The sequence below is a fragment of the Staurois parvus genome, unplaced genomic scaffold (assembly GCF_062004578.1).
Source record: "Staurois parvus isolate SC_StPar_1 unplaced genomic scaffold, SC_StPar_1.0 ptg000842l, whole genome shotgun sequence".
In the NCBI taxonomy this organism is placed as follows: domain Eukaryota; kingdom Metazoa; phylum Chordata; class Amphibia; order Anura; family Ranidae; genus Staurois; species Staurois parvus.
The window spans coordinates 691,154-976,702 of NW_028318638.1; the positions used below are offsets into that span (position 1 = coordinate 691,154).

Here is a 285,549-nt window from a genome sequence, read left to right on the forward strand (position 1 = left end):
TTTGTCTGGAAGTTGATCGAGGTTCTTTATCCACCATTCGAATAATCCTTTGTTGCAATCTTTGATTATGTTTTTTTCTTTCGTCCACGTCCACGGAGATTAGCTACAGTGCCATGTGCTGTAAACGTCTTGACAATGTTGCGCACAGTGGACACAGGAACATTACAATCTGTTAATAGCTACAGGTGAGTTTAATTCCAATTTACAGGAGCATCACAAACTTGGAATGCAATTATTTCTTATCAATTTGAGAAGGTGCCAATAATTTTGTCCTCTCCATTTTTGAGGTTTTGCATGGAATGTGTCAGATTTGTCTTTTTGTTTCTCCACTTTTTTGTGTCATACCAATACAAACAAAATACATAAACATGAGAATGTCAAAACATTTGTAATTGCAACAATTTTTTGGGTGAAGTGGTGCATTATCTGACAGGGGTCCAGGGGTGCCAATATTTTTGGCCATGACTGTATATATACGGGCAGCACAGTGGCTAAATGGTTAGCACTTTTGCCTGGCAGTACTCGGGTCATTGGTTCAAATCCCAACCGTGGTACCACCTGCCTGGAGTTTGCATGTTCTCCCTGTGCCTGCGTGGGTTTCCTCAGGGTACTTCGGTTTCCTCTCACACTCCACAGGTTAATTGGATCCTGTCTAAATTGGCCCTAGTATGTGTATGTATGGCTGTAAGTTAGGGACCTTAGATTGTACGCCCCTTGAGTGTTAGGGACCTTTGATTGTACGCCCCTTGAGGGTTAGGGACCTTAGATTGTACACCCCTTGAGGGTTAGGGACCTTAGATTGTATGTCTCTTGAGGGTTAGGGACCTTAGATCGTACGCCTCTTGAGGGTTAGGGACCTTAGATTGTACGCCCCTTGAGGGTTAGGGACCTTCGATTGTACACCCCTTGAGGGTTAGGGACCTTAGATTGTACTCCCCTTGTGGGTTAGGGACCTTCGATTATACGCTCCTTGAGGGTTAGGGACCTTCGATTATACACCCCTTGAGGGTTAGGGACCTTAGATTGTACGCCCATTGGGGGTTAGGGACCTTCGATTGTACGCCCCTTGAGGGTCAGGGACCTTAGATTGTACGCTCCTAGGGGTTAGGGACTGATGTCAATACACAATACATATATAAAGTGCTGCGTAAATTGATGGCACTGTAATAAATAAATATAGTGTATCACAATATTGGTGCTGGCAGTTGTTCTATCCAAGTGCAGATTTACTATTTGGATTTTTAGACAAAAGAATTTGATGGATACTAAAAATTGTTGAGCAAGTTGTTGACATTATGCCATAAGTTTTAGGCGGGAAGTATTTTAGTATGTAGTTGAGATCAAGAAGATGAAACAATTTGAAACTAACTGTAGAAAGTATTTTCTTGAAAGAGGAGTTAATGCTTCTAGCAGAGGTGGTGAGTCAATAAACAGTAAATTAATTTAAATGTACTTGAAATAAACATACCGTAGGTCTATACTCCAACTAAAAGCTTTAAAAAAAAGGCAAACTTGATGGACTAATTGATTAGTGGTGGGCAGGAAAACCTTAAAATCCAAATTGCACATGACCAGAGTTGGAAACTACGGCAGAGAGATCTCACTGGTACAGTTTTAAAGACATATAAGAAACCAGAGGCCCATGAAACCCACCAAGCTCCATTGGTAACCAAAATATCACTTTTGAGAGGATTGACCCTTTGAAGAACAGCAATACAGATGCATTTGATTTGTTAATCTCTTTCTTCACTTAGAATGTTATGGAGGGATTCAACCAAACATCTCCAGGAAGGTTCATCCTCCTTGGCCTATCTAACATTCCATCTCTCCAGGTAATCTGTGTCCTTTTGTTTTCTGTGATGTACATAATCACATTGTCGGGAAACCTTCTACTGATCACCGTGGTGAGGATCAACCAAAAGCTACAGACCCCAATGTACTTTTTCCTAAGCAACCTCTCCTTTATCGACATTGGTTTCTCATCCACTATTGTTCCCAAAATTCTCGTAAACACTCTGGTCAAGGACAGAAGCATCTCCTTGTTGGGATGTGCAATGCAAATGTTTTTTCATTTGGGTTTAGGAGGAACAGAGTGTGTTATTTTAGCCGTCATGGCGTACGACAGGTTTGCTGCCATCTGCAGACCTTTGCACTACAACACCATCATGAATAAAATGTTGTGTGCCAGTTTAGTTGTAGGGTCATGGAGTATTTGCTTCCTAAACTCTGCCATCCATGTTGCCCTCACCTTTCAGCTGCCCTTCTGCAAGTCCCACCATGTCAACCACTTCTTCTGTGAGGTACCACCTTTTCTTCGAATGTCCTGCCGAGACACTTTTTTTAATGAGATGGGCATGTACATCTCCGCAGGAACTCTTGGCATGTTTTCTTTCTACTTGACTCTCTTCTCATATGTCCACATAATTTCCACCATCCTGAAGATCAGATCCTCACAAGGAAGACATAAAGCTTTCTCCACGTGTGGTTCCCACCTGACTGTGGTGGTTCTCTACTATGGGACAATTCTTCTTATGTATCTGAGACCCCGCTCTACTTATTCTCCTGAACTAGACAGAACTCTGTCCATTCTCTACACGGTAGTGTCACCAATGTTGAACCCCATGGCCTACAGTATGAGGAATAAGGACGTCAAAAACACAGTTAAAAGAATACGCATAAGAAATAAAATATTCTGTAAAACAAAATGTTGATTTGCATTTCATGACATAATTGCACAAGTGATCATTAACCACTTCCCGTCCGGCCCATGTACCTAAACGGATGGACGGGAGACGTGCAGGAGCGGGTGGCTATTTATAAACATCCCCGCTTCCCTTCTTGTGCGTGCTCCATGTGGGCGCGCAGCACTACGATCCAGTGCCCACTGTGTCCGGCACCATGAACACCGATCGTTATACGGGACCTCTGTGTGAGGTCCCGATCATGTGATCACTGATTGGCCAATCGGTGATCACATGAAGAGTAGTAAGCAAGATGTCACTTCTGACCAGGGACGGACTGACAACTCATGGCGTCCCCGGGCAACAGGGGATCATGGGGCCCCTGTGTCCTTGCCCAAACTCAAAAAAGCCTATGAAAAAGGTACCAGGGGCATCTCATGGGGCCCCCTACTGACCCCGGGCCCTCGGGCAGTGCCCGAGTTTCCCAATGGTCAGTCCACCCCTGCTTCTGACATTATTGCTTACTGCTTGTGAAATCTGTGAATGATCACAGAGGTCACATGGTACAGCCTTGTACCATGTGGCAAGCTGTGACCAATGACAGCTCACACAGTATTTCTCAATGGCTGCAAGAATGCAGCCAGAGAGGAGGAGAAATTATTGCTTTTACAGCCTTTATGGGTGTAAAAGCAATCAGCGTAAAAAAAAATAAAAATCTTCATCACCCCCCCAGAAGTAGTACAGTGTCACCATGGTACTGCTACAGTGATGGTATGTTAAAAAAAATAATAATAATAATTATTATTATGTAAAAAAAAAACATTATAATTTTGGTTATAAACTAATTTGGGTTATTATTTTTTTTTCCTAAAAAGATAACTGAATAAATTTTGGCTAGGATTTATGAAGAAAGATTATTTATTTGCAAGATTTTATAAGAAAAACACTATTTTTAAAAATTTGTGAACTTTTTCATTTATTTAGCAAAAAAAAATAAAAATCCCAGTGGGAATAAATACCACCAAAGTAAAGTTTTATGTCTCAAAAAAGTGCTAAAAAATTCATATCGGTAGTGTTGCATGACTGCGCAATTGTTATTCAAAGTGTGATAGCGCCAAAAGCTGAAAATTGGCCTGGACAGGAAGGGGGTGAAAGTGTCCGGACTTGATGTGGTTAAGGGTAAAAGTACTTCTAGAGTCTGTATTATACAATATAGGTTCACAATATACACAAAGTACGCAAAGTAATACTTGGACTTGGAATTCAAGGACTACCACTACTAACCTTCTTGCTAACAGGTTTGAAATCTGGCTCCCATACTGACCCTCCAAACTTCTTCTAGTCACCCTAGGAAGGTGTGGGTGAAACAAAAAAAAAACAGTTAAGAAATACATACAATGAAAGAATGTACAGAAAAAACAATGAACAGTGAGGCTATAGATGGCAATAAGTGATTCTCACCAGCGATGCTAAGGGATGCCAGTTTTAGTCTAAAATGTGCTCTGATAGCTGGCTCTTTCTCTCCCAGTTTCTAGATTGAGTTTGAGTTCCCAAGATGCATCTCTTTCCTTTTCTCGGAATTATGGGAATTTTTATTAACTCTTAACTCTTATTTAAACAGTCTCTAGTTTCTGTAAAACAGTAAACGTATTAATGGCTCCACCTAGTGGTCAAATTTGATATTGCAGACAGGACAGGCATAATATATTCCCCTGCTGGGTGCAGAACACTCACTTTAAATAAGAATTCCAAAACAGAAGTAAAAATACCATTGTAGGTCAATTATGTAAAGTGCATGTCCAGAATTTTGTTTTCTTAGTTTTGGATAGTGTGGCAAAAAGGAAGAACCCTTTTCAGGTTTTCCTGCTATCTGGGGCTTCGTTAGAGAGATTTCCTCTACCTTTTTGTCCTACCGACATTGTTTTTGCCAGACAGGAAATAAGGGGAATGCTGCAACAGCAACAAATACAGGGAAAGGCTAGAACCTCTTTCAGATTCCTTTTGGGGTCTCAGTTCCTCCTGTTGCAGATTTTCCCTCACTTCTCGTCTGGTTAATCAGTTGACAAGAGAGCGAGGGTAAATCTCTCTACCGGAGCCCCTGGATAGCAGTTAAAATTGGACAGGAGTTCAAATCCTCACTTTATCTAAATGTAGAAAAAAAATTTTTTGGCATGACATACACATTAACCATTAGCCGCCCGGCCAATGGCCGTTTAGCGGCTTGAAAAGCGCTGCAGCTTTCCGGGTGCATGCCATTTGGCGTGCTCCCGCACATGCGCGGTTTGCGTGGTTGCAGAGCGACGCAGCAGTGCGATCTGTTACCGCCCGTGCACCTCGGACACATGACAGATCCGAGTACCGGCTCCCGTTGCCGGTACCATGTGACCTGCTGTGACCAATCACAGCAGGTCACATGACAGTTGTATACAATGGATGGCTTCATTCATGATGCCATCCATTGTATACTAGTGCCTAGCTGTGAATGGTCACAGCTAATCACATGCACATGTCATGTGATTAGCTGTGACCAAATCACAGCTAAGCACAAAAAAAAAAAAAAAGCTGAATGAATCGATTTCATTCAGGTAAATGCTTGCTTATAGCAAAGTAATTCTTTGCTATAAGCAAATTGTGTAAAAAAAAAAAAAAAAAAAATACTGATCACTTCCCCAAAGTAGTACAGTGTTACTATGGTAACATTGTACTATTTTGGTCATAGTAAAATATGAAAAAAAATCTTAAAAAAAATAAAAAAAATGTAATAAAAAATTAAATATAATAAAAAAATAAAAAAAAAATATATATATTTTTTTTTTTCATACCGTCACCAGTCAGTGTCGCTGTTCACCGCCATGCCAGTTATAGGATGACGCTGTACTGTGCTGGTGACAGTATGTAAAAAAAAAAATAGTGAAAATAATTTTTTTAATTTTTTCATTTTCCGAAAAATTATGACAAAAAAATACAACTTCAAAAAACTCGCCATGCCTCTTATGAAGTACGTCGGACTGTCTACTCTGCAAAAAGGGGTCATTTGGGGGATATCTGTACTATTCTGACATTCTTGGACCTCAAGAAATTAGATTGCCGTCAGTACTTCAGGATTGATCAATATTCAGATCTATACCATAGTTTGTGAACTCTATAACTTTCCTACAAACTAAAAAATACATCCTAATTTGGGTTATTTTCACCAAAGACATGTAGCAGAATACATCTCGGCCTAAATTTATGAAGAACAATTATTTATTTGTAAACTTTTATAACAGAAACAAAGAAAAATGTGTTTTTTTTTCAAAATTTTTGGTCTTTTTTTGTTAATTTAGCAAAAAATAAAAACCCCAGCGGTGATTAAATACCACCAAAAGAAAGCTCTAGTTGTGTGAAGAAAATGATCAAATTTTAGTTTGGGTACAATGTTGTATGACCGCGCAATTGTCATTCAAAGTGTGAGAGCGCTGAAACCTGAAAACTGGCCTGGGCAGGAAGGTGTAAAATTGCACGGTATTGAAACGGTTAAAAATCATTAAATACATTTCTAATACAATAAGTTTAAATGCTTGAATTTTTTTTTCTTGGCTTCCTGTAATATCCCACATGGAAGAAAAGTATTTTTTAAATATATTTTTTAAATATTCTCCCCACATGTCCTGGTGCTCTTGATGTCCTATGGATCAATAACCTATATGTACGTATTCATCATTCCTTTGGTGTGCGGCCAACCCTTCTTCTTGACGCGTGTTACGTGGTGGCGCCCACATGGAAGAAAAATATATTTGAAATATATTTTAAAAAATTTTTCCCAAATATATTGACATATATTTGAAATACTACAATTTTGGCCGTATTCAATATATTTCTATATATATATATATATATATATATATATACTGTATGTTTAAATGCATTTTTATTACAAAATATATGCAAAATATTTTAAAAAATACATTTTCAAATATACTGTATGTCTTTAAAAATACATTTAATTTACATTTTTGGAATGCATTTACAAATATGTGTAAAAATATATGTTAAAACAACTTTTTCATATGTTAAAAAAAATGTGAAGAATATATTTAAAAAAAAATATTTTTAAAAATATATTTTTTAAAATATGTTCTTTAGATTTTTTTAACATACAGGTGAAACTCAAAAAATTTGAATATCGTGCAAAAGTTCATTTATTTCAGTGTAGCAACTTAAAAGGTGAAACTAATATATGAGATAGACTCATTACATGCAAAGCAAGATAGTTCAAGCCGTGATTTGTCATCATTGTGATGATTATGGCTTACAGCTCATGAAAACCCCAAATCCACAATCTCAGAAAATGAGAATATTCCATGCAATCAATAAAACAAGGATTGTACATAGAACAATATCGGACCTCTGAAAAGTATAAGCATGCATATGTACTCAGTACTTGGTTTGGACCCCTTTTGCAGCAATTACTGCCTCAATGCGGCGTGGCATGGAAGCTATAAGCCTGTGGCACTGCTGAGGTGTTATGGAAGACCAGGATGCTTCAATAGCGGCCTTCAGCTCTTCTGCATTGTTCGGTCTCATGTCTCTCATCTTTCTCTTGGCAATGCCCCATAGATTCTCTATGGGGTTCAGGTCAGGTGAATTTGCTGGCCAATCAAGCACAGTCATCCCACGGTCATTGAACCAAGTTTTGGTGCTTTTGGCAGTGTGGGCAGGTGCCAAGTCCTGCTGGAAAATGAAGTCAGCATCCCCATAGAGCTCGTCTATTCTTATCCATTCAGTTGTATCCCACCCTTGGTGATTGCATGGACTGTCACTCGTAAATGACTTTTTCCATGAATTATCTTAGCAATTATTTTACAGGGTAGGTTTCCAGGTTGTTCCCCAACCCCTACCATGCTGGAGATCCTGCATGGCCAGGGATGAAACTAGGACAATTTAGACAGGAGCCAAGTAACCTACCAGCATGTTTTTGGAGTGTAGGAGGAAACCAGAGTACCCAGAGGAAATCCACACAAGCACAGTGAGAGCATGCAAACTCCATGCAGGAGGCACCATGGTTGGGAATTGAACCCATGACCCATTTACTGCATGGCAGACGTGCTAACCTTAAGCCACTGTATATACATATACAAACATATACTGTATGTGGAAATGCTTTTTTTTATATATTACAAAATATATGACAAATATTTTTAAAAATATATTTTTTTTAAATATATTCTTCAGATTATTTTAATATAAAAAAGTAATTTTAACATATATTTTTACATATATTTGTAAGTGCATTCCAAAAATGTAGATTAAATGTGTTTTTAAAGACATACAGTATATTGAAAATGTATTTTTAATAATATTTTTTATATATTTTGCAATATATAAAAAAAGCATTTCAACAAACAGTATATATTTTGAAATATATTAAATACGGTCCAAATTTTTGTATTTCAAATATATGTCAATATATTTGGGAAGAATATTTTTTTAATATATTTTTCTTCCATGTGGATCCCCAGACCAAATTTCAGCTTTCCCTCTGGATCGACGAGAGTTCCGCTTGGCCATCATTCTGCTATTGGCTGGGCGGGAACAGGTTAAAATAGTTTTTTTTTTTTAACTAGCTATTAAGTGTATCGGGGAAATGTTTATGTATTATATTGTATTGAACTGATCACTGGTCCTAGGATATTTACATCTGCAATTTTAAGTGGCATTTTGTTCAAGCAATAAACTTAAAGTGTCACTAAACCCACAACAGTACAATCAGTCTGTAGATGCAGTAAAGCATGCTTGTTATACTCACTGTTGCTGTTTGATCCTGTCTTCTCTGATCCTCCCCTTCTTCCAGTGTCCCCCTCTTATTTCCTGATAAGACATACCATGTGGAGTCACCGCACATGCTGAGTTTGGTGTGGTTTTTCTTTCTTGGGACAGTGCATGTGATCAGCACAGGGCCAATCAACACTGTCCAGACAGAGATCAGGGGTTCTGCATCCTCCTAGAACGGGGGTGTCAAACTGGCAGCCCTCCAGCTGTTGTGAAACTACAAGTCTCATCATGCCTCTGCCTTTGGGAGTCATGCTTGTAACTGTCAATCTTGCAATGCCTCATAGGATAGTTTGGCAACAGCTGGAGGGCCGCCAGTTTTACACCCGTGTCCTAGAGCACAATGAAAACTTCTCCCACAAGCTTTAACATGTGCTGTGCTGGACACTGATAGAAGTCACAAGACTGCTATATACTGCTGATAAGAAAAGGTATTCAGCAGTTTCTATTTACTAAAATAATTGTATTTCCATGTTGTGTTCTACTGTGGGAGACCAGATATAGTGAATGCAGGGTTCGGGGAGACCAGATATAGTGAATGCAGGATCCGGGGAGACCAGATATAGTGAATGCAGGGTCCGGGGAGAGCAGATATAGTGAATGCAGGGTCCGGGGAGAGCAGATATAGTGAATGCAGGGTTCGGGGAGAGCAGATATAGTGAATGCAGGGTCCGGGGAGACCGGATATAGTGAATGCAGGGTCCTGGGAGACCGGATATAGTGAATGCAGGGTCCGGGGAGAGCAGATATAGTGAATGCAGGGTCAGGGGAGACCAGATATAGTGAATGCAGGGTCCGGGGAGAGCAGATATAGTGAATGCAGGGTCAGGGGAGACCAGATATAGTGAATGCAGGGTCCGGGGAGAGCGGATATAGTGAATGCAGGGTCCGGGAGACCAGATATAGTGAATGCAGGGTCCGGGGAGAGCGGATATAGTGAATGCAGGGTCCTGGGAGAGCAAATATAGTGAATGCAGGGTCCGGGGAGACCGGATATAGTGAATGCAGGGTCCGGGGAGACCAGATATAGTGAATGCAGGTTCCAGGGAGATCGGATATAGTGAATGCAGTGTCCGGGGAGAGCGGATATAGTGAATGCAGGGTCTGGGGAGAGCGGATATAGTGAATGCAGGGTCCGGGGAGAGCGGATATAGTGAATGCAGGGTCCGGGGAGAGCGGATATAGTGAATGCAGGGTCCTGGGAGAGCGGATATAGTGAATGCAGGGTCCGGGGAGACCGGATATAGTGAATGCAGGGTTCGGGGAGACCAGATATAGTGAATGCAGGTTCCAGGGAGATCGGATATAGTGAATGCAGGTTCCAGGGAGATCGGATATAGTGAATGCAGGGTCCGGGGAGAGCGGATATAGTGAATGCAGGGTCTGGGGAGAGCGGATATGGTGAATGCAGGGTCCGGGGAGAGCGGATATAGTGAATGCAGGGTCCGGGGAGAGCGGATATAGTGAATGCAGGGTCCGGGGAGAGCGGATATAGTGAATGCAGGGTCTGGGGAGAGCGGATATAGTGAATGCAAGTTCCAGGGAGATCGGATATAGTGAATGCAGGGTCCGGGGAGAGCAGATATAGTGAATGCAGGGTCCGGGGAGAGCAGATATAGTGAATGCAGGGTCTGGGGAGACTGGATATAGTGAATGCAGGGTCCGGGGAGAGCGGATATAGTGAATGCAGGGTCCGGGGAGAGCGGATATAGTGAATGCAGGGTCCGGGGAGACCAGATATAGTGAATACAGGGTCCGGGGAGAGTAGATATAGTGAATGCAGGGTCCGGGGAGACCGGATATAGTGAATGCAGGGTCCGGGGAGAGCAGATATAGTGAATGCAGGGTCCCGGGGAGACCAGATATAGTGAATGCAGGGTCCGGGGAGAGCAGATATAGTGAATGCAGGGTCCGGGGAGACCAGATATAGTGAATGCAGGGTCCTGGGAGACCAGATATAGTGAATGCAGGTTCCAGGGAGATCGGATATAGTGAATGCAGTGTCCGGGGAGAGCGGATATAGTGAATGCAGGGTCTGGGGAGAGCGGATATAGTGAATGCAGGGTCCGGGGAGAGCGGATATAGTGAATGCAGGGTCCGGGGAGAGCGGATATAGTGAATGCAGGGTCCTGGGAGAGCGGATATAGTGAATGCAGGGTCCGGGGAGACCGGATATAGTGAATGCAGGGTTCGGGGAGACCAGATATAGTGAATGCAGGTTCCAGGGAGATCGGATATAGTGAATGCAGGTTCCAGGGAGATCGGATATAGTGAATGCAGGGTCCGGGGAGAGCGGATATAGTGAATGCAGGGTCTGGGGAGAGCGGATATAGTGAATGCAGGGTCCGGGGAGAGCGGATATAGTGAATGCAGGGTCCGGGGAGAGCGGATATAGTGAATGCAGGGTCCGGGGAGAGCGGATATAGTGAATGCAGGGTCTGGGGAGAGCGGATATAGTGAATGCAGGTTCCAGGGAGATCGGATATAGTGAATGCAGGGTCCGGGGAGAGCAGATATAGTGAATGCAGGGTCCAGGGAGAGCAGATATAGTGAATGCAGGGTCTGGGGAGACTGGATATAGTGAATGCAGGGTCCGGGGAGAGCGGATATAGTGAATGCAGGGTCCGGGGAGAGCGGATATAGTGAATGCAGGGTCCGGGGAGACCAGATATAGTGAATACAGGGTCCGGGGAGAGTAGATATAGTGAATGCAGGGTCCGGGGAGACCGGATATAGTGAATGCAGGGTCCGGGGAGAGCAGATATAGTGAATGCAGGGTCCCGGGGAGACCAGATATAGTGAATGCAGGGTTCGGGGAGAGCAGATATAGTGAATGCAGGGTCCGGGGAGAGCGGATATAGTGAATGCAGGGTCCGGGAGACCAGATATAGTGAATGCAGGGTCCGGGGAGAGCGGATATAGTGAATGCAGGGTCCTGGGAGAGCGGATATAGTGAATGCAGGGTCCGGGGAGACCGGATATAGTGAATGCAGGGTCCGGGGAGACCAGATATAGTGAATGCAGGTTCCAGGGAGATCGGATATAGTGAATGCAGTGTCCGGGGAGAGCGGATATAGTGAATGCAGGGTCTGGGGAGAGCGGATATAGTGAATGCAGGGTCCGGGGAGAGCGGATATAGTGAATGCAGGGTCCGGGGAGAGCGGATATAGTGAATGCAGGGTCCTGGGAGAGCGGATATAGTGAATGCAGGGTCCGGGGAGACCGGATATAGTGAATGCAGGGTTCGGGGAGACCGGATATAGTGAATGCAGGTTCCAGGGAGATCGGATATAGTGAATGCAGGTTCCAGGGAGATCGGATATAGTGAATGCAGGTTCCAGGGAGATCGGATATAGTGAATGCAGGGTCCGGGGAGAGCGGATATAGTGAATGCAGGGTCTGGGGAGAGCGGATATAGTGAATGCAGGGTCCGGGGAGAGCGGATATAGTGAATGCAGGGTCCGGGGAGAGCGGATATAGTGAATGCAGGGTCTGGGGAGAGCGGATATAGTGAATGCAGGTTCCAGGGAGATCGGATATAGTGAATGCAGGGTCCGGGGAGAGCAGATATAGTGAATGCAGGGTCCGGGGAGAGCAGATATAGTGAATGCAGGGTCTGGGGAGACTGGATATAGTGAATGCAGGGTCCGGGGAGAGCGGATATAGTGAATGCAGGGTCCGGGGAGACCAGATATAGTGAATACAGGGTCCGGGGAGAGTAGATATAGTGAATGCAGGGTCCGGGGAGACCGGATATAGTGAATGCAGGGTCCGGGGAGAGCAGATATAGTGAATGCAGGGTCCGGGGAGAGCGGATATAGTGAATGCGGGGTCCGGGGAGAGCAGATATAGTGAATGCAGGGTCAGGGGAGAGCGGATATAGTGAATGCAGGGTCCGGGGAGACCAGATATAGTGAATGCAGGGTCCGGAGAGACCAGATATAGTGAATGCCGGGTCCCGAGTTTAGTAACACTTTACAATCCACTATCTCCCACCTTTTTTCCTGTTCTAGCCAAAACCAGAAGTTCTGCTTGGAGTTTCACAACTCAAAGATAGAAAATAAATTATTGAATAATAAGCTATTATTATTAAAAAAAAATAAAGTTTAGACCGAAAAAAGATTTCTTGGAACACTAAGCCAAACTGCGAAGACAGATGTTAATTATTCACTGAGGACCAGCTCAGCTGGGGAGCTAATAACATATCACAGCCGAGGGACCGATTGTATGTTTTATAAGGGAGCATCCTTCTTGCTTCTAGTTGCCCTGTGCCCATCGAAATGCATCGTTCACTTTCATGTTATAATGTTTCCAAAATTTGATAAATATTGAAAAATGCTCCAATATTCTCAGAAATAAGGATTTAAAAAGCAAAATAAACAAAGCTGATCAATATTCTCCAACATATTACAGCACCTGTGCCAATGGCAAAATTCAGATACTGACTTGAAATAACTTCCCTAATACAGATGAAAACTTTCTAACTGCATTTCTTTTTTTGGTATGAAATAAGGGCGATAAAATGTAATATTTTTATGGTTTTACTTTTAAAGAATATTATTTTTCTATGTATTTTAAATAGAATATGAAGAATTTTAAAACTTTATGTATGGCTCAAAAAGTTTTTATTTTGTTTTGTGAAATTTTTCTCCATTTCCTGTTCTGGAAATGAAACAGGATGTAAGAGAGATTCTGGGAAGTTTAGGGGAATTCTCTACTTGGAAAGTTGTCACTGGAACAGGGGTAAACACATATACACATAGAGATGGATTCAGGGGTGGACTGACAACTCATGGGGCCCCCGGGCAATAGGGGATCGTGGGGCCCCTGTGTCCTTGCCCAAACTCAAAAAAGCCTATGAAAAAGGTACCAGGGGCATCTCATGGGGCCCCCTACTGACCCCGGGCCCTCGGGCAGTGCCCGAGTTTCCAAATGGTCAGTCCGCCCCTGGGTGGATTTATTAAAGGTAAATAGACTGTGAACTTTGCAAGGTGCAGTTGCTCCAGAGCTTAATAAATGAGATAAAGCTTCCCTTTGCCTAGAACACCCAATCACGTGCAAGGATAATAAAAAAAAACTCATTTTTGCTTGCACATGATTGGATGATGGAGGTCAGCAGAGCTTCTGCTCATTTACTAAGCTCTGGAGCAACTGCACTTTGCAAAGTGCACAGTCTAATTGCATTTAGTAGATCAACCCCTAAAAGTTCTATATTGTAATAGAACTGCAATCTACAGCAGGGGTGTCAAACTGGTGGCCCTCCAGCCAGCTGTTGCCAAACTACAAGTCCCATGAGGCCTCTGCCTTTGGGAGTCATGCTTGTAACTGCCAACCTTGCAATGCCTCATGGGACTTGTAGTTTGGCAACAGCTGGAGGGCCGCCAGTTTGACACCCGTGACCTACAAGGTACAATCCAATGTAGGGGAGCTCTAGGAAAGTCAACCTGAGATATTCCAAGGGGTTGACATGCTAAAATTGGAGAGTGCAAAATCTGGTGCAACTGTGCATGGTGGCCAACCAGCTTCTTACTTCAGTTTGTTCCGTTAAACCGGAGTTCCACCCAAAAGGGGAAGTTCCTCTTTAAAGGTCGGTCCCCCGCTCCCCATTAAGGATTGGCACCTTTGGGGAGTGGGTACCAGAATTTGACAGGTACCCACTCCCATTTCTGCTGCAATCGCCAAGGCGATCGGAAAACGGAAGTTGTCCTCTTACCCTCCCTTCCCAAAATCTTGTGGGACACGTGACAAGTCCCAGAAGACGGTGGGGCCATTCAGGAAGTGAAGCACTACTCACGCATGCGCAGCGGCTACCCGGCTGTGAAGCCGCAAACTGTCACAGCTGGGGGCCCACACTGAAGATGCCAGCGCGTGGAATACAGGATGGCCGGTGAAACGGGCTGCGGCGGGGGCAACGCGGTATCGTGGGACAGGTGATGTTTTTGTAGCTGCTGACTTTTATTTTTTACAGAGTGAGTGGAACTCCACTTTAACCCCGTGGCGCCGGCGCCTCTTGGCCCTTTAAGGATTTCAGAAGCCGGGAGGCGGGGCGGGGTTTAGGGTCATGTGACCGCCGTGACGGCATGTCACGGCGGTCACATGATCGGGAAAGGTCCTGATTGAAAGAGGAGATCGAGACCTTTCCATGAGTACCGGACATGTGTGCTGGGAGCGCGCAGGGCTGGCGCTCTCAGAACATATTTTTTTTTTAATAGAACGCAAATGTGCGGCCACTCAGCGTCTAGGCCCAGATGCCGGGAGGCCACATTTTGCGTTCGTCCGGCGCCAAGAGGTTAAGCTTTGACAAAATCCTGGAAGCTGATTGGTTTCTATGCAGAGCTTCATCAGATTTTGCACTCTCCAGTTTTGATAAATAACCCCCCAACAATCTTTCAAAATCAATGACCATAAGTCCAAATTCAATATCTTCAACAGCGCAAGATAGGCTTCTTAGTAGCCAGCTGCTGATACACACCTTCGTGGAAAATGGGCAGCACAGTGGCTAAATGGTTTGCATGTCCGCCTGGCAGTTCTAGGGTTGTTGGTTCAAATCCCAGCCACGGCACCACCTGCCTGGAGTTTGCATGTTCTCCCTGTGCCTGTGTGGGTTTCCTTCATGTACTCCGGTTTCCTCCCACACTCCAAAGACATGCTGATAGGTGAATTGGATCCTGTCTAAATTGGCCCTATTATGTGTATGTAAGTTAGGGACCTTAGATTGTACACCCCTTGAGGATTAGGGACTGATGTGAATGTACAATATATATATGTAAAGTGCTGTGTAAAGTGACGGCGCTATATAAGTACCTGAAATAAATAATAATTAAATAAAATGGGACGATCGTTCTTCTATAGTGTGTACTAGGCTTAACCCGACCAAAGCAGAGCACAGGCAGCCTGGAGACAGTGGAGGAAGATTATATCCAAAGAAAGACTGGATGCAAAGTACCATCTCCTACTAAAGGTGCACCATATTGGTACATCAGGTGAGGAGCATGCATGTACTCATTGTATCCTCTGATGATATGGCTTCTCTCAGAAGCTCCCTTTTGTTTTTTTGGCTTTTAGACTGCAGCAGAAAGATATTGGAAGAAGTCCCCTCTCCTCCTGTTTTGAAGATAATGATGAAATTCTGGAGTAACAACCAAAGTAAAAGAAAGGGTTACTCTACGCAGAGTACAGGGTTAGCATTAAAAGCCCAACAGAGGCAATGGCATATCCTCAGAGTGTGCAATTTGTTCTGGGCACATGGGCCCTGGGAGGGATGAGACCCATAGTTCTCTTGCACACTTTGAAGATTAAGGATTCAAGTCAGTAGGACTTTCCTATGGTGTCCACTTCAAACTCCCCCCCCCCCCCCATTCTGTCTCCACTGAGCTGTTATTGTCCTCTTCATTGGTTACTAGTACCACCAATGATGTGCTTGTCTTAGCATTCACAGGAGGATGGAACGTCCTCCAACCAAACCTGCTCCGCATTCCAGCTCCCTATCTGCTGCCACAGCCATGCCATAAGGTAAGGGCAGACTCTAATGGAGACTCTGATGTAAGGGTGGACTTGATGAGGACCCCCTGATGTAAGGGGAACTCTAATGGAGACAGTAATGTAAGGGGTAACTCTGTTGGGGAACCTGATGTAAGGACAAATTGTGATGGGGACTGGGATGTAAGGGGGGCTCTAATGGAGAAGCTAATGAAAGGTGTAACTCTGTTGGGGAACCTGATGTAAGGACAGATTGTGATGGGGACAGGGATGTAAGGGGAGCTCTGATGGAGAAGCTAATGAAAGGTGTAACTCTGTTGGGGAACCTGATGTAAGGACAGATTGTGATGGGGACAGGGATGTAAGGGGGGCACTGATGGAGACGCTAATGTAAGGTGTAACTCTGTTGGGGAACCTGATGTAAGGACAGATTGTGATGGGGACAGGGATGTAAGGGGGGCTCTGATGGAGACGCTAATGTAAGGGGTAACTCTGTTGGGGAACCTGATGTAAGGGCAGATTGTGATGGGGACTGGGATGTAAGGTGGGCTCTAAAGGAGATGCTAATGTAAGGGGTAACTCTGTTGGGGAACCTGATGTAAGGATAGATTGTGATGGGGACTGGGATGTAAGGGGAACTCTAATTGAGATGCTAATGTAAGGTGTAACTCTGTGGGGGAACCTGATGTAAGGACAGATTGTGATGGGGACTGGGATGTAAGGGGGGCTCTGATGGAGACACTAATGTAAAGTGTAACTCTGTTGGGGAACCTGATGTAAGGACAGATTGTGATGGGGACTGGGATGTAAGGGGGGCTCTGATGGAGATGCTAATGTATGGTGTAACTCTGTTGGAGAACCTGATGTAAGGACAGATTGTGATGGGAACTGGGATGTAAGGGGAGCTCTGATGGAGACGCTAATGTAAGGTGTAACTCTGTTGGGGAACCTGATGTAAGGACAGATTGTGATGGGGACTGGGATGTAAGGGGGGCTCTAATCGAGACGCTAATGTGTGGTGTAACTCTGTTGGGGAACCTGATGTAAGGACAGATTGTGATGGGGACTGGGATGTAAGGGGAACTCTAATGGAGACGTTAATGTAAGGTGTAACTCTGTTGGGGAACCTGATGTAAGGACAGATTGTGATGGGGACTGGGATGTAAGGGGGGCTCTAATGGAGACTCTAATGTAAGGTGTAACTCTGTGGGGGAACCTGATGTAAGGACAGATTGTGATAGGGACTGGGATGTAAGGGGGGCTCTGATGGAGATGCTAATGTAAGGGGAATTCTAATGGAGACTCTGATATAAAGGAAAACTCTGATGGGGACCCTGATGTAAGGGCCAATTTTAATGGGGAGTGTGATGTGTAACCTGACTTTAAAGCGGTAGTAAACCACCAAAAAAAAGAAAAAAATTCCCCTGTAAATTAATGTCACAATGTGCTAGTATGCATCACCGTAGCACACTATGCAGGCCACTTTAGCACTTGAAATAGTTTTTTTATTTGTGGCTGTTAAGAAAACTGTACACGTAAAGGTGGCTGAACTGTGGCACGGCTCTCCCTGAGAGCTGAAGTTTTATCTTCCTACTGTAAACTACTAATCCAGCCTCGGTGACAACCATGGATCCCTCCATAGATACAACAGTGGAGCCACCTAATGACAGCAAGTGTGCTAAATACAGAATCACCTGAAGTAAATAAAGAAAATAAAGTGTGGAAAAAAAACAAAAGCAACCATCTAATTTCAGGATTCCTAAACTGCAATATAGTAAATGTTTGCTTTGGTGTTTAGATACTCTTTCAAAGAATTTGGTAGATACTGAAAAGTGTTGAGCAAGTCATAGATATCATGCCATAAGGTTCAGGAAGACAATATTTTCTAGTAAGTAGCTGAGATCGAAAACATGGGACAATTCAAAACTAACCTAAGAATATCTAACTAACTTCATAACGCTGCCCCAAACTACCTCACCGACCTGATACCCAAATACCACCCAACCCGTACTCTTCACAAGACCTCCTACTTTCTAGCTCCCTGGTCTCCTCCTCCCACGCCCGACTGCAGGATTTCTCCAGGACTTCCCCCATCCTCTGGAACTCTCTACCCCAATCCATCAGACTGTCACCTACCCTCCTCATCTTCAGGCGCACCCTGAAAACCCATCTCTTCAGGGAAGCCTACCCCACCCTCACCGAACAGCCAATCTCCTCCACTCCTCCTACCACTCCATCCCCCACAGCCACTTCCTCCTGTACCTCTATCCCCTCCCTCCTAGATTGTAAGCTCGAAAGAGCAGGGCCCTCGAACCCCTCGTGTATTGTTTTGTTACTGTATTGTCTCATGTACTGTCCCCCACTATATTGTACAGCGCTGAGCAAACCTTTTGGCCCTATATAAATACTGTATAATAATAATAATAATAATAATCTAAACATTTTCCTGAAAGAATAGTTGGTGCTTGGAACAGAGTTCCAGCAGATTTAACAAGTCAAAAAATAGTACATGAATTTAAACATGCTTGGAATAAACATAGGTTTATGCTCAACAAAAAAGCTGAGAATAAAATTAAAAAGGGGAAATTTGATGAACTAATTTATCTTTGGTTGGCAGGAACACCTTAAACTCCCAGGTGCACGGGAATCGAGGTGGAAATTACGGCAGAGACATCTCATTGGTAAAGTTTCGAAGACATATAAGAAGACCAGGGCTGATGCAGCCCACCAAGCCCTACCGGTAATCGAAATATCACATTTAGGCCCTTTAAAGAATAACAGTACAGATACATTTGACACGTTCATTTCTTCCTTTCCTCAGAATGTTATGGAAGAAGTCAACCAAACATCTCTAGGAAGCTTCATCCTCCTTGGTCTATCTAATGTCCCATTTCTCCAGAAAATCTATGTCCTTGTATTCTCTGTAATGTACATAATCACACTATCAGGAAACCTTCTACTGATCAACGTGGTGAGGATAAACCCAAAGCTTCAGACCCCAATGTACTTTTTCCTAAGCAACCTCTCCATTATTGACATTGGTTTCTCATCCTCTATTGTTCCTCTAATTGTCACAAACACTCTGGCCAAGGACAGAAGCATCTCCTTGCTGCGATGTGCAGTGCAAATGTTCTTTCATTTGGGCTTAGGAGCAACAGAGTGTATAATTCTAGCTGTCATGGCGTACGACAGATTTGCTGCCATCTGTAGACCATTGCACTACAGCACCATAATGAATAAGACGTTGTGTGTTTGTTTAGCTGTAGGGTCATGGAGTATTTGCTTTCTGAATTCTGCCATTCATGTTGTCCTCACTTTTCAACTGCCCTACTGCAAGTCCCACCATGTCAATCACTTCTTCTGTGAGGTTCCACCTTTTCTTCGAATGTCCTGCCGAGATACTTCACTTAATGAGATAGGCATGTACATCTCCGCAGGAATCCTTGGATTGTTTGCCTTCTGCTTGACTCTTATCTCATATGTCCACATCATTTCCACCATCCTGAAGATCCGTTCCTCACAAGGAAGACGTAAAGTTTTCTCCACATGTGGTTCCCACCTGACTGTTGTGGGTCTGTACTATGGGACCCTCCTTTTTATGTATCTGAGACCCCGCTCTATAAAAACTCCTGAATTAGACAAATCTCTGTCCATAGTATATACAGTAGTGACACCCATGCTGAACCCCCTGGTCTACAGTATAAGGAATGAGGATGTCAAAAACACTGTTAAAAGAACACACATAAGAATTTTAAAAAATATGTAAAACAAGATGTTGATTTCCATTTCATGACATCATTGCCTGAATGATGATCATTAAATATTTCTAGAGTCTATATTATGGTTGAAGGATAGGTTATAAATGCCCATTTTATTGCCGGTATAAAAAATGTGCATTTATTTTTTTTCTAAGGACTCTGAAGAGCATCGCACCCATGATCGGCAGATTGCGGGTGCAATCTCAGGCTCCTGTAGGCTCTCAGAATTGCTGTTTGCCTGTACTAGGGGCGGACTGACCATTCGAACACTCGGGCACTGCCCGAGGGCCCGGGGTCAGTAGGGGGCTCCATGAGATGCCCCTGGTACCTTTCATTGGCTTTTTCATAGGCTTTTTTGGGTGTTGGTGAGGACATAGGGGCCCCATGAGTTGTCAGTCCGCCCCTGGCCTGTACCGCATATAGCTAGGCAGTGACTTGGGAGCAGGATGCTCAAAGGACTACAAGAGCACTCACCAGCAACCCCACAGTTCATTGAGAACTACAAGCCATCAGCCACAATGGCTAGCAGTGTTTGTAGACATGTAGTCTCAGTAGGATGCGATGGCTGTGAGCAATCACAGTGATCACGTGATATTTGTACACAATGAGTGACTCTCATTCATAGCCATTTATTGTGTGCTATTATGATGATCTCTGTGATTGGTTACAGTGATCACATGGTACAGACAGGGCCAATCACAGCCCATCTGTATCATGTGATAACTGGCTATGAATGGATGCCATTCATAAAAATGATTGCTGATAACAGTGATTATCACTGTTATAAGCAATTATGGTGTAAAAAAAATCCTGATCACCTCCCCAGAGTAGTACAGTGTCACTATGGTAACACTGGGCTACTCTGGTCACAGTATGTAAAAAAAATTTAAGAAAAATTTGTAAATTGTAGTTTTTTTTACATATTGTCACCAGTCAGTATTCCTGATCAGCACCACACCAGTCATATGACGGTACTGTACTGCAATGGTAACAGTATGTACAAAAAAACTGTAAAAAGAAAAAAAAGGAAAAACAATTGTAAACAATGAATAAAAATGTTAAAAAATTTGAAAAAAATATTTTTTTTTCATGCTGTCACCAGTCAGTATCCCTGATCATCACATCACCAGTCATATGATGCTGTACTGCACTAGTGACAGTATGTAAGAAAATTGTAAAAAAAAAAAAAGTGTTTAAAAAAATGTAAAAATGTTTGGTAAAAAAATGTAAAAAATTATTATTATTATTATTATTATTTATTTTTTTACATACTGTCCCGTCAGTATCCCTGATCACTGCCAAACCATGATGCTGTACTGCACTGGTAACAGTATGTAAAAACAAATGTTTAAAAAAACAACTTTAATTTAATTTCTTCATTTTCCCCAAAAAAGTGACAAAAAAATTACAACTTCAAAAAAAACTTTCTAAACACATTGTGCTATGTTTTTTTTAAGATTGTAGAAAATAAAAATTGATTGTTATCTTTTAACTGTTGACCTATCAGTTCATTATTCGATAAACTTGTGCCTTTAAAGTCCCACCAACAAGAGGACTTCTCTATTGTAAATTCTATTTCTCCAGTTTTTTTCTTGAAGTTTACTTTAAATATTTTGCTGGTGTTAAGCTTTATAGAACCATTGACAATTTAAAATAGATTTAGTGTTACGTTTAAATTTGCTTCCAATAATGTTTTATAGCCTCAAGGTGGGCAACTCCACATTAATGACCATGGTTTTAGAATGGTATGTCCAACAAATTCCTTGAAGGTGTAACGTTTGATAATGATTATGAAACCAACATTACGATGATTAAAATACATGAAAACATAAGAGAATATAATGCTTAGCCTTTGAAAAAAAAACTTAGTAAGCAGGGAACACAGTTGATAATATTCATAAAAGACCGGAGACAGGTCAGCTGGGAAACTAAGAAAATAACATCGGAGGGACTTCAATGTGTTTGTAATGTAAGCGAGCACCTTTCTTGTTTCTTGTTACTTCCAAGTCTTTAACCTTCACCAGTGAGCTAAAAAAAATGGTGAATACTGAAAACATTGGGAGTGTCAAGGACATAAAAATGTAAAATAAGCAAAATAGTCAAAGTCTGTCATTAAAGTCCATATTTAGGTTGAAAAAAGACACAAGTCCAACATAAATCCATATTTTTAGAGTTTAAAAATCTAGGTCCCAATTTTAGCTCAACTGTATCTAATATTTGGAGACCTGCTAACCGCCAAAGCTAATGGCCACTAGTCAGTGCTCCTACTCCTTGACCTCTCTGCAGCCTTCAAACATAGTCGACCACCCCCTCCTCCTCAAAAAACTACACTCCCTTGGCCTCAGAGATTCTGCTCTCTCCTGGCTCTCATCCTACCTGTCACAATGCTCCTTCAGCGTTACCTATAATGCTACCACCTCCCCCTCACTCCGCCTCTTTGTTGGGGTCCCTCAAGGCTCTGTCCTCGGGCCCCTTCTCTTCTCCATCTACACCTCCTCCCTTGGCCAACTCATACACTCTCACGGCTTCAACTACCACCTCTATGCCGACGACACACAAATCTATCTCTCAACCCCCCACCTCACCCCCTCAGTCTCCGCCCGAATCACACAACTACTGAGCGACAAATCAGACTGGATGTCGCTCCACTTCCTTAAACTGAACCTCTCCAAAACCGAGTTTCTTGTCTTCCCCCCAGCCCGGACACCACCCCCATTGACTTCTCCATCACATCCAACAACGCCACCATCAAACCTGCCCCGCAGGCCAGAGTACTTGGTGTCATTCTGGACTCCAATCTATCCTTCCAGCCCCAAGTCCAATCTTTAACAAACTCGTGCAGACTCCACCTCCGCAACATCGCCAAAATCCGCACGTTCCTAACCCCAGAAACCACTAAACAGCTCATCCACTCCCTCATCATATCACGACTCGACTACTGCAACTCCCTCCTCACTGGCCTGCCTCGCCGCTGGCTATCCCCGCTTCAGTCGATCCTGAATACGGCTGCAAGACTCATTCACCTTTCCAACCGCTCTGTTTCCGCCACCCCCCTCTGCCAATCCCTCCACTGGCTTCCGATTGCGCAACGGATCAAATTCAAAATCCTAACACTGACTTACAAAGCCGTCCACCATACTGCCCCAAACTACATCACTGACCTAATATCCATGTACCGCCCAGCACGCACACTCCGCTCCTCACAAAACCTCCTTCTCTCTAGTTCCCTGGTCTCCTCCTCCCATGCCCGCCTCCAGGACTTCTCCAGGGTGTCACCTATCCTCTGGAACTCCCTGCCCCAACCCATCAGATTATCACCTACTCTCCTCTCCTTTAGGCGCACCCTAAAAACCCATCTCTTCAGGGAATCCTACCCCACCCCCTGCTAATTCCCGACCTCCTCCACTCCTCCTACCACTCCACCCCCCACAGCTATCTCCTCCTGTGCCACCATCCCCTCCCTCCTAGATTGTAAGCTCGAAAGAGCAGGGCCCTCGATCCCCTCATGTTTTGCATTGTATTGTTATTGTTCTGTCACATGTTCTGTCCCCCTTTGTAATGTACAGCGCTGAGCGAACCATTGGCGCTTTATAAATACTGTATAATAATAATAATAATAATATTTGCCCTTTCTGAAAACCTCTAACAAGCATTGCAGGGAAATAACAATATCTACCAGCCAACCAAACACGCCTGTAGGCAGGTTGCCTACATTAGTTAATGAGTTCTGGCTGGCCCAGGCAGGGGGAAGTGGTTTGTAGTCCTTTTCCCCTGGCTTTCTGAACCCAGCCTACCTGCCCTGTGCTACTAATAATAGGGGGAAGGCCAGGTAACGAGGGCTTCCGTGAGTAACTCATCTGCGTACCTGCTGTTCATGCCTGGTTCTGGATTGTGGTACAGTCCCGGGTCAGGAATGTAGTGATGCCCCCTCGCGGAGGGGGGGTTGCTGGGCCCTGCAGTCCTCCCGAAGGTGCCAACCCATTTGGAGCACTGCCAAGGACTATCACCAAAAATGGACTTTCGCAGACAGTTCAGGTTAGGATGTTAAGTATTATGTTTTCACTGTATTCTGATGCACTTCAAGACTTTCAGTAAAGTTTGTTCAACTTTTCCTAGGCCTGGTGTGAAGTTACTAAAGGGGTGCATAATGGTAACATGACAGACATAATACACTACTTGGGTCAGTTAGCACATATGGGGTATATAATAGGTCAGTTGCAAGAGGTTAACTCAGCATCGGAGCGAAGGAAGAGAGTATTTGCTACTGGTAACCAAAAGACTGCTATGGAGTGAATAAAAAGTCTGGTGCCTGGGCAAGGTGAAGTGTCCTCCAGTAGTGAGGGGGCCACCGCTTTAGACTCTCTCGCTAGCAGACCATCTCCCATAGTAACTGGGAGCAGACCAGCATTATGGAGAACCTCAGCCTCACTGCCTGGTACAGAAAAAAAGGAGTTCATTATGTGCATGCATGAAGTTGGCACTAGGTGCATGGCAAGACTTCTTTCTTCCACTGGGAGTGATGTGGCATAGGTACGCTGGACAGATGAAGGGGCACAGTGTCAGCAGTGTCCCTCCTAAATGCAACAGTTACAAAGGGGTGTTTTGTGACAGAAGATGCAACACTTCAAGGAGCATTTAAACACTACACAAGTCAGAAGCCTGCCTTAAGGTTGATTTCACCTGAACGCGGCCACAGCCTTGCCCCGGGGTATTGATGGGCACATGCATGGAAGGGTACCCTAAGTCCAAACAAATGAACAAACAGGTTGCTGAATCTGGATTTTTTTAAGGATCACTGAAATTGTCTCTGGATACACTGGCTTTGGTTTGGCAGTGCTAAAAAAATGGGGACCACCCTCCCAAAAAAGACATTGATGGGCACATGCATGAAATGGTACCCTATGTGCAGGGCAAGTGACCCTGCCCACACTGCCTGGCGTAGTTTAAGAACCCAGTGGGCTTACAGCCAGTGAAACCAGAACAAGCCCACCAGCCCACAATCCTATCTCCAATATTAATAATACATGTGGTGTAGTTCTATACTCTATGCTAGCCTCTGAGGAAAGCTAGTGGACGTAACACGTAAGGTCGGAGACTAATGATGTGTATCTGGAAGTCCAAACAAATGAACAAACAGGTCGCTGAATTTGGATTTTTTAAGGGTCACTGAAATTGTCTCTGGATACACTGGCTTTGGTTTGGCAGCGCTAAATAAAATCTGGAGCACCCTCCCCAAAAAGGCATTGATGGGCACATGCATGGACGGGTACCCTATGTGCAGGGAAAGTGACCCTGCCCACACTGACTGGCGTAGCTTAACCACTTCAAGTCCGGACACTTTTACCCCCTTCCTGTCCAGGCCAATTTTCAGCTTTCAGCGATATCACACTTTGAATGACAATTGTGCTGTCATGCAACACTGTACCCATATGATTTTTTAGCATTTTTTTGAGACCGATAAAACTTTATTTTGGTGGTATTTATTCACCACTGGGATTTTTATTTTTCTTTGCTATATAAATGAAAAAGTCCAAAAAAAATTTTAAAAAGTGTTTTTCTTATAAAAGTTTGCATATAAATAATCTTTCTTCATAAATCTTGGCCAAAATTTATTCATCTATCTTTTTAAAAAAACCCAAATTAGTTTATAACCAAAAATTATAATTTTTCAAATTTTTGTTTTACATTTTTATTTTATTTTTTTATATTATTATTTATTTTTTTTTTTTTACATACCATCACCCTAGCAGTACAATGTCACCATAGTGACACTGTATTAGTTGTGCGGGGTGATGAAGATCTTTATTTTTTAACACTGATTAATTTTACACCCATAAATGCTGTAAAAACAATAATTTAACCTTCTCTATGGCTGCATTCTTGCAGCAATTGAGAAATACTGTGTGAGCTGTGATTGGTCACAGCTTGTCACATGGTACAGAGCTGTTGTGAATAGCCCTGTACCATGTGATCTCTGTGATCATTCACAGATTTCACACTTAGTAAGCAATCATGTCAGAAGTGACATCTTGCTTACTACTCTTCATGTGACGACTGATTGGCTAATCAGTGATCACATGATTGGGACCTCACACATTGGTCCCGTACAGCAATCGGTGTTCTGGAGGACACAGCAGGCACCGGATTGCGGTGCTGCGCGCTCCCTGGGAGCACGCAAGCAGAGAGCGGGGAGGACGTTTATAAATGGCCACCTGCCCCTGCACTGCTCCTGTCCGGCCATTTATATACATGAGCTGGACGGGAAGTATTTAAGAAACCCCATGGGCTCACAGCCAGTGAAACTGGAACAAGCCCACCAGCCTATCTCCAATATTAATAATACATGTGGTGTAGTGCTATACTCTATGCTAGCCTCTGAGGAAAGCTAGTGGACGTAACACGTAAGGTCGGAGACTAATGATGTGTACCTGGAAGTCCAAACAAATGAATAAACAGGTCACTGAATTTGGATTTTTTAAGGGTCACTGAAATTGTCTCTGGATACACTGGATTTGGTTTGGCAGCACTCCAAAAATATGGGGACCACCCTCCCAAAAAAGGCCAAGGACCCATAGATGAGAATCCACATGCATACAATCCAATGAGAGCACCAAATAAATGTCTAAGAGTCCAAGGTAATTTAATGATGAAACTGATTAATAGCAGAATAGCCGCATTTTAGGGGCCAAACACACTCCCCCCTCACACTGATGAAGGGAGAGTGTTTTATGCCCCCAAAACGTGTTGGCTTTGTTCTGCTATGATTCCGTTTTATCATTAAATTACATTGGACTCTTGGCCTCTTGTTTGAAGCTGTATGTGTGTACCTGGAAGTGACACTAAAGGTAGGACGGGCTGTATGGGCAGCAAGAAGAGACACCGGTGGGCCCTATGCAAGCTATTACCAAGTGATTATACATGTGCACTGTGAGAAGTACACCAACATTGTGACTTCCTCAAAGCAAAAAGCACTCTTGCACTTTTACCATCTTTTATTGTTTTTTTTGCTATTTATTTATATTGATGTTTTGATTACACGGGTGGTAGGATATAATTATCTTAAAGGGACAAGCATGCCTGTTTTTTCTCTGAGAACTGATTGGAGGGAAGAGACACCCCTCCTTCAACCATTCACACAAGCGCACAGGAACAGCTGAAGAACTCTAGACATCTAGTTTTACAGATATAACTGGCCCTTTGACCACAACCATAATGCTGATGTGGACCACAATTAATTTGAGTTTGACACTTTTGGTATAGAGGGATGCGCTGTGGTCATATTTCATGTCTGAGGTCTACAGCCACTAAATGTGTTTCAAATATAATTAGTATAGGCACCTGAATTTAGTTTTATATGAGCTTCCTATAATCTCTTCTTCGAAGGAGGTAGATTGGGAGAGGCAAATAGTGATCTATGGCTTGCCAACATTCTGTCAGACTAACAATGTAGTGCACATAGCCAGCTCCAGAAAGACATGGTTTGAAGAGTTTGGTGTGGAGGAACTCTAATGACCTGGACAGAACCCTGACCCCAACCATAGTGAACCCCTTTAGGATGAACTGGAACACTAATTGCAAGGCAGGACTTCTCATCCAACATCAGTACCTTACCTCACAAATTTCCTTTCGGCTCTTTGGCTTTTGGCCTACAGACACACTCCAAAATCTTTTGGAGAGCCTTCCCTGAAAAGCTGGTGCGATGGAAGGCCAACCCCATATTAATATTCATTGTTCATGGAACTGGATGTCCAGCAAGCTCATAAAGGTGTGATGGGTGAGGGTCCACAAGCTTTTAGCCATCTGGTATACCATGTGTTTTGACTGGAGCTCAAACACTTTAATAATGGCAAATTCCCTAAAGGTGTATAATGTGCATAATGATGATCAAAAGAACACCACATTGTTTGAAATAAATTAAAACATAAGTGAATATAATATTTAGATTGAAAAAAAAATAATAGATACTTTGCAAAGCTTAGCAAGAAGTGGAGACAGGTGAGAAATGTTCACAAAAGACCAAAGAGTGTTCAGCTGGGACATTACATAGTTACATAGTTAGTCTGGCTGAAAAAAGACAAAAGTCCATCCAGTTCAACCATAAAGAAAAAAAAAGTTATAATCCTACACCCACAGTTGATCCAGAGGAAGGCAAAAAAAACAGCAAAGCATGAACCAATTTGCTCCTGCAGGGAAAAAAATTCCTTCCTAATCCCCTGAGAGGTAATCAGATATTCCCTGGATCAACTTTACCTATAAATGTTATATCCGGTTATATTCTGTGTATCTAAGAAAGAATCCAGGACTTTTTTTAAAGCAATCCACTGAGCTGGCCAGAACCAACTCTTGAGGGAGTCTATTCCACATTTTCACAGCTCTCACTGTGAAGAAACCTTTCCATGTTTGGAGATTACATTTCTTTTCCTCCAGACGTAAAGAGCGCCCCCTTGTCCTCTGTGATTAGGCAAATAACATTTTGTTGCCAAGTTGAGGAACCATAAGGAGGGACCAATATCTTCCAAAAAGTCCATACTTCTACTAACATTGTTACTCTTCTTATTGTTACTAATTTATTATTTTTAAAGTTAGTAGATGGTAAGATAAAGTTTGGAAAATGTAAGAAAGATATCTCAAGGATATTTGTCAGAAAATTGAGGCTGAGCACATAAAAGGAAAAACCAGAATAGCTTTTCAGGACATTAACCACTTCCAGTCCGGACACTTTTATTTTGTGTGAGCAGTAGGCACAAAGTGCTTCCTCTCCCAATTTGTGTCCTAAAGGAAGCAAATAAAAGAGAGAAATTTAAGTCTGTTATCTTGATATATTTAAAAATGTATTTTTTTTTCATTTTTAATCAATACATAGTTGGTTGAAATCGTGTTTTTATATCTGGTCTCCCCGGACCCTGCATTCACTATATCTGGTCTCCCCGGACCCGGCATTCACTATATCCGCTCTCTCCGGACCCTGCATTCACTATATCCGCTCTCCCCGGACCCTGCATTTAATATATCTGCTCTCCCCGGACCCTGCAGTCACTATATCTGGTATCCCTGGACCCTCCATTTACTATATCCGCTCTCCCCGTACCCTGCATTCACTATATCCTCTCTCCCCAGACCCTGCAGTCACTGTATCCGCTCTCCCCGTACCCTGCATTCACCGTGTCCGCTCTCCCCAGACCCTGCATTTACTATATCTGCTTTCTCCGGACCCTGCATTCACTATATCTGGTCTCCCCGGACCCTGCATTCACTATATCTGCTCCCTCAGGACCCTGCATTCACTATATCTGCTCCCTCAGGACCCTGCATTCACTATATCCGCTCTCCCCGTACCCTGCATTCACTATATCCTCTCTCCCTGGACCCTGCAGTCACTGTATCCGCTCTCCCCGTACCCTGCATTCACCGTGTCCGCTCTCCCCAGACCCTGCATTTACTATATCTGCTTTCTCCGGACCCTGCATTCACTATATCTGGTCTCCCCGGACCCTGCATTCACTATATCTGCTCCCTCAGGACCCTGCATTCACTATATCCGCTCTCCCCGTACCCTGCATTCACTATAACCTCTCTCCCTGGACCCTGCAGTCACTGTATCCGCTCTCCCCGTACCCTGCATACACCGTGTCCGCTCTCCCCAGACCCTGCATTTACTATATCTGCTTTCTCCGGACCCTTCATTCACTATATCTGGTCTCCCCGGACCCTGCATTCACTATATCTGCTCCCTCAGGACCCTGCATTCACTATATCCGCTCTCACCGGTCCCTGCATTCACTATATCCACTCCCTCAGGACCCTGCATTCACTATATCCGCTGTCTCCGGACCCTGCATTCACTATATCTGGTCTCCCCAGACCCTGCATTCACTATATCTGGTCTCCCCAGACCCTGCATTCACTATATCTGGTCTCCCCGGACCCTGCATTCACTATATCCGGTCTCCCCAGACCCTGCATTCACTATATCTGCTCTCCTAGGACCCTGAATTCACTATATCCGCTCCACCCCGGTGTAACGGAACCGGAACCCAGACTGCACTGAGTTTTTCCATTATACTTCACTTCCCTCTCCGGACACCACCTACGGACCACACCACCCGCTGATCATGCAGGAAATAGATAGCACCCGACTCTTCTTAAAACAGGAAGTCAACTCCTTTATTTTTACACAAACAACAAGTTATATACACAGGGCAGGGAAACACAACCAACAACAGGAAACACATCATCAGCCCGCCCCATCAGTGGGAAGGGCTACAGGAAACACATCATCAGCCAGCCCCATCAGTGGGAAGGGCTACAGCACATGGCAAAGGACAATGGACAGCCACCTGGCCGAGAACAAAGGACATTCGCATTAACGTCCTGTACCCCTTAACAGGCACAGGGTGAATTAAACATAATGAGGGGAACATGAGCTGACACAGAGGTCCCCCCACCCCCAAAAGTCACTCCCATCACACCCGGACCCGGCATTCATTATATCTGGTCTCCCCGGACCCTGCATTCACTATATCTGCTCTCCCAGGACCCTGCATTCACTATATCCGCTCTCCCTGGACCCGCATTTACTATATCCGCTCTCCCCGGACCCTGCATTCACTATATCTGCTCTCCCCGGACCCTGCATTCACTATATCTGCTCTCCCCGGACCCTGCATTCCCTATATCCGCTCTCCCCGGACCCCGCATTCAGTATATCTGGTCTCCCCGGACCCTGCATTCACTATATCCGCTCCCCCCGAACCCTGCATTCACTATATCTGGTCTCCCAGGACCCTCCATTCACTATATCTGGTCTACCAGGACCCTGCATTCACTATATCCTGGACAGGAAGGGGGTGAAAGTGTCAGAACTTGAAGTGGTTGAGCTATTTTAATCAATTTTTGAAGCAAAGCTTTGGTGCATTTTTTATACAAATTATTGTCTCGCAAAGTCCCATTGGAAATGTAGATCTGTTCTTGTATTGGTCAATCATACAACCTCCCTTCTGTACTTTTTTAGCTTTTTGCATATACAGTTTACACAATAAAATACAAATTCTGCTTCCTCAATTTAACATTTCATAAGTTATTTCTTGTTTCTGTTCCTTAAATCGTGTTTTTAATTACAGGGAGTTCACCAATGGTGTCACGGAGAAAGGAAAAGATTTGTCAGCTTCTGGAGCATTAGTAAAGTCCAAAGCAGGGGCGGACTGACCATTTGGAAACTCGGGCACTGCCCGAGGGCCCGGGGTCAATAGGGGGCCCCATGAGATGCCCCTGGTACCTTTTTCATAGGGTCTTTTTGTTTGGGCAAGGACACAGGGGCCCCATGATCCCCTATTGCCCAGGGGCCCCATGAGTTGTCAGTCCGCCCCTGGTCCAAAGTTGACTAAGGATGGATAGAATTCCAAACAAAAATTCTTAGCAAAATCTTAGAAAAATATGTACAAAAATTATCAGAACATTCGACTGTCGTCATTTTGCTTTTAAAATTTTTAACATTTTAACAACAGATTTTGGAATGAATGGACTTTACCGAACGCAAACCACATACACTGTAATGCCTAGTACACACGATGAGAAAATCAGATGAAAATAGCTGCTTTCAGAGCGATCGTTCTGTAATATATTCGTTAGTACGCAGCTCTGGCTTCCGATCACCCAGTTCAGATGAAAGTTTTCCGAAGAACATTTTTCTCTGTTGGTAACAGGACAAATGATTTTCATGCAATTAGTATAGCGCTTTCATATGAAATAGTCGAGGGATGAAGACCACACATGATCAGAAACAAAAGAATGAATTGGAAAAAGAAAGGTGCTTGCTCTTCTTCTTTTTTTTTTATCCAAAATAGAAAAAAGAAAGCCTAAAATGGAAACTATTGCATACATCAGATCTACAAATAATAAGCTGCAATATAATAAATGTTTGCATTTGTGTTTAATACCAGTTTAACCACTTCCAGTCCGGACACTTTCACCCCCTTCCCCCCCAGGCCAATTTTCAGCTTTCAGTGCTGTCACACTTTGAATGACAATAGCGCGGTCATGCAACACTGTACCCATATGAATTTTTTAGCATTTTTTTGAGACAGATAAAACTTTGTTTTGGTGGTATTTATTCACCACTGTGATTTTTATTTTTTTTGCTATATAAATGAAAAAGTTAAAAAATGTTGAAAAAAAATTGTTTTTCTTATAAAATTTTGCAAATAAATAATCTTTCTTCATAAATCTTAGCCAAAATGTATTCAGTTATCTTTTTAGTAAAAAAATAAATAACCCAAATTAGTTTATAAACAAAAATTATAATTTTTCAAAAACTATTTTATTTTTATTTTTTTTATATTATTATTTTTTTATTTTATTTTTTTTTAACATACTGGCACCCTAGCAGTACAGTGTCACCATAGTGACACTGTACTACTTGTGGGGGGTGATGAAGATTTTTTTTTTTACGCATTGCTTTTTCCACCCATAAAGGCTGTAAAAGCATTTCTCCTCTCTGGTTGCATTTTTGCAGCCATTGAGAAATACTGTGTGAGCTGTGATTGGTCACAGCTTGTCACATGGTAAAAGCATGTTGTGAATAGCCCTATTATTATTATTTATGTTTTTTTAACATACTGTCATCCTAGCAGTACAGTGACACCATTGTGACACTGTACTACTTGTGGGGGGTGATGAAGATTGTTTTTTTTACACTGATTGCTTTTACACCCATAAAGGCTGTAAAATCAATCATTTCTCCTTCTCTCTGGCTGCATTCTTGCAGCCATTGAGAAATACTGTGAGAGCTGTGATTGGTCACATGTTGATTATAGCCTTGTACCATGCGACCTCTGTCATCATTCACAGATTTCACACGTAGTAAGCAATGATGTCAGAAGTGACATCTTGCTTACACCTATTCATGTGAGCACTGATTGGCCAATCAGTGATTACATGATCGGGAGCTCACACAGAGGTCCCGTACAGCGATCGGACACAGCGGGCACCAGATCATGGTGCCGTACGCTCCTAAGGAGCACGCGCAATCCAAAATGGCGGGCGCCATTTATGAATGGCAACCCGCCCTTGCACTGCCACCGTCTGGCCATTTATATACAGCGGCTGGACGGGAAGTGGTTAAGAGATTGAGGCAGAAATTCCAACCTAGATTGGGGATTGCCTAAAGACTTTAACGGACGGATACTGAACAATCTAGAGAACATTAAAAAGAGATGGAAGGATTACACTTTATATAAAAAGAGCATTGTGGATAACATTGTAGAAAGTGAACCAGACAGTGATGCCGAAGACGACCCAGATATACTAAAGGAAGAAGTCATAGCAGCAATTACACTGTTCAACAAATTTTTATTTTTTGCCAGTTTTGGAAACAAAAGGATCCATTTCTTAATGAATTTCACATTCTGAGTTCAAATATAACAATGAAATTTGTCAATTGGCTCTAGTTTTTCTGTAAACGGAAAGTTTTCTACTATAGGCGTAATGACTACATAATGCACAATAATTATATGGATAGATGTCTTTCCACAAATATAAAGCAAGTGATATTGACTACATAACAAAGCCTAAATGGCATAATATATTGCATAGGATTACCAAGAAAAATTATAGCCATAAGCTAAGTTGAATCATTTTAATACTTAGGATTCTCACTAGTTTTGTCTTCAGTTTGTGTCGGTTTTGCTTCTCTTGGCTTTTCTCTTGTATTCGAGGAAAGGGCTATCTCTTACAACTGCACGTGACTACACGCTTCAGGTTCTTCCTCACTTGACTCAACCACGAAGGATTCTGGTGCTTTAGGAATTGGTAGCCCCTCTCCATGAGGAACTGGACGTATTGCCGATGGAATATTTGGATAGTGCACAGATAACTTTTTCTTCTTATTTAGCCCTTTTACAATTGGAGGCACCATACAAAAGTAACAATTACTAACATGATCTGTTGGCTCTCTCCAAATCATTGGCACAGCGAAAGGCATAGATGCCTTTTTTCCATTCAACCATTGCTCCAGTGCCGTCCCACAAGAATTGCAGCATATAAGTGGTGCCCAGCTCTTGTCCTGGTCTCCTATCTTGCAGCCAAAATACAAGTTGAAGGCTTTCTTAATCATTCCTGTTATCCTCCTTTTTTGTGAGATAAAAGTTATTTCACCGCAGATATAGCAGAAATTATCTGCTTTATTCACACAAGTTCGAGGCATTACTGAGTAGCCTATATAAGCATAAAACGAAATGTAAAGACGCTGTCCAACTACAATCAGCTACAGATACTGCAGCTTTTATGCAGTGAAGTGATGCAATTAAAGGCTAATATTGCATCATCTCAGTATACATGCAATTTTCTATTGGTCAGAAGTATCAATTGCGCAATATGCAGCTGAAGTTGCATCATAATTTTGAATGGCTTACGTCATTAGATGGGTGAATATATCATGGAAACTAGAGCCAATCAACATTTTTTAGGGTCATTTACGTTTTCAGCACCCCAAAATTATGTAAGATTAGCTAATTTTATGCCCAAAACTTTTTACCTGTTGAACAGTGTTATCGAGCAATAAGTCACCAGTATCGATGGAATTCTAATTGAGTTAATCAGAGTCTCTGGAGATGCTATCATGGCCTTTACTTAGCTATGTCAACAGATCTGGAAGGAAAAAAACATGGCCAACCAACTGGAGAAGATCACAGTTCATTCCTATATCGGAGAAAGGTGATGTCAAGAACTGTAACAACTACAGAATGATTGCATTAATTCCACATGCTAGCAAAATATTAGCAAAATATTACTGAAAATAATACAAAGGGGAATGCAATCATACGTTGAGGAAGAACTACCTGAAGCTCAGGTTGGATTCAGAAAAGGCTGAGGAGCAAGTGACATTATTGCCAATGTGTCAAGGTCCTACCTTTCCTCAGGGCTTGTGCTGCTGCATGTGCTGGCATCCATCTTAGGTGTCTGCAAAGCATTGTGGGATCCTTTATGCTTTCAGACCTCTGCGGCTCCTCCTCCAGGAGGTGGCAGCTTATCACATTTAAGTCGGCTGTTGGTAGCTGTCCATTGCATTCGTGTCCTGTCTGTTGCACTGCAACAAGCTCCTGTTAGTTTCTCATTGCTCTCCTGGATACCGACTCGGTTTTGGCAAGACTCTTTCCTGGCTTCTGACCCCGGCTCTGGTGACCATCCTCCCTGGCTTCTGACTCCGGCTCTGGCGACCATCCTTCCTGGCTTCTGACCCCGGCTCTGGCGACCATCCTTCCTGGCTTCTGACTCCGGCTCTGGCGACCATCCTTCCTGGCTTCTGACTCCGGCTCTGGCGACCATCCTTCCTGGCTTCTGACCCCGGCTCTGGCGACCATCCTTCCTGGCCTCTGACTCCGGCTCTGGCGACCATCCTTCCTGGCTTCTGACTCCGGCTCTGGCGACCATCCTTCCTGGCTTCTGACTCCGGCTCTGGCGACCATCCATCCTGGCTTCTGACCCCGGCTCTGGCAACCATCCTTCCTGGCTTCTGACTCCGGCTCTGGCGACCATCCTTCCTGGCTTCTGACCCCGGCTCTGGCGACCATCCTTCCTGGCCTCTGACTCCGGCTCTGGCGACCATCCTTCCTGGCTTCTGACTCCGGCTCTGGCGACCATCCTTCCTGGCTTCTGACTCCGGTTCTGGCGACCATCCTTCCTGGCTTCTGACCCCGGCTCTGGCGACCATCCTTCCAGGCTACTGTCCTACCCAGTCATCCGCTGTTGAACTTGCATAGACTCTGTCTTGTTTTTGTATAATAAACCTAACTTTAATTGCACCTTCTTGTGTGTCTGGCTCCTCGCTCCCTGACACAATGTTAGATGGATATTAGAGAAGAATATCAAAAGACTATACTTTTGCTTCATTGACTACAGTAAAGCGTTTGATTGTGTGGATCATGATAAATTATGGAGGACTATTTTGAAAAAGTTTTATAACCTATAGATATATAATAAAAAGTTAAGACATAAAATATTTTGCAGAATATTTACAAAAGACCTGAAGCCCTTTAGTTGGAAAATAACCAAATGGAGGAACTCGAGCAGCCTGCACTAAGCCCTGACCCCCAACCCTATGGAACACTTTTGAGATGAATTGGAACACCATTTGTGTTCAGTACCTAGCCTTACAAATTCTCTTTTGGCTGAATGGGCACAAATTCCCTCAGACAAAATTCCGTGAGAAGCCTGTCCAGAAGAGTGGAGGCTAGTATAGTCACAAGTAGGGAGGAGGGCAACTCAATATTAATAGCCATGGACAGGGGCGGACTGATCATTTGGAAGCTCGGGCACTGCCCGAGGGCCCAGGGTCAGTAGGGGGCCCCATGAGATGCCCTTGGTACCTTTTTCATAGGCTTTTTTGAGTTTGGGCAAGGACAACAGGGGCCCCATGATCCCCTATTGCCCGGGGGCCCCATGAGTTGTCAGTCCGCCCCTGGCCACGGATTTGGAATTGGATGTCCAACAAGCTCATATAAGTGTGATGGTTAGGTGTCCACAAAGTTTGAGCCATATACTGTATCAAAAGTGTTCATTAGAGTGTCCTTAGTGGAATATTCCCTGAAGGTGTACAATGTTAACAATGATTAAAAGAAAATTATGATCGTTAAACTAAATTAAAGCATAGGAGAATATACAGTGAAGACGTTAAAAAAAATACTTTGCCAATGAAGTATAGATAGATAATGAATATTCACAAAAGACCTAGGAACATTCAGCTGGGAAATAGTCAAAAAACATTTTGCTGCCAAGCTATGGGACCACAATATTATTATATAAGGGAGCTCCGTCCTTCTTTCATTTTTATTGCACACAGAAGGCAGTTTGCCTTCCCAATTTTTTACCTTCCCATTGAACTTAAAGGAATTTGGTAAAAATTGTTGGGAATATCAAGAATATTAAAATTCCAAAAGCAAAATAGTCAAACTCAAGCAATTGAAATTTAAATTCTTTACAAAGTAAATGTAGACTAAAATGTTAACATTTCCCATGGATTATGAATTTTTTAAACACTACCTACTAAGGTAGTCAAAAAGCCAAAAAGTATTGATATGCAGTATCTATTCTTTTTTTTTTAAGTGCTAAATACATGTTTTATTTTTTTAATGGGGGAGATTTGGCAAAGCTTCTTTTTATGGTATTTTTTTCCAAGAAACTTTTTTTATTTTCTTTAAAGTGAAAATAAAAGAAATATATATTTCCAGGTTAAAAGGGTCAGTGTAAAAACAAGGGAATGGGAATACAAAAGTACAAAAAAGAGCAGGGCAACAAGCCAGACTGCAGAAGCCATTGGATATGTGCTCTAAACATAGATCATCAACACAATGGGAAGTAGAAGTTTTATGCTACTTCTTGTTCGGTAACCACAAACTAAGATTTTGATTCTGGTACACAAATTTACATTTAAAAATAATTTTTGTTGTTTTTACTGGTGTGTAACAGCACTCCCACATGGAAGAAAAATATATTTTAAACATATTCTTCCCAAATATGTTGACATATATTTGAAATACTACAATTTTGACCATATTCAATATATTTCAAAATATATTTCAATAAATATATATATATATAAACTGTATGTTGAAATGCATGTTTATTAAAAAATATATAAAAAATATTTTTAAAAATAAATTTCCAAATATACTGTATGTCTTTAAAAATACATTCTATCTACATTTTTGGAATGCATTTAAAAATATATGTAAAAATATATGTTAAAATGACTTTTTTATATGTAAAAAAAAAATCGGAAGAATATATTAAAAAAATCGATATTTTTAAAAATATTTTTCAGATATGTTGTAATATATAAAAAAGCATTTCAACATGCAGTATATATATATATATATATATATATATATATATATATATATATTGAATATGTACAAAATTGTAGTATTTCAAATATATGTCAATATATTTGGGAAGAATATTTTAAAAATATATTTAAAATATATTTTTCAGCCATGTGGGCTACAAGGAAAATGTATGATATTAGTATGAAGGAAGCCCATCAATCCTTCAAATTGCTGGCTGATCTCTGGCTCACCAGTACCTTTGTCTGTGTTCTTTGCTACTGTGATCTGCTGTTACCGATTTGGCTTGTTCCTGGACCTGTCTTCTCTGCCTGACTCCCGACCTGACCCTGGCTTGGCTAACGGATATGCCCACCTGCTCTCCTGATTTGACCCGGCTTGGCTAATAGATATTCGCACCTGCTCTCCTTATCTGACCTCAGCTTGGCCAATAGATATTCTCATCTGCTCTCCTGATCTGACCTCAGCTTGGCTAACGTATATTCCCACCTGCTCTCCTGATCTGACCCGACTTGACTAACGTATATTCCCACCTGCTCTCCTGATCTGTCCCGACTTGACTAACGTATATTCCAACCTGCTCTCCTGATCTGACCCGACTTGACTAACGGATATTCCCACCTGCTCTGCTGTCTCCTGATCTGACCCGGCTTGGCTAATAGATATTCTCACTTGCTCTGCTGTGTATGACCTTGCTATCCTATTGACTATGTCTGCTCCAATCTCCACCCGGCATCTGACCTTGGCTTTGAACCGACTATTCTGTTGTCCTCTGCTACCCTGAAGGCTTGCATACCTGTCTGCAGACACCATTCTATTGCATCAGCTGTGCTCCTGGGTATACATCTGACAAATACTCCTACAGGCGACCCATGCTACTTTGGGCCTGACTCCTGTCCCATATCCAGGGGAGTCTGGAACCTAGCTGCAAGGGAAGCCCTCTCTCCATTGGCCTCTAACACCAGGTATGTGATAGAGGGATTCCCAATTTCCCAGTTGTATTTTTCTGTTGTTTTATATTATGAAGAATGCAGGATGAGGAGATAATAAATTAGGGAATGTGGCAGGAGATCTTACTGCTGGGGTATTCAAGATTCTAATAAGCCTGGAGCTGACTTAGCTGACCAGACCCAACTAAAATATCATTTTTGGGGGGCCTGACCTTTGAAAGGAAATAAAAATGCAAATATATTTTATTTCAACTGATGAGTTCTTTTTTTCTGTTTGTCAGAATGTTATGGAAGAAATCAACCAAACATCTAGTGGAAGGTTCATCCTTCTTGGTCTGTCTAATGTCCCATATCTCCGGGCAATCTGCTTCCTTTTGTTTTTCATCATGTACATAATCACGTTGTCAGGAAATCTTCTGCTGATCATCGTGGTGAGGATCAACCCAAACCTACAGACCCCAATGTATTTTTTTCTAAGCAATCTCTCCATTATTGATGTTGGTTTCTCATCAACCATTGTTCCCAAACTTCTCATAAACACTCTGGTCAAGGATAGAAGTATCTCTGTGTTGGAATGTGCACTGCAAATGTTCTTTCATTTGGCATTAGGATCAACAGAGTGCTTCATTTTAGCCGTCATGGCATATGACAGGTTTGCTGCCATCTGTAGACCATTGCACTACAACACCATCATGAACAAGATGTTATGTGTTAGTTTAGCTGTAGGGTCATGGAGTATTTCCTTCATGAACTCTGCCATACATGTTGTCCTCACCTTCCAGCTCACTTATTGCAAGTCCCACCATGTCAACCACTTCTTCTGTGAGATACCACCTTTCCTTCGAATGTCCTGCCAAGACACTTTGCTTAATGAGATAGCCATGTACATCTCCGCAGGGATTATCGCTATGTGTTCCTTCTGCTTGACCCTGATCTCTTATGTCCACATCATCTTCACCATCTTAAGGATCCGTTCCTCACAAGGAAGAAACAAAGCTTTTTCCACATGTGCTTCCCACCTAACAGTAGTGGCTCTTTATTATGGGACCATCATGTCTATGTATCTGAAACCTCGCTCTACTTACTCTCCTGAAACAAACAAAATTGTGTCTATTCTCTATACAGCAGTGACGCCTATGTTGAACCCCATCATCTATAGTATAAGGAACAAGGATGTCAAGAACACACTTAAAAGAGAACAAGAAATACATGTCTCTAAAAAAAAATGCAATGTGTGAAAACAAATTTTCTAATGTTCAATATACTGTACATATGCAAGAGGCTAAAGTACAGAAGGGAGGGCATACGTCTGGTAAGCATAGATTGTCGGTCATAATATTGTATTGCATTTTGCTACATGAACAATTTTTATGGTAGAAGGCACCTGAAGAGTCTGTATTGTGCCTAAATTACTTACACATATCAACTTTATATGTCCCATGCAAAAAAATAAATTCTTTGAAATGTATGATGGTGTGTTGGTTTCAATGGTGGGTGAGCGAGATGTGTTATTGTCAGGAATGGACTGGCCAGCAATGGTGGGACTCACCTGCCTTTTGATCTGCAGTACCAGGGCTGGCCAGCGGGTGCTCCCAGCAATCAGAGACTCAACCTTTCAGCCAGCTAACACCTGGAACTGATGATACTGGTGTATTTAAGGGATGGCCAGACTTGCAGACTCTGCCTTGGTGTTGTGTTTGTCCTGGGCCCTGTATCTGTCCTGCATCCTGTTTCTGTTCCTTTGCTGACCCTGCCTGATCTGAACCGCTGCTGACTTCTCCTGCTCTGATCCCGGCTCGCTCCTGACCATCCCTCTGCCTGACCCTCTGTACCACGCTGCTTGCTACCTGTTCTGATCCCTGGCTTGTGACCCTGACCATCCCTCTGCCTGACCCTCTGTACCACGCTGCTTGCTACCTGTTCTGATCCCTGGCTTGTGACCCTGACCATCCCTCTGCCTGACCCTCTGTACTACGCTGCTAGCTACCTGCTGAACCTGGCCTGTGACCCCGACCCATCTCCGCTTGCTCCCCCTGTACCTACCTGCCCTATTGATATTGACCCGGCCTGCCTGACGACGCTTGCTTGTATGTACTGTTATCTGTGGGTGGTTGGTTTGGTTTGTTTGCACTGTGTTATGTTTTAGTATTGCACTGCGTTTATGTTTGTATGGTTAGTGTTAATAAATTATATTGTTTATCACATATCTGAAGTCTGCATTTCCCTGCGTCAGTCACACACCTCTGGTCACACCTGGGAGCCCTGACATTACACCAAGGCCAATCCTGACCAGAAGTGGCTGCACAGGGAAGCCATCTTGGCTTGTTGCTGGGAAGGATGGATCTGGATGAGGTTGAGTATTTATCTCTGCTAGTGCTTGATGACAGAAAATATGCTTATCAGACTCTGAAGGAGTATCCCCGGGATGAACTGCTAGAATGTATACGGCTCGCTCATGTTCTAGTAGATCAGGGCACAGATTTCTCTATGGTGCAGCCATTGATTAAGGTTTGTGTTGAGTTGGTTTCACCTGGTTTCCCTGAATGCAGGGATGAATTTTTGCCACCATTTAGTGCAGACCAGGTAGAGTCCCTGGTGTGGTTATTAGAGGATGATGTGGGTTACTTTCTGGAACGTTATTCCACATGTTCACCACAGACACTAAGAGATTGTATAAACGCAGTGCAGTCTTTGGTCAGACAGGCTTTGTGTAAGCTCAGCTTTGTTCAACCCATACTGCAGACATGGTCAGACTTGTTGCACCCAGCCTCAGTCAGCTTACAAAGACCCAGTCCTGCTTCTAATCTATTTCCTCAAAGCTCTACTCCTGTATTCCCAACAACTCCCCCAGTTACAGCCCAGTATACTTGGCTATCTACCGCATGTCAGTACCCTGTTCCCACTCGCTGCACCTATCCTGCCTTTAACCCTGTAAAAAAGCCCTCTGTAGCAACTGCTCCCTCTCCTGTTCCATCCTCCAGTTCTTCTCTGTCTCCAGCTGCTCCATTAGTTTGCAGACCTGCGTTTACTTGCAGTGCTCCAGTAGTTAAAACCAGAAAAAAGCGAAAATTCTTTCCAACCAATACCATCCTGCCAGTATCCAAACCGGTGAACCTGCCTTCCGTGGTTCAGCCTGAAGCCTCTACTCAGCCTGAATCCTCTACTCGGCCTGATGCCTGTACTCGGCCTGATGCCTGTACGTGGCCTGATGCCTGTACGCAGCCTGATGCCTGTACTCGGCCTGATGCCTGTACTCGGCCTGATGCCTGTACTCGGCCTGATGCCTGTAAGCGGCCTGATGCCTGTACGCAGCCTGATGCCTCTACTCGGCCTGAATCCTCTACTCGGCCTGGAGCCTCTACTCGGCCTGAAGCCTCTACTCGGCCTGATGCCTCTAGTCGGCCTGAAGCCTCTACTCGGCCTGATGCCTGTACTCGGCCTGATGCCTGTACTCGGCCTGATGCCTGTACTCGGCCTGATGCCTGTACTCAGCCTGATGCCTCCCTTCTGCCTGAAGCCTCTACTCGGCCTGAAGCCTCTACTCGGCCTGAAGCCTCTACTCAGCCTGATGCCTGTACTCAGCCTGATGCCTGTACGCAGCCTGATGCCTCTCTTCTGCCTGAAGCCTCTACTCGGCCTGAAGCCTCTACTCGGCCTGATGCCTCTACTCGGCCTGATGCCTCTACTCGGCCTGAAGCCTCTACTCGGCCTGAAGCCTCTACTCGGCCTGATGCCTCTACTCGGCCTGGAGCCTCTACTCGGCCTGAAGCCTCTACTCAGCCTGAAGCCTCTACTCAGCCTGAAGCCTCTACTCAGCCGGACGCCGGCATTCAGCCTGATGCCTCTACTGAGCATGATGAACTGATCCAGCCTGACGATCCTATTAGGCCAGTTGACTCGATGCCCGCTGTTGATCCAGATGATCCGGTACCTGATCCGGTGCCCGCTATCGTGCCAATTGACTCAGAGCCCGCTGTCGTACCTGGTGACTCGGTGCCCACTGCCTTGCCAGATGACGCGGTGCCCGCTGGCGAGCCAAATGACCTGATGCCTGGTGACCCGATGCCCGCTGTAGAGCCAGACGATCCAATGCCTGGTGACCCGGTGCCCGCGGTCAAGCCAGACAATCCGGTACCTGATGACCCGGTGCCCACTGTCGTGCTTGTTGACTCGGAGCCCACTGCCTTGCCAGATGACGCGGTGCCCGCTGTCGAGCCAAATGACCTGATGCCTGGTGACCCGATGCCCGCTGTCCAGTCAGACGATCCAATGTCTGACCCAGTGCCCGCGGTCATACCAGTTGACTCGGAGCCCACTGCCTTGCCAGATGACGCGGTGCCCGCTGTCGAGCCAAATGACCTGATACCTGGTGACCCAGTGCCCGCTGTCATACCTGGTGACCCGATGCCCGCTGTCGAGCCAGACAATCCGGTACCTGATGACCCGGTGCCCACTGTCGTGCCTGTTGACTCGGAGCCCACTGCCTTGCCAGATCACGCGGTGCCCGCTGTCGAGCCAAATGACCTGATGCCTGGTGACCCGATGCCCGCTGTCCGGCCAGACGATTCAATGTCTGCCCCAGTGCCCGCGGTCATGCCAGTTGACTCGGAGCCCACTGCCTTGCCAGATGACACGGTGCTCGCTGTCGAGCCAAATGACTTGATGCCTGGTGACCCGATGCCCGCTGTCCAGTCAGACGATCCAATGTGTGAACCAGTGCCCACGGTCATACCAGTTGACTCGGAGCCCACTGCCTTGCCAGATGACGCGGTGCCCGCTGTCGAGCCAAATGACCTGATGCCTGGTGACCCGATGCCCGCTGTCCAGCCAGACGATCCAATGTCTGACCCAGTGCCAGCGGTCATGCCAGTTGACTCGGAGCCCACAGTCGTGCCTGGTGACTCGGTGCCCGCCGCTTCGCCTGGGGGCCCGAGACCTGTCGCTCCACCTGGGGGTCCGGCGCCCGCCGCTCCGCCTGAGGGCCCGAGACCTGTCGCTCCGCCTGGGGGTCCGGCGCCCGCCGCTCCGCCTGAGGGCCCGAGACCTGTCGCTCCACCTGGGGGTCCGGCGCCCGCCGCTCCGCCTGAGGGCCCGAGACCTGTCGCTCCACCTGGGGGTCCGGCGCCCGCCGCTCCGCCTGAGGGCCCGAGACCTGTCGCTCCACCTGGGGGTCCGAGACCTGTCGCTCCACCTGGGGGTCCGGCGCCCGCCGCTCCGCCTGAGGGCCCGAGACCTGTCGCTCCACCTGGGGGTCTGGCGCCCGCCAGTTCCCCTTGGGGGCCCGATGCCTGTCGCCCCGCCCGGGGGCCCGGTGCCTGTCGCCCCGCCCGGGGGCCCGGTGCCTGTCGCCCCGCCCGGGGGCCCGGTGCCTGCTGCTCCGCCCGGGGGCCCGGTGCCTGCTTCTCCGCCTGGGGGCCCGGTGCCCGCTGCTCCGCCCGGGGGCCCGGTGCCCGCTGCTCCGGCCGGGGGCCCGGTGCCTGCTGCTCCGCCTGGTGGCCCGCTGCCTGCTGCTTCGCCTGGTAATCCGATGTGCCTCTGCCCGGAGTCCTGCCCGATGTGCCTCTGCCCGGAGTCCTGCCCGATGTGCCTCTGCCCGGAGTCCAGCCCGATGTGCCTCTGCCCGGAGTTTAGCCCGATGTGCCTCTGCCCGGTGTGCCTCTGCCCGATGTGCCTCTGCCCGGTGTGCCTCTGCCCGGAGTCCAGCCCGATGTGCCTCTGCCCGGTGTGCCTCTGCCCAATGTGCCTCTGCCCGGAGTCCAGCCCGATGTGCCTCTGCCCGGAGTCCAGCCCGATGTGCCTCTGCCTGGAGTCCAGCCCGATGTGCCCCTGCCCGGAGTCCAGCCCGATGTGCCTCTGCCCGGAGTCCAGCCCCGTGTGCCGCTGCCCGGAGTCCTGCCTGGTGTGCCAGTCTTTGATATCCCGCCAGTTACCAGACCCGGGCGGTGGAACATTTTGCCCAGCTAGGACTGTTTGGAGCGTCCTGAGGCCGCTCCTTGAGGGGGGGGTACTGTCAGGAATGGACTGGCCAGCAATGGTGGGACTCACCTGCCTTTTGATCTGCAGTACCAGGGCTGGCCAGCGGGTGCTCCCAGCAATCAGAGACTCAACCTTTCAGCCAGCTAACACCTGGAACTGATGATACTGGTGTATTTAAGGGATGGCCAGACTTGCAGACTCTGCCTTGGTGTTGTGTTTGTCCTGGGCCCTGTATCTGTCCTGCATCCTGTTTCTGTTCCTTTGCTGACCCTGCCTGATCTGAACCGCTGCTGACTTCTCCTGCTCTGATCCCGGCTCGCTCCTGACCATCCCTCTGCCTGACCCTCTGTACCACGCTGCTTGCTACCTGTTCTGATCCCTGGCTTGTGACCCTGACCATCCCTCTGCCTGACCCTCTGTACCACGCTGCTTGCTACCTGTTCTGATCCCTGGCTTGTGACCCTGACCATCCCTCTGCCTGACCCTCTGTACTACGCTGCTAGCTACCTGCTGAACCTGGCCTGTGACCCCGACCCATCTCCGCTTGCTCCCCCTGTACCTACCTGCCCTATTGATATTGACCCGGCCTGCCTGACAACGCTTGCTTGTATGTACTGTTATCTGTGGGTGGTTGGTTTGGTTTGTTTGCACTGTGTTATGTTTTAGTATTGCACTGCGTTTATGTTTGTATGGTTAGTGTTAATAAATTATATTGTTTATCACTAGAGATGAGCGAAGAAATGAAAAATTCGATTCGACTGATTCGGCGAATTCGTGGACAATATTCGATTCGAGTCGAATAAATTCGCTGTGAATTTAACTTAAAAAAGGGTGTTTCTAGGCTTCAGAGAGACTTAATATTAGTGCAGAACACTGTACCTTTAATTTAAATGCCCTTGGAGTCTGTCACTCAGTATGACATGCAGATGAGTGCCGTTGATCTTAGAATCACCGCACACTTCACTCATTTGGCCAGTCACGGGGCCAAAACCAGTGTTTGGAGCCACAGTGTGGCGGTGGAGGCAGCAGCAATGGGAGGCCATACAGCAACCTATGACAAAATGGAAACCAGCAGGAGTGTGAGGAGATCTGAAAGTGGCACATGGCAGAGTGGGAGCAATGTGAGGCGGTACAAGGACCCATGTCACACTGTGGACCCAGCAGCAGCGTGACGAGGCGGTACGGGGGCCCATGGCAGATTTGGGGCCTGGCAGCACCTATGGGAGGCCTGTAATCTGCCAGCAACCTATGACAAAATGGAAACCAGCAGGAGTGTGAGGAGACCTGAAAGTGGCACATGGCAGAGTGGGAGCAATGGGAGGCGGTACAGGGACCCATGTCACACTGTGGACCCAGCAGCAGCGTGACCAGGCGGTACGGGGGCCCATGGCAGATTACAGGCCTGGCAGCAGCAATGGGAGGCCCGTAATCTGCCAGCACCCTATGACAAAAAATGGAACACACCAGCAGTGTGTGAGGAGACCTGAAAGTGGCACATGGCAGAGTGTGGCGATGGAGACAGCAGCAATGGGAGGCCGTACAGGGACCCATGAGAGACTCTGGACCTGGCAGCAGCATGAGGAGGCGGTATAGGGGCCCATGGCAGATTAGGGGCCTGGCAGCAGCTATAGGAGGCCCGTAATCTGCCAGCACCCTATGACAAAAAATTGAACACACCAGCAGTGTGTGAGGAGACCTGAAAGTGGCACATGGCATGAGAGACTCTGGACCTGGCAGCAGCATGAGGAGGCGGTATATAGGGGCCCATGGCAGATTAGGGGCCTGGCAGCAGCTATGGGAGGCCCGTAATCTGCCAGCACCCTATGTCAAAAAATTGAAAACACAAGCAGTGTGTGAGGAGACCTGAAAGTGGCACATGTTTGGGGCATGATTCATGGCGGATTTAGTCAGTTGTGTCAGGAACTGGTGGTTTGAAATCCAGACTAATCCACGCCTGATTCATTTTCACAAACGTGAGTCTCTCCACACTTTGGGTGGACAGTCGTGTCCTCCGCGGAGTTGCAATACCTCCTGCCGCACTAAACACGCGCTCCGATGCCACGCTACTGGCCGGGCATGACAGCCTTTCAAGGGCAAATTCAGCTAGTTGGGGTCAAAGGTCAAGTTTCGTTGCCCAGTAGTCAAGGGGATTGTCTACCTCGGTTGGCAGGGTGCTGTCCAAGTAGGCCTAAGCCTGTTGTTTGAGGTCCTGCTCCAGGTCCACCTGATGCTGCTGCTGCTGCGGCTGGTTAGTAGTTTCCTCACTGCGCTGGTGAAGAAAGCTACTCATCATCGACTGCAGACTGAGGCAGCCGCTGCTGGTGGAGCTGCCACTGCTCCTACCACCCCACCCCTCCCCTGCTGCCATGGCAGCGGAACGCGAGCGCACAGGGCCCACAGTGTCTGAGGATGGACGTTGGCGCAGAAAGGCAGAGACCAGCTGACTACATAGGTGGTTTTTATAGTACATTATTTTGGCCTCCCTCTCAGCAGGTGTGAAAAAGGCCACCATTTTTGAACGGTAGCGAGGGTCCAACAAGGTGGACAGCCAAAAGTCATCCCTCTGTCTGATGGTTATTATTCGGCTGTCGCTACGCAAGCAACCGAGCATGCTATGGGCCATTTGTGCCAAGGAATGCGAGGGACTCCCTGCCTCCATCTCCACAGCATACTGCCACGGTGCGTCTGGGTCCTCTGTCTCCTCCTCCTCCTCCTCTACCAGATGCTCCTGCTCCTCCACTCCTGTCCGCTGAGTGGAAAAACCACCCATTTCACTCAATAATTCCTGAGCACAAATGTCCTCCTCTACCTCCTCCTCTTCTTCCTGTCCTGCCCCCACAGGGGTCATGTGGCGTTGAGATCTGTGCGCCACGTCTACCGCACCCTGACCAGCCATTGTTAACAGCATTTGTTCCAGGACGTGCAACAGAGGAATGACGTCGTTCATCCCATAGTCCTGCCGACTCACGAATAGCGTGGCCTCCTCAAAGGGCCTGAGCAAGCGCAGGTGTCACGCATGAGCTGCCAATGGCTGACATCTAAGTTACACAGGGAGTACCTTTATCCGCTTTTAACATCAGGAAATCTGTGATGGCCTTTCGCTGTTCGTAAAGGCGGTCTAACATATGTAGGGTTGAATTCCACCTTGTTGCAACGTCACAGCATGAGGAGTCGGTACGGGGGCCCATGGCAGATTACGTGCCTGGCAGCAGCAATGGGAGGCCCGTAATCTGCCAGCACCCTATGTCAAAAAATTGAACACACCAGCAGTGTGAGGAGACCTGAAAGTGGCACATGGCAGAGTGTGGCTATGGAGACAGCAGCAATGGGAGGCCGTACAGGGACCCATGACACACTCTGGACTTGGCAGCAGCATGAGGAGGCGGTATAGGGGCCCATGGCAGATTAGGGGCCTGGCAGCAGCTATGGGAGGCCCGTAATCTGCCAGCACCCTATGTCAAAAAATTGAACACACCAGCAGTGTGAGGAGACCTGAAAGTGGCACATGGCATGAGAGACTGTGGACCTGGCAGCAGCATGAGGAGGCGGTATAGGGGCCCATGGCAGATTAGGGGCCTGGCAGCAGCTATGGGAGGCCCTTAATCTGCCAGCACCCTATGACAAAAAATTGAACACACCAGCAGTGTGTGAGGAGACCTGAAAGTGGCACATGGCAGAGTGTGGCGATGGAGACAGCAGCAATGGGAGGCCGTACAGGGACCCATGAGAGACTCTGGACCTGGCAGCAGCATGAGGAGGCGGTATATAGGGGCCCATGGCAGATTAGGGGCCTGGCAGCAGCTATAGGAGGCCCATAATCTGCCAGCACCCTATGACAAAAAATGTAACACACCAGCAGTGTGAGGAGACCTGAAAGTGGCACATGGCATGAGAGACTCTGGACCTGGCAGCAGCATGAGGAGGCGGTACAGGGGCCCATGGCAGATTAGGGGCCTGGCAGCAGCTATGGGAGGCCCGTAATCTGCCAGCACCCTATGTCAAAAAATTGAACACACCAGCAGTGTGAGGAGACCTGAAAGTGGCACATGGCATGAGAGACTCTGGACCTGGCAGCAGCATGAGGAGGCGGTATAGGGGCCCATGGCAGATTAGGGGCCTGGCAGCAGCTATGTGAGGCCCGTAATCTGCCAGCACCCTATGACAAAAAATGTAACACACCAGCAGTGTGTGAGGAGACCTGAAAGTGGCACATGGCAGAGTGTGGCGATGGAGACAGCAGCAATGGGAGGCCGTACAGGGACCCATGAGAGACTCTGGACCTGGCAGCAGCATGAGGAGGCGGTATATAGGGGCCCATGGCAGATTAGGGGCCTGGCAGCAGCTATAGGGGGCCCGTAATCTGGCAGCACCCTATGTCAAAAAATTCAACACACCAGCAGTGTGTGAGGAGACCTGAAAGTGGCACATGGCAGAGTGTGGCGATGGAGACAGCAGCAATGGGAGGCCTTATAGGGACCCATGAGAGACTCTGGACTTGGCAGCAGCATGAGGAGGCGGTATATAGGGGCCCATGGCAGATTAGGGGCCTGGCAGCAGCTATGGGAGGCCCGTAATCTGCCAGCACCCTATGTCAAAAAATTGAAAACACAAGCAGTGTGAAGAGACCTGAATGTGGCACATGGCAGAGTGTGGCGATGGAGACAGCAGCAATGGGAGGCCGTACAGGGACCCATGAGAGACTCTGGACCTGGCAGCAGCATGAGGAGGCGGTATATAGGGGCCTATGGCAGATTAGGGGCCTGGCAGCAGCTATAGGAGGCGGTATATAGGGGCCTATGGCAGATTAGGGGCCTGGCAGCAGCTATGTGAGGCCCGAAATCTGCCAGCACCCTATGTCAAAAAATTCAACACACCAGCAGTGTGTGAGGAGACCTGAAAGTGGCACATGGCAGAGTGTGGCGATGGAGACAGCAGCAATGGGAGGCCGTATAGGGACCCATGAGAGACTCTGGACTTGGCAGCAGCATGAGGAGGCGGTATATAGGGGCCCATGGCAGATTAGGGGCCTGGCAGCAGCTATGGGAGGCCCGTAATCTGCCAGCACCCTATGTCAAAAAATTCAACACACCAGCAGTGTGAGGAGACCTGAAAGTGGCACATGGCAGAGTGTGGCGATGGAGACAGCAGCAATGGGAGGCCGTATAGGGACCCATGAGAGACTCTGGACTTGGCAGCAGCATGAGGAGGCGGTATATAGGGGCCCATGGCAGATTAGGGGCCTGGCAGCAGCTATAGGGGGCCCGTAATCTGGCAGCACCCTATGTCAAAAAATTCAACACACCAGCAGTGTGTGAGGAGACCTGAAAGTGGCACATGGCAGAGTGTGGCGATGGAGACAGCAGCAATGGGAGGCCGTACAGGGACCCATGAGAGACTCTGGACCTGGCAGCAGCATGAGGAGGCGGTATATAGGGGCCCATGGCAGATTAGGGGCCTGGCAGCAGCTATAGGGGGCCCGTAATCTGCCGGCACCCTATGTCAAAAAATTCAACACACCAGCAGTGTGTGAGGAGACCTGAAAGTGGCACATGGCAGAGTGTGGCGATGGAGACAGCAGCAATGGGAGGCCGTACAGGGACCCATGAGAGACTCTGGACCTGGCAGCAGCATGAGGAGGCGGTATATAGGGGCCCATGGCAGATTAGGGGCCTGGCAGCAGCTATGGGAGGCCCGTAATCTGCCAGCACCCTACGTCAAAAAATTGAAAACACAAGCAGTGTGAAGAGACCTGAATGTGGCACATGGCAGAGTGTGGCGATGGAGACAGCAGCAATGGGAGGCCGTACAGGGACCCATGAGAGACTCTGGACCTGGCAGCAGCATGAGGAGGCGGTATATAGGGGCCTATGGCAGATTAGGGGCCTGGCAGCAGCTATAGGAGGCCCGTAATCTGCCAGCACCCTATGACAAAAAATTTAACACACCAGCAGTGTGTGAGGAGACCTGAAAGTGGCACATGGCAGAGTGTGGCGATGGAGACAGCAGCAATGGGAGGCCGTACAGGGACCCATGACACACTCTGGACTTGGCAGCAGCATGAGGAGGCGGTATAGGGGCCCATGGCAGATTAGGGGCCTGGCAGCAGCTATGTGAGGCCCGTAATCTGCCAGCACCCTATGACAAAAAATGGAACACACCAGCAGTGTGAGGAGACCTGAAAGTGGCACATGGCAGAGTGTGGCGATGGAGACAGCAGCAATGGGAGGCCGTACAGGGACCCATGAGAGACTCTGGACCTGGCAGCAGCATGAGGAGGCGGTATATAGGGGCCCATGGCAGATTAGGGGCCTGGCAGCAGCTATAGGGGGCCCATAATCTGCCAGCACCCTATGACAAAAAATGTAACACACCAGCAGTGTGAGGAGACCTGAAAGTGGCACATGGCATGAGAGACTCTGGACCTGGCAGCAGCATGAGGAGGCGGTATAGGGGCCCATGGCAGATTAGGGGCCTGGCAGCAGCTATGTGAGGCCCGTAATCTGCCAGCACCCTATGACAAAAAATGTAACACACCAGCAGTGTGAGGAGACCTGAAAGTGGCACATGGCAGAGTGTGGCGATGGAGACAGCAGCAATGGGAGGCCGTACAGGGACCCATGAGAGACTCTGGACCTGGCAGCAGCATGAGGAGGCGGTATATAGGGGCCCATGGCAGATTAGGGGCCTGGCAGCAGCTATAGGGGGCCCATAATCTGCCAGCACCCTATGACAAAAAATGTAACACACCAGCAGTGTGAGGAGACCTGAAAGTGGCACATGGCATGAGAGACTCTGGACCTGGCAGCAGCATGAGGAGGCGGTATAGGGGCCCATGGCAGATTAGGGGCCTGGCAGCAGCTATGTGAGGCCCGTAATCTGCCAGCACCCTATGACAAAAAATGTAACACACCAGCAGTGTGAGGAGACCTGAAAGTGGCACATGGCAGAGTGTGGCGATGGAGACAGCAGCAATGGGAGGCCGTACAGGGACCCATGAGAGACTCTGGACCTGGCAGCAGCATGAGGAGGCGGTATATAGGGGCCCATGGCAGATTAGGGGCCTGGCAGCAGCTATAGGGGGCCCGTAATCTGGCAGCACCCTATGTCAAAAAATTCAACACACCAGCAGTGTGTGAGGAGACCTGAAAGTGGCACATGGCAGAGTGTGGCGATGGAGACAGCAGCAATGGGAGGCCGTATAGGGACCCATGAGAGACTCTGGACTTGGCAGCAGCATGAGGAGGCGGTATATAGGGGCCCATGGCAGATTAGGGGCCTGGCAGCAGCTATGGGAGGCCCGTAATCTGCCAGCACCCTATGTCAAAAAATTGAAAACACAAGCAGTGTGAAGAGACCTGAATGTGGCACATGGCAGAGTGTGGCGATGGAGACAGCAGCAATGGGAGGCCGTACAGGGACCCATGAGAGACTCTGGACCTGGCAGCAGCATGAGGAGGCGGTATATAGGGGCCTATGGCAGATTAGGGGCCTGGCAGCAGCTATAGGAGGCCCGTAATCTGCCAGCACCCTATGTCAAAAAATTCTACACACCAGCAGTGTGAGGAGACCTGAAAGTGGCACATGGCAGAGTGTGGCGATGGAGACAGCAGCAATGGGAGGCCGTACAGGGACCCATGAGCGACTCTGGACCTGGCAGCAGCATGAGGAGGCGGTATATAGGGGCCCATGGCAGATTAGGGGCCTGGCAGCAGCTATAGGGGGCCCGTAATCTGCCAGCACCCTATGTCAAAAAATTCAACACACCAGCAGTGTGTGAGGAGACCTGAAAGTGGCACATGGCAGAGTGTGGCGATGGAGACAGCAGCAATGGGAGGCCGTACAGGGACCCATGAGAGACTCTGGACCTGGCAGCAGCATGAGGAGGCGGTATATAGGGGCCCATGGCAGATTAGGGGCCTGGCAGCAGCTATGGGAGGCCCGTAATCTGCCAGCACCCTATGTCAAAAAATTGAAAACACAAGCAGTGTGAAGAGACCTGAAAGTGGCACATGGCAGAGTGTAGCGATGGAGACAGCAGCAATGGGAGGCCGTACAGGGACCCATGAGAGACTCTGGACCTGGCAGCAGCATGAGGAGGCGGTATATAGGGGCCCATGGCAGATTAGGGGCCTGGCAGCAGCTATAGGAGGCCCGTAATCTGCCAGCACCCTATGTCAAAAAATTCAACACACCAGCAGTGTGTGAGGAGACCTCAAAGTGGCACATGTTTGAGGCATGATTCATGGCGGATTTAGTCAGTTGTGTCAGGAACTGGTGGTTTGAAATCCAGACTAATCCACGCCTGATTCATTTTCACAAACGTGAGTCTCTCCACACTTTGGGTGGACAGTCGTGTCCTCCGCGGAGTTACAATTCCTCCTGCCGCACTAAACACGCGCTCCGATGCCACTCTACTGGCCGGGCATGACAGCCTTTCAAGGGCAAATTCAGCTAGTTGGGGCCAAAGGTCAAGTTTTGTTGCCCAGTAGTCAAGGGGATTGTCTACCTCGGTTGGCAGGGTGCTGTCCAAGTAGGCCCAAGCCTGTTGTTTGAGGTCCTGCTCCAGGTCCACCTGATGCTGCTGCTGCTGCTGCTGCGGCTGGTTAGTAGTTTCCTCACTGCGCTGGTGAAGAAAGCTACTCATCATCGACTGCAGACTGAGGCAGCCGCTGCTGGTGGAGCTGCCACTGCTCCTACCACCCCACCCCTCCCCTGCTGCCATGGCAGCGGAATGCGAGCGCACAGGGCCCACAGTGTCTGAGGATGGACGTTGGCGCACAAAGGCAGAGACCAACTGACTACATAGGTGGTTTTTATAGTACGTTATTTTGGCCTCCCTCTCAGCAGGTGTGAAAAAGGCCACCATTTTTGAACGGTAGCGAGGGTCCAACAAGGTGGACAGCCAAAAGTCATCCCTCTGTCTGATGGTTATTATTCGGCTGTCGCTACGCAAGCAACCGAGCATGCTATGGGCCATTTGTGCCAAGGAATGCGAGGGACTCCCTGCCTCCATCTCCACAGCATACTGCCACGGTGTGTCTGGGTCCTCTGTCTCCTCCTCCTCCTCCTCTACCAGATGCTCCTGCTCCTCCACTCCTGTCCGCTGAGTGGAAAAACCACCCATTTCACTCAATAATTCCTGAGCACAAATGTCCTCCTCTACCTCCTCCTCTTCTTCCTGTCCTGCCCCCACAGGGGTCATGTGGCGTTGAGATCTGTGCGCCACGTCTACCGCACCCTGACCAGCCATTGTTAACAGCATTTGTTCAAGGACGTGCAACAGAGGAATGACGTCGTTCATCCCATAGTCCTGCCGACTCACGAATAGCGTGGCCTCCTCAAAGGGCCTGAGCAAGCAGCAGGTGTCATGCATGAGCTGCCAATGGCTGACATCGAAGTTACACAGGGGAGTACCTTTATCCGCTTGTAACATCAGGAAATCGGTGATGGCCTTTCGCTGCTCGTAAAGGCGGTCTAACATGTGTAGGGTTGAATTCCACCTTGTTGCAACGTCGCAGATCAGGCGATGATGTGGAATTCCGTTCTGCCGCTGCAGCTCAAGGAGGGTGTGCTTTGCGGTGTAGGAATGGCTGAAATGCATGCAAAGTTTACGTGACATTTTAAGGATGTCTTGCAGTGGGATGGTGGATTTTAGGAACCGCTTGACAACCAGATTGAACACGTGAGCCATGCATGGCGCATGGCACAACCTTCCTTGACGCAGAGCAGACACCATGTTCTTTCCGTTGTCGGTCAACATGGTTCCGATTTTCAGTTTGCGCGGAGACAGCCATCTGTCGATTTCTCTGTTCATTACACTGAGAAGTTCCTCCCCTGTGTGACTACGTTCGCCAAGGCATACCAGGTGCAGAACAGCGTGACACCGTTGCGCCCTGCACATGTGATATGCCGGTCGGGTAATGGGACTTGGCACGGGGGTGGCGGCTGAGGACACGGCGGAAGAAGAGCTGGTAGAGGCGGACATCTTTGCCGGACCAAGGACGTGCAAACGTGGAGGCAAAAGCGGCGTGACCTGTCCAAGTTGCTGGTGCGGCTGTGACGGCACCACGTTCACCCAGTGGGCCGTAAATGACATGTACTGTCCCTGACCGTAGTTACAGCTCCACACGTCGGCGCTGCCGTGCACTTTGGCAGAGACCGACATGCTCAAAGACTGGCCCACCATGTCTTCTACATGTGAATGCAGGGCTGGCACTGCCTTTTTGGCGAAGAAATGACGGCTTGGCACTCTCCACCGCGGCGCGGCACAAGCCATCATTTCTCTGAAAGGTGCTGAGTCCACCACTTGGAAAGGGAGGGACTACAGCACCAGCAACTTGGACAGGAGGACGTTCAGCTTTTGCACCGTCGGGTGCGTGCTCGCAAACTGTTGTCTCTTGGAAACGGATTCCAAGAAAGACTGCTGACGGAATCCGTGAAGAGGAGTAGCAGAAGGAGCATCTGAACGAGCGGAAGATGCCAACGAGCGACAACTCCCCTCAGCAGAGGTGTTGGAGCCTTGACTGGCTGATGGAGGGCGATTGACGTCGGGTGACGGAGCAAGTAACGGAGCGGGTGATGGAGCGGGGGCTGGGGCGGGCAGAACCGCCGTATCTTTATCACGGTTTTCCCAGGCCACCAAATGGCGATGCTGCATATGCTGCCGCAACGCTGTAGTCCCAACATGGGCCCCCTGGCCACGCTTGACTTTCTGGCCACATAGTCGACATATGGCTACGTTTACTTCCTCGGGCGGCTTGACGAAAAATTGCCACACCGCCGAGTAGGAAACTTTGCCCCCGATACTCCTCACTGGCTGACTGCTGCTTCCTCCGTGCACACCGGCACCACTACTGGCCGTGGTGGTAGGCTGCAGTGGAGCTGGTGCTCTACTCCGTGGCCGTTTGGCTCCACTGACACTGCTTCCACTGACACTGCTGCGACCCTGCTGCTGTCTCCTGGGCAACCCACCGACTGTTTCGCTCACTGCCAAGCTGCCACCCTCTTCTCCTGATGATGCGGAAGAAATTGCCTGATGACGACGAGGCTGCCAAGTGCGATCAACCTCCTCATCATCAAGTAGGGTCTCCGCCTCACTACTAGCCCCCTCGGCTGCGTCTGGGTCAGGAGACAGACCTGTCTCTAGACCGGCTACCGGGCCACTCTCCTCGCCACTACTTCTTCTCCTGGCTGCTGAAAAGGCGGATGTCTCCCCCCGTTCCTGACCGCCCTCTGTTAGCTCTTCCTCACTGTACAGTGGGGCTGAGCCCACAGCATGCGATACTTCGCTTGGTGAGGGAACACCAAAGGACAGGGGCAGGTAGAGGACACGTGATTTCAGTGGGCTTGGTCCCGGGCCATGCCAACTAACGGTTGTGTCTGACGTACCCACCGACCGTTGGCTGTAGGTGTCAGAGGTGACCTGGGAAGAGGAAGACGACCGAGCCAACCAATCGATGACGGCAGGGTTGTCGGTGGAGACACGACCGCTGGATGACACCGGGAGCACTGGCCTCTGGCTGCGAATAGTGCTGCCTCGACCCCTTCCTCTGCTGCCACGTCTGCTCGCTCCTAAAACATTGCCTCCTCTGCCACTCCTCTGCATGTTGTCTGACATACTCTTTAATTAAACGATTATGTGTCCCTGAGTAACAATTCTGTGTCCCTGAGTAACAATTCTGTGTCTGTGCGAGTAACAATTCTGTGGCCCTAAGTAACAGTTCTGTGGCCCTCAGTAACAATTCTGTGTCCCTGATTAACGTTTCTGTGGCCCCAAGTAACAGTTCTGTGGCCCTCAGTAACAATTCTGTGTCTGTGCGAGTAACAATTCTGTGTCTGTGCGAGTAACAATTCTGTGGCCCTAAGTAACAGTTCTGTGGCCCTCAGTAACAATTCTGTGTCCCTGATTAACGTTTCTGTGGCCCCAAGTAACAGTTCTGTGGCCCTCAGTAATAATTCTGTGACTGTGCGAGTAACAATTCTGTGTCTGTGCGAGTAACAATTCTGTGGCCCTAAGTAACAGTTCTGTGGCCCTCAGTAACAATTCTGTGTCCCTGATTAACGTTTCTGTGGCCCCAAGTAACAGTTCTGTGGCCCTCAGTAACAATTCTGTGTCCCTGAGTAACAATTCTGTGTCTGTGCGAGTAACAATTCTGTGTCTGTGCGAGTAACAATTCTGTGGCCCTAAGTAACAGTTCTGTGGCCCTCAGTAACAGTTCTGTGTCCCTGAGTAACAATTCTGTGTCTGTGCGAGTAACAATTCTGTGTCTGTGCGAGTAACAATTCTGTGTCTGTGCGAGTAACAATTCTGTGGCCCTAAGTAACAGTTCTGTGGCCCTCAGTAACAATTCTGTGTCTGTCCCTGAGTAACAATTCTGTGGCCCTAACTAAAGTTTCTGTGGCCCTAAGTAACAATTCTCTGGCACTCTAACAATTCTGTCTGTCCCTGAGTAACAATTCTGTGGCCCTAATAACGTTTCTGTGGCCCTAAGTAACAATTCTCTGGCACTCAGTAACAATTCTGTCTGTCCCTGAGTAACAATTCTGTGTCTGTGCGAGTAACAATTCTGTGGCCCTAAGTAACAGTTCTGTGGCCCTGAGTAACAATTCTGTGTCTGTGCGAGTAACAATTCTGTGTCTGTGCGAGTAACAATTCTGTGGCCCTAAGTAACAGTTCTGTGGCCCTCAGTAACAATTCTGTGTCTGTCCCTGAGTAACAATTCTGTGGCCCTAACTAAAGTTTCTGTGGTCCTAAGTAACAATTCTCTGGCACTCAGTAACAATTCTGTCTGTCCCTGAGTAACAATTCTGTGGCCCTAATAACGTTTCTGTGGCCCTAAGTAACAATTCTCTGGCACTCAGTAACAATTCTGTCTGTCCCTGAGTAACAATTCTGTGTCTGTGCGAGTAACAATTCTGTGGCCCTAAGTAACAGTTCTGTGGCCCTCAGTAACAATTCTGTGTCTGTGCGAGTAACAATTCTGTGTCTGTGCGAGTAACAATTCTGTGGCCCTAAGTAACAGTTCTGTGGCCCTCAGTAACAATTCTGTGTCCCTGATTAACGTTTCTGTGGCCCCAAGTAACAGTTCTGTGGCCCTCAGTAACAATTCTGTGTCTGTGCGAGTAACAATTCTGTGTCTGTGCGAGTAACAATTCTGTGGCCCTAAGTAACAGTTCTGTGGCCCTCAGTAACAATTCTGTGTCTGTCCCTGAGTAACAATTCTGTGGCCCTAACTAAAGTTTCTGTGGCCCTAAGTAACAATTCTCTGGCACTCAGTAACAATTCTGTCTGTCCCTGAGTAACAATTCTGTGGCCCTAATAACGTTTCTGTGGCCCTAAGTAACAATTCTCTGGCACTCAGTAACAATTCTGTCTGTCCCTGAGTAACAATTCTGTGTCTGTGCGAGTAACAATTCTGTGGCCCTAAGTAACAGTTCTGTGGCCCTCAGTAACAATTCTGTGTCTGTGCGAGTAACAATTCTGTGTCTGTGCGAGTAACAATTCTGTGGCCCTAAGTAACAGTTCTGTGGCCCTCAGTAACAATTCTGTGTCCCTGATTAACGTTTCTGTGGCCCCAAGTAACAGTTCTGTGGCCCTCAGTAACAATTCTGTGTCTGTGCGAGTAACAATTCTGTGTCTGTGCGAGTAACAATTCTGTGGCCCTAAGTAACAGTTCTGTGGCCCTCAGTAACAGTTCTGTGTCCCTGAGTAACAATTCTGTGTCTGTGCGAGTAACAATTCTGTGTCTGTGCGAGTAACAATTCTGTGGCCCTAAGTAACAGTTCTGTGGCCCTCAGTAACAGTTCTGTGTCCCTGAGTAACAATTCTGTGTCTGTGCGAGTAACAATTCTGTGTCTGTGTGAGTAACAATTCTGTGGCCCTAAGTAACAGTTCTGTGGCCCTCAGTAACTATTCTGTGTCTGTCCCTGAGTAACAATTCTGTGGCCCTAACTAAAGTTTCTGTGGCCCTAAGTAACAATTCTCTGGCACTCAGTAACAATTCTGTCTGTCCCTGAGTAACAATTCTGTGGCCCTAATAACGTTTCTGTGGCCCTAAGTAACAATTCTCTGGCACTCAGTAACAATTCTGTCTGTCCCTGAGTAACAATTCTGTGGCCCTAATAACGTTTCTGTGGCCCTAAGTAACAATTCTCTGGCACTCAGTAACAATTCTGTCTGTCCCTGAGTAACAATTCTGTGGCCCTAATAACGTTTCTGTGGCCCTAAGTAACAATTCTCTGGCACTCAGTAACAATTCTGTCTGTCCCTGAGTATGAATTCTGTGGCCCTAACTAGCGTTTCTTTGTCCCTAAGTAACGATTCTGTGGCCCTAACTAACAATTCTGTGTCCCTGAGTAATAGTTCTCTGTCCCTAAGTATCGTTTCTCTGTCCCCAAGTATCGTTTCTGTGGCCCTAACTCTGTCCCTGTCCCTAATACAGAGCGGTCTGCCTCTGTTCAATGACTGCAGGCAAATGAAGAATTCCAAAATGGCCGCTATTTATAGCTCGACCATTACACAGTGCTAGCTGGCTGGCTGCTGATTGGCTGATGCGATCACATGTCGTTGAGGAATGCATTATGGGTCAGCGCGCCTTGTCTGCGCGCCTTCCCAGACATCCCCGCTCCGTCGCCGCACATGTCAGCCACCATTTTCGGAAAAATTTCGATTCGCGCGTCCGAATTAGGCTATTTTTCGGATTCGGCGCGAATCGAAATTTTTCCGATATTCGACTCGAATTCCACTTCGGCTACTTCGATTCGCTCATCTCTATTTATCACTATCTGAAGTCTGCGTTTCCCTGCGTCAGTCACACACCTCTGGTCACACCTGGGAGCCCTGACAGTTATCTTCATGTGTGCAGAGAAATCACGAAACAATTCTGCGGCTCTTCTGTGGGTAGAGCTACAAATGTAGAGATCAGATGTACAGTTGCAAGAAAAAGTATGTGAACCCCTTGGGATTACGTGGAGTTTTGCATGAATTGGGCATAAAATGTGCTCTGAACATCATCTAAGTCACAACAATAGAAGAACACAGTCTGCTGAACATAATACTACACAAACATTAGATGTTGCCATGGTTTAATTGCACATAACATGTAAACATTCACAGTGTAGGGAGGAAAAGTATGTGAGGCCCTAGCTTAATGACTTCTCCCAGAGCTAATTGGAGCCAGGAGTGAGCCAACCTTGACTCCAATCAGTGGGATGATATTGGATGTGTTGCTGACAGCTGTCCTGCCCTTAAAAAACACACACCTGTTTTGGGTTTACTGGTTTCAAGAAGCACTGTCTGATGTGAACCATGCCTCGCAGAAAAGAGCTCTCAGAAGACCTACGATCAAGAATTGTTGACTTGCATGAAGCTGGAAAGGGTTACAAAAGTATCTCCAAAAGCCTATTTCCTATGCAAAACTCCACGTAATCCCAAGGGGTTTACATACTTTTTCTTGCAACTGTAATATACAACTCTACTAAATGTGAGTTTATTCAAAGCTTTTAGATGGATTTCTTTTATCTAATCGATGTGTTTTGGCAATGATGGTTGTTTTTGATTTTGGCAAACTCTTCATCTGAGGAACATTGAGAAAACTTGGTGCTTGATCCCACAAATCAGTCACATAGAAAATCATTTTGGGCACAGGCGATCTTATACCCTTTTAGAGATAAATGAGTCCTAGAATTCTGATGAGTGAATTGGTGGTGCAGATCACAGGGGATTAACGTCACTGAACAGTTGTGGTGTGGAGAGCACATTTGGAGTGGAATCACAGTGGCAGTGATATAATATACTGGACTTTATATTGTCGTATTACTGGACTTTATTAATAAACAACATTTTTCATCACATTATCTTTTATCACAATAATTGAACATTTTTAGTATTAATTTAATGATTTTGAAACACCTTAATGATTCTTTGCACATTTGCATTTCATGAGAAAATGAGGTGATTGTAGTCGTATTAGTGCATTTGCGACAGAAACAATTGAGTACTGTCCGTGATATTTTTTTTATTCGCACTAACATACAATTTTGAGGACAAGCTTTCAGGGTATGTCCCCTTCTTCCGTTTGGACTTTGAAGAAGGGGACATACCCCGAAAGCTTGTCCTCAAAATTGTATGTTAGTGCAAATAAAAAAAGTATCACGGACAGTACTCAATTGTTTCTGTATGAGAAAATGAAAATGCAAAGATCAGTCTACTCAAAACTGATAGGAGGACAGAAACAAAGTCCAAAATTATGGAAGGAAGATCTCACCATTGAAGTATGCAAAGTCAGATACAGTAAGTCAGGGACTGTCCCAAGCCATGAGGCTCCAACCAAAATATCAATGGTCTGGTCATTTAAAGGAAATTAAAATACAAGTGCATTTTATTTGTATGGTCAAATTTTTTCTTTCAGGATGTTTGTCAGGAATGGACTTGCCAATAATGGTGGGACTCACCTGCCTTGTGGGCTGCAGTACCAGGGCTGGCCAGCAATCAGAGACTCACCCCTGCAATCAGCCAAACACCTGAAGCTGATTGCAGGGGTTGTATTTAAGGAATGGCCAGACTCACAGTCAAGGCCTTGGTGTGTGTTTTCCATGGGCCTCTGTACCTTGTATCCTGTGTTCCTGTTCCTGTTCCTGTCTGACTTGTTGCCGACCCTGCCTGATCCTGACCTCTGCTGACTTCTCCTGCTTGATCCCTGCCTTGTGACCCTGACCATTCTCTGCCTAACCCTCTGTACCGCGCTGCCCGTGAGTTACTGAACCAAGCTTGTGACCCCGACCACTCTCCCGTTGGTTCCTGATACTCCGTTTGCCCGTTTGCTACTGACCCGGCCTGCCTGACTACTCTTTGTATTGTATGTGGGTGGTTTGGTTTTTTTTTTTGCACTGTGTTTATGTTTAGTTTTGCACTGTTTTGTATTGTTAGTCTTAATAAATTATATTGTTTATACCATATCTGAAGCCTGCGTTTCCCTGTGTCAGTCCACACACCTCTGGTCATACCTGGAGCCCTGACAATGTTATGGAAGAAACAACCAAGCATTTCCAGAAATGTTCATCCTCGTTGGACTATTTAATGTCCTGTACCTTCACACAACCTGTTCCTTGTAATGTACATTACATAACCACTGGAAACTTTCTACTGATCATTGTGGTGAGGCTCAACCCAAAGCTATGGACCCCCATGTACTTTTTCATGATTTACCTCTCCATTATCAACATCTGTTTCTCACCCACTACTGTTCCAAAGATTCTCATAAACACTTTGGTGAAAGACAGAAGTATCCTCCTGTTGGGATTTGCAGTGAAGATGTTCCTTCATTTAGGATCAACAGAATGTTTAATTCTTGCTGTCATGGCATACAACAGGTTTGCTGCTATCTGTGGACCATTGCTCTACAAGATTATCATGAACAAAACGTTGTGTGCCAGTTTAACTTCTTTAACCTCCCTAGCGGTCTGATTATGTCCATATTTCTGTGCTCAAAGTGGTACATTTTTTTGCATGGAAATATGTTTTTTTTTAATTGTAGGCCTGTAATTTTTAGGAATAACTCACTGAAATCTGTCCGAACAAGAGTCTAGTAAACATCCCGGGTATGATAAAACTTGAAACACGAAATCATAAATTATAAAATAATAAATAATCATAAAAAATAATAATAATAAATTTAATTCAATAATATAATCAAACCAAAAACACTGAAATTTGAAATATAGCGCCAAGTTTGCACATCACTGAGCAAAGCCGCAGAATCGTTTTCAGTGTCTGATGAGGAATTTCCCCCACGAATCATTATCACTCAATTCTGAAAGTGGTTCTGATTTACTATCGCTGTTCTCTAGCCGGTCTAAAACCGCTTTTGACCTAAAGGGACGCTTTTTGGACGCCATGGACGTTTCTCAGTTTCCAGGCAGAAAGAACAGTAAAAATGCAGGCAGGGCGCCGGACAAAGCACTCGGGACAAAATGTATGTGAAATGGTTTGATACAGGAATGTTATACTATGTGATTTTAGTGAATGTCACTTTTTGTTATTTTCAAATTTCCCGCTGTTCCGTCCCCCGTATGTCCCGACGCTCGCAGGGGACGGAACCCAGATGACAGATGCCGGCATCCGCTGGATTACATTGCCGGGGACCAGGGGCGGACTGACCTGTCCGAGGGCCCGGGGTCAGTAGGGGGCCCCATGAGATGCCCCTGGTACCTTTTTCATAGGCTTTTTTGAGTTTGGACAAGGACACAGGGGCCCCATGATCCCAGTCAAATGTTCTGATAATTTTTGTACATATTTTTCTAAGACTTTGCTAAGAATTTTTGTTTGGAATTCTATCCATCCTTGGCCAGCATTGGACTCTAGTAATGCTCCAGAAGCAGACAAATCTTTTCCTTTCTCCGTACGGTAGTGACGCCATTGGTGAACTCCCTGAAATTAAAAACACGATTTAAGGAACAGAAACAAGAAATAACTTATGAAATGTTAAATTGAGGAAGCAGAATTCGTATTTTATTAAGTAAACTGTATATGCAAAACGCTAAAAAAAAGTACAGAAGGGAGGTTGAATGATTGACCAATACAAGAACAGATCTACATTTCCAATGGGACTTTGCGAGACAATAACTTGTATAAAAAATGCACCAAAGCATTGCTTCAAAAATTGATTAAAATAGCTCAACCACTTCAAGTTCTGACACTTTCACCCTTTTCCTGTCCAGGCCAATTTTCAGCTTTCACACTTTGAATGACAATTGCGCGATCATGCAACACTGTACCCATATGAATTTGTTCGCATTTTTTTGAGACAGAAAAAACTTTATTTTGGTGGAATTTATTCACCACTGAGATTTTTATTTTTTTAGCTATATAAATGAAAAAGTCCATAAATTTTGAAAAAAAGTGTTTTTCTTTTAAAATTTTGCAAATAAATAATCTTTGTTCATAAATCGTGGCCAAAATGTATTCATTTATCTTTTTAGTAAAACAAATAACCCAAATTAGTTTATAACCAAAAATTATAATTTTTCAAAAATGTTTTTGCCTTTTTTATTTAATTTTTTAATATTATTATTTATGGGGGTTTTTTACATGCACATGCTCAGTTTGGTGTGTATTGCCACAGAGGAGTTTTTTTTCTTGGGAGAGTGCATGTGATCAGCACAGGGCCAATCAGCATTGTCCAGACAGAGGGCCAGAGGTTTCACATCCTCCTAGAGCAGGAAGAAAACTCCTCCTACAAGCTTTAATATGTGCTCTGCTGGACACTGATAGAAGTCACAAGACTGCTACATACTGCTGATGAGAAAAGGTATTTAGCTGTTTATATTTACTAAAATAATTGCATTCTGTGTTCTTTGTACTGTGGGAGACCAGATATAGTGAATGCAGAGTCCAGGGAGACCAGATATAGTGAATGCAGGGTCTGGGGAGAGCGGATATAGTGAATGCAGGGTCCGGGGAGAGCAGATATAGTGAATGCAGGGTCTGGGGAGAGCAGATATAGTGAATGCAGGATCTGGGGAGAGCGGATATAGTGAATGCAGGATCCGGGGAGACCAGATATAGTGAATGCAGGGTCCGGGGAGAGCAGATATAGTGAATGCAGGGTCCGGGGAGACCGGATATAGTGAATGCAGGGTCCGGGGAGACCGGAAATATAGCAAATGCAGGGTCCGGGGAGACCAGATATAGTGAATGCAGGGTCCGGGCAGAGCGGATATAGTGAATGCAGGGTCCTGAGGGAGCGGATATAGTGAATGCGGGGTCCTGAGGGAGCGGATATAGTGAATGCAGGGTCCTGAGGGAGCGGATATAGTGAATGCAGGGTCCTGAGGGAGCGGATATAGTGAATGCAGGGTCCGGAGAGAGCGGATATAGTGAATGCAGGGTCTGGGGAGAGCGGATATAGTGAATGCAGGCTCTGGGGAGAGCGGATATAGTAAATGCAGGGTCCTGGGAGACCAGATATAGTGAATGCAGGGTCCGGGGGGAGCGGATATAGTGAATGCAGGGTCCTGGGAGACCAGATATAGTGAATGCAGGGTCCTGGGAGCGGATATAGTGAATGCGGGGTCCGGGGAGACCAGATATAGTAAATGCAGGGTCCGGGTGTGATGGGAGTGACTTTTGGGGGTGGGGGGACCTCTGTGTCAGCTCATGTTCCCCTCATTATGTTCAATTCACCCTGTGCCTGTTAAGGGGTACAGGGTGCTAATGCGAATGTCCTTTGTTCTCGGCCAGGTGGCTGTCCATTGTCCTTTGCCATGTGCTGTAGCCCTTCCCACTGATGGGGCGGGCTGATGATGTGTTTCCTGTAGCCCTTCCCACTGATGGGGCGGGCTGATGATGTGTTTCCTGTTCCTGGTTGTGTTTCCCCACCCTGTGTATATAACTTGTTGTTTGTGTAAAAATAAAGGAGTTGACTTCCTGTTTTAAGAAGAGTCAGGTGCTGCCTATTTCCTGCATGATCAGTGGGTGGTGTGGTCCATGGATGGTGTTCGGACAGGGAAGTGGAGTATAACGGAAAAACTCAGTGCAGTCTGGGTTCTGTTACACCGGGGGGGGAGTGGATATAGTGAATGCAGGGTCTGGAGAGAGCAGATATAGTGAATGTAGGGTCCGGGGAGAGCAGATATAGTGAATGCAGGGTCTGGGGAGACCGGATATAGTGAATGCAGGGTCTGGGAGAGCAGATATAGTGAATGCAGGGTCCGGGGAGAGCGGATATTGTGACTGCAGGGTCCGGGGAGAGCGGATATAGTGACTGCAGGGTCCGGGGAGAGCAGATATAGTGAATGCAGGGTCTGGAGAGAGCAGATATAGTGAATGTAGGGTCCGGGGAGAGCAGATGTAGTGAATGCAGGGTCTGGGAGAGCAGATATAGTGAATGCAGGGTCCTGGGAGAGCAGATATAGTGAATGCAGGGTCTGGAGAGAGCAGATATAGTGAATGTAGGGTCTGGGGAGACCGGATATAGTGAATGCAGGGTCTGGGGAGAGTGGATATAGTGAATGCAGGGTCCGGGGAGAGCAGATACGGTGAATGCAGAGTCCGTGGAGACCGGATATAGTGACTGCAGGGTCCAGGGAGAGCGGATATAGTGAATGCAGGGTCCGGGGAGACCGGATATAGTGACTGCAGGGTCCGGGTAGAGCGGATATAGTGAATGCGGGGTCCGGGGAGACCAGATATAAAAACACGATTTCAACCAACTATGTATTGATTAAAAATGAAAAAAAAAATACATTTTTAAATATATCAAGATAACAGCCTTAAATTTCTCTTTTATTTGCTTCCTGTAGGACACAAATTGGGAGAAGAAGCACTTTGTGCCTGCTGCTCACACAAAATCATCTAAGATTGCCAACATGCTAACAAAAGATTTGACTAAAGTTTACCTTTAAAGATTTCCAAATGAAAAGTCCCCGAAAGGTTTAAAATTATAGTAATGATAAATAAATAGGTAAAATAAACTAAAACAGAAAACAAAATAAAGCTTAATATTGATGAAAAATGTTTGAAAATTGAGAACATTGAGAACATTTCTGTGCATCATTTGTTTATTACTTCCCCTAATTTGGGAGAAAAAGTAAGCTTCAAAATTGTTATAATTTCCAAATTAAATGTTCTTTTTTAAAGTTTTTCTTATTATTTATTTATGCCACCCACCATATTTGATCAAATGGGAAATATGTCAATTATAAGATTTCATAGAGATGTAAAATAAATTTTCAACTTTTGATTTATTTGCAACACTTAGCAAGTGAAAATAAATGACACACATTCACAAATGTGCAGAGACAAATCAGTTGGGAAACCAAGGAAGAATTCTCAAGCTGAGGGACCAAAGTGTGTTCCTTATATAAGGCACCTTCCATGTTTTTCGAAGCTCTGTGACCAGTGAATGCAGCCTCTTCTCCAGATCTCCCCCTCCCCACAATGAGCTTTAAAGAGATGGGCAAATGCTACAGCATCTGGAAAAAGACAGGACGATAAAGACTTAAAAAGAAGAAAGATAATCAAAGGTGCTTATTTCATTCAAATATTATCCCTGTGCAAGGGGAGAAAAAATAAATATACTATATATATATATATATATATATATATTTACATACATATGTATATATATATATACACATATACACACACACATATACACACATATATATATACACACACATATATACACACACATATATATATATATACACACACACACATATATATATATAAAGTATATTTATTTTCTCCTCTGACCTCTGACATCAACAAAGCATTTTTCGTTCATACAGCTGCCGCTCACTGGATATTTTCTCTTTTTCGGACCATTCTCTGTAAAGCCTGGAGATGGTTGTATGTGAAAATCCCAGTAGATCATGAGTTTTTGAAATACTAAGACCAGCCATGTTCAAAGTCACTTGAATCCCCCATTTCTTCCCTATTCTGATGCTCAGTGTGAACCTCAGCAAGTCGTCTTCATCACGTCTAGGTTCCTAAATGCAGTGAGTTGCTGCCATGTGATTGGCTGATTAGCAATTTGTGTTACCAAGCATAATAATAAAGTGGCCAATGAGTGTGTGTATTTTTAAAAAATATGTTTTTTTTTTAAATTATATTCTTCAGATTTTTTTTAACATATAAAAAAGTAATTTCAACATATATTTTTACATATAATTGTAAATGCATTCCAAAAATGTAGATTTGTTTTTTAAAAGACATACAGTATAATTGAAATGTATTTTTTTTTTTAAATTTTCATATATTTTGTAATAAAAATGCAATATATAGGTTAATTGGATCCTGTCTAAACTGACCCTAGTATGTATGTGTATTATTGTAAGTTAGGGACCTTAGATTGTACACCCCTTGAGGGTTAGGGACTGATGTGAACGTACAATATATACATATATATATATATATATATATATATATATATATATATATAAAGTGCTGCATAAATTGACAGCACTACAGTATATATATATATTTATTGAAATATATTTTGAAATATATTGAGTATTGCCAAAATTGTAGTATTTCAAATATATGTCAATATATTTGGGAAGAATATTTTTAAAATATATTTGAAATATATTTTTCTTCCATGTGGGACACCATAGGCAGTTGATTGCTCAGAGTGGTTAGACATTAAATATGTACATTATTATAACAGTTCTTGAAATGCAATTTCTTACAGTGCATGGTGAGCCGAAGCAACATTTTAGAGCTGGCTTGAGTCCAATTACTGCTACCCAGGATGTATTGTTGCTGGAGAGTCAAACCACCTGATCATTTCAACATCTCTATGAAACTCTATTGGTAAATACCGAGTTTATACTTGCGTACTATGGTCTTTACGTCTACTACGGTAGGGTTTGCACTCTCTTCATGAAATTTTATAAAAAAAATTCTAAGGAAGTACTGGAATATCCAAAAGTTACATAGTTAGTCTGGATGAAAAAAGACAAAAGTCCATCCAGTTCAACCATTAAAAAAAAAAGTTATACTCCTACACCCACAGTTGATCCAGAGGAAGACAAAAAAAAAGTTGGTAGGAACAATCATAATTTCCAGGTACACAGGTTCCAGGAGTCAGAAATTATGGCAGAAAGATCTCTCTATTGGAGAATACGAGGCATATAAGAAGCCAGGGGTTGACTCAGCTCACCAAGCCCCATTGTTTATTAAGATATCACCTTTGGGTGGATTGACGCTGTAAAAGTTATAAAAATACCAATACATTTTGTTAGAAATGTTAAATATTGTTTCTTCTGCCAGATCTGAACTAAATGCTATGGAAGAAGTAAACCAAACCTCACCAGAAATATTTATCCTCCTTGGTCTATCTAACATTCCACATATCCAGGCAATCTGTTTCCTCGTGTTCCTTGTTATGTATATAATCACACTGTCAGGAAACCTTCTACTGATCATTGTGGTGAGGATCAACCCAAAGCTTCAGACCCCCATGTACTTCTTCCTGAGTAACCTCTCCATTATTGACATCAGTTTCTCATCCACCATTGTTCCCAAAATTCTCATAAACACTCTGGTCATAGATAGAAGTATCTCCTTGTTGGGATGTGCCATGCAAATGTACTTTCATTTGGCTTTAGGAGCAACGGAGTGTGTTATTCTAGCCGTCATGGCGTACGACAGGTTTGCTGCCATCTGTAGACCATTGCACTACAACACCATCATGAACAAGACGTTGTGTGCTGGTTTAGCAGCTGGTGCATGGAGTATGTGCTTCATGAACTCCGCAGTGCATGTTGTCCTCACCTTCCAACTCCCTTACTGCAAGTCCCACCATGTCAACCACTTCTTCTGTGAGATGCCGCCTTTCTTTAGATTGTCTTGCCGAGACACTCTGCGTAATGAAATAGCCATGTACATATCAGCAGGGATCATTGCTATGTGTTCTTTCTGCTTGACTCTGATCTCATACATCCACATTATTTCCACCATCCTGAAGATTCATTCCAACCAAGGAAGACACAAAGCATTCTCCACATGTGCCTCCCACTTGACGGTGGTGGCTCTCTACTACGGCACCATCATGTTTGTGTATCTGAGACCCCGCTCCGTTTATTCTGCCGAAATGGACAAAACTGTGTCTATTCTATATACAGCTGTGACACCAATGCTGAACCCCATCATCTACAGTATGAGGAACAAGGAAGTCAAAAACACAGTCAAAATAGCACACAAGAAATAAAATGATCTAAAATGTTACCCTAGGAAACTTGGGGTGCTCTCCTTCATCCTTCAACTCTAGTGACTGCTACTCAAGAGTGCAGGTGACTAAGGAGCCCATCCACAAGATCAACAACCATCAACAATATGGTTTCAGCCTGACTCCAATAGCCTGAAACCATCTTGTTGATTCAACTTTTGGCCTGGGCTGGGCTGGGCTGGTGTTCGGGAGGGTTTCTTCCTCTCTAAAATGATAAATTGAGAAAACAAATTTTAAAATTTTCAGTTTCAATATGAAAGAAGCTGCAAGAATGGGCTGCAACTAACCTCTGCAAGCATTAATGGTTATACTACATACATAATCAGGGCCATATTTAGACATCAAGTTGACCTACAGTTGTGTCCAAAATTATTCAACCCCCAATGCTGTAAAGGGGTTTAGGGACTATAGTGTACATTTGGAATTGTATTCAGAATCAAATCCTACAAGGACGTTGTAACTACCCAAATGCAACTAAAATGACATCAATTGTTTATGTAATACAGTAGTAAATGGTTCTTATGTGGTTTCTTCATTGCCACAATTATTCAACCCCTTAAAGACTACCACTCTGAAGAACAGAGGTTCATACAGGTGCTTTCCATCAGGTATTGAAAACACCTGTGGATGTCACCGAGCAGCAATCAAGCATAATAAGCACCAATTAGGCAGCTTTAAAATGACTGTGATACTCAGCTCCTTCTAGACATTTACTGGTGTGGTTACAAACATGGTGAAGGCAAGAGAATGGTCCAGGAAGACAAGAGAAGAGGTGATTTCTCTTCACAGGAAGGGCAATGGCTATAAGAAGATTGCAAAGATGTTAAACATACCAAGAGACACCTTAGGAAGCATCATTCGCAAATTCAAGGCAAAGGGCACTGTTGAAACGCTACCTGGTCGTGGCAGAAAGAAGATGCTGACTTCGACTGCTGTGCGCTACCTGAAGCGTAGAGTGGAGAGAAGTCCCCGTGTGACTGCTGAGGAACTGAGAAAAGATTTGTCAGATGTGGGTACAGAAGTTTCAGCCCAGACAATAAGACGCACACTGCGTAATGAAGGCCTCCGTGCCAGAACTCCCAGGCGTACCCCCTTGCTGTCTCCAAAGAATAAGAAGAGTCGACTGCAGTATGCCAAAAGCCATGTGGACAAACCACAAAAGTTGTGGGATAGTGTTCTGTGGACTGATGAAACAAAATTAGAACTGTTTGGGCCCATGGATCAACGCTATGTTTGGAGGAGGAAGAACAAGGCCTATGATGAAAAGAACACCTTGCCTACTGTGAAGCATGGTGGAGGGTCAATCATGCTTTGGGGCTGTTTTGCTTCTGCAGGTACAGGGAAGCTTCAGCGTGTGCAAGGTACCATGAATTCTCTTCAGTACCAGGAGATATTGGATGGAAACGTGATGCAGTCCGTCACACACCTGAGGCTTGGGAGACGTTGGACCTTTCAACAGGACAATGATCCCAAGCATACCTCCAAGTCCACTAGAGCATGGTTGCAGAGGAAAGGCTGGAACATTTTGGAGTGGCCATCGCAGTCACCAGACTTAAATCCGATTGAGAACCTCTGGTGGGACTTAAAGAAAGCAGTTGCAGTGCGCAAGCCTAAGAATGTGACTGAACTGGAGGCCTTTGCCCATGAAGAATGGGCGAAGATACCCGTAGATCGCTGCAAGACACTTGTGTCAAGCTATGCTTCACGTTTAAAAGCTGTTATAACTGTAAAAGGATGCTGTACTAAGTACTAAGATTGAATGTCACTTGGGGGTTGAATAAAACTGATAATGCTGTGAGCACAGAAAAGACATTTGTGGTTATTTCATTATAACTGTTATGTTATATTTGTCTGACCTACAAGTGCCTCTTTAATGTAAATGTAAGCAAGATGACTGAATGATCAAAAGCAATGTCAAACTGGCCAAAACACTCAATTTCAGTGGGGGTTGAATAATTTTGGACACAACTGTAGGTACACGTGACCACCCATGTGTATAAATTTCATGTGTATAAATGTCATCCTTTTTTTTTCATGTGATTATTTCAGCAAAAATATACTGGCAAAATAAGATATTTGAGGAAGTGTACTGTCTGTGGTATACAGTACATTTCACCATGGTTTCATGCTTCCCGAACTTTAAAATGATCCTGTTGCTTAACAAAATTGTAAACAAAGACATACCGTACCTGCCAAGAAGAAAGCATAGAGTTGATTTTCTGATCCCCTGTAGAGTTCAGTGGTTCTTCCTATGAAATGCCTTCCTGTAGTGATGTACGGGCCAATGGGAAAAATCACAGAGCCCTGCAGGAGGCCAGAAGAGTACCACTCATGGAAGTGCTGTTTTCAGGGAAGAACTTTGGGGGTAATTTCTCTTGACCAGAAATGGAATTCAGCAGTGTTTCCTATAGAAGGGATAAGTATAAGCGTTCTCCTTTGCAAGCATGTCCATTTAAACACCTTCTGACTCACCCTCTACACCCAGTGGTGTATTTAAGTTTCGTGCTGCCCTAGGCAACACAAAAATTGCCCCCTACCTCTACAGAGAGACCCTGACACCAACCAACACCTCCCTCCCCCACGAAGAGAGCCTGACATTGACAAACAACACCCCAGCCCCCATCCCAGAGAGCCCCCATACATTGGAACCCCCCCCACTCTGGCAAGAGATAAGACAGTCACCTTCACAGCTCTGGACATTCCCGGGAACAAAAGTCAGGCTTTGCATACACCATCAAGAAGCCCACAGCCTCTCTCAGATCCCACCTCGTCCTTGTGCTGCACGTACCCTTGCTTCCATCCCTTTTTTCGTGGTGCGGTGCTGACCCCCTGAAAAATGCTGCTGCCCCCCTGAAAAATGCCACCCTAGGCAAATGCCTTGTTTGCCTTGTGGTAAATACACCCCTGTCTACACCTTCATCTCCCAACAATGGTCTTGTTGAATTTAAGTTGGCCATTTGCTAAGCAAATTTCAGCCGTTTCCTGATGAATCAGACAAAATTCACTACGTGGTTGGCCCCCCGTTGAGTTTCTCTTGCCTACCATCCTTTGATCTAAAAAACTGTACAAAAAATGTTTTGGGCGATCATCAGCTGTTTAGGTATTTTGACAGCCCACAAGCTGAATGGCTAGCTTTAGCCATAGATTTTCTGGAGCGACAGAAAAAGAAACAGAGGCTTGGTGTCACCCACGAGCATAACTGGCAATGTGTGGGTGGGCCTTAAGGCACCCTAGTGGGGAGGTGGTGGAGCTGCACTCGCTAATCCCTAAACCATAGGCAAGGAGCTGTGGTTATGTGAAATCAACTTTAATCCCTTCACGCCTGAGGGTAAAACAAATCTTAATGCCTAAGCACAATTTTGCAATGTTGACAAGTGTTAGTAAAACTGTACATATCATCACAACTACTTTGTACATCCGGGTGAATTATACCGCATTTTTTTCAGGACAAATTGGGCTTTCATTTGGTGGTGAATGGTAATGGATATCTCCTGATTTTTTTTTGTTATTATTAAAGGAAAACTGGCCCAAAATAGTTTAAAAAAAAACTATTTAACTGTGTGTTTTTTGTTACTACCATAACCTACCACCAAAGAAAAACCTAAAATAAATGTTCCAGCTCCTGGCGATCGCAGAGATACCTTATATGTGTATGTTATTTGTTGTTTGTACCCATAGTAGAGCCCAGAAACAATAGTGCACATTTTGGGGTTTTTTACCTAAAAGACGCTGATACTAACTGACACCAGGGGCGGACTGACAACTCATGGGGCCCGTGGGCAATAAGGAATCATGGGGCCCCTGTGTTCTTGCCCAAACTCAAAAAAGCCTATGAAAAAGGTACCAGGGGCATCTCATGGGGCCCCCTACTGACCCCGGGCCCTCGGGCAGTGCCCGAGTTTCCAAATGGTCAGTCCGCCCCTGACTGACACTTACACCAAATGTTTTTTTTTAAATCCTGACCTTTGACCCTGACCTTTGACCCTGACCTTGACCCAAACACTTACCCTGGCACTGAACATTTTTTTCCCTTTATGCCAGGAGTTAGAGAGATACAATGTATCTCTCTCCTCCATTCATAGAGAGAAAAACAAACAAGGGGGTCGGGCTGTACAGTGACTGATCATTGTAATTGCCAATCAGAGGCTATCACAGCGATCATATGACCCGGAATCGGGAGTCCCGGGTCCCGATCGTTAGAACAGGACCCGGGGTTCTCAGTGACACCGCGGTCTTTGTGCTGGGAGCGCGCTGTGCGGCGACTCCCAGCAGAAAGACAGGTATGCAAATATGCGGCCCCCACGGGAAAAAGCCCAGTTCTGTGAGGCTGCATATTTGTGTTATGTCGGCGTCAAGGGGTTAAGGCAGGTCTCCCAACTCAGAAGCAAGCTGGAACTTGTACAGTTAACTCTTTCATGACCTGTTGCCAAACTCCTCACACTGTGAACATCACTTCCCCAGGTGTGCAGCATTTCTGAGCCGGTACCGCAGAGCATGTACCGGACTCCACCAACTCATTTGTCCAATTGTTGCTACTGTATCAGGGGCGGACTGACCATTTGGAAACTCGGGCACTGCCAGAGGGCCCGGTGTCAGTAGGGGGCCCCATGAGATGCCCCTGGTACCTTTTTCATAGGTTTTTTTGAGTTTGGGCAAGGACACAGGGGCCCCATGATCCCCTATTGCCCGGGGGCCCCATGAGTTGTCAGTCCGCCCCTGTACTGGATACAGGAAATGCACTTTTACTGTAACTCCATGCTTGTTCTTTCTCTTCCAGGGCCCCTCTACATCTCTCTCTCTCCCATGATTCCCAGGCTAGGTCCCTAGGCACTCTGCCCCGAAGTATCTGTCCCAAAATGTGGGGGACCTGTCGCTAGTTAAGGGGCCAAGAACATCACCCCTTCACAACCAAAGTAACCGTCAACCTTGCCATGTCACCTATTCCCTGGTTGGTTGACTACTTTTCCAGGTGAAACAAATATGGTATACCCTAGCAACAGCAAAATAGCCTTCACTAGACAGCATCCTACATGCTGGACTCTCTGTACTGTATCTTCTTTACCTCTCTAGTCCCCTGATGTAAGCCCTGTCCTTTGATGCGCCATGCATATACCCCTTTAGAGACTTCAGACCAGGCAGATTGAAGACACAACAAAGGATCTTTAATGACTTAGCTAAGGATAACACAGGAACAGTTCTTTAATGGCATCTTCACACACATTTCTGTGCAGAGTCCCCCATAAAGTGATTGTACCTTAGGCAGATGGCAAGTTGATCAAAGCAATCCTTTCAAGGCAAGAGTCCATTAAGGCAGTAAACCCACAAATGGCAGCAAGCAATCCCTTAGGTCGGCCATACATGGGTCGATTTTCGAACGATTTGCAGGTGAAGCAAATATGGTATACCCCAGCAACAGCAAAACAGCCTACACTAGACAGCATCCTACATGCTGGACTTTCTGTACTGTATCTTCTTTACCTCTCTAGCCCTGTTCTTTGATGCGCCATGCATACACCCCTTTAGAGACTTCAGACTAGGCAGATTGAAGGAACAGCAAAGGATCATTAATGACTTAGCTAAGGATAACACAGGAACAGTTCTCAAACAACATCTTCACACACATTTCTGTGCAGAGTTTTCTAGGTTCCCCATAAAGTGGTTGTACCTCAGGCAGATGGCAGGTTCATAAAAGCAAACCTTTCAAGGCAAGAGTCCATTAAGGCAGTAAACCCACAAATGGCAGCAAGGGAGGAATAAAGCCCCATCATTGGTATCAATGGGAGTAATAGTGCCCCATCATTGGTATCAATGAGAGGAATAATGCCCCATCATTGGTATCAATGGGAGGAATAGTGCTTCATCATTGGCATCAATGGGAGGAATAGTGCCCCGTCATTGGAATCAATGGGAGGAATAGTGCCCTATCATTGGTATCAATGGGAAGGAATAGTGCCCCATCATTGGCATCAATGGGAGGAATAGTGCCCCATCATTGGTATCAATGGGAGGAATAGTGCCCCATCATTGGCATCAATGGGTGGAATAATACCCCATCATTGATATCAATGGGAGGAATAATGCACCATCATTGGTATCAATGGGAGGAATAGTGCCCCATCATTGGCATCAATGGAAGGAATAGTGCTTCATCATTGGCATCAATGGGAGGAATAGTGCCCCATCATTGGCATCAATAAGAGGAATAATGCCCCATCATTGGTATCAATGGAAGGAATAGTGCTTCATCATTGGCATCAATGGGAGGAATAATGCCCCATCATTGGCATCAATGGGAGGAATAATGCCCCATCATGGGCATCAATGGGAGGAATAGTGCTTCATCATTGGCATCAATGGGAGGAATAGTGCTCCATTCCCTAAACGGGATGGTAATGGGAGGTGGGTAGGGGGTGGAAACAAGGGATGACTCAGAAGAGGGGAGTTCCTACACCTATTCTCTGAGAAAAAAAACATGGATATATATATATACACACACACACACCTTGCCAATACCGAGTTGGACCCCCTTTTGCCCTCAGAACTGCCTTCATTCTTCATGACATGGATTCAACAAGGTGTTGGAAACATTCCTAAGAGATTTTGGTCCATATTGACATGAATTACTGTTGCCTTTCTCAAACCAGTCTGCCCATTCTCCTCTGACCTCTGACATCAACAAGGCATTTTCCTCCAAATACCACTCACTGGATATTTTCTCTTTTTTGGACCATTCTTTGTAAAACCTAAAGATGGATGTGTGTAAAAATCCCAGTAGATCAGCAGTTTTCGAAATACTCAGACCAGCCCATCTGGCACCAACAACCATGCCACGTTCAAAGTCACTTAAAACCCCTTTCCCAATCTGATGCTCATTTTGAACCTCAGCAAGTCGTCTGCACCATGTCTAGATGCTTAAATGCATTGAGTTTCTTCCATGTGATTGGCTGATTAGCAATTTGTGTCACCAAGCACATGAACACCTAATAAAAAAGCCGATGAGTGTTTGTGTGTATATATATATTATTATTATTATTATACAGTATTTATTAAGCGCCAATGGTTCGCTCAGCGCTGTACATTACAAAGGGGGACAGAACATGTGACAGAACAATACCAATACAATGCAAAACATGAGGGGATCGAGGGCCCTGCTCTTTCGAGCTTACAATCTAGGAGGGAGGGGATGGTGGCACAGGAGGAGATAGCTGTGGGGGATGGAGTTGTAGGAAAAGTGGAGGAGGTCGGCAATTAGCATGGGGTGGGGTAGGCTCCCCTGAAGAGGTGGGTTTTCAGGGTGCACCTAAAGGAGAGGAGAAAAGGTGATAATCTGATGGGTTGGGGCAGGGAGTTCCAGAGGATGGGTGACACACTGGAGAAGTCCTGGAGGCGGGCGTGGGAGGAGGAGACCAGGGAACTAGGGAGAAGGAGGTCTTGTGAGGAGTGGAGTGTGCGTGTTGGGCGGTACTTGGATATTAGGTCGGTGATGTAGTTCGGGGCAGTGTGGTGGACGGCTTTGTACGTCAGTGTTAGGATTTTGAATTTGATCCGTTGAGCAATCGGAAGCCAGTAGAGGGATTGGCAGAGGGGGGTGGCGGAGATGGAGCGGTTGGAAAGGTGAATGAGTCTGGCAGCCGTATTCAGGATGGACTGAAGTGGGGATAGCCAGCGGCGAGGCAGGCCAGTGAGGTGGGAGTTGCAGTAGTTGAGTCGTGATATGATGAGGGAGTGGATGAGCTGTTTAGTGGTTTCTGGGGTTAGGAACGGGCGTATTTTGGCGATGTTGCGGAGGTGGAGTCTGCACGAGTTTGTTAAAGATTGGACTTGGGGCTGGAAGGATAGGTTGGAGTCCAGAATGACACCAACTACTCTGGCCTGCGGGGCGGGTTTGATGGTGGCGTTGTTGGATGTGACGGAGAAGTCAATGGGGGGTGGGGTCCGGGCTGGGGGGGAAGACAAGAAACTCGGTTTTGAAGAGGTTCAGTTTAAGGAAGTGGAGCGACATCCAGTCTGATATGTCGCTCAGTAGTTGTGTGATTCGGGTGGAGACTAAGGGGGTGAGGTGGGGGGTTGAGAGATAGATTTGTGTGTCGTCGGCATAGAGGTGGTAGTTGAAGCCGTGAGAGTGTATGAGTTGGCCAAGGGAGGAGGAGTAGATGGAGAAGAGAAGGGGCCCGAGGACGGAGCCTTGAGGGACCCCAACAGAGAGGGGGAGTGAGGGGGAGGTGGTAGCATTATAGGTAACGCTGAAAGAGCGTTGTGACAGGTAGGATGAGAGCCAGGAGAGAGCAGAATCTCTGAGGCCGAATATATTGTGTATATTTATAGTGGTATATATATATATATATATATATATATATATATATACAAAAGCAGAATCCTTGAAAAGTTTTCCTTGTTTTTCTCACAATGTGCCCTCATTCACACATGAATCTTAAACATTTTATCATGACATGAGACTTCCTATAAACATAGACATTGCATTTTCTAATCAGCACACTAAAAATCCCCTAAGATTCAGCACTATCACATCAGCCAAAATATTATGAAATAATAACCTCGTGGAATAATTTTTTTCTACAGGGAGAAGCGTGCTGAGACGACGTCCCAAGGTGCAACCGTTACAAACAAGGCTTTGCAGAAGAGCAGCGAGATCCCCCGATGTCAGAACAGAACATTAACCACTTCCATTTTACTTCTTTTTTTTTTTACTGCATGTTAAAGGGAACGTAGAGTTTTTGCAATTTTTTTTGTTAGATACAATATAGAGTACATATAAAGAGATCAGCTGGATGCAAATCATGTTAGAAGCGCGGTTTAAATACATATATATCTCTTTGCATATTGTATAATAATATACTGTATATACCTGGGAACAGGGGCGGACTGACCATTTGGAAACTCGGGCACTGCCCGAGGGCCCAGGGTCAGTAGGGGGCCCCATGAGATGCCCCTGGTACCTTTTTCATAGTCTTTTTTGAGTTTGGGCAAGGACACAGAGGCTCCATGATCTCCTATTGCCGGGGAGCCCATGAGTTGTCAGTCCACCCCTGCCTGGGAACTTTTAGAAGTTTGTGAGATTCTGGTGAGGGGCAAATGTAGCGCATAGTGGCGAATTGAAGAACTGAAGGGGTTAATAGCGGCATGCTTGGCAGCGATTTGGCAGCAGGGCCAAAAGATTTAATTTTTGAGGATTACTGATATTGATAGACCTGCAGGAGAATAAAAAAAAGAAAACTATTTCAAGAAAACAGCACAGACTTGAAGATATTTAGGGAAAGAAAACTGACAAATATACAATATACAGTACAACAAACAGGCAAATATATATCAAAATGTGCTAAAAAATATTTAATTATAATAGGTACCTACGTACCAGAAACAATGCGTTGGAAAATGTAATTGAGGCAATTGGTTCCGCTATCGACTTACAATCATTAAAAATACAAAAGTTGGAGCAAAGAAATTGGGACTTTATAGGCACCAATGTCACACAAATGTCAAAAAAGCCAGTTTTATTCTCAATTGTTCACAAAGGATAAAATACGGTACATATTAGAATACATGATTAATGTTTATGTTAATTTTTTTATTTCTTAGAAATTTTGTTTGCATCATATCCCCCTGACGAAGCTTCGTAATCAATTGAAACGCGTCGGAGCTTTACATTTTAAGGGGATATCTATTTCTCTCTATTAGAATGATGTAGTATCCAATGTTGATTGCTTCTTGAAGCTATTGATTATATGTGTTCTAATATGTACGATGTTTTAGCTTTTTTTAGCAAATGATAATAAAACTGACTTTTTTTTCCAAATTTTGTGATTTCTCTTACATCAGTGCCTGTAAAGTCCCAATTTCTTTGTTCCAACTTTTGTACACATTGATATCAGGGATGTGGCACCCCTTCCCACCTAGTGGATCTCATTAACCGTGGAATAAAACTAACTTTTTACAATCATTAAAATTTTAAAACAGTATGTTTTGGGTACTTTTAGGAACCCAATTGTTACGGCGCGTATATATTTTGGGCTGTGTTCTGACAAGATACGTCTTCCTTTTAATTGTCAAGTATTGCTGACTTTACCACACAATTACCAGCTGTCAGGGCAGGGCTGTGGAACGGACAGGTAGGCCTAGTGGCAGGGTAACGCACTGGCTGACGACAACCACCACCAACAGACCGAAGTCCCTCAGGGCGCGGAGTCTAAGTCCCAGGCTGCCCTTCACCAGGGCCCTTGATGGTGGGGATGGACTTGACGCAGCCAGGAACAAGGTCGTGGCCCCCGAGACACCCTGGCTGCGGTAATGGCCGCCGCCAATGGCGTGTAGCTGGTGAGAATGACAATAGCGTAGTCAGGCAGGCCGGGTCAACAACAACGGGACAAAATGGTACAGAACAGTAGACAGAGAATCACAGGTCACGGGCCGGGTTCAGCAACGGAAGGTCAGATCGAAGGAAAACACAGAGAATGGTCTTAGTCACAAGCCGAGTCAGATACCAGAAGAGTCACGAGCGTATACACAGAGCTGTAGCAAGACAAAGACACAAGACACAAGTGCAAAGAGCATGTGCGGATCAAAGGCTTATATGTACTCAGCCACACCCCTCTGGGGGATGGACCTCAGAGACCTGAAGGCATAAAAGATTCCCACCATGCTCAGCAGAAATCCAAGATGGATGCTAGCACATGGAGTAACATAACCTCTGGGAAAAGGTAGGACCTTGACACCAGCCCTGCTCTTTACATTGTTCCCACACCCGCCGGGAGATCTGACTTTGGTGCTATCCTATGTGTGCTGATTCACCTGGTTCACTGGGTAAGCCAGTCTCTCCCATTGGCAACTAGATATATACTGTAACGGACCCCGGTCTCCCGCACCCGGGTATCTCTATCAAGTAGCTGCTTCTCAGGCTCTGGAACACGAGACCAGTGAATCTGGCTATTGCTACCCCAAGATCTAGACAACACCAGATTTTAAGTAAGCCAGAAGGTAGACTCTTATATTTTAACACAGATACAAGATATATACACTCAAGGGAACAATCCCCCCTCCCTGCATAATGACACAGGGAGGGGCAATCTACCTTTAGTAACAAGAGACACACCAACAGGCAGTCCCATCTGGAGGGAGGGCTGCTGGAGACACCCCCCCCCCCCACTAAGCCAATACACATAAATCCCATAATAGTTTGCTCCCAAGCCAGACACACAATAGAACACTGGGATGCAACCATAACACCAAACAATCCACAACCCCCACTCCACCTATCTCCTAGACATGTCTACACAATATTAGGACAGATCACCCTGTACCCCTAACAGGCACAGGGTGACTTACACATAATAGGAATATGGGGAGCTGGGTTCCATGGGACCCCCACCCAATACACTATATTGCAAAAGTATTTAAGCACTTTAGAAGCATATTTCATTGTACAAGTGTATACAAGCTTTAGACAATTTTTTAAGCCAGTAGGAAGCACCATGGGAAAGAGACCAGTTTTTACAGGCTAAAAATGCCTGAAAAATGCCTAAAAACGCCTGATTTGAGCATTTTTAGGGAATCCCTTTAAAGTCTATGAAGTCTATGAAGTCGACAATTTGCCTCAAAAGTAGCTCATGTAGCTTTTAGAGCTTCAAGTGTTGAGTTACAGACTTCTGAGCACTCGTATGTGAACAGCCACCATTGAAATACTTGGGATTTAGGATGCTGAGAGATTTGGAGCTACAATACGCTCTGGTGTGAATAGGGCCCTAGTCCCATATAAGGTCTTTTTATTTATACAAAAATACCATGGTACACAAAAACACTCAAGACGGTTATATAACTTATAACTGACACATCCCTCATGTGTTCTCATGTCAAACATAATAGAACATCCTGCTGAAAATGTCCATATCTTCCATGTATAAAAATTGTCAACATATACAAATGCTATAGGTCAAAAATGGGTGCCATAACCACTTGCCGACCGCTCTGTAGCAGTTTTACGGCCACACAATTATGTATATATGCGATTTTCCATTTCCAGGTAGAGAGCGCGTGTGCGCGTGCACGCCATCCTACCCGCACTGTCATTGGCTCCTGTAACTGTCAATCACCAGGTCCCTGCCATCGATTCCTCGCTGGGTACCGGTGATCGGCAGGGCAGCTGACAGGAAAGAGATCAGTGAGTGTAAACAACACAGATCTCTCTCCTGTCAGCAGGGGCGTGCTGGTTTTTATCTCTCTGCAAAGTAGGGAGATAAAAACCAGCACATCCCCTAGTTACAAAGTACAAAGGTAAATCACTTCCTAACATACACTTAACCCTTTGATCGCCCCAGATGCTATTTGATTAATTTTTAATATTCAAAGCAAATGCCCCAGTCCATCCATGTCTCCATGCTTTACTTTGCTGAGAAGTCAATTAGAAAAAAAAGGCCATCTTGAGTAAGGGCAGATGATTCATGTAGCAATTACTTCCTGGAATCCAGCTGCCCTTAGCTCAGGCATACAGACAGGAGGGTGTACTTAGCTGAGAAAGCCCCTTCTCCCCTACTGAAGACTCCTGGGATGTATGACGTGATTTATCTAGGCATGGAAACCAAGATGTAACTAAAGAAATATAAAAAAAAACTGTTTAAAACAAGTAAATATGATCTACTTTCCTGTCTAATGCAAGCAGCATAAGAATTCAAAATATTTCATGTTGATTGAGAGAGTGAATGTTACTGGTGATGTCAGTGTCCGTTAGCGTCAGATTGCCCACCGCACTATCGCAGTTGTATTATAAGTCGCTGATCACCGCCATTAGTAGTATAAATAGTAGTATAGATTGTACGCCCCTTGAGGGTTAGGGACTGATGTGAATGTACAATATATATGTAAAGCGCTGCGTAAATTGATGGCGCTATATAAGTACCTGAAATAAATAAAAAAATTAAAATCCAGTATATATCCCATAGTTTGTAGATGCTATAACTTTCACGCAAACCAATCAATATACTCTTTTTAGGATTTTTTTTATTAAAGACTTGCAGCAGAACACATTTTGGAAAAAATCTATGAAGCAATTACATTTTTTTTTATTGGATATGTTTTGTAGCAGAAAGTAAAAAATTTTTTTTTTTTCAAAATTTTCGGTCTTCATTTAAATCACAAAAAAAAAAATAATTAAAAACCAGTGGTGATCAAATACTACAAAAAAAAAAGTTCTATTTGTGTGGGAAAAAAATTATATAAATTTCGTTTTTGTACAGTGTTGCATGACCAGGCAATTACCAGTTAAAGTAGTGCAGTGCTGTATAGCACAAATTAGCCTGGTCATGAAGGGAGTAAAATGTTCTGGAGCTGAAGTGGTTAAAAGTGGCAGTAGTCGGCGTCCTGTGTTCCGGATGCCTCACCCCTTTGCTTTCGCGGCTGTGGACAAAGAGGGATAGTGCTCCATGTTTGGTGGTTGTGTCCAAAAGTCCGGCGGTTTTGGATACGCACATAAAATTTTATCTATTCTCTCACCCAGATGCATCTCAGGAAAAGCCCTCAGCAGGCCCTGCTAGGTAACCCAGTGGGGGGGGGGGCCCCGAGAACTGTGCGGCGGTTGATTTTTACGGCAGCTACAATTTCCATCGCGCGGTCTTGGAAGTCTCCTGTGATTCCGTTCTACCTTTTGAAGGCCAAACTGACATGGATCATGACGAAAGAACGTCTGTCGGCGATCCTTCAAGATAAGATGACCCTTTTTGACAGGATATGGGACCCATGGATTATATATCTGTCGAGCTTTCCATGACTTGGGACCTTCTACCAGGGGCGGACTGACAACTCATGGGGCCCCCGGGCAATAGGGGATCATGGGGCCCCTGTGCCTTTGCCCAAACTCAAAAAAACCTATGAAAGAGGTACCAGGGGCATCTCATGGGGCCCCCTACTGACCCCGGGCCCTCGGGCAGTGCCCGAGTTTCCAAATGGTCAGTCCGCCCCTGCCTTCTACCCAGTAACCCAGTGTGGGGGGGGGGGCGCCGACGAGACCTGTGTGACAGTTGATAACATTGATTTTTACGGCAGCTAAAATTTCCATCGCGCGGTCTTGGAAGTCTCCTGTGATTCCTTTCTACCTTTTGAAGGCCAAACTGACATGGATCATAATGAAAGAACGTCTGTCGGCGATCCTTCAAGATAAGATGGCCCTTTTGGAAAGGATATGGGACCCATGGATTATATATCTGTCGAGCTTTCCATGACTTGGGACCTTCTACCAGGGGTGGACTGACAACTCATGGGGCCCCCGGGCAATAGAAGATCATGGGGCCCCTGTGTCTTTGCCCAAACTCAAAAAAACCTATGAAAGAGGTACCAGGGGCATCTCACGGGGCCCCCTACTGACCCCGGGCCCTCGGGCGGTGCCCGAGTTTCCAAATGGTCAGTCCGCCCCTGCCTTCTACCCAGTAACCCAGTGTGGGGGGGGGGGGTGCCGAGACCTGTGCGACAGTTGATAACATTGATTTTTATGGCAGCTACAATTTCCATTGCGTGCCTTGGAAGTCTTCTGTGATTCCGTTCTACCTTTTGAAGGCCAAACTGATATGGATCATGATAAATGAACGCCTGTCGGTGATCTTTCACGATAAGATGACCCTTTTTGAAAGGATATGGGACCCATGGATTAGATATCTGTTGAGTTCTCTGTGACTTAGGACCATCTACCTACCCGAGAGGTGATGAGGGTGTACCTCCACTTCCCCTCCCCCCTTTTTTTTTGTTTTTGTTGCTTTTGTTCGCTCTCTTGTTCTACTCCCAGTTATCTATTTTCTCCTTTTTTTTCTCATTGCATTTTTTTTTTGAGCTTATTGTTGACATATCACTCTGTGGTGGGCCTGGTTGTTATTGCTATGCCTTTACCTATGTTGGTTACACTGGAATGTGCCTATACGTCTCCATTGATGGAAATGTTACGTTTTTCTTTTCCTCTCTTCCTCCCGTGCATTTCAGGGAAGCGTTTGTATTTTATTGAACATTAATAAAAACATATTGAAAGAAAAAAAAAAGTGTCAGTAGCATATTATATGTCAGCCAGCAAATTAAAAAAAAAATTGAAAGTGAAATGATACCGTCTATTGTCCAAAACAGATCGAAAACGAAAGCTTTCAAAGTGCAATAGTTTTCTCGGCACCATCCCGCTAACATGTTTCCAAATCACGAGCTGAATTGGCCAATAAATTCTATTCTTGACCACAAAGATTTTGTTGACAGTGACAGATTGTGAGTCGTTTATCGGTGTGTGGAGAACCGAGCCAGGAAGAGAAACAATGGTATTGACAGTGGTGGCTTCCTGACTCTTGAATGGTTTGGGAAATTATTTTTAAACTACTTCAAAAAAAGCAAAGATATAACAATCATTAATTGTTTACAACTATCAAGATAAAAGAGGGGAACTGGAAATTCCAGTAAAAGTGATTCAACAAGTATTGGTGGTTTTCAGGAACATAAAGCTTTCCGACATCTAATTATCAACGAACCATCACCGGGAAGATTTTTTTTTACTGTTGTGTGATTCCCAAAGAATTAAAGGAAACCTGAACTTGGAATGTGTAGACTGTCATTGCTGATCTCCTCTTCTAAAAATGGTGGTTGCCTGGCTGTCCTGCTGAGCCTTTGTCATTAACTATTTGCCACTCACATAACACATAGGTGCCTCGGAAAAGAGGTTGGGCATTGTCGTACACCTGCTGCCCATATGTGTCCATGAGCGGAGGAGGCTTTTGTGCTGAGAGTGCAGTGATAATGGAAGACAGTTACGATGGGGAGCTGGTGGGACCAGCCCCCAATCATGTGAACACTGGGACAGCCAATCACAGTGGTCACATGAACAGGCAGACCTTCCTGCCCTAGGGCATAAGAGCCCTTCTAAAGGGATGTCGGTGAATTGAAACTGAAGAGCCACACCACTGCTGAGAGGTTCAGATACAACTTTATTTGATTAAAAAAAATCAGGGGTACCATCCAAAAAGTAGTCAATACGTTTTAGGGGGTTAAGAGCACCCCGTCATCAGATCTAGAAAGAACATAGGAAAATTTCCATATCAGTCTAATATTAAAACAATTTCCCCTCCACAAGGTCATAATTAAAACCAAATAGTCATGGGAATTAAAATGAAATGCCACCACACTGCTAAGGGGTCCAGCTACAACTTTATTCCATTAAAAGTCATGGGTACCATCCAAAAAGTAACCAATGCATTTTGGGGGTCCAGGAGCACCCCCTTCATCAGTGCTAGAAAGAACTGGAATTAAAGGAAACCTGAACTTGGAATGTGTAGACTGTCATTGCTGATCTCCTCTTCTAAAAATGGTGATTGCCTGGCTGTCCTCCTGAGCCTTTGTCATTAACTATTTGCCACTCACATAACACATAGGTGCCTCGGAAAAGAGGTTGGGCATTGTCGTACACCTGCTGCCCATATGTGTCCATGAGTGGAGGAGGCTTCTGTGCTGAGAGTGCAGTGACAATGGAAGACAGTTATGATGGGGAGCTGGTGGGACCAGCCCCCAATCATGTGACCACTGGGACAGCCAATCACAGTGGTCACATGAACAGGCAGATCTTCCTGAATTAAAACTGAAGAGTCACACCACTGCTGAGAGGTCCAGATATAACTTTATTCCATTAAATAAATCAGGGGTACCATCCAAAAAGTAGTCAATATGTTTCAGGGGGTTAAGAGCACCCCGTCATCAGATCTAGAAAGAACATAGGAAAATATCCATATCAATCTAATATTAAAACAATTTCCACTCCACAAGCTCATAATTACAACCAAATAGTCATGGGAATTAAAATGAAATGCCACCACACTGCTAAGGGGTCCAGATACAACTCAATTCCATTAAAAGTCATGGGTACCATCCAAGAAGTAACCAATGCATTTTGGGGGTCCAAGAGCACCCCCTTCATCAGTGCTAGAAAGAACATAGGAAAATTTCCATATCAGTCTAATATTAAAACAATTTCCCCTCCACAAAGTCATAATTAAAACCAAATAGTCATGGGAATTAAAATGAAATGCCACCACACTGCTAAGGGGTCCAGATACAACTCAATTCCATTAAAAGTCATGGGTACCATCCAAGAAGTAACCAATGCATTTTGGGGGCCCAAGAGCACCCCCTTCATCAGTGCTAGAAAGAACATAGGAAAATTTCCATATCAGTCTAATATTAAAACAATTTCCCCTCCACAAGGTCATAATTAAAACCAAATAGTCACGGGGGTGAAAATTAAATGCCACCACACTGCTAAGAGGTCCAGATACAACTTAATTCCATTAAAAGTCATGGGTACCATCCAAAAAAGTAACTAATGCATTTCAGGGGTCCAAGAGCACCCCCTTCATCAGTGCTAGAAAGAACATAAGAAATTTTCCATATCAATCTAATATTAAAACAATATCCCCTCCACAAGTTCATAATTAAAACCAGTCATGGGAGTAAAATGAAAGGCCACCACACTGCTAAGGGGTCCAGCTACAACTTAATTCCATTAAAAGTCATGGATACCATCCAAGAAGTCGGGGTCCAGTAGCATATGTAGCCAGTAGAGATCGAGTAGAAGCATAGTTGAGGCACAATCCAAAGATTGGTAACAAGTGGTTGCAGGCTGAGATCAAGCAGAAGTTTAGTCGAGGAACATGCCAAAAGGTTGGTAATGAGTGGTTGTAGTAGTTGGTAACAAGTGGTTGCAGGTTGAGATCAAGCAGAAGCATAGTCGAGGAACAAGCCAAAAGGTTGGTAATGAGTGGTTGCAGTAGTTGGTAACAAGTGGTTGCAGGTTGAGATCAAGCAGAAGCATAGTCGAGGAACAAGCCAAAAGGTTGGTAATGAGTGGTTGTAGTAGTTGGTAACAAGTGGTTGCAGGTTGAGATCAAGCAGAAGCATAGTCGAGGAACAAGCCAAAAGGTTGGTACTGAGTGGTTGTAGTAGTTGGTAACAAGTGGTTGCAGTTTGAGATCAAGCAGAAACATAGTCGAGGAACAAGCCAAAAGGTTGGTAATGAGTGGTTGTAGTAGTTGGTAACAAGTGGTTGCAGGTTGAGATCAAGCAGAAGCATAGTCGAGGAACAAGCCAAAAGGTTGGTAATGAGTGGTTGTAGTAGTTGGTAACAAGTGGTTGCAGGTTGAGATCAAGCAGAAGCATAGTCGAGGAACAAGCCAAAAGGTTGGTAATGAGTGGTTGTAGTAGTTGGTAACAAGTGGTTGCAGGTTCAGATCAAGCAGAATTCACCAAAATATCACCAAAATATTTTAAATCAGGTGATGGAACCCTATAACCAAACAGCTGTGAGCTCTTTCATCCTTCTTGGTCTCTCAAGCATCCCATATCTTCAGGTCATATGCTGTACTTCCTAATATTCTTAATCATTTACACCATCACACTGTCAGGAAATGTTCTGCTCATTGTAGTAGTAAGGATGGACAGCCAGCTGCATACTCCAATGTACTTCTTCCTCACCAACCTCTCATTCATTGACATCTGTTTTTCCTCCACTGTTGTGCCTAAATTACTTGTAAATACCTTCTCTCAGGACAAAAGTATTTCCTTCCTAGGATGTGCCTCACAGATGTATTTCTGGCTCTAGAAGCAACAGAGTGTTTCATTTTAGCTGTCATGGCCTATGACCAATAGGTGGCCATCTGCCACCCTTTACGATACCAAATTTTCATGCACAAACGGACATGTATATCTCTGGCCACTTTCTCATGGACCTTGAGCTTCCTGAATGCTGTGATCCACATGGTCTTCACCTTCCAGCTCCCGTACTGCAAGTCCAAGGTGTTCAATCACTTCTTCTGTGAGATGCTCCACTCTTCCGGCTCTCCTGCAAAGACATCATATTCAATGAAGTTGTTGTGTTCTTTGTTCATTTCTTCTGACTCTTATCTCACACTTCCAAATCATCTCCACCATCCTGAAAATTCGCTCCAATAAAGGGCAATATAAGGTCTTCTCCAAATTTGACTCACATCTTTCAGTGGTTTCCCTCTACTATTGCACCATTGTGTTTATGTATTTAGGACCTTGGTCCAGCTACACCCCAGATCTAGTGATAGGCTGAACACCCCCCCCCCCCCGTTCGGTTCAAACATCCGAACCTACAGAATGTTCGACTGCGAACTTCGAACTTGAACCGAACAACTGAGTGGTATCTTACCGCATCTGAGTATGTGGTAAGATACCGCTCAGTTACTAAAATACGGCATGAGTTATATTATGAAGTCATGCAGAATTTTAGTAGTGAAATATTAATTCATGTTTCAGCTGTCAGTGGGGTTCCCCGCTAACAGCTGAATGTCAAAAGAATTGTCGGCATTGCCCGACAATTAAACATTAAACGTGGGGTCCTCCCCCCCATCTATACCAAAATTTAGAAATTTTCTTTTAAATGGCATGGGGGTCCCCCCCAAAATCCATACCAGACCCTTATCCAAGCATGCAATCTGGCAGGTCAGGAAAGGGGGGGACGAGCTAGTGCCCCCCCTCCTGAACCATACCAGGCTACATGTCCTTAACATGAGGGGAGCTTTGGGGAGGGGGACTCCCCCCCAAAGCACCTTGTCCCCATGTTGATGGGGGCAAGGGCCTCTTCCCCTCAACCATGGCCGGTGGTTGTGGGGGTCTGCGGGCGGGGGGCTTCACAAGGGGGCCCCCAGATCCTGACCCCCCCTCTGTAAATTAGTATGCAGTATATGGTACCACTATCTATTCACAAAAAAAAAGACCAGGGAACTAGAGAGTAGGCAGTCTTGTGAGGAGCGGAGAGTAAGTTTTGGGTGGTATTTGGATACCAGATCAGTGATGTAGTTTGGGGCAGTATTATGAACAGCTTTGTACGTCAATGTTAGCATTTTGAATTTTATCCGTTGGGCAATCGGAAGCCAGTGGAGGGATTGGCAGATAGGGGTGGCGGATACGGAGCGGTTAGTAAGGTGGATGAGTCTGGCCGCAGCATTCAAGATAGACTGAAGTGGGGAAAGATACTCTATAGGATTGAGATCTGCATGCTGTGGAGGCCGTTGGAGTGCAGGGAACTCATTGTCATGTTCAAGAAACCAGTTTGAGATGATTTGAGCTTTGTGACATGGAGCATTATCCTGCCGGAAGTACTGTAGCTATCAGACAGTCTTTGACAAGTCCTTTATTAAAAATAAAAATGTACAAAATATCCTTCATAGTAGATCCAACGTCAATCAAATGCCCGCCACTACTCGAAAAAAAGAACGCTCCGCTCTCCACGCCGGCCCCCGCCGCCTGAAAGTTGCGACCACAATGACAGCCCTTATTTACAGTCATGATGTCACAAGGGGGAGGGGGGTTCATCAGTGTGGTCAGGTGCATTGCTTTGACCAATCACAAAGCACTGTCAGGGTGCAATGCATTGTGGGGTGCAGTGGGCGAATAGCCCGCCAAACACCTGTACCGTTCGTGTGTTCAGCGAACACACAAACAAACTATGTTCGAGTCGAACTTATGTTTGACTGGAACCTACAGCCAATCCCTACCCAGATCATGATTGAGCCATTTCAATGCTTTATACTGTGGAGATATAAAAAAAAGGAAGGAACCAAGGGAAAGAGATCCCAATGGTCAAGGGGTCTCAATGAGGACAAACTGAGGCTTAGAAAAAACTATTCAACCGTTTATTGCAAAATATAAAATTGAAATTACACAAAAATGAATTAATTCAGACCCAAACACCACCATTACATTACATTACATTGAGTTTATATAGCGCCAAAGGGTTTGCTCAGCGCTGTACAATAGAGGGGGGGACAATACATGAAACATTACAGCAACTACAAACAGCACACAAGGGGTTATAGGGCCCTACTCTTTCGAGCTTACAATCTAGGAGGGAGGGGGTAGTGGTACAGGAGGAAGTGGCTGTGGGGGATGGAGTGGTAGGAGGAATGAAGGAGAGCAGCAGTTAGGTGAGGGTGGGGTAGGCTTCCCTGAAGAGGTGGGTTTTCAGGGAGCGCCAGAAGGTGAGGAGGGAAGGTGACAGTCTGATGGATTGGGGTAGTGAGTTCCAGAGGATGGGGGAGGACCTGGAGAAGTCTTGCAGACGTGCGTGTGAGGAGGAGACCAGGGAGCAAGATAGAAGGAGGTCCTGTGAAGAGCGAAGGGTACGGGTAGGGTGGTACTTGGGAATCAGGTCGGTGAGGTAGTTAGGGGCAGTGTTGTGAATGGCTTTGTAGGTCAGAGTGAGTAGTTTGAATTTGATGCGTTGGGCGATAGGGAGCCAGTGGAGGGATAGGCAGAGGGGGGTGGCAGAGGTGGAGCGGGTGGTGAGGTGGATGAGTCTAGCTGCTGAGTTGAGGATGGTCTGAAGCGGGGAGAGCCTGCACTGGGGTAGGCCGGTGAGGAGGGAGTTGCAGTAGTCAAGGCGTGAGATAATCAGGGAGTGTACGAGTAGTTTAGTGGTGTCTGGGGTAAGGAAGGTGTGTATTTTGGCGATATTGCGGAGGTGGAGTCTGCATGTGTTTGTAAGTGATTTGACATGAGGTTGGAAGGAGAGGTTAGAGTCCAGAATGACTCCAAGGACTTTGGCTTGCGGGGCGGGATTGATGGTGGTGATGTTAGTAGTGATGGATAGGATGGGGGGGGGGCGCGGGCAGGACGGAAGACGAGAAGCTCGGTTTTGGAGAGGTTAAGCTTGAGGAAATGGAGCGACATCCAGTCAGAGATGTCGTTTAGGAGGTGAGTGATGCGGGCGGAGAAAGTGGAGGTGAGGTGGGGGGTGGAGAGGTAAATTTGAGTGTCATCAGCGTAGAGGTGGTAGTTGAAGCCGTGGGAGTGTATGAGTTTGCCAAGGGAGGAGGTGTAGATGGAGAAGAGAAGGGGTCCAAGGACAGAGCCCTGGGGGACCCCAACAGAGAGGGGGAGGGAAGGGGAGGTGGCACCATTGTAGGAAACGCTGAAGGAGCGTCGGGATAGGTAAGAGGAGAACCAGGAGAGAGAGGTGTCTCTGATGCCAAGGGAGAGTAGTTTATTAAGGAGGAGGGGGTGGTCAACTGTGTCGAAGGCCGCGGAGAGGTCCAGGAGGAGGAGGACAGAGTAGTCGCCTTTGGCTTTGACGGTTAGTAGGTCGTTGGTGATTTTGAGGAGGGCGGTTTCGGTGGAGTGTAGGGGACGGAAGCCGGACTGTAGTGGATCAAGGAGGTTGTTGTCAGTTAGGTGGACGCTTAGGCGGTTGTAGACTAAGCGCTCCAGGAGTTTGGAAGTGAGTGGCAGCAGGGAGATGGGTCTGAGGTTGTTTGGGTCAGAGGGGTCCAGGGAGGGCTTTTTGAGTATGGGGGTGATGTGCGCATGCTTTAGGGGAGAGGGGAATACGCCGGTAGAGAGGGAGAGATTGAAGATGTAGGTGAGGGAGCAGATGAGGGAAGAGGGGGGTGACTGGAGGAGTCGAGAGGGGATAGGGTCCAGGGGGCAGGTAGTGAGGCAGGCTTCTGAGAAGACCCTGGTGACTTCCTCAGTGGTAGCGGGGCTGAAGGAGTGCAGAGCTGGTGGGGTTACGGTAAGCGGGGTCTTGGGTGTGGAGGGGGGCAGTGCGGTTGCGAGGTCAGAGGAGGGAAGAGATGAGGGGGAGATGGGGGGGGGAGGCTAGGTGGGGAGGTAGATTGCGAGTTGACTATGTCCTGACGGATTGCATCAATCTTGTTGTGGAAATGAGTGGCAATTTCGTGGGCGGTGAGTGAGGTACTGAGTGGAGGAGGGGGGGGAGAGAGCAGGGAGTTGAAGGTGGAGAAGAGTCGGCGAGGGCAGGAGGAGAGGGTGTTAATCAGGTTTACGAAGTAAGCCTGCTTGGCGGCGTGGAGGGAGGAGGTGTAAGTGAGGAAGGTAGATTTGTAGAGGGAGAATGAACGGGGGGACCTGGTTTTGCGCCATAGTCTCTCTAGCGCGCAACTGCGACATTTGAGGCATTTAGTGTGGTCGTTCTGCCATGGTTGGAGCGGTCTGGGTTTGATGTAGCGTGTGGTTAGGGGTGCCAGAGAGTCTAGGGCAGCTGACAGTGAGTCGTTGTACGTGTTAGTGGCTAGGTCAGGACAAGACAGTGGAAGGATGCTGTCGTGTAGGCGGTCGGCAGCTGAGTGGAGGGGGGCCGGGTTCAGGTTGCGGAGGTTGAGGCTGGTGATGGTTTGGCGCTCTGGGGGGGGGGAGTTAGGGGAAGGGGAGATGGAGAACGTGAGGAGGTGGTGGTCGGAGAGAGGGAAGGGGGTGTTAGAGAACTGGTTGAGGGTAGAGAGGTGGGAGAAGACGAGGTCCAGGGTGTTCCCAATGATGTGGGTGGAGGATTGAGTGTGCTGTGTGAGCGCGAAGGAGGAGGTTAGGTGGAGGAGTTGGGAAGTAGCCGGGCTGTTGTCATTGATGGGGATATTGAAGTCCCCGAGGATGATGGTTGGTAGCTCAGAGGAGAGGAAGAAGGGAAGCCAGGCGGCGAAGTCATCCAGGAAGCGGGGTATGGATCCGGGAGGCCTGTAGATCACTGCGATCCTTAGGGGGGTGGGGGTGAAGAGCCGGATACAGTGGGCCTCGAAGGAGGAGAAGGTTAGGGAGGGAGGGTTAGGGAGGACCTGGAAGGTGCTCAGCGGTGATAGGAGCATGCCAACACCACCACCTTTGTGACCGCTCAGTCTTGGTGAATGGGACCAGACGAGACCTCCATAGGAGAGTGCCGCAGGGGAGGTGGAGTCAGTGGCCTGTACCCAGGTTTCGGTGATGGCTAGGAGGTTAAGGGAGTGGGAGATAAAGAGGTCATGGATGGCAGTAAGTTTGTTGCAGACCGAGCGGGCGTTCAGGAGTGCAACCGAGAGAGGGGGGATGGATGCGGGGAGAAGGGGCACAGATATGAGGTTGAGGGGGTTACGGCAGCTGGCGGGAGCAGGGGGGTCCCTAGAGGAGGGGTGAGGTGGCGAGGGGCCAGGGTTCAGGGAGATGTCCCCAGCAGATAGGAGAAGGAGAAGGGTGAGGAAGGTGGCATGGGGATGGGAAGGGTAGGAGCGTGTGGGTCTGATAGTGCTGGCACGTGGGTCGACAGGGGAATGGAGTAGCAGGAGGAGGTGGTGAGTGCCGTAGTGGGGAGAGGGGAGAAGTGAAGGGGCAATGTAGAGCTGTTTTGGGGCGGTAGGCAGGTAGAGGGAGGTAATTTTTGGGATGGTGGAGAGGAAAATGAGGAGGAGGAGTGCAGGAGGCATGTTGGTGTTTCACGAACAGAAAGATGCATGAAGGTTAGAGATAACGTGGTTATCCAGTGTGATAACCAACGCTGAGAAGTCCCGGCACCTCAGATGGAAAGAATATCAGCGGGGACCATACGGTGAATAGGCTAGTGTCGAACAAAGATAGTGGAGAAACCTAGATGAAAAGCCAAATAATATCATGAAGGGCAAACAACAGCCTAATAATGATCAGCAATATTTGGATAAAGTTGCTCCCACCTGCCTAAAATCTCCTATATGGAACTGCCCTAATACCAAGGGATAATCAGCACCATGATAGTGCTCTGTAGGAGAGGCAGGGAGTCACTAAGGTGATGATATAGAATAGGATGAGATAAATGCCAACTTCAATATATATTATATTGTTATCTTGAGTATATAGCATGCCATTGGATATATTGTGTGATGAATATTGAATAGATGTCAGGGAAACCCCATTTAAGGAAATTAGTCCATCACTAGATAAGTCCTTTCCAGCATATAGTATTGAAGAATCTGCCAATCATCTCGGCTTAGTTGAATGATAGTTCCACTTTAAATATCTTGATATAAATAGTATCACCAAGATTGTCCCTGCACTGCAAAGTTGGGATCTTTTTCCCTTGGTTCCTTCCTTTTTTTATTTGTTATGATTGATTCCGAGGACACCACTTTGTGTAACTCACAAGTGAGTCGGTTAGAATGATATATAACCATTTGGGATTATCCTTTTGGAACCCTGCTGTTGATATTACACCACTATTTATGGTTTAGGGCATCCCAGTATTTATTATTTTTGTTACCCATTTATACTGTGGAGACAACAATGTTGGAACCCATCATCTATAGCAGGGGTCTCCAAACTATGGCCCTCCAGATGTTCTCCAGGAACTGCAAGTCCCATGAGGGCCTTGCAAAACTCTGACAGCCACAGGCAAGACTCCCAGAGGCAGAGGCATGATGTAGTATTTCAACAGCTGGAGGGCCATAGTTTGGAGACCCCTGATCTATAGCATAAGGAACAAAGATGTAAAAGGGACTTTGAAAACGAGACTGGCCGTCAAGAGTTATTGTCAGGGAACGAGAAGATCGCCACGACGCATGAATCTGCACATGCGTAGGATCCCGACAAGACATACAGGCAGGCGGGCACTAGGACCCAGGCGCGCCTGTCACCAATGAGGGCGCCGGCAGGCACTAGGACCCAGGCGCGCCTGTCAGCGTCGGGCGGGCTATTTAAACCAGCTCTTGCAATGCTCACATTGCCGTATGGTCTTATTCCTGTATTCCTGTTCATAGTACCTGAGATTGCCTTTGTTGCCGAACCTGCCTGACCCGGATTATCGTGACTCTCTCCTGTCCTGATCCCTTGCTTGTCTGACCATTCTTCTGCTTTCTCCTATTTACCTGACTTCCTGTTGCTGAACCTGGCCTGTGACCCGTTTATCCTTTTGCCTGCTGATCTGTACCGTCTGCCTCCGCTGTTACCAACCTGGCCTGTCTGACTATGTTACACGCTACCTCTTCACATCTGGCTCTCACTTGTTACCTACCACAAATCCTGGCAAATCCACCTCTACCACAGCTGGTTGAACTCGGGGGTCGCAACCTGGTCTCAGGCTGCTTCAAGTCCATCCCCACCATCAGGGGCTCTGGTGAAACAGCAGACTAAGGCTTAGATTCCGCGCCCTGAGGGATTCCGGCCTGTGGGTCGCTAGAGGCTACTGCCAGTCGGTCCTTAACAGTTATAAATAAATTGGACAAAGTAGGACCATATGACAAAATACAGTACATTTAAATGAATCTATCATTAGATATATTTTTTTCATCTAGTGTATGTATGTTAGGTAAAGTGGAACTGTAACAATTTCAGGTATTTATGAACTCTCACAGAGATCCCAGCACTACCCTGACAATGCCTTCATCTGCTTTGCCATGGGTTACCATCTTTTTTTCCACTGACATGCTGGTCATTGATCACACGATCATAATGTCCATGTTCACAGATGTCTGAAGCCGCACTGTTTCTCGCCTTGTGACTTGCTACAAAGTTACAATGTACAATCCTAGTACTGGGGGAGAGGAGACTGAGGAAATGCATCTCCAGCCTGCAGCAGATGGATGGCATCATCTCAGCCTAAAATCATTGGTTTAGAGGCCAAGGAATACATTGTAATGAAAAATGAATCTGTTTGCTTAAAGCAGAGATCTCCAAACTGAAACCTTTGGGCCAAATCTGGCCCACTGCATGATTATATGTTGTCCTCTGTTCAGGGACGGACTGACAACTCATGGGGCCCCTGGGCAATAGGGGATCATGGGGCCCCTATGTCCTTGCCCAAACCTATGAAAAAGGTACCAGGGGCATTTCATGGGGCCCCCTACTGACCCCAGGCCCTCATGCAGTGCCCAAGTTTCCAAATGGCCAGTCCGCCCCTGGACGACAGTCAAATGTTCTGATCATTTTTGTACATATTTTTCTAAGACTTTGCTAAGAATTTTTGTTTGGAATTCTATCCATCAATGGCCAGCATTGGACTCTAGTAATGCTCCAGAAGCAGACAAATCTTTTCCTTTCTCCGTACGGTAGTGACGCCATTGGTGAACTCCCTGAAATTAAAAACACAATTTAAGGAACAGAAACAAGAAATAACTTATGAAATGTTAAATTGAGGAAGCAGAATTCGTATTTTATTGTGTATACTGTATATGCAAAAGGCTAAAAAAAGTACAGAAGGGAGGTTGTATGATTGACCAATACAAGAACAGATCTACATTTCCAATGGGACTTTGCGAGACAATAACTTGTATAAAAAATGCACCAAAGCTTTGCTTCAAAAATTGATTAAAATATCTTAACCACTTCCAGTCCGGACACTTTCACCCCTTTCCTGTCCAGGCCAATTTTCAGCTTTCACACTATGAATGACAATTGCGCGGTCATGCAACACTGTACCCATATGAATTTTTTAGCATTTTTTTGAGACAGATAAAACTTTATTGAGTAAACTGAGTGAACAAAGATACTTTACATTCTCCAAACCTCCTTGTATCCCCAAGTATTCCTAAAATATAGGCTTTAGGTATGTCTTTGATAAAAATTGGCTAGAATCAGTAAAGTGAGAGTACTTGAATAAGCAGCAATTAGAAATGTCCTATTTCCAAATCATCCCCAAGCCCAGGTCTTCATGTCAAGTTTGCCAAACATCTCCTTTACAGGACCTGATGGCCTATGCTACACTACAGCGTCAGGTACTCGACCACCATAATTTTGCCCAGAAGGCAATGCACTAGCCACCATTACTTTGCACAGAAAGCCATCCTTGCCCTCTACCAGCATGTAAAGTGCCATGAGGCAATGAGAGGCAGAGGAGGAATATGTGGAGAAGGAGGTTTGGACTGCTGGCATTGAGAAGGAGTGTAGGGATGCTGGCTGTAATGAGTATGAGAGTTGGGGTGCTGGCAATGAGAAGGAGGAGGAACTTTGGAATAGATTCAAGTAGGGCATTTCATTCCACCACAATAAAAGGGCAAAATCAGGGAATCAACTGCCACCATTCCAGAGAGAGCCCAAAATTTGGCATTCCTAGCACGTTCTGCAACGACCTTTGTGCCACATTTATTGCTGGTGCCTGGATCCTCCTAACTGGAGGCATAGCTGCAAGGGGAAAACCTACAACCGCAATTTGCCTGCCCCTCCACAGCTCAGGGGGCAGGCACCAGAAGGGAGAAATCCTACAGCCAGGAGGAAAGGCAGGCAACAGCAAAGTTTAGTACATAATCCTACAGCCCAGTCTTCCCCCTTATTAACAAAAAAGTCCCTCACACACAAAGTGACAGGAAAATGTTCTGCACACGGAGGTAGTAGGTTTGTCTACCCAGTGGTAGTACCCTCCTAGATAGGCTGCTAGCTAGGTCAGGTAAATTTAGTTCTTTTTGCTCTCCTGTAATCAGTGGAGCAACTTGAGATTATTTTGAAGATAAAAAAAGGAGAAAAAGCGCCTCTAAGTGCAATATGTTGTACATTTAATGAGTAACATAATGGGAACCACTCACATGATGAGAAAAAACAACAGGCTTAGGAATATGTGGTAGAGACAAGACACAAAGTGGCGTCCTTGATGTGTGCACCGTGGTCAGCGCTGGAGGAGACGCGATGTATCACAAGGAGCCGGTCGGCATGTGTGAGAGATAAAGATGGCGTCCAGAGTAGGCGTCAACATGATGACGTAGGGATGTCCAGCATGCAATGCGACACGTTTCGGAGCATGCGTGAGGCTAATGAAAGGCAAAGGCACACTCCCTTCTCAAGCATAAACTCATTACTCTTGGGATTATTTTGGGCTGTTCTTGGTTTCACTGGTTGCAGGTTTGACTGCTTCCCCTTGCTTTCTGGAGGATTCTAGAATGTAGTGGGCTGGGAGAGTCAAATAAGCAGCCTGAATATTTATATGGTCCAAGCCAATCCTGGGGGAGTGTGCCTAGTGGGTGGCTGGGGGATGTGTAAATAGTCTGAGTCCTTGTCAAGGTCCTATCTTTCCTCACTTTAATGGGCATTGTCATATATTCTTTTTTGAGAAATCTGGGTTCTATCAGACTCTAGATATCTCCTCTGCCCTTACATTATCTAATCAAACCAAGATCGGTGTGATCAGATGCTTTCCCAATTTACAAATGGCGCTCTTTATATCCTGGGAAACTGAAGTGATGAAATGCTCGTAGCCAGGGGTGGACTGACCATTTGGAATCTCGGGCACTGCCCGAGGGCCTGGGGTCAGTAGGGGGCCCCATGAGATGCTCCTGGTACCTTTTTCATAGGCTTTTTTGAGTTTGGGCAAGGACACAGGGGCCCCATGGTCCCCTATTGCCCGGGGGCCCCATGAGTTGTCAGTCTGCCTGTCAAGGTCCTACCTTTCCTCAGAACTTGTGCTGCTCCATGTGCTGGCATCCATCTTAGGTGTCTGCAAAGCATTGTGGGATCCTTTATGCTTTCAGGCCTCTGCGGCTCCTCCTCCAGGAGGTGGCGGCTTATCACATTTAAGCCTGCTGTCTGCAGCTGCTCATTGCATTCGTGTCCTGTCTGTTGCATTGCAACAAGCTCCTGTTGGCTTCTCATTGCTCTCCTGGATACTGACTCGGTTTTGGCAAGACTCCTTCCTGGCTTCTGACCCCGGCTCTGGAGATCATCCTTCCTGGCTTCTGACCCCGGCTCTGGAGATCATCCTTCCTGGCTTCTGACCCCGGCTCTGGCGATCATCCTTCCTGACTTCTGACCCCGGCTCTTGCGATCATCCTTCCTGGCTTCTGACCCTGGTTCTGGCGACCATTCTTCCTGGCTACTGTCCTACCCAGTCATCCGCTGTTGCTGTTGGACTTGCATAGACTCTGTCTTGTTTTTGTACAATAAACCTACCTTTAATTGCACCTCCTTGTGTGTCTGGCTCCTCGTTCCTTGACAGTCCTGGAGCAGCAGGGTTCTTGTCCAGGAGGAGATGTTGCCAGCCTGAAGGACTGCTGCTCTTCTGGGCATTTCAGCTGTACTTCTGCATTTGCTCATCGAGGTCCCAGTTAGGATAGACCTGGGGGGCGGTTCTAGTGCTCACAGAGGTCCCAGCTGTGTTAGAGTTGTGGGACTTATTTTACTGACCACGCTTGAACTGATTGAGGGATTTCACTTAGGATCTGGTCTGGAGAAGTCACAGGAGAAATGCCTGGCTGATAATTGATGGGGCCCAGACCAAGAGGGGGGGGCCCAGGCAACTGGTTGAATCAGATGTGGGCAGAGGGGGTGGTTTCTTCTCCTCTCCCTCCCACTGGCTTTCGGTTGATGCAGAGAAAGCCATACAGGGGATCGGTTCCAGTAATTGCCCCCTCACGTTTACGAGCCCCTTCCTTTCCTGAATGAACACACTGCGTGATCCATAACAATCACTCACTGTGTTAATTCATAAGTGAAGCATAGTAAACTGTTTTTTTTTTTGGTGGAAGGGCCCTGTCAGGTTGGCTGTATGGGTCCCTGTGGTTTTGTAACAGCAGCCTTGCTAGTGACTGTGTGCTGCTGCTATCCCTTATGCCTCAGTGCCAGTTCTTGCTCAATTTTGGACATTTACTATGGTGTCCTAGTGTAGCTCAGTCCCTTAGTTGCTTCTGCAAGGACTGTTCTAAGAAGCTTTCAAAAAGTAAGAAGTGTCCTTGTGTTACTTTTTTGTGCTACTGGAATATCCTACAGCAGCCTTATACACTGTCCACGTTCAACGTATAATAAAGCATCAATAAGGGATACCCCTGGAATGTCCATTGAGCCAGAATAGTAATATAATGTATATTTTTCTTTGATTACATTAAACTGCAATCAAAATATAATTGGATTCTATTACATATTTCAATATATTTACTATGTTTATTTTTTCTGATATACAGAAAAGATTTCTTTGGTTGGATCTAAGTGTTACTCAATACAGATAATTTACAATAAGTGTATGGAATACTGCAGGGACTCCAATTACAGATATCATCGAAGCTTAAGCCACAGGGACTTCTAATTGCACTGAGAGAAAGATGACCTCCCGAAATCTCTACCTAGGCAGCAAACTTACTTTTAAATCATATATAAAGAGTAAGGTTAGCTTCATATTTGTTCAGTACTGAACCTACCTATAGGGGAAGATTGTAATGATTATTCAGATGTGGAGGATACGGCCATTAAAACAATATGGAAGCTATGAAATGAGAGCTTATATGTAAGTGTGGACAAATGTCATATTTTTGTTTTAAGCTGATATTGTAAGGTATCTTGGAAAAGGAGACAGTTCATTTAAATAACTGGAAATATATTTTATATTCCTTGCCAAGTAGAAGTAGAAAATTGTAGAATTAAAAAAGTAGAAAATAAATCCTCACTCTCCAACCCATTTAAAAACATTAAAAATCTAGCACTGATATGACTGCTATATGAAGGTAACACCAGGGGCGGACTGACAACTCATGGGGCCCCCGGGCAATAGGGGATCATGGGGCCCCTGTGTCCTTGCCAAAACTCAAAAAAGCCTATGAAAAAAGGTACCAGGGGCATCCCATGGGGCCCCCTACTGACCCAGGGCCCTCGGGCAGTGCCCGAGTTTCCAAATGGTCAGTCCGCCCCTGGGTAACACCTACTTTATGTAGTACTACCCCCTTAGGGGCTACTGGGTTTTGGGTTCCCCTTATCTACGGATGGCCAGGCAACACACATTTTCTACCCATGCATAGAGTCAATAAAACAGTAATTGAGCTGGTTTTAGTTGTTTTTATTAAGGGGTTAACAACGTGGATGGGGTCTAGGGGTATATCGGATGCCCAAGGAACTGCAAAACTTGAGGACAAACTTCTTAGCAACAAATACTGTAAAAAATGTGGACCAGCAAAATTAGCATCTCTGTTAAGGAGTATTAAAGTCCCCTTGGTGTACCTCCTCAGACCCCGGATGAATCCTCCTCTTCACCCAGCTGCACTGAGGGTATCCCTGGCAAGGGGTCTCAAGAGCTGGCAATTAAGTAGTCCTGGATGAGAACTAGTTGGGTATTGCACCTGACCTCCCTCTCCCCTTATCTGGCCCAGGGGGTGTAGAAGTACTCACACTGCCTTGTCCTGTTATCTTGGTGGGTTAAAGATGCTTTTAGGCCTTTCACTGGGCTGGCTTCTTCCTGGAATCCAGGTTGTCCTCCCTAGGAGATGGCGGGACAGTGGAGATCCTTCTGTCCAACAACCAGCCTGTAGGCTCCCCTCCCAGGCTCCATACTCCAGCCTTGCTCTCAGTCCATCTTCCACCCAACAATGCACACCAACTGCCTAGGGTCTGCCACATTTAAGGGTTGTCCCTGATCACCATGCCTAGCCTCCTGCCATGGATTGGCCAAGGTCCCTCAAACTTGCAGATCTGAACCTTTTCCCCTCCTCTTCCAGAAAGGTCTCATAGTTTCTGAAAGAGTAGCAGGGCTCCAGCCCTGACCTGTTAGAGCCTCCCAGCCTGTCTTGAGGTGAACCCACTGCCTCACTCCCAGGCTGACTCATCCCAGGCTGCTACCCAGCCTCTGGCTAAAGAAAAACAAACCTAACCAGCCAAACCTAGAGGATGCTGCATCTATATTTATTATATGTTCCCCCATCACATAGCATATTTTTTATATTTTACATTTTGATTTTTTTTAACCACTAATGTTAGGTTTGATGTTTGAGTCGAACATAAATTCGACTCATGTTCTCTCATGTTATAAGCACTCGATATTTTAAGAATGTACAAAATAACAATGAGAGGAACACTATGCTTACCATGCAACTCCGGTAGCTCAAGAATGTAAATAATTTGCAACATTGTCCCAGAGGGAGACTGTTCTGTGAATGAAGGCACGCTATTTTCAGAGTTTTACAATATTTCTGACTTCCTTCACAGATTTCCCTTTACTGCAGTGTGGAAAAAAAAAGTGCAATGAAACAACAACAAAAAATATATATTTAAGTGCTAAATAGCACATAAAAGAATAGGTAACGCATTCATTAAATAGGGCCTGTTTTTAAAGAATTGATAATAGATGGGATATTAAATTTATACGTTAAATAGAAGAATACAATATTTCAGTTTTAGGGGTTTAAACATCAAAAATTTGCTGTCTCAAGCATGTCAAATGTTTCAAGCATTTGCACAGCTGACATGAATAATCCCCATTATTATTATTATTTTATTATTATACAGTATTTATATAGCGTCAAAGGGTATGCTCAGCGCTGTACAGTAGCAAGAGGGACAGAACATGAGACAAGACAGTAACAATACAGTACACGAGGGGTTCGAGGGCCCTGCTCTTTCGAGCTTACAATCTAGGAGGGAGGGGAAGGTGGTACAGGAGGAGATGGTTGTGGGGGATGGAGTGGTGGGAGGAGTGGAGGAGGTTAGTTGTTAGGTGAGGGTGGGGTAGGCTTCCCTAAAGAGGAGGGTTTTCAGGGTGCGCCTGAAGGTGAGGAGGGTAGGTGACAGTCTGATGGATTGGGGTAGGGAGTTCCAGAGGATGGGGGAAGTCCTGGAGAAGTCCTGCAATCGGGCGTGGGAGGAGGAGACCAGGGAGCTGGAGAGTAGGAGGTCCTGTGAGGAGCGAAGATTAGGGGTAGGGTGGTATTTGGGTATCAGGTCAGTTATGTAGTTCGGGGCGGCATTGTGAATGGCTTTGTAGGTCAGAGTTAGCAGTTTGAATTTGATGCGTTAATATGTTTCCTATGATATATCAACTCCATCTAGAGGCCATAATGCAGTATTTTCCTGAAGTACCTCAATCAGGAAAATGCTACATTGTGGCCACCAGATGGCACTTACGATCATAGGAAATAAACATATTAGCCAAATTACGGGGATTATTTGCAAAATCTGTGCAAATGCTTGAGACATTCGCCTAATTAGATAAAAAAAGATCCATTTGTGAATTGATAGTAGTGTCTCGGTCAGGATTCAAACCAAAGAACCCATTCCTGCAAAGCATAAGTGCTAACCGCTAAGTCACTGGGCTGACCTCTTATCTGGCTATTACTGGCCATGCTGACCTCAGCTACAGGGTGATTGGCCACCAAATGTTCATAGAAATAGGCTAGATGGGTCATCTACGCAGTAAATACAATAATCAGCATTATGACCATTGACAGGTAAAGTGAATAGCATTGATTATCTCCCTAAATTGGAACCTGAAAGTCTGTGAGCTATATCAGGCAGCAAGTGAACATGCTGTCCCTGAAGCTGATGTGTTGAAAGCAAAAAAAAAAAAAAATGGGCAGGCGTAAGAATTTGAACAAATTTGACAAGAGCAAAATTGTAATGGCTGGAGGACTGGGTCAGATCATCTTCAAAATTGCAGCTCTTGTGGGAAGTCCCTGGTCTGCAGTGGTCAGGAACTACCAGAAGTGGTCCAAGGAAGGAAAAATGGCAAACCGGTGTTGGGGTCATGGGCGACCCAGGTTCATTGAAGCAAGGGGGAGCGAAGTCTGGCCTGTGTAGTCTAATCCAATAAAAGAGCTCCCTCAAGAATTGGTTCTGGCCAGCTCAGTCGATTGCTTTACAAAAGTCCTGGATTCTTTCTTAGATACGCAGAATATAACTGGATATAACATTTATAGGTAAAGTTGATCCAGGGAATATCCGATTGCCTCTCGGGGGATCAGGAAGGAATTTTTTCCCCTGCAGGAGCAAATTCGATCATGCTTTTTCCTTCCTGTGGATCAACTGTCGGTGTAGGATTATAACTTTTTTTTTTTTTTAATGTTTGAACTGGATAAACGTTTGTCTTTTTTTCAGCCAGACTAACTATGTAACTATGATGTCAGAGGAGCTAATTACTGAAAAAGGTAATGCTAGTTCTGATATAAAGGTGTCAGAGCACACATCGCAGTTTGTTGCGTATGGAACTGGTCAAGGTGTCCACATCCAAAAGGACCTACAATGGGCATGTGAGCATCAGAACTGGACCACAGAGCAATGTAAAATGGTGGCCTGATCTGATGAATACGAGAATGGTTTGAGGAACACAACAATGAACTGGAGATGTTGACTTGGCCTTCCAAGTCTCTAGATCTCAGTCCTTTTGAGCATCTGTGGGATGTGCTGGAAAAACAAGTCCGATCCATAGAGGCTCCACCTGGCAACTTATTGGACTTAAAGGATCTGCTACTGACAGCTTGGTGTCAGATACCACAACATACCTTCAGAGGTCTAGTAAAGTCCATGCCTTGACCTGAGTTGGTGGACATAATGCTATGGCTGATCAGTGTAGGTACCTTCTCATTTAAAAAAAGGCAACTTATTCTTTCATTTTATGGAGCACAGCAATCATTATTGCTAAAAAAGAAGATCTCACCTGCAACCAGTATCCCGTATTACACCTAACTACTACTTTTTCTTCTGCCTGGATGAAATCTTTAAGTTTCAGAGCTGGTATTATATTTCTGCTATTATTATTATACAGTATTTATAAAGCGCCAATAGTTCGCTCAGCGCTGTACATTACAAAGGGGGACAGAACATGTGACAGAACAATACCAATACAATGCAAAACATGAGGGGATTGAGGGCCCTGCTCTTTCGAGCTTACAATCTAGGAGGGAGGGGATGGTGGTACAGGAGGAGATAGCTGTGGGGGATGGAGTGGTAGGAAGAGTGGAGGAGGTCGGCAAGTTAGCAGGGGGTGGGGTAGGCTTCCCTGAAGAGATGGGTTTTCAGGGTGCGCCTAAAGGAGAGGAGAGTAGGTGATAATCTGATGGGTTGGGGCAGGGAGTTCCAGAGGATGGGTGGCACCCTGGAGAAGTCCTGGAGGCGGGCATGGGAGGAGGAGACCAGGGAACTAGAGAGAAGGAGGTCTTGTGAGGAGCGGAGTGTGCGTGCTGGGCGGTACTTGGATATTAGGTCGGTGATGTAGTTCGGGGCAGTATGGTGGACAGCTTTGTACGTCAGTGTTAGGATTTTGAATTTGATCCGTTGCGCAATCGGAAGCCAGTGGAGGGATTGGCAGAGGGGGGTGGCGGAAACAGAGCGGTTGGAAAGATGAATGAGTCTGGCAGCCGTATTCAGGATGGACTGAAGCGGGGATAGCCAGCGGCGAGGCAGGCCAGTGAGGAGGGAGTTGCAGTAGTCGAGTCGTGATATGATGAGGGAGTGGATGAGCTGTTTAGTGGTTTCTGGGGTTAGGAACGTGCGGATTTTGGCGATGTTGCGGAGGTGGAGTCTGCACGATTTTGTTAAAGATTGGACTTGGGGCTGGAAGGATAGGTTGGAGTCCAGAATGACACCAAGTACTCTGGCCTGCGGGGCGGGTTTGATGGTGGCGTTGTTGGATGTGATGGACAAGTCAATGTGGGGTGGTGTCCGGGCTGGGGGGAAGACAAGAAACTCGCTTTTGGAGAGGTTCAGTTTAAGGAAGTGGAGTGACATCCAGTCTGATATGTCGCTCAGTAGTTGTGTGATTCAGGCAGAGACCGAGGGGGTGAGGTGGGGGGTTGAGAGATAGATTTGTGTGTCATTGGCATAGAGGTGCTAGCTATGGGGCTGGTAATTCAGCAATAGCTTTGCATATACTGTAGTATATATAGGAAAAAAAAGGAATCTCTGCTGTAAACTGACAGGTTGACAGTTCCAGGAGTCACGATCTCCTGTGACCCCCACAACACCTAGTGGTTTCTAACACCGACTTCCTCAACACTACGGTTTGAAGGTCAACGGGGGACACTTGACACTTCCAGAAATGTTGGTCTTTCAAGCAGGCTTCATCAGAGGATCCCTTTTGACTAGAGTAGCACTCACTAGGAAACATATGCTTTCCCTTTTTTTTATTTGCTGGGCTTTCTTTTTGCCAGAACTGATTTTTCTAACAGTGTCATTATGATGCCAAAGTCAAACAGAAGCAGATTTGATTACTTGCATCCTGCAGTCTCTTCAAATCATGCAGAGGAGGAAAGGACAGGAAGATGGTTTTCCCCTTCAAATAAGAAGCAAGCACAATGTCTGAAAAGAGAAACAAGGAATTACCGTAGGTCTTGGGAACGTGTCACGCTTGTATCTCCTCTGAGAGGAAGTTCTTATTGCAGTCGTGTGACTGGGGGATATTTGGGGAATTTTCTTAGAAGTTAAAAAAAATACATTTACAGCAAAATTCTCCGTTCACAAAAAGAAAAACATATTTACAGTGAAACTCTGGAATAAAAAGAAAACAGTGCTTTTTGGTCCAGCAATATGCATTGCAAGGATATTACCCTTCACTACAGGTGGTAACTACAGTCAGGTCCATAAATATTGGGACATCGACACAATTCTAACATTTTTGGCTCTATACACCACCACAATGGATTTGAAATGAAACGAACAAAATGTGCTTTAACTGCAGACTGTCAGCTTTAATTTGAGGGTATTTACATCCAAATCAGGTGAACGGTGTAGGAATTACAACAGTTTGCATATGTGCCTCCCACTTGTTAAGGGACCAAAAGTAATGGGACAGAATAATAATCATAAATCAAACTTTCACTTTTTAAAGCTTGATTGCAAATCCTTTGCAGTCAATTACAGCCTGAAGTCTGGAACGCATAGACATCACCAGACGCTGGGTTTCATCCCTGGTGATGCTCTGCCAGGCCTCTACTGCAACTGTCTTCAGTTCCTGCTTGTTCTTGGGGCATTTTCCCTTCAGTTTTGTCTTCAGCAAGTGAAATGCATGCTCAATCGGATTCAGGTCAGGTGATTGACTTGGCCATTGCATAATATTCCACTTCTTTCCCTTAAAATACTCTTTGGTTGCTTTTGCAGTATGCTTTGGGTCATTGTCCATCTGCACTGTGAAGTGTCCAATGAGTTCTGAAGCATTTGGCTGAATATGAGCAGATAATATTGCCCGTTTCATTTCATTCGTTTCATTACAAATCCATTGTGGTGGTGTATAGAGCCAAAAATGTTAGAATTTTGTCGATGTCCCAATATTTATGGACCTGACTGTATGCTACTTAGTCATGGGTGAAAGTCACTGAAGGGTTTCTGTCATCTAACAACAGCAGAGTGGACCAAACCAACGCCTTTCTCCAGGTGTCTTTGGCCAGATTTGATGGTCTCCCATGTCCTCCTTTCATGTCCGCCATGTCATGTCTATGTCCACCATGTTCCGTCTTCTTCCTCCAGTGGTGCAGAAAGTGGTGTCATTTAATGACATGGTGCTGCCCTCTGCAGCATTCTCCTATGTGCCAAGGGTGGAGGGTGGACACTTGATGCCCTGAATGTAAAGGACATAATCACCTAATGTCTGGTGCTGTCCCAAATTTTTAAAAACAGTGCTTTTTGGTCCAGCAATATGCATTTCAAGGATATTATCCTTCACTGCAGGTGGTAAATAAGCTACTTAGTCATGGGTGAAAGTCACTGAAGGGTTTTTGTCATCTAACAACAGAAGAGTGAACCAAACCAACGCCTTTCTCCAGGTGTCTTTGGCCAGATTTGATGGTCTCCCATGTCCTCCCCTCATGTCCGCCATGTCATGTCTATGTCCACCATGTCCCGTCTTCTTCCTCCAGTGGTGCAGAAAGTGGTGTCATTTAATGACACGGTGCTGCCCTCTGCAGCATTCTTCTGTGTACTCAGGGTGGAGGGTGGACACTTGATGTCCTGAATGTAAAGGACATAATCACCTAATATCTGGTGCTGTCCCAAACTGAATCATTCTCCTGGCTCCAAACTATCATTCCTCTTCTGGATTGCATGACACCCATCAAGGAGCAGTGGCTAGGAGCCAGAAGCACTGATTTAGTGGGGGGCAGCACCAGATATCAGGCGTTTATGTCCTTTAAATTTAGGGGCCAGAAGACAGAGCAGTGAGTCTGCAGGGGAAAGCACTGGATATCAGGCATTTACATCCTTTAAATTCAGGGGCCAGGAGTCTGAGCGGTCAGTGAGTCTACAGGAGTTAGCACTGGATATCAGGTGACTGGAGCAGTCAAAACTGCCACATGATGACAGTGTCTCTTAAAGTGAATGTAAAGCTCAGACGTGAAATATGAACAAAGCATATCCCTCTATAGTGTGTACTTGTCTCAATTCAGAGTACTAAGTGTCATTTCTATCTTCTGCCTCCTTCCTCTGCTATATATATGAGCCACTTCTGACAAAGTTTCCTGACTCCAAAAGAAAAAAGGTGACAAGGGAGGGATCTCCAGCACACTGCCTGTGATTGGCAGCCTCAGCTCTGTTCCTGTGTACTATGTGAAGGGGGGAGTGTCCCTTCCCTCCAATCAGCTCCCAGAACTCTCCTCATTGAGCTCTGCAGTGTGCAACTTCAGCTCCCCACCCCCCGTTTTCTAACAGCCCAGACAAACTTTATAAATTCTGCACTTTGAACAGACATAGAGAAGACAAGACTGTAGATAAACAGGTACAACTTATGTAGGAGGATTTGTTTCACCTGTGTGTATCACCTGAGGTCAGTCGCTTCACTGGGTATATGTAAGGGTTTACTTCCTCTTTAATTCTCAATAGTTCTTTTAAATAGTACCACAGTCTGCCTTTATATAAACCTCCTGTAATCCAAAATCTGTCTTTAGGTTTCCCACCTGTAACCAAAAATTATGAGCAAAACTAAAGAAACAATTGAGTACTGTCCGTGATACTTTTTTTATTTGCGCTAACTGTTTTACCTGCTCAAAATTAAGTCTGCAACTCACTCACTATCATACTAGATAGGCAAAGACTTAGTCTTTTTAGGTAAAATAAAAAAAGTATATTTATTGATATTTAATATTCCCTATTACAGGTTATAGCTAATCATATATAGAATAAATCATAAAGAGTAAGCGTCAATACATCACCGGATATTGTAGCATCACCCTTCACCTTGATTGGGGGACTTCCAACAATCGGCGAGGAGGAAACCGGGAGAAAACACCGCAAAACACGTCTGTTGCACCAAGATTAAGTCCGGTTTGCTCCTCGCCGATCCCCCTTCTTATGAGGCAAAATTGTTATTTCACGTGTGTATCTGCGCAGTAGATAAATTCCAGCGTGTGAACACAGCATGGGTTCATGCTCAGTTGCTTGTTTTCAAGGGGTGCTCCATTCTCATAACAATGAATCATAATTCCAGATAAAACTAATTTCAACCACTTCTGCACAAACAAGTCTGAACTGTAATAGCCTCTTTATTCCTGTATCAGAAGAAACCAAGACCTGTAATAACCTTTAATTCCTGTAACAGAAGAACCCAAGTGTTCAATTACAATTTATACATTCATTCTATACAAACTCGTCACACTCGTATCACACTAACATACAATTTTGAGGACAAGCTATGGGGGTATGTCCCCTTCTTCAAGGACCAAGCAGTATTCACCTCGAGCAAAACTAAGAATTTCTAATTTCCCAAAATATTTCTGTGAAAATGAGGAGAGTTTAGCAAAATTTTACTATTTTGGTGAAAAGCATTGGGGTCAATGGGGAATGTAAATAAAGGTGGTTTTTAATGGGTGCAATAGCTTCAACTGGTTCTTGAGGGTAAAAAACACTCCTGACATCTACCCTGGACCTGTTCTTCTGGCAAAAAATGACCCCTCATTGGCTTCATTATTTTTTTATTTTTTGCTCAGACTGAAAAAATAGACAACAGAATAAAGCAACATTATACCAACAATGATTACATACACAAATAAATGACAAAAAAAAAAAAAGCATAGGAACGCTAAATTAAATAAACTAGACTACCCCAAAATCACCTCCCTCCCCCAATAAAACACCCTCAAAATTAAAAAGTAGATTTCTTTTCAAATACATTTACCCTAAGCAGCTCAACTGAAATCGAGTCTTTCCGCTGTACCAAAATTTTATTATTGGCGAAATTGGTACATTCTCTCCAAAATCACTCTTGTCCAGGGGCGGACTGACAACTCATGGGGCCCCTGGGCAATAGGGGATCATGGAGCCCCTGTGTCCTTGCCCAAACTCAAAAAAGCCTATGCAAAAGGTACCAGGGGCATCTCATGGGGTCTCGACTGACCCCAGGCCCTCGGGCAGTGCCCGAGTTTCCAAATGGTCAGTCCACCCCTGGTCTTGTCTAAACCATTCATCAGCTCATTCATATCCTGCCCAATCTGCCTTTATATCCATGCTCAATGGTAGGCTGGGGAAGGTTCTTGTCCAAAAGTAACTTTTAACAGCAGTGGAGAAATGCGTAGTGAGGAGAATGGAGGTGCTACCTGGCAGAGGTAAATGAATCACAAGACTGGCTCAAAAGAGTGACATCTTTTAACAGATAAAGCAGTTACATAGTTAGTCTGGCTGAAAAAAGACAAAAGTCCATCCAGTTCAACCATTAAAAAAAAAAGTTATAATCCTACACCCACAGTTGATCCAGAGGAAGGCAAAAAAAACCCCAGTAAAGCATGATCCAATTTGGTCCTGCAGGGGAAAAAAATTCCTTCCTGATCCCCCGAGAGGCAATTGGGTATTCCCTGGATCAACTTTACCTATAAATGTTATGTCCAGTTATATTCTGTGTCAGTTCTCAGTGCCATCTTTTGTCCTTAACAGGTACATTTTTAGGAGGATGATGGAACCTTATAACCAAACTTACATGAGCTCCTTCATCCTTCTTGGCCTCTCAAGCATTCCGTACCTTCAAGTCATATACTTCCTAATATTCTTAATTATATACACCATCACCTTGTCAGGAAATGTTCTCCTCATTGTACTTGTGAGGATTGACAGCCAGCTGCACACTCCGATGTACTTCTTCCTCACCAACCTTTCATTCATTGACATCTGCTTCTCCTCCACCATTGTGCCTAAAATACTTGTGAATACCTTCTCTCAGGACAAAAGTATTTCCTTCCTAGGATGTGCCTCACAGATGTATTTTTCTCTGGCTCTCGGAGCCACGGAGTGCATCATTTTAGCTGTCATGGCCTACGACCGATATGTGGCCATCTGCAACCCTTTGCAATACCAAATTATCATGCACAAGCAGATATGCATTTCTTTGGCTGCTTTCTCATGGATCTTGAGCTTCCTGAACTCTGTGGTCCACGCGGTCTTGACCTTCCGGCTGCCATACTGCAAGTCCAAGCTGGTCAATCACTTCTTCTGCGAGATGCCTCCACTATTCCAGCTCGCCTGCAAGGACACCTTATTCAACGAAGTTGCTGTGTACATCTCCGGTGGGATCATTGCTCTTTTCTCTTTTCTGTTGACTCTTATCTCATATTTCCACATCATCTCCACCATCCTGAAGATTCGCTCCAACAAAGGGCGGTATAAGGTCTTCTCCACCTGCGGCTCGCATCTAGCGGTGGTTTCCCTCTACTATGGTACCATTGCTTTTATGTACTTACGGCCTCGGTCCAGCTACTCACCAGATCGTGATCGAGCCATTTCTATGCTTTATACAGTGGTGACACCAATGTTGAATCCTATCATCTATAGCATAAGGAACAAAGATGTAAAAGGGACTTTGAAAAGGAAACTAGCCATGAAGAGTTATAGATAACCTGGTCAATGTGCTGCCACATACAATATAAATCTAAAGTGGACCTATCAACAGATATATTTTCTCATCTTACATGTATGCATGTTAAGAAATGTGTTTTGTAAAACTTCCAGGTAGTAATTGCCTCTTACAGAGAACCCAGGTCTCTCCCTGACCAAAGCCTTCATCTGATTTTTCTCTAGAAATTGGGAAAGTGGAAAGATTGATGATCCTATAAGGTTGTCCAGTTGGTGTTGCTATTCAATAGTATTGTCAAGATATTGGTGTATGTGATTTTAATACCTTCTACACCCAGAGGCGTAACTAGAGCCTTCAGGGCCCCAGTGCAAGAAATCATAAAGGCCCCCTTGACCCCCAGCTGGGGCCCTTCCCACTGATCTCAGAGCCCTTTACTCCGGTCTCTAGATCTTTTATTACAGTCCTGCAGTGGGACCCTTTCACATGTTCTGCAGTGGGTCCCCTTACTGCCGTCTTGGGGCTCCCCCATGGTGGTGGAACGCCAGCACCTGGTCACAAGTGTGACCTTTGCTGCCCAGGTAGCTCCGCCACTGGTGTCAGTAGTTTTTTATTTTTGTTATTTTACTATTTTATTATTTTTACCATTTTACTTTATGTACAGTATTTATTTATTTTTACAATTTTATTTTTTTATCAATTTTACCACTTTTTAAGAGCCCCATTAGGGGGCTTTGGTGAGATATCAGGGGTCTAAACAGACCTCTGATATTTCACCCACGAGCCAGAGAAAGGAGATTAAGGACACAGTCCTCGATCTCCATCTCTACAGCCTCAGTAGCACAGAATGAATAGACAAGAATAGCTCTGTACAGAGCTTCCCATTCATTTATAAACGGAAGCGTAGTAAACACAGTTTACTATGCCTCAGTTAAGAATGAACAGTCAGTGATCAGTACAGTTTACTGACTCTTTTCATTGAGACAACAAAGGGGCCAGTAAATTACACATTTACTGGCCCCTTAGCCGCTCTCCATCCTGACACATCCCTGTAGCAGGGGGAGGGGAGGGGGGAACACGACAGAGCTTCAGGGGATGAGAGGCAACTTGTATGTGTGTGTGTTAATTAAAAAAATAATTATATATATACAGTTTATTTAACATTAGAATTAATATCTCTTAGATTGTAAGCTCCCAGGATCAGGGCCCTCCTATCCCTCTTGTATTGAACTGTCTTGTTGCTGTATTGTCTCCCTTTATATAGTAAAGAACTGAGCAAACTATTGGCGCTATATAAATCCTGTATAATATTTATATATATATGTGTGTGTACTTGCGTGTGTGTGTGTTAATTTAAAATATATATATATATATATATATATAAATATATATATCTAATGTCCTAAATCAATCTAATGTCCTTTACAGCTCACCAGTCCTTAGATGTGGTGGCTGCATTAGTTTTTTTTTTTCAGGCTTTGTTCGCTTTATTTTCACCTGCTGATCCTGGCAGTTCTAGGTTGACAACTCTTACTCAGTCTCCTCCACCCCATCACTTGGGGGGAGTTGTTTTCTTGGTCTACAAAGTTAAAGCTGCTTGAGATAACACTGCAGGGGAGACACAGGACACCACTATAGGATTTTAGGTATTTTTTTAGCACCCATCAACATATACAGTATAATAAAGCTCTTCGATTGTATATTTAAAGCGTAAGTGCAGGCAAAAGTAAAAACAGAAAAATCAGCACAAGGGACAAAACTTAAAGTCAGTAGGATGTGTCCCTTATGCTGATTCCTCTTCTTTCAATAGTATCCTCCTCTATTCTCCACCCCCTCCCCCAATCCCTACCAGCATAATCTTGTAATCTTCAGGAGCAGAAAAATCAGCACAAGGGACATAACGTAAAGTCAGTAGGATGTGTCCCTTATGCTGATTCCTCTTCTTTCAATAGTATCCTCCTCTGTTCTCCACCCTGTCCCCCAATCCCTTCCAGCATAATCTTGAAATCTTCAGGAGCAGAAAAATCAGAACAAGGAACATAACGTAAAGTTAGTAGGATGTGTCCCTTATGCTGATTCCTCTTCTTTCAATAGTATCCTCCTCTGTTCTCCACCCCGTAACCCAATCCCTACCAGCATAATCTTGTAATCTTCAGGAGCAGAAAAATCAGCACAAGGGACATAACGTAAAGTCAGTAGGATGTGTCCCTTATGCTGATTCCTCTTCTTTCAATAGTATCCTCCTCTGTTTTCCACCCCCTCCCACAATCCCTACCAGCATAATCTTGTAATCTTCAGGAGCAGAAAAATCAGCACAAGGGACATAACGTAAAGTCAGTAGGATGTGTCCCTTATGCTGACTCCTTTTCTTTCAATAGTATCCTCCACTGTTCTCTACCCCTTCCCCCAATCTCTACCACCGTAATCTTGTAATCTTCCAGAACAGAAAAATCAGCACAAGGGACATAACTTGAAGTCAGTAGCTTGTGTCCCTTGTGCTGATTCCTCTTCTTTTAGTAGTATTCCTCATCCACCCTGCCCCCACCTCAGCCACTGTACTCTTCTGGTGCAGTGGGGATTAATACAACTAAGGGGCTGTCACAGGCTTTCATCCAGAGACCCCAACTATGGCCACCTTTTTCCACCCACAACCACCATTCATAGAAGTCCAACAACAGCTTCTATGAATGAAATGGGATATCTGAGGAGAGGGGCAGAGCTATCAATCATCCGCAAATCCTCCATTCATAGATTGTGTTCCAATTACAGGAGCTGTAGTACGGCTTCTATGAATGGTGCATTTGGATAGAAAGGGCGGGCATAGTTGGGCTCTGTTTGTGAGAGCCCATGACAGCCCCTTAGCTGTATTACCCCAACACATGAACAGAACAGCAATGGGGATGGGGGGGGGGGTGGATGAGGATTACTACTAAAAGAAGCTGAATCAGCACAAGGGACGCAAGATGCTGACTGTAAGTTATGTCCTTTGTACTGCTTCTACTTTCGCCTGTACTTTAGCAGGCTTAACAGACTAAACAAAATGTATTGTTAGGGTTTACATACCCTTTAAACTTTTTTTTATTGTAGGTTGTTTTTTTGGAGGGGGTTTTAGGTATGGTGCAATGGTCCCTTGTAACATTTCTAATAAATTCATTAGTGGACATTTTTTTTTAAATATGTGTCTGAAGTTCAGCTTTAAGAAGAAAAACCATAATAGGCTGGAGTTTGCCTGCCAAAAAATTACCTGCCAAAAAAAAAAGGGAGGGTCTTAGAAGAAGTAGTGCCAGTCAAGACACTCAGCTGCTTTCTGTTCGGGTTCAGAGCTCACATACAGAGGATACCATACAGAAGTCGCCTCGCAGAGATGAGAGTCTCCTACCGCCCAGATTGCAAAAGGCTGATGTTCCAACTCCTTGTGGCTTCCCTTCTTCATTTCCTCACAGGTAACGCTTTCCTCAGTTATATTTTTATTTGGCAGTTATATTTTAACTGTCGAGATTTTTTATTTTTTTTTGGGGGGGGGGGTATGTTTTCATCCATTTCTGCCATGAATCACAATAGATCATACTTAGAGCATTAAGAAACAATGAAGAAATAACTATATTAATTAATTACTAATCAAAAGTGTGTTGTGTGTGTGTTAATTAAAAAAAATTATATATATATATACATATATATATATATATATATATATATATATACACATACATACACAGTATATGTGTGTGTTAATTAAAAAAAAAAAAAATATATATATATATATATATGTCTATTTATTTATATAATATATATTTATTATATATTTATATGTGTGTGTGTGTTAATTAAAAAATATGTATTTATTTATTGATACAAAAATATTTTTTCAAATGTTTCATATATATATATAATATATATATATATATATATATATATATATATATATATATATATATATATAATTTTTTTTTTTTTTTACATTTATAAAACAAAATATTTATTAAAATATTATATGTGTGTGTGTTAAAAAAAAAAAAATATATATATATATATATATATATATATATATATATATAAATATAAAATATTTGAAAAAATATTTTTGTATCAATAAATAAATACATATTTTTTAATTAACACACACACACACATATATATATAATAAATATATATTATATAAATAAATAGACATATATATATATATATTTTTTTTTTTTTAATTAACACACACATATATACATATATATACAGTATATACACACACACACACACAGTTTATGTGTGTGTTAATGAATATATATATATATATATATATATATATATATGTATATATATATTTTTTTTTTTAACACATAATATTTTAATAAATTTTTTTTTAGAAATTAAAAAATATATATATATATAAATATATATATATATATATATATATATATATATATATATATATATATTTTACAAGCCTTTTAAATGTGTTAGATGTTGTTGCTGTGTGAGTATATATATATATATTTATTATACTCCTCACCATCCACTTTATTAGGTACACCTTGCTAGTGCCAAGAAAATATCCCCCACACTATTACACCACCAGCCTGAACCATTGATACAAGGCAGGATGGATCCATGCTTTCATGTTTTTTACGCCAAATTCTGACCCTACCATCTGAATGTCGCAGCAACCAGTCTGCCCATTCTCCTCTAACATCAACAAGGCATTTTCCCTCACACAACTGCCACTCACTGGATATTTTCTCTTTTTCGGACCATTCTCTGTAAACCCCAAAGATGGTAGATCCCAGTAGATCAGCAGTTTTTGAAATAGTCAGACCAGACCGTCTGGCACCATGTCATGTTCAAAGTCACTTAAATCCCCTTTCTTCCCCATTCTGATGCTCAGTTTGATGTTCAGCAACTTCCCCACATCTAGATGCCTAAATGCATTGAGTTGCTGCCATGTGATTGGCTGATTAGCAATTTGTGTTATTAAGCAAATGAACAGGTGGACCTAATAAAGTGGCCGATGATATAAATATTTATATAAATATTTAGCCGCTGATTTTATTTAACCACCTCCCGTCCAGGCCAATGTATATAAACGGCCAGACGGGGGCAGTGCAGGAGCGTGTTGCCGTACATAAACGGTGCCCGCCATTTTGGACTGTGAGCGCTCCCTGTGTGAGGTCCCAATCATGTGATCACTGATTGGCCAATCAGTGATCACATGAATAGTAGTAAGCAGGGGCGGACTGACCATTCGAGCCCTAGGGCACTGCCCGAGGGCCCGGGGTCAGTAGGGGGCCCCATGAAATGCCCCTGGTACCTTTCATAGGCTTTTTTGGGTGTGCTATGAGAGTGGGCAAGGACACAGGGGCCTCATGGTCCCCTATTGCCCAGGGGCCCCATGAGTTGTCAGTCCGCCCCTGGTAGTAAGCAAGATGTCACTTCTGACATCATTGCTTACTACTAGTGAAATCTGTGAATGATCATCAAGATCACATGGTACATGGCTATTCACAACAGCCTTGTACCATGTGACAAGCTGTGATCAATCACAGCTCTCACAGTATTTCTCAATGGCTGCAAGAATGCAGCCAGAGAGAAGGAGAAATTATTCATTTTACAGCCTTTATGGGTGTAAAAGCAATCAGTGCTGAAAAAAAAAAAAACTTCATCACCCCCCACAAGTGGTACAGTGTCACTGTACTGCTACGGTGACAGTATGTTAAAAAAACATAAATAATAATATAACAAAAAATAAAATAATTTTTTTTTTTTTAAATTATAATTTTTGTTTATAAACTAATTCGGGTTATTTTTTTTTTACTAAAAAGGTAACTGAATAAATTTTGGCCAAGATTTATGAAGAAAGATTATTTATTTGGAAAATTTTATAAGAAAAACACTATTTTCAAAATTTTTGGACTTTTTCATTTCTATAGCAAAAAAAAATAAAAATCACAGTGGTGAATAAATACCACCAAAATAAAGTTTTGTCTCAAAAAATGCTAAAAAAATTCATATGGGTACAGTGTTGCATTCAATTGTCATTCAAAGTGTGACAGCACTGAAAGCTGAAAATTGCCCTGGACAGGAAAGGTCTGGACTTGAAGTGGTTAAAGGCTGCTTACCAGCAACCATGGGGTCCAGCTGGACCCTTGGAGGAGTTTTGTCAGGAATGGACTAAGCACTGGTGGCGGGACTCACCTGCCGTGTGGGCTGCAGTACCAGGGTTGACCAGCGGGTGCTCTCAGCAGCCAGAAGCTCACTCCTGCAGTCAGCCAACACCTGGGGCTGATTGCAGGAGGTGTATTTAAGGAATGACCAGGCCTGTGATCAGTGCCTTGGTGTATGTTTCCCATGAGCCCCTGTACCTTGTATCCTGTGTTCCTGTTCCTCTGCCTATCTAATTTGTTGCCGACTCTGCATTGTTCCTGACCCTGCTGACTGTTTCCTGTTTAACCCCTGGCTTGCCTGACCATCCTTCTGCCTGATCCTCTGTACCGTGCTGCCCGTGAGTTACTGAACCCGGCTTGTGACCCTGACCATTCTCTGCCTGATCCTCTGTACCGCGCTCCCCGTGAGTTCCTCAACCCGGCCTGTGACCCTGACTATTCTCTGCCTGCTCCTCCGGTACCTCGCTGCCCGCACGTTGCTGACCTGGCCTGCCTGACTACGCCTTACGCTACCCAGACGATCCATCCATCCTGCACGGATCCAGCCATCCCTGCTCACACCTTCTGCCTCTTCACATCAGGCTTCCTACCTGCATATACCTCTGGCGGATCCCTCTACCACGAGCAGGTGTACCTCAGGGTTCCTGTCTGCTCCAAGTCCATCCCCACCATCAGGGGCCCTGGTGAATAAGCAGACTGGGACTTAGACTCCGCGCTCCGGGGGAATCCTGTCCTGAGGACTGCTAGGGGTATCACCAGACAGTCGTTAACAGAACCTTAGGGCCGGCCTGACCCTTCCACCTCCCCAGCCCTGACGGCGCCTGTGTTCCTGCACATACTAAGATTAGTGGAAGGTTGGTTTATTTACTGAGCGTGTATAATTGGGTGGCTAATAATAAATTATATTATTATATCATTCCTGAAGCCTGTTACTTCCCTGTGTCAGTCCACACATTTCTGGTCATACCCGGATCCCTGACAAGTTTACTAAAGTTTGGAAAGGATAGGAGCGCCACATCACCTTGTATTGTCCTTGAAAGATTTTATTTTCCAACACGTTTCAGGTGCTCAGCACCCCCCTTATCAGGGCTAAAAAATAGATCATGAATATACCTGACTTTATCCAGAGTGTACATTGCTGTCCATTATAGTCCCCAGTCTTACTCAGTACTATAACATGTGTTTTGTGGCCCATTCCTGCAATGGGGTTGATTTTCTAAAGGCAAATAGACTGTGTACTTTGTAAGTGCAGTGGCTCCAGAGCTTAGTAAACGAGCAAAAGCTCTGCTGACTTCCATCATCCAATTATGTGCAAGCAATTTTTTTTTTACCTTGCATGTGATTGGATATTCTTTACAAAGTGAAGATTTACCTAATTTACTAAGCTCTGGAGCAAATGCACTTGCACAGTACTGGGACAGGTTTGTCCTGCACCCACCCACTGGTTGCCAGCCACTTATCAGGAGCATGTGGTGAGTGCCCCCCATATCACTGCACCCAGGGCGGCTGCCCCTCCTGCCCACCCCTTGTCCCAGCCCTGCCCTTGCAGAGTACACAGTTTCTTTTGAAAGGGAAACTCATACAAATGAGCGCAGAGAGGCCGATGCAGTTGGAAACATGTGAACAGTTAATCATGAGCTCACCACTGCTGCCTTGTTATACATTTGTATGATTTGTTCTCTTCATCATGCAAATGATTAACAAGGCAGCAGTGGTGAGCTCATAATTAACTGTTCACATGTTTCCACCTGGATGGACCTCTCTGCTCTCATTTGTATGAGTTTATATTTGCTACTTTGTCTCACCCAATAAAGATGCACCTTTATTAAGGTGCTTGACTGAGAGCATTTTCCTATTTTTTTCCGTTTTCTACACAGTTTCTTTGCCTGTAGGAAATCAACCCCTTCTTACTCCAGCCCCAGTCTCTGACACCTCCAGGAGGTACAGGGGACATTACTGGACCTTATGGAAGAGGTGGAAGCTTGAAATCCTGCAAGAACCCACTCCAGACCATTGTAAATAGTGGGAGGCACTGTGATGTTACCCATGCCTCCTGGAACTGTAGAAGACCCGGCCAAAGGTAAGTTTTGTTTTATTTAGAGTGGAATTTTGCATTCAAGTACAAGTTTGATCAGTCTGTGACCAGTCTTTAATCAGATTTTGGTCATTCCTTGAACTTTGAGGCAGAGGGCTTGTCCCTTGAAACGTGTAGCATCAATTGAAGGTTACCACAAGGGTCCTTCATTGTCAATCAAGAGTAGGGATCTCCAGGCTCTCTAAACCAGGGTTTCTCAACCAAGGTTTTTATAAATAAACAAAACCAACTTGCCTAAAAAAAGTTCTTACTCCAGCCCTGGTCTCTGACACTTCCAGGAGGTACAGGTGACATTATTGGACCTTCTAGAAGAGGTGGAAGCTTGAAATCCTTCAAGGACCTGCTCCAGTCCATTGTAAGATCCCACCAGAGCTGCCAGCTCTGGTGGGAGACACCATGATGTTACCCACGCCTCCTGGAACCTGGGCCCGGCCAAAGGCAAGTTCTTCTTTTATTTATTATAATTTTTTTCACATAGAGTGGAATTTTGCTTTCAAGTACAAGTTTGATCAGTCTGTGACCAGTCTTTAATTAGATTTTGGTCATTCCTTGAGATCTGAAGTGGAGAGCTTGTCCCTTGAAACACATTAGCATCAATTGAGGGTTGCCAGAAGGGTCCTTCATTGACAATCAAGATTAGGGATCTCCAGGCTCTCTAAACCAGGGTTTCTCAACCATGGAATCCTTGAGTTCCTTCAGAGGTTGCTAGGGATTCCTTGAGCAATGAGCAATTTCTGCCGCTGAGATAAGTTCCCACTGATACCAATGATTTTTTTAGCTATCTGTAAGGGGGTAATTCCTCCCTATGACCACAAGTGTAAGGAGCATCACACTAATGTATCATATAGTAATTGTTGGCAGTTGTTCCCTGAGACTGGAAAGTTTTTGTTTTTTTGGGGGTTTTTTTTGGGGGGGGCAGGGGTGAATGGTTTGTTTACAAATCTCTTTTTAAAGCCATTTGGGGAGATTTATTAAAACTGGAGCATGCGAAATCTGTTGCAGCTCTGTATAGAAACCAACCAACTTCAAGGTTTTATCGTAAAAGCTTAATTCAACCAGTTGAAGTTAGTAGCTGATTGGCTCCCATGCACAGCTGCACCAGGTTCTGAGTGCTCCCATTTTAGTAAATCCCCCCACAATGTTGGTCACTTTGATAGCGCTCCAATTGCTTAGCACATTTATGAAGCACATCACTACATGAATGAGCAGTTAAGTCATACCATTGCCTTATAAATTAGTTTCTGTACCTGCACTATGTGAATTAATTTTTTCTTTTATATGTGTAAATCATTTTGTAGTGAGCGGTGAAGATGCTTCAGAGTCAACAATGTTCGACCATGATTTACAAGGTAGGGGAATTGGCCAATCAGACCATCTCAAACTTTACTAAACAGGTGCAGAACAGGACCGACAAGGCCAACAGGGTCAAAAATGGCAAAAGGTGTGCATATAGTATAGAATAAGGTTAAACTGATTATGAACCCATATGGAAGAAAAATACATTTAAAATATATTTTAAAAATATTCTTCCCAAATATATTGACATATATTTGAAATGCTACAATTTTGGCCATATTCAATATATTTCAAAATATATTGAATGGTAGCATAGACAAGCAGCTGGAAAAGTCCCAGGGCTGATACCACAGCAAGCGGCTGGCGAGATCTTGGGTTGGTAGCACAGACAAGCAGCTGGAAGAGTCCCAGGGCTGGTACCACAACAGGCAGCTGGAGAGATCTTGGGCTGGAATCACAGGTAATCAGCTGGAAGAGTCCCAGGGCTGGTACCACAGACAAGCGGCTGGCGAGATCTTGGGCTGGTAGCACAGACAAGCAGCTGGGAGAGTCCCAGGGCTAGTAGCACAGACAAGAGGCTGGCGAGATCTTGAGTTGGTAGCACAGACAAGCAGCTGGAAGAGTCCGAGGGCTGGTACTACAGACAAGCATCTGATCAGATCTTGAGCTGGTAGCACAGATAGTCAGCTGGAAGAGTCCCAGGGCTGGTACCACAGCAAGTGGCTGGAGAGATCTTGAGCTTTTAGCACAGACAAGCAGCTGGAAGAATCCCAGGTCTAGTAGCACAGACAAGCGGCTGGCGGGATCTTGGGTTGGTAGCACAGACAAGCAGCGGGAAGAGTCCCAGGGCTGGTACCACAGACAAGCAGCTGATCAGGTCTAGAGCTGGTAGCACAGGTAGTCAGCTGGAAAAGTCCCAGGGCTTGTACCACAGCAAGTGGCTGGAGAGATCTTGAGCTGGTAGCACAGACAAGCAGCTGGAAGAATCCCAGGTCTAGTAGCACAGACAAGCGGCTGGTGAGATCTTGGGCTGGTAGCACAGACAAGCAGCTGGAAGAGTCCCAGGGCTGGTACCACAGCAAGTGGCTGGAGAGATCTTGAGCTGGTAGCACAGACAAGCTGCTGGAAGAATCCCAGGTCTAGTAGCACAGACAAGCGGCTGGTGAGATCTTGGGTTGGTAGCACAGACAAGCAGCTGGAAGAGTCCCAGGGCTGATAGCACAGCCAAGCAGCTGGAGATGCACTGCCGCCCCACTTGAATTGCAGTACTCTGGTACCAATGCAGTGCTCCCTGCAGTAGTTGAGTCTTCTGCAGAAACTTCTTGCTGTGTTTTGTAAAGGTGATTTTTTTTTAGGGCAGCAGCATGGCCACAGTAAGGCCATACCACTGCTCTCTAAGTTAACCTCTTTGGCCTATTTCTAAAAAAAATTTGTTGGAAAAATGTGACAAGCATTCACTCAGATGTGTTGAATTCTGAGCTCTTAAAATGGAGCTCCACCTAAAAGGGGAAGTTCTGCTCTAAGGCTTCCTCCCCCACTCCTCTTTACAAAATGGCACTTTTGGGGAGGGAGGGGAGAACAGGAACCTGTTTTTGACACTTCCACAAGTTCTCCTCCTACCCTCCCTCCCTGCAGTCTTCTGAGACATGTGACAAGTCCCAGAAGACTGCAGGACCATTCACAATGCGCAGTGGTTGGGGCATGCACAGTGGGCACCCAGCTATGAAGCTACAAGCTGTCATAGCCGGGTGCCCACATTTAGGATGCCGGCTTGGGTGAGCACAGTGATGGATCGTGGAATAGATGAGTGGTTGTTTACTAAAAGTCAGCAGCTACAGTTTTTGTAGCTGACGATGTTTAATTTTTAAATTTCTTTAATACAGAGATTACCAATGATAGTCATCTCTATCTGGTGGCCATGCTGCAATATCTTTTCAGAAATGCCTTAATCAGGAAAATAATACATTATGGCCACTAGATGGAGCTGAACATAGAAAATGATTGTATGTGACAGAATTTGTCACAGCTGGGCGAATTCTTGTCACATTCATCCAGCAAATCTTTTATAAATAGACCCCTACTGTGTATTTGCTTTTATTTGGCATACTCATTATTTTCTATGTCTGTTAATTTTTTGTTTGCAGCGAACGATGAAGAGGAAACAACAGTATCCTACAATGGTAACTATGTTTTTTTTTTACAACTCCCATTCACTTTATTATGCCATCAGCTTCAGAGTCCCGAAGTTGGCGGATTGCAAAACAGATCTGTATATTTTTGCATTGAGCAATGAAGAAGAGGATATATTGCCAACATATAGCAGTATTTCTGTGGCCTGTAACATAAATAGAATTCTTAGAAACATATGAAGTCAGTAGTTCAGCTGAAAAGTGGCAGCAGTGAGGGCAGTGGAGGGAACACTCCCAAAGACCTGGTAGGAGAGTAAACTCAACCATACACCATCCAAAATGGAAAAGAGTACACAGTTTCTTTGCCTGTAGTAAATCAACCCCACTGTTGTCTCTGGTTAAAAGTAGACCTTCCATGGCAAATGGAAGGTCCACTATTTCTGCCAGCCCTCTGCCTTCCCAATTAACAAACCAACTTGCCTAAAAAAAGTCCTTACTCCAGCCCTGGTCTCTGACACTTCCAGGAGGTACAGGTGACATTACTGGACTTTCTGGAAGAGGTGGAAGCTTGAAATCCTTCAAAAACCCACCCCAGCCCATTGTAAGAGTGAAAATCTGCTGGATTTTGAGCTGCCAGCTCTGGTGGGAGGCACCGTGATGTTACCCATGCCTCCTGGAACTGTTGAAGACCCGTCCAAAGGTAAGTTCTTCTTTTGTTATTTTTTTCACATAGAGTGGAATTTTGCTTTCAAGTACAAGTTTGATCAGTCTATGACCAGTCTTTAATCAGATTTTGGTCATTCCTTGAGATCTGAAGCGGAGAGCTTGTCCCTTGAAACGCATTAGCATCAATTGAGGGTTGCCAGAAGGGTCCTTCAATGACAATCAAGATTATGGATCTCCAGGCTCTCAACCAGGGTTTCATGGAACCCTTGAGTTCCTCCAGAGGCTGCTAGAGCTTCCTTGAGCAATGAACAATGAGCAATTTCTACTGCTGAAATAAGTTCCCACTGATACCAATGATTTTTTTTGCTATCTGTAAGGGGGTAATTCCTCCCTATGACCACAAGTGTAAGGAATATCACACTAGTAATTGTTTGCAGGTGTTCCCTGAGACTGGAAGGTTATTTCAAGGGTTCCTCATGGTTGAAAAACTTGAGAAAGGCTTATCTAAACAAAGGGCCGGTTTACTGTCCTTTTGACTTTTAAGGGTGCCAGGCTATCCCAAGTGGGAGTAGAAAATAATATAAAATAAAGTGCAGCGCTAAAAATAGGTACATAAAAGTATCAAAATCATTCATAAAATAAGTAAAAATAGTTCAAAAAGTGACTGTTAATGTGAACAGGAATCCTGTGTCCTTCAAGAATTCGGTGCTTGTGCAGTCAAAAATGAGGGGAATGCGCACTCACCAGAATGCACAGTAAATTGCGCATTAATGTATAAATATCTCGGTGTCATCAAGGTCATCCAAGTCTGGTCAGGAATGAAGTGAAATCCCTCACTGGATATGTCTGGATCATGAAGGTTCTGATGTATACTGGGAAAGTGCCAGAGATCCCTTTAAGAGATGGACGGGTCAGCTCACCAGGTGTACAGGGGCTCCCTCTCTGGATACTGGGTATCTGAAAATTAATCCTCCCCAAGGGAGTTAAAGCAGAGAGATCTCCATAGTGTAGTATAGCTGGCCATAGGGCCCACTGGCCATAGGGCACTAGGGCCGCTTGGATAAGGGGCAGCCAGGTGGCACAGAGCAACCGATCCATGCATTTCACTCCTGCAGCCACTGAATGCCCACTTATCCTCCTCACCTTCCAGCAGGCATTCAGCGGCGGCAGGAGAGAAATGCACGGACCAAAAATGCTGCCTGGCCACCCCTCCTATCCATCTCCTGCTGCCCTGGGCTGCTGTATATTCCCCCGGCAGCCAATCCCACCTCACCCCCCTTTCCCTGCGGCTGCTGCAGGAGATCTGTCAGGATAGACTGTTCCCTGACTCTGACCTGAGAGGGTATCTCTCCCACAGCCCAGAGCCAGTGCTGACAGTTCCCCCCACCCCTCCCTTGCCGCCGGGCTTCAAGGAAAGGGTCCCTGAGCTTGGGGCTGCTCAGCCTAAAATTCCCGGGTCTATTTTGTGTCCCAATCTGAGTGCAGGTGTGACTGGGATGGCAACAAAACCAATCAGAGTCCAGCATGCGCAGCAGCTTCTGTGGGGGAGGGGGCATATTTTAGTTTGGATTTAAATTTTCCATAAAATGAAAGTGAGATAAGTTGGCGAAAAGTTTTGTGCTCCTAGGATTCTAACCTGAAACATTTTTCTTTTTTAGATTTAATAGATTATTCAGATTTTGAAGTAATTTTTCATGAAAAAGTAAGTACCATCCTCCCTCTCTATCTCTCTCTCTATAATCCATATTTATATATTTGTCCTGGTAACAGATGTGTTTTTATTCCTAAATAAGAATGCCAGGAAGTGTCTATACATTCTAACCTCGCTTTGTGACATAATCCCTGCGGAATGTTTTACTATATCAGCTCCTAATCATTTACAGTACAATTGTGTTCTATTCCTGTAATAGTCATACACTATATTGCCAAAAGTATTGGGCTGCCGGCCTTTCCACGCACATGACCTTTAATGGCCTCCCAGTCTTAGTCCATAGGGTTCAATATTGAGTTGGCCCCGCCCTTTCCACGCACATGACCTTTAATGGCCTCCCAGTCTTAGTCCGTAGGGTTCAATATTGAGTTGGCCCCGCCCTTTGCAGCTATAACAGCTTCAACTCTTCTGGGAAGGCCGTCCACAAGGTTTAGGAGGGTGTCTATGGGAAGGTTGGACCATTCTTCCAGAAGGGCATTTGTCAGGTCAGGCACTGATGTCGGGGGAGGAGGCCTGGCTCCCAGTCTCCGCTCTAATTCATCCCAAAGGTGTTCTATGGGGTTGAGGTCAGGACTCTGTGCAGGCCAGTCAAGTTCCTCCACCCCAAACTGGCTCCTCCATGTCTCTATGGACCTTGCTTTGTGCACTGGTGCTCAGTCATGTTGGAACAGGGAGGGGCCATCCCCAAACTCTTCCCACAAAGCTGGGAGCATGAAATTGTCCAAAATGTCGCCTTAAGAGTTCACTGGAACTAGGGGGCCAAGCCCAACCCTTGAATAACAACCCCCCACCATAACCCCCCCCCCACCAAACTTTACACTTAGCACAATGCAGTCAGGCAAGCACCGTTCTCCTAGCAACCGCCAAACCCAGACATGTCCTTTGGATTGCCAGACAGAGAAGCATGATTGGTCACTCCAGAGAACACAACTCCGCTGCTCTAGAGTCCAGTGGCGGCGTGCTTTACACCACGGCATCCGACGCTTTGCATTGCACTTGGTGATGTCAGGCTTGGATGCAGCTGCTCGGCCATGGAAACCCATTCCATGAAGTTCTCTACACACTGTTGTTGGGCTCATCTGAAGGCCACACCAAGTTTGGAGGTCTTTAGCTATTGACTCTGCAGACAGTTGGCGACTTCTGCGCACTGTGCGCTTCAGCACGCGCTGACCCCGCTCTGTCATGTGACGTGGCCTACCACTTGGTGGCTGAGTTTCTGTTGTTCCCAGTTGCTTCCACTTTGTTATAATCCCACTAACAGTTGGTCGTGGAATATTTAGTACCCAGGAAATGTCACGGATGGACTTATTGCACAGGTGACAACCTATCACGGGACCATGCTTGGAGTCACTGAGCTCCTGAGAGCGACCCATTTTTTCACTGATGTTTGTAGAAGCAGTCTGCATGCCTAGGGGCTTGATTGTATACACCTGTGGTCATGGAGGGGATTGGAACACCTGAATCACATGACTTGGAGGGCGGGGCCAATACTTTTGGCAATGTAGTGTATGTCTATGGCATGCAGGAACTAAGTAAATGACCCTCACAGCAGACCCAGCAGAGGGCAGCACTTGCATTAAATTTTATAATTATTATTATATAGGATTTATATAGCGCCAACAATTTGCTTTACAAAATGAAGGCAGACATTACAGTTACAATACAATTTGGTACAAGAGGAAACAGAGGGTTCTGCTCGTTAGAGCTTACAATTTATGCAAATTTTTTTTTGCTTACAGGTGTTCAATCATTTGCCTAGTCCATCAAAAAATTAACAAATAGAAAAAAGTATCCATATATACACAATAATTCACGGGCAGCAATTATATACATATCAGAGTATCTTACATTTAGTACACTTATCCATATTATAGTGAAAACACAGAGATATCACCATCTCACTATTTGCCTTCAGAACCCCAATTACTAGTGTTCTGTTTCAAATGCCACTTTATGCATTGACCCCTTTCTTTAGACCCATTTGTCTGCTTAGTGTGGTCACCTGCTGACTTGGCACCATCCACAGGCAGCTTAACTCTGCAATAAGACACAAAGGTTGAATCCAATGCAATTTCAGCTAATTACCATACATAGGATATGTTTCAAGTCCCTTGAAGAACAAGAAGACAATGAGTGGGATTTACTGAAACTGGTGCACACAAAATCTGATGCACCTGTCCAATCAGCTTCCAGGTTTTATTGTTAAAGCTCAACTGAACATGCTGAAGTTAAAAGCTGATTGGTTACTATGCACAGCTGCACCAGAACCAGGCCTAAGCCCTGTTTCTGTGAAGTACTAACACTGACTGAGAGAACATGGAGTTAGATAAAAAGAAAGAAGCGCCCAGTGTCCAGAGAAATGCAACTGCCAAAGTATGGTTCATACACGTTTATTAAAAAGTAATGACGCGTACATCAATCCGAAGCATTTCCAGGGAATAAACTCCTCCTTCTTCAGGGCTGTTCCTGTGTACTCTTTAATGAGAACAATTCCTATTGGTTATGTTGAATCAAGGTTTCAGAAATCAGGAAGGCAGAATGTCGGCTTTATTTGCATGGGCAGCATTGCTATTGCCCCGAAACGCGTTGGATGGACGTACATGTTGCTACTTTTTAGCCACTTGCCGCCCAGCCTATAGTCAAATGACGGCCGGGCCAAGCTCTCGTCCCTCTGGTATGGCAGCATATGACGTCCTTCCCGGATCGCGCTTTGCGCGTGCCCGCAGGGCCACGCTGTGGCGGGATCTGTCACCGGCTGTGTACCTCAGACAAGGCCGATGACAGATCTGCGTACCGGCCCCGTTGCCTGTACCATGTGACCAATCACAGCAGGTCACATGAGAGTTGTATACAATGGATGGCTTCCTTTCATGCCGTCCATTATATACAAGTGTGTGTAGCTGTGAATGGTCACAGTGATCACATGCACAGGTTAGGCCAATCACAGCCCATCTGTCGTGATTAGCCGTGGCCAATCACAGCTAATCACAACAAAAAAACCTGAATGAATTCATTTCATTCAGTTAAATGCTTGCTTATAGCAAAGAAATTATGTAAAAAAGAAAAATACTGATCACTTCCCCAAAGTAGTACAATGTTACCATGGTAACATTATACTACTTTGGTCATAGTGTAATATGAAAAAAAAAAAAAAATGAAAAGAAATTACCAGTCAGTGCCCCTGATCACCACCATGCCAGTTATATGATGACGCTGTACTGCACTGGTGACAGTATGTGAAAAAAAATTGTGAAAATAATTTTTTTAATTTTTTAATTTTCCGAAAAATTATGACAAAAAAATTACAACTTCAAAAAACTCGCCATGCCTCTTATGAAGTACATTGGACTGTCTACTTTGCAAAAAGGGGTCATTTGGGGGATATCTGTACTGTCCTGACATTTGAGGGATATCTGTACTGTCCTGACATTTGGGGGATATCTGTACCGTCCTGACATTTGGGGGATATCTGTACCGTCCTGACATTTGGGGGATATCTGTACCGTCCTGACATTTGGGGGATATCTGTACTGTCCTGACATTTGGGGGATATCTGTACTGTCCTGACATTTGGGGGATATCTGTACCGTCCTGACATTTAGGGGATATCTATACTGTCCTGACATTTCGGGGATATCTGTACCGTCCTGACATTTGGGGGATATCTGTACTGTCCTGACATTTGGGGGATATCTGTACTGTCCTGACATTTGGGCGATATCTGTAATGTCCTGACATTTGGAGGATATCTGTACTGTCCTGACATTTGGGGGATATCTGTACTGTCCTGACATTTGGGGGATATCTGTACTGTCCTGACATTTGGGGGATATCTGTACTGTTCTGACATTTGGGGGATATCTGTACTGTTCTGACATTTGGGGGATATCTGTACTGTCCTGACATTTGGGGGATATCTGTACTGTTCTGACATTTGGGGGGATATCTGTACTGTCCTGACATTTGGGCAATATCTGTAATGTCCTGACGTTTGGAGGATATCTGTACTGTCCTGACATTTGGGGGATATCTGTACTGTCCTGACATTTGGGGGATATCTGTACTGTTCTGACATTTGGGGGATATCTGTACTGTGCTGACATTTGGGGGATATCTGTACTGTCCTGACATTTGGGGGATATCTGTACTGTTCTGACATTTGGGGGATATCTGTACTGTGCTGACATTTGGGGGATATCTGTACTGTCCTGACATTTGGGGGATATCTGTACTGTTCTGACATTTGGGGGGATATCTGTACTGTCCTGACATTTGGGGGATATCTGTACTGTCCTGACATTTGGGGGGATATCTGTACTGTTCTGACATTTTTGGGCCTCAAGAAATTAGATTGGCTGTCAGTACTTCAGGACTGATCAATATTCAGATCTATACCATAGTTTGTGAACTCTATAACTTTCCTAAAGATTAAATAATAAACACTGATTTGGGTTATTTTCACCAAAGACATGTAGCAGAATACATTTTGGCCTAAATTTATGAAGAACAATTATTTATTTGCAAACTTTAATAACAGAAACAAAGAAATGTTTTTTTTTTGTTAATTTAGCATAAAATAAAAACCCCGGTGGTGATTAAATACCACCAAAAGAAAGCTCTAGTTGTGTAAAGAAAATGATAACATTTTAGTGTTGCATGACAGCGCAATTACCATTCAAAGTGTGAGAGCACTGAAACCTGCAAACTGGACTGGGCAGAAAGGGGGTGAAAGTGCCTGGTATTGAAGTGGTTAATGAGCGTCTGTGAACCATACTTTATAAGATGCATTTCTCTGGCCACTGGGCGCTCCTTTTTTTGTATCCAAGTTACATGCTGAAACAACCGTAAGATCGCACAGAAAAGGCAGCAGCCCAAGAGGGCCCATTGCCACCATCCATCATTGGGCAATATCCACCGGAAGGAATTCCTTCCTTTTTGTGCCCACACAAATACCCATCCAGGACCAGTGCGGTCTGCAACACAAATGAGGGAACATGGAAGAAATGAGGAGGAGTTTGCTAGCACTGACCTAACTAGCTCTAAACAGGAGGGCAGAAGCCAAAATCACAAAAGTAAACAAGTTGTAGTTTTTCAGCACAACCATGAGATGTACTACTACTAAACAGCAATAACCGGAAGCGGTTCAACACCAAACAGAAACAAATACATACAAGTAGGACAGGAGAACAGCGTGCATAGCAGCCTTGAATCATTGGATCTGCAATCGCTAAGTCTGATGTTGTCCTGCAGGAGATCAGATTCTGGTACCTATACTGCTTGCATTTCAGAAATACATTTTATGATGTATAGATTATTACAGAGCTGCATTCATTTGGGTCTTTTATATCTGCCTGGAGTTCAGCTCTAAGGAAAGGAAATATAGAACTGGAATGTTGATGTATTTAGTGCCAAATATGTGTTCAATTTCTATTGCGAAACAAGTCCACATTTGATTACTATGGTTATCCTACGATATTTATTTCTCAGAATAGCCCATAGTTGTGTTTTTTTTGCATTGCACGCATATTTAGGGGCACATTTCTGACACATTTCTGACACATTTCTGATATTTGCAAGACTGCAGATTATATAAAAAACAAAGAATGGTTCCATGAAACAGCACAGATGTAAACGCGCTCCCTGGTGTTGAGTAGCCCTGTCCTGTTTAAAATGCTGCTTTATACCATTGATATACCTCCACTAAACCAGTCTGCCTGGACATTACGGTCACCTGCTCACATGGCAGAATCCACAGTCAGCGTAACTCTTCAATAAGACACAGAAGTTGAATCCATGCAAGTGCAGTACAGAGGGCAGGGCTGTGGATAAGGGGGTACCACCAGTCCTCCTGTACAGAGTCCAGGTCAGCAGGGGGGCCCAGGCAGTGAATCGGATGTGGGCAGGGAGGGTGATCGGCACAGCGGAGAGGCAATTGCTGCAACAGATCCCCTGTATAGCCCTCAAGGGGCGTATAATCTAAGGTCCCTAACCCTCAAGGGGTGTACAATCTAAGGTCCCTAACCCTCAAGGGGTGTACAATCTAAGGTCCCTAACCCTCAAGGGGCGTAGAATCTAAGGTCCCTAACCCTCAAGGGGCGTAGAATCTAAGGTCCCCAACCCTCAAGGGGCGTACAATCTAAGGTCCTTAACCCTCAAGGGGCGTAGAATCTAAGGTCCTTAACCCTCAAGGGGCGTAGAATCTAAGGTCCCTAACCCTCAAAGGGCGTACAATCTAAGGTCCCTAACCCTCAAGGGGCGTACAATCTAAGGTCCCTAACCCTCAAGGGGTGTACAATCTAAGGTCCCTAACCCTCAAGGGGTGTACAATCTAAGGTCCCTAACCCTCAAGGGACGTACAGTCTAAGGTCCCTAACCCTCAAGGGACGTACAATCTAAGGTCCCTAACCCTCAAGGGGCGTACAATCTAAGGTCCCTAACCCTCAAGGGGCGTATAATCTAAGGTCCCTAACCCTCAAGGGGCGTAGAATCTAAGGTCCCTAACCCTCAAGGAGCATACAATCTAAGGTCCTTAACCCTCAAGGGGCGTAGAATCTAAGGTCCCTAACCCTCGAGGGGTGTACAATCTAAGGTCCCTAACCCTCAAGGGGAGTACAATCTAAGGTCCCTAACCCTCAAGGGGCGTAGAATCTAAGGTCCCTAACCCTCAAGGGACGTACAATCTAAGGTCCCTAACCCTCAAGGGGCGTACAATCTAAGGTCCCTAACCCTCAAGGGGCGTACAATCTAAGGTCCCTAACCCTCAAGGGGCGTACAATCTAAGGTCCCTAACCCTCAAGGGACGTACAATCTAAGGTCCCTAACCCTTAAGGAGCGTACAATCTAAGGTCCCTAACCCTCAAGGGGTGTATAATCTAAGGTCCCTAACCCTCCAGGGGCGTATAATCTAAGGTCCCTAACTCACATTAATACATACACATACTAGGGCCAATTTAGACAGGAGCCAATTCACCTACCAGCATGTCTTTGGAGTGTGGGAGGAAACCAGAGTACCTGGAGGAAACCCACGCAGGGAGAACATGCAAACTCCAGGCAGGTAGTGCCGTGGTTGGGATTTGAACCAAGGACCCAACTACTGCCAGGCGGAAGTGCCAACCATTTAGCCACTGTGCTGCCCGGCATTACACGTTGCACGTGTGGGGGGTGCAGTTAAACGTTTCGGGACAGTACCGCCCCTTTCTCAAGGAGACTCAAACAGGAAGGGAGAAACAGAGGCATGTTCTAAATGCAGACATAAACAAGTTAAAGTGGCTTTAACTTTTTTTACAACAGTGCTATGCATATATATGGTGTCAGTGCTGGGTGGGCCTGAACACCCATCCACCACATATATGTGTCGCTGTCTTGTTCTGGGGCGCACTTCATCAGCGCCCCCTGAACTGACAGCTCATGATCCACTACTGATGAGTAGGAGATGGTGAGCGGGGTCTCCAGATGACACAAGCACTGTGCAACCAATCGCATTACTGCAAGATTGGGAACCCTACTTACCAGCTCCAGGTGTCATGACCCATTTAAAGTGACAACACAGTGCAAGATTCTCAGCAAGTTCAGCATCCCCTACTCCTTGGGGATGTGTGTTTTTGTGGACGCTATTGTGCTGTTTCTGTGTTTCTATAGACTATGTATACTCTCTCGTTGATAACTGGATGTGTTTAAGCCTAACAAGGGTCTTCGGGCCCTCTGAATATCGCCCACTGATTCATGATCTCACGACTCTTGGACACGTTACCCCACCCTGCCTCCTGACATGACCGGAGGAGTCACCGCCCGATTGTGGGGTGACGGCTCCGTTTTTCATGTGTTATGTAGACAGGGTTTGGGCCCGATTGGCCCTTTGATGTTGAAATTTTTTGTTTTTTCAGGTACGGCTAATTGCCTGCCTGATCCATGTCTCTCAGTTACTTTTTTCATTGTAGAAGCTATCATTGCTTCACTTTTACTGTTTTTTGTCTTTTTTTTCCTCAAAACTTTAGTACATGATGTTGGCTTGATGCCGGTGTGCGGACATCACGACCCTCATTTTGGGGTCTGGATGTCCCCCAGACTGGTAATGCTACCCGTAAGTCTATTTGTTACGGACTTGAAGGTCCTTACATCTAGCCAAATAATTTGAGTATATGTCTTGTCAATGTGTATTTTTTTTGCTGATAGTAATAATTTTTGCATATTATGGTGATTCAATGTATCTCGCATAATGTCCAGGGTTTCAATTCGCCAAACAAGCGCAAAACAGCCTTTCTCCAATATAGGCGATTAGGGGCTAAAATTATTTTATTGCAGGAAACACATTTTGCGGCCGCAAAACACCCGACATATTTCCATAAATCCTATAGACAAGGGTATTATACTTTACACTCCTCCAAGAGTAGAGGGGTGGCCATTTTTCTACATAATTCAATCCCCTTTGAGGTTCAACATGTGTACCGTGATCCAGACAGTAGGTTTATTATTCTTAAGGGCACCCTTTCAGGCCGAGAACTTACAATAGCAAATGTTTACGCACCGAATTCGGCACAAGCTACCTTTTTCTCAAAATTTTTTGATGTTCTTGATAGATTTATGTCACCCCATCTGTTGGTGGGTGGTGATTTCAACCTGGTAGCAAATCCTCTTTTAGACCATAGCTCACCCTTGCACTCTTCCCACGCCTTCCCAAAGTCACTTACTAAAAGACTAGAGGCCCTCCAGTTAGTAGATGCCTGGAGGGCGCATAATGTAGGAGCTAGGGAATATTCATTTTATTCTCACCCACATGACTCTTATGCTAGATTAGACTATATTTATTGCACCCCTATTTTATTGGCAAACTCTAGGATAGCTAACATCCACTTGAGTCCTTGGTCGGATCACAATATTATAGCCTTGTCTATCACATGTATGGGACTTGCACCCACTCCCTTCTCATGGAGACTCAATGATTCTATGCTTACGGATGTGGACTCCCGCCATGAAGTGGCTACGTCTATTTTGGAATATTTTCAATCTAATTCGACTCCTGATATTTCTCCAGCCACATTATGGGTAGCTCATAAAGCGGTCCTACGAGGCCGCCTTATCTCTATGGCTTCATCCAGAAATAGAAAACGATGGCAGCAAATTCTGCTTCTTACCCGTGAGTTGGAAGCACATTACCGAAGTCATATTGCCAACCCATCTCTTCTTAATAAACAGTTATTATCTCAAAAGCGCTTAGAATTGAATACTCTGCTATCCCAAAAAACTGAAAAAGCTCTCCGCTGGTCAAAAGCCTCGTTTTTGTTACATAGCAACTCGGCTTCCACTATGTTTGCTAGGAAACTGAATCACTCCATGCGTCCCCCACATATTTATAAATTGCGTACTAACTCGGGTACTATCTCATCTCTGCCTCAGGAGGTTTTGGGCATTTTTGAAAACTTTTATTCTAACCTATTAGCCCCTCCACGGTCGGACTCTGTTTCACCTGCAGCCTCGTGGCTGGATTCTATACCTCTCCCTGCCCTTACACCTTCTCAAGTTGCTTCTCTTAATGCCCCCTGCACTCTGGAGGCGATAACTCGTGCAATTAGCGCCCTGAAAAGCTCTACTGCGCCAGGTCCGGACGGGTTCACTGCTAGTTATTGCAAACATTTTGCCTCCACTTTGGATCCCTATCTGATAACTTTATTTAATGATGTTTTGCAGGGGGGTAGGTTCCCGGAGGAAATGCTGTTGGCTAACATGTCTGTAATACCCAAACCACAGAAGGACCACAGCTTACCACAAAATTATAGACCTATCTCAGTAATGAATAATGATCTGAAAATATTTAGCCGAATTTTGGCGGACAGGTTGGCCCCTATTATCTCCTCTTTAGTCTCTCCGGACCAATCTGGATTTATCCCTGACAGATTTATCACTGATAATATTCGCCTCACGCTCAATGTTATTCAAGATGCCAATTTACATTCTAAAGAGGTCCTGCTGATGAGTCTGGATATAAACAAGGCCTTTGACAGTGTTCTTTGGCCCTATATGTTTTCCTTGCTACGAAAAATGGGCTTTAATGACGAATTTTTAGCCGGTATACACGCCCTATATGACTCTCCAAAGACAAGAATTCGGCTCCCTGGCTGCAATTCAGACTTTTACACATTGGGTAGAGGTACCCGTCAGGGCTGTCCCCTTTCACCCCTTTTATTTGCACTGGTGTTGGAACCTTTGGCAGTAGCGATCAGATCACACCCGGATATTTCAGGCTACCCATTGTTAGTCTCACAATTTAAAATGAGCATGTATGCTGATGATGTTATGCTTTTTCTTTTGACTTCATTGCCTTATTTATGTGCCATACTGAATGATTTTGCCATAACGTCGGGTCTTACTGTTAATTTTACCAAATCGGTGGTTATGCCGGTTAATATTCCTGATTCCCTAAGTGCATCTCTCCGCAGTTCTTTTCCATTCCGCTGGTCTACAGACCGGATATCCTATTTAGGTATTAATCTCACTCCCAGTTATTCAGATATGTTTGCTGCTAATTATCCACCATGTATATCACATCTATCTACGCTACTGAGGATTGGGCATGGTTATCCTATTTCCTTCTTGGGTAGAGTCACGGCTGTTAAAATGAATATTTTGCCTAAACTTCTTTATCTTTTTAGAGCACTTCCAGTTCCAGTCTCAAAAACGTTTTTGAACCAATTTCAGCGGACCATTAATAATTTTATCTGGGGTAATAAGCGTGCACGTTTTGCCTCAGCGATTTTATACCGCTCACAACGGACTGGAGGCCTCGGTCTTCCCAATTTTTGGCTATATTACCTTTCGGCTCGTTTTGCGCAGCTATCACAGTGGGCAACTATTAACTCTCAGATCCCATGGGTCAAGTTTGAATCTCAGTCCATACGCCCCTTCTACTTACCGAGTATTTTGTGGTCCAGGATCTCTCCACGTTCACTTACATTTTATAACTCCATAGTGACCCATTCAATGACACTTTGGTCCACATTCAAATATAAATTAAATTTGGTCTCTCCTATTCCCCCCGGTATTTCATTTTTTGGTGATCCAACTTTTGCACCAGCTTTTTCTTCTCCTCAACTGTTTCGTTGGTGGTATGATCAATCTCTTATCAGATTATCTGATTTTCAAAGAGGAGGATCTTACATTACCTTTGATATGTTGCGCGCGCTTTTTGATATTCCCCTTCGCGAGTACCATCGTTACCGACAGATTAGACACTTTTTTGAATCACAATTTGGCCTTACACCGTCTTCTCCGGTTTCCTTTTTTGAACGTACCAGCCGTGACTCTCCCAGGGGTAGGGGTCTTATTTCCAATTTTTATCACCAATCTTTACTTTGTCTTTTTCATACGCCTCCGTTGTACCGACAGAGGTGGGAGGAGGATAGTGGTACCACTTTTTCGGATGAGGATTGGGATTCCATGGTGGATAATATCTGTAAAAGCTCTCGATCTCTTTCTGTTCGTGAAACAGCCCTTAAGGTTTTAACTAGATGGTATTATACCCCATCAAGACTACATAGATTGTACCCACAAACTTCCCCTCTATGTTTTCGGGGCTGTGGTTTTACAGGCACTTTGGTGCATATATTTTGGGATTGCCCGTCCATATCTTTGATTTGGCGCAAGATATCCGAGGTGGCTACCTCACTGGCGGGCACCCCAGTATGCTTATCTATTCAGACTTGTCTATTGGGGGCTCATATCCCAGGGGTCCCTGATGCCATTATGAGATTGATACATACTATTTGTATTGCCACTTTATGGTCTATTGCCTTACACTGGAGATCCAATGTTGTACCTTTGGCCTCCATCTTACACAGAATTGATGCTGTAATGCTCATGGAACGCATTCATTATACTCTGCTGGATAAGATGCACTTATTTGATAAAAAATGGGAGTCATGGAGGGATTATAGACATTTATTGCATGATTGATAATGTTTTCAGTAAACAATGACTGACAGATGCTGTTGGCAGACGTATCATTCAATTTCTCTTATCATTAACGTATTTCATGTACTTGCAATCTACTTTTCTTCTGTTTCTTCTCTTCCTTATTATGATATATTTTTCTGAATTGTACTTTTCAAAAGTGCCTTGTTTTTGCTGTTAATATTTGAAAATGTGCTGTTATTTTATTGTCTACTTATACTCAATAAAATCGTTTGTAAACAAAAAAAAAGATTCTCAGCAAGATTTAGACTGCTCGGTATTCCCCAGGATCTTTCTGGAAGGAGGATGATGTCACTCCCTTCTAGGTGCCACCGGAGAATACCAGATGCTGCCCAGCATTGCACTTTGCATGTGTGGGAGGGGTGCGGTTAAACGTCTCGGGACAGTACCACCCCTTTCTCAAGGAGGCTAAAACAGGAAGGGAGAAACAGAGGGATGTACCAAATGCAGACATAAACAATTTTTTTTTTTTATATTATTGCAAAATTTCAGCAAGAGGGGGTGACACTGAGTAAGCGGACGCTATCATTTTGGTGCAAGATCCACTTTAAACCCCCCCATCAAGTGTTTTTGCTAACTGTGTTGGGGAGATTTTTCTTTGCTGCTTTTCTCAGATACAATCTCTCTAAGGTAAGGGCAAATCTCTCTTAGATGGTTGTCACCCAGTCCTTATTGGAAGATTTCTCCTCACATTCAGTCCCACTGACAACTATCGCCCAGTAAAAAAGAGGGTAAATCCCCCTAATGGGGACAGAGACAGCGACAAAAACTTAGGGGGTTCTAACCTTTCTGAAATCTATCCAAAATGAAAAAAAAAGATGGCTTAAGATTTCACCCATCCCCTCCAGAGGATTTCCCCCCTTCCTGACCAGGCCATTTTTTGCGCTGCGGCGCTGCGTTACTTTAACTGACAATTGCGCGGTCATGCAACGCTGCACCCAAATTAAATTACGTCCTTTTTTCCCACAAATAGAGCTTTCTTTCGGGGGTATTTGATAACCTTTGCATTTTTTATTTTTTGCACTATTAAAAAAAAAAAAAAAAAACGACAATTTTGAGAAAAAAACAATATTTTGGACTTTTTGCTATAAAACATGTCCAGTAAAAAATTTTTAAAAAAATCAAATTTAGGCCAAAATGTATTCTGCTCAGTGTCTTTGCTGAAAAAAAATCCCAATACGTGTAAATGAATTGGTTTACGTGAACATTATAGCGTTTACAAATGGCAGTACAGATACTGGGATTTAATTTTTTTTAATTTTTACTAGTAATGGCGGCGACCAACGACTTATAGTGGGACTGCGGCGGGCACTGGGGGGGAACTGACTTGGTGTCACTGACATCCCCGGTGACACCAATACAGTGATGAGTGTTAAACAAAAAGCACTGACACTGTACTAATGGCACTGGGCAGGAAGGGGTTAACATGAAGGGCGATCAAAGGGTTTACTGTGTGCTGGGAGTGTTTTACTAGGGGGCGGTGTCTGTGTGCTTCACTGTAAGCACACCGCTTTGCTGTGCAGTGTGCCCGAGCTGACAGGGAGGAGGGACTGTTAGTAAACAAAACAGTCCTCCTCCCTATCGGAAATCACTGGGCGCCAGTGAGTAATCAGCAGCTGAGATTGACCGCCACGGTCGTGAATGGGCCCCCCTGCTACCCTGTAGCAATGTTTCTGCTATAGGGCGCACAGGAAGGGGTTCAAGGACATCGTGGGTTCTTTAAAAAGAGAACAAATCAGAAGCTGTTTTGCTTTCAGTCTCTCTAAATCACATTTTAGGTGGAGAAGCGTGAACAGAGCAGGAGAAGGAGTCACTGCTATGAATCATTGATGTGTGTAAATTTCAACATTAATCTTGAACTACCATCCACCCCAGGGGTGGACTGACCATTTGGAAACTCGGGCGCTGCCCGAGGGCCCGGGGTCAGTAGGGGGCCCCATGAGATGCCCCTGGTACCTTTTTCATAGGTTTTTTTGAGTTTGGGCAAGGACACAGGGGCCCCATGATCTCCTATTGCCTGGGGGCCCCATGAGTTGTCAATCTGCCCCTGGTCCACCCTATAGTAGAAATACTTCTACAGGGTGTCACGGGTGCGCAGAAATCACGTATATATACACAATTTTGCAGTTTCGGGTAGGGGGTGCACGCCCTACCTGCGCCACCATTCGCGGCCTCTGCTGTCAATCCCCGGGTCCCGGAAGGTGATTACTCTCCGACACCCGGCGATAGCCAACTATTACCGACAGGGGGAGAGAACTATATGTAAACAATACAGTTCTCTCCCTTGTCAGCTCCTGCACACTGCTTTGTATGGCTCTGCATAGCAGAGCCATACAAAGCAGCGAGCTTACAGTGACGCACACACACAGCACATAATGTGAAACAGCACACAGTTAACCCCTTCGCGCCAGCGCCTCCCCGCCCTTTAAGAGTTTCAGAAGCCGGGAGGCGGGGTTTAAGGTCATGTGACCGCCATGACGCGCCGTCACATGATCGGGAAAGGTCCCGATCGAAAGAGGAGATCGGGACCTTTCCGTGAGTACCGAACATGTGTGCTGGGAGCTCGCAGGGTGCGTGCACTCTGCACATATGTCCTTTTTTAATAGAACACAAATGTGCGGCCGCTCGGTGTCTAGGCCCAGACGCCAGAAGGCCGCACATTTGCATTCGGCCGGCGTGAAGAGGTTAACTCTTTGATCGCCCCTCATGTTAATCCCTTCCTGCCCAGTACCATTACTACATTGATCAGTGCTTTTTATTAGCACTGATCACTGTATTGGTGTCACTGGGGATGTCAGTGACACCAAGTCAGTTCCCCCCCCAGTGTCAGAATGCCCGCCGCAGTCCTGCTATAAGTCGCGGATCTCCGCCATTATTTGCACAAAATTAAAAAATCGCATTATCTATACCGCCATTTGTAGACGCTATAACTTTCACATAAACCAATTAATTTACACGTATTGGGATTTTTTTTTTAGCAAAGACATGGAGCAGAATACATTTTGGCCTAAATTTATGATGAAATCTAATTTTTACTGGACATGTTTAATAGCGAAAAGTCAAAAATATTGTTTTCCGTTCAAAATTGTCGGTCTTTTTATTTTTTAGCGCAAAAAATAAAAACCGCACAGGCGATCAAATACCACAGAAAGAAAGCTCTATTCGCATGGGGAAAAAAAAGGATGTAAGTTTGGGTGCAGCGTTACATGACCGCGCAATTGTTAAAGTAACGCGGAGCAAAAAATTACCTGGTCAGGAAGGGGGGGGGGGAATCCTCTGGAGGGCGAGGGGTTAAACAACAGTTTTTATCAGCAAAGCAGATATAACTTACCTGGGAAATATGTGAAAATGCACCAACAGCACCACCTGCTGTCTGTAGATGAGATTACATTTTTTTAATATTTATTCAGCCAGGGGGGCATGGATGCCGGAGAGCAGGAAGTTCATGACTGGGGAAGTTGCAGGGATCAATGTCTCATAATTGCAGTATTGTGTGTTCCTTAAAATTGTCTCGCTTCTTCCTAATTCTAGGAGGACAACGAATACGAATCATCAGGATCATTTTTGCAGCCAGGCTACGTCACTTTTCTAACATTCTTCCTATATCTCATCCACTACATCTGGCACTGAAGACTTCAATGGTAAACCTGTGTTTCTGAGCATTAACTCTCCAGAACCCTGTATGTAAAATCTAGAATCGGTGAGGACGTGACTATGTGGTGCCCTCTTCTGCTGAGTCTAGGAATGACATGTCAGTTCACATTTGGGGACCCCAGTTTAAAGGAAATCTATACTTTATAAAACCAGGCATCATCAAAGAGGTGTGCCTAGGCACCACTGTGTCTAAGTGCAGCCTTGAGGTTTTAGTATGATAGAAAAACAATATGTTGACTTTGAAAAATAATAATAATAATGAGAATTATTATATTATATTATTATATTATTTTATTATTAATATTATTATTGTTATTATTAACCACTTCCAGTCCGGACACTTTTACCCCCTTCCTGACCAGGGCAATTTTCAGCTTTCAGCGCTATCACACTTTGAATGACAATTGCGCGGTCATGCAATACTGTACCCATATGAATTTTTTACCATTTTTTTGAGACAGATAAAGCTTTATTTTGGTGGTATTTATTCACCGCTGGGATTTTTATTTTTTTTACTATGTAAATGAAAACGTCCAAAAATTTTGAAAAAAAGTGTTTTTTTTTAATACAATTTTGCAAATAAATAATATTTCATCCTAAATCTTGGCCAAAATTTATTCCGTTATTTTTTTAGTAAAAAAAAAAAAATTCAAATTAGTTTATAACCAAAAATTATAATTTTTAAACATTTTTTTTTACATTTTTATTTTATTTTTTTTTATATTATTATTTTTTATTTTTATTTTTATTTTTTTTACATACTGTCACCCTAGCAGTACAGTGTCACCATGGTGACACTGTACTACTTGTGGGGGGTGATGAAGATTTTTTTTTTTTTTTTTTTACACCGATTGCTTTTACACCCATATAGGATGTAAAAGCAATCATTTCTCTTTCTCTCTGTCTGCATTCTTGCAGTCATTGAGAAGTACTGAGTGAGCTGTGATTGGTCAAAGCTTGTCACATGGTACAAGGCTGTTGTGAATAGCCTTGTACCATGTGACCTCTGTCATCATTCACAGATTTCACACGTAGTAAGCAATGATGTCACAAGTGACATCTTGCTTACTACTTTGCATGTGATCACTGATTCGCCAATCAGTGATCACATGATCGGGACCTCGTACAGAGGTCCCATCCGACGATCGGTGTTTCACTGTGTCCGGAGGACACAGCGGGCACCGGATCGCGGTGGTGCGTGCTCCCAGGGAGCGCGCACAGCTAGAAAAGGCGGGTGCCGTTTAGGAACGGCAACCTGCCCCTGGACTGCCACCGCCCTGCCGTTTATAAACAGCAGGCGGACGGCAAGAGGTTAATAATATAATAATATTAATAATGTGAAGCTGTTTGCCCAATCATTTTCAAGCATTCAAAGTCCATGTCTTGACCCCCCCCCCCCTTCCTGATGTCCCCCCAATATGTTATAAATTTTTTTTTTTTCCCAAAGGTCTTCTCGCTAATCCAGTGACATCATGGACTTTTCCCTTCTTCTGTAGAAGTGGCAAGTGGTCTTTACTCCACATAATGATATGTAAGCACTACTTAGTCCAGCCTTCCCATATGAAAGAAAAATAAACAGGTGAAACTCGAAAAATTAGAATATCGTGCAAAAGTTCATTTATTTCAGTGCAGCAACTTAAAAGGTGAAACTAATATATGAGATAGACTCATTACATGCAAAGCAAGATAGTTCAAGCCGTGATTTGTCATAATTGTGATGATTATGGCTTACAGCTCATGAAAACCCCAAATCCACAATCTCAGAAAATGAGAATATTCCATGCAATCAATAAAACAAGGATTGTACATAGAACAATATCGGACCTCTGAAAAGTAGAAGCATGCATATGTACTCAGTACTTGGTTTGGGCCCCTTTTGCAGCAATTACTGCCTCAATGCGGCGTGGCATGGAAGCTATCAGCCTGTGGCACTGCTGAGGTGTTATGGAAGACCAGGATGCTTCAATAGCGGCCTTCAGCTCTTCTGCATTGTTCGGTCTCTCATCTTTCTCTTGGCAATGCCCCATAGATTCTCTATGGGGTTCAGGTCAGGTGAGTTTGCTGGCCAATCAAGCACAGTAATACCACGGTCATTGAACCAGGTTTTGGTGCTTTTGGCCGTGTGGGTAGGTGCCAAGTCCTGCTGGAAAATGAAGTCAGCATCCCCATAAAGCTCATCTGCGGAAGGAAGCATGAAGTGCTCCAAAATCTCCTGGTAGATGGCTGCATTGACCCTGGACTTAATGAAGCACAGTGGACCAACACCAGCAGATGACATGGCTCCCCAAATCAACACAGACTGTGGAAACTTCACACTGGACTTCAAGCATCTTGCAGTGTGTGCCTCTCCATTCTTCCTCCATACTCGGGGTCCTTGGGCCTCTCCATTCTTCCTCCATACTCGGGGTCCTTGGGCCTCTCCATTCTTCCTCCATACTCGGGGTCCTTGGGCCTCTCCATTCTTCCTCCATACTCGGGGTCCTTGGGCCTCTCCATTCTTCCTCCATATTCGGGGTCCTTGGTTTCCAAATAAGATGCAAAAGTTGCTCTCATCAGAAAAGAGGACTTTGGGCCACTGAGCAACAGACCAGGTCTGTTTTTCTTTAGCCCAGGTAAGACGCTTCTGACGTTGTTTGTTGTTCAGGAGCGGCTTGACAAGAGGAATACGACATGTCCAGGATCCGTCTGTGTGTGGTGGCTCTTGATGCACAGACTCCAGCCTCAGTCCACTCCTTGTGAAAGTCCCCAACACTTTTGAATGGCCTTTTCCTGACAATTCTCTCCAGGCTGTGGTCATCCCTGCTGCTTGTGCACCTTTTTCTTCCACACTTTTCCCTTCCACATAACTTTCTATTAATGTGCTTTGATACAGCACTTTGGGAACATCCAACTTCTTTTGCAATTACCTTTTGAGGCTTTCCCTCCTTATGGAGGGTGTCAATGATGGTTTTCTGCACAACTGTCAGGTCAGCAGTCTTTCCCATGACTGTGATTCCTACTGAACCAGACTGAGAGACCATTTAAAGGCTCAGGAACCCTTTGCAGGTGTTATGGCTTAATTATCTGATTAGAGTGGGGCACTTTGAGCCGAGAATATTCCACCTTTTCACAATATTCTAATTTTCTGAGATTGTGGATTTGGGGTTTTCATGAGCTGTAAGCCATAATCATCACAATGATGACAAATCACGGCTTGAACTATCTTGCTTTGCATGTAACGAGTCTATCTCATATATTAGTTTCACCTTTTAAGTTGCTGCACTGAAATAAATTAACTTTTGCACGATTTTCTAACTTTTCGAGTTTCACTTGTATATACATATACACACAGTGTATATTTTATATGTATATATATATATATATATATATATATATATATACACACGCACACACACACACATACATACATACATACACACACACACACACACAAACACAGTATATATAATTTTTTTTTTCTTAAAATATAGTTTGAAATATATTGAATATGGCCAAAATTTTAGTATTTCAAAGATATGTCAATATATTTGGGAAGAATATTTTAAAAATATATTTCAAATATATTTTTCTTCCATGTGGGTTGGTTCAAAGGAAGTGGTCTTAAAGATGTCCAGTAGTATAACAGAGCAGACCATCTCCAGGGGACAGTGTCGGACAGTCAAACAACAACAGAGAACAATTCCCAGCTCAAATTACTAACCAGCCTGCAGCCAACCAAATTGTCCTATCTAACAGTTCATGTTAAAAACAGGGGTTTAGTTTGTACACCTTTGCAAATACATGTGTAAGCTGCAGAGCCTCTTCATGGCACCCCAATATTCTGCAGTTCCTAACTCTATAAATGTTGAGAGCCTCCATAGTAGAAGCACTTGTATAATAATGGATAGGCTGAGGACATGTAAGCCCAGAGGGAGCCCACCCCTCGTTAAACGCACTGGACACCCAGCATATGGCACAATGGCAGCCAAGGTGTTCAGTGTATCCCCTTACCAGTATATCAACAGTACAAGCAAATGGCAACTGCCCCCACCTATAACTGGCCTTTGCACCAAGAAGCACATGGAAGGGTGATGCATGGCAAACAACAGCCTTCAAGGAAGGGTGATAGCCCAAGTTCAGAGAAAGTCCAGCAGTAGGACAAAGCAGAACTTCTATAGGGGACAGTGCTGGATTGAAGGTAAGTATTCCATTAAAAGCTTGGGATCACAGGTAGTGGTTGTAATTAGAGATGAGCGAAGAAATGAAAAATTCGATTCGACTGATTCGGCGAATTCGTGGACAATATTCGATTCGAGTCGAATAAATTCGCTGTGAATTTAACTTAAAAAAGGGTGTTTCTAGGCTTCAGAGAGACTTAATATTAGTGCAGAACACTGTACCTTTAATTTAAATGCCCTTGGAGTCTGCTGGGGAAGAGAAATAATACTGTCTGTCAGTATGACATGCAGATGAGTGCCGTCGATCTTAGAATCACCGCACACTTCACTCATTTGGGCAGTCACGGGGCCAAAACCAGTGTTTGGAGCCACAGTGTGGCGGTGGAGGCAGCAGCAATGGGAGGCCATACAGCAACCTATGACAAAATGGAAACCAGCAGGAGCGTGAGGAGACCTGAAAGTGGCACATGGCAGAGTGGGAGCAATGGGAGGCGGTACAGGGACCCAGGTCACACTGTGGGCCCAGCAGCAGCGTGACCAGGCGGTACGGGGGCCCATGGCCGATATGGGGCTTGGTGGCACCTATGGAAGGCCTGTAATCTGCCAGCAACCTATGACAAAATGGACAACCGCAGGAGTGTGAGGAGATTTCAAAGTGGCACATGGCAGAGTGGAAGCAATGGGAGGCCGTACAGGGACCCAGGTCACACTGTGGGCTCAGCAGCAGCGTGACCAGGAGGTACGGGGGCCCATGGTCGATATGGGGCCTGGCGGCACCTATGGAAGGCCGCTAATCTGCCAGCAACCTATGACAAAATGGACAACCGCAGGAGTGTGAGGAGATTTCAAAGAGGTACATGGCAGAGTGGAAGCAATGGGAGGCCGTACAGGGACCCAGGTCACACTGTGGGACCAGCATCAGCGTGAACAGGCGGTACGGGGGCCCATGGCCGATTTGACCTCATTCATCCCATAGTCCTGCCGACTCACGAATAGCGTGGCCTCCTCAAAGGGCCTGAGCAAGCGCAGGTGTCACACATGAGCTGACAATGGCTGACATCTAAGTTACACAGGGAGTACCTTTATCCGCTTTTAACATCAGGAAATCTGTGATGGCCTTTAGCTGTTCGTAAAGGCGGTCTAACATATGTAGGGTTGAATTACACCTTGTTGCAACGTCACAGCATGAGGAGTCGGTACGGGGGCCCATGGCAGATTACATGTCTGGCAGCAGCAATGGGAGGCCCGTAATCTGCCAGCACCCTATGTCAAAAAATTTAACACACCAGCAGTGTGAAGAGACCTGAAAGTGGCACATGGCAGCAGAGTGTGGCGATGGAGACAGCAGCTATGGGAGGCCGTACAGGGACCCATGAGAGACTCTGGACTTGGCAGCAGCATGAGGAGGCGGTATATAGGGGCCCATGGCAGATTAGGGGCCTGGCAGCAGCTATGTGAGGCCCGTAATCTGCCTGCACCCTATGTCAAAAAATTAAACACACCAGCAGTGTGAAGAGACCTGAAAGTGGCACATGGCAGCAGAGTGTGGCGATGGAGACAGCAGCAATGGGAGGCCGTACAGGGACCCATGAGAGACTCTAGACTTGGCAGCAGCATGAGGAGGCGGTATATAGGGGCCCATGGCAGATTAGGGGCCTGGCAGCAGCTATGTGAGGCCCGTAATCTGCCTGCACCCTATGTCAAAAAATTAAACACACCAGCAGTGTGAAGAGACCTGAAAGTGGCACATGGCAGCAGAGTGTGGCGATGGAGACAGCAGCAATGGGAGGCCGTACAGGGACCCATGAGAGACTCTAGACTTGGCAGCAGCATGAGGAGGCGGTATATAGGGGCCCATGGCAGATTAGGGGCCTGGCAGCAGCTATGTGAGGCCCGTAATCTGCCTGCACCCTATGTCAAAAAATTTAACACACCAGCAGTGTGAAGAGACCTGAAAGTGGCACATGGCAGCAGAGTGTGGCGATGGAGACAGCAGCAATGGGAGGCCGTATAGGGACCCATGAGAGACTCTGGACTTGGCAGCAGCATGAGGAGGCGGTATATAGGGGCCCATGGCAGATTAGGGGCCTGGCAGCAGCTATGTGAGGCCCGTAATCTGCCTGCACCCTATGTCAAAAAATTAAACACACCAGCAGTGTGAAGAGACCTGAAAGTGGCACATGGCAGCAGAGTGTGGCGATGGAGACAGCAGCAATGGGAGGCCGTACAGGGACCCATGAGAGACTCTGGACTTGGCAGCAGCATGAGGAGGCGGTATATAGGGGCCCATGGCAGATTAGGGGCCTGGCAGCAGCTATGTGAGGCCCGTAATCTGCCTGCACCCTATGTCAAAAAATTTAACACACCAGCAGTGTGAAGAGACCTGAAAGTGGCACATGGCAGCAGAGTGTGGCGATGGAGACAGCAGCAATGGGAGGCCGTACAGGGACCCATGAGAGACTCTGGACTTGGCAGCAGCATGAGGAGGCGGTATATAGGGGCCCATGGCAGATTAGGGGCCTGGCAGCAGCTATGTGAGGCCCGTTATCTTGCAGCACCCTATGTCAAAAAATTAAACACACCAGCAGTGTGAAGAGACCTGAAAGTGGCACATGGCAGCAGAGTGTGGCGATGGAGACAGCAGCAATGGGAGGCCGTACAGGGACCCATGAGAGACTCTAGACTTGGCAGCAGCATGAGGAGGCGGTTTATAGGGGCCCATGGCAGATTAGGGGCCTGGCAGCAGCTATGTGAGGCCCGTAATCTGCCTGCACCCTATGTCAAAAAATTTAACACACCAGCAGTGTGAAGAGACCTGAAAGTGGCACATGGCAGCAGAGTGTGGCGATGGAGACAGCAGCAATGGGAGGCCGTACAGGGACCCATGAGAGACTCTGGACTTGGCAGCAGCATGAGGAGGCGGTATATAGGGGCCCATGGCAGATTAGGGGCCTGGCAGCAGCTATGTGAGGCCCGTTATCTTGCAGCACCCTATGTCAAAAAATTAAACACACCAGCAGTGTGAAGAGACCTGAAAGTGGCACATGGCAGCAGAGTGTGGCGATGGAGACAGCAGCAATGGGAGGCCGTACAGGGACCCATGAGAGACTCTAGACTTGGCAGCAGCATGAGGAGGCGGTATATAGGGGCCCATGGCAGATTAGGGGCCTGGCAGCAGCTATGTGAGGCCCGTAATCTGCCTGCACCCTATGTCAAAAAATTTAACACACCAGCAGTGTGAAGAGACCTGAAAGTGGCACATGGCAGCAGAGTGTGGCGATGGAGACAGCAGCAATGGGAGGCCGTACAGGGACCCATGAGAGACTCTGGACTTGGCAGCAGCATGAGGAGGCGGTATATAGGGGCCCATGGCAGATTAGGGGCCTGGCAGCAGCTATGTGAGGCCCGTAATCTGCCTGCACCCTATGTCAAAAAATTTAACACACCAGCAGTGTGAAGAGACCTGAAAGTGGCACATGGCAGCAGAGTGTGGCGATGGAGGCAGCAGCAATGGGAGGCCGTACAGGGACCCATGAGAGACTCTGGACTTGGCAGCAGCATGAGGAGGCGGTATATAGGGGCCCATGGCAGATTAGGGGCCTGGCAGCAGCTATGTGAGGCCCGTAATCTGCCTGCACCCTATGTCAAAAAATTAAACACACCAGCAGTGTGAAGAGACCTGAAAGTGGCACATGGCAGCAGAGTGTGGCGATGGAGACAGCAGCAATGGGAGGCCGTACAGGGACCCATGAGAGACTCTGGACCTAGCAGCAGCATGAGGAGGCGGTATATAGGGGCCTATGGCAGATTAGGGGCCTGGCAGCAGCTATAGGAGGCCCGTAATCTGCCAGCACCCTATGTCAAAAAATTAAACACACCAGCAGTGTGAGGAGACCTGAAAGTGGCACATGTTTGAGGCATGATTCATGGCGGATTTAGTCAGTTGTGTCAGGAACTGGTGGTTTGAAATCCAGACTAATCCACGCCTGATTCATTTTTACAAACGTGAGTCTCTCCACACTTTGGGTGGACAGTCGTGTCCTCCGCGGAGTTACAATACCTCCTGCCGCACTAAACACGCGCTCCGATGCCACGCTACTGGCCGGGCATGACAGCCTTTCAAGGGCAAATTCAGCTAGTTGGGGCCAAAGGTCAAGTTTCGTTGCCCAGTAGTCAAGGGGATTGTCTACCTCGGTTGGCAGGGTGCTGTCCAAGTAGGCCCAAGCCTGTTGTTTGAGCTCCTGCTCCAGGTCCACCTGATGCTGCTGCTGCTGCTGCGGCTGGTTAGTAGTTTCCTCACTGCGCTGGTGAAGAAAGCTACTCATCATCGACTGCAGACTGAGGCAGCCACTGCTGGTGGAGCTGCCACTGCTCCTACCACCCCACCCCTCCCCTGCTGCCATGCCAGCGGAACGCGAGCGCACAGGGCCCACAGTGTCTGAGGATGGACGTTGGCGCACAAAGGCAGAGACCAACTGACTACATAGGTGGTTTTTATAGTACGTAATTTTGGCCTCCCTCTCAGCAGGTGTGAAAAAGGCCACCATTTTGGACCGGTAGCGAGGGTCCAACAAGGTGGACAGCCAAAAGTCATCCCTCTGTCTGATGGTTATTATTCGGCTGTCGCTACGCAAGCAACCGAGCATGCTATGGGCCATTTGTGCCAAGGAATGCGAGGGACTCCCTGCCTCCATCTCCACAGCATACTGCCACGGTGCGTCTGGGTCCTCTGTCTCCTCCTCCTCCTCCTCTACCAGATGCTCCTGCTCCTCCACTCCTGTCCGCTGAGTGGAAAAACCACCCATTTCACTCAATAATTCCTGAGCACAAATGTCCTCCTCTACCTCCTCCTCTTCTTCCTGTCCTGCCCCCACAGGGGTCATGTGGCGTTGAGATCTGTGCGCCACGTCTACCGCACCCTGACCAGCCATTGTTAACAGCATTTGTTCCAGGACGTGCAACAGAGGAATGACGTCGTTCATCCCATAGTCCTGCCGACTCACGAATAGCGTGGCCTCCTCAAAGGGCCTGAGCAAGCGGCAGGTGTCACGCATGAGCTGCCAATGGCTGACATCTAAGTTACACAGGGGAGTACCTTTATCCGCTTGTAACATCAGGAAATCGGTGATGGCCTTTCGCTGCTCGTAAAGGCGGTCTAACATGTGTAGGGTTGAATTCCACCTTGTTGCAACGTCGCAGATCAGGCGATGCTGTGGAATTCCGTTCTGCCGCTGCAGCTCAATGAGGGTGTTCTTTGCGGTGTAGGAATGGCTGAAATGCATGCACAGTTTACGTGACATTTTAAGGATGTCTTGCAGTGGGATGGTGGATTTTAGGAACCGCTTGACAACCAGATTGAACACGTGAGCCATGCATGGCGCATGGCACAACCTTCCTTGACGCAGAGCAGACACCATGTTCTTTCCGTTGTCAGTCAACATGGTTCCGATTTTTAGTTTGCGCGGAGACAGCCATCTGTCGATTTCTCTGTTCATTACACTCAGCAGTTCCTCCCCTGTGTGACTACGTTCGCCAAGGCATACCAGGTGCAGCACAGCGTGACACCGTTGCGCCCTGCACATGTGATATGCCGGTCGGGTAATGGGACTTGGCACGGGGGTGGCGGCTGAGGACACGGCGGAAAAAGAGGTGGTAGAGGCGGACATGCTTGCTGGACCAAGGACGTGCAAACGTGGAGGCAAAAGCGTCGTGACCTGTCCAAGTTTCTGGTGCGGCTGTGCCGGCACCACGTTCACCCAGTGGGCCGTAAATGACATGTACTGTCCCTGACCGTAGTTACAGCTCCACACGTCGGCGCTGCTGTGCACTTTGGCAGAGACCGACATGCTCAAAGACTGGCCCACCATCTCTTCTACATGTGAATGCAGGGCTGGCACTGCCTTTTGGGCAAAGAAATGACGGCTTGGCACTCTCCACCGCGGCGCGGCACAAGCCATCATTTCTCGGAAAGGTGCTGAGTCCACCAGTTGGAAAGGGAGGGACTGCAGCACCAGCAACTTGGACAGGAGGACGTTCAGCTTTTGCACCGTCGGGTGCGTGCTCGCAAACTGTTGTCTCTTGGATACGGATTCCAAGAAAGACTGTTGACGGAATCCGAGAAGAGGAGTAGCAGGAGAAGGAGCATCTGAACGAGCGGAAGATGCCAACGAGCGACAACTCCCCTCAGCAGAGGTGTTGGAGCCTTGACTGGCTGATAGAGGGCGATTGACGACGTCGGGTGACGGAGCAAGTAACGGAGCGGGTGATGGAGCGGGGGCTGGGGCAGGCAGAACCGCCGTATGTTTATCACGGTTTTCCCAGGCCACCGAATGGTGACGCTGCATATGCTGACGCAACGCTGTAGTCCCAACATGGGCCCCCTGGCCACGCTTGCATTTCTGGCCACATAGTCGACATACGGCTACGTTTACTTCCTCGGGCGGCTTGAGGAAAAATTGCCACACCACCGAGTAGGAAACTTTGCCCCCGCTACTCTTCACTGGCTGACTGCTACTTCCTCCGTGCGCACCGGCACCACTACTGGCCGTGGTGGTAGGCTGCAGTGGAGCTGGTGCTCTACTCCGTGGACGTTTGGCTCCACTGACACTGATGCGACCCTGCTGCTGTCTCCTGGGCAACCCACCGACTGTTTTGCTCGCTGCCAAGCTGCCACCCTCTTCTCCTGATGATGCGGAAGAAATTGCCTGATGACGACGAGGCTGCCAAGTGCGATCAACCTCCTCATCATCAAGTAGGGTCTCCGCCTCACTACTAGCCCCCTCGGCTGCGTCTGGGTCAGGAGACAGACCTGTCTCTAGACCGGCTACCGAGCCACTCTCCTCGCCAGTACTTGTTCGCTTGGCTGCTGAAAAGGCCGATGTCTCCCCCCGTTCCTGACCGCCCTCTGTTAGCTCTTCCTCACTGTACAGTGGGGCTGAGCCCACAGCATGCGATACTTCGCTTGGTGAGGGAACAGCAAAGGACAGGGGCAGGTAGAGGACACGTGATTTCAGTGGGCTTGCTCCCGGGCCATGCCAACTAACGGTTGTGTCTGACGTACCCACCGACCGTTGGCTGTAGGTGTCAGAGGTGACCTGGGAAGAGGAAGACGACCGAGCCAACCAATCAATGACGGCAGGGTTGTCGGTGGAGACACGACCGCTGGATGACACCGGGAGCACTGGCCTCTGGCTGCGAATACTGCTGCCTCGACCCCTTCCTCTGCTGCCACGTCTGCTCGCTCCTAAAACATTGCCTCCTCTGCCACTCCTCTGCATGTTGTCTGACATACTATTTAATTCAACGATTAGGTGTCCCTGAGTAACAATTCTCTGGCACTCAGTAACAATTCTGTCTGTCCCTGAGTATGAATTCTGTGGCCCTGAGTAACAATTCTGTGTCTGTGCGAGTAACAATTCTGTGTCTGTGCGAGTAACAATTCTGTGTCTGTGCAAGTAACAATTTTGTGTCTGTGCGAGTAACAATTCTCTGGCACTCAGTAACAATTCTGTCTGTCCCTGAGTAACAATTCTCTGGCACTCAGTAACAATTCTGTCTGTCCCTGAGTAACAATTCTCTGGCACTCAGTAACAATTCTGTCTGTCCCTGAGTATGAATTCTGTGGCCCTGAGTAACAATTCTGTGTCTGTGCGAGTAACAATTCTGTGTCTGTGCAAGTAACAATTTTGTGTCTGTGCGAGTAACAATTCTCTGGCACTCAGTAACAATTCTGTCTGTCCCTGAGTAACAATTCTCTGGCACTCAGTAACAATTCTGTCTGTCCCTGAGTATGAATTCTGTGGCCCTGAGTAACAATTCTGTGTCTGTGCGAGTAACAATTCTGTGTCTGTGCAAGTAACAATTTTGTGTCTGTGCGAGTAACAATTCTCTGGCACTCAGTAACAATTCTGTCTGTCCCTGAGTAACAATTCTCTGGCACTCAGTAACAATTCTGTCTGTCCCTGAGTAACAATTCTCTGGCACTCAGTAACAATTCTGTCTGTCCCTGAGTAACAATTCTCTGGCACTCAGTAACAATTCTGTCTGTCCCTGAGTAACAATTCTCTGGCACTCAGTAACAATTCTGTCTGTCCCTGAGTATGAATTCTGTGGCCCTGAGTAACAATTCTGTGTCTGTGCGAGTAACAATTCTGTGTCTGTGCAAGTAACAATTTTGTGTCTGTGCGAGTAACAATTCTCTGGCACTCAGTAACAATTCTGTCTGTCCCTGAGTAACAATTCTCTGGCACTCAGTAACAATTCTGTCTGTCCCTGAGTAACAATTCTCTGGCACTCAGTAACAATTCTGTCTGTCCCTGAGTAAGAATTCTCTGGCACTCAGTAACAATTCTGTCTGTCCCTGAGTAACAATTCTCTGGCACTCAGTAACAATTCTGTCTGTCCCTGAGTATGAATTCTGTGGCCCTGAGTAACAATTCTGTGTCTGTGCGAGTAACAATTCTGTGTCTGTGCAAGTAACAATTTTGTGTCTGTGCGAGTAACAATTCTCTGGCACTCAGTAACAATTCTGTCTGTCCCTGAGTAACAATTCTCTGGCAGTCAGTAACAATTCTGTCTGTCCCTGAGTAACAATTCTCTGGCACTCAGTAACAATTCTGTCTGTCCCTGAGTATGAATTCTGTGGCCCTGAGTAACAATTCTGTGTCTGTGCGAGTAACAATTCTGTGTCTGTGCAAGTAACAATTTTGTGTCTGTGCGAGTAACAATTCTCTGGCACTCAGTAACAATTCTGTCTGTCCCTGAGTAACAATTCTCTGGCACTCAGTAACAATTCTGTCTGTCCCTAAGTAACAATTCTCTGGCACTCAGTAACAATTCTGTCTGTCCCTGAGTATGAATTCTGTGGCCCTGAGTAACAATTCTGTGTCTGTGCGAGTAACAATTCTGTGTCTGTGCAAGTAACAATTTTGTGTCTGTGCGAGTAACAATTCTCTGGCACTCAGTAACAATTCTGTCTGTCCCTGAGTAACAATTCTCTGGCACTCAGTAACAATTCTGTCTGTCCCTGAGTAACAATTCTCTGGCACTCAGTAACAATTCTGTCTGTCCCTGAGTATGAATTCTGTGGCCTTGAGTAACAATTCTGTGTCTGTGCGAGTAACAATTCTGTGTCTGTGCAAGTAACAATTTTGTGTCTGTGCGAGTAACAATTCTCTGGCACTCAGTAACAATTCTGTCTGTCCCTGAGTAACAATTCTCTGGCACTCAGTAACAATTCTGTCTGTCCCTGAGTAACAATTCTCTGGCACTCAGTAACAATTCTGTCTGTCCCTGAGTAACAATTCTCTGGCACTCAGTAACAATTCTGTGTCTGTGCGAGTAACAATTCTGTGTCTGTGCAAGTAACAATTTTGTGTCTGTGCGAGTAACAATTCTCTGGCACTCAGTAACAATTCTGTCTGTCCCTGAGTAACAATTCTCTGGCACTCAGTAACAATTCTGTCTGTCCCTGAGTAACAATTCTCTGGCACTCAGTAACAATTCTGTCTGTCCCTGAGTATGAATTCTGTGGCCCTGAGTAACAATTCTGTGTCTGTGCGAGTAACAATTCTGTGTCTGTGCAAGTAACAATTTTGTGTCTGTGCGAGTAACAATTCTCTGGCACTCAGTAACAATTCTGTCTGTCCCTGAGTAACAATTCTCTGGCACTCAGTAACAATTCTGTCTGTCCCTGAGTAACAATTCTCTGGCACTCAGTAACAATTCTGTCTGTCCCTGAGTATGAATTCTGTGGCCCTGAGTAACAATTCTGTGTCTGTGCGAGTAACAATTCTGTGTCTGTGCAAGTAACAATTTTGTGTCTGTGCGAGTAACAATTCTCTGGCACTCAGTAACAATTCTGTCTGTCCCTGAGTAACAATTCTCTGGCACTCAGTAACAATTCTGTCTGTCCCTGAGTAACAATTCTCTGGCACTCAGTAACAATTCTGTCTGTCCCTGAGTAACAATTCTCTGGCACTTAGTAACAATTCTGTCTGTCCCTGAGTATGAATTCTGTGGCCCTGAGTAACAATTCTGTCTGTGCGAGTAACAATTCTGTGTCTGTGCAAGTAACAATTTTGTGTCTGTGCGAGTAACAATTCTCTGGCACTCAGTAACAATTCTGTCTGTCCCTGAGTAACAATTCTCTGGCACTCAGTAACAATTCTGTCTGTCCCTGAGTAACAATTCTCTGGCACTCAGTAACAATTCTGTCTGTCCCTGAGTAACAATTCTCTGGCACTCAGTAACAATTCTGTCTGTCCCTGAGTAACAATTCTGTCTGTCCCTGAGAATGAATTCTGTGGCCCTGAGTAAGAATTCTCTGGCACTCAGTAACAATTCTGTCTGTCCCTGAGTAACAATTCTCTGGCACTCAGTAACAATTCTGTCTGTCCCTGAGTATGAATTCTGTGGCCCTGAGTAACAATTCTGTGTCTGTGCGAGTAACAATTCTGTGTCTGTGCAAGTAACAATTTTGTGTCTGTGCGAGTAACAATTCTCTGGCACTCAGTAACAATTCTGTCTGTCCCTGAGTAACAATTCTCTGGCACTCAGTAACAATTCTGTCTGTCCCTGAGTAACAATTCTCTGGCACTCAGTAACAATTCTGTCTGTCCCTGAGTAACAATTCTCTGGCACTTAGTAACAATTCTGTCTGTCCCTGAGTATGAATTCTGTGGCCCTGAGTAACAATTCTGTCTGTGCGAGTAACAATTCTGTGTCTGTGCAAGTAACAATTTTGTGTCTGTGCGAGTAACAATTCTCTGGCACTCAGTAACAATTCTGTCTGTCCCTGAGTAACAATTCTCTGGCACTCAGTAACAATTCTGTCTGTCCCTGAGTAACAATTCTCTGGCACTCAGTAACAATTCTGTCTGTCCCTGAGTAACAATTCTCTGGCACTCAGTAACAATTCTGTCTGTCCCTGAGTAACAATTCTGTCTGTCCCTGAGAATGAATTCTGTGGCCCTGAGTAAGAATTCTCTGGCACTCAGTAACAATTCTGTCTGTCCCTGAGTAACAATTCTCTGGCACTCAGTAACAATTCTGTCTGTCCCTGAGTAAAAATTCTGTGGCCCTAATAACGTTTCTGTGGCCCTAAGTAACAATTCTCTGGCACTGAGTGAAAATTCTGTCTGTCCCTGAGTATGAATTCTGTGGCCCTAACTAGCGTTTCTTTGTCCCTAAATAACGATTCTGTGGCCCTCATTAACAAGTCTGTGTCCCTGAGTAATGGTTCTCTGTCCCTAAGTAACTTCTCTCTGTCCCCAATTCTCGTTTCTGTGGCCCTAACTCTGTCCCTGTCCCTAGTACAGAGCGGTCTGCCTCTGTTCAATGACTGCAGGCAAATGAAGATTTCCAAAATGGCCGCTATATATACCTCGACCATTACACAGTGCTGGCTGGCTGGCTGCTGATTGGCTGATGCGATCACATGTCGTTGAGGAATGCATTATGGGGCAGCGCGCCTTGTCTGCGCGCCTTCCCCGACATCCCCGCTCCGTCGCCGCACATGTCAGCCGCCATTTTCGGAAAAATTTCGATTCGCGCGTCCGAATTAGGCTGTTTTTCGGATTCGGCACGAATCGAAATTTTTCCGATATTCGACTCGAATTCCACTTCGGATACTTCGATTCGCTCATCTCTAGTTGTAATGATGTCCAGCAGTGGGACACAGCAGACCTTCTATAGGGGACAGTGCTGGATTGAAGGTAAGTATTCCATTAAAGGCTTGGGATCACAGGTAGTGGTTGTAATGATGTCCAGCAGTGGGACACAGCAGACCTTCTACAGGGGACAGTGCTGGATTGAAGGTGGGAACTCCAGTAACAGCATTGGTGCATAGGAAGTCCAGCAGTAGGGCAAAGCAGATCGTCTACAGGAGACAGTGCTGGATTGAAGGTGGGTACTCCAGTAACAGCATGGGTGCATGGGAAGTCCAGCAGTAGGACAAAACAGATCTTCTACAGGGGACAGTTCTGGATTGAAGGAGGGTACTCCAGTAACAACATGGGTGCATAGGAAGTCTAGCAGTAGGACAAAGCAGACCTTCTGCAGGGGACAGTGCTGGATTGAAGGAGGGTACTCCAGTAACAACATGGGTGCATAGGAAGTCTAGCAGTAGGACAAAGCAGACCTTCTACAGGGGACAGTGCTGGATTGAAGGTGGGTACTCCAGTAACAGCATGGGTGCATAGAAAGTCCAGCAGTAGGGCAAAGCAGACCGTCTACAGGGGACAGTGCTGGATTGAAGGTGGGTACTCCAGTAACAGCATGGGTGCACAGGAAGTCCAACAGTAGGACAAAACAGGCCTTCTACAGGGGACAGTGCTGGATTGAAGGTGGGTACTCCAGTAACAGCATGGGTGCATAGGAAGTCCAGCAGTAGGGCAAAGCAGACCGTCTACAGGGGACAGTGCTGGATTGAAGGTGGGTATTCCAGTAACAGCATGGGTGCATAGAAAGTCCAGCAGTAGGGCAAAGCAGACCGTCTACAGGGGACAGTGCTGGATTGAAGGTGGGTATTCCAGTAACAGCATGGGTGCATAGGAAGTCCAACAGTAGGACAAAACAGACCTTCTACAGGGGACAGTGCTGGATTGAAGGTGGGTACTCCAGTAACAGCATGGGTGCATAGGAAGTCCAGCAGTAGGATAAAGCAGACCTTCTACAGGGGACAGTGCTGGATTGAAGGTGGGTACTCCAGTAACAGCATGGGTGCATAAGAAGTCCAGCAGTAGGACGAAAAAATCTTCTACAGGGGACAGTTCTGGATTGAAGGTGGGTAGTCCAGTAACAGTATGGGTGCATAGGAAGTCCAGCAGTAGGACAAAGTAGACCTTCTACAGTGGACAGTGCTAGATTGAAGATGAATACTTTAGGAACAGTCTGGGTTCACACGAAGTCCAGCAGGAGAACACAGCAGACCTTCTACGGGGGCCAGTGCCAGAATGAAAGGGAGTACTAGAAACGTTAAAAAATCCAACTTTCACCAAAGTGGTAACCTTCACTCCAGCAGGTCAGCTGTCTTACTGTTGGCAATAACTAAACCCACTTCCTGTAAACCCCTGGGGGTGAATCATCACCTAGGTTTACAGTAGCTCTGGACTAAGAGGTGCTCACATATCATTGCATGGAGGAACGCTAACCCGCCACCACTAAGAAAGAAGGGAAAGGACCATGAAGTCAATTGACCAGTGAGAAGACCCTTGTATTAAAGGTATGTAGACTATAGTAGGAGGAACTCAGGGAGGGGGTCAAAAAGACATGATGATGGGCTTCGTTTTTGGAAACCAATCAGTGGAAACTGCAGTTCTGCATGAGTTTTTCTTGCACAAAATTGGGTATTTAGAGTGAACTCAATTTCTTAACAAATTCACTAAGGTAAGAGAACATTCTCTTTTTCTCCATTATATCAAACCCAACGTGTCAGTTCTACGAAGTCACCAATCAGATCTATACCTGCCCTGGATATCTGATCTGTGGATTTGAAAAAGAAACTTGACTTCTTAATTCTTACCCAATTCCATCTGATTTTGATTTTCATACAGCTAAGTACGAGATGGTGGTTACTGGTTTCGGTGACCTTCAGCATCATATTCATCCAAAAGGTTTACTTTACTTTGTTGACTTCTCTTTTCTATCTACTGGTTTATGTCATAACCTCTTACTTCTGTTTTCAGGTGACCGTGAGATGGGGAAAAAAGGAAATGAAAGACTCTTAGTTGGAAAACAAACTTTGCAAAACATGGGCTATCACTGCTGAAAATTACTTTGGACATTTACATTGGAATTTCAAGAATACTACAGATCGCTTGTACTGAGGATGTATGAAGCACAACAGCAACTGATCTTTTCTTTAGATGCACTTCTCAATCTTTTTATTACAAAACATTTCATGGGACAAAAATTAAAATCAGGAAGGAAATGTTCTTTTACCACTCAAATCAGTTAAAGCAAGCAACAGAGACGATTTTATAATACTTTTACTGCATCTATCAGCCTACTGTGTAGTTATACAGTATCTTGATCCATTATGGTGTATGATTAGATATCCTGCTCACTGCCTCCATCCAGAAGACAGCAGAGAAGAGGCAAGACCTACAATCATGTTTTTCTTGGATTTTTCCCATTTCTCCTGTTTAATTTGTATCTAAAATCAAAAATATAATATATTGCAGCTTACCAATCCTTAGATGGGGTGGCCGCTAGACATGTGCACGCTGGAAGTTTTCATTTTGTTTCATTTTGGATACATTCGTTCATTGAAGAGTTTCTTGTCTTCATATTTCAAGGAAATAATTCCTCTTGCGCTTATATGGATGACCCTACTCAACAGCTGCTATCACTTAACTTGTAGCAAAAGTGAATGAACCATGTGAAAAATAGTGAAGCGCTAAACATAAATATCATTATTTGGAATAAGTAAAAGGGGGATTAAGGTCACGGAGTGGCACTACAAGTGTGATACCACTAGAGTTGCACTTTTATATGTGTTATAGAGCACAGTGTGTTTATTTATTATTTATCACTTATATTATCATCATTTCTATAGGACACTGTATAGTTTATTATGATATATATTTATGTTTAGCGCTTGAATATTTTTCACATGGTTTTCTTCATATTTGTTATGTCGAACAGATTCATTTTCGGAATTTGTTTAGTATCTGTGGCATTCCTTTTTGTCTTATATTTGTTGGTCCGGGTGAATTCGAAAAAAAAAGTTTTTCCAGAAAATTCCCAAAAAATTAATATATTATCGAAGTGGAAGGTTTCGATATTTTCGGATGCTAGTCCAACCCTCCGAGAGAAATAGCGTAAGCCGCTTGGACAATATCGACTGGTGTCATGTGCATCTGAACGATCCATTTGTTATACAAATCCAAATTATCTAACTATTTTGAATATTGTTTTCATTTCTCAATGGGCGCAAACTACTATCACATCATGTGATGTCATCCAAATTAAATCAATGCCTTTGTTAATTCCATTATAACTTTTTTTGGATTTGTTGACATTCGTTACTGTGTCTGTTCAGAGATACATCTCCGAAAATTAAATTTTCGTTCAAAAATGTCCAGTGGCTGAATTAGTTGTGAATGTATACAAAAATACCAGTTGATGCTGCCAGTATTCCAGAGTCTTTGTCCCATCTTGTGCACCAAAAATAAAATCTCAAACATGTTATTAGACTTCCAAGTTCTCAATAGACTACCAGGGTCACAGAAGCCACATTCTAACACAGTGATTCCCCAGACCATTGCTGCAGATGACTGGTGGAGAAAGTCAGCTGACCAGCTGATGGCCAGTAGGCGTGAAGGAGAGAAGGAGAAGGAGAGAAGGAGAAGGAGAGAGAGAGAGAGAAGGAGAGAGAGAGAGAGAAGGAGAGAGAGAGAAGGAGAGAGAGAGAGAGAGAAGGAGGGAGAGAGAAGGAGAGAGAGAGAAGGAGAGAGAGAGAAGGAGAGAGAGAGAGAGAGAAGGAGGGAGAGAGAAGGAGAGAGAGAGAGAGAGAGAGAGAAGGAGGGAGAGAGAAGGAGAGAGAGAGAGAGAGAGAAGGAGAGAGAGAGAAGGAGAGAGAGAGAAGGAGAGAGAGAGAGAGAGAAGGAGGGAGAGAGAAGGAGAGAGAGAGAAGGAGGGAGAGAGAAGGAGAGAGAGAGAGAGAAGGAGAGAGAGAGAAGGAGAGAGAGAGAAGGAGAGAGAGAGAGAGAGAGAAGGAGGGAGAGAGAAGGAGAGAGAGAGAAGGAGGGAGAGAGAAGGAGAGAGAGAGAGAGAAGGAGAGAGAGAGAGACATCACTGGAGGCACATGAAGGGAGCCAGAGTCCAAAGACAGATTGATACACTGAGAATAAGTGAGTGCCAGTGACATTCCCCATATGGAAGAAAAATATATTTGAAACATATTTAAAAAATATTCTTCCCAAATATATTGCCATATATTTGAAATGCTACAATTTTGGCCATATTCAATATATTTCAAAATATATATACATATATATAGAGATGAGCGAATTATTCAAAAATTCGATTCGGCTGATTCGCCGAATTTCAGGAAGAAATTCGATTCGATGCGAATTAATTCGCTACGAAGTTAACTTATAAAAAGGGTTTCTAGGCTTCAGAGAGCCTTTAAATTAGTACAGAACACTGTACCTTTAATTTAAATGCCCTTGGAGATGAGGAAGGAGAAGGAGAAGGAGAAGGATGAGAAGAAGGAGAAGGAGAAGGAGAAGGATGAGAAGAAGGAGAAGGATGAGAAGAAGGAGAAGGAGAAGGAGAAGGAGAAGGATGAGAAGAAGGAGAAGGAGAAGGATGAGAAGATGGAGAAGGAGAAGGATGAGAAGAAGGAGAAGGAGAAGGATGAGAAGAAGGAGAAGGAGAAGGATGAGAAGAAGGAGAAGGATGAGAAGAAGGAGAAGGAGAAGGATGAGAAGAAGGAGAAGGATGAGAAGAAGGATGAGAAGAAGGATGAGAAGAAGGATGAGAAGAAGGAGAAGGATGAGAAGAAGGATGAGAAGAAGGAGAAGGATGAGAAGAAGGAGAAGGAGAAGGATGAGAAGAAGGAGAAGGATGAGAAGAAGGATGAGAAGAAGGAGAAGGATGAGAAGAAGGAGAAGGAGAAGGATGAGAAGAAGGAGAAGGAGAAGGATGAGAAGAAGGAGAAGGATGAGAAGAAGGAGAAGGAGAAGGATGAGAAGAAGGAGAAGGATGAGAAGAAGGAGAAGGATGAGAAGCAGGAGAAGGATGAGAAGAAGGAGAAGGAGAAGGAGAAGGATGAGAAGAAGGATGAGAAGAAGGATGAGAAGAAGGAGAAGGATGAGAAGAAGAAGGATGAGAAGAAGGAGAAGGATGAGAAGAAAGAGAAGGATGAGAAGAAGGAGAAGGATGAGAAGAAGGAGAAGGATGAGAAGAAGGACAGTTCTGTGACAGTTTCTGTCTATTTCTGACAGTTCTGTGACATTCACTCCATACAGCGGTTTCAACCGCTGTATGGAGTGAAATGAATGTCCCAGAACTGTCAGAAATAGGCTATTTCTGACAGTTCTGGGACATTCACTCCATACAGCGGTTGAAACATTGTATCTATTTGTTTCCATAAATGGATCCATTTATGGAAACAAATAGATACAATGTTTCAACCGCTGTATGGAGTGAATGTCACAGAACTGTCAGAAATAGCGGAGCTCTGCAGATACACTTAGAGGAGCTCTGCAGATACACTTTTTGCCGGCTTGGAATTATTCTTATTTTCATCCTACTTCTTCTTCTTCTTCTTCATCCTCATCCTCTTCTTCTTCTTCTGAGGATGAGGATGAAGAAGAAGAAGAAGAAGTAGGATGAAAATAAGATTAATTCCAAGCCGGCAAAAAGTGTATGTGCAGAGCTCCTCTAAGTGTATCTGCAGAGCTCCTCTAAGTGTATCTGCAGAATAGAGGAGCTCTGCAGATACACTTTTTGCCGGCTTGGAATTATTCTTATTTTCATCCTACTTCTTCTTCTTCTTCATCCTCATCCTCTTCTTCTTCTGAGGATGAGGATGAGGATGAAGAAGAAGAAGAAGAAGAAGTAGGATGAAAATAAGATTAATTCCAAGCCGGCAAAAAGTGTATCTGCAGAGCTCCTCTAAGTGTATCTGCAGAATAGAGGAGCTCTGCAGATACACTTTTTGCCGGCTTGGAATTATTCTTATTTTCATCCTACTTCTTCTTCTTCTTCTTCTTCTTCATCCTCATCCTCAGAAGAAGAGGATGAGGATGAGGATGAAGAGGAAGAAGAAGAAGTGTATCTGCAGAGCTCCTCTGCAGTGTATCTGCAGAGCTCCTCTATTCTGCAGATACACTTAGAGGAGCTCTGCAGATACACTTTTTGCCGGCTTGGAATTCTTCTTATTTTCATCCTACTTCTTCTTCTTCTTCTTCTTCTTCTTCTTCATCCTCATCCTCATCCTCTTCTTCTTTTTCTGAGGATGAGGATGAAGAAGAAGAAGAAGAAGAAGAAGTAGGATGAAAATAAGAATTCCAAACCGGCAAAAAGTGTATGTGCAGAGTTCCTCTATTTCTGACAGTTCTCTGACAGCTTCTTCACATGTACAGCGGTTGAAACATCTGTATCCTAAATGGAAACTAATAGATACAATGTTTCAACCGCTGTACATGTGAAGGAACTGTCAGAGAAATGTCAGAAATAGCGGAGCTCTCTGCAGGGACACTTTTGCCGGCTGATCGGGAAAAATCCGATTCGCGCACCCGAAGTAGGCAAATATTCGGATTCGACGCGAATCGAATTTTTCCTGAAATTCGTATCGAATTCCGGTTCGCCTGGTTCGATTCGCTCATCTCTACATATATACATATACACACACACTGCATGTTGAAATGCCTTATTACAAAATATATGAAAAGTAATTTTAAAAATACATTTCAAATATACCGTATGTCTTTAAAAATACAAATCTACATTTCTGGAATGCATTTACAAATATATGTTAAAATTACTTTTTTCTAAGTTAAAAAAATCTGAAGAATATATTTTTTAAAAATATATTTTTAAAAATATATATTTAAAGTATATTCTTCAGATTTTTTTTACTTTATAAAACAGTAATTTTAACATATATTTGTAAATGCATTCCAAAATTGTAGATTTGTATTTTTAAGACACACAGTATATTTGAAATGTATTTTTAGTAATATTTTTAATATATTTTGTAATAAAAAATGCATTTCAACATGCAGTATGTGTGTAAATATATATATATAGCATTTGAAATATATTGCCCCCCCCCACCACCGCTACCACTGGTAGCTACCACTGGTCCCACGCCCCTAACACCCTCAGTAGACTGATCCCATCCCCCCCACCACCACTGCAACTGATCCCAGCCTCTGGGATGAGATGCTTGTGGTCCAAATCAGGGGAGCAGTCTATGGTGACAATGGTGTTCCATTGTTGCAGTACAGTCAGTAAGCATTACCACCCCGGGTCAGGAAGTGTAATACTGGCAGGATCACCAGGTGAAAACAAAGGAAGAAACTGAAACTAATGCAGCCACCACATCTAAGGACTGGAAAGCTTCAATATATTACATTTTAGTTTTCGGTTTTGGATACTCTTTTAAAGCATAAAAAACAACATTGAAAGAAAAATGTTAAAAACACTTACCTTAGAATGCCCAATTCCTGTAGATACCTGTGATATCAGTGGGCATTCCTATGGAATTCTGGAGAAGCTGAGGATCCCATTTCTTCTAAGAAGAAGCTCCAGCAGTGTGCAGAGGAGAATCTCCTTACAAGATCTGGGATCCTTAACAGGGGCGGACTGACAACTCATGGGGCCCCCGGGCAATAGAGGATCATGGGGCCCCTGTGTCATTGCCCAAACTCAAAAAAGCCTATGAAAAAGGTACCAGGGGCATCTCATAGGGCCCCCTACTGAGATTGGGCCCTCGGGGCAGTGCCCGAGTTTCCAAATGGTCAGTCCGCCCGTAATCCTGAACCTTTCCAGGTTCCACATGGTCCAGCAAAGTCACCCTTCCCGTAGGAAATCAGGGTATTCGGGAAGTATGTTTTGGCTCAGGTTTGGTTTCATATCACTGATTAGATAGACAGATGCCTATCAAAATGTTCCTGGCTGGGCCAAAGCATGCACATTGCACTTTTATTTATTCCTATGGAGAATTCAAGTATGAAGGATTGGGGATGGGGAGAGGGGACCATGATGAACCAAAAATAAAGTTTTTTTTTTGGTTGGATTAGAGAAATTTTAGAACCACTGTCAGATTTTTATGGCCCTATTTGTCCTGTATGGTGAGATTTTCCAAAACTTCCTGTGCTGGGGACCCTGCCCTGGGTACAGATACAGCAACATAACCTGACATAGGTGACGACCTTTCCCCTCTCTGTCCAAAACTAAAAAAAGTTTTAGTCTGGATTTTAATCTATAAATGACCATCATAGCTATGCTATAGTCAGTAAGTTTAAACATGGGGTTTTCCAACCTTAGGTGTAGAACCCTTCCACTCTGAACATTTTAATATTCGTCTGAGATTGTCCAATTTAAAACCCTGCTGATCCACAATGAAATCTAATGGGCTTCTGCCATAATCTTGGTTGCAATATCATCTCTATAATGGGTAAGCACATGGAAAAGTGATATTTCATTATAGGTGGGGTCCTGGTAGGCCCTTGGTTACTTGACTAGATCTTCTTGCTATAGTTCTAAACTCTGTTTCTGTCCACCTGGAAGTTTTGGATGTTTCCATCTACCTTTGTGTGTCCTGGCATCTTCTTTTACATGATAAAATAAATATAAAATTCAGCAAGGATGGTGGAAGCTCCTACAATGGCCCCAACAGGTGACCCAGGAACCCAATATAGGAATGGTGGAAGCCCCTCATATTGGGCACAGCAGGTGTACTGACCAAGAACTCAGCACAAGCAGATGGAAGTCCCTCATAATGGGCACACGAGGTGTGCCGACCTTTGAACTCAGGGTCAGGGGCGGACTGACAACTCATGGGGCCCCTGGGCAATAAGGGATCATAGGGCCCCTGTGTCCTTGCCCAAACTCAAAAAAGCCTATGAAAAAGGTACCAGGGGCATCTCATTGGGCCCCCTAATGACCCCGGGCCCTCGGGCAGTTTCCAAATGGTCAGTCTACCCCTGCTCAGGGTAAAGATCTCACCAATAGAGTCCCCCAGAGACAGGTGCTGGTTTAACTCTCTGGCATCTACTTAGTGAAGCAGCAGTTTGGGTTTGAATAACTCTTTCTTTACTAACACATCTGGCTTAGGGCTTGTACACACCAGATGTGCCAGGAAACATATACATTGCCATCCATTGTTAGATTCTGTTCTGTGATTTAAATAAATATTTTTTGAAAAAATTGAGTCAACTCTTAAATATGTAGGATGTGGGGCTATCTGATGTGCACAGGTCTTGGTAAAATGAATGGATTCTTCTGTTCTTGTGGACACCTGGCCATAACACCTATGTGAGCTTGTAGGACATCCCAGTGCAAAACCATGGCAATTAATATTGAGTTTACCCACCTAATTAATTGGTCCAATTAAAAAAAAAGGAAAAAGGATGCTTTCTTTTCTCTTTTTCTGGACCAAAACATGACAGATTGGAGGTATTCTGGTGTAAACAGACGCAAACAATCACTGTCAAAATACAGACCAAAAAAAACCCAAAACTGAACAGGCACAAAGTTTTATAGTAAATCCCTCAAAGGCGCTTATCTGTGTATTTTCTATGCAATGCTGACATCTAATGCTCATAAAAGAGAATGCAGGCAAACAGGATTTCAGCTGAAAATAATGGTCTCGGAACATAAACTTACATGAACAGTAAATGTGAAGACAGGTCGAGGTGCATTTAAAAAAGTATGGTTCTAAGCGAACTATATGAGCACTTATACTAGAAATATCTATTCAGAGATTCTGCTCTCTCCTGGCTCTCATCCTACCTGTCACAACGCTCTTTCAGCGTTACCTATAATGCCACCACCTCCCCCTCACTCCCCCTCTCTGTTGGGGTCCCTCAAGGCTCCGTCCCCGGGCCCCTTCTCTTCTCCATCTGCACCTCCTCCCTTGGCCAACTCATACACTCTCACGGCTTCAACTACCACCTCTATGCCGATGATACACAAATCTATCTCTCAACCCCCCACCTCACCCCCTCTGTCTCTGCCCGAATCACACACCTAATGAGCGACATATCAGACTGGATGTCGCTCCACTTCCTTAAACTGAACCTCTCCAAAACCGAGTTTCTTGTCTTCCCCCCAGCCCGGACACCACCCCCCATTGACTTCTGCATCACATCCAACAACGCCACCATCAAACCCGCCCCGCAGGCCAGAGTACTTGGTGTCATTCTGGACTCCAACCTATCCTTCCACCCCCAAGTCCAATCTTTAACAAACTCATGCAGACTCCACCTCCGCAACATCGCCAAAATCCGCACGTTCCTAACCCCAGAAACCACTAAACAGCTCATCCACTCCCTCATCATATCATGACTGGACTACTGCAACTCCCTCCTCACTGGCCTGCCTCGCCGCTGGCTATCCCCGCTTCAGTCCATCCTGAATACGGCTGCCAGACTCATTCACCTTTCCAACCGCTCCGTCTCCGCCACCCCCCTCTGCCAATTCCTCCACTGGCTTCTGATTGCCAACGGATCAAATTCAAAATCCTAACACTGACGTACAAAGCTGTCCACCATACTGCCCCGAACTACATCACTGACCTAATATCCAAGTACCACCCAGCACGCACACTCTGCTCCTCACAAGACCTCCTTCTCTCTAGTTCCCTGGTCTCCTCCTCCTATGCCCGCCTCCAGGACTTCTCCAGTGTGTCACCCATCCTCTGGAACTCCCTGCCCCAACCCATCAGATTATCACCTACTCTCCTCTCCTTTAGGCGCACCCTGAAAACCCATCTCTTCAGGGAAGCCTACCCCACCCCCTGCTAACCTGCCGACCTCCTCCACTCTTCCTACCAATCCATCCCCCACAGCTATCTCCTCCTGTGCCACCATCCCCTCCCTCCTAGATTGTAAACTCGAAAGAGCAGGGCCCTCGATCCCCTCATGTTTTGCATTGTATTGTTATTGTTCTGTCACATGTTCTGTCCCCCTTTGTAATGTACAGCGCTGAGCGAACTATTGGCGCTTTATAAATACTGTATAATAATAATAATAATATTCATCTATCTGTTGCAAGCGTTAATACCCAAACATGAACACTTAATGGACACTTAATTAGCTGCACTGACTCGCTAATGCAAATAACAGAGCAAATCATGCTCATGCACATGGGGGAGAGTGGCCATGTGGCATGTTGTGTATGCTGTGTCCAAACTGCAGTCGGAGAGTCTTAAAGGGGCATTGTTAAATAAAACCAGGAGTGCATAACACACAGAGTGGTAGGGTTCAGGAGTGTGTTACCTGCAGGATACGGGGTTCAGGAGTGCATTATGTACAGGGTGCAGGGTTAAGGAGTGCATTATGGACAGAATGTGGGGTTCAGGAGTACATTAGGCACAGGGTGCAGGGTTCAGGAGTGCATTGCACACAGGGAGCAGGAGTACATTAGGCACAGGGTGTAGGATTCAGGAGTGCATTTTGCACAGGGTGCAGGAGTACATTAGACACAGGGTGTAGGGTTCAGGAGTGCATTGCGCACAGGGTGCAGGAGTACATTAGGCACAGGATGTAGGGTTCAGGAGTACATTTGGCACAGGGTGTAGGGTTCAGGAGTGAATTGCGCACAGGGTACAGGAGTACATTAGGCACAGGGTATAGGATTCAGGAGTACATTAGGCACAGTGTGCATGATTCGGGAGTGCATTAGGCACAGGGTGCAGGGTTCAGGAGTGCATTGCGCACAGGGTGCAGGAGTACATTGGGCACAGGGTGTAGGATTCAGGAGTACATTAGGCACAGGGTGCACAATTCGGGAGTACATTAGGCACAGGGTGCAGGGTTCAGGAGCGCATTGCGCACAGGGTACAGGAGTACATTAGGCACAGAGTATAGGGCTCAGGAGTACATTAGGCACAGGGTGCATGATTCAGGAGTACATTAGGCACAGGGTGTAGGATTCAGGAGTACATTAGGCACAGGGTGCATGATTCGGGTGTACATTAGGCACAGGGTGCAGGGTTCAGGAGTGCATTGCGCACAGGGTGCAGGAGTACATTGGGCACAGGGTGTAGGGTTCAGGAGTACATTAGGCACAGGGTGCACAATTCAGGAGTACATTAGGTACAGGGTGCAGGGTTCAGGAGTGCATTGTGCACAGGGTGGAAGGCGAAGGAGTACATTAGGCACAGCTTACAGGGTTCAGGAGTACATTAGGCGACAACTTCTGAAAGTCACAGAACAGACTGAGCACTCCAACCCTAGGACACAGCTCAGTCCAAAGACAAATCGTAGGCAAATACAGCATCATAAATCCTGCTTTTCTCAGGATCTGCATACCCAGTTAATGAGCCCATATATACATAAGGTGGCTAATTGTGTGTAGCACTTACTGGGGGCTGTAATGCCAGAGAATTGTATTACAGCCCTATTGTATATTTGTCATATAACAGAAGCTGATTGGTTTCTATGCAAAAGTGAGTCTGATTCTGCACTCTCCAGCTTTGGTATATAAACTCAACAAGGTCCATATCACATTTGATGTCTATCAAATCATGTCTTCATTTTATTTAATAATACTTTTATTGTCAGATGCTAAAACCTTGAAATATTTATATATTTTGAATAATTGGCATTAAAGGGATTGTATACTTAAGTATCATAAACCACCTCAACACACCTCAGCTCACACTTCAGATCCTTTGATTGGTCATTTCTGTAAATGACCTCTTCAGAGACCAGAAAAGATGGTTGAATCTATATTTTGGAGTTCTTATTTTCCCTCCAGAGCAGGGATGGACTGACAACCCATGGGTCCCCGGGCAATAGTGGATCATGGGGCCCCTCTGTCCTGCTCAAACTCAAAAAAGCCTATGAAAAAGGTACCAGGGGCATCTCATGGGGCCCCCTACTGACCCCGGGCCCACGGGCAGTGCCCGAGTTTCCAAATGGTCAGTCCGCCCCTGCTCCAGAGCCATGCCAGATGCCATTTCTAAGGACCAATGACTCTATCAGAACTGGACTTACTCTTAGGCCTCATGCACACCTTTTCCACGTGCTTAGTGCATCCATATAAGAGATAACAAATTTGTTGACTATTCATACACAGACACTAGTTGTAATTTAACCCCTTGCCTACCGGGCACTTATACCCCCTTCCTGTCCTGGCCAATTTTCAGCTTTCAGAACTATCACACTTTGAATGACAATTGCGCACAGATGCAACACTGTACTGTATGAAATTTTTATAATTTTTTTGGGACAGACAGAGCTTTCTTTTGGTGGTATTTAATCACCTCTGGGTTTTTTATTTTTTGCTAAACAAACCAAAAACAACAGAACATTTTGAAAATAAAAGCTTTTTCTTAGTGTTTGTTATAAAATTTTGTAAATAAGTGATTTTTCTCCTTCACTGATGTGCGCTAATGAGGCTGGGTGATGGGCACTAATAGGCTGCACTGATGGGCACTGATTGGTGGCACTGATGAGGAGGCACTGGTAGGCATCCCTGATGGGCACTGAAAGGCAGCACTCATATATGAATAAATGTAAAAACCTCCTGCACTCCTACCTAAACACTAAATCCCTACAGTGAGTGCAGCTGCCAACATCCAATCATATACCCATAGATCTATAGAGCAAATGTTTAAGGAAAAAATGATGTAGCGCTAACACCAAACCAAACTCATAAGGTATAAATATACATGAAACATATAAAATGTATACATAAGTGACACCACACAAAGTGACTGTTGAAAATAGTGACTGATCATGAAATGTACAGCATATGGGCTGTCAATCTTAATCATAAACTGTGATCACACCTGGAAGTGAAAAAATGTGGTCAAAATGAAAGTGAATAAAACTCCAGTGACCACACTACTGAATAAGTGAAATGATCTCAATATGATCCAAAAAATAATATGAATGTGCAAAAATAGTCTAAAGCCAACTATTACATAATAGTGCCCAGAGATTCCAGAGGAGTCTCTTGCATGGAGGATCCTGTATAATGATCCAAAAGTGTTTTGACCCCTAGCGGGTCGAGACATGGAGGTCAGCGGCAGTGGTGTATTTTGGTTTTGTGCTGCCCTAGGCAACACTAACATCTGACCCCCCCCCCCCCCCATCTAAATTGAGAACAAAATATAGATAAAGAGGGAGAGAAAGAAAAAGGGAAGGAGAAAAAGAGAGATAAAGGGAGAGAGAGGGGCATAAAGAAAGATAAAGAGGGAGAGAAAGATAAAGAGAGAGATAAAGAGCTAGTGATAAAGAGGGAGGGAGAGTAAGAGATCAAGAGACAGAGATAGAAAGATAGGGAGAGAGATATAAAGAGAGTGAAAGAGATAAAGAGGGAGGGAGAGAAAGAGATATAAAGTAAGAGACAGAGAGAGATGAAGAGGGAGAGAAAGAGGGAAGGAGAGACAGACAGAGAGAGATTATTATTATTATTATACAGTTTGCTCAGCGCTGTACATTACAATGGGAGACAATACATGAGACAGTACAATAACAATACAGTGCGATGCACAAGAGGTTTGAGGGCCCTGCTCCTTGGAGCTTACAATCTAGGAGGGAGGGGATAGTGGTACGGGAGGAAAAGATGGAGAGAGAAAGAGGGAAGGAGAGACAGACAGAGAGAGATTATTATTATTATACAGTTTGCTCAGCGCTGTAAATTACAATGGGAGACAATACATGAGACAGTACAATAACAATACAGTGCGATGCACAAGAGGTTTGAGGGCCCTGCTCCTTGGAGCTTACAATCTAGGAGGGAGGGGATAGTGGTACGGGAGGAAAAGATGGAGAGAGAAAGAGGGAAGGAGAGAAAGAGATATAGAGAGAGAAATAAAGAGAGGGAGGGAGATAGAAAGATAGAAGGAGAGAGATATGAAGAGAGTGAAGAGATAAACAGAGAGGGAGGGTGAGAAAGATATAAAGAGAGAAATAAAGAGAGAGAGGGAGATAGAAAGAGAGTGAAGAGATAAAGAGGGAGGGAGAGAAAGATGTAAAGGGAGAGAAAGAGAGAGAGAGGGGGGGAGGGAGGGAGGGAGGGAGGGAGAGAAAGAGATCAAGAAAGAGAGATAGAGGGAGAGAGATATAAAGAGAGTGAAAGAGATAAAGAGGGAGGGTGAGAAAGAGATATAAAGTAAGAGAGAGAGATGAAGAGGGGGGGGAGAGAGAGAGAGAGAGAGATGAAGGAGAGAAAGAGGGAGGGAGAGGAAGAGATATAACGTGAGAGAGAGAGATGAAGAGGGAGAGAAAGAGAGAGAAAGAGGGAGGGAGATAAAGAGATATAGAGAGAGAAATAAAGAGTGGAAGAAAGAGATAGAAGGAGAGAGATATAGAGAGAGTGAAAGAGATAAAGAGGGAGGGAGAGAAAGAGTTATAAAGTAAGAGAGAGAGAGAGATGAAGAGGGAGAAAGGAGAGAGAGAGAGAGATGAAGAGGGAGAGAAAGAGGGAGGGAGATAAACAGATATAGAGAGATAAATAAAGAGTGGAAGAAAGAGATAGAGGGAGGGAGATAGAAAGATAGAGGGAGAGAGATATGAAGAGAGAGAACGATAAAGAGAGAGAGAAAGAGGGAGGGCAAGAAAGAGAGATATAGAGAGAGAGAAAGAGAGAGAAAGAGGGAGAGAAAGCAATCAAGAGAGAGATAGAAAGATAGATGGAGAGAGGTATAAAGAGAGAGAAAGAAGGAGAGAGATAAAGGGAGAGATGGAGAGAAAGAGAGAGAGAGATAGAAATAGAGAGCGAAAGATTAAGAGGGAGGGAGAGAGATAAGGAGAGAAAGATAAAGAGGGAGGGATAAAAAGAGAGATATAAAATGAGAGATGGAGAGAAAGAAAGAAAGATAAAGAGGGAGAGAAAGATAGAGAAAGATAAAGAGTGAGATAAAGAGTGAGTGATAAAGAGGGAGGGAGAGAAAGAGATCAAGAGAGAGATAGAAAGATAGAGGGAGAGAGATATAAAGAGAGTGAAAGAGATAAAGGGGGAAGGAGAGAACGAGATATAAAGAGAGAGAGAGATGAAGAGGGAGAGAGAGAGAGAGAGAGAAAGAGGGAGGGAGAGAAAGAGATATAAAGAGAGAGCGAGAGAGAGAGATGAAGAGGGAGAGCAAGAGAGAGAGAGAGAGGGAGGGAGAGAAAGAGAGAGCAAGAGAGAGATGAAGAGGGAGAGAAAGAGGTCAAGTGAGAGAGATATAAAGATAGAGGGAGAGATATTAACAGATAAAGAGGGAGGGAGAGAAAGAGAGAGAGAAAGAGGGAGGGAATGAGATAAAGAGAGAAAGATAAAGAGGGAGGGAGAAAAAGAGAGATAGGAGAGAAAGAAAGAAAAGAGGGAAAGATAGAGAGAGATAAAGAGTGAGTGATAAAGAGAGAGGGAGATAAAGAGAGATCAAGAGAGAGACATAAAATGATAGTGGGGGAGAGATATAGAGGGAGGGAGAGAGAGAAAGATAGAAAATAGAGGGCAATAGATATAAAGAGAGAAAAAGATAAAGAGAGAAATAGGGATGGAGAGAAAAAGAGATATAGAGATAGATAAAAAGGGAGAGAAGGAGATCAAGAGAAAGAGACAGAAAGAGATAAAGAGGGAGAGATTATTATTATACAGGATTTAAATAGGGCCAACAGTTTGCTCAGCGCTTTACAATATAACGGGAGACAATACAGTAACAATACAGTTCAATACAAGAGGGATAGGAGGGCCTGATCCTTGGAGCTTACAATCTAGGAGGGAGGGGCTAGTGGTACAAAAGGTAGTAACTATGGGGGATGGACTGGTTGGAGGAGTACAAGATTCCATTATTAGCTGAGGGCAGGATAGGCTTCCTTGAAGAGACAGGTTTTCAGATATTGCCTAAAAGTGAGCAGAGTAGGTGATATTCCGATAAATTGGGGTAGAGAGTTCCAGAGGATGGGGCAAGCTCTGGAAAAGTCCTGGAGACGAGCATGGGAGGAGGAAACAAGGGAGCTAGAGAGCAAGAGGTCTAGAGAGGAACGGAGAGGAACGGAGAGGACGGTTTGGGTGATATTTGGAGACAAGATCGGTGATGTAATTTGGGGCAGAGTTATAAATGGCTTAATACGTTATTGATAATGTTTTGAATTTTATCCGTTGATCAATGGGAAGCCAGTGGAGGGATTGGTAGAGAAAGGTGGAGGACACTGAGTGGAAGCCAGTGGAGGGATTAGCAGAGAGGGGTGAAGGCCAGTGGAGGGATTGGCAGAGAGGGGTGGCAGATACAGAACGGTTAGTAAGGTGGAAGAGTCTGGCAGCAGCATTCATGATAGACTGAAGAGGGGATAGCCTGCAATGAGGTCGGCCAATGAGGAGGGAGTTGCAATAGTCAAGGCGAGATATAACAAGGGAGTGAATAAGTTGCTTAGTAGTTTCCGAGGTTAGGAACGGGCGTATCTTGGAGATGTTGCGGAGGTGAAGTCTACAAGATTTGGATAGTGAATGGATTTGGGACTGAAAGGACAGATGGGAGTCTAGGATTACACCTAGTACCCTGGCATGGGGGGAGGGACTGATGGTTGTGTTATTGATCTTGATGGAGAAGTCGGGGGAGGGGGCACCGGCTGGGGGGAATACTAAGAGCTCAGTTTTGGAAAGATTGAGTTTGAGGAAGTGGAGTGACATCCATGCCGATATGTCACTTAGTAGGTTAGTAATGCGAGAGGAGACTGAAGGGGTGAGATGAGGGGTAGAAAGATAGATTTGTGTGTCACCAGCATAGAGATGGTACTTAAAGCCATGGGAGTTTATCAAGTGACCAAGGGATAGAGATAGAAAGAAAGAAAGAAAGAAAGAAAGAAAGAGGGAGAGAAAGATAGAGATAAAGAGAGAGAGAGAAATAGAGAAAGATAAATAGGAAGGGAGAGAGGGAGAGAGAGAGAGAGAGAGAGAGAGAGAGAGAGAGAGAGAGAGACTAGGCTGATCAGATAGGATTCCCAGTGCAGCTGGTACTTGTAGTCCTCCAGGCTGTATAGATCTGCTCACTATAACAGTATATAACAGCAGTAGATGCAATATGCATATAGTACAATTACAGATCTATAACTCCATAGCCAGAGCAGACAGGATCCTGGGTACAGCTGGTACTTGTAGTCCTCCCTGGCTGTGATCTCCCCTGACTCCATGGAGCAGCAGATCCCATCCTTCCATCCTCCTCCTTGCTGTGCTGTCTCCTGATGACGTGTCTGCCTCTCTCTGCTCATACTCCTCCCATCCCCTCCATACACAAAACACTGACACCCAGCAACTGTCATAGTTGCAGCCAGCCGGCCCCTCTCTCTGCTGCTGCGGATCTCTCACCTGTTACCCGGCTCAGCCCAGGAGCAAACCTTCTCTGACACCAAGCGCTGCCCTGATCTGGAGTGTAGCAGCCAGTGAGTGAGCTCATGCAGTGCCGGCCCTCACCTGGTCCTCATCGTCGGTCACCTGCCAGCTGCCTTGTGTATCCCTCTGAAAAATGCCGCCCTAGGCAAATGACTGTGTTCTTCTATTGTTGTGACTTAGATGACGTTCAGAGCACATTTTATGCCCAATTCATGCAAAACTCCTTGTAATCCCACGGGGTTCACATACTTTTTCTTGCAACTGTATGCGCTATCTGGTTAGTGCATAATTTACTCATTCGCAATCACGGGAGTCACCGCTCTCACCATTGTTTTGAATTTTGGACGTTATTTGATTATATGTCACTTACTGCACTATTAACGTCATTTTTAGACGTTTGACACATGTCATTTTATTATAGCGCTCCACAGCACATTTATATGTATGTATGTCACATTATTGCCTAGTTATTGCCTTTGAACATAGCGCTGCATTTTTTCACTATTTATGTAAGAGACATAAAGCAGAAATATAATAGAGACAGGCTGCATGCCATGTAAGCCTTTTTTAGTAAGCCACATTTAAAGAGGAAGAGACAAGGCATTTTTATCCAGGAATAAAAATTACATAGACACAAAGGAGAATTAATACAGAGATACAAAGCAGTTTTTTAAGGCTTTACCCCCACGGTCACATCAAGCCCGACATTGAAATCGTGCAACATACAGTGAAGTTAAATGATTTCAAAGTCGGGCGAGATGCTGATTTCAGGTGCAATTTGCAAGACATCTGACACAGATGTCTATGCAAATAGCACCAAAAGTAGTACATTAGAAATCGGTGCAGCTCTGACCAAGTCGGAACCGCATTGATTTGACCGCTGTAATTGGGGACAATAGGATGCAACTTGGCATACGATTTGCAAGTCGTATGGCATGCACATCGCATGCCAAGTCGCACCCGATGTGACCGGGGTGTTATAGTGGGCTGCATTTGAAAGAGAGAGACAAGGCATTTTAGGTCCAGAAATAAAAATTACAGCAGATTATGTCAGAAACATTAGGCAGAAATATTACAGAGACATGTTCAGCATCATTGTTATTATTATACAGGATTTATATAGCACCAACAGTTTACGCAGCACTTTACAATATAAGGGAGACAGTACAATTACAATACATTTCAGTACAGAAGGAATAGGAGGGCCCTGCTCGTGGAGCTTACAATCTAAAGGAAGGGGGAGGTGATACAAAAGGTGATAACTGCGGGGGATGATCTGGCGGAGGTGATTCAAGTACAGTTCTTAGGTGGAGGTGGGGTAGGCTTCCCTGAAGAAATGAGTTTTCAAAGATCGCCTAAAGGCAAACAGCGTGGGGGCTGACCGGACATGCTGTGGTAAGAGTTCCAGAGGATGGGAGAGGCTCTGGAAAAGTCCTGGAGGTGAGCGTGGGAGGAGGTGATGAGGGAGCTAGAGAGGAAGATATCATGGGAGGAGCGGAGTGGGAGATTTGGGCGGTATCTGTGGATGAGGTTGGTGATGTAGCTAGGGGCAGTGTTGTGGATGGCTTTGTAAGCTGTGGTTAGTATTTAGAATTTTATACGTTGGGTTAGTGAAAGCCAGTGCAGGGATTGGCAGAGAGGGGCAGCAGTCTCTGATCGGTTGGTAAGGTGTATGAGTCTAGCAGCAGCATTCATAATAGACTGAAGGGGGGATAGCCTGTGTAACGGTAGACCAGTGAGTAGGGAGTTGCAATAATTGAGGCGTGATATAACCAAGGCGTGGATAAGTTGTTTTGTGGTGTCATTGGTCAGGAAGGGGTGGATTTTGGAAATGTTCTGGAGGTTGAGGCGGCAGGATTTAGCCAGTGAGTGGATGTGGGGCCCAAAGGAGAGGTCAGAGTCTAGGATTACGCCTAGCACCCTGGCATGAGGGAAAGGATCAATGGTTGTGCTGTTGATCTTAATGGTAAAGTCATGAATGGGGGAGGAGGAAATATTACAAGCTCAGTTTTTGAAAGATTGAGTGTAAGGTAATGATGTGACATCCATGCTGATATGTCGCTTAGTAGATTTGTAATACGTGAGGAGGTTGAGGGGGTGGGCTGGGGAGTGGAGAGATAGATCTGGGTGTCATCAGCATAGAGGTGGTATTGGAAGCCAATCAGTTGGCCCAGGGAGGAGGTATAGAGAGAGAAAAGGAGGGGCCCAAGGACAGAACCTTGGGGTACCCCAACAGAAAGAGGAAGCGGAGCGGAGGAGGAGGAGTTGTATGTGACACTGAAAGTGCGCTGAGAAAGGTAAGAGGAGAACCCGGAGAGAGCAGAGTCACGGAGGCCGATAGAGTGGAGTTTACTGCGGAGGAATGGGTGGTCAACTGTGTCAAAGACAGCGGAAAGGTCAAGGAGTATGAGTATGGAGTAATGGACGTTGGTTTTAGCAGTTACTTGGTCATTATTGAGTTTTAGTAGGGAAGTTTCTGTGGAATTTTTTGGGCTGAAGTCAGGCTGTCGGGGATCAAGAAGTTTGTTGTTGGTGAGGTAGCAGTTCATAAAGTTGTAAACAAGGCGCTCGAGAAGCTTGAATGCAAACGGGGGCAGGGAGATGGGTCTTAAGTTATTCAAACAGGTGGGGTCCAGCGAGGGTTTTTTGAGGAGGCTACATTTAAAAATGGAGCGAGGAGTTAATTGTTTTAAATAAAAAAAACTATAGTGGATTATGTCAGAAACACAAAGCAGAAAAATTACAGGGACACACTGCACATCTTGTAAGTCTCAGTAGTAGGCCACATTTACAAATGAGGGAGAGGGCATTTTTGATCAAGAAATAAAAATTAGTGGGTTAAGTAAAAGACATGAGACAGAAACATAACAGGGACATATTGCAAGTCATGTAGGCACTTTTTAGTAGGCCAAATTTGGAGAGAGAGACAAGGAATTTGTACTGAGAAATAAAATGTACAGTGGATTATGTTAGAGACCCAAAGAAGAAATATTACAGAGAGACGCTGCAGATGATGTAAGACTATGTAGCAGGCTGCATTTAAAGAGGGAGATACAAGGCATTTTTGTCCAGAAATAAAATATTACAGTGCATTATGTCAGAAACACTAGGCAAAAATATTGCAGAGACATGCTGTACATCATGAGTCTTCTTAGTAGGCCACACTTGAAAAGGAAGAGACAAGGTAATTATTTTTTCTAAACATAAAAACTACAGGCGACTATGCCAGAGACACAAAGCAAACATATCACTGGGAGATTGTACACCACATAAGCTTTTCTAGTAGGCTGCATTTTAAAAGGGAGTGACACTACACCTTTTTTTTTATCAGAAATAAAAATTATAGGGGATTATGTCAGAGACAATCGACAGAAATATGACACAGACATGCTGCATATCATGTAAGCCTTTTTAGTAGGTCACATTTGAAGAAAAAAACATGAGGTAAGTTAAAAAAATGTTAGAGGCAGTTCTCCCATGGGTAAGAGACCAAGCTGAACCCATCTTTTATTAAGAGGAGCTTACTATACGCTGAGGTAGTATGTGTACAGGTGTAATTTTGTGTAGTCCTCGATGTGTCTGATGAGTATTCAACCTAACCAGCACCTGCAAACATTGCAGCCAATCGGCTGGGATAACAGATTAGGGCATTTGAACAGTATTCATTTTATTTGGTTTTTGGTCTACTAAATAAATCTCTTAATTTGCATATTGGAAATGACAGAACAAATGTGTTTTTTGCAGGCCAAAAATCCACATTTATTAAGTGTATATATTTCACAGGGAAATGAAAAAATAATTTGATAACTCCATAGATATTATTTAAGCTATTTAGTTAGGTTGCATTTTGAACAGGAGGAACCACAGTTAGCTTTTTTTCTCCAAATCAACTTTAGAGTCTATTTTTGCCCTGCGATGGGCTTTTCACGCAGAACATTTTTATTTTTCCTTTCATATGGCATATGTCCAGGTTTCTATTTTAGCTGTCAATTTGCTATCTCCATTAGAACCACACATGGTGGGGTCAATCCTCCCATTTTATGGGGGTCCCACGCTTCTGATGTGAAGGGGGGCTCTAATGTGATGGGAGGCTTCTGATGTGTTGGGGGCCCTTTGATGTAATGAGTAGCCTCTGATGTGATGGGGAGGACTTCTGATGTGATCGGGGTTTCTGATATGATGGGCATTTGATGTGAAGGGGAAACTCTGATATGATGGAGGACCTCTGATGTGATGTGGGACTTCGGATGTGATGGGAAGACTCTGATGTTTTGGAGGGACCTCTGATGTGACTGAGAAACCTCTGATATGATGGAGGAACCTCTGATGTGAAGGGGAACCTCTGATGTCAAGGAGGACCTCTGATGTGATGGGGGACCTCTTATGTGATGAAGGGCCGCTGATGTAATGGAGCATCTCTGATGTGAAGGGGTGCCTCTAATGTAAAGGGGGTCCTCTGATGTGATGGAGGACTTCTGAAGTCATGGGAGGACTCTAACTTGATTGGGACTTCTCATGTGATGGAAGAACCTCTGATGTAATGGGGAACCTTTGATGTGAAGGGGGGAACTCTGATGGTAAATTAATGTTGTCCCTGACTATACTTTTAATGCGCATCACAACTGACCAAAGGCTGCTCACCAACAAAGTGTGGTGGCCTTCTTTCTTTTGCCAATGTGCTGAAGTCACCATACACACCTTTGTAGATAAATGGTGGCACGGCAGGACAGGGTGCAGCCCAGAACTGTATCCCTTTTGGGTCTCCAACATCCTTAAAGCCTCAAAGTGCATATTCTGAAACTTCTACACGCATGTTGTGCTAACCTGACTGGGGAAGGGCCTCGGCCTCCTCCATCAGAACGTCGTAGTCTTCTACATATGAGTAGGTAGCAGGGGCGGACTGACCATTTAGAAACTCGGGCACTGCCTGAGGGCCCAGGGTCATTAGGGGGCCCCACGAGATGCCCCTGGTACCTTTTTCATAGGCTTTTTTGAGTTTGGGCAAGGACACAGGGGCCCCATGATCCCCTATTGCCCGGGGGCCCCATGAGTTGTCAGTCCGCCCCTGGTAGGTAGTTGTGTTTCCTGCCTCCATTCACACCTGTGCGTTCCAGGAAAAGTTCCCAGAATTCGCAAACCACGCATATCATGCTTGATGTGCAATTGACAGTTACCGATACCCCAAAACGCGGGCAGCCAATGCGCGTTTTTGCTCGCAGTCATAGGAAGGTAAGAAAGTGTGAAGTTCAATGGGGGCGGGACAGGGGCGGACTGACAACTCATGGGGCCCCTGGGCAATAGGGGACCATGGGGCCCGTGTCCTTGCCCACACTCAAACCAAACCCAAAAAAGCCTATGAAAAGGTACAAGGGGCATTTCATGGGGCCCCCTTCTGACCCCGGGCCCTCGGGCATTGTGCCTGAGTTCCCAAATGGTCAGTCCGCCCCTGGGGCGGGATGTTTTTTTCGCACATTTGTTGCGCATTCAAGTAAATGGTCTGCCCTATGAGTTACGCAAAAAAAGTGTGAACGCATTCGCACGATGCGTAGATGCAAACAGGGACGTATTGTAACACATGGTTAGATTTTATTGTATACGTGCGCAAAACCGTGTGAAGAGCGCACATTGGCATTAAGTGCAGATGTGAATGGGGGGCTATCTTAACGTAGATTTGGATTTTATTGTAAATTATGTAATTTTTTTTATCTTCCACCATTTTGTTTTACCACATGATGTTCAATTTCACCTCAAACACAACAAAAAGACACCCTTCAGGCCTACACTAGCCCCTTCCCGCCTCTCTCTATGGCTCCCTGACCTAAAATAGGGCGCGAAAGCGTCGAACGAAAAAAAAAACACAAAGCCGTGACGCCCGACTGAGACGACGACTGTTCCCGCCCCCTTCCTCACTCCTCACGGACAGCTCCTGCGGCCAATGGCAATTAACTGCGCTCGCACTCGCAGCCAGTGACCGCCGCGGAACCTGGAACCTCCCGCAGAGGTCTTGACTGACGCTCTTCCAGGCCAATGGCTGTGCGGGCGAGGCAGTCGAGCGCCAATGGCAGGGCGGAAGGGGCGTCGCCGTTTCTGAGGGGATGCCTGTGCCGTGTAATGGAGTCTCAGTCGGTGAGCGGCCATTGAGGGAGAAGGGAGCTCTGTATTGAAGGGGGTCGTTCGGCGGGGACTGGTCGGTGCAGGACGCCTCGTCGCCTTTATCTGCGCTTCTACCGCCGTCTTTGGTTCGGTGAGGCCCGTCTTGAGCCCGTTGGGTGTGCAGCTGTCCGGTGTGACCCCTCGGAAGGTTGGCCCGGGAAGATGGAGATGAAGAAGCGCATCGCCCTGGAGCTGAGGAACAGATCCCCGGCAGAGGTGAGAGAATTCTTCCCACCGCCATCCGTCACACCTCCTCCGTGTACCGGGAGGAAGGGGGGGCACTATCCGGGAGGGCCGGGACCTCATGTCCTCTCCGGTCTCCGAGTGAGAGAGGGAAGAGTTCATCTCCGAGCACGAGGAGGAAACTTTCCGTGTGGAGGAGGGGCCCCGCCGAGCAGGGGCCACACACAGCCCGCCGGGGGGCCAATTCTGGGGGGGGATAATACTAAATATATATACTAGGGTGGGGGGAGGGGGTAACAAATATACGAGGGGGGATAATATACTGGAGGTGGGGCAGGGTGGCAATAATATACTGGGGGGGGGTAATATATACTGGAGGTGGGGGGAGGGGTTAATAATAAATATACTGGGGGAGGGGACAGGGTGGCAATAAATATACGGGGGGGTTTAATAAATTGGGGGGGGAGGGGGTAACAATAAATATACTGGGGAATAATAAATGTGGGGGGAGAGGTAATATACGGGGGGGATCCACCTTGTTCATGGAGATGTACACAACACCCCAATCATCACATCACTGTATATACTACAGACCTCCCCTCCCCCACCTCCATCTCTATCATATATACACAGCTATGTGTGGGGAGCTCTGGGGGCTCTGTGTACTGGATGTACTGAAGTGTATGCGCTGTATAGGTGCGGAGGGGGGGGGGGAGGGTGCGCTGTATAGGTGAAAGGGGGTGGAGGGTGCGCTGTATAGGTGAAAGGGGGGGGGGTATAGGTGTGGGAGGGGAGGGTGCACCGTATAGGTGAAAGGGGGGGGGTATAGGTGTGGGAGGGGAGGGTGCACCGTATAGGTGAAAGGGGGGGGGTATAGGTGTGGGAGGGGCGGGTGCACCGTATAGGTGAAAGGGGGGGGGGGTATAGGTGTGGGAGGGGCGGGTGCACCGTATAGGTGAAAGGGGGGGGGGTATAGGTGTGGGAGGGTGCGCTGTATAGGTGTGGGAGGGTGCGCTGTATAGGTGTGGGGGGGGGGGGTGGTATAGGTGCGGGAGGGGAGGGTGCGCTGTATAGGTGTGGGGGGGGTGTATAGATGTTGGAGGGAAGGGGGGTGTATAAGTATGTGAGGGGGGGTGTATAAGTGTGGGAGGGTGCGCTGTATGGTGGGGGGTGTATAGGTGCGGGGGGGGTGTATGTGCTGTATAGGTAGGGGGGGTGCGTGCGCTGTATGGGTGTGGGGGGGGGGGTGCAGTATGTAAGTTGTGTGCAGTGTTTATATACTCCCACTGTACCTCTGTAATATAAACACTGTGCACACATTTTTACCTCAAACTACACATATTGTACATATATTATACAGTGAGTGGATGTACAGTGTGATGTATATTATATGTATGAGGGTTTGCATATTCTATGGGGGCTGATCACGCTGTAAACTGCACCAGAGTAGTACAGGAACAAATGTGATTTCCGTTGTCATGAGATTGTGACTGGAGTGACATGTGAAGTCAGTTGTGTGGACTAGGCCTTGTATAGGCACGTTGGGGGTTTGTACATGTATTGTATGGGTACACTGTTACTGTATAGTGGACTATATCCTTACATAACATGCACACGGTGTGTTATGCTGCCCTTCTTCGTTAATTGGACCTCAAATGTGGCAAAGAGACAAGTTGGTTTTTTTTTTTTTTGGTTTTTTTTACACAACAAAAAGAAGTGCATGATCTACTTTGCTGCACGTAGGGCAGCTCATTGAAATGAATGGGGAGCCCTATGCATGTAGTTGAAGAATGTACATATGTGTGATAGCGTGTGTTGCCATTGTGTAAACGAGTCCTGAGTGTTGGTGTGTATTATAATCTGTGTGAAATGTATACATTTTTGTTACACCAACTACCTTTTTAACAGATACATAGTTTGTTTTACTTTTCAATATGAAGGGATACCGTGCAGGGACACAAGAAATCAGGAGGAGAGGGTTGGCAATCCATACGGAATGGTGTTCACCGGAAGTAAACTTTGGGGGGCGGTGGGTGTGCATGTCTTGGAAATGATGCCAAGGTTCAGCTTTGGACAACACCATGCCACTGATTTAAACCCCCAGAAAAAAGCTCAAGTGTGTGTATACACACTTACTATTGTGCAGGTTGTATGATGTAAATGACACGTATGATGCTAGTAAATGCAAGGAGGTGTGTGAACAGTAAGCCCCAGCAGTCAGGATTTCACTGGAGCAGTGAGACGGCTTCTGGTCACTGCACTGTACACTTGGAGCTTCTGATAAATGTAAAGTGGTAACAAGTCACCACTGTATAAAGTGTCATCCACTTTTGCTCAGGAGGACCTTCGTTCCCCGTATGTGTTCTTTTACGGATTCTCCTCTTACCTAGTCCACTGGGTTGTCCTAAAAACAAAAAAACTAAACACACACCCTCAGTAAATCCTGCGCTGTGGTGTATTCCACTGCTGTATGCATGGTGCTGAGCTGCCCTTATGTCATCAGGGGCCTGCTGTCTCTTCTGGTTCTTGCAGCTGGCCCCTGAATGGCACATGCTTGTTGCAAGGTCCCCAGGGATGCGTAAAATGAATATCCCAGGAGGCTACAAGCAGATGGCGGTGTCATTCTCACCTAGGCATAGAAGGCGGAAGCTTCCGATTTTTTTTTAATTTTTTTTATTTTTAACCACTTGCCCTCCTGAGGATTCCCCCTTCCTTCCTGACCAGGCCATGTTTTGTGTTCCGGCTCTGTGTTACTTTAACTGACAATTGTGCGGTCATGCAATGCTGCACCCAAATTAAATTTACGTCCTCTCTTCCCCACGAATAGCGCTTTCTTTCGGTGGTATTTGATCACCTGTGCATTTTTTTTTTTTGTTTTTTTTTGTTTTACTTTTTTTTTTTTTTGCGCTATAAAATAAAAAGTTTTGAGAAACAATATTTTTGACTTTTTGCTATTAAAACATGTTCATTAAAAAAAAAAAAGTTTAAAAACAAATTTTGTCAAGTTTAGGCCTAAATGTATTCTGCGACATGTCTGTTAAAAAAAAAAAAATCCCAATATGTGTAAATTAATTGGTTTATGTAAAAGTTAGTGTTTATAAATGGATAGAGATAGAGATAGATAGAGATAGATAGAGATAGATAGAGATAGATAGAGATAGATAGAGATAGATAGAGATAGATAGAGATAGATAGAGATAGATAGAGATATATATATACTTTTTTAAAAAAAAAATTTTATAAGTAATGACAGCGATCAGCGACTTATATCGGGATTGCGGCGGGCATTCTGACACTGGGGGGGAACTGACTTGGTGTCACTGACATCCCCAGTGACACCAATAAAGTGATCAGTGCTAATAAAAAGCACTGATCAATGTAGTAATGGTACTGGGCAGGAAGGGGTTAACGTGGGGGAATCAAAGGGTTAACTGTGTGCTGTTTTTCTACAAGCAGTGTCTGTGCTTCACTGTAAGCACACTGCTTTGCATGGCAATGCAGCGTGCAGGAGCTGACAGGGGGAACGGTTTTGTCTACTGACAGGGGGAACGGTTTTGTCTACTGACAGGGGGAACGGTTTTGTCTACTGACAGGGGGAGCGGTTTTGTCTACTGACAGGGGGAGCGGTTTTGTCTACTGACAGGGGGAGCGGTTTTGTCTACTGACAGGGGGAGCGGTTTTGTCTACTGACAGGGGGAGCGGTTTTGTCTACTGACAGGGGGAGCGGTTTTGTCTACTGACAGGGGGAGCGGTTTTGTCTACTGACAGGGGGAGCGGTTTTGTCTACTGACAGGGGGAGCGGTTTTGTCTACTGACAGGGGGAGCGGTTTTGTCTACTGACAGGGGGAGCGGTTTTGTCTACTGACAGGGGGAGCGGTTTTGTCTACTGACAGGGGGAGCGGTTTTGTCTACTGACAGGGGGAGCGGTTTTGTCTACTGACAGGGGGAGCGGTTTTGTCTACTGACAGGGGGAGCGGTTTTGTCTACTGACAGGGGGAGCGGTTTTGTCTACTGACAGGGGGAGCGGTTTTGTCTACTGACAGGGGGAGCGGTTTTGTCTACTGACAGGGGGAGCGGTTTTGTCTACTGACAGGGGGAGCGGCTTTGTCTACTGACAGGGGGAGCGGCTTTGTCTACTGACAGGGGGAGCGGCTTTGTCTACTGACAGGGGGAGCGGCTTTGTCTACTGACAGGGGGAGCGGCTTTGTCTACTGACAGGGGGAGCGGCTTTGTCTACTGACAGGGGGAGCGGCTTTGTCTACTGACAGGGGGAGCGGCTTTGTCTACTGACAGGGGGAGCGGCTTTGTCTACTGACAGGGGGAGCGGCTTTGTCTACTGACAGGGGGAGCGGCTTTGTCTACTGACAGGGGGAGCGGCTTTGTCTACTGACAGGGGGAGCGGCTTTGTCTACTGACAGGGGGAGCGGCTTTGTCTCCTGACAGGGGGAGCGGCTTTGTCTCCTGACAGGGGGAGCGGCTTTGTCTCCTGACAGGGGGAGCGGCTTTGTCTCCTGACAGGGGGAGCGGCTTTGTCTCCTGACAGGGGGAGCGGCTTTGTCTCCTGACAGGGGGAGCGGCTTTGTCTCCTGACAGGGGGAGCGGCTTTGTCTCCTGACAGGGGGAGCGGCTTTGTCTCCTGACAGGGGGAGCGGCTTTGTCTCCTGACAGGGGGAGCGGCTTTGTCTCCTGACAGGGGGAGCGGCTTTGTCTCCTGACAGGGGGAGCGGCTTTGTCTCCTGACAGGGGGAGCGGCTTTGTCTCCTGACAGGGGGAGCGGCTTTGTCTCCTGACAGGGGGAGCGGCTTTGTCTCCTGACAGGGGGAGCGGCTTTGTCTCCTGACAGGGGGAGCGGCTTTGTCTCCTGACAGGGGGAGCGGCTTTGTCTCCTGACAGGGGGAGCGGCTTTGTCTACAAAACTGTTCTCTTCTACACATCCCTCCTCCTCCTCGTCAGAGATGTCCAGCAATCATCAGGCACCGGCAAGTAATCTCCGACTGGGACCCGGTAATTGGCAGCGCAGGTTGGTCACGCGTGTGTGCGCCCTACCCGGAAATATATATATGTGATTTTGCGCAACTGTGCTGCCCTGTTGCAGTGCTTCTGCTATAGGGTGGACGGGAAGCGTAAGAATAAAAATTTAGTGTATGTTTAAAGTGGGTGGCTGGATGTAACAAAGAGCAAAGGCCCAACTGCTAGGCTATGTAACAGTATTTGGTCTCAAAGTCATATTTCTCTGCTTAAAGCAGAGTTCCAGTTGAATTAAAAAGTCTGCAGCTACAAAAACTGTAGCTGCTGTTTTAAAATACACTTTTTTTCCCTCGGCCCAGCGGTGTCCTCACTATGGCTGGTTTCACCGGCTGCCCTCTCTCCTTGGTGCCGGCATCTTCAGTGTGGGCAGCCGGCTGTGGCAGCTTGTGGCTTCACAGCCGGGTGCCCACTGCACATGCTTGAGAAGCGCTGCACTTTGTGAATGGTTCCGTAGTCTTCTGGGACCTGTCACGTGTCCTAGAAGACGAGGAGGGAGGGCAACTTCTGCTTCCGATCACCTTAGGAGATCGCACCGAAAGTGGGAGCGGGTACCTGTCAAATTCTGGTACCTGCTCCCCCAAAGGTGTCAATCCTTAATAGGGAGCGGGGGACAAAGCCTTAAAGCGGAACTTCCCCTTTTGGGTGGAGCTCCGCTTTAAATTTTGTACAGCCCTTGCTTTGTGACAATTCCGTGGACTTCTGGAGCGGGGGAGGGCAAATTGTCCCTTGTGGTCCCTTCTCTCCTGCTGGGAGCACCTGTGTCAGGATGGCTATGGAGGTGCTCAAGGGGGACTCTGCATGCAAGTATAGCCACCCCATAGGTGGAGTTAACAATACATGTTACAAGATTGTTCTGCAAACGCTGGCTTCAAAGGCAAGGATCCACACCGCAGTACACAGAGCCTGAAAAGCGGCTTCAGCCTGGCTCTAGCCAGGCCACGCCCCTGGTGTTTTCTCCCCGCCCACCGGGCTCAGCCTTGGGGACCTGAATAAGCCCTTTGGATGAGACAAACGTGTCAGGTGTGGCCTGGATGTAGCTGGGCTGAAGCTGCTTTTCCTCTCTGATACCTGGGCTCTGGTGTACGGCAATTTATTAAAGGTATTTATGTAGCGCCGTCAATTTACGCAGCACTTTACATATATATTGTACACTCACATCAGTCCCTAACCCTCAAGGGGCGTACAATCCAAGGTCCCTAACCCTCAAGGGGCGTACAATCTAAGGTCCCTAACCCTCAAGGGGCGTACAATCTAAGGTCCCTAACCCTCAAGGGGCGTACAATCCAAGGTCCCTAACCCTCAAGGGGCGTACAATCTCAGGTCCCTAACCCTCAAGGGGCGTACAATCTCAGGTCCCTAACCCTCAAGGGGCGTACAATCTCAGGTCCCTAACCCTCAAGGGGCGTACAATCTCAGGTCCCTAACCCTCAAGGGGCGTACAATCTCAGGTCCCTAACCCTCAAGGGGCGTACAATCTCAGGTCCCTAACCCTCAAGGGGCGTACAATCTCAGGTCCCTAACCCTCAAGGGGCGTACAATCTCAGGTCCCTAACCCTCAAGGGGCGTACAATCTCAGGTCCCTAACCCTCAAGGGGCGTACAATCTCGGGTCCCTAACCCTCAAGGGGCGTACAATCTCGGGTCCCTAACCCTCAAGGGGCGTACAATCTCGGGTCCCTAACCCTCAAGGGGCGTACAATCTCGGGTCCCTAACCCTCAAGGGGCGTACAATCTCGGGTCCCTAACCCTCAAGGGGCGTACAATCTCGGGTCCCTAACCCTCAAGGGGCGTACAATCTCGGGTCCCTAACCCTCAAGGGGCGTACAATCTCGGGTCCCTAACCCTCAAGGGGCGTACAATCTCGGGTCCCTAACCCTCAAGGGGCGTACAATCTCGGGTCCCTAACCCTCAAGGGGCGTACAATCTCGGGTCCCTAACCCTCAAGGGGCGTACAATCTCAGGTCCCTAACCCTCAAGGGGCGTACAATCTCAGGTCCCTAACCCTCAAGGGGCGTACAATCTCAGGTCCCTAACCCTCAAGGGGCGTACAATCTCAGGTCCCTAACCCTCAAGAGGCGTACAATCTCAGGTCCCTAACCCTCAAGGGGCGTACAATCTCAGGTCCCTAACCCTCAAGGGGCGTACAATCTCAGGTCCCTAACCCTCAAGGGGCGTACAATCTCAGGTCCCTAACCCTCAAGGGGCGTACAATCTCAGGTCCCTAACCCTCAAGGGGCGTACAATCTCAGGTCCCTAACCCTCAAGGGGCGTACAATCTCAGGTCCCTAACCCTCAAGGGGCGTACAATCTCAGGTCCCTAACCCTCAAGGGGCGTACAATCTCGGGTCCCTAACCCTCAAGGGGCGTACAATCTCGGGTCCCTAACCCTCAAGGGGCGTACAATCTCGGGTCCCTAACCCTCAAGGGGCGTACAATCTCGGGTCCCTAACCCTCAAGGGGCGTACAATCTCGGGTCCCTAACCCTCAAGGGGCGTACAATCTCGGGTCCCTAACCCTCAAGGGGCGTACAATCTCGGGTCCCTAACCCTCAAGGGGCGTACAATCTCGGGTCCCTAACCCTCAAGGGGCGTACAATCTCGGGTCCCTAACCCTCAAGGGGCGTACAATCTCGGGTCCCTAACCCTCAAGGGGCGTACAATCTCGGGTCCCTAACCCTCAAGGGGCGTACAATCTCGGGTCCCTAACCCTCAAGGGGCGTACAATCTCGGGTCCCTAACCCTCAAGGGGCGTACAATCTCGGGTCCCTAACCCTCAAGGGGCGTACAATCTCGGGTCCCTAACCCTCAAGGGGCGTACAATCTCGGGTCCCTAACCCTCAAGGGGCGTACAATCTCGGGTCCCTAACCCTCAAGGGGCGTACAATCTCGGGTCCCTAACCCTCAAGGGGCGTACAATCTCGGGTCCCTAACCCTCAAGGGGCGTACAATCTCGGGTCCCTAACCCTCAAGGGGCGTACAATCTCGGGTCCCTAACCCTCAAGGGGCGTACAATCTCGGGTCCCTAACCCTCAAGGGGCGTACAATCTCGGGTCCCTAACCCTCAAGGGGCGTACAATCTCGGGTCCCTAACCCTCAAGGGGCGTACAATCTCGGGTCCCTAACCCTCAAGGGGCGTACAATCTCGGGTCCCTAACCCTCAAGGGGCGTACAATCTCGGGTCCCTAACCCTCAAGGGGCGTACAATCTCGGGTCCCTAACCCTCAAGGGGCGTACAATCTCGGGTCCCTAACCCTCAAGGGGCGTACAATCTCGGGTCCCTAACCCTCAAGGGGCGTACAATCTCGGGTCCCTAACCCTCAAGGGGCGTACAATCTCGGGTCCCTAACCCTCAAGGGGCGTACAATCTCGGGTCCCTAACCCTCAAGGGGCGTACAATCTCGGGTCCCTAACCCTCAAGGGGCGTACAATCTCGGGTCCCTAACCCTCAAGGGGCGTACAATCTCGGGTCCCTAACCCTCAAGGGGCGTACAATCTCGGGTCCCTAACCCTCAAGGGGCGTACAATCTCGGGTCCCTAACCCTCAAGGGGCGTACAATCTCGGGTCCCTAACCCTCAAGGGGCGTACAATCTCGGGTCCCTAACCCTCAAGGGGCGTACAATCTCGGGTCCCTAACCCTCAAGGGGCGTACAATCTCGGGTCCCTAACCCTCAAGGGGCGTACAATCTCGGGTCCCTAACCCTCAAGGGGCGTACAATCTCGGGTCCCTAACCCTCAAGGGGCGTACAATCTCGGGTCCCTAACCCTCAAGGGGCGTACAATCTCGGGTCCCTAACCCTCAAGGGGCGTACAATCTCGGGTCCCTAACCCTCAAGGGGCGTACAATCTCGGGTCCCTAACCCTCAAGGGGCGTACAATCTCGGGTCCCTAACCCTCAAGGGGCGTACAATCTCGGGTCCCTAACCCTCAAGGGGCGTACAATCTCGGGTCCCTAACCCTCAAGGGGCGTACAATCTCGGGTCCCTAACCCTCAAGGGGCGTACAATCTCGGGTCCCTAACCCTCAAGGGGCGTACAATCTCGGGTCCCTAACCCTCAAGGGGCGTACAATCTCGGGTCCCTAACCCTCAAGGGGCGTACAATCTCGGGTCCCTAACCCTCAAGGGGCGTACAATCTCGGGTCCCTAACCCTCAAGGGGCGTACAATCTCGGGTCCCTAACCCTCAAGGGGCGTACAATCTCGGGTCCCTAACCCTCAAGGGGCGTACAATCTCGGGTCCCTAACCCTCAAGGGGCGTACAATCTCGGGTCCCTAACCCTCAAGGGGCGTACAATCTCGGGTCCCTAACCCTCAAGGGGCGTACAATCTCGGGTCCCTAACCCTCAAGGGGCGTACAATCTCGGGTCCCTAACCCTCAAGGGGCGTACAATCTCGGGTCCCTAACCCTCAAGGGGCGTACAATCTCGGGTCCCTAACCCTCAAGGGGCGTACAATCTCGGGTCCCTAACCCTCAAGGGGCGTACAATCTCGGGTCCCTAACCCTCAAGGGGCGTACAATCTCGGGTCCCTAACCCTCAAGGGGCGTACAATCTCGGGTCCCTAACCCTCAAGGGGCGTACAATCTCGGGTCCCTAACCCTCAAGGGGCGTACAATCTCGGGTCCCTAACCCTCAAGGGGCGTACAATCTCGGGTCCCTATTTTAATTGAAAAAAAAAAAAGGTCACACTAGCAATACTTTAATTGAAGGATACTTCATAGAAGGTTTTGTTGAACTTTAAGTCAACTACTTTGCCTTTACCGTGTTGGACTGAAGGTTTTTTTGTTTTTTTTTTGTTTTGTTTTTTTTACTTTCAAATTGATTTCCCGGATTGTGTTCTGTTCCATGGATGGCATTCTGATATTTGGTTTTACATGCAACATAGTCAGGTCCATGAATATTGGGACATTGACACAATTCTAACATTTTTGGCTCTATACACCACCACAATGGATTTGAAATGAAACAAACAAGATGTGCTTTAACTGCAGACTGTCAGCTTTAATTTGAGGGTATTTACATCCAAATCAGGTGAACGGTGTAGGAATTACAACAGTTTGCATATGTGCCTCCCACTTGTTAAGGGGCCAAAAGTAATGGGACAATTGGCTTCTCAGCTGTTCCATGGCCAGGTGTGTGTTATTCCCTCATTATCCCAATTACAATGAGCAGAGTTCATTTCAAGTGTGCTATTTGCATTTGGAATCTGTTGCTGTCAACTCTCAAGATGAGATCCAAAGAGCTGTCACTATCTGTGAAGCCATCATTAGGCTGAAAAAACAAAGCAAACCCATCAGAGAGATAGCAAAAACATTAGGCGTGGCCATAACAACTGTTTGGAACTTTCTTAAAAAGAAGGAACGCACCGGTGAGCTCAGCAACACCAAAAGACCCGGAAGACCACGGAAAACAACTGTGGTGGATGACCGAAGAATTCTTTCCCTGGTGAAGAAAACATCCTTCACAACAGTTGGCCAGATCAAGAACACTCTCCAGGAGGTAGGTGTATGTGTGTCAAAGTCACCAATCAAGAGAAGACTTCACCAGAGTGAATACAGAGGGTTCACCACAAGATGGAAACCATTGGTGAGCCTCAAAAACAGGAAGGCCAGATTAGAGTTTGCCAAACGACATCTAAAAAAGCCTTCACAGTTCTGGAACAACATCCTATGGACAGATGAGACCGAGATCAACTTGTACCAGAGTGATGGGAAGAGAAGAGTATGGAGAAGGAAAGGAACTGCTCATGATCCTAAGCATACCACCTCATCAGTGATCATGGTGGTGGTAGTGTCATGGCGTGGGCATGTATGGCTGCCAATGGAACTGGTTCTCTTGTATTTATTGATGATGTGACTGCTGACAGAAGCAGCCAGATGAATTCTGAAGTGTTTCGGGAATATTATCTGCTCATATTCAGCCAAATGCTTCACAACTCATTGGACGCTTCACAGTGCAGATGGACAATGACCCAAAGCAGACTGCAAAAGCAACCAAAGAGTTTTCTAAGGGAAAGAAGTGGAATGTTATGCAATGGCCAAGTCAATCACCTGACCTGAATCCGATTGAGCATGCATTTCACTTGCTGAAGACAAAACTGAAGGGAAAATGCCCCAAGAACAAGCAGGAACAGAAGACAGTTGCAGTAGAGGCCTGGCAGAGCATCACCAGGGATGAAACCCAGCGTCTGGTGATGTCTATGCGTTCCAGACTTCAGGCTGTAATTGACTGCAAAGGATTTGCAACCAAGTATTAAAAAGTGAAAGTTTAATTTATAGTTATTATTCTGTCCCATTACTTTTGGTCCCTTAACAAGTGGGAGGCACATATGCAAACTGTTGTCATTCCTACACCGTTCACCTGATTTGGATGTAAATACCCTCAAATCAAAACTGACAGTCTGCAGTTAAAGCACATCTTGTTCGTTTCATTTCAAATCCATTGTGGTGGTGTATAGAGCCAGAAATGTTAGAATTGTGTCGATGTCCCAATATTTATGGACCTGACTGTACATGGACACACCAGCCATCATTAATGCCAGTGAGCACAGCACCTTGCTTGTTCTGACTATGAACATGTGCTTCTGTAATGGGTTATTAATCCTGATCTGTTTACATAGCTGTAGCAAGCATCTGATACAGGAGTCTGTGATTCATGGTTGTTATAGTATAGCAAGTCATAGGAGGTGGCTAGACACACGGAAGAAATTTCAGCCGGTTCCTAATGTTGTCCATGGTGGCCCTATCGGCACCCTCCTTCCCGTCATTCAGTTGAAATATCATCTAAGGAGCTGGGCAGAAAATTGTTGGCTGAACGACACCTGCATCCAGATTCCAGCTCTGTTCACATATAGCTGCAGCCGGAGTTTTGTCCATCTGCGCTATTTTGCATGGATGGGAGTACTCAGATTCCTAACGCAACCTCTGAAGAGCTGAGTGTGTGGCCAGCTTGTCTTTCCAGGGTTGCTGATTATAGTTGGTTTATGTTTGAGATAATGGCAGATCACACGTTTGGCCTTGCTAGTGATATACACGGCTCAAAAAAATTAAAGGGACACTTTAAAAACCCATCAGATCTCAATTGGGAAAAAATCTCATGGTGGGTGGATCTCTATACTGAAATGGACTGGATCTCTATACCGACATGGACTGGGTAATGTGTTAGGAACCTAAAGATGCCCCATCGTTTGAAAACGATCGACCTACAGAGGACTTAATTCAAAGACACCCCGAACACCAACGTGAATGATGCAGCAGGCGAGTCCATTTTGCTGAAATTTCATTGCAGAAACTCAGAATGGTCCTCCAGTAGTTTGTATGGCCCCCACATGCTTGTATGTGTGCCTGACAACATCAGGGCATGCTCCTAATGAGACCATGGATGGTGTCCTGGGGGATTTCCTCCCAGATCTGGACCAGGACATCCCTGAGCTCCTGGACAGTCTGAGGTGCAACCAGGCGGCGTCGGTTGGACCAAAACATGACTTCCCAGAGGTGTTCTATTGGATTTAGGTCAGGCGAGTGTGGGGGGCCATTCAATTGTATCAATTCCTTCATCCTCAAGGAACTGACTGCATACTCTCGCCACATGAGGCCGGGCATTGTCGTGCTGCAGGAGGAACCCAGGACCCACTGCTGCAGGAGGAACCCAGGACCCACTGCTGCAGGAGGAACCCAGGACCCACTGCTGCAGGAGGAACCCAGGACCCACTGCTGCAGGAGGAACCCAGGACCCACTGCTGCAGGAGGAACCCAGGACCCACTGCTGCAGGAGGAACCCAGGACCCACTGCTGCAGGAGGAACCCAGGACCCACTGCTGCAGGAGGAACCCAGGACCCACTGCACCAGGGTAGGTTCTGACAATGGGTCCAAGGATCTCATCCCGATACCTAATGGCAGTCAAGATGCCATTGTCTAGCCTGTAGAGGTCTGTGCGTCCCTCCATGGATATGCCTTCCCAGACCATCACTGACCCCCCACCAAAACAGTCATGCTGAACCATGTTACAGGCATATAATGGTTTCCACAATTTCTCCGGACCCTTTCACGTCTGTCACATGTGCTCAGGGGGAATCTGCTCTCATTTGTGAAAAGCACAGGGTGCCAGTGGTGGACCTGCCAATTCTGGTGTTCAATGGCAAATGCCAATCCAGCTCTATGGTGCCGGGCAGTGAGCACGGGGCCCACTAGAGGACTTCGGGGCCTCAGGCCACCTTCGTGAAGTCTTTTTCTGATTGTTTGGTCAGAGACATTCCCACCAGTGGCCTGCTGGAGGTCATTTTGTAGGGCTCTGGCAGCACTCATCCTGTTCTTCCTTACACGAAGGAGCAGATACCGGTCCTGCTGATGGGTTAAGGACCTTTTACGACCCTGTCCAGCTCTCCTAGAGTAACTGCCTGTCTCCTGGAATCTCCTCCATGCTCTTGTCTCCTGGAATCTCCTCCATGCTCTTGTCTCCTGGAATCTCCTCCATGCTCTTGTCTCCTGGAATCTCCTCCATGCTCTTGTCTCCTGGAATCTCCTCCATGCTCTTGTCTCCTGGAATCTCCTCCATGCTCTTGTCTCCTGGAATCTCCTCCATGCTCTTGTCTCCTGGAATCTCCTCCATGCTCTTGTCTCCTGGAATCTCCTCCATGCTCTTGTCTCCTGGAATCTCCTCCATGCTCTTGTCTCCTGGAATCTCCTCCATGCTCTTGAGACTGTGCTAGGAGACACCACAAACCTTCTGGCAATGGTACGTATTGATGTACCATCCTGGTGGAATTGGACTGCCTGTGCAACCTCTGTAGGGTCCAGGTATGGCCTCATGCTACCAGTAGTGACACTGGCCCTAGCCAGATGCAAAACTAGTGAACAGTCAGAAAAGATGAGTAGGGAAAAAAATGTCAGTGGCCTCCGCCTGTAATACCATTCCTGTTTTGGGGGTTGTACGGCCAAGCAGATATTCTGACAGGAAGCTTCAGTGAACTACCACAGCACTCCATAGCACCGTGGTAGTTCATTGAAAACTACAAGCCCACAGCCGCTAAGGCTGACAGGACTTGCAGTTCATTCATTCACGGAACAAATGGCACTGCCATGTGGGCGGAGTCGCACACGGCGGCGCTGTTTTCAAATCTGACAGTACGGGGAAACTTCTCCCCGTATTATCTGTCATGGGGGGGGGGGGCAGCCTTGACTGCAGTTATGGGAACATGTTACAAAAAAATCGGGTGCTACATGTAACATGTTCCCAAAGATCAACATATCCTTTTAACTGACCAGATCAATATCCCAGGAGTATGATTTGATGCTGTACTCTGATTACAAAGTGTTCCTTTATTTGAGCAGTGTACAATGTGGTGTTGCCATTGCAGGACTCCTAGTATAGCAGATTTCTACTTTTACTGATTTCTGATATGTTGCTGATCTTTGGACCTTGTGCTTTTTATAAAAAAAAAGGCTGCTGTAGGGTTCTTAACACCCAAGGTTTGGCCTTAAATCAGTTTCCTTTATTAAAAGGAATTAAACCCATTAGGACCTATTTACACCAGTGGGCACTTGTTATGGTGCGTTTAAAGTACACATGCTGATGTGCATGTTGTTTTTCATTTAACTTTATGCACAACAATGCGTTTTGGCGTTGCAATGCGTTCTGTATTCAAAAGCAGACATGCTGCATTTTATGCATGCCCAAAATGTACTTGTACAGGGGTTAGCCAAAATATATGGAAACGCTACATGATTTCCAGGTGTGAAAGTGACCTGTTTCACGTTGAAAGTGATGTATCATTCTTTTGTTTCCGCTGTGTGATGAGACACCTTGCTAAAAAGTGGTAATCCTCACTTTCATTCACTGCGTGCGCTTCTAGTAATACGGAGTCATGTCAGAGCTGACTGAGCTTTATAGAGGGAAATTGTTGGTGCCATTTATCTGGTGCCTCTGTGAATGAAGTTGCCAATTTATTTGCCGTGTAGTGAGCAACAGTATCAAAGGTTATGACGGCGTTTACAGCTTCTGGGAAAACGTAATCTGTTGAGCTTAAGCGCGGTTGTCGTGGTCAGCTGACCGAAAGAAACAAAAAGGACATTGCGCAGGATTGTGACCCGGAATAAGAAAACGACTGCTGAGTGAGTGCAGAGCTCAGTCCGTCTTCACAGGAATTGCGATGCAGGATCATGTTCCACCCTAAATATGCCTTTGACCTACATGTCTATGAACAGTGTAACAAGACAGACATTTTTAAAGACTATTGTAGGCATTCACAAATGTCTAAAATATTGCTTTGGTCTGGTCTCCTCCTTTTTTGAGGAAAAAAAAAAAAATTAGATATAGATATAGAGAGAGAGAGAGAGAGGGGGTGAACCAAAATTTCGGTGGCCAAAACACCCCTTTGGGCTGATATGGGGGAAAAAAAGCACCGATACAGGTGCCAGAAAATCCCTGCCGCTCGATAGCTCTCGGCCTTACCTGAGAAACCATTGAATGATCCCAGCGCTGGGCATAGAGATGAGTGAAGGAAAGATGGCCTCCACTCATCTCTATACCCTTGGAGGACCGGAGCGATATCACTTGGGGTTCTGGCCATTTTTTTTTTTTTTCTTATCCAATGCTTTACATCGCAGAGGAGAGATGTGGGGTCTTATTGACCTCATCTCTCTCCATAAAGAGGACCTGTCACTAATTTCTGTCACAACAAGGGATGCATGCATTTCTTGTGATAAGAATAAAAGTGATTACATGTTTTTTTTTTGTTTTCTTTTTTAAAGGGACAGCACAAAAAATAATTTTAAAAAAATTTAAAGTGCCCCCATCCCCGTGTTTGTACGGAGTGGTGAACACATATGTACATTTCGGTTTTCGGCCACGTGCATTTTTAACTTTCGTTTGGGAGAGATTTTTGTCTTGCTGATCTTTCATTCGATTTACCAGACAGGAAGTGAGGGGAACTCTTCAACAGCAACAGACAAAAATGTCTTTTCTAGTAGAGTAGGGGAATGTTACAACCCCTGCCAGATAATTTTCAGTCTTTGTTCCTGTTGTAGGTTCTCCTTCACTTTGGTGGATCTGTTGTCAGCAGGACAGGTAGCAAGGATAAATCTCTCTCTCAGAGCTCGTAGAGTCAAAAGTACACCAATCCTTCATGCACTCCCCTCATATGATGGAATAAAGTGCTGCCTTGGACTGATGGGATAATCACAAAAGATATGAAACATGTCCGAGGGGTGGTCCTGGGAGCAGGGGGTGGTCCTGGGAGCAGGACCATGTGCTGAAAATGGACAGCTGGTTAAAGCTTTGCCTGCAATAATTGATGTGCAACATTTTCTATCAAAGATCCTCTTCAGGTCATATTAGGCCATCCCATAATCCTTGCAGGCAATGCAACGTCTTGTTCCTAAAGTGTACTTTTGTTATACCGAAATCTGAGCTGTAATCTACATAGATGTTTAGCTGTTCTTAGATCTTGTGTCAGAAAATCTTTTTAGATACCTTTTTAGGTCTATATTTACATTATCATTTTTTTCAAGTATTAAGCTTGCCATAGATGAATCGACTCCAAGTCCCTGCTGAACCAGCCAAGATTTGATCCATCTGTAGGCTGGCTCGTTGTACTGAAGTTGATCTATTGACGTAAGTACAACCAGCCTGTCAGATTTTTGTCATGCAATCACTGCTGGAGGCTATAGCTGCCAGCAGTGATCTTTGTGGTGTTCCAGCGGGAAAGGCTCCCAGCCGGCAGAACGCAATAGCACTGCAGCTAGTGAGATCAATATGGTAGTTGTGCCTACCAGGGCTGTGGAGTCGGTAGATAAATGTTCCGACGACTCAGTTTTTTTTTGTACTTCTGACTCCTCTGTATTGATATGCGAATGTATTTTATACATTCCTTGAAGGAAAGGAAGGCAACATGTCATTACCACAGGACTACTGGCTGGGAAGCCAACAGTCTACTGCAGTGGTGGCGAACCCGTGGCACGCGTGCCACAGCCGGCACGCCGAGCCTTATCTGTGGGCACGCCAGGAGAATCCAGCGGCGCGCTGTCTTCCCGGCTGTAGTGTGCGTGACAGCCGGGTCCCAAGTGCGCATGCACAAGAAGCAGTGCTCCTTGTGAATGGTAAGGCGGTACCTGGGACACATGACAGATCCCAGAAGCCGCCGGACCAATCACAAAGCGCAGCGCTTCTCGCGCATGCGCACTGGGCATCCGGCTGTCCGACGAGCGCCCACACTACAGAAGCCGGGAAGACAGCGAGCGGCTGGATCGAGGAACAGGTAAGATAAAAAAAAAAAAACTCTGCGGAAGTAAGAGCGGGTACCTGTCAAATTCAGGTACCCGCTCCCCCTCCCTCCCCAAAGGTCAGCAGTCATCCCTGTGCTGTGTCCCCAGTCTCTGGTCATCCCCGTGCTGTGTCCCCAGTCTCTGGTCATCCCCGTGCTGTGTCCCCAGTCTCTGGTCATCCCCGTGCTGTGTCCCCAGTCTCTGGTCATCCCCGTGCTGTGTCCCCAGTCTCTGGTCATCCCCGTGCTGTGTCCCCAGTCTCTGGTCATCCCCGTGCTGTGTCCCCAGTCTCTGGTCATCCCCGTGCTGTGTCCCCAGTCTCTGGTCATCCCCGTGCTGTGTCCCCAGTCTCTGGTCATCCCCGTGCTGTGTCCCCAGTCTCTGGTCATCCCCGTGCTGTGTCCCCAGTCTCTGGTCATCCCCGTGCTGTGTCCCCAGTCTCTGGTCATCCCCGTGCTGTGTCCCCAGTCTCTGGTCATCCCCGTGCTGTGTCCGCAGTCTCTGGTCATCCCCGTACTGTGTCCGCAGTCTCTGGTCATCCCTGTACTGTTAATTAGTTTGCACTACTGTACGAGTTGTTTTTTCTAAACCAAAAGCTCGATATTCAGGTTTCATTGCAGTGTTGGCACTTTGAAAGAAATAAGTTGGTTTTGGGTTGCAGTTTGGGCACTCGGGCTCAAAAAGGTTCGCCATCACTGGTCTACTGTATTGAACAGTTTAAGCAAAAGACAAACACAATGAAAACAACAGTTTTTTTTTTATTAATTTTTTTTATTAATCAAGTGGCTGGATAGTAGCAGCAGGCATAAACATCAGGAACAGGAATATTACCAGTCCAAGAAGAATCCAAGAAGCTGTTCCACCAAGTTCTTCTAAGCTCTTCTAGCGCAGAGAGGTGGTTGGGCAGAAGCTGCTGCCTTCTCCTTTTTGTGTGCTGATCTGCTGCTGAAGATAGGGCAGTGGGAGGATCCAGGAAGGGGTATTTATTATAAAACATGATTTCCCTAGTAGAATCCCATAGTCATGTTTAAAGTTTAGGCTAACAATCGGAGTTTAAAAGTTTTTATAGTCTTAGCTAAATGACAGCAGTTTTTCCAATGGTTTACAGCTTCAGTCTTGAACTATTGACCCTCCATTCCCTTCACTTATACAAGAGTCTCTAGTCCTGCAAAAAATATATTTACTTACTCCCTTATCAGTGAGAGGCTAGGTTACCCATGGGCGCTGCGTTCCCTGTAACAGCAGAACACAACACTATGGAAAGTAGAAGTATTGCCGCTCCTAATTGTGCGTTGCGTGCCATATAGTGAAGCACATGAAAAGCATGCTTCTTCATAGTCACTTAACGTGTTCGTTTTGCGGTTACGTGAGGCACTGCATGCATTGGTCTTTATTCTTACAGTAGAGAAGTCATTAATTATAACTTTTTGTGAATTGGGACATTTAAACTTGCTTTTTTTTTTTTTAATTCCAATCTAAATTTTAATCTGAGTCGGAACATTGTTTGCCGACTCCGACTCCAGGTACCCACAATTTCCTCCGACTCCACGACTCCACAGCCCTGGTGCCTGCCCACAGGTACGGTATATGCATGGTTACATTGATCCAGTCTGGACCAATGTAACCACATAAAATTATCTATACCTGACCAAATGATACAGGAAAGATTCAGTCTTTCAATCAATTTTGTCTACATCACGTTGAGCTCACACTTTGGGGTATTGGCCTACCTGATGCAGACAACCCGATACCTCTCCCTTGTTTCCCTCGCTTCCTTGCCATTAGACACTTTCTTTTTCTCTCTTGGCATATCCTCTTTGTTGCCCTACTACCCCTCAATTCGCTCCTTCATGGCCACACCATGTCTACAAGATACCACCTCAACAAGGATTACAGAAATTGTTCTTGGCGTTCCCCCAGTATAGCTGCAGGTCTACTCCGAAAACCATCTTGGCAAAGGGCCATAAATTATGCAGTTTTCTTTACCTTCCGTCCATGGGTGGAAGGAAAGAATCACTTGATTCCCCTATCAACTCTGTCATTGTTAATGGGGGAATTCCTCCCGCAGCGCTGCTGTTCTGCCAGCAGTAATAGTTCGGGAAAAACATGACAGGCTGGTTGTACACAGATCGATTGATGGATCGACTTGTGTACAGTCAGGGGTCCCCTACATGGACCGCAATTCAACCAGTCCCTGCTTAGCTGGAAGAATTTCAATCCATGTATGGCTGGCTTAACCACTTCCAGTCCGGACACTTTCACCCCCTTCCTGTCCAGGGCAATTTTCAGCTTTCAGCGTTATCACACTTTGAATGACAATTGCGCGGTCATGCAACACTGTACCCATAGGAATTTTTTACCATTTTTTGAGACAGATAAAGCTTTATTTTGGTGGTATTTATTCACCACTGGGATTTGTATTTTTTTTGCTATGTAAATGAAATGTCCAAAAATTTTGAAAGTGTTTTTTTTTTAATAAAAGTTTGCAAATAAATAATATTTCATCATAAATCTTAGCCAAAATTTATTCCGTTATCTTTTTAGTAAAAAAAAAAAAATCCAAATTAGTTCATAACCAAAAATTATAATTTTTAAACATTTTTTTTAATTTTTATTATTTTTTTTATATTTTTTATTTTTATTTATTTTACATACTGTCACCCTAGCAGTACAGTGTCACCATGTTGACACTGCACTACTTGTGGCGGGTGAAGATTTTTTTTTTTTTTTTTACACTGATTGCTTTTACACCCATATAGGATGTAAAAGCAATCATTTCTCTCTCTCTCTCTGTCTGCATTCTTGCAGTCATTGAGAAATACTGTGTGAGCTGTGATTGGTCACAGCTTGTCACATGGTACAAGGCTGTTGTGAATAGCCTTGTACCATGTGACCTCTGATCATTCACAGATTTCACACATAGTAAGCAATGATGTCACAAGTGACATCTTGCTTACTACTTTGCATGTGATCACTGATTGGCCAATCAGTGATCACATGATTGGGACCTCGTATAGAGGTCCCGTCCGACGATCGGTGTTTCACTGTGTCCGGAGGACACAGCGGGCACCGGATCGCGGTGCTGCGCGCTCCCAGGGAGCGCGCACAAGCAGGCTGCGGGGAGGCCGTTTATAAACGGCCACCTGACCCTGCAGTGCCACCGTCCGGCCGTTTATATGCAACGGCCGGTCGGGAAGTGGTTAAGAAATGAAGTTACTGGGCTGTTCAGCTGTCCGTTATGTTGCAGGAGGGTTGTGCCACTTTACAAATCTGATTCATGGAGATGAGTTGTAATGTAACCGTATCTTTGATCATGTGTGTTTATGGAGGAGTTTTCTGTTAATATCAGAAACAATTGAGTACTGATGTGATACTTTTTTTATTTGCACTAGCCTACAATTTTGAGGACAAGCTTTCGGGGTATGTCCCCTTCTTCAAGGTCTAAGCAGTACGATTACAAATCACAAAGTTTAAGCAGAATGTTAGAAGGGATGAAAAAAAAAGGCCACAGATAAGATACAGCCCTCTTTTTTTTTTTTTTTTTTTTTTTTTTTTTTTTTTTTCATCCCTTCTAACATTCTGCTTAAACTTTGTGATTTGTAATCGTACTGCTTAGACCTTGAAGAAGGGGACATACCCCGAAAGCTTGTCCTCAAAATTGACTGTTAATATCACAAATTAAAAAAAAATTGTATCCGTTGCTGCTGTTTCCTATACCTGCCTTTTTTTTCAACGTGTTGCTTTTTGTTTTTCAATGTTTTGTGAACCTGCAAGTTTACTTTTACTGTTTTCACTCTTTTGACAAGGGCAGCATGACACACCTATGTTATCTAGTCTGCCAGCAAGCTCCGTTTTCTGAGGGGTCACCATGCTTTTGCACACTTGTTGAATAGTTGGACCCTTTTACTGCAACAAGATCTTGGTGCTGTTTGTTCAGCTGGCCAGGGTTGTAAGATTTTGAATCCAGTTGTGCGGATGATGCAAGTGTCCATGAGGTATAAATTGATGTGTGATGAAGACGCTTATGGAGAGAGATGGCTGCTAGCTGCAGTCACTAGTTGAACTGGCACAAATAGATAAGGAGATTGAGCTCTTATCCACCAACAGAACAGGCGGCTTTTATAGTACACACCCTGAAGGTGGGGGTCACGTGTAAGACCACAGAGTGCCTCCCCTCTGATCCTCCTCTTTTGGCTTCAAACTACCTCACTACTATGCAACTAAAACGTTCTGTACTTAAACACATTGCCATGCATATATTTTCTTGGGTATAGTTAATGGCTTTTCATTTACCCTTACATTCTTTGCTGTATGTCTCTGTACTTTTTTTTTTTGTACAGGTTTGACATTTCAGTACATTATCCCCTCTGTACAGATATGCCTACTGAAAATCATAACTTACATGTGCCACTCTAAAAACAGAGGTGAACGTTTAACATGTTCCCACTGCTACAGCCTGCCTCTGCCTTCTCTCTCTCCCTATAACAGCAGTATGGGGAGAAGTTCCCTGTACTAGCTGTCACTTTTAAAAAAAAAAAAGTGTGACACAGAAAAGGGAGGGGGGTGTGCACTATATTTCCAAAAGTATTGGGACATCTGCCTTTCCATGCACATGAACTTTAATGGCATCCCAGTCTTAGTCCGTAGGGTTCAATATTGAGTTGGCCCCGCCCTTTGCAGCTATAACAGCTTCAACTCTTCTGGGAAGGCCGTCCACAAGGTTTAGGAGGGTGTCTATGGGAAGGTTGGACCATTCTTCCAGAAGTGCATTTGTGAGGTCAGGCACTGATGTCGGGGGAGGAGGCCTGGCTCGCAGTGTCCACTTTAATTCATCCCAAAGGTGTTCTATGGGGTTGAGGTCAGGACTCTGTGCAGGCCAGTCAAGTTCCTCCACCCCAAACTGGCTCCTCCATGTCTTTATGGACCTTGTTTTGCGCACTGGTGCGCAGTCATGTTGTAACAGGAAGGGCCATCCCCAAACTCTTCCCACAAAGTTGGGAGCATGTAATTTCCCAAAATGTCACCTTAAGTGTTCCCTTCACTGGAACTAGGGGGCCAAGCCCAACCCCTGAAAAACAACTCCACACCATAATCCCCCTCCACCAAACTTTACACTTGGCACAATGCAGTCAAGCATGTACCGTTCTAGCAACCGCCAAACCCAGAAAAGTTCATCGAATTGCCAGACAGAAGCATGATTGGTCACTCCAGAGAACACGTCTCCATGCTCTAGAGTCCAGTGGCTGCGTGCTTTACACCATGGCATCCAACTCTTTGCATTGCACTTGTTGTCAGCTGCTCGGCCATGGAAACCCATTCCATGAAGCTCTCTACGCACTGTTGTTGGGCTCATCTGAAGGCCACACCAAGTTTGGAGGTCTTTAGCTATTGACTCTGCAGACAGTTGGTGACTTCTGCGCACTGTGCGCTTCAGCATGCGCTGACCCCGCTCTGTCATGTGACGTGGCCTACCACTTGGTGGCTGAGTTGCTGTTGTTTCCAGTTGCTTCCACTTTGTTATATTCCCACTAACAGTTGAGCGTGGAATATTTAGTAGCCAGGAAATGTCACGGATGGACTTATTGCACAGGTGACCACCTATCACGGGACCACGCTTGGAGTCACTGAGCTCCTGAGAGCGACCCATTCTTTCACCAATGTTTGTAAAAGTAGTCTGCATGCCTAGGGGATGACTGTATACACCTGTGTCCATGGAGGGGATTGGAACTCCTGAATCCAATGATTTGGAGGGCGGGGTCCCAATACTTTTGGCAATTGTGTGTATAAAAAAAAGTTTTTTTTGTTATTTTACTTTAAAGTGTTACTAAGCCCATGACTTTGTTTTCACTTTATCTGGTCTCCCACCACACACAACATAGAAATGCAGTTAATGTAATAAATATAAACCGCTAAATACCTTTATCGGCTGTATATAGCAGTCTTGTGACTCCTATCAGTGTCCAGCAGAGCACTGGTCTGCCAGAGTACAACTCACAGCAGCCTAGTTAAAGATGTGTGTGTGTGTATATGTGTGTGTGTGTATATGTATGTGTGTGTGTGTGTGTGTGTATATATATATATATATATATATATATATATATATATATATATATATATATATATATAAATTTTGAGATGCCCGAGTCTCCTGCTTGACAAGTGTCAGCGGTCACAACTTTTTCCGTCAGATTCTTTTTAAAGGTTTTTGTGCAGTTCAGCTGTCTTTGTCATACAGTTAAAGGCTACACTGAATGCCGCAGCCTTGCTTTACTCATTGATGTTTTTGTGTGTGGCTTGAGGTATAGTAATCTCTTAATAATGCCCCTGCTTGCTTGGACAGCTGCTGTTGAAGCGATCATCTTGCAGCCCCCGCGTGCCGGCTGTCAGCTTCCACCAGTATGAGTGACTTGTTACTCTCAGCAGATGTTTCAGGATGTAGGTCACTTGATACAAAAACCCTGTGACTCCTTCATTTGCTGTAGATGTGTATTGAGATCCTGGCAGGGACGCTACCGCAGAAATACTTTTATTTTAAGATTGGTAGCAATGTATTATATGGCATAGGTGTGGGGGTTTTATTTTTTTTATTCTAGAGAGCAGATATATGAAGCTGCTTTATTGTTTGAGGCAGAGATGCTAAAACAAAGGGGTTACACGTGTGTGTTCTGCTAGCATAGTGCTGTTCTCTGGAGCTATGATACTTGTGTCTCTGACTCACCATACATGTTACAATCTCACCGTACAATTATTAATATTATACAGTATTTATAAAGCGCCAATAGTTCGCTCAGCGCTGTACATTACAAAGGGGGACAGAACAATACCAATACAATGCAAAACATGAGGGGATCGAGGGCCCTGCTCTTTCGAGCTTACAATCTAGGAGACTTTAGGTTTACAAAAACTATAATATGAAGGTATACCTTAATCTGTTCTGGACAATGAGGCTACTACACACATACATGTTCCAGCCCCATCAATCAGGCAGACCCTAGATCTAAAGATAATACAATCCAATTGTAACAAGTGTGGTGAGCTAAACATGCCTAGATATGAGCTTCTAATAAGGGCTTGATATTGGAGAGTCCATGCTGCAGTAAAGGTATAGATCCCTCTATGTAACGGTCTGGTCTGTGTTTACTGGCAATCCGAAGGGAATTCTGTACTGGTGCTATACAGGGGAAAGGTGGGGGCTGGACTGTGTAGGATCGGCGTAGGGAGAGTGCACTGGGAGGGAATCGTAATGTTTGTCGGGTGGGGGGGGGGGGGAGCCTAGCATGGGAGGAAAACTGTACATATGGTTGCTAAAAGGGGATGGGGGTCACATTTGTGGTTGTAATTTTAATCCCTTCCCTACACTGGTGGTACTCGCTCTGTTTTCTCTCGCTCTGCGTCCTCATATCCACTATGGAAACAGATATTTCACCGGATTCTCACCACTGCCAATGGTGAAATGCACAGACCCTGCTCATGCCCTGGATGTGTTGCTGGGAGCGCCAAGGAGAGGCAGAACGGCAGCATACCTGGCTGGTTCTTGGGAATGCTGCAGGTGAATGTTCAGAAACAGATTGCACTGTGGTCACAAAACGTGGTACTACAAAATGTATAATGATGTGCACTTGGCAAAGGTTTGCTGTAAGAATCTGCAGCCGCAATGTTCACATCTAACTTCAAAAGGTTGACTTTGGTGCTCCATTATACCAATTACACATCTTTATACACCTAATGATTGATTTCACACCCCTGCATCCTGTACTGTTCAGCTCATACAGGAAAGGTTGCACTACAGCATTGTATTAACATGTCACTGACAAACCATTTAAATTGTATTTCTCAATCACTACCCTGTTACACTGATGGGGCTGCCTCAGCATTGATGTAGTTGCCTCTCACGTATGTTGGCAGAGCTTACATACGATGTTGTAGCATCTATTAGTGGCAGGCGAGGTCTTTGTATTACTGCAGTATCACTGCACACCATGCCATAGTTATGGTTTCCAAGTTTTGTTTGTGTTTTTTTTTAATCTTCTTAATTGAATTTGTAAATTTAAAGTGGTAGTACAGTCTACTTTGCAACGTTTACGTACAGGTAAGCTTACCCATAGGTAGAATGAATATCTCCTAAATGTGACAGTTGAGGCGATGTTCCAGGGAGCAGCAGCTGGTGATGTCACAGACACATGCGCTCTGAAGGAACAGCATACCCGTGCCATTCCTTCAAAGCTCTGTGCCTTGCCTGCCTGGCGGCTCGGCCAGTTAATCGGCTAGAGTCTGCAAACCCGGAAGAAGACGGGTGACGATGGAATCCCTGTCAGCGGAGAGGGCGCCGCTGCAGGGACCTGTTCTAAAAGCAAGTGGTCGTATGCACTTTTGGTTTTTCCCTTTACTACCACTTTTAACCACTTCAAGTCCGGACACTTTCACCCCCTTCCTGCCCAGGCCAATTTTCAGCTTTCAGCACTATCACGCTTTGAATGACAGTTGCGTGGTCATGCAACACTGTACCCCTATGAATTTTTTGAGACAGATAAAGCTTTATTTTGGTGGTATTTATTCACCACTGGGATTTTTTTTTTTTTTTTTTTGCTATGTAAATGAAAGTCCAAAAATTTTGAAAGTGTTTTTCTTATAAAATTTTGCAAATAGTATTTCATCATAAATCTTGGCCAAAATTTATTCCGTTTATCTTTTTAGGGAAAAAACAATAACCCAAATTAGTTTATAACCAAAAATTTATAATTTTTTAATTTTTTTTACTTTTTTTTTTTTTACATGCTGTCACCCTAGCAGTGGTGACACTGTACTACTTGGGTGTGATGAAGATTTTTTTTTTTTTTTTGCACTGTTTGCTTTTGCTTTTACACCCATAAAGGCTGTAAAAGCAATCCTTTCTCCTTCTCTCTGGCTGCAATCTTGCAGCCAATGAGAACTACTGTGTGAGCTGTGATTGGTCACAGCTTGTCACATGGTACAAGGCTGTTGTGAATAGCCTTATACCATTTGACCTCTGTGATCATAGATTTCACACGTAGCAAGCAATGTCACAAGTGACATCTTGCTTACTACTCTGCATGTGACCACTGATTGGCCAACGAGTGATCACATGATCGGGACCTCACACAGCGGTCCCGTCCGATCGGTGTTCCACAGTGTCCGGAGGACACTAGCGTGCACAGCTAGAAAATGCGGGTGCCGTTTATGAACGGCAGCCCGCCCCTGGAGTGCCACCATCCTGCCGTTTATAAACAGCAGGCGGATGGCAAGTGGTTAAGTAAGCCTGTCACAAACATGGGAAATTCAGATGTATGTTGAAAAGTACACTAACTTCTGGGAGTGTTTTTTAAAAAATAAATAAGTTATCTGCCTATACTTCAAATTTTTTTAAGTCTGCCTTCACACCTGAGCACAGAGTCCTTTTCAGGACTTGTGACCTTTTTTGAGCTTTTTTGTAAGTGTATACAGGAGTGTTTTTGTTTTTTTTTTTTTTTGTTTTTTTCTTTTTGAGTATTACGGACATTTTACATGTGTATTCAAGCGTCAGACTTTTTGTTTTAGCCAATGGAAATTACTAGGAGTAGATCAGTAATCTAGGCTAAAAAAAAACCGCTCAAATCAAGCACTTTCAGGCATTTCCATTGGAGTCTGTGGCTCAAAACGCTCTATTCTGTAGCTCATGTTCTTGTTGGGGCGACAGGCGTTCAGCTACAAGCGTCAGGACACTCAGATGTGAACGAGGGCTATTGAATACAATGGATTTTTGCTTGTTAAGATTTTTTGAGCTACAAGCTGCCAAATGCTGAGCTGTGAAAAGGGTCTAAATGCAAACTTGACTTTACCTATAAAAGTAAAGTGATGTCTGCTTTCATCTTGCTGTCAGTTAAGCTGCCAGTCAAAGCACTATGAAAAGTGTTGGTGGCTGTCCAGGCTCAGCATTTGCAGAAGTTATTCAGATAGATAAGCGGTCTGTTTCTGGATCTATTATTTTGATTTGTGTTTTTGTTTTTTTGTTTTTTGTTTTTTTTTTTACTGCCCTTCACCTCTGCTTATGCATCTGTTAATGTGCTCAGTTTGAGCTTTCTCCAATATGTTGTAGTACAGTAATGGTGAGTTAATAGCCTGATATTTTATGTAAACCTTTTTGAATCATTCATAAATCTCAGCTTCATTTACCTATTCAGATTAAACAATCTACTCTGTGATTACATTTATGTGTTTTCTGCCTTTCACCTGTTAGTAAGCATTTACCCTTCTGTTTTCCGAACAGGTGACAGAGTTGGTTTTAGACAATTGCCGGTCTAGTGATGGAGAGATTGAGGGTTTGAGTGATGGGTTGAAAGAGCTGGAATTCCTCAGCATGGCCAACGTAGAACTTTCTTCTTTGGCAAAACTTCCACAGCTGTCAAAACTCAGAAAAGTAAGTAGTCGCTTGTGTTTTTTTTTGCTTTCTCCCCCCCCCCAAATGTTTAGCCACTAAGTTCAGTGATTGGCAATGACTGATGTCTTGTACATGTAATGTTGCTTAAAGCTTTACAACAGCTGCTGAGTTATACGATCTACTAGAGGTTATAATGGACATTAGAGCATTGTGTCGCTTACCCACTTGTCCAGAGTTGTTTATAAACGGTGGCTGGTAAACCATTGTAGCAGTCAGGAATATGATGGGCCAAAAGGTGTAAAGTAGGTGAAGGGCTTTTACATGGAAGTGATCACTTCCACAGCTTGACAGAGATACCCCTATTGGCTCTCTGTGATGGCAATAAACCTAAAGTAGGCAAAACTTCTTTCTCATTTTGAATAGAACAAGGGAGGGTTATAACCCGTCAGATTTTTTTTTTTTTTTTTTCACAATCTGTCCCATTGCAGAGATTTCCCTTCATGTGCTGTTCCAAACCGGAAGTGAGGAAATCCCTGCAAATTAAGGGAATTCCATGGGAACCCCCAGGTCACCAGAACTAGTGTCTCCATTTGAAGGTTTTCCCTCTATTACTTTACAACCCAAAATTTGTGATTTTCTTTTAAGAATGCTAAACAGGACAGATAGTGGGTGAATCTCCGTAATGGAGGCACAGATAGCAACAGTTTGTGTGTTTTTGTTTTTTTTATTGACTCGATATCCAAAACAAAAATAAGTTTTATACAATATATGAAGAGAGGGACGAGCGCTGGATATGCTAGGATTCAAGCTGCTAGCATATAGGTAAACCTCGTATACCCCATTCATCAAAATTCAAATAAAAAAATGCAGCGCTTGAGTGTATAATACAGGGAATTAGCATGAATAACAGATTTAAATGTTCATATTTCAACATGCACCAGATTCCACATTCTTAAATTGTTAAAACAATAATCAGATGAGTAATGAAGATCTATCCGTCTAATCAAGGTGCATATAGTGATGGTGATGCTAAAATCATAAGTTCTGTGATGTATCCAAAGAAATCCGTGACTTCCGTGATAGGGGAATGACTGTATAATGCACTAACCAGATAGCGCAAGTACATGCGCATTGGAGTATAATGACCTACTCCTGGTCACAGCCAGATGGTCCTCAGCGTGAAGCCCTCAAGGACACCAGTGCACCACTCTTGCCGTCTCCTACCACCAGGGGGGGTGCGCCTCTTTACAGTAACACGAAATCACTTTGTATCCTCTATCGCCAGGATTGGTGTACTTTCTTATCAGGAGATCATCTCAGGGGCTCAGCAATAAGACCCAAAAGAAAGAAATCTTGATAGTGTAGTATTTTATTCAAAAGTAAAAAAGTAAGTAATACACTTACATGGTAATGTCCAAAAAGCTGATGCATAGAATCCAAAAAGATGGCCGACAGTCAGATGCATGAAACCAGTGGATAATAAATGGTGTGAGAGGTGTCCTTATCTCTAACGCGTTTCGTGGCAATGGCACATTATCAAAGGGAATGTGCCATTGCCACGAAACGCGTTAGGGATAAGGACACCTCTCACACCATTTATTATCCACTGGTTTCATGCATCTGACTGTCGGCCATCTTTTTGGATTCTATGCATCAGCTTTTTGGACATTACCATGTAAGTGTATTACTTACTTTTTTACTTTTGAATAAAATACTACACTATCAAGATTTCTTTCTTTTGGGTCTTATTGCTGAGCCCCTGAGATGATCTCCTGATAAGAAAGTACACCAATCCTGGCGATAGAGGATACAAAGTGATTTTGTGTTACTGTAAAGAGGCGCACCCCCCCTGGTGGTAGGAGACGGCAAGAGTGGTGCACTGGTGTCCTTGAGGGCTTCACGCTGAGGACCATCTGGCTGTGACCAGGAGTAGGTCATTATACTCCAATGCGCATGTACTTGCGCTATCTGGTTAGTGCATTATACAGTCATTCCCCTATCACGGAAGTCACGGATTTCTTTGGATACATCACAGAACTTATGATTTTAGCATCACCATCACTATATGCACCTTGATTAGACGGATAGATCTTCATTACTCATCTGATTATTGTTTTAACAATTTAAGAATGTGGAATCTGGTGCATGTTGAAATATGAACATTTAAATCTGTTATTCATGCTAATTCCCTGTATTATACACTCAAGCGCTGCATTTTTTTATTTGAAAAATAAGTTTTAGTTTATACTTTTAAATAAAACAACCTATAAAAAGCAACAAAAGACATGTCCTAGCATGCTGTTGCCTGAATATTGAGAAAGGGAGAGTGCACCTGACCCAGGATCCAGCACTGTCCTCTCGCTGGTTTCTTCAGTGTGCTTCAGTCCCTGGCGCCGACATACTAACTGGGCAGTCAGCTGTGGCTGCGCATGCAGGAGTCATGCTGTGCTACCTGAATGGTCCTGCATTCTTCAGGGGCCTGTGACATGTCCCAAAAGCCTCTGGACGGGGGGGGGGTGAACTTCAGCTTGGATCACTGAGTCAAACCAACCAGAAGTAGGGGAGCGAGTACTTGTTAAAATCAAGTAACAGCATCTATCTTCCAAAAAAAAGAGCAGAACTTCCATTTTTGGATCAGCTAAAAGTTAAGGACACCCCAAAGCAGGTGACAGAACACATTGCATTTGCCTGAATGGGATTGTGTGGATATGAAAACCCATGTGATCTGATTCCGGTGCGGCAAAAAAAGGTGCCTGCACCTTTTACGTGCAAATGTGCGGTTTGAGCCATACAAAATGAATGGGGTCAAATTGCACTGCACAGAATCGCATGTGATATGCAAAGGAATGTGGTGCAATTCCTGTGCGAATCACATGTGATTTGAGTGTGAACAGGGGCTAAAGGTGTTGAAAGTGCCACAATGTCGAACCCAGTGTCCAAAGGGCACATTCCAGCTGGGTTTGGGTACAGACTCTAAATCTAGTGCTGGGGAGCTACCAGTTCAGAGAGCTGCTGTGTGGAGACGAGTTCAAGCAGCAACATAGCAACAAATCTTGGCTAATGTCACCTTCCAAGTCATTTAAAAGTGATTGGGCAGCTGTAGTGACTCGGGTTACTTTTACCGGAAAGCCCATCACTGGCACTAACAAATGATACCTGGGTCATGGCCGCAGCCACACTTTTTGTTTTTTTTTGCTTATGTAAAACAAGCTCAACTTTCTGCCCCATCTACAGATGGGTAGGCACAAGCTCATACTGTGTTGTGTTCAGATTTGTAAAATTGTGTGATCCATGCTTTACATAACAGAGCTGCCTCATAGGCCCAAACACTAACATACGTTGACAAGTGTGGTTTTATGTCTTTTAGTTGGAGCTCAGTGACAACAGTATCTCCGGAGGCCTGGAGGTGTTAGCAGAAAGGTGTCCTAACCTCACTTACCTCAACTTAAGTGGTAACAAGATCAAGGATCTGAGCACAGTGGAAGCTCTTGTAAGTATATCCTGCTTTTTCCTCCATTCATGTGTTTGTTGGGCTGTGGATTTTGTTTCCACCCCACATAAGTGGTAAATATCTGTGTTTTATTCTTTAAAATATAACTAGAATTGATTATCCCTTTAAATAAAAGTACAGAAATATACCTGTTAATGTGGAAGAAATTAATTTGGCTCCTAATTGCTTGCTGTAGACACCAGCATTTTTGTCGACTGAATTTTTTAACCACTTGCCCTCCTAAAGATTTACCCCCCCTTCCTGACCAGGCGCTGCATTACATTAAGTGACAATTGCACGGTCATGCAACGCTGCACCCAAATGAAATTTACATACACTTTTTTTTTTTTTTTTTCAACTAGTTGAGCTTTCTTTCGGTGGTATTTGATCGCCTGTACGTTTTTGGTTGTTGTTTTTTTTTTTTTTGCGCTAGAAGATAAACCCGACAATTTTGAGGGAAAAAACAAGATTTACTTTTTGCTATTAAACATGTCCAGTAAATAAAATTTACAAAATTAAATTTAGGCCAAAATGTATTCTGCACCATGTCTTTGCTAAAATAAAAAGTCCCTATACATGTATATTGGTTTGTTTAAAGTTATAGCATTTACAAATGGTGGTATAGATACTGGAGTTTTATTTTATTTTCGCTAATGGCGATCAGCGATTTTATAGCAGGACTGCGGCGGGCATTCTGACACTGGGGGGAACTGAATTGGTGTCACTGGTATCCCCAGTGACCCCCCCCCCCCCTCAATACAGTGATCAGTGCTTAAAAAAAAAAAAAGCTGACACTGTACTAATGGCACTGAGCAGGAAGGGGTTAACATCTGGGGCAATCAAAGGGTTAACTGCGTTTAAGGGAGTGTTGGTGGTTCACTGTAAGCACACTGCTCTAGATGGCTGAGCAATGTGCCCGAGCTGACAGGGAGAACTGTTGGTAAACAAAGCAGCCCTCCTCCTTGTCTGAGATCCTCGGTAATCACCGTCCTGGACTCTGATGGACAGCCACGAATGGAAATGCAAAATCACGTGTGTATATATGTAATTTTGTGCACCCCTGCCGCCCTGTAGTATATCTGCTATAGGGCGGCGGGGAAGCAGTTAACAGATAAAATAAGTTAAGGTTTGTAAGCACCAAAAACATCAAATTGCATTGGATCATTTGACGTTGACCTGTCATAACCAATGTGGATATGTTGCGGGGACACAACATGTGTACCGATTTTGATGTTTATTTTACCAGATGTTTGTGATGGATTGGTATTTCTGTGCTTGTATATTAGTATATAGTCTATATAAGATCAGCCCAGCCATCTTTGATTTACTTTAGCTTCTAAAAGTATAAAACCTCAGCACTTGTTGGATTAATATAGTATTTTACTGGCTGTTTTTACTTGTAAATGTCTTTTTTCTGATTTGGGCACTTTTCTTATTTGCAGACAAATTTAAAAAATCTGAAGAGTTTGGACCTCTTTAATTGTGAGATCACCAACATAGAAGATTATAGAGACAAAATATTTTGCAAACTTCCACAAATTACATTTTTGGATGGCTTTGACCAGGAAGATAATGAAGCCCCTGACTCTGAAGAGGAGGATGAAGGTTTGTTTGACACCTGTAGTCTGAAATACCATGCACAGATTTTACTACCAGGTGTCCAGGCCTCAGACGTGAAGAATTTCACACACGGCATAAGAGAAACTCCTGTCTGTCGCTTATTGCATTGCTATAGGTGCCAGTCAGGTTGGCCTTTTTTTTCCAAAGTGAAGGTGCTGGGTTGGTGGTGCAGATGAACCAAAGCTACTAAAAGCCTTATGGAATGGCATCAGTATATTAAGGGTCTCAAACTTGTAGGCCATCTAGCTATGGGATTGACCGCTCATTTGGCTTGTCCTCCTGGACTGGCATTGTCTGCAAGTGCATGAAGTTTAGACTTTCATATTGTAAAAGGTGAATCCCTTTGCTTTGACTTCTTTCTGCTGCCACCTTTTCCCCCTTTGAGAGGATCGAAGTGGCATTCCAATCATGTGACCACTGCGATTGGCTGTACTGTGGTCACATAATCGAAATCTCCCAATCACAAGTATGCTTCGGGAGCTTTCCGTGTCAGTCTAGTGGCCTTACTGGGAGTGCACAGTGGGCTCACTCGTCATCGGCACGCTTAACTCTTTATTGACGCTAAGATGTGGCAAATTTGCATTTAATACCCACCTGCCCGGAGGCCTGCATATATACGTGCGTCTGTTTGGAAGTGGTTAACTGTAAACGCGTATGTAAATCATTACTGGGCTTTGCTGTATCAAACCTTTGATGTGATCTTGTAGTATAATGCATGGCAGAATGTAAGCAGTCCTATTTTTGTTGTGTTCAGTAAGTGTCAGATTTGGAATGTACAAAGCTGCACGTCCACCTAATGATCATTTAAGTTACACAAGTAAAAAGTGAATTCAAAGTCATCCTGGTAATGTGACATACGTGCACACTGTATGACATAGGTTGAAATGAATCCGGAAATGAGACTGTTCAACAATGCATTGTTCAGACAGAGTACATGTAGTTTAATACGTTGTCCTTTTTTTGTTGTGAAGAGTGTGAAGAATACGAATATCCTGAAGATGAGGATGAGGCCGGCCCTCCGGGAGAGTATGAGGAGGAAGACGAGGAGGAGGGTGAATCCGACTTGGGGGAGGAGGAAGAGGAAGTTGGGCTATCCTATTTAATGAAAGAAGAGATACATGTAAGTTCAGTCTGTCCCATCTGTGTATACAGCACCTGTCCTGCTCTTTATACATCAGACATTCTGTGGTTCTTCAGAATCTTTATACCGGCTCACCAAGAACCACTTTTGCTTTCAGTATCACCTGAGTGTTTTCTAGGAAACATGAAATTGAAAGCCTTTTTTTTTTTTTTTTTTTTGGTCAGCACATAGTTTAACAACTTCTGTGGGACCCAGGGACTTTTCAAACCCAGGGTGCCTCATTCTGGGTGTCTGTAAATGCACGTTCTTTCTAAGTTTTTTGGGGGGTTTTTTTGGGGGGGTTTTTTTGTGTCTGATTAGACAGGCTAGCTGCTTTTTTCATATAGTATTTAGACTTAGCTTGCACTGCTTGGACGAATTGGAAGTGTGTGGGGTACAGCCCGATTTTGGTTGAGATTGCCATACTGCTGTCCACATTCCAGGACCAACTTACACATGCTCTAGTCAAGCAGTGGTCCTTTCTGGGTGACTGATGGGGAACTTTGTGTGAGCCTAGGGTGTCCTGAAATAATTCTATCTGTGTTTTTTGAACTCTAATAACACCAGGTACTAGGGCTTCTGAAACTCCTGCTGTTATTGAGCTGAGCACATTTAAAGGTAGGCACAGCTTGGGTGCCTTTCAGGTACCCATGTACGCCTGTCCTATGACAGATACACTGCTTGCAGTGCGATGATCTGTTCTAATAGACTATTTTATGAAAGGAAAATTAGGAAACTTGCTAAGTTTATAGACTGCCCATATTTTTTTTTCCTCTGTAGGATGAAGAGGATGACGATGATTATGTTGAGGATGGTGGTGAGGGAGAAGAGGAAGAGGAGGATGAAGAAGGTATGAAATTAAACCTTTAAAGAGGATCTGCAGTGACCGGTGTTTAAAAAAAAAAAAAAAAAAAAAAAAAAAAAACAGCAAAACTGTTGCTGCTGAATTTACTTAGCCTCTTGCCTATCCCATGAGCCAGCACTATTCTCACCCGTGCTAGATTGTTCTCCGATCTTCAGTCCCCGGTGCCGGCATCTAAACTTTGGGCAGTTGGCTGTGACTTGCTTCACAGCCGGCTGCACTTTGGGAGTGGTCCTGCAGCCTTTTGGGACCTGTGATTTTGTCCCAGAAAGCTGCAGGCTGGGAATACGCATTCACATTTGGGACAATAATAAATGGGTGGAGGATATCCAAAAACTGGGTCCAGAGCCAGTTGTGAGATGAAGCAGGGGTGGATTGCCACTGTAGAGATTGGTGGAACGCAGCGTTCAAAGTGATGTAATGACATTTTGGAACATGCGCACCTGCTATGGGGATGCTCTCCTTTCACAAGCTACATGTCAAGAAGCTTGAGAAAGGAGTGCGCCCCAGTAGCTGGTGCGCATGCTCCGAAACGTCACATCGAACTCTGCGTTCCACCACACTCTACAGCCGCAATCCAGCCTTACTTCATCTCACAGCTGTGTATGGACCCAGTTTTTGGATATAATCCACACCAGTCCTGGAATATCCCTATAGCCTGCCGGTGTGACTGTGTATATATCTTCACAAATGTGTGTTTTCACAGCTATTTTTCAATAGTGTATTGGTCTGCACTCAGTGGCGCCTTCTCTACATCTCATTCCACTAAGCACCGATGGTGGTTTTTAGGGATGCACCGAAATTTTGGCCACCGAAACATCGGCTGAAAATACCCTATCAGCATTTTGCCGATAGGAAAAATGTAGCCGATACAGGGGACTGTGTACTGCAGATGTGCCAGGGAGTTGAGAGAGGCAGGAGAGGAGCAGTGTATACATCGATTGGCTGCCACTGTCTGTGCCGGTTTTTAAAAGTAATTTCCGTCCTTCTTTTTTTTTTTTTTTTTTCCCTTCACTATAGCTCACAGAATTAGCTGTCGCTTCCCCCCAGCTTGAAAGAAAGTTTCCTTTTTAGTTTATTTCCCAAGATAAGAGTTTCCTTTTATCTCCAGGGAAAGACGGCAATTGCATTTAAAAACCAACAGTGACAGCCAGTGAGGAAGCCTTTCTGTATGTTTCCTGACAAATAGCTTTCTTTTGGGGTTTACTCACCGCTGGGTGTTTTTCGTGCTGTAAACAAAAAAGAGCAAAAATTTTGTACAAAGTTTCTCTTCTATTAAATTTTGCAAACAGGTAATTTTTCTCCACTGATGTGTGTTGATTGGGTGGCACAGGTGGGCACTGCCCATCAGTGCCCTGATCGGTGCCGATCCATCCTCTGACAACTGTCTGTGACAGTGTGAGGAAAGTGCAGCCGTTATCCGGCAACTGCATTTACTGGTGATCTGTCATTGGACACGGCTGATCACGTGGTAAAAGGCTGCTGTGATTGGCCTTTTACCACATCACATGATCAGCTGTGTCCGTAGGACACAGCGATCGTGGAGATCGCCAGGTGCTCGCCCCCGGGGATGTGCGGGAGGGTGTGTTCTGGGAGGTCGTCATATGATGCCGGCAGTGAAGCCATCATTCGGCTATCTGATTGGCAAGTGGTTAAATTACATACACCTATTTTAGTGCACTAGGAAGCCCATTCAAATTAATTGGGCTTTCCTATCACAGCACACTGAACGCATCACAAAGGTTTGAATGTACAGTGAAGGAAACAAGTATTTGATCCCCTGCTGATTTTGAATGTTGGCCCACTCAAAGAAATGATCAGTCTAAAAATCGAATGGTAGGTGTATTGTAATACTGAGACAGAATAGCAACAAAAAAAATTAAAAGAAATGCATGTCTAACAAATGATGATTGATCTGCATGTTCATGAGGGAAATAAGTATTTGATCCCCTATCATTTAGCAGGATTTCTGGCTACCAGGTGTCTTTCATACAGTTAAGCTGAGATTAGAAGAAGTCTCTTAAAGGGAGTGCTGCTAATCTCATTTTTTTACCTGTATAAAAGACACCTGTCCACAGGAACAATCAGTCAGATTCTAAACTCTCTGCCATGGCCAAGACCAATGAGCTGTCCAAGGATGTCAGGGAAGATTGTAGACCTACCCAAGGCTGGACTGGGCTACCAAACTATCGCCAAGCAGCTTGGTGAGAAGGTGACAACAGATGGTGCAATAATTCGCAAATGGAAGAAACAAACTGTCAGTCTCCCTAGGTCTGGTGCACCATGGAAGATATCACCTCGTGGAGTGTCAATGATCATGAGAACAGTGAGGAATCATCCCAGAACTACACGTGAGGATCTTGTCAATGATCTCCAGGCAGCTAGGACCACAGTCACCAAGAAAACAATTGGTAACACACTACACCGACAAGGATTGAAATCCTGCAGTGCCCACAAGGTCCCTCTGCTCAAGAAAGCCCATGTCCAGGCCCGTCTGAAGTTTGTCACTGAACATCTGAATGATGCAGAGGAGGACTGGTGGAAAGTGTTGTGGTCAGATAAGACCAAAATCGAGCTCTTTGACCTCAACTCACCGTGTTTGGAGGAGGAGGAATGCTGCCTATGACCCTAAGAACACCATCCCAATTGTCAAACATGGTGGTGGAAACATTCTGCTTTGGGGGTTTTGTCTGCTAAGGGGACAGGACAACAGCACCGCATCAAAGGGACGATGGACGGGGCAATGTACCATTTAAATCTTGGGTGAAAACGTTCTTCCCTCAGCCAGGACATTGAAAATGGGTCATGGATGGGTGTTCCAGCATGACAATGACCCAAAACACACGGCCAAGGCAACAAAGGAGTGGCTCAAGAAGAAACACATTAAGGTCCTGGAGTGGCCTAGCCAGTTTCCAGACCTTAATCCGATTGAAAATCTGTGGAGGGAGCTGAAAGTTCAAGAGACCAAACATCAGCCACCAAACCTCAAGGACTTGAAGAGGATCTACCAAGAGGAGTGGGCCAAATCCCTCCTGAGATGTGTGCAAACCTGGTGGCCAACTATAGGAAACATCTGACCTCTGTGATTGCCAACAAGGGATTTGCCACCAAGTACTAAGTCATGTTTTGTGAAGGGGATCAAATACTTATTTCCCTCATGAACATGCAAATCAGTCATCATTTGTTAGACATGAATTTCTTTTGAATTTTTTGTTGCTATTCTGTCATAATACACCTACCAATTGATTTTTAGACCGATCATTTCTTTGTGAGTGGGCAAACATTCAAAATCAGCCGGGGATCAAATACTTATATTCTTCACTGTAGTTTTTAAAAGGTTCTGCCTGGAGTTCAGCTTTAAAAATACTTTAGCTGAAGTTCAGCTTCAAGGTACAACTTTACAGGTGCTGAAAATACACCAAAAACTTTCTGCCAGAGATGAGGCGGATTTTATCACTTCACATTTTGTGTAAATGATACGTGTGATTTGTCTATGAAATGTATTTTCTAATCTTCATGCTTTCTTCCCCAGAAGAAGAGGAAGCAGTAGAACGCGGTGAGAAAAGAAAGCGGGAAGCAGAAGATGAAGGCGATGAAGACGAGGATTGAAGCGCCATATGTGGGACGCTAGGACCAGTCTTTGAGCCCCCGGGGTTGATAATAGAGCGATAATGCAGATGTGTGTCTGTACCTGTAAAATAGATGTCCCTACAGAATTTAACATGTAACTTTTTATAGGAAAAAAAGGTGTGGTTTTACAATTTTTGTGCCCTTTTTATCATTCCAGTTAAGACATTAAGATCCTTTATTAGCTATCCTCCATAGAATAAATGTCTTTCTGAATTTCCTTTTGCACTGCCTTTCGAGTCCCAGAGGCATAGCAGGCTCCTTGGGGAATGAAGAGGTTAATCCGTATGACTATTAAATACAAATCCTGAATTTTTAAAAGACAAACATGGCTCCTTGTGCAAAGTTTGTTCTTAATACAAAGTAAAGAAAACAATGGCATTAGCAAGCTCTACCATCAGTCACTTATTTATGATTAAAAATAAAACTGGTCAAATGCTACAACAAAGTTAACATAGTGGAAAAGCATAATAAATCGCACCTCCTGTTTATTACATAGATGGATTGTTTTAAAGCTAGCATGTGATGCTTGGCCTGCGGAAGGTGCCCAGATGTATTCATTCAACCTTAACAAACCTATGGCAGCCAATTGCTTTTCACTTTGCTGTGATCAGGGAAAGGCAATTCCTGTCTTTAGGTTACATAAGTTGTTGATGCCCCTCTGTTATAGTATGCCCTTCCCAGCAGCTGCACAACAGGTCTGTGTTCCTCAATAGCTCAAGCTTCTAAAGTGTTTTCCTAAGCGTCCTCAGTCATGTGCCACCGTCCTTACTCCTTGCTGTATAAAATTGCCACCTATATTTATGTTTGCAATGAAGAGTTGGGGTCTTCGAATATTTACACCATATAGTTTCAGGGATACTCCGAATCAAGAACTCATTGAGACAATCTCTGTAATATGCAGGGCAAGCTGGTAGTTTTGCAAATTAACCCAGCCATTGGGGGATTTACTAACAATGGTGCAGCTGTGCACAGTAACCAGTCAGCTTCTAACTTCATCTTGCTCAATTAAACTTTTGACAGTAACCCCTGGTTCACATATATGCGGCCGTGCGGGCACGAGAGCCCATTCATTTAAATGGACTCCCATGCACCTCTTCTGAAAACTCAGCCCGCACTGAAACCTCAGTTCCCAGTACTGTTGTATTTTCCAGTGCGGGTGGTGCGGCTGCACGGATTTTCATGCGGATCCGCAGCCGCACCACCCACACATGCGAACCTAGCCTAAAACCTGGAAGCTGATTGGCTACTATGCACAGCTGTACCCATTTTAGTAAATCTCTCCCAAAGGCTTTTCTATATGGAATTGATCATTCTTGCCTCAAGTGTTTGTATTCAAAGTCTATCCGCCTGTCTAAGAGAAGTGTGTACATCAAGCTTTTATAAAGCCATTTCAAAGCTTTCAGGCCAGTTGCATGCAGCTTTAAAGGTGTTAACTCTTGCTGCAAAAGCTTTTTTTTTTTTTTTTTTTTTGCAAATTTTTTTGCACACGTTTTTAACAAATTTTTGGGCCTGGAGATTACTTAAAACCCCAAAACATATTTTCTGAAGAAGGGGGAAAATTTGGTGATAGTCCAAACGGTTTTTATATATTAACAGTATTTTACAAATTTTACTGTTTAAAAAAATACACTTAATGTAGAACTTTAGGCAAAATTTTTTTTTTCTGTTTTCAAAGGAGGGTTATAACCCATATATATATATATATATATATATATATATATATATATATATATATATATATATATATTAATATATTATACTTTTTTTTTTTTTTGTTTTTGTTTTTTTTGTTCCATAGACAAACAGGAAGTGGGGGGGAAATCCTTGCAAATTAAGGGAATTCTATGGGGCCACCCGGGTCACCAGGACTAGTGTCCCCATTGGAAGATTTCCCCTCTTCTCTGGGGAAAACCAGAAATTTGGGGTTTTCTTTTGCTTTCACTTTCAATAACGGTAAATAGAACATATAGAGAGGGTGAATCTTACCGGGGACACCAACCGCAAAAAATACCTGACTGGTTCTATTCCTGCTCCTCTCTAACCCCAACTATAAAAAAGTTTTGCCTTTTAGTTATATTTTAAGTTATTTGGGGGTTTTGTTGAAATGATCAGCCATCAGATTGCTTCCATCTGAAAGCAGACAGCCAGATTGTCAGCCAGGAAGGTTTGTTGGGGCCGGTTCACACCCGAAATCACATGCATTGCGTGTTTCTATGCAGGTCTGCAGTGCGATTTAATTTGAAATAGCCTGAAATATTGCATGCAGTACTTTTGAAAACTGTCTGCACCTGCATCCCATGGTACTTTTGTACCATGCATTCTGGTGCAGGCAAACAGACTGCATTTGCGACCTGCGTTTGTGGAGTCTATAACTTTTATATTGACACCTGCTGCAGATTGCAATTGTAATGTTTTGAACGCAGTGCAGGAAACATGCATCTAACGTGGGTTTCCTACACAGCGTGCGAGTGTGAACTGGCACTGAAACTCTGCCTTGCTGCCAATGGGTTAAATCACCTCCTTCAGCCTAAGTATGGGGATGTTGCACATAGATATTAATGAAAGTGCTGGTTGCTAGCATACTACTTGAAGTATGTTCAAAGCTTGCTAGCAACTTGTTTAAAGGGACAGCACCACCATTAAGATCTACATGTAAAGTCTGGTCTATGGTGAAATGCTGCCACATTCTGGCAGAAATAGTGCCGTTTACTTAAGCTCTGTATATGAGACCTTAATCTGTATAATCTCGAAGTCTGTAAACTTGATATAGATCCCCACACATTTTACTTTCTTGAATTCACGCATTTCAGAGCCTGCCTTCTGAACTACAGAGGCGTTGAGGAGTTTCAGGACTCAGTACAGGAATCAGTGCTTGCAGGTACCATGGGATACGTAGTCCTTAGAAATAGAAAGTTAAAAGCAAAGGAGAATTTGCAAAGCATGCGTGGAATCCAGGAAATTGTGGAAAGACGGCCTGCAGACAGTCAGAGCTCACAACATGAAAGTAAGCATATGTTTGTACAAATTTCTATGCTGTGACCATAGATCTCCTTTCAATATTTACTTTCTGGAACTGTTTTAAAGGCTTCATCGCAGCTTGTTGTACACATTACTCTTTCACATATTGAAGGCTTGTATATACAGAGCCTAAAGCCAGCTACACAATTTTTTTAATTTTTTTTTTTTTTTTTTACATTTGATCTGCTTTTTCAGCCACGATTACAAACAGCTGTGCAATGCAGATGCCTACCTGTGTACAAACAAATCAAATTGTTTTACCCCCGGTTCACATATGCGGCCGTGTGGGCCACATTTTGCGTGGGCAGGAGAGCCCATGCATTTGAATGGACTCCTGTGCCTCGTGACACACAGGGAAGAAGTCCCTGCACTTCTTTGGAAACTGCAGCCCGCACAGGAACCTCTGTTCTCAGTACGTTTGCGTTTTTCCAGTACGGGTGGCATGCCATTAGAACTAGTGGTACCCGCCCGCTCGTCTGCAGTCCTCTGTGCGGGTGGTGCGGCCGCACAGATTTTCGTGCGGTTCCACGGCGGCGGCACCCGCACAGATGTGAACCTAGCCTTAGGGTCCTTTCACACGGGCGATCCGATCAGGTCCACCTGTGGGGGTTTTTAAGGTGAAACTGATTGGAAGGTCCATGCATTCCTATGGATAGTCTGTGGTAAAACTGACTTGTCTGTTTACACTTGCCTGCCTCTGGGTCCAATCAGGCCCGCTAAAAAAAAAAAAAATGGAAGGACCGGATTGGAGGCAGCTGCATATAAACTGACAGCAGATTCAGGTTACTCCCAGCCACCCATAGAGCAGAGCGGGGCCTGTTTGTGTGGGGTAGATGGATGTATCGTCTACACCAGTCAGCAGGGGATCAGTTCACAGAACAAAAGCAGTCAATGTGAAAGGGTCTTTGGGTAGCTTCTTGCATTACATAGTTATCGGTCAATTGCACTTACAACTGTTGCTTTATCGGATCAAATGTTTAAAGTGTCCATATTTAGGTTTGATTTGGATAGACTGCTGCAATAGTTGCTAATCAAATCGTTGGACTAGATAAACAGGCAGGTCTATAGACTGCTGTAAGTTCAGGCCTACAGGTAGATGAGGTGAAGGCCTTCCTAGTTAAAAATAAATAAATGTTATATATAATATATATATATATTATATTTCCCCCCCCCCCCCCTTTCTAACATTGAGGACCTCACACTGCTTTGTAGGTGACGTTTGCTGATCGAACGGATCACATCTAAGCAAAATCTGACTCTGGCCAGCTGCAAAAGATTTGTGCTCATGTAAAGAAAGCACTGACCCATAGATGATGCAATTTTCTTTTCAACCTGTGATTCACTTGATTCCCCCATCAACACAGTCAGTGTTGATGGGGGAATCTCTCCCACGGCATTGTGGTCTGCCAGCAGGGAACATTCCCTGCCAGCAAAATACAATCACTGCTGGTGGCTATAACCGCCGATGGTAATTGCATGCAAAAAAAAAAATCCAACATGCTGGTTGTACCAAAGTCGATTGATGGATCAACTTCAGCACAACCAGCCTGCCCATAGATTAAATCTCCGCCGGTCCCCGCTGAACCTGCTAAGATTTGATCCATCTATGGCTGGCTTTAGATGAGTCGGAGACTGACCTGCGCTTGGCAGCAATGATCCACATTGTTAGTGTTTGTAAATGGCTGTACAATTGCTATGATGCTCGAATTGTAGAGATAAGAAAATGTAATTTGCAGTTTGCTACGTACTTTGCAGGGAAAGCACAATTCACACGTTCTATTGATTTGCTCCGTTTGTGCAGGAAAATGGAAATCTGTGCCAACCAACAAGTCTGTTTTCTTATCTGAAAGCTTGGCTTGCGAGCAATTGACCAAGGTATGACTAGCTCTTCTGTAGTTTTCATCTTCGTTTCTTATAAATTATCCCTGGATGATACTCAGAATGCTTAAGATTTGTTTGGCTCCCTGCCCCAGCCTGTGGTGTACCCCCCCCCCCCCCCCCATTCCTTCAATACAAATATTTGGAGTCTTGACTCATGTTTTAAGCCATTGCCATTCTATAGAATGACCATGGGGTGGCAGAGCGAGATTTAGCCCAGTCATTGCTTGTCTCTGTGTTTCTGCAGACTACAGTAGTGCAGTCCTTCTGTTCAATCATAAAATATAGGATTTCTGAAGGTTTTTTCCTCCCTTTTTCGTATCAGTGCAGTTTTTTTTTTCCTTTTTTTGTAATAAAAACCAGGGCAAAACTCATAGTCCTCTACTGGTGTTAGCACACAGATGCATGGCTGCTGTATGCTTCTTAAAAATCCAACTTAGGCCTGGTGTGAGATCTATCTATATATACATATATAAATATATACATATACCAAAAAAATCTATAACTTATGTTGTAACATGTAAGCCATTTTAATGCATCTTGGAAGGAAAAAAAAAACGTTTTAGACACTCATTATGTCGGCCTTCAGATTAAATGTTTTTTTTTTTTTTTTTTCTTTTTGGAAATCTATAAGGGTGGGGTTTTTATATTTGCAGAGGGGGATTTGTCCTATTTGAGATACTCTTTTATGGCAGTATGTATATAGTGTGATCAGTTACTTTTGAATTCTCTTAAATGTGCAACTTTTGTTTTTGAAATAAAGCCATAACAGTGTTACCTAGTCCGATCTGTAGTCATTTGTCCTGAACTTTTATTTTATGGTTTGTGCTGCGAATTGAGGATATGTATTGAAAGCTCGATTTACATGATCTTTTAGTAGCCTGGAATTATCGATTTTTATCCATTACAAAATTGTGTGTATTTTAACCGCTTGCGCACCATGCACAGTACAGGCAGGTGCCGTGGCTGGGGTTCATCACATGCAGATGGCGTATTCCCTAGCCCTTCTGTGTGCTGATTTGCTACAAAAGGAGTTTGGCAGCAGGTCCCGGCCAATGATTGATGACTGGGACCTGCTGATCGGCCATGTCCAGTGACAGCACACAGCAGCGATGTGGCTGGTCTCTGCAAAGCAGGGAGAAAAAAATGGCCACATCTATTAACCTCCCTAACGGTATTCCCGAGTGTAGCTCGGGGTAAAATGTCTGTACCAAAAGCGGTAACCCCGAGCTACACTCGGGCTTACCATGTGGCGCTGTATAGGGAGTCCCTGCAGAGCTTACCTTGTCCTTCGCTCCCGCGATGTGTCCCCTGCAGCGTCCCCGGCCATCTCCTCCGTCTGATGCCGGCATCTGGCTTCTGTGTTCCGGTCCCTGTGACGTCGGGATGTACGGGCGCCGCGAAATTTGAAAATTTTAAAGTCATTTTTTTCAAAACGATTTTACATGGTAAAACATTGCTGTTTCAACCCATTTCACATACATTTTGTCCCTAGTGCTTTGTCCTGCGCCCTGCCTGTATTTTGATTGTTCTTTCTGCCTGGAAACTTAGAAAAGTCCATGGCGTCCAAAAAGTGTCCCTTTATGTCAAAAGCGGGTTTAGACCAGCTAGAGAACAGCGATAGTAAATCAGAACCACTTGCAGAATTGAGTGATAATGATTCGTGGGGGAAATTCGTCATCAGACACTGAAAACGATTCCGCGACTTTGCTCAGTGATGTGCGAACTTGGCGCTATATTTCACATTTCAGTGTTTTTGGTTTGATTGTATTGAATTAAATGTATGATTTAGAATCTTGTTCAGATTTCAGTGAGTTATTCCTAAAAATTACAGCCTACAATAAAAAAAACTACATATTTCCATGCAAAATAATTGTACCGCTTTCAGCACCAAAAAATGAAATAATCATACCGCCAGGGAGGTTAAAAGCAGCACTTATTTCACACATTGTTGGGCACACGGTTACCGTTTGGTTGCCCCTAGGTGTTTATCCCTTCTCAGCCAGTGCCACTAGTACAGTGACCGCGTTAGGCTCCATGTACACGGGACACTTCTGGACGATGGAAACTGACTGTTTAGCAGTTTTAAAAGATGTGCCGCACTCCACTAAATCAATGAACATATTAAACCAAAATATTCCATAACTCCTGTCCAAAAATCAATCTGATAATTATAATATAAAGTGAAAATATATACCGTTGTGTTCAATATAACAGCAGTGTGTTGGAAAAAAGTGAATAAAGCTCAATCCTTCTAATAGCTTTTATTTTCATCCACACAAATGCATTGGGAACACGACACATTCTATTCCAAATCAAAACATGAAGAAAAATACATCAAATTTGTGTTGTTCCTCTAAAAAAAAAATTGAAGAAAAGTGAATATTAGACGGTTCAAAAAAATCGCAGTGTTTGTATTCTTCTTTACAAACTCAAACATTCACTATATAAACTGAGAAATGTTTGAAGATTTTGCTTTCCTTTGAATGACTTCATGAATATTTGGTTGTAGTCGCACTGTTTCTGAGAACTGCTGTACATCTGTGTTGCATGGAGTCACCCAACTTCTGGCCCCTGTGATCAGGTATTCCAGCCCAGGATGATTGGACCACATTCCACAGTTCTTCTCTATTTCTTGGTTTTGCCTCAGAAACTGCATTTTTGATGACACCCCACAAGTTTTCTATTGGATTAAGATCCGGGGATTGGGCTGGCCACTCCATAACGTCCATCTTGTTGGTCTGGAACCAAAATGTTGCACGTTTACTGGTGTGTTTGGGGTCGTTGTCTTGTTGGAACACCCATTTCAAGGGCATTTCCTCTTCAGCATAAGGCAGCATGACCTCTTCAAGTATTCTGATGTATTCAAACTGATCCATGATCCCTGGTATGCGATAAATAGGCCCAACACCGTAGTATGAGAAACATCCCCATATCATGATGCTTGCACCACCATGCTTCACTGTCTTCACAGTGTACTGTGGCTTGAATTCAGTGTTTGGGGGTCGTCTGACAAACTGTCTCCGCCCACTAGACCCAAAAAGAACAATCTTACTTTCATCAGTCCACAAAATGTTGCTCCATTTCTCTTTAGGCCAGTCAATGTGCTCTTTGGCAAATTGTAACCCCTTCAGTACATGTCTTTTTTCCAACAGTGGGACTTTGCGGGGACTTCTTGCAGATAGCTTGGCTTCACATAGGCGTCTTCTAATTGTAACAGTCCTCACAGGGAACGTCACACCTTCTTTCATCTTCCTGGAGCTGATTGTTGGCTGAGTCCGCGCCATTTTGGCTATTCTTCTATCCATTCCAATGGTAGTTTTTTGCTTTCTTCCGCGTCTTTCAGGTTTTGGTTGCCATTTTAAAGCATTTGTGTTCATTTTAGCTGAGCAGCCGATCATTTTCTGCACTTCTTTGTTTTCCCCTCTCCAATCAACTTTTTAACCGCTTGCCTACAGGGCACTTATACCCCCTTCCTGCCCAGGCCAGTTTCCAGCTCTCAGCGCTGTCACACTTTGACAATTGTGCGGTCATGCAACACTGTACCCATATGAAATTTTTATTTTTTTGTGACAGAGCTTTATTTTGGTGGTATTTAATCACCTCTGGGTTTTTTTTATTTTTTCTTAAACCAAAAACCAGTGAACATTTTGAAAGTTTTTTTTCTTAGTTTTTGTTATAAAATTTTGTAAATAAGTGATTTTTCTCCTTCACTGATGTGCACTAATGAGGCTGTAGTGATGGGCACTGATAGGTGGTACTAATGGGCATTGACAGGCATCACTGATAGGCGGTACTGACTGGCACTGTTGGGTGGTACTGACTGGCACTGAAGGGCAGCTCAGATGGGCACTGATATGTGGCATTGATGTGCACTGGCACATGGCACTGTTCAGCACTGACAGCTGGCACTGATGGACACTGACAGGTGGCACTTCTGGGGCTACACTGATCATCAGTGCCCTGATGATCAGTGTACATGTCCCCTCCGCGGAATGCCGATTACCGGCTCTCCTCTCGAGCTGTCAGCATGCCGATAACTGGCATTTCTGTGTTTACATGTGATTGGACACAGCTGATCACATGACTGAGCCAACATCTTCGGCTCCGTCTGCGGATCGGTGATCCGCTGTGTCCAAGGGACACAGAGCACCGCCGATTGCCGCGCTGCGCGTTCCCTGAGCCGCACATGCACGGTGGGAATGGAAGGACGTCAAAAGACGGCCTATCAGAACGAGAGAACCACCTTGCGCCCCTCATTGGACTATATGGCGGGCGGGAGGTGGTTAATCAAGGTACGCTGTTCTTCTGAACAATGTCTGGAACGACCCATTTTCCTCAGAATTTCAGAGAGAAATGTACTGTAACCAGCATGTACAACATTTGCTGCCTTCCTTCCTTAAATAAGGGCAATAATTGCCACCTGTTTTTCAAAGAATGAATGACCTCACTAATAGAACTCCACACTGCTATTATATTGAACATGCCCCTTTCAATTAGTGATCCAATTACACAGAATCAGCAGCATGCATGTCATGTCTGTTGGATTTCTATTACTCTACTACACCTGCTAGGAAATTATTTGCCATGTAGAAATATCATTTCTACCAAAAACAGTGATTGATCCGGTTAGTGATGTCTGACTGCTAGTATTTTGAACACAACTGTGTGTGTGTGTGTGTGTGTGTGTGTGTGTGTGTGTATATATATAATATATATATATATATATATATATATATATATATATATATATATATATATATATATATATATATATATATATATATATATATATATACACAGCCTTGTATTGAGGTGGTTATATCGGGATCGTGGCTGATGCTACAACCCTGATCCAGGTACCGGTTTTATTTCAGGAGGAGAGGTTCTTCACTTCCAGTTTCACTTTGTTTGTTGACGAGCCATTATCGGCTTGTGCAGTATCCAAGCTGATCTCAGTCTCTAATAGACCCCAGGTTCCTCCATAAAAAAGACCTGTCACAGCCCATATGATCACAAGGAATGTTATTCATCCCTTATGATAGCAATAAAGTTGTTTAAAAAAAATAAATATTAAAGATAGTGTACTAAGGAATTTGAAGTACCCCCATGCACAAATGGCGATTGCACCACACATGTAAGGTATTGCCGTGAACATCATAGCAACAGCAATAATTCTAGCACCAGACCTGGTAACCTGTAAAGGCTTTCAAAGCGTCGCCCATAGATGATGTATTGTACTGTAGTTTGTCACCGTTACACAAGAGTGTAGAATTTTAAAGCGTGACATGTTTGGCATCTATTTACTCAGCCTATCGGTTTTTATGTTATACCAAAAAAAAAAAAATGGGTATTTGTTTTCTGTTCACTAAAATTCAATATAGCGGAGCTCCACCCAAAAGGAGAAGTTTCTCTTTAATGCTTTGTCCCCCGCTCCCCATTACGGATGGGCAACTTTGGGGAGCGGGTACCCGGATTTCACAGGTACCCACTCCTGCTGCGATCACCGGCAATCGGAAGTGGAAGTTGTCCTCCCCCTGTAGTCTTCTGGGACACGTGACAGGTCCCAGAAGACTAAGGGCCATTCACAAAGTGCAACGCTTCTCACGTGTGCACAGTGGGCACCTGGCTATAAAGCAGCAAGCTGTCACAGCTGGGTGCCCACACTAAAGATGCCAAGGGAAGACGGCCGGTGAAACCAGCGGTTGCGAGGACACCGCTGGACCGAGGGACAGGTGAGTGGCTGTATTTTAAAAGTCAGCAGCTACAGTTTTTGTAACTGCTGACTTTTTTTTCAGCTTTAAATTTTTGAAAAAATTTGCATTTGAAAAACCACTGTGCAAATATTGTGTGACATATAAAAATTGCAACACCCACTATGGTCTCTGCTTTAAAAAAAAAAAAAAATGTTTGGGGGTTCTAGGTAATTTTTATGCAAAAAAAATTGCAGATTTTTACATGTAATGAGGGAAATGTCAGAGTTGGCTTAGGGGTCAAGTGGTTAAAGCTGACCATGTGTTTAGAGTGGAAATTTGTCTCAATCACATCGGTTCTGTAAACTTGTCACAGGAACTTGGCTGAGGACAATGTGACTCAATTTGCAACTAATCAGCTCATCGATTTTCTTGATAAAATGTTTCGCTCCATTGAGCCTCACACAAGACAGGCTTGTACACATGAGACAGAGCCTTGTGGGCAGTCTAAAGTGGGGCTCAACAAATTCCAGGCACCAGGTTGCCTAGAAATTGCATCCTGGTGTTTAGGTTCACACTGCTTCCCATTGACTTCAATGCAAAAACTCCTATCAATAGCAATCCTATGTGAACACTCATCTCCGCAAGCTACTGTTTTACTTGCGAGCAGGGGCGGACTGACAACTCATGGGGCCCCCGAGCAATAGGGGATCATGGGGCCCCTGTGTCCTCGCCCACACTCAAACCACACCCAAAAAAGCCTATGAAAGGTACCAGGGGCATCTCATGGGGGACCTCGGGCACTGCCTGAGTTTCCAAATGGTCAGTCCGCCCCTGCTCGCGAGTCTGGCACACACCGCTACAAACTCTAACAGGGCCCTTTTCGTAATGGCACAATGCGCATGGATCGCATCTGAGTGATCCACCTTGATAGAAGCACATAATATCTAGTCTGTCATGTGAATCTGAGTTTTAAAACTCATCCAGAATCGCATGTGTGAACCAGGGCAGATTTATTCACATCTGGGAGTTTTTGGATTGAGGCAGAACCGTGATCACAAAACGCAGGTTCAGGCACCATTATTTTCAATGGCACCTAAAACTTATGCAACAAATCGCATTGTGTGAAGTTTGTCACCCAAAATTTGTCTTGCCTTTGGCACTGACAATACACCCTACAAAGAAAAGAGAAAACCTGACTTAATGTTTTTAGCTGGCTCCTAGATTCAAAACAAATCTGTCAAGCCCTGGTCTAGAGAGCACTGCAGCAGGCTTTTTTTTTTTTTTTTAAACGCCATCTCAGACCGAAACATATTAACCACTTCCAGACCGGACACTTTTACCCCCTTCCTGACCAGGGCAATTTTCAGCTTTCAGCGCTGTCGCACTTTGAATGACAATTGCGCGGTCATGCAACACTGTACCCAAATAAATTTTTGACCATTTTTTGAGACAGATAAAGCTTTATTTTGGTGGTATTTATTCACTGCTGGGATTTTTATTTTTTTTGCTGAGAATAAAGTCCAAAAATTTTGAAGTGTTTTTTTTTTATAAAATTTTGCAAATATTTCATAAATCTTGGCCAAAATTTATTCCGTTATCTTTTTAGTAAAAAAAAATCCAAATTAGTTTATAACTAAAAATTTATAATTTTTAAACTTTTTTTACATTTTTATTTTATTTTTATTTTTTTACATACTGTCACCCTAGCAGTACAGTGTCACCATGGTGACACTGTACTGCTTTGTGGGGGGTGATTATTTTTTTTTTTTTACACGGATTGCTTTTACACCCATATAGGATGTAAAAGCAATCATTTCTCTTTCTCTCTGTCTGCATTCTTGCAGTCATTGAGAAGTACTGAGTGAGCTGTGATTGGTCACAGCTTGTCACATGGTACAAGGCTGTTGTGAATAGCCTTGTACCATGTGACCTCTGTGATCATTCACAGATTTCACACATAGTAAGCAATGATGTCACAAGTGACATCTTGCTTACTACTTTGCATGTGATCACTGATTGGCCAGTCAGTGATCACATGATCGGGACCTCGTACAGAGGTCCCGTCCAATCGGTGTTTCACTGTGTCCGGAGGACATAGCGGGCACCGGATCGCGGTGCTGCGCGCTCCCAGGGAGCAGGCACAACTAGAAATAGCGGGTACCTTTTATGAACGGCAACCCGCCCCTGGAGTGCCACCGCCCTGCCGTTTAAAAACAGCAGGTGGGCGGCAAGTGGTTAAACATGGTGGAGGCAGTGTGATGGCATGGGTATGCATGGCTTCCAGTGGCACTGGGTAATTGGTGTTTATTGATGATATGACAGAAGCAGCCGGATGAATTCTGCAGTGTTTACAGATATACTGTCAGCCCAGATTCAGCCAAATGCAGCAAAGTTGATTGGACGGCGCTTCACAGTACAGATGGACAATGATCCAAAACACACTGCAAAAGCAACCCAGCAACTTTTGAAGGAAAAGAAGTGGAATAATCTGCAATAGCCGAGTCAATCGCCTGATCTCCACCCCATTGAGCATGCATTTCACTTGCTGAAGTCAAAACTAAAGGCAGATAACACCCACAAATAATAACTGAAGATATCTGCAGTTAGAGCCTGGCAAAGCATCAGAAAGGAGGAAACCCAGTCTTTGGTAATGTCCACGGGTTCCAGACTTCAGGCAAAGCATCAGAAAGGAGGAAACCCAGTCTTTGGTAATGTCCACGGGTTCCAGACTTCAGGCAAAGCATCAGAAAGGAGGAAACCCAGTCTTTGGTCATGTCCACGGGTTCCAGACTGCAGGCAAAGCATCAGAAAGGAGGAAACCCAGTCTTTGGTCATGTCCACGGGTTCCAGACTGCAGGCAAAGCATCAGAAAGGAGGAAACCCAGTCTTTGGTCATGTCCACGGGTTCCAGACTGCAGGCAAAGCATCAGAAAGGAGGAAACCCAGTCTTTGGTCATGTCCACGGGTTCCAGACTGCAGGCAAAGCATCAGAAAGGAGGAAACCCAGTCTTTGGTCATGTCCATGGGTTCCAGACTGCAGGCAAAGCATCAGAAAGGAGGAAACCCAGTCTTTGGTCATGTCCATGGGTTCCAGACTGCAGGCAAAGCATCAGAAAGGAGGAAACCCAGTCTTTGGTCATGTCCATGGGTTCCAGACTTCAGGCAAAGCATCAGAAAGGAGGAAACCCAGTCTTTGGTCATGTCCATGGGCTCCAGATTTCAGGCAAAGCATCAGAAAGGAGGAAACTCTGTCTTCATGTCCATGGGTTCCAGACTTCAGGCAAAGCATCAGAAAGGAGGAAACCCAGTCTTTGGTCATGTCCATGGGTTCCAGACCTGACAGTCATTGCCAGTAAAGGATTCTTCACAAAATATTAAAAATGAACATTTTATTTAGGATTATATTCAACTTTCCAATTACATTTGAGCGCCTGAAAATGGAGGGACTGTGTATAAAAAATGGTTGCAGTTCCTAAAATTTGTTCTTGATATTTATGTTCAACCCCTTGAATTAAAACTGAAAGTCTGCACTTCAAATTCATTTGGATGGTTTAGTTTTTTATTTACTCTGGTGGCATACAGAGCCAAAAGTATGAAAATTGTATGTGTCCAAATATATATGGACCTAACTGTATCAGGTCTCCTGCCCTACTATATAAGATTGTGCTGTGTGCAAGAGCAGTGTAACTCTTAGGACTGGATGGACAGAAATACAAATCCTTTGGCAGGTACAAAAGTTCCCATCTAAGTATGTCATCTGTGTATTTATATGTTTGCCTGGAGTTTTAACCTGTTGCTGCCTGTGTATCATGTGGTGGCAAAAGAGTGGACTTTACCACCCATATCACTGTGCAGCTGATGTTCGTGTGTTGATAGTGCGCTCCCAGCACAGAGACCAAGCTTTTAAAGACTGCTCTCGGCTCCCACTAACAATCGCTAGCTGGCGGGACTGGCTCCTTATCATGTGACCGCCAATCAGTGGTCACAGGATCGCCAATCCTTCCCGCCACTCAGGAGTCCAGAACCAGTGAAAGTGATGTCGGAGACCATGGGGGGGGGGGGGGTTAAACGAATATAACATATAATTGCAACTTCAGCCGTTTTTCATTTAAATGTTATTAAAGTTTTCCTTTCGTTTATTCGATTATTTTCTGCAACCATCAAATATTCTTCCTTCCAATATGGCAATGTAGAGACATTCAGTATGATTGGTGTAGAGAACGCCCCCAGAATTGTCTCCTTGTGTGATTGGCTAACTGGTTTTCTCCAAAGTGTTCATGAAGATACAAGTCACGGACATCCAAAATACAGATAGCGGAGCTACACTCATTAGAACACTGGAATGAGCTCAGGTGATTAAAATTAAGACAGATCCTCACTGGACACAATGATACCCCTCGGCATTCGTATCATTGGACAAAAGATTAACCCCCAACTTTGGTGTCATTGGGCACAAAATTAACCCCCGACATTGGTGTCATTGGACATATTATTAACCCCCCTGCCTTGGTGTCATTGGCCACAATGATAACTCTCAGCATTGGTTTCATTGGACAAAATAACTTTCAGCATTGGTGTCATTGGACACAATAATAACTCCCGGCCTTTGTGTCAGTTGCCACAAAGAAACCTCCCAGCATTGGTGTTATTGGACAAAATAATAACTGCCAACATTGATGTCATCGGACACAATAAACCTCCAACATTGATGGTATTGTACACAATATTAACCCCCAACACTGATATCATTGGACACAATAAAAACCCCCATTAGTGTCATTGGACACAATAATAACCCCCAACACTGATGTCACTGGACACAATAAAACCCCCCATTAGTGTCATTGGACACAATAATAACCCCCCGCCTTGGTGTCAGTGGCCACAATGATAACTCCCAGCATTGGTGTCATTGGAAAAAATAACCCTCAGCATTGGTGTTTTTGGACACAATAATAACCCCTGGCATTGGTGTCTTTGGACCCAATAATAACCCCCAACATTGATCATATGACAAAATAACCCCAGCATTGGTGTCATTGGACACAATAATAACCCCCAGCATTGATCATATGACAAAATAACCCCCAGCATTGGTGTCATTGGACACAATAATAACCCCCAGCATTGATGTCATTGCACACAATAATAACCCCCAGCATTGGTGTCATTGGACACAATAATAACCCGCAACATTGGTGTCATTACACACAATGATAACCCCCAGAACTGGTGTCAATGGCAGAACTACCCAGCTATATTAATGTTGGTACTGCCTGAAATTTTGCATTTTCAAAAAGTGGTGTCAGCGTAGGACAGGTCTCCTTTCATTGGCTTCCTTACAGTATGATCATATTCTATAATTCTGTGGTTGGGACTTTACAATTTAAGCTGCTTTTGGGACAGAGACTACAGGATCTCAACACCCACCAAGATTTGTTGGAGTTGCAGAATCTTCCATTTTGCTTGAAGTGCCCATCATAACAGAGGATGGAACTCTGAAAGAAATATTCCAGCAACCCCCAATACTGGCCTTCAGACAACCCCCCAACCTCAGAAATAAACTAATCAGTAGGAAACTTCCTTCTGATTATGAGGTCAGAAATAATGGAAGCAAACCCTGCAATACAAAACGCTGCAAACTGTGCAACCAAATCAATCCATCAAGAAGTGTCAGACACTCAAAAGGGATCTTCAGTATCTCCGGATCATACAGCTGCACCTCCAGTCATGTTGTGTACCTCATCCAGTGCAGAAAATGCAGCAAAGGATCTTATGTTGGTGAAACAGGACAGACGTTGCAAACAAGGATAAATTTGCACAGACATACCATCAAGGAACATAAAGAAGATGACTTTTGCACACCTGTGGGACACCATTTCACACAACCAGACCACATTATGGAAGACCTCAATGTTTTTGTTCTTATCCATTAGCCGCCCGGCCTATAGCCGTTTGGCGGCGGCAAAAATGCTTCACCTTTCCGGGTGCACGCCATTTGCCGTGCTCCCGCACATGCGCAGTTCGCACGGTTGCAGAGCCGCACAGCGGCGCGATCTGTCACCGGCCGTGTACCTCGGACACGGCCGATGACAGATCTGAGTACCGGCCCCCGTTGCCGGTACCATGTGACCTGCTGTGGCCAATCACAGCAGGTCACATGACAGTTGTATACAATGGATGGCTTCATTCATGCCATCCATTGTATACTAGTGCCTAGCTGTGAATGGTCACAGCTAATCACATGCACATGTCATGTGATTAGCTGTGGCCAAATCACAGCTAAGCACAAAAAAAAAAAAAAAAACCTGAATGAATCGATTTCATTCAGGTAAATGCTTGCTTATAGCAAAGTAATTCTTTGCTATAAGCAAATTGTGTAAAAAAAAAAAAGAAAAAAAATACTGATCACTTCCCCAAAGTAGTACAATGTTACTATGGTAACATTGTACTACTTTGGTCATAGTGAAATATGAAAACAAAATCTTAAAAAATAAAAAAAAATGTAATAAAAAATTAAAAATACTAAAAAAAAAAATATATATATATATTTTTTTTTTTCATACTGTCACCAGTCAGTGTCCCTGTTCACCGCCATGCCAGTTATATGATGACGCTGTACTGCACTGGTGACAGTATGTAAAAAAAAAAATAGTGAAAATAATTATTTTAATTTTTTCATTTTCTGAAAAATTATGACAAAAAAAATACAACTTCAAAAAACTTGCCATTCCTCTTATGAAGTACGTCGGACTGTCTACTCTGGAAAAAGGGGTCATTTGGGGAATATCTGTACTGTTCTGACATTTGGGGGATATCTGTACTGTCCTGACATTTGGGGGATATCTGTACTGTTCTGACATTTGGGGGATATCTGTACTGTCCTGACATTTGGGGGATATCTGTACTGTTCTAACATTTGGGGGGTATCTGTACTGTTCTGACATTCTTGGGCCTCAAGAAATTAGATTGGCTGTCAGTACTTCAGGATTGATCAATATTCAGATCTATACCATAGCTTGTGAACTCTATAACTTTCCTAAAACTAAAAAATACATCCTAATTTGGGTTATTTTCACCAAAGACATGTAGCAGAATACATCTCAGCCTAAATTTATGAAGAACAATTATTTATTTGTAAACTTTTATAACAGAAACAAAGAAAAATGTGGTTTTTTTTTCAAAATTTTTTTTTTTTTGTTAATTTAGCAAAAAATAAAAACCCCAGCGGTGATTAAATAGCACCAAAAGAAAGCTCTAGTTGTGTGAAGAAAATGATAAAATTTTAGTTTGGGTACAATGTTGTATGACCGCGCAATTGTCATTCAAAGTGTGAGAGCGCTGAAACCTGAAAACTGGCCTGGGCAGGAAGGGGGTAAAATTGCCCGGTATGGAAATGGTTAAAGGAAATTTCAAATCCATTCAGGAAAGAAAAACTTTTGAACTAAGAATGATAATTCTATTTAACACAAGAGATAATGGCTTTAATTTGGACATGGGGTTTCTCAATCAGTATCCAACATTTTTATGACTCCCTCTGTGAGTGTTGTTCTGGGGCCCCCAAGTCTTTGCTTTGCTGTGTCTTATCTCTAAGCTAACCCTAGGCTTGTGTTTTTTTTCTGCTTTTTGTTTTGTTTTTTTCTCATCCCCCACATCTCTTATAACGCTCTGCTAAAACTTTGTAATAGTACTGCTTGGACCTTGAAGAAGGTCCCATACCCCGAAAGCTTGTCCTCAAAATTGTTAGTGCGAATAAAAAAAGTATCATGTCAGTACTCAATTGTTTTTGAAGCTGCAGACAATTTTAGAGTCGCAGCAATTTAATCATCGGACAGTAGATGGCGCTTTATCATAAAGCAATGAGACTCCTTTTCCAATCCCAGGATTACCAGATTTCATTTAAAACAAAGAACATGGTCGTGGTGCCTAAACAGACCAAACTAAACCAATTCAGAATGTAACCTGATGATGGTAGAAAGGGCTTTAAAAACCCCAAATAAAAACAGATTTCTTAATTTTTAGAAGTGGAACACACACACATATACACTATATTGCCAAAAGTATTGGGACTCCTACCTTTCCATGCACATGAACTTTAATGGCATCCCAGTCTTAGTCCGTAGCAGGGGCGGACTGACTGACTATTTGGAAACTCGGGCACTGCCCGAGGGCCCGGGGTCAGTAGGGGGCCCCATGAGATGCCCCCGGTACCTTTTTCATAGGCTTTTTTTTAGTTTTGGGCAAGTACACAGGGGCCCCATGATCCCCTACCATGAGTTGTCAGTCCACCCCTGGTCCGTAGGGTTCAATATTGAGATGGCCCGCCCTTTGCACCTATAACAGCTTCAACTCTTCTGGGAAGGCCGTCCACAAGGTTTAGGAGGGTGTCTATGGGAATGTTTGACCATTCTTCCAGAAGCATATTTGTCAGGTCAGGCACTGATGTCGGGGGAGGAGGCCTGGCTCACGGTCTCCACTCTAATTCATTCCAAAGGTGTTCTATGGGGTTGAGGTCAGGACTCTGTGCAGGCCAGTCAAGTTCCTCCATCCCAAACTGGCTCCTCCATGTCTTTATGGGCCTTGTTTTGTGCACTGGTGCGCAGTCATGTTGGAACAGGAAGGGGCCATCCCCAAACTCTTCCCACAAAGTTGGGAGCATGAAATTGTCCAAAATGTCCTGGTATGCTGACTCCTTAAAAGTTCCCTTCACTGGAACTAGGGGGCCAAGCCCATCCCTTGAAAAACAACCACACACCATAATCCCCCTCCACCAAACTTTACACTTGGCACAATGCAGTCAGGCAAGTACCGTTCTGGCAACTGCCAAACCCAGACACTTCCATCAGATTGCCAGACAGAGAAGCGTGATTGTCAATGCAGACAACACGTCTCCAATGTCAGGTGACTCCAGGATGTATGTATTTGACTCCAGAAAATCTACTATTATGTGTGGACATTACTTCCTTAGGAATGTCATGTGCAAGTCTCTAGCATGTAGTGGGGCATAATATGGTTGAGAGTTCTGCCTCAGCAGGAGGGGTAGTGTATTAAAAGGACAGCAGCAAGGATAGGGACTTGTGCTCTTAGTGCCAACATCTAGCCAATCGCAAGCTCTAGCCTCTTATTTGCAACAATATGGGTTGGGCTCATAGGGAGAGGGGCGGCCTGTACTACCATAGTACCGGTACTACATAGACTTTGTCTACTTGCAGACAGAGTGATATCAGTGAAGTGAGAGTTCTTCTTTAAAGTCAATGTTATTTTGCTGACCAGCATTTGCCATGCGTTCATTTACCTCTAAGTATATGGTCAGCATAAGAGGATGGAAAGAAGAGAACTGATTGGTTGGCATGGGCAGCAGACAGATTTATTTCAGACATTTAATAATGCAGGCGAACTATGATGGTAAGTGGAAGGTTAAACTGCGTCTGTTCTCCATTACTGCGGTCTTCATTATATCGCACAGCAGAAGGACGGTGTGGGTTTTCAGTACTGAGTCTCAGTTAATTTTCTCACCTCTCCCACTGCTTCAGACCCAAATTAATGAGCTAATTATAGCATCTAGGACACCAGCGGGCAGAATAGATGTGATACAAATGATGGGTAGTATGCCCAGTAGAGTGCCAGTATATATAAACTACGAAGCTAGCAGAAGATAACCTTTGGCCACCAAAGTTTGGCTGAATAGGCAGTTTCTTTTAGACCGGAGACTTGAAGTATTTCCTAGAACAAACAGCACACGCATAGAAGAGTTGTGTCAGCTGTTTTAGTTAAAGTGAACCTGTCTGCCATTTTAAACGTAAAGCTCAACTCCAAGTATTACATCCATCCGAGAAGGAGCCCTCCTGCCCCTTTGCTTACCAAATCCATGATCAGGTCCCGAGTCTTCCATCATCTTCCATAAAAATAGGAGGAAACGTCTTCCGGTGTCCACATCATTGCCTGGGGGATGTGGGCACTTCCAACTGGCTGTCCAGCAGTGGGGTCCTCTCAGACTCTTGAGGACTGCAGTAGAGGGATTATATCACGGTAGGGTGACTTGTCTCAGAGAGGTACCTTAATGCTCAGCTCTAGGCATTACCCCTATTCCCACATTTTTCCCCTTGCTAGCTAGGTACTAAATGCCCCTTTACTTACCTAAATCCATGATCAGGTTACACACTGGGTCCCCAGTCTTCCATCATCTTCCATAAAGAGGAGGAGGATCCTTTCTTTTGGTGTCCATGTTCCTGCCTGGGTGATGTGAGCACTTTCTATTGGCTGTCCAGTAGCGGGGTTCTCTCAGACTCCTGAAGACTGCAGTGGAAGGATGACATCACGGTAGGGTGACCAGTCACAGAGAGGTACTTTAATGCTCAACTCTAAGTATTATCCCCATTCCTACCTTTTGCCCCTCACCCCATGCTAATTACATTCTAAAAGCCCCTTTACTTACCTAAATCCATTATCAGGTTACATACTGGGTCCCCTAGGGTGACTGGTCACAGAGTGTAAGGGACCGCCTGGCGGTACCACTAGCACTCCACTGGTCAGTCGTCCCCAGCGCACGGAATCTAAGCCCCAGGGTACGTGTTCACCAGGGCCCCTGATGGTGGGGATGGACTTGAAGTACCAGGTCGTGGCTACTGAGTACACCTGTCAGTGGTAGCAGTATTCGCCAGGGGCTCCCACAGGGAAGAGCCTGATATGAGGAGGTCAGGTGATCCTGTTGGGATGGATGGATGGCTGAGCAAGTGCAAGGTCAAACAGGCCGGGTCGGTAACTGTGGGGACGGAGCGGTACAAAGCAGCGGGCAGAGAGTAGTCGGGTCACACTCCAAGTCAGCAACGAAAGGTCAGATCTAAACGGGGGCATCCAGGAGAGAGGTCAGGCAAAGCAAGGGTCTGGGCAGGAGAAGGCAACAAGGTCAGGTACAATCCGGGTCAGTAACTCACTTAATACAGGTTCGCAGATACAGGATACATGGAAAGACCAGAAGGCACTGAATGACAGCTCAGGGCCATTTAAATATCCCGCCCTGCTCTGTCATTGGTGCCACGAGCGCGCCCGCGGTCCCTACTGCGCATGCGCAAACTCACTCGCCGCGGTCGGCCAGGTCTCAGTGCCCGCATTCCGACACAGGGCGGTGCACTGCGCCTGCACCGAGCCCATCGCAGCGGTGATCCCTGACACAGAGAGACCCCTTAATGCTCAACTCTAAGTATTACCTCTATCCCCCGCCCTGCTAATTACTAAAAGCCAAGTCCTGAGTCTTCCGTCATTTTCCATAACCACTTGCAGACCACGCTGTAGCAGTTTTGGGTAGGGGGCTTGCGTGCCCTCCTACCTGCAATGTCATTGGCTCCAGTAGGTGTCAATCACCGAGTCCCGGCCAGCAATTCATGGTTCTTTCTTTCAGTTTCCACATGCAGTGGAGGGATGACATCATGGAAAGGTCACTGGTAACTGAGAGGTTCCTTATTGCTCAACTTTAGGTATCACCCCTGAGCCCACCTTTTTCCCCTCACCACTTGCTAACTAATTACTAGAAGTTCCTTTAGTTACCTAAATCCATGATCGGGTTACACACTGGGTCTCTAGTCTTCCAGCATCTTCCTTCTTGTGGTGTCCATGCTGCTGCCTGGGTGACATGGGCGCTTTTTATTGGTTGTCCAGCAGCGGGGCCCTCTCAAGCTCCTGAAGACTACAGTGCAGAGATGAGATAATGGTAAGGTGACTGGTTATCGTAGAAACAGACAGTCATGCTGGATCATCGGTTGGCACAGCCGGTGATAGACATATTTGGTGGACGTAGGTGAGTATAAAAGACCTGCAGATAGTATTGTTTTTTTAAGTTTAAGCTGCTGAATGATGGGGAGGTAGGAGGGACAGGTGATAGGGGACTCTGCCTTCTCTCACCAATGCCTGCTTCACTTAAGTGCACTGTCTCCGTGAACATACATGCTTCGATATTTTTATTCATTTGAAGTATGATGCGATCAAAATGATCGATACGACAAATGATCAAATAACCATGTGTGTCATATCGATCGATTGGTTTGACAACTATAGATCAATTATTCTTATTGGGAGAGCTCAATTGGAAGAAAAATGACCATTTTCGCAGTATGCATGGCCACCATAACAGAGATCAGTGTGTTAAGACACTGTGATGGATACCTGGTCCCCTGTCATGCTTTGGTTCCTTCCACCGGCCCCTACATCACTAGTAACGATCAGGGGTCAGGCTCGAGGACCAATTGCTATAGCAGTGGAGAGGCTCACACTGAAACCAGAAGGATAGGTACACAGGCAGGTCACCGTGGCGGAGGAGTGGACTCAATTGAGGTGCGGAGTCTAAATACTAACCAGTGTTCACCAGAGCTCTTGATGGTGGAGATGGATTTTGCTGCGTGTTAGAACCAGGTCGCAGTCCTCAGGACCACCCCACCAGGAGGTGAGCAAGCAGAGGTCCAGTAGTGTATCAAGCAAGTAAGGATCAAACAGAAGCATGGTCAGTAAACAAGCCAAGGTCGGTAATGAGCAGTCGCAGGTTGGGATCAGGCAGACGCGTAGTCGAGAACAAGCCAAGGGTAAATAACGAGTTGTAGCAAAATATGGATGACAGCAGAGAAGGCAAGGAGCAAGATAATGGCTTGAGAGCACAATAATCTGGCAAACAGGAAGTGCAGAGACATGGCTTATATCAGGAGGTTCATGGGAGGAGCAAGGGGTTCAAGGTTCATGACAAACAAGGTCAAGGCAGGATCATCCAAATGATTGTCAAGGGAGCTGTCCAGCATTCCAGGTGGCTCAGCAAGAAGAAACATTGCCACTCACCGCAGAAGGCCCAGGTCCGGACCCAGGCTCTGACACCAGAGCTCCTGATGGTGGAGATGGATTTTGCTGCATGTTTGAACCAGGTCGCAGTCCTCTGGACCACCCCACCAGGAGGTGAAAAAGCGGAGGTCCAGTAGTGTATCAAGCAAGTAAGGATCAAACAGAAGCATGGTCAGTAAGCAAGCCAAGGTCGGTAATGAGCAGTCGCAGGTTGGGATCAGGCAGAAGCGTAGTCGAGAACAAGCCAAGGGTCAATAACGAGTGGTAGCAAAAAAATGGATGACAACAGAGAAGGCAAGAAGCAAGATACTGGCTTCAGAGCACAATAATCTGGCAAACAGGAAGTGCAGAGACATGGCTTATATCAGGATGTTCATGGGAGGAGCAAGGGGTTCAAGGTTCATGACAAACAAGGTCAAGGCAGGATCATCCAAATGATTGTCAAGGGAGCTGTCCAGCATTCCAGGTGGCTCAGCAAGAAGAAACATTGCCACTCACCGCAGAAGGCCCAGGTCCGGACCCAGGCTCTGACACTACTGCATCCTGATGTAACATAGGAGTTGGCGGATGAAACCACAGAGCACAATGGGGGACGAACATCTGCTGCATTGCTTTAGTTCCGGGCCCCACCTCCATGAATTCTGCTTATGTGATTCAACCTAGCCTATAAGTATCAGGTTAAAGGTTTGTACAGTTCTCTATATATACCAGAATGTAACAGTCAACAAGTGAGGCATTACACTTTGCATACATTTGACAGTAAAAATGTCATGCCACCAAACCAGTCACACTAAATACGTTTACAGATACAAAGTAATAACAAATTAAAAATAAATAAAATCAGAGAAAAATAGATGAGGTTGAGGAGTTCATTAGGTATTTGCAAAGAGTTAGTAAGGGGTTAAGTAAGAAAAATATATAGTAAGAAGAAAAACTCAATAGTGAGGTTGCTTTACCTGACATTCTGTGCAAATGAAAGTAAATGCTTTTAATCTGCACACACTAATCTAAATACATTGTCACAATACGATTGTGGTAAGTAAAGTAATAGTGCCACGGAAAAGTATATATAAACAAATAAATAAGCTGCAAAACCTAAACCTATAAAATATATAGTGTGTGCAAAAAGTGCGAAAAAACAGGTTGCTCTAAATGTATGCAAATCAATATATATCAAACAAAACTGCATATAAATAAAGTCCAAAAAACAAAAAGTCCAAAGTGTTGTGATGTTTAAAAATGCCAGAAGTGTTCAAAGCAAATATCAAGAAGTGAATCCACCACCAAAATAGGTTGAATAAACTCACCAGAGCAATATGGTGATCATGTTATAAATCAGCATATAGCGCTTGTTGCTCTGGGAGCGACCATCTGCAGACCATCGCTCCCAGAGCAACAAGCGCTATATGCTGATTTATAACATGATCACCATATTGCTCTGGTGAGTTTATTCAACCTATTTTGGTGGTGGATTCACTTCTTGATATTTGCTTTGAACACTTCTGGCATTTTTAAACATCACAACACTTTGGACTTTTTGTTTTTTGGACTTTATTTATATGCAGTTTTGTTTGATATATATTGATTTGCATACATTTAGCGCAACCTGTTTTTTCCCACAATACGATTGTGACAATATATTTCTGTGTAGGCGAGGAAGGCCTGCGTAGGACATAAGGGCTGTGCTGCACGTGGACACACCATCTTGCCGTCCTATATACTATACCTTATTGGATATAGATCATTCAGCCCATGTTGATGAGTAACATCGCAACCACTCCCTGTTGCCTTCATTGAGAGAAATATATATATATATTGCCAAAAGTGTTGGGACACCTCTCCAAGTCAGGTGTTCCAATCCCCTCCATGGACACAGGCAGGGGCGGACTGACAACTCATGGGGCCCCTGGGCATTAGGGGATCATGGGGCCCCTGTGTCCTTGCCCAAACTCTAAAAAGCCTATGAAAAAGGTAACAGGGGCATCTCATGGGACCCCCTACTGACCCCGGGCCCTCGGGCAGTGCCCGAGTTTCCAAATGGTCAGTCCGCTCCTGGACACAGGTGTATAAAATCAAGCCCCTAGGCATGCAGACTGCTTCTACAAACATTGGTGAAAGAATGGGTCGCTCTCAGGAGCTCAGTGACTCCAAGCGTGGTCCTGTGATAGGTGGCCACCTGGGCAATAAGTCCATCCGTGACATTTCCTGGCTACCAAATATTCCACACTCAACAGTTGAGTGGAATTATAACAAAGTGGAAGCAACTGAGAACAACAGCAACTCAGCCACCAAGTGGTAGGCCACGTCACATGACAGAGCGGGGTCAGAGCATGCTGAAGCGCACAGTGCGCAGAAGTCGCTAACTGTCTGCAGAGTCAATAGCTAAAGACCTCCAAACTTGGTGTGGCCTTCAGATGAGCCCAACAACAGGGCGTAGAGAGCTTCATGGAATGGATTTCCATGGCCGAGCAGCTGCATCCAAGCCTTACATCACCAAGTGCAATGCAAAGCATCGGATGCCGTAGTGTAAAGCACGCTGCCACTGGACTATAGAGCAGTGGAGATGTGTTCTCTGAAGTGACGAATCACGCTTCTTTGTCTGGTAATCCGATGAACATGTCTAGGTGTGGCAGTTACCAGGAGAACAGTACTTGCCTGACTGCATTGTGCCAAGTGTAAAGTTTGGTGGAGGGGGATTATGGTGTGAGGTTGTTTTTCAGGGGTTGAGCTTGGCCCCCTATTTCCAGTGAAGGGAACTCCTAAGGCGACATTTTGGACAATTTCATGCTCCCAACTTTGTGGGAAGAGTTTGGGGATGGCCACTTCCTGTTCCAACATGACTGCACACCAGTGCACAAAGCAAGGTCCATAAAGACTTGGTTGAGCCAGTTTGGGGTGGAGGAACTTGACTGGCCTGCACAGAGTCCTGACCTCAACCCCATAGAACACCTTTGGAATGAATTAGAGTGGAGATTGTGAGCCAGGCCTCCTCCCCCGACATCAGTGCCTGACCTCACAAATGTGCTTCTGGAAGAATGGTCCAACCTTCCCATAGACACCCTCCTAAACCTTGTGGACGGCCTTCCCAGAAGAGTGGAAGCTGTTATAGCTGCAAGGGGCGGGGCCAACTTAATATTGAACCCTACGGACTAAGTCTGGGATTCAAGTGTGTATAAAGGCAGGCATCCCTAAACTTTTGTCAATATAGTGTATATTGGGCCTTTCCATCTGGAATTATCACAGTTACTTCACTACAAAATTCTCCTTATTTGAATGGTCCTTTGGGCCTTGCAGATGCCTCCATGCTGACACATACAAGTCCTTCAATAGACTACTGTTTTTTGAACTGTTGAAGGTTTTTCCATTCTTGCCTCGTTTGGTGACCCCAGTGGCATTGGTGGTATATGGTGTATCCAGACAACATTTATTTTGGCATCTCAGTATTTTCCTTATTTCTTAAAATATTTACTTGGTTATAGCCAACATGTCTGCAATTATGGAATACATTTATCGTCATATATTACATCCGTGAAGGAGAGAAGCTGTAATCTCGAAACGCGTCAAATGTATGACTACTAATGATCCACACACAATATTTGTACATGCAATTCCTTGTAATCACGTCTATTGAATATTATTAATGTTATTATTTTGTATTAATAAACTACTATGCTTTTTAGACAATGCTTTCGTTTTTGATATTTGGCTCATTGGCTAGTGCCGCCCTTTAAAGTCCCATCTCCAGGGGAGAATACTTTTCCATATGCATTCAAGGGATGGTGGCAGTGTATAGTTCCTACCACCTCAATCCATTTTAACTGGGTAGGGCCTAAGGAGCTCAAAAGGTACGTCGATGTTGTGCTTTGCGCATACCTCTTATGCCCATGTAACAGTATCACAGGCAGGCATCGACCACCTAGGAGCATTGGGTCCCTCCAAAGTTACTTAGATGACTTGTTTTGGGAATACCTCTTATGTCCAAGGTCCTGTTACAGTGTCACAGGCAGGCACCTAAGAGCCTTGGGCCCGCTAAAAGATTTTATCTAGCCCGTGGCTGATGAGCACAGTCTCTACTCTAAGGGGGACCCTGATGAAAGGAAGACACTGATGGGAACCCTGATGTAAGGTGGGAGTCTGATGTGGACTCTGATAAAAGGAAGATGCTGATATAATGGGGGGGGGGAGGGCTCTGATGTAAACAGCACTCCAATGTAAGGGGAGACTCTGAGATAAAGGGTGGGGACTCTGATGTAGACTCTGTTGTAAGGGGGAATATGGAGGGGGCCTTGATGTAAGTAGAGACTCTGATGGGGATCATGATGTAAGGGGGGCTCTGATGTGGACCTTGATGTAAGGGGGAAGGGGGCTCTGATGTGAACTGTGTTGTAAGGGGGTCTCTGATGCAAGGTGTGGGGGCCTCTGATATAGACTCTGATAAAAAGAGGACCTTGACGTAAAGGGGGACTGTGATGTGGACTTTGACATAAGGAAGACTCTGATAAAAAAGGAGGGGAGACCCCCCATGCGGGCTCTGATGTAAGATAGACTCTGATGGGGACCTTGATGTAAGGGGGGCTCTGATGTGGAATTTGTTGTAAGAGGGACTGTGGGGGGGACCCTGATATAAGGGGGGGGGCTCTAATGTGGCCTCTGTTGTAAGGGGGGACATTGATGGAGACCCTGATATAAGGAGGGGCTCTGATGTAATCTCTAATAAAAGGAGGACCTTGATGTAAAGTGGGACCCTAATGTAAGGGGCATTCCGATGGGGACCCTGATAAAAGGGGGGCTCTGGTGTAAGGGGGGCTGTGTCATGTACTCTGATGTAAGGGGGACTCTGATGTGGCCTCTGTTCTAAGGGGGAGAAACTGATGGAGACCCTAATGTAAGGAGGGACTCTGATGTGGACTCTGATAAAAAAGAACCTTGATGTAAAGGGGGACTCTGATGACTCTAACATGGGGAGGTATGTGGGCTCTGATGTAGGGCTCTGATGTGGACTTTGTTGGAAGGGGGACTGTGATGGGGACCCTGATGGAAGGAGGGACTCTGACGGGGACCCCGATGTAAGGGGGGCTCTGATATGGACTGTGATGTGGACCCTGAAGTAAGGAGGGACTCCAATGTAAAGGGCATTCTGTTGGGGGCCCTGATGTAAGGGTGGCTGTGCTGTGGACTCTGTTATAAGGGGGAACACTGATGGGGACCCTGACTTTTCTGATGAGAAAATTGAAGACTATTTTTGTTGGGTCCCTATCAAGGACTCCGGTTTATTTGTCCTTAATTTAGTGAACTTCTTTCTCTGCTCTTCTGGATCATATCACCCCAAGCATTTAAATTCATTCATTTATAAAACTGAATATTTTTTTTTTGTCCCGCAAATATTTGTAAGATTTCTGATGAGATCCTCGCGCTGTAAAGCTGCCCCCCCCCCCCCCTCGCCATACTCGGTTACTGTTTGTCTGTTGTGTCCTTTTCATTCCTGTACTCCGGTAGAACATTTGACGTCCATCTATTACGTTTATCACCATCCAGCACTGACAGGTCAGAGCCCAGCCTGGTGTCCATATTATCACATCTGTGACACCAAATGCTGGGATTTCATGTTATGAGCGTCTCTCCCCTTCCCCCGTATGGCCCGGCCACAGACACAGAGCGCCCATTGTTCTTCCCTTTCAGGAACAGATCTGATTTTTGCCCTCTGACGTCCCGTTCACCAAAAGTGCCTCCTCAGGAAGGGGACAGCTGCGGCCTTTGGGAACTGTGATAGGTCGGTGGACAAGTGTTGGCGTTCATCTTCTCTCCTTATTGCTGCCAGCTGGGGGGGGGGTGTCACCGTAGACCCCGCCGAGTGGTGCTCTATGGAACAAGCAGGGCTGTGTGCGGCTGTGAAAAGCCCCATTCACAGGGGACATCCTGAATTACAGGCTGGGCTCTCCGGCACTCGGCCTGGGAGGGAAGTTATGATGGAAGTGGCTTCTTATTTTTCTCAATGGGAACTGTTTGTGATCCCATCATAGACGACCATTGTGTCTTCCGGGAGGGGGAGGAGATCCTGACATCGATACGTTGTGATGGTCTGTTGGTATTTACAGGATCACAATATAAAAACTATCAATGGCCCATTCGCACGCTACAACGCATGCACTAACATGCATTGTTACCAGTCATTTATTTATTGTACTTATATAGCGCTGTCAATTTATGCAGCACTTTACACACATATATATATATTGAACATTCACATCAGTCCCTAACTCTCAAGGGGTGTACAATCTAAGGTCCCTAACCCTCAAGGGGCGTACAATCTAAGGTCCCTAACCCTCAAGGGGCGTACAATCGAAGGTCCCTAACCCTCAAGGGGCGTACAATCTAAGGTCCCTAACCCTCAAGGGGCGTACAATCTAAGGTCCCTAACCCTCAAGGGGCGTACAATCTAAGGTCCCTAACCCTCAAGGGGCGTACAATCTAAGGTCCCTAACCCTCAAGGGGCGTACAATCTAAGGTCCCTAACCCTCAAGGGGCGTACAATCTAAGGTCCCTAACCCTCAAGGGGCGTACAATCTAAGGTCCCTAACCCTCAAGGGGCGTACAATCTAAGGTTCCTAACCCTCAAGGGGCGTACAATCTAAGGTCCCTAACCCTCAAGGGGCGTACAATCTAAGGTCCCTAACCCTCAAGGGGCGTACAATCTAAGGTCCCTAACCCTCAAGGGGCGTACAATCTAAGGTCCCTAACCCTCAAGGGGCGTACAATCTAAGGTCCCTAACCCTCAAGGGGCGTACAATCTAAGGTCCCTAACCCTCAAGGGGCGTACAATCTAAGGTCCCTAACCCTCAAGGGGCGTAAAATCTAAGGTCCCTAACCCTCAAGGGGTGTAAAATCTAAGGTCCCTAACCCTCAAGGGGCGTACAATATAAGGTCCCTAACCCTCAAGGGGTGTACAATCTAAGGTCCCTAACTCACATTCATACATATATTAGGGCCAATTTAGACAGGATCCAATTAACCTACCAGCATGTCTTTTGGATTGTGGGAGGAAACTGGAGCACCCGGAGGAAACTCACGCAAGCACAGGGAAAACATGCAAACTCCATGCAGGAGGCACCATGGTCAGAAATCGAACTCATGACCATTACTGCAAGGCAGACGTGCTAACCACTAAGCAACTATGCCGCCCAAGTCATGGCGACTAATTGGCTCAATGTGCTATTAATTCACCCTAACGTACTGTAAAGTGCAACGCACAACACACTGCAGCTCACCGCAATGCACATGTATTTTGAAAAAAAAAAAGGTTCATGCATTTTTTTTATCTGCTGTGCTGCAATAATGAATGGGATTCCCTAATGCAACACACACTAAAGCATAAAATAAGGCTGTGTTCACAGGTGGGTGTTTCTGTAACGTGCAGTAAAGCTGCACAAAATGTATGTTTCAGAAACGCACTGCAATAATTGCAAACGTGTGTTACGCTTGCAATGCCATTAATTGGTAATGGCACCCCAAGCGCCGGTAACAGATGTGCGTTTTGTTGCATGGAAAATGCGGTGAAACACACAGTGAAAAAACAAAGTTCTGGCGCTTCTTTGGGGAATTTGTTGCGCATAAGGCAGCCCATTCAAGTGAAGAAACGCTCCAAAATGCACAAAAAAATGTGTGTGGAAACGTGTATACTAATGACAGGAGCCAAGTAACCTACCAGCATGTCTTTGGAGTGTGGGAGGATACCGGAGTACCCAGAGGAAACCCACACAGGCACTGTGCCTGTGTGGCTTTCCTCCAGGTACTGCTGTTTCCTCCCACACTCCCACTGAGAGTGGGGACTGATTGTAAGCTCCTTGAGGGCGGGGACTGATTGAAAGCTCCTTGAGGGCGGGGACTGATTGTAAGCTCCTTGAGGGCAGGGACTGATTGTAAGCTCTTTGAGGGCGGGGACTGATTGTCAGCTCTTTGAGGGCGGGGACTGATTGTAAGCTCTTTGAGGGCGGGGACTGATTGTAAGCTCTTTGAGGGCGGTGACTGATGGTAAGCTCCTTGAGGGCGGGGACTAATTGTAAGCTTTTTGAGGGCAGTGGCTGACTGTAAGCTCCTTGAGGGCAGGGACTAATTGTATGATCTTTGAGGGCAGTGAATGATTGTAAGCTCCTTGAGGGCAGGGACTGATTGTAAACTCCTTGAGGGCAGGGACTGATTGTAAGCTCCTTGAGGGCAGGGACTGATTGTCAGCTCTTTGAAGGCGGGGACTGATTGTCAGCTCTTTGAGGGCAGGGACTGATTGTAAGCTCATTGAGGGCAGTGACTGATAGTAAGCTCCTTGAGGGTGGGGACTAATTGTAAGCTTTTTGAGGGCAGTGGCTGACTGTAAGCTCCTTGAGGGCAGGGACTAATTGTATGATCTTTGAGGGCAGTGCATGATTGTAAGCTCCTTGAGGGCAGGGACTGATTGTAAACTCCTTGAGGGCAGGGACTGATTGTAAACTCCTTGAGGGCAGAGACTGATTGTATGCTCCTTGAGGACAGAGTCTAATTGTAAGCTCCTTGAGGGCAGTGACTGATTATAAGCTCCTTGACGGCAGGGACTGATTGTTAGCTCCCTGAGGGCAGGGACTAATTGTAAGCTCCTTGAGGGCATTGACTGATTGTAACCTCCTTAAGGGCAGGGACTAATTGTATGTTCTTTGAGGAAGGAGACTGATGTCCCCTGTTCACCCCAAATGTTTTTGTGTGTAATAGTACCCTAGGGCTTGGCCCTTGGATAGAGGGTTTGGTGAGGATCGGTCATGTATTTTGCTCATATCTCCCCATTCTACAGGGGCCTGCCGAACTGCTAGCTTACATGGGGAATCAAAATTTCTTGTCACTAACATCACTTGGCAGTCTAGACTGTAGAGCTACGACATCTCACCCCTGATGAAGAGGGACTTTTTAGCCCCCAAAACACGTTGGATTTCCTTTGTTGACTGCTCCTTCTAGTAAAGACCATCATGGACTTTTAGGGGTCTATTTATCAAAAATTCACCAAATGACTTTTACAAACATTCACAAAAAACATTACCGTATTTTGTCTAATATTATTTCATTGGCGCATCTAGTGGCCACAATGTGGTATTTTCCTTATTGAGGTATTTTTGGGGAAAAAAAAACATTATGGCTTCTAGATGGCAAGGGGAAATAATCATAATACATTTTTTTATTGTGGCTCTGCAAATGTTTTGTCCCATTCCTACAGCCATTTTTTTTAAATAGACTCCTTACTGTACTAGTGGGTTGGCACTCATTTCTTATTATCTCCACCCCCCTGCTTTGCCCCTACCCCACCCCCAGTATAACTGGGCGTGTACAGTAGGGTGTTTAATTTTGAAATCTGGTCACCTTAGTTTAAGACCGTGAAGCACGTTGATACTAGACCACAAGGCTTACAAGAGAGAGCAGGGATGACTTCCTTTCTGCCCAATTAACAGGCTAGGGGCAGATTGGTGACCAAGATTAACTGCTTAACCAGAATGGAGGAATATATGGTGAAGGACCTGGCTGTGTTGTCTGGCAGGAGTGCCTGGATCATAAGACTGGCTTAAAAATCTTGGTGGGGGGGCGCTCCTGAGCAGCGTTCAAGATGGCCACTCGGTAGGCATGCTTCTCGCCCACCGGACACATCGGCCGACCTGCCAACTCTCAGGGGGGCCACCAGCTTCATCACCTACTGCCCTGGATTGCTGCTACCCCCGATGGGAACAAAAACGGGGGCCGCCCGTGCCTGCAATGCTCGGCAGGGGTGTGCAGCCTACCCGCTGGAGGCCGCAACTGAAGCCCCAGCCTTGATTTTGGGTCCCCTGCCGCCGCTACTCACAGGTGTGCCGCCGCTACTCACGCCAATGGGGTGAATTTTGCCACAGAGGCACCCCTGCAGTCCCCCGCTCCAGCTCTGAGGGATGCTGAACTCCTGGGTCGCTTCAAGTCCATGCTACAGATGGAGTTGTCCTCCGCTACTTCCAAGCTGGCAGCGTTCATCTTTCACAAGAAATTAGGGAGTTGGGCAACTGAGCGAACGATCTTGAGGATAAAATGGACGCTGCGGCCATGGTCATTGAAAACCATGAACTCCGACTGCTCCGACTTGAGGATTTCGAGAACCGTTCCCGTCGCGGCAACCTACGCTTACGGGCATTTCTGGAAACCATCACAGATCTCACCTCAACCGCTACTGCCTTGTTTCAGGAGCTGACTCCCGCTATTCCCATTGACCAACTCGAATTTGACAATATACACCGTGTATTGGGTCCCAGATGACCTGAGGGGCCCCCAAGAGACATTATCATCAAATTTACCTATTACCGCACTAAGGAAACTATCCTCTTGGAGGCCAGAAACAACCCAGACCTCAGCTTCCAAGGACATCGCTACCAGCTCTTCGCGGACCTCTCCCAGATCACTCTTCAGAAGCGCCGCCAGTTGAAGCCCTTCACCTCGGTCCTGGTGAATCACAGAATTAAATACGCATGGGGTTTCCATTCTGCCTCACCTTCAACTACCAGGGCTGCAGGCCACTCTGTTGGCACGGCGGAGGAGGCCCACTCTCTCCTAGATTCTTTACACCTTCTTCCACCGGGAGGCGCTATGCAGAGCCTGACTCATTCATCCGGATCCCCGGCCAGGCCGCTTCCTCTGGGCTGCCTCTGGGAGAAGACATCCAACAGGAAGAGGGCCCTCCCTTGGACCCCTCTACGATCAAGTCCATCATGCTCTTCTCCAGGCTGAAGCTGTATCCAGGACTTCCCCCATTGTGTTTTACCGTTTAACTCTTCTGATGGGACCGTGAGTTTGGCCTTTTAGACATTCCCAGTTTGATAATGTTCCAGGATTGGGCCTGGTCCGGCAAGCTCCCTTGGGTTCAGTATTTGAGTGGGGGGGGTCACCTCCTGGACTTGAGGTCTATGACTTTTTGCCATTGCAGACTGCCAGGGGTTCAGGCGACATTGGTTGGGTTCCTGTCAGTGGAATGGGCCAATAGTTCCCTCGGGCTCCAGGGAGGGAGGTTGGCTCAGGTAGATCCTAGTTACGTGCAAGGATGTTGGTCCTACTGGGAAGCTGGGGTAGGGGACCACCTGGGCTGCGTTGTTTGGGTACCACTGTGGCCTGTAGTCATCCCCCCAGAGGGGATTGGGCCCACAAGCCTAGCTGGGTTTCTAATGGGGAGGTTTCCATGGATGTACCCACTTCCGGGGACTCATACCTCTATTACTGTGGTACTCCATTATGTTGTGTTTATTGCCTTTTTGCGCCCTTTGGGCTTATGTTTTTGATGTATCCATTTGCAGCCATGTGTCCAGTGGTAGAGCCACCCCCAACTGGGATCCTTCAAGTGTAGGATGCACTTCACCATTGGTGTGATACAACTGTGCTATTGTACATACTCCTTGTGTCTTCTTCTTTTCTTTCCTTGACTTCTTTTCTTTTCTGGTCTTTCTGTTCTTGTTTTATGCAGGTTTTCGGGACGCCATGGTCCGGCCGTCCTCGGGAGTGGCAATTGTTGGCTGACTTATGCTTTTTCTGCTGAGCGTGCTACGCCGATCCCACCATGGCCTCACCCCTCTTGAAAGTACATTCACAAAATATTCAAGGCTTCAATTCGCCTCAGAAGCGGTCTAAAGTTTTTCATCACCTGAACTCAGCGGCCAGACTCATCCACCTCACCACCCGCTCCACCTCTGCCACCCCCCTCTGCCAATCCCTTCACTGGCTCCCAATTGCCCAACGCATCAAATTTAAACTTCTAATCCTGACCTACAAAGCCGTTCATAACACTGCCCCTGACTACCTCAACAACCTGATCCCCAAGTACCACCCTACCCGTACCCTTCGCTCCTCACAGGACCTCCTTCTATCCTGCTCCCTGGTCTCCTCCTCCCATGCACGACTGCAGGACTTTTCCAGGTCCTCCCCTATCCTCTGGAACTCACTGCCCCAATCCATCTGACTGTCGCCTTCCCTCCCCACATTCAGGCGCTCCCTCAAAACCCATCTCTTCAGGGAAGCCTACCCCACCCTCACCTAACGGCCATCCTCCCTCTTTCCTCCCACCACTTCATCCCCCTCACCCACTTCATTCCCCTCAGCCACTTCCTATTGTTCCACTACCCCCTCCCTCCTAGATTGTAAGCTTGAAAGAGTTGGGCCCTCTTACCCCTCGTACGCTGTCTGTTTTTGTACTGTGCCATGTATTGTCCCCCCTATTGTACAGCGCTGAGCAAACCCTTTGGCGCTATATAAACTCGATGTAATAATAATAATAATAATCACTTCAAATCACAACAAATTGATGTAGTATGTTTGCAGGAAACCAGGTTTTCTCAGTCCTTGACCCCACGGTATCCTTCGCCTCATTATCCCACTTTTTACATGGCCTCAGCTCCTGAGAAACGCCGGGGTGTGTTTATAGCTTTCAAACGCAATCTCCCCTTCGTCTGTGCTCTGAATATAGTGGACCCCACGGGCAGGTACTTGCTCCTGCAAGGCCCTGTCAGGGGAATAGACGAGGAAGCCTGGGCAAATGCACCAATGCTCAATATGGCCACGCCAATTCGCGCAAAGAAGTGCACATGCGCATAGGCGGGCGGCACATAATCGCGCATTCCTGTGCACGAGAACGCACCGGCACACGCAGGTTGCACTAATTGCTGACACTCAGTGGCCTTTATAAGGACTGCAACTCTGCTCAGTGATTGCTGGATTATCATCAGCCCCTCCCGTACCTGTGTTCCTGAGTTTAGTGGTTTACTGCTGATTACCCATTACCAACACGGCTTGATCCTGACCTTGCTTCTGTCGGCTGCTCAGTGTATGACCTCGGCTTGATCCTGACCTTGCTCCTGTCTGCTGCTGCTCTGTGTATGACCCTGGTTTGATCCTGACGTTGCTCCTGTCTGCTGTTCCATATTGGCTACTGACTACTCTACCCATCCTTCGGGATCCAAGTGTTCTCTGGAGAAACTCCTGCAACCGGAGCACTCCCGGGTTCCATCTCATCAGGCATCTCCAAGCAGCAACACCACTGGCAACTCGTGCTTCTTTGGGCACTGCACCTCCTGTTTCCACCTCCAGGGGCACACTGCACTTAGCCGTAAGGGGAGCCCTCTATTGCAGCCTCCGGTCAGGCTCCTATTTTTTTCTCATCTTTGCTCCATCATTTCCCGACACTCCAAGGTTCTTCTTCTTTTGGGAGATTCAAAAGTTACATTGGATTCTGCCTTATATAGGCACTATGCCCGGGGGGCGGCCCCTTCTCAAGACTTAGCGCTAGAGGAATGTATGAGCTCTCTCTTGCAGACGGCGGGGCTGGCGGATGTTTGGAGGGAACTTCACCCAACTGAGCGCGACTTTACATTTTACTCAAATCCCCATGACAGTTTTTGCAGAATTGACCACGTATTTATGCATGTCCAACAGATTCCCTTGGTCAGACGGATATCTATCCCCTCCTCGCCCTGGTCAGACCCGATCCCTTGGTTCTACTCCTTGCCCTCTCGGGGTCGGTATGGCACCCCTTTTACCAATCTTTATTGACCACTCAGGTTACCTGCCAACAAATAGAATCTTTCTTACATACATACTTTGTCGTGGAAAACTCGGGATCTGCCTCTTTGGCAGTGCCATTGCAGGAGGCGCATAAAGCCACATTGCGAGGTCACCTTATACAGCTGGTGGTGGCTCGGAAGCGAGAGTGCCGTCTTTTGGATCTTCACTCTCTACTGGCCTCTGCGGATGCTCGTTGGAAGTAGCTCCAATCCATGGCCCATAAACGCATGCGGGACGCTGGCTGCAGAGTTGGACCTACTTGCTTTGGAGGCTGAACGGGCCCTGCGTTGGACCAAGCATAAATTTTATTCCTGTGCTAATAAGCCGGGTCCATGCTGGCCAGGAAACTCAATTCTGTGTGGGTGGCTGTACTTCCAATCCCCAGCAGATTGTTTTGCTGACTTCCTTTCACACCTTTACGCTAAACCAGATCCCTTCCCTGTTGCACAGGCATAGGCGTTCTTTCAAAATCTCCAACTTCCTGGATTGTCCAAAGCGGCGCGGATGGCCCTCAATGCCGGTGTAACCGTATTGGAAGTGCTTCAAGCTATCAAATCTCTACGGTCCACAGCAGCCCCGGGTCCTGATGGCTTTTCAGGTCTCTTTTATAAGAAATTTGCGACCCTGTTGGCACCCTTTTTGGCTGATTATTTCAATGAGTTACGACAGGGCTCTTTGCCCTCTCCGGACGTGCTCAGATCTCATATCTCAATGATTCCTAAGACAACAGATGATGTGCAGGAACAGCAAGCCTTTCCGGCCCATTTCTCTTCTTAATAAAGATCTGAAGATATTGGGCAAGATTCTCAGTCTTCGTATCAATAAATACTTGCGTAGTCTGGTCCACAGGGACCAAGTAGGTTTCATCCCCGGGAGGCAGGCGTGTGATAAAGTTCGTAAAGTGGTCCACCTTATAAAGCTTTTGATTCTCTATCCTGGGAATATCTGCGGTTTGTGCTGTCTCATTGGGGCTTTGGGGACTCTATTCTCTCTTGGATTCAAGCCTTGTATTTTTCCCCTTCAGCTAAACACTCTGGGTATTTCTCAGATCCTTTTCCTATTTGGCGAGGGACGAGACAGGGATGCCCCTTGTCCTCAGCGCTCTTTGTCCTGGCGCTTGAGCCGCTGGCTTTAGCGCTCTGGGCTGATTGTAAAATATCGGGTGTTCCATACACGGGACAGGAATTTAAGTTGAACTTTTTGCTGATGATGCCCTCCTGACTCTTACTAATCCCCTGACGACGCTCCCAAATTTGCAACAGGTTTCTGCGCGTTTCTCCTTGGTTTCGGGTCTCCGTATTAATTTGGATAAGACTGTCACTCTCAATATTACTTTGACCTCAGATTTGGTTTTGCGCCTACAATCCCACTTCCCTAACAAATGGGCTTCCTCTTCACTTGAATACCTAGGCATTCGCTTGACCCCCACCTATGTCTCTTTGTTTCCTGGGAATTATTATCCATTGCTTCGCTCTGTGTCCTCTCGGTTGATTCAGACGAGGATTATACGATTTATCTGGGCTGACAGGTGCCCCAGAGTCTCCGGAAATACGCTTTTTGTACATAAACTCCAGGGAGGTCTTGGGGTGCCTAATGTAACTAAGTATTATCAGGCGAGCCAGATTGCCCCGCTGTCTATGTTGCATGCTTTCTCTGACGTTCCTCTCTGGGTCCTGCTGGAACTACCTAATTGTGCCTCTATTGCGACATCGATGCTTCTATGGCTCCCCCCTGCCCTACGCCCTATGACACTGAGTACGATTTTGCTTCATGGCCTAAAAGTGTGGGATTCAGTATGCTACTCCAGTGGCTTGATGTCACCTTTCCTACCTTTGCTCCCAATTATTAACAATCCTCTCTTACCTCTGGGTTTAGATCAACCATAGGTGTTCTCTTGGTGGGTGGCCAATGGTTTTTCGCAGGTGCGACACTTTTTGACTTCTCGGCCCTTCCCCACCTGGAATTCCCTTCGGGAGTCACGGGATATCCCTCAGGTGGAATTTTTTGGTTACCTTCAGTTGTGGCACTGGCTGACCTCACTGCGGGGCACTTCCGCTTTCCTGCATCAGAAATCTGCCTTTGAACCGCTTTGCCAACCACGTCCGGGCCTTATTTCCCTTCTTTGAATAGAGGCTCGACGTGTACTTCTCTCTCATATGTCGCTCAGTGGAAGAGTGACCTGGAGGTGGTCGTGGATCTGGAGGACTGGAATAGGGCTGGTCGTTTATAGCTAAATGTTCATTTAATACAACCATGCTGGAGGCGGCAAACAAAGTATTGTGTCGTTGGTATTGGGTCCCGGCTCATTTGGCCCAGGCAAACACTGCCTGCAGTGATCGATGCTTTCGGGTTTGTGGTCATCATGGAGATGTGTTGCATATATGGTGGCCATGCCCGAAACTGATTCCTTTTTGGTCTTGTGTATTTGGCCTCCTTATCACCTTGTTCCATCTCTCCATACGCCGGGATGCTCGGCTTTGCTTCATTGTCCCATACCAGGCCTATTGGCTCAACAGCAGAAGTTGACTTCCTATTTGTTCTTGTTGGCAACTAGAACAATTGCTCATGCATGGATTAGCCCGCCTGTCCCTCTTCAGGGGGTGCGGGACCCTATGACCACTCTGATGCTCAATGAACAGATGTTGAGTATCTGTAACGATTACCAACGGACATTTTTGAAAATATCAGAGCCGTGGTTGATATGCTTTTCCCACGCTCCCCCCGGCTAGTGTATGTTTGTGATGTTGTTTGATATTGGCGTTCCCAGACCCCTGCTCCTGGTCGTGGGTTTCTTCCGGGTACTCTGGTTTCCTCCCACTCTCCAAAGACATGCTGGTAGGTTAGTTGGTTCCTGTTTAAATTGGCCCTAATATGTGTATGAATGTAAGTTAGGGACCTTATATTGTACACCCCTTGAGGGTTAGGGACCTTAGATTGTACACCCCTTGCGGGTTAGGGACCTTAGATTGTACACCCCTTGCGGGTTAGGGACCTTAGATTGTACACCCCTTGAGGGTTAGGGACCTTAGATTGTACACCCCTTGAGGGTTAGGGACCTTAGATTGTACACCCCTTGAGGGTTAGGGACCTTAGATTGTACACCCCTTGCGGGTTAGGGACCTTAGATTGTACACCCCTTGCGGGTTAGGGACTGATGTGAATGTACAATTTATATGTAAAGCTCTCTGTAAATTGATGATGCTATATAAGTACCTGTAAAAAATAATAAATAAAGTATTAAGTGCTGCACCACTAGACTGAATGAGCAGAGTTATAAATCCCATGGCAGATAAAACAATGCACACAGATTTCCTGGGGTCATGTAGGTGGAAAAAGCATGCTGCTTTCCAGACACTGTGCCAAGTGACTTGTACACTTCAACTGTCACCTCCTTTCAGCACAGAAGTGTTAATTAGATGCAGATATAAAATCTTCCATGACAATTTCCAATTATCTGCGTGTATGTGTGCTTCACCTTACTCCTCACCGCATTGCGATTGTAACATATAACAGTGGCAGGGGTGACCTGAATAAGGCGGGGTATGGCAGGAACTCACATGGGGGCTACTTTACCTGCCAAAGGATTTGTATTCCTGTCCATCCAGTCCTGAGATTTACACAGCTCTGCCACACAGCACAACCCTGCTAGGCAGGGAAGGTAACCTGATTTTTCTCTATTGCAGCTTGCCTTTTGTTAGAACAGGAGCACATTACATGAGTGCCATTCGGTGCAGGAGGAGAGACCACCACTGCAAGAGAAGAGGAGGGATCCATGCTATTAACCAACAAAAGACCCTTGGGAAAAAGGGATAGATAGATATGGGAAGGATAGATAGATAGATAGATAGATAGATAGATAGATAGATAGATAGATAGATAGATAGATTGATAGATAGATAGATATGGGAAGGATAGATAGATAGATAGATAGATAGATAGATAGATAGATAGATAGATAGATAGATAGATAGATAGATAGATATGGGAAGGATAGATAGATAGATAGATAGATAGATAGATAGATAGATAGATAGATAGATAGATAGATAGATATGGGAAGGATAGATAGATAGATAGATAGATAGATAGATAGATAGATAGATAGATAGATAGATATGGGATGGATAGATAGATAGATAGATAGATAGATATGGGATGGATAGATAGATAGATAGATAGATAGATAGATAGATAGATAGATAGATAGATAGATAGATAGATAGATATGGGAAACGTAAAAGCAAGACTTCTGCTTCAAGGGCGTGTTGACACCAGGTGTGGTGCTGGAATGCATGCAAAATAACAGATTTTCCAACGCTACACAAAAACGCGCTGCCTTTTGCAGATGCACATGTGTTCCATTAATTTGTAATGGCACCCACACACATCTAACAAATACACATAAATTCACACCAGCCAAAATGCATATACCACAGTACCACGCATTTTGGTTCTGCGCAATTTAAAAAAATCACGCTGGCACCTTTTTTTGTGCATTTCACACGTATACGGCAGCGATGCGCAGGAATGCGCAAAAAAACCACCTGTGCTCGGTCACCCCTCCTAGTGTGAATAAGCCCTAAATGAGCTATTCTTGCAAAGGCAGCATGGGAAGTAAGTTTTAACTGTTTCCCACAGAATTACATCTCCCAAGAGCTAGTTCCCTACACATAGGGTCTAGTTATAAAACGTTTGTTGCATGAATGTCAGAAGCATTGGTGCAAGTTAAGGTGTCCTGTATTTTTCAGAAGAGGTTACTCTGAGGCCTACTTTGTGTACTGTACTTTGATATTTTGAATTATTGATTTATTTATTTGCTTTCTCGAATATGTATTCATTTTTTATTTATTTACTGAAAGATAACATATGGTTGTGTTTTATTTGCTTTAAAAAAAATGAAAAATAAAGAGATGGGGAAAAAAGTCCCGTATTTGTTCTAAGTGATTAATACCTGTATGATCAGCTCCATATAATGGCCAAAATGTGGTACAGTTTTTTTTTTATTGAGGTATTTCAGAAAACTATATTGCATTTTGGTCACTAGATGGAGTTGACGTTACAGGCATTAATCTCTTTGGAAAAAATACAGGACATTTGTTAACTTGCATGAATGCTTTTGACATTCGTGCAACGAATGTTTTATAACTAGACCCCATAGGGTGTCCAACCTCTTGGAGGAGTCGGGGAGAATTCATTTCAATATGTGCCTTTCGAGTGGGACCAGAATGGGTGGAGCACAGTGGCTAAATGGGTAGCCCTTCCACCTGGCAGCACTAGGGTCGTTGGTTCGAATCCCAACCATGGCACCACCTGCCTAGAGTTTGCATGCTCTCCCTGTACCTGCGTGGGTTTCCTCCGGGTTCTCCAGTTTCCTCTCACACTCCAAAGGCATGCTGGTAGGTTAATTGGATCCTGTCTAAATTGGCCCTAGTATGTGCATGTATGAATGGGATCTAGGGACTTAGATTGTACACCCCTTGAGGGTTAGGGACTGATGTGAATGTAATATATATATATATATATATATATATATATATATATATATATATATATATATATATTTATATAAATAAAGCACTGTGTAAATTAATGGTGCTATATAAGTATCTGTAATAAATAAAAAAATAATAGTCCAGCATGCAGGGGAGACAACGCTTCTCAAAATTATAGTCCAGCCATGGCAGCGTTGTCACCCAAACAGGAAGTTGGGAGCTCACTAGACTTGACTAGACTGTAAGCTGATTGACAGCTTACAGACCAGATCATAGACAGCGCCTCTCACTTTTTATTTTTCTTGCTGTATCCAAAAAAAAAAAAAACTTCTGTGAGTTGTTCTTTATTGATTAATTTCCAGATGATTCATTCGGCTCTCGGTCCTCCAAGACATCAGATACATTGTACTGAAGAATCGTTACATCCTTCTAATTAATGAGCTGAAGCCATGCAGAAATCAATGAACACGCGGATGCTGCACAGACCAGATCTATAGAATTAGTATTAATCACCTGTATATGCAAGAGGGATATGGTTTGTCTGCGTCACAAGGGGAGCCCTCCTAAAGAGGACCTGTCATGGGAGGATTCCCTTGACAGGTCCTCTTTAGGAGGGCTCCCCTTGTGACGCAGACAAACCATATCCATCTTGCATATACAGGTGATTAATAAGGAGGATCTGTCATGGAAATCCTCTTAAAGAGGACCTGTCATGGGAATCATCCTAAAGAGGACCTGTCATGGGAATCCTCCTAAAGAGGACCTGTCATGGGAATCCTCCTAAAGAGGACCTGTCATGGGACAATGTAACTACAGAGTAAAAGATCGTGGTGGGGGGGGTTCCTGCTGTACCTTAGGCACAAAAGCAGGAAGCCGATACAATCTGAAGTCAGGAGAATACCGTATGAAGACAGTAATTGTTCACCTCCTCTGAAAATGCCAGCTGCCTGGCTGACATGCTGCTCCATAAACTGGGACCTAGGATAATGTGCAGATCAGAAGATCAAGGTGCATTTTGACTTCATTGGCTGCATATTTGTTCCAGGTCAATGACTCAAACAGTATTGAAGCTGCTGGTGGCCAAGCAAGTAGCCTTTTCAGAACGATACACACATATACTGTATATATATATATATATCAACAGTATAATTCTTCAAAAACATTCTACTTTTTATCATTAAAAAACCGTCCTCCAGTCAAGTGACTCTTCCTATACCAAAGTAACATCCAGGGGCGGACTGACCATTTGGAAACTCGGGCACTGCCTGAGGGCCCGGGGTCAGTAGGGGGCCCCATGAGATGCCCCTGGTACCTTTTTCATAGGCTTTTTTGAGTTTGGGCAAGGACACAGGGGCCCCATGATCCCCTATTGCCCGGGGGCCACATGAGTTGTCAGTCCGCCCCTGGTAACATCATCAGTCTGCTGCAGGCATTTGGGAGTATTTCCCTCGGTCTGCTCTCCCCAGTGATCACTGAGACTCTGCAAACCTTTGTAGCAAGCCACAAGGGCAGAGGCTGATCTGTGTCAGATATTTGTATTCACAGCTCAGAAATACACAGGTCCAGATACAACTTCATTCCGTTAAAAGTCGGGTACAAACCATAAAGTTTCCACTGCATTTTCGGGGGTCCAAGCACCCTCTTCATCAGGGCTTGACTGACAACAATGTGAACAAACCAGAAATGAACTGGACCTATCAAACAAGCTGCCGATAAGGCCCGTGCTTGCAATTCACACTGGAAAAAAATACTATTGTAGATTCAGTTCGCTTCTGCTTTGCTTACTTTGTTGCCAGTCAAGCCCTGATGAAGGTGACGCTTTGGACCCCCCGAAACACACTGGCTACTTTTTGGATTGTACCCCCGACTTTTAATGGAATAAAGTTGTGTCTGGAACTCTTAGCAGTGGTGTGGCGCTTTAATATCAATTATCGCCTACATGCCAAGGAGACTGTGGATATGTTCTGGGATTTAGATGCCGATTGAGCAGGAACCAGATCACTGACATCAACATCAATACTTTAAGATAACAATACCGGCAAGATAACCCCAATGGTCCAGCGCTATCCTTCTTCTTTCCTCAACTGCAGAAATCCACATGCACAGGGACCTGCACAATCATGCCACCTAAGAGCTGGTATCTCACTGCAGGAAGTAGATGGTGACCTTGGCTAATGCCTGAACAAAGATGGCGCCATCCTTCTAGAGAGGAAATCAGATGAAGGCATTGTCAGGGAGAGTACTGTGCAAGGTAATAAATACCTGCAATTGTTACTCTTACACATTGATTAGCAGGCAACAAACAAAATATCTGATGTTAGGTTCACAATAAAGCATAACCAAACTTAAAATTTCTTTCAGTCTTGGATGAAGTCGAGAGGGATTAGAACTCCTCATCAGTTTTTTATTGCTGTCTGTTCCCCCGTTAGAGAGATTCACCCAATTTGTCCTGTTTATCATTTTTGCTGAGAGTGAAAGAAAATCCCAAATTTTGGGTTGTCACTGGAACAGAAATAGAGTTGAAATCTTCCAATGGGGACACAAGTCCGGGTGACAACCAGGGATTCCCTCACACTTCCCGTTTTGGCCATGGGACAGGAAGGTGAGGGGAAATATCTCTTGAATGGGTTTCACCTTCAGTTCTACTTGAATGTATTTTTTAATGTACTAAATTTGGCCTGGTATTAGCCTTTTGTAGTCCCTTTATAGCAGAGCTCAGACTGGGGGCGGGAGGAGAACCATAAGGAGCCAGTCAGTTTTGCTGCAGTGCAAACAGCATGCTGATAGGAGGAGAGGGTAGAGTGACAGACAGATGAGGTCATCACTGTGCTGCTTTTTCTTTCACTGTCCAGTCACAGCCTGGAAGAGGGACAAGACCTGTATATGTTACTTAAAGCAGAGTTTATTTATTATTTATTTATTACAGGTACTTATATAGCACCGTCAGTTTACGCAGCGCTTTACATATATATTGTACATTCACATCAGTCCCTAACCCTCAAGGGGCGTACAATCTAAGGTCCCTAACTTGCATTCATACATACACATACTAGGGCCAATTTAGACAAGAGCCAATTCACCTACCAGCATGTCTTTGGAGTGTGGGAGGAAACCAGAGTACCCGGAGGAAACCCACGCAGGCACAGGGAGAAGATGCAAACTCCAGGCAGGTGGTGCCATGGCTGGGATTCAAACCAACGGCCCTAGTACTGCCAGGCGGAAGTGCTAACCATTTAGCCACTGTGCTGCCCATATCCACCCAAAAGGGGAAGTTCTGCTTTAAAGATTGGTCCCCCACTCCCCATTAAGGATTGGCACCTTTGGGGAGCGGGGAGGGAGTGGGTACCCGTAATTGACAGGTACCCACTCCCACTTCCGCTGCGATTGCCTAGGCCAGGGGTGGACAACTGTGACCCTCCAGCTGTTGTAGAACTATAAGTCCCATGAGGCATTGCAAAACTGACAGTTACAAGCATGACTCCCAAAGGCAGAGGCATGATGGGACTTGTAGTTCACCAACAGCTGGAGGGCCACAGTTTCCCACCCCTGGCCTAGACGATCGGAAGCAGAAGTTATCCTCCTACTCTCTCTCCCTTTTTTTTTTTCCTTTAATTTCCTATATATTTATATTTCTTATGCTTCCATGTCTGTGCATACACACATATACCATACACTATACCAATTTTACCAGATATTATTCTATATTGGAACAATACTTATTTAATTTTATTTTATTTAAACTTTGTGAACCATATTAAGAAGTTTTTTGTAACGTTTTATATCAACATTTATGTTTTACTAGTGATTTATCTCCTTTGTTCTTGTATATAGTATCGCATATGCATATCCATCCATGGTGCACTACATTGCCACACATGCCTATGTTTCATCATATTATTTTTCACTATGCACACTTCTTATGGTTCATATGATTTTATGATTGTCACTAGTTTCAATGGTTTTATCTGTGCGCATATATATATATATGTATATATATATATGTGTATGTATATATATATGTGTGTGTATATTTTTATAGACCTTTCGTGTTTACTTACACTAGGTCGATTGCCCCTGTGACTCCTCCACCTGCACAGGGGAGTGTCCAGGATGGCCCATGTGACCTTTGGTCTAACTAGTAGTGAGCATATGAAAGAGGGAGCAGACATTTGGTCAGTTGGCTCTGAGGAAGAGGCAAGTCCTCGAAACGCGTCAGCCTTTTGGATGTCTAAACTCCCTATTGCGGACTGTTACTCAGCGCGGTGTTGACCCAGCTGTTCTTTTATGATGTGCCTTGACTATATTGTCGTTTGTGAGTACAACACCTACTTTATTTTTTATTAAACATTTTTTATGGTAATGCACTAGGCCTGTGCGCCCTCTCTTTGTTCTTTCCTCATTCAGTATATTTGGATTCCCCCGGTCCATTTGAGGGCAGCAAGGTGTGCATGTTCCAGGACATTCTTAATGTGGTTGTAGCCTGCATCGAGTCCATCCCCAAGCGCAGGAGCATTTGTGTTTGCTGGTTCTTTGTTCTCCCTCCCTGTAGTCTTGTGGGACACGTGGCAGGTCCCAGAAGACGATGGGGCTATTCAGGTAGCGCAGCGCTACTCACGCATGCGCAGTGGGCCCCCGGCTGTGAAGCAGCAAGATGTCACAGCCGGGTGCCCACACTGAAGATGCCGGCGTCTGGAATACAGGAAGGCTGGTGAAATGGTCTGCGGGGGCACCGCAGGATCGTGGGACAGGTGAGTGGCTGTTTTTTAAAAGTCAGCAGCTACAGTTTTTGTAGCTGCTGACTTTTATTTTTTTACAGTGTGAGTGGAATTCCACTTTAACTACAGCAGGCCTGCCAGACAATGCCTTATAATGTGACAGAGCTGTGTAAAATTTCAGGACTGGGTGGACAGAAAGATAAACATTTTGATAGGTAAAACCGGTCACTTTTATGTATTTTATTTGTGTAGATGTGTAGTTTATTTTTAATGACCGATGTTGTGCCAACCCTTTTAAATCCTCCTTGCTCCATAATACATTCCATAGCCGTTGTGCTCAGCCAGGCAGCACACAGGCTTGATTATTACATAAGAGCATGCACCACTGCATTATGGTCCTTTCCTAGTAATGGAATGCCGCATTACAGCAACAAAAGCCGCATTTTCCCTCCAGAAATCTTTCTGAAACCACTGGCCGACGATGACCCCTGATGTCCTCTAGCAAATCTCCACGTCCATTTGGCTGCTACAATCTGACTGACACAAATCCAATATTTCAGGGTTCCGTGAAGGATCACAGGGTTTCGTTTTTCTACCAAGAGAAAGATTGCAATGCTTACCACCCTGTATGGAGATTGTTTCATGTTGGGGCTGAAATTTAAGTTTTTGATGCCAACAATTTTGGTGCAATACAAATACGGTAGTTTTGGTGTTCAGGCAAGATTTGAAAGCTCTCAGGGAAAAAACGGACAGCCAGCTATTGCTAAAACATGGACAATTAGTGAAGCATTCATAAGTATGGCTATAAAGAACGGGAAAGGAGGAACAGCTCAAAGTTCTGCTTCTCTTGGAGGTTTGGTTGATAATACGGATTGGACAAGGTTGTACACCTGATCACTTTCCCCATTAATGGCCAGCCAGTGGGCTTCTGCTGGACGCATAAGATTGTTGACCGATACAGCCAAAAATGGATTGCTAACAATGTCTGCGAAGATGCTTTGCAAGACTCCACCAGCCACAGGCACTGACTCTCAAAAACAGGGGCATGATGGGTTTTGTAGTCTTACTACAGCTTGAGTGCTGAGGTTGCTTACCTCTGGTATATCTAGTAGTAGGTAAGCACATTCAACGGGGCTTGCTCTGTAATGTCTTCAGTAATAACGAGTGTCAAAAAAATCCCCAACATTTAAATTCACATTGGTCACCATGGAATGTGTAAAGGCAGAAGTTGAATGTCCAAGAGCATCTACTGTATCTTAACATCCCAACAACAATTGATACCTTCAGCATTGTAACTCGTAGGAACTCAAGTGGCCTGCACAGATCCTTGGCTCAACCCTACTGAACACATTTCTAATGGATTGGAACACCAATTATGAGCCAGATCTTCTCATCAACACCATTAACTGTCCTCATACATGGTGGCTCCATATAGACATGGTTTGGTCAGTTTGGTGTGGAGGAACTCAATTGGCACACACAGAGCCCTGACCTCAGCTCTACTGAATACATTTGGGATTAATTTGAACACCATTTGTGAGACAGATCTTATCAACATTAGTACCTAACCCATACATGGTGGCCAGCTCAATAGAGACATGTTTTGACCAGTTTGGTGTAGAGGAACCAAAAGTGGCCTGCACAGAGCCCTGACCTTAACCCCACAGAACACCATTGGGATCCAGACAGATCTTCAAAACAACATCAGTACCTGACCTCATAATTGGTGGCAAGCTCCCTAAAGACATGGTTTGACAGGTTTAGTATGGAGGTGCTCAAGTGGCCTGAACAGAGCCCTGACATCAGCCCTGCTGAACACCTTTTGTGATGAATTGGAACACCATTTATGAGCCAGGTCTTCTAATCAACAACAGTAACTGACCTCATAAGTTGTGGGAAGCTCCGTAAAGACATGGTTTGACCTGTTTTGTGTGGAGGAACTCAAGTCGTCTACACGGAACCCTGACTTCAACCCTACTGAACACCTTTGGGATGAATTGGAATGCCAATTGTGAGCCAGATCTTCTTATCAACATCAGTACCTGACCTCATAAATAGTGGCCAGCTCCATAACAATGTGGTTTGACCAGGTTGGTGTGGAGGAACTCAAGTGGCCTGCACAGACCCCTAACCTCCGCCCTACTGAACACCCTTTGTAATGGACTGGAACACCAACTGAGAGCCAGGTCTTATCAACATCAGAACCTGACCTCAGAAATGTTCTTTTGGTTGAATGATTACAGATTCCTCCAGACACATTCCAAAATCCCATGGAAAGCCTTCCCAGAAGAATGGAGGCCACTACAGCCCAAAGGAGGATGGAGTAGCATGGTGACACCATATTGATGGCCATGGTTTTTGGAATGGGATGGCCAACAAGTCCCTATAGGTGTGATGATCAGGTCAACAAAAAATTGGCCATATAGTGTATAGAAAATAGTTTGGAGTTTAGAGGTGCTAGAATTTGCCAGAAATTCAACGACAAACGCCTTTATGGACATGTTAGAATGTGACGGCTCTTTCAGCTTCAAAATATCTTTTTCCTCCCATTAACATTACATTTCTCGTTCTGCCTCCCGGCTCTGTTATGTGACATTTTTATAATCCGTCCCTTATCTCCCCGCAGCAACAGCAGCTAGATTTTTGGGCCACTGGTCCGGCACTGCCTTTATTTCAGCCGGGTGGCATGTGAGGGGAATAAAGCTTTAACTTTACAATCAACCTTTCAGACAGATAAAAGCTTTGCTGTAGATTAGAGATACCCGGCTGAATTGAATTTTATCCGGAGCGGAGTGGCGAGAGTCAGACTGATCTGTCTGCGGGGAATAAAGCTCCTTTAGTTACACACAGATCTGGAACGTCAGCAGATGGGTTTATACCATTAAAACGGCACATCGCGATCCCAGGTTATAATGCCTTGACCCCCGAATCGTGATTATTATTCTTACGTGGCCGTCTGTAGGTCGGATGTCTGCCTTCAAGATAAATCCTTTTCTTTCATTAAAAAAAATGGTGATTTTTATTTTACCGCTATCATTTTTAAAGCCCGACTCAATGTTAGGAAAATGGTATTTAAAAAAAAAAGAATCGTGATGTCCTGCAGCCTCTTTGCAGTCACTTCCTGTCTATGTGCACCATGAGGTTGGGTTTCCTGACGGTGACATGTGGTGTGTAGTCTCCATCTAAAGCCAAGGTGACAGCACAAGAGCACAACTGGGATATACGGACATAACGTTGTCACCCTGTAACAGGAAGTGTTTGAACAAGGACCTTCATGGCAGAATCGCCAGATCTTTTTTTGATAAAATTGTAGACTTTAGAAAACATTTAAATATCATTAAAGTGTTACTAAACCCACAACAATAAAATCAGTCTTCTCTGAACTTCCCCTTCTTCCAGTGTCCCCTCCTGATAAAACATATTATGTGGAGTCACTCTGCACATGCTCAGTTTGGTGTGTATTGCTAGAGAGGTTTTTTTTTTTTCCTTTGGAAAGTGCTGGGATCAGCACAGGGCCAATCAGCACTGTCCAGACAGAGGTCAGGGGTTCTGCATCCTCCTAAAACAAAATGAAAACTCCTCCTACAAGCTTTAACCAGTGCTCTGCTGGACAGTGATAGAAGTCACAAGACTGCTATATACTGCTGATGAGAAAAGGTATTTAGCAGTTTATATTTATGAAAAATAATTGCATTTCCATGTTCTGTGCACTATGGGAGACCAGATATAGTGAATGCAGGGTCCTGGGGAGACCAGATATAGTGAATGCAAGGTACGGGGATACCAGATATAGTGAATGCAGGGTCCGGGGAGAGCGGATATAGTGAATGCAGGGTCCTGGGAGACAGGATATAGTGAATGCAGGGTTCGGGGAGACCAGATATAGTGAATGCAGGGTCCTGGGAGACCAGATATAGTGAATGCAGGGTCTGGGGAGACCAGATATAGTGAATTCCGGATCCAGGGAGACCAGATATAGTGAATGCGGGGTCCGGGGAGAGCGGATATAGTGAATGCAGGGTCTGGGGAGACCGGATATAGTGAATGCAGGGTACGGGGAGACCGGATATAGTGAATGCAGGTTCCGGGGAGAGTGGATATAGTGAATGCAGGGTCCGGGGAGACCGGATATAGTGAATGCAGGGTCCGGGGAGAGCGGATATAGTGAATGCAGGGTCCGGGGAGAGCAGATATAGTGAATGCAGGGTCCGGGGAGACCAGATATAGTGAATGCAGGGTCCGGGGAGACCGGATATAGTGAATGCAGGGTGCGGAGAGACCGGATATAGTGAATGCAGGGTCCGGGGAGACCGGATATAGTGAATGCAGGGTCCTGGGAGAGCGAATATAGTGAATGCAGGGTCCTGGGAGACCAGATATAGTGAATGCAGGGTCCGGGGAGACCGGATATAGTGAATGCAGGGTCCGGGGAGAGCAGATATAGTGAATGCAGGGTCCAAGGAGACCGGATATAGTGAATGCAGGGTCCAAGGAGACCGGATATAGTGAATGCAGGGTCCGGGGAGACCGGATATAGTGAATGCAGGGTCCGGGGAGAGCAGATATAGTGAATGCAGGGTCCAAGGAGACCGGATATAGTGAATGCAGGGTCCGGGGAGACCGGATATAGTGAATGCGGGGTCCTGGGAGAGCGGATATAGTGAATGCAGGGTCCTGGGAGACCAGATATAGTGAATGCGGGGTCCGGGGAGACCGGATATAGTGAATGCAGGGTCCTGGGAGACTAGATATAGTGAATGCAGGGTCCGGGGAGACCAGATATAGTGAATGCAGGGTCCGGGGAGAGCAGTTATAGTGAATTCAGGGTCCACGGAGAGCAGTTATAGTAAATGCGGGGTCCAGGAAGACCGGATATAGTGAATGTTGGGTCCTAGTAACACTTTAAAGCGGTACTAAACCCAAAAGTAAAAGTACTACTGACAGGGGTGCTTACAATGATTATGTTAAACTATTATCCCAAAAGGAAAAAAACTGCTGTAACCGAATAAAAGTTATAGCTGGAATTTGGCTTCAGTTTGTTAGTATATTTAAACCTGCTAGTACATCTAGCTTCTCCCAGACTGACAATGCTGCTGTCCAAAGGTGCCCCCTGTGCTCCTATATCCAGAATGGCAGTGCTCTAATACAGGAGGTGTATTACTGGCCCGATCACCAGGTGAAAACAGAGGGAAAAAAGCCAAAGAAAAGAAAACTAATGCAGCCACCACATCTAATAATGGGTAAGCTGCAATATATTACATTTTTTGTTTTGGGTTTAATACTGCTTTAACATGGCTTATATGTAATGTTGATAATTTGGTCCACCTTAAGCACCCTTGGACAGCACCAGAGCTTTTTCGGCAGCTTTATTGTATTACTCAAAGTCTTGTCTGGCAAATTCCGTCAATGCCGCTATCTCGATACTTACCAACGAGCTTTTACGAAAGGTGAATGAGGTGATAAAGACGTCGCCTTCTGTCTGGCGGTAACATCCTTATGATAAAATGCGCTCCCTCTTTTTTTTTTTTACCTCGTTGCTGTACAGCAAATCATTCCCGTCCCGCGTCAGGCATTGCACCATAGGCCCCTATGCGAGAGGCAAGAGTTCAGCAGACCATGTAGAGGGTGGTAATAAATTGCCAGATCGATATTTCATATGAAGATCAGGGGCTGGGATGAAGCAGGCGCGAGTCAAAGGTTAGTAATTGCACACTTGCATGGGAGTTCTAACGCCAGATGGGGACCCTGTGAGGGGTCAGGCATTACGGCGCGAAGACTTCAGAGTACACAAGGGTAGATCATTTTCCTGCTTCTTACATTATTCATATCAGGGTTTTTTTTTTAAATTTCTGGTAATATTTTATATTTTATTCAGGAACTTTAATTGAAGATTTCATTATCTATTATAAAACTAATCATAGAGGTCACATTTACTGTATTATCTCATTTGAGAGCTGAGCCAGTCTATATTATTAGAGTCAAATTCTCTCTTTTGTATTAAGTTGTTTATTGATTATTGATGCCCAATAATCATTTGTAATCTAAAACTTCACTCTTGGATTGCTATAAAACTGCAACCTCTCTGCGATTTATTTTTTATTTACTTGTATTCTCTCCCTGTCAGAACCTGAAGTGTCTGAGGGGTTGACTTATTAAAACTAGAGAATACAAAATCTGGTTCAACTTTGCAGAGAAACCAGTCAGCTTTCAGGTTTTATTGCCAAAGCTTAGTTGACCAAGCTGGTAGAAGCTGATTGGGGACCATGCACAGCTGCACCAGTTTCTAAGGGCACCAGTCTTAGTAAATCTACCAAAGATCCCATAGAGGCTGTCCTATATCCAGTCGGTGCTCAGTGCCCCATCCCCCCTTCGCCTACTAGATATGTGATTCTCATACACAGCCTATTGCATCGTTTATGACAGCTCAACATGACACCAAGGCACTCATCTCCACTATTCCCTTCCCTGTTTGGCTTCCCCTCTCAGCCATATCTATCCACGCAGAACTGCTTAGGGTCTACCTATTTATGTTTCTACAATCTAGACCAGCCACTCTCAACTAGGGCTCAATGGAACCCGAGGGTTCCTCCAGAGCTTGCTAGGGGTTCCTTGAGCTGGGGCTGCCTAACCTCCCATTTGATGGTGTCTACATAGTTCCAGGTATAACGCTACTTGGCTGAGCCAATGGTATGACATCAATGATCTCTTTAGCTGACTGAAAGGGTGACATTCTGGGAACCACTGTAAATAGGAAATTCTTTCCATTGATCACCAATGTAAGGGGCATTTTTCCAATGCCCCCTGATGTACTAGGCTGAATATCTTAGCTGAGGTTCCCTGAAAGTTGAAAATTATTTCAAGGATGCCTCTAAAGTTGAGAAATCGTATGTACTCTCCAGCGCCTCAGGATATGCACAGCCAAAAGGGAAGCCAAGGGTACCAGGACAGCGACAACCAAAGGAAATGTTCCAGGGGTGCAGCCCTCCTCAGACGCGGAAATCAGCCACTGGATAGAGAGAAAACAGTGAGGCTCTTTCTGTCCATACATCATACATCAGCATCAGAGGTTGGTCATCAGCTCTGAGGAAAGGGATTTGTCCCCGAAACGCGTCGGACATTTGACCGCACTGACAGTGAGAACACCTTGCCTGCCGTTGTGGCCATTGTCATTTTTCTATGCTTTTTAGATACATGCTTCGTCTGTGAGTATGTTTTTATTATCTCATTCCTACAATAAACCTTGGATAATGCACTAGGTGTGTGCGCCACCTGTTTTCTCTCTAAAGTTGAGAAAACCTAGTCTGCACCATAATATGTCCACCATCGACTCTCTTCTCTTCCTTCCAAGGTTGTCTGAACAGCCAATCACCAGCCATGACTCCAATGATCATTTCAGCAGTCTTTAACAATGGCAATCTGACCACCACTATCATGGGGGTATTTTCTTGGCCACCAATGTAAGGGGCAATTTTCCTATTGACCTTCAATGAATTGGTTTTAACAAGGGTTCCCTAAAACTTGAAAATGATTTCAAGTGTTCCTCTGGGGTAAAAGGGTTGAGAAAGGCTAATCTAGATCTTGTGCTGGTTACGTAGGCCTTTAATGTAGCAATGATACCTTGATGGAGATATATGCAAGGCGATATCCTTGTGCAACATGCAACCAGTAATGTTCTTTTTTATGTGTCCTCTAATTTTCAATAAACTGAACAAGATAGTTTTATCTCCACCCGCCAGCAACCCAAAAAGTGTATCACTTATAGGCCTTAAGTTTAAGAAATAGATAGGTCAGCTTCCATGGGAGCCATGCAGCTTGAAACTGGGCTTATATTTTATCTTCGGCAAGGTGAAAATACCAGTAAATAACAGCACAAACAGCACCTGAGAATGTTTTACTTCTATCCTCCAGCAACCCAAAAAGTGTATCAGTTAGCAATCTTGGGTTTAAGCAATAGATAAGTCAGTTTCCATGGAGGCCATGTAGCCTGGCACTGGGCTTATATTTTATCTCTGGCAAGGTGAAAATGCCAGTAAATAGCAGCGCAAACCTCTATAGTAGCTTCACCACTATAGCAGTTTAAAAGTGCTTTTTCAGAGTCTTAAGCCGGCCATACATGGGTCGAATTCCAAAACAATTTTCTTTCGAAAATCTTTTCTTAGAATTTTCGTTCGAATTTCGCACCATTAGTGGGTCTCAGAAACGGCCAATTTTCAGGTGACCATCGAATTTGAGTGTTCGGGCATGTTGGAGATTTTTTTAAAAACGAACAAATTTCAAATCAATGATGGGAGAATCGTGCGAAAAATATAAACAAAAAAGAAATGAGCGTGAGCTGTGACCTAGAAAGAAAAGAAAATTTCTGGCCACAAAAATTATTTTCTGTAGCAACATGGGGTGAAGTTGAAGGCTTGGTTGGTTGAATTTTGAAATCAATGGTGGCGCCATCGGATTACAAAATGCACAAAATATTATTATTATTATTATTATAGAGTATTTATAAAGCGCCAATGGTTTGCTCAGCGCTGTACATTATAAAGGGGGACAGGACATGTGACAGAACAATACCAATACAATGCAAAACATGAGGGGATTGAGGGCCCTGCTCTTTCGAGCTTACAATCTAGGAGGGAGGGGATGGTGGCACAGGAGGAGATAGCTGTGGGGGATGGAGTGGTAGGAAGAGTGGAGGAGGTCGGCAGGTTAGCAATCGGAAGCCAGTGGAGGGATTGGCAGAGGGGGGTGGCGGAAACGGAGAGGTTGGAAAGGTGAATGAGTCTGGCTGCCGTATTCAGGATCGACTGAAGCGGGGATAGCCAGCAGCGAGGCAGGCCAGTGAGGAGGGAGTTGCAGTAGTCGAGTCGTGATACGATGAGGGAGTGGATGAGCTGTTTAGTGGTTTCTGGGGTTAGGAACGCGCGTATTTTGGCGATGTTGCGGAGGTGGAGTCTGCACGAGTTTGTTACAGATTGGACTTGGGGCTGGAAGGATAGATTGGAGTCCAGAATGACACCAAGTACTCTGGCCTGCCGGGCTGGTTTGATGGTGGCGTTGTTGGATGTGTCGGAGAAATAAAGAAAATTTGTTCGGAATTCGACCCATATATGGCCTGTAATACATTTGAGGACATTTCTTCACAGGACAAGCTGGCATCTTCTGGTGTACTGTACAAAGAATAAATTGTTGTGGAGTCCTGTGTCTGCTCTGCTCCCCTCCTTGTTTACTACCTACTATGCATGATGGGCATCCTCACTGGCCAATAGATTCCTCTGCTAGACAGCATAGCCTGGTCCTGGACCTACCTGCTGACTACACTGCTGTTAATCTTCCCTCTGCTCTATTTTTTTGCAAGCCTGTTTACTCAGCAAGAGACCATACCAGAGGTGTGCTGCCAATGAGGAAAACTCAGGAGACCTCACGTGGCTTTGAGGCCAGAGTGTTCATACCAGACACTCAGTCCTCAGTCTAGTGCAGCAATGTTGACCTTTATACAGAATTACTGAGCTGGTTGCTAGGATGCAAGCAGTTGTGCTGCATAGCGCCATTTGTTGTTATGGTGCAGGTGGCCGCCTGCACCATAATGGCCAATGATGCTGTTCAGCCCAGCTGCCTGCATCCTAGCAAACAATGACTCCAGCCACTGTCATCCAGGCAACCAATGACACAGCAACACACATCACTTGCTGCTAGGTTGCTGTCAGCTGGATTATAGTGTCATTGGTTGCTGTGCCAGCATCCTAGCAACCAAAGAGGAGAGGCATAAAAAATTGGATGGAATTCTGCTGTTAAGTGTGTGGGGGGGGGGAGGGGCTGGCAGCGAAAATGTCAATCGTCTCTGAAAACCGATCGGAATGCAGATTGCTGTTCAGAGGTGCAGTAGGTTAAGTGCATGTCTAAACGTATCTAATATGTATTCCAAGTGTTTATGAAGAATTCAACTTTTTGAATTTTTTTATATGCAATTAATGAAATGGTCTTTATATTTTACTTTCAATAGATTTTTATTGAAAATGTAAAGGTTTTACAAAAGCAAAGGTAGCATAGTCCGCAAACCTCAGTTAAATTGGTCTAAAAGTAATCGAACATAGAAAGTAGGACCATATACTGTACATGCGGGTATGTGGTCTGCTGCAGTGGTGTATTTAGGTTTTGTGCTGCCCAAGGCAACACGAAAATCGTCTGCCCCCACGGACACCGACCAACACGATCCCCTCTTCCCTCTCCTGCGTAGGGAGCCTGACATTGAGCAACAACACCCTTGCCCCCCACCTGGGAGAGCCTTCCACTAAACCCCCCCCCCCCCCGCGATAGAGAGACGCTCCGGACATCCCCGGGAACGAGAGTCAGGCTCTACATATATCATGAAGCAGCCCACGGCCTCTTTCAGATCCCACCTGATTCCCCCATGGTGCGCGTGTCCCTTCTTTTATCCCTTCTTCTGGAGGGAGGTGCTGCCCCCCTATTAAAATGCCGCCCTAGGCAAGTGCCTTGTTTGCCTTGTGGTAAATACGCCCCTGGTCTGCTGATCCCACAACAGGCAACTGACATATCGGGGAAAGTGGTCTTTATATTTTATACTCTTCCAGAGTCAGCTTTTAAGAATACTGACATCAAGCTGATTTTTCTTCACATGGGTGTCTTTAAGAAGCTGAAGACTGACTCTCTTTCCCCTTTAAGACACACACTGGCTTTGTAGTAGAAGCCACAATGGGCCACAATACACCCATGCCAAATCCTTTGTATATAAAGTGCATTCAGCGCTCAGAATCCTGGAAGCAGCTCCTTTTCACGGCTTTGCCGGGCTGGGTAGGGCGTAGGCGTGACAGAATGGGATGAAGTGCCGTAATTAAGGGCTTCCTGAATATCTGAACAGCAGCTGAACGCGAAGAAAAAAAAAATCGAAACACAGCTTCCTGCGAGCCTCCAGTTCGTGACCGCCAAATGTGGGGAATTTTACACTCAGCGGGGCACGTGGTGACACAGACAGACAGCAGACCAGAAACGGGCACAGAAATGAGAGACGGGAAATACCCTCTTCCTGAAACAGCCGTCGCGTTAGGCTATTTTTAAAACTCGCGAATCCACGGGGAAGGTGCGCGGAGAAAGCGGCAAAATGCTTACAAGAACATTTATTTTCTAGGTTTATGTTCCGAGTGCCAACATGTGTAAACATTTCCCCTGCTGAGCCTGTCCAAGATAAATATTAAGACGTGACGACGGGCGATCGCTGTTTGCAGAAATTTTCCTGGCTTGAGTATTAAAAGGGAGCTAAAGAGCGTTTTCCGAATGAACTCTTTGCCAGCTGTTGTAAAGCCTGAACACCCGCTGAGGCTAAAATCAATTACAGGATAGGTCACATGGAGATAGCATTGAAAAGACCCGCGGGCTGGGATAAGAGGTGCAATAAAGCAAAATCACCTTGCCGCACTAATAAACAGGAAACCAAGTATGGAAGGTATATGTATATATACAGACTAAAAATTATACATAAGCTACAATTTTAACCCTTTACTGCTCACTTAGCACATAGGCATATGTGCAGTAGCAAAGAGGGTGGGCTTAATACATACACACCACCAGGGCTGCTGTTAGAAACCATGGGGCCCCATGCAGCCAACCTGACAGGGCTCCCCCTAAAAAAAACCCTCAAAAAACAGTTTACTGTGCTTCAGTTATGAATGCACACATTGAGTGATCGGTACTAATCACTACTTGTGTTCATTCAGAAAAGGAAGGGGCTGGTAAATGTGACATATTAGAGGACCCTTCCCCAACTCTTCATCCTAAAGGATCCAATTGTGTGCTTGCAGCTTCTGGTGGAAAGGAGGGGAGGGAAGCCAGCAGCACTGCGGGGGTGGGAGAAGGGGCGGACTGACCATTTGGCAACTCGAGCACTGCCCGAGGGCCCGGGGTCAGTAGGGGGCCCCATGAAATTCCCCTGGTACCTTTTTCATAGGCTTTTTTGAGTTTGGGTAAGGACACAGGGGCCCCATGATCCCCTATTGCCTGGGGGCCCCATTAGTTGTCAGTCTGCCCCTGGGTGGGAGCACACAATGGGGCCTGGGCAGTAGGGGGAAATGTATGATGCACAGGGAGGGCGATGAGTGCACCAGGGGGGCAATTACTGGAACCGATCCAGCAAGAGGGAGAGGAGAAGAAGCCAGATTTCAGCTGCTGCAAAGATAGCCATACAGGGGCTCGGTTCCAGTCCACCTCCGATTCACCCAGCTGCCTAGGCCCCCCTGCTGGCCTGGGCCCCGTACAGGAGGATAGGTGGTACCCCCTTATCTACAGCCCTGCACACCACACATATAAATGGCTGAGGATTCTCACTGCATGCTGCCAGAACAGTGACCAAGCTGGCATAGACAGCTCTCAGTCTGTATTAACGATTGGGAGCTAGCAGAACAGGCTCCTGATCACGTGACCACTGTGAAAACCAATCACACGATTGGGAAGTCTGTCCCAACCCCTGAGACCCACCAAATGGGATACTGGGGCTGTGGTAAGGGATTAAAAACATTGTAGGATACCTGGGAGAATAAGAAGAAATAAGAAGTGGAGTGCCATACCAGAGTAGTGAAGTCCAAAATTAGGATTAGATCTCCAACGCGTTTCGGGGGCTCAAGAGTTCAGGCTTCATCAGGGCTTGATAAATGCAGATATTAGATCTACAGTTATTAGAAGGCAGGTTCTAGTCAGTAGATATGGGTTGCAGCAAAGCAACAGCTACTGATTAGCCTGCCTAGTAATTGAGAAGTAATGTCTAAAGAGAGCAGCAAACAGAGTGAGAGTCCAAATATCAGTATTGGCTCACAAGCGAAAACACAGAATAGCCAACGCGCTTTAAGGACTCGAATATCTCCTCTTCTTCAGGGCTTAAACATAATGGGTAATCCCTACATTTCTGGGTCCTTATGATTATTTATTACATTTAAACCCTTAAGAAGGGAGAGGTCTTTCAGCTCCTGAAATGTGTTGGTTCTTCTGTGTTGTCCAATTACCACTAGTAACATCAAAGGTCTTTGGGTTCCCAAATTGTTTGTTTTGGGGTTCACAGACTTGAACATAATGGGTAATCTCTGAGTGTTTGAGTCCTTATGACTACCCTTTACTTTTAAGCCCCTAAGAAGGAAGAGGACTTACAGCTCCCGAAATGCATTGGATGTTCTATGTTATTTGTCAACCATTACCAATTTTATAGGTTTTTGAACTCATGGAGATCATATCCCCCCTTATGTATTATACATGGAGATCATATCCCCCCTTATGTATTATACATGGAGATCATATCCCCCCTTATGTATTATACATGGTGATCATATCCCCCCTTATGTATTATACATGGAGATCATATCCCCCCTTATGTATTATACATGGAGATCATATCCCCCCTTATGTATTATACATGGTGATCATATCCCCCCTTATGTATTATACATGGAGATCATATCCCCCCTTATGTATTATACATGGAGATCATATCCCCCCTTATGTATTATACATGGAGATTATATCCCCCCTTATGTATTATACATGTTGATCATATCCCCCCTTATGTATTATACATGGTGATCATATCCCCCCCTTATGTATTATACATGGAGATCACATCCCCCTTATGTATTATACATGGAGATCATATCCCCCCTTATGTATTATACATGGAGATCATATCCCCCCTTATGTATTATACATGGTGATCATATCCCCCCTTATGTATTATACACGGAGATCATATCCCCCCTTATGTATTATACATGGAGATCATATCCCCCCTTATGTATTATACATGGAGATCATATCCCCCTTATGTATTATACACGGCGATCATATCCCCCCTTATGTATTATACATGGTGATCATATCCCCCCCTTATGTATTATACATGGAGATCACATCCCCCTTATGTATTATACATGGAGATCATATCCCCCCTTATGTATTATACATGGAGATCATATACCCCTTATGTATTATACATGGAGATCATATCCCCCTTATGTATTATACATGGAGATCATATCCCCCCCTTATGTATTATACATGGAGATCATATCCCCCCTTATGTATTATACATGGAGATCATATCCCCCCTTATGTATTATACATGGGGACCATATCCACCCTTATGTATTATACATGGAGATCATATCCCCCCCTTATGTATTATACATGGAGATCATATCCCCCTTATGTATTATACATGGAGATCATATCCCCCTTATGTATTAAACATGGAGATCATATCCCCCCTTAATCTCCTCTTCACAAGAGAGAATAAATTCAGTTCCTCTAATCTGTTCTCATAGCTGACCTCCTCCATGTCCTTATGACTACCCATTGTGTTTTTCACCTTAGAAGAGAGAGGTCTCTGAGCCCTGGAAACACGCTGGATGTTCTGTGTTGTTATTTGTGGCCAATAATAATATTATATTAATAACAAATCAGGACCTTATCTGTTATCTGACAAATCTTCTGATCATTCTAATCCAGCTTCATATTTCTACTTCCACTAGAATCTCCCGAAACGCGTTGGAGGTTCTATGTTATTGTGAACCAATCCTAATATTTAACTTTTTTGGACTCTTAGATTTTGTTTGTGGCCCTCATTAGACATAAATGTAACGGGAAATTTCTGAATTGTTGGGTCCTTATGATTACCCATTACATTTAAGCCCTTAAGAAGGGGGAGGTCCTTGAACCCCCAAAACGCGTTAGCTGTGCTATGTTGTCATTTGTGACCAATACTAATATTAAATGTTTTTTCAATTTTTTTAAAAGGATGGTGTAGCGCTGTAAGTGCTAAAATTAAATATTGACAAATCATATTATTATAAATAAATAATATTACAGTTCAAATAATAATAAAACCTTGTGTGTCCTCATTACCTTAATTATAAAGTGAAATATAATCCAAAAATAATATGCAGTCAAAGTGACCAAGTATTATACCGTGACATAAATACAATGATACAAAAAAGTCCCAAGAAGTGAAAAAAATATTATTGCACAAGAAAAAATTTAAATAAAATAGAAATAGAAATAAATCCAGATTTTTCAATTCTTCAACTTTATATTCCCACTTTATGTTGCATGCTCATATATATATATATATATATATTAAATGTGTTTGGGCTTGCAGACTATTTGGTGCTTTCATTAGACTTTATGCACTTGAATCTTCAAATATCAGGCCCCCCCCCTATCTAAGGGATGCCGCGTTTTTGTAGAGAGTGCCCTCACCAGAGCCATTGTGCCTTCTCTTTTATCTGACAGGTCCTCCGATCATTCTATTCCAGTGGCTCATTTCTACTTCTAATAAATCGGAAAGTGAAAGGAAATCCAAAATTTTAGAGTTGTCACCAGAACAAGAGGTAAGGGTGAATCTTACAATGGGGACACCTGTTTCATTGACAATTGTATAAAAGGGGAATTCCCTTTTGGTTAGATTTTCTCTCATTTCCTGTTGTGTCTCAGAGACAGGAAGTAAAAGAAAGTTTTTCTAGGGGGCACAGATAGAAAAAAAATAACCTGATAAGGTTTGTCACTCTTCCCTACTCTATTCAAAACTAAAAAAAAAAATATTTTCCTATATTTATCGTTCACTACATGATGTGAATTTCAGTGCAGGTGTAATTAGTTGTGTTCCTGGCGTTCAGTTTTGGAAAAAAAAAAATTCGGTCCAGCCTTTTCAGATTGCAGCAAAAAATCTCCTGAATTAAATTTTACTAACAATTATCAGTTTAATAAAAAAAAATGTGTGTAATAATAAAATCAGAAATGAATCAAATAGACTGCAATAAAATATTCAAAAACTTAAATATGAAAAAAATTGTTACATATGTGGCCAGTATTGAAAGTAGCTATACTAAGTGACATATCGGCATGGATGTCACTCCACTTCCTCAAACTCAATATTTCCAAGACTGAGCTCTTAGTATTCCCCCCAGCCCGTGCCCCTCCCCCGACTTCTCCATCAAGATCAATAACACAATCATCAGTCCCTCCCCTCATGCCAGGGTACTAGGTGTAATCCTAGACTCCCATCTGTCCTTTCAGTCCCAAATCCATTCACTGTCCAAATCTTGTAGACTTCACCTCGGCAACGTCTCCAAGATACGCCCGTTCCTAACCTCAGAAACCACTAAGCAACTCATTCACTCCCTTGTTATATCTCGCCTTGACTATTGGAACTCCCTCCTCATTGGCTGACCTCATCGCAGGCTATCCTCTCTTCAGTCTATCATGAATGCTGCTGCCAGACTCAACCACCTTACTAACCGTTCTGTATCTGCCACCCCTCTCTGCCAATTCCTCCACTGGCCTCCACTCAGTGTCCTCCACCCCTCTCTGCCAATCCCTCCACTGACCTCCACTCAGTGTCCTCCACCCCTCTCTGCCAATCCCTCCACTGGCTTCCACTCAGTGTCTTCCACCCCTCTCTGCCAATCCCTCCACTGGCCTCCACTCAGTGTCCTCCATCCCTCCCTGCCAATCCCTCCACTGGCCTCCACTCAGTGTCCTCCACCCCTCTCTGCCAATCCCTCCACTGGCTTCCCATTGCCCAACGGATAAAATTCAAAACATTAACAATAATGTATAAAGCCATTTCTAACTCCGCCCCAAATTACATCACCGATCTTGTCTCTAAATATCACCCAAACCGTACTCTCCGCTCCTCGCAAGACCTCCTGCTCTCTAGCTCCCTTGTCTCCTCCTCCCATGCTTGTCTCCAGGACTTCTCCAGAGCTTCCCCCATCCTCTGGAACTCTCTACCCCAATTTATCAGACTATCACCTACTCTGCTCACTTTTAGGCGATCTCTGAAAACCTATCTCTTCAGGGAAGCCTATCCTGCCCTCAGCTAATAATGGAATCTTCTACTCTTCCAACCAGTCCATCCCCCACAGTTACTACCTTTTGTATCACTAGCCCCTCCCTCCTAGATTGTAAGCTCCAAGGATCAGGCCCTCCTATCCCTCTTGTATTGAACTGTATTGTTGCTGTATTGTCTCCCGTTATATTGTAAAGCGCTGAGCAAACTGTTGGCGCTATATAAATCCTGTATGATAATATTAATCAAATTTTTTGTTTCCTATGAAAAAAAAAATTGGGTTTTGCAGTAATACTGAGGTTATTTTACATACATTTCAGATACAAATATACCTTTGCTCAGCTGATAACATTCTAAACCCTTTCTTCCTGCGTATCGGAGGGGATAGAGCCAAGCTCTTTGTCTAGTGATCTATTACCCAGCTATTTATTGATTGCCTCTTAATTACTGAAACCCTACAACATCAAATGGATTCTGTCCCCTGAGGTTCACTGTGAAAAAATCTTATTAATGTGGAACCTGTATTAGTCCAGCTGAACATTTTTCTAGCAATGCCCTAAAGCAGCAACTTAAAAATTATAGAGGGCCTCAAGTGCAGCCCCCGGCACTTCCAGAGGGCCACATACAGGTAGCTTGCTATAGTGTGTTGAAGTGCATTGCCTTGAGCTGGGCAGCTCATTTAAAATAAATTTGCTGTGATGCACCTGAAAATTTGGGCTTGCCGCATTTTGTGCAACATACTACGTGTAAGAGGGCAACTCAGACAGAAGAGGATATGGGACAAAATAACCCCCCAGCATTGGTGTCAATGGCCTCAATAATACCCCCAGCATTGGTGTCAGTGGCTGCAATAATAACCCCCAGCATTGGTGTCAGTGGCTACAGTGGTGTTAATGATCCTCAGTATTGGTGTTGGTGGCTACAATAATAACCCCCAGCATTGGTGCCAGTGGCTACAATAATAACCCCCAGCATTGGTGTCAGGGGCCACAATAATAACCCCCAGCTTTGGTGGCAGTGACCACAATAATAACTTCCAGCATTGGTGTCAGTGGTTGCTATATTAACCCCCAGCATTGCTGTTAGTGGCTGCAATAGTAACCCTCAGCATTAGTGTCAATGGCTGCAGAAGTAACCCCGGCATTGGTGCCAGTGGCTGCAGTAGTAACCCCAGCATTGGTGCCAGTGGTTGCAGTAGTAACCCCAGCATTGGTGCCAGTGGCTGCAATAGTAACCCCCAGCATTGGTGTCATTGGCCACTATATTAATCCCCAGCATTGGTGGCAGTGGCTGCAATAATACCCCTAGCATTGCTGTTAGTGGCTTCAATAATAACCCTCAGCATTGGTGTCAGTGGCTGCAATAATAACCCCCAGCATTGTTGTCAGTGGCTGCAATAATAACCCCCAGCATTGGCGACAATTACCACAATAATAATCCCAGTATTGGTGTCAGTGGCTACTATAATAACCCCCAGTTTTGGTGTCAATGACCACAATAATAACTCCCATCATTGGTGTCAGTGGCTGCAATATTAACCC

General features: G+C 45.2%; 7 protein-coding genes, 1 long non-coding RNA gene and 1 pseudogene across 10 annotated transcripts; 8 read left to right on the plus strand and 1 right to left on the minus strand.

Annotated features, from left to right (window-relative positions):
* The first annotated feature begins 1,760 nt into the window (after positions 1 to 1,760).
* LOC149443620 (olfactory receptor 5V1-like) lies at positions 1,761 to 7,905 on the plus strand. Its single transcript, XM_089655473.1, has 2 exons — positions 1,761 to 2,668; positions 7,854 to 7,905. The coding sequence occupies exons 1-2, from the start codon at positions 1,761 to 1,763 to the stop codon at positions 7,903 to 7,905; spliced, it is 960 nt and encodes a 319-aa protein (XP_089511599.1).
* A 10,893-nt stretch (positions 7,906 to 18,798) lies between these two features.
* Positions 18,799 to 30,934, plus strand: LOC149443621 (olfactory receptor 5B21-like). The gene is made up of 3 exons (XM_089655480.1): positions 18,799 to 19,696; positions 28,497 to 28,560; positions 30,850 to 30,934. The coding sequence occupies exons 1-3, from the start codon at positions 18,799 to 18,801 to the stop codon at positions 30,932 to 30,934; spliced, it is 1,047 nt and encodes a 348-aa protein (XP_089511606.1).
* Positions 30,935 to 38,803: 7,869 nt separating this feature from the next.
* On the plus strand, positions 38,804 to 39,754 carry LOC149443622 (olfactory receptor 5AR1-like). Its single transcript, XM_089655481.1, has one exon. The coding sequence runs from the start codon at positions 38,804 to 38,806 to the stop codon at positions 39,752 to 39,754; it is 951 nt and encodes a 316-aa protein (XP_089511607.1).
* A 28,530-nt stretch (positions 39,755 to 68,284) lies between these two features.
* On the plus strand, positions 68,285 to 69,208 carry LOC149443623 (olfactory receptor 5V1-like). Its single transcript, XM_089655474.1, has one exon. It carries the CDS (start codon positions 68,285 to 68,287, stop codon positions 69,206 to 69,208), a length of 924 nt encoding a protein of 307 aa, XP_089511600.1.
* An 18,311-nt stretch (positions 69,209 to 87,519) lies between these two features.
* Positions 87,520 to 88,319, plus strand: LOC149443624 (olfactory receptor 5G3-like; annotated as a pseudogene).
* A 22,221-nt stretch (positions 88,320 to 110,540) lies between these two features.
* Positions 110,541 to 111,479, plus strand: LOC149443625 (olfactory receptor 5V1-like). Its single transcript, XM_089655492.1, has one exon. The coding sequence runs from the start codon at positions 110,541 to 110,543 to the stop codon at positions 111,477 to 111,479; it is 939 nt and encodes a 312-aa protein (XP_089511618.1).
* Positions 111,480 to 114,717: 3,238 nt separating this feature from the next.
* Positions 114,718 to 159,473, plus strand: LOC149443626 (uncharacterized). 2 transcript variants are annotated; one of them, XM_089655494.1, is made up of 7 exons: positions 114,744 to 114,877; positions 119,464 to 119,666; positions 120,980 to 121,030; positions 123,122 to 123,157; positions 125,431 to 125,474; positions 140,979 to 141,088; positions 158,944 to 159,473. In XM_089655494.1, the coding sequence occupies exons 2-6, from the start codon at positions 119,624 to 119,626 to the stop codon at positions 141,075 to 141,077; spliced, it is 273 nt and encodes a 90-aa protein (XP_089511620.1). In that variant the 5' UTR covers positions 114,744 to 114,877; positions 119,464 to 119,623; the 3' UTR covers positions 141,078 to 141,088; positions 158,944 to 159,473. The 2 variants fall into 2 exon arrangements, with proteins under 2 accessions (XP_089511619.1, XP_089511620.1); XM_089655493.1 differs by lacking the exon at positions 119,464 to 119,666 and having other exon boundaries at positions 114,718 to 114,877.
* LOC149443627 (uncharacterized) lies at positions 137,414 to 176,282 on the minus strand. Its single transcript, XR_016306646.1, has 4 exons — positions 175,241 to 176,282; positions 158,781 to 158,933; positions 140,779 to 140,974; positions 137,414 to 137,855 (listed from the first exon to the last, which is right to left on the minus strand). It is a non-coding gene; the product is annotated as an uncharacterized LOC149443627 (long non-coding RNA).
* Positions 176,283 to 181,339: 5,057 nt separating this feature from the next.
* Positions 181,340 to 220,305, plus strand: ANP32E (acidic nuclear phosphoprotein 32 family member E). Of its 2 annotated transcripts, none has more exons than XM_089655495.1 (7): positions 181,340 to 181,633; positions 209,149 to 209,298; positions 212,627 to 212,749; positions 214,192 to 214,354; positions 215,341 to 215,489; positions 216,270 to 216,339; positions 219,884 to 220,305. In XM_089655495.1, exons 1-7 carry the CDS (start codon positions 181,580 to 181,582, stop codon positions 219,958 to 219,960), a joined length of 786 nt encoding a protein of 261 aa, XP_089511621.1. In that variant the 5' UTR covers positions 181,340 to 181,579; the 3' UTR covers positions 219,961 to 220,305. The 2 variants fall into 2 exon arrangements, with proteins under 2 accessions (XP_089511621.1, XP_089511622.1); XM_089655496.1 differs by having other exon boundaries at positions 181,341 to 181,633; positions 219,887 to 220,305.
* Positions 220,306 to 285,549: the final 65,244 nt, after the last annotated feature.

What these genes read in the sequence shown, in the direction of transcription:
- LOC149443623 (XM_089655474.1), top strand. Translation starts at nt 68,285, where the DNA reads ATGGAAGAAGTAAACCAAACCTCACCAGAAATATTTATCCTCCTTGGT.
- LOC149443621 (XM_089655480.1), top strand. Translation starts at nt 18,799, where the DNA reads ATGGAAGAAGTCAACCAAACATCTCTAGGAAGCTTCATCCTCCTTGGT. An exon ending in GAATGAGGATGTCAAAAACA is followed by an intron (nt 19,697 to 28,496) that starts CTGTTAAAAGAA and finishes CTCTCCCAATTT; the next exon opens with GTGTCCTAAAGGAAGCAAAT. An exon ending in ATCTTGATATATTTAAAAAT is followed by an intron (nt 28,561 to 30,849) that starts GTATTTTTTTTT and finishes TTTTAATTACAG; the next exon opens with GGAGTTCACCAATGGTGTCA.
- LOC149443625 (XM_089655492.1), top strand. Translation starts at nt 110,541, where the DNA reads ATGATGGAACCTTATAACCAAACTTACATGAGCTCCTTCATCCTTCTT.
- LOC149443622 (XM_089655481.1), top strand. Translation starts at nt 38,804, where the DNA reads ATGGAAGAAATCAACCAAACATCTAGTGGAAGGTTCATCCTTCTTGGT.
- ANP32E (XM_089655495.1), top strand. Translation starts at nt 181,580, where the DNA reads ATGGAGATGAAGAAGCGCATCGCCCTGGAGCTGAGGAACAGATCCCCG. An exon ending in GGAACAGATCCCCGGCAGAG is followed by an intron (nt 181,634 to 209,148) that starts GTGAGAGAATTC and finishes TTTTCCGAACAG; the next exon opens with GTGACAGAGTTGGTTTTAGA. An exon ending in AGCTGTCAAAACTCAGAAAA is followed by an intron (nt 209,299 to 212,626) that starts GTAAGTAGTCGC and finishes TATGTCTTTTAG; the next exon opens with TTGGAGCTCAGTGACAACAG.
- LOC149443620 (XM_089655473.1), top strand. Translation starts at nt 1,761, where the DNA reads ATGGAGGGATTCAACCAAACATCTCCAGGAAGGTTCATCCTCCTTGGC. An exon ending in GTCAAAAACACAGTTAAAAG is followed by an intron (nt 2,669 to 7,853) that starts AATACGCATAAG and finishes AAAATATATGAC; the next exon opens with AAATATTTTTAAAAATATAT.
- LOC149443626 (XM_089655493.1), top strand. Translation starts at nt 114,799, where the DNA reads ATGAGAGTCTCCTACCGCCCAGATTGCAAAAGGCTGATGTTCCAACTC. An exon ending in CCTTCTTCATTTCCTCACAG is followed by an intron (nt 114,878 to 120,979) that starts GTAACGCTTTCC and finishes ATCATTTTGTAG; the next exon opens with TGAGCGGTGAAGATGCTTCA. An exon ending in AAGTAATTTTTCATGAAAAA is followed by an intron (nt 125,475 to 140,978) that starts GTAAGTACCATC and finishes TCCTAATTCTAG; the next exon opens with GAGGACAACGAATACGAATC.